Here is a 288358-nt window from a genome sequence, read left to right on the forward strand (position 1 = left end):
GGAAGCTGCCTACCAAATTTCGTGAAGATGGGGCCATGAATAAGAAAGTTCAATATGGCGTACGTTGTTGACCGTTATGCGTAGAATTTCGAAATAAAACCTTCTTAACTTTTGTAAGTAAGCTGTAAGGAATGGGCCTGCCAAATTTCAGCCTTTTACCTACACGGGAAGTTGGAGAATTAGTGACGCTTTGGAAAGTTCAATATGGCGGCCGACAGTGGCGTCATACCATCGAAATAAGTAAGTACATCGGTTTCAGTTAGCGCAGGGATGCCGCCTACCAAATTTCGTGAAGATGGGGCCATAAATAAGAAAGTTCAACATGGCGGATGTTGTCGACTGTTATCGACCATTATGACCGTTACGTGTAGAATTTCAGAATTAAACCTGCTTAACTTTTGAAAGTAAGCTGTAAGAAATAAGCCTGCCAAATTTCAGCTTTCTACCTACATGGGAAGTTGGAGAATTACTGATGAGTCCGTGAGTGAGTCAATCAGTCAGTCAGTCAGTGAGGGCTTTGCCTTTTATTAGTATATATATATATATATATATATATATATATATATATATATATATTTCTAAATTACTCCGTGTTGTCTTTATGTCTTGCAAAAACTCATTAACCCTTGATCTTGGTCTCAATCGACAATTTATGCTAAGATAAGCAACATAACCTATGATTTGGACATCTGGCCCATGTTGTCCCTGAAATTCAGCTTCAACTCCTTCTCATGGCCAGTGAAAATACAGCAACATGCATCACCTGACTTTAAATGCATGACCAACTGCTCGCAAGAAAACATAGCAAAAGCAGCTGATAAAAAACTATGGCTGAATGAAGATGCTGGAAAGACATGGGTAATGAGGCTCAAGTTCTACATATGAGCCTCATTTTAAAACACAATAATACATATTGTCAGGACAAGACTAGGAACTAAACTTGCAACAGCTGCTGACACTGAAACACATTTCACTTGCAAATGACAATCATGTTAACAGGACACAGAATGTACTGTAGGTGCAACAAACACTGAGAGCTACCTGCATAAACGTACACTTCACTCACAAAACAAACTCATTCATACCGTTTGACCATGAAAAACAACACAATCAACATATACCACATCGAAAGATCAGCCTGAACTTAAACAGGAAGTGAAAGGAAAAACGATTTAGAACACATATGTAGTATCCACATCTCCCAATATTTTGCATCCATGAGAGCGTCTCTTGATGATCTACACTCAATAACCTATACTGACAATGTGAAAACATGTTTTCAGAAGGCTTACAAATTTATTAAAAGTCAAAAACTGATTTTTTTTCATTTATAGAAGTCAGTTGTTCTTAAACTTTTTTTTTCATGACCCAATTTTGTATATCGTGTGTCTTTGTGACCTATAATCACTGTGGAACCGTGGCTGATTATCATCTGATTCCCCCTTGGAAAAATGCTGGAGATTGTCATCCAGGTAGGTGTGTTTAAACCATGTAAGCAACAACCCATCACAGGACTTTCTCATTCAATACAATTGTAATTCACGACTCGGCCAGACCCAATTTTAGACATCACAGTGGCGAACCACAGTTTAAAAAACACTGATGTAAGTATTCAGATATTTTTGCTGTGCTGTGAAGCTCCAATTTATTATCAAATGCATCCATTTGCTTTATTTCTCCTTGAAATGTATCGAGAATTTGATTGGAGTCTACATGTGATGAAATGATTGGACATCAGGCTTAGAAAGGCACACATGGAAGTATGTAAGGTCTAACATTTCATACTGCATTTCAGGACAGGAACAAAGCCATAAAGGCCAAGGAACTCTCTGTAAACCTCTAAATCAAATTGTGCTTAGGCATAGATCAGAGCAAAGGTATTAAACCATTTCTAAAGCTTTGTGTGTTCGCCATAGCAAGGTGGCCTCAATAATTGTGAAAAGGAAGAAGGCTTTGGTTACATAGGTCAGGAGGAGAGAACTGCCAGCAACGGAGACTCACTCACTGAAGGGCTACAGCAAAAAGGCTGCCCCCTTCACTGAGGACACTTTTCAGAACATTAGGCGGGCGGGGCTTTGCAGCGGCGCAGAGAGAGGAGACCGAGGTTCGAGAGTATTACAACAAAGTATTTTTATGTTTCTGACAGTTTCCCCATATGACATGAGTCTATAGAAATCTCGTTACTACGAAGTACCATTTAGCAGCAGATACTTTCATTACAATAAAGTGACCTTGAAATGCTTGAATGAATCATCCACAGCACAGTTAGTTCTGTGGTCACAGCTCAGTTGTGCACATTTGCACAACGATCCCCAAACAGAAACATTGTAAAAAATGTTCTTTCTTCAAACTTTCCTTGTACTGTTTTTTTTTTTTGCTGTTTTTGTTTTCTGTAGTTTTCAGTGATACCTTTTGCTTATTGCTTGTCAACATTTGAAAAACATCCATTGGAATTTAACTTATTGTCACCCTCCTATAGAAATGGCAGATACAAAAAAACAATAACAGTGTTAATATTTGTGATGTGCAATCTGTTGGAATGACTAATGCAATGCATATGTCTTTGTTATATGCAATAATGAAGAAAAATCTCAGGTTGCTAACATACGCGAACTGCTGCATTTGAAGATGCCGAAAAAGCCGTTTTTATGTGGTTCAGTGATGCTCATTCAAGAAACATTTCTATTAATGCGGCACTCATTCAAGAAAATATGAGGTTTTTAAACTCTCTTGGGACCCGTACAAACAATCTCACACAAACGCGGTAATCGCACTTCAGGACGCACTTCAGCGTGTCGTTCTCATTGGGTGGGGGGATCCCAAATGAGTTCAGAAACCTCACAATATGAAGAAGAAGAAAAAGATGATTTGGCTTCTGATTGATAACTGTGCTGCCCACAACATGCTTCCGCATTTAGATAATGTTTGCGTTGAATTCCTCCCTCCCAATTGCACGGCAGTGCTTCAGCCATTGGGTTTGGGCATCAGTCGCACCCTGAAAGTGCATTATCACAAGGAAATGCTGAGAAAAATTCTCGTCAGTATAACTTGTAGGCAGGGGGAGATAAAGATAACACAAAAGAAGCTATTGAATCTGCTTCCATTTCCAACATCCTATCTTTGTGAGGCAGTGTTTTCTGCAGTGACAGCAACCAAAACGAGATTACGGAGTAGACTGAACATAAGCAACACACTTTGCGTGTCACTGTCTTCCATTGTCCCCAGATGGGATCATCTGGTTGCAGGAAAACAAGCTCAGGGCTCTCACAGATTCTGCATTATGGTAAGCTGTATAATTTCTATTACTAATAACTTAATAATAATAGAAATATAATGTAAATTATGTATAAAACTGCCCTATGAACCCACCCATAATTACCCCACAAACTCCAACCTCCAACACTAAGGGTCCCTGGAAAAATTTTCTTCTAGTAAGGCGGTCCTTGGTGTCAAAAAGGTTGAGGACCACCGACGTAGGTGACAGAGAACCCAATGGCCACTCTAAAAGAGATTCAGAAGTCCTCTACTGAAATCAGTAGAACCCACTGGAAGGATGACCACTTTACCAGAACTTCATTAAGCAGAGCTTTAGAAGTCCCTTGCTCTGATGGGCGAACCTGTCAGGAAGGACAACCATTTCAGCAGAATTCTCATCAATCAGATGTTTATGGTAGAGTGGCTAACTCTCGCTTGGATTTTGCTAAATGGAATTTTAATGGAGAAATATTCTCTGGCCTGATGAGAAAAAAATTGAGCTTCTGGGGCAGAACTCCAGGCACTGCTCATCACCTGCTTAATACCATCCCTACAGCGAAGTATTGGGTTGGCAGCAACATGGGGGTGCTTCTCAGTTTCAGGGACAGAGAGACTGGTCAGAGTTAAGGGAAAAATGAATACAGCCAAATACAGAAAGGTTTTTGAAGAAAACCTGCTCCAGATTGCACTCAATGTCGGGCTAGGGCGATGGTTCACCTTTCAGCATGATAAAGACGCAACACATACAATTTTGGAGAAGTTTGGGGAAATCTGACTTTAGTTGAGTGGCCAGACAAACGCCATAGAAGGTCTCTGGAGGATGGCAGTTTAGAGACACTTCTCTTCCAATCTAATAGTGCTTGAGAGAATCTGCCTGTAAGATTGGAATAAACTGCCCAAATCTACTGTGAAGGACAGCCGGGTCCCATGCCCGGCAGGGACACCCCTGCTACTTATGTTCCGGGGGAGCTGCCATGGGCAGTCCAATACCTCCCCCGGGACGCTTGGTGGTAGCCTCCCTGGCCGACGGTGACTCCCCAACCCCGCAGGGCTCGATGGGAGATGGAGTCCTCCACAGCTTGGTTGGGGCCCGGCGTGGCCGCTAGGGGGAGCTGCCTGCTTCCCACAGCCCGGCTGGACGAGCTTTCAGCCCCACCTGGAAGTGCAATCAGGACCAGGTGGTTAATCACCTGGAACGCTTCCAGGTGGGCTATAAAAGGGCCCAGCCACCACCACTCGGTGAGCCAGAGTTGGGAGGAAGAAGGAGACGAAGCTTGCCTGGGAGGAGTGGTGGAGAATTGTGAGTTTGTGCTTTGGGACTGTGTTTGGTCTTTGCGGCACGGGGAAGACGTGTCACACAGCTGAAGAAATAATAAAACCTGTGTGTTTTTGTACACGTCGCCTCTGCGTGGTCTGTGCCGGGTCAGGCGCTATATAGCGCCTTTTACACTACGTAGGTATGCAAAGCATGTAGAATTACTCATGAAAACTCAAAGGTGTTGCTGCCAAAGGGACTTCTACAAAGTACTGAATAAAGAGTCTGAATACTTATGATATATATATGAATAAGAGATTCCATTTTCTGATATTAAATTAACTTGCAAGCCTTTCTCAAAACATTTTCACTTTGTCTTTACGGGGTATAGAGTGTAGATTTATGGGCAAAAATGGCAAATGTATCCAATTAAAATTCAATCAGCAGCATAATAAAGAGTGCAGAAAGTGAAGGGGTCTGAATTCCTTGTGAATCCACTGTAACATTTATATGGATGAGATTTTAATTGCCTGTGTCCACCACCTATGGTCTGCTCTGATAGGATAATTAGTATCCAGTTACAAAAATACTTGCACAGGATTAGGCAACATAATGTTCAGATCCACCTTAGGGGGAACAAGGGTAGCAAAGGAAGAAAATAATACATCCTGATATAGATGTTGTACTGATTAAAAGCGTTCAAGGGCTAGATGTAGGGCTACAGAAATAGCATCACCCACTGACCAGTCAATTTAACACAGTGGATTTAGGGAGTCCAGATGAGAGAAACTGACAGAAGTCATTACTAGGCTTTTCAAACACTACTGGAGTGGGGGAGTGTTAAGAAGTCTGTAAATCTTTATAATTCTGAAATACCATAATATTCATATTTGAGACTTTGTGTTTGATGTGAGCCATCTGTTTAATGTTATCTGGATTTGTATCCAGTTATTGTTACATTCCCACACTGTTTGTCATATTTCATAACTTATCCTCCTCAACCAAAGTGAACTAAGTTCATAATCTTAATTCTAACCATAATTTAGAAAGAAAATTTTGCCAAAGCCCTAACCACTGTGGTACATCACTAGAATCATTTCTCCATCTGGATACCACACACTTTGCTGTAACCCCTGTTTCCTCCCTATTAGCTAATTTTTAATCCATAAGAGATTGTTATCCAAGACTCCTACTGATGTAATAGGCTTTCTTGTTGTAATCTTTTGAAAATGTGACTTGAAGCAGAAAACAGTTTATTTTGAGAATGGTTACTGAAAAGGATTTGGAACCTACACATTATTAAAACTTTTTTAATGAAATTCAGCAGCATTTTAGTTAAGTGAATTTTAATGTTACATATGAATCTCTTCTTAGGCAAAATTGTTTATAGTAATAATAATTATTTCCAGCCTAAAAAGACAGAATGAGATTCAAGCAGCCCTGGATGACATGCCAGTTAATGTAATTATAATTTAATTGAACATGCATATTTTTGAAATATGTGAGTAAAATCCAAAGTACCTGGAGAAAAAAACTAATTCAGACACACCCAAACTCCACACAAACATTGCAAGAGCTGGGACTTAAACCCAGGAATCTGCAGGTACTAGTTCTTTAAACAAGTAACATTTCAACATAAGATTATAGAAAAATAAGTAAATTGTGTTTTGTATTATCTGCAAACTGCTGTTAAGGTGAAGAAGTTCCATTTGACTTCAAGTAACTGGCACCTGTGAACACCTTGTATGCTATAACAGCAATTCCGGGCATTTTGATTTTTTGAAAGTATGCATCTGGTCCTACTTAATTGACAACAGACTCCTGAAAGAATGTCTGAGAACATGGTGCAGATTGAAAATAACCACAGAGGAGGAATCAGAGACCCCATAAATTTACATTACCTTATATAGTACATCTGTACAGCTTTATTTATAATAAAGACAAAATAGGTGGGCAGCAACTGTGCAGTTCACTGAAAGCTTTACTGATAATCTTAAAATGGTTGTGGATTTTTTCTACAAATGTAAGCAAAAAAGAATTTCAAGGCTAATGCTGGAGTTTCATATTTCAGATTAATTTGTAACCAAGATGAATGGTAAAATCTGACATCCGAAATCTCTTGAATTCAAAGCTCCTCCTTTTTGTTACAGAAAGCAAAGGAACAGGGTGGGTGGGACTGGAGTCAGTTCCCTGTCTGTCTCTCGCTTTCTCTCTCTTTTTTTAAGTACGTTGCTGAGAGCTGGGTGAGATCTGAACTGCATACTTTTGCACACTTTCATAACAGCTGTAAATTATGAAAACTGGGAAAATTTGCTTTCAAATAATGGACATATTTGGAGCTACAGTAGAAGCTGTGGAAAGGATATAAATTAAATGCTTCTTCATTTACAGGGTCTTTTGTGTTTTGTGAATCCACAAATTGCTACTGAGTGATCTGCACAGTTCTACTTTATGCTTTGGTGTCCAAAATGAGTTTGATAATTCTTCAGAACTTGTGATGTATATTTAGTCTGTTCCTCTCAGTGCTGATGTTTCTTAAAGCCTTTATATAGAAGAAAGAATTCTGAAAGTAAGACTGCTCTGACTTCTTTTAAATATATATATATGTATATTTAATTATTATCTTTTTGACTGAAGACATGTAACAGCTAGTCTGATTGGACCTGCTACAGAATTCCGCTGTGTAGGCTTAAATAACACAATGAAGACACATTTCTGCATCATTATGCATTTAATGTCAATGTCAGTTGTTCGTCTGCTGCATGGAGCCGAGTATGATCAGGACATTCAACAGGTAGGACTTCTTTTATCACAACAAAAATGAAATAATGTTGTTATTTTTCTGTTGCTTCTTTATATAATGTTGTAGTTCAGTACTACGTTATATTTTAACTGATGCAGAATATAAAAAATTATTCTTAGTTATTATAATAATCAAATAATTTCTTAGGCTGGCATTATATACTGACACATTTATTTTAACAATGAACTGCTTTGATTTTGATCTCTTAGAGCACAATTAAAAATTAAGTCAGTTTGTCTCTTTTGGACTATAAAATGGTTCTAGTGAAGTAAAAATCAAACTGCAGTTTGTCACACACACATAAAAGTTACTGTTAATTGTTTCATTTTAAGCATGGTGGATACACTAAGGAATGGAAAGAATCTAAGCTGTTAAGAGTTGTATGTTATCTCACAGAGACAAGGATTTCTTTCCATTTCTTTTTGCTGATCTCCTGTTTTTTAAGTATGCAAATAGGCATTAATAATTTTGACAATGTTTACGCTACATTCAAAAACCGGGTTGGTAAACTTAATTCTGGAACAGTTTTAGATCTCAGCTGCCTAGAGGTTTCCTGTTTAAAAATAAGATACTATACTCAAATGTGGATTAGTATTATTCCAGATAGGTTGTAGTGAATTATAGTTCACATTCTTTCATAAACATTAAAAAAAAAAAAGATCATCAGCTAAGGTTTTGACATTTCTTTAATTTATTGTGTCACTGTGGTTTGATGATACCTTTCCCTGTGTCCTTTAATAAACAAACAATCATGTTTTAATTAAATATTCTTATTCTATCAGGATCTAGAATAAATTTAAGCAAAATTGATGGAACTAATGTAATTGTGACACTATTTGACAGTATTATAAAAAAAAGATAAGAAAAAAATTTAACATGTTTACCTTTCACATGAAACATTTCTGTGTTCAACTAAACTGAATTCTTTACTGATATCCAATTTCAGTTTAATCAAAGGCCAGCGTATGGTGCTGAGAACAGTACTGCTTCCTCACAGTTCCAGAAACATAGCTCTGTGCTGCGTTTAAAAGTTCACCCTGAGTTTTGATGGGTTTTTACCCAAGCAGTTTACTTTGCTTTGACATCCTACAGATGTACACATGAGGTTAATTCATGACTCTGTGTTTGTGCAAGTATGGCCTGAGAAGGAATCATTTTCACTTGGTACTGACAGAAATGGCACCCAGCAATCCATAACAAAAATGCCAAGTATAGGAAATTGAAGGATGGATTGTTTAATTATAAAACTTTTCCCAAATAACCCAATTTTGGATTAAGTGGATGGATTTTGCAAGTTAGGTTACAAATTGAACTTTGCTTATCTATCTCTCATTGATTTCTATGACTCTACAAGCAACATAGGGTACTCAGTAACTCTGGTCACCACCCAACACAGTCAGACAGACTTGTCTTTATCCATCGTAGGCATTCCAAAAAATGAGTTCATTTTCACAAAGCCAAACATATAATGAGGATTCTGCTATATTAAATGTAGTAATAATAAACAAATGTGAAAATATGTGATACATTATAGAAATTTTTACTTTTATGAAATAAAAGAAAAAATAATACGGATCTATCCGCTTAATATGGATTTATTAAGTATCAAGAGACTGATGTCTAACTTTCTAAAAGCTGTTATTAAAATCCAAGCAATATGGATACTTAAAACTAGTTGTAAATTTGCACTGACTGCTGTTTAGTGTTGCCTGATTTAGTCAATAAAGCCCTTGGAAAGAAAAGAAAGATTGTTTCAATCACATTTCTTTATCCATTGATTAATGCAGTTTTCTGTTCCAGTGACAATAAAACAAAAGAACTAAGTTTACTTTTCCAGGAAATGTTCAAAGCATTAAATCAATATACCATATATACATAATATATAGATATAGATATATTTAATGCTACAATAAACATTTCGTATGTTATCTTGCACATGAATAGTATAAGTCAAAGGTTTCTTTAAAATAAATGAATAAGAAATGGCAGTGTAAAACCAAATCAGATCTTTTCCAAACACAAAACTCCTTGTATGCTTTATGTCAAACATGTTTTTTAACCACAGAAGATTATACATATGCATATTTTAGACTGACATATCTGATTAAAGGCAAACTCATTACATTTCTGATGCTTACATATTTGAAATGCAACAACTGTTCGCTGAAACTACAACACGCTCAGAAGTTGTTGGCACATTCCACGACTGACAGATTCTCGGTCATAAATCAAGAGATAATGTATGAAGTCACATCCCTAAGGCAGGATTACCTTAAAAATGGTTTGTATTATTTGACAAGGATAGTGATAAAAAAGAAGATATTTCCTGAAATAAAACTTTCTAACGATATTTTGCATATTGTTTTGTTTGAATGGTACATAAGAAGATTTTGTAAACTCTAACTGTAAAGGAGATCAGCAAAGAGATATTCATTTAAGATAAATGATATCCTTTTTATGGTGGGCTAAACAGAGAAAATAATCTGTAATAATAGCAACTCATTACTGTTTTGCTTGATATTTAATATTGCATTTTAGTTACTGAAACAAAGTCATTAATGCTAATCTATTTGAGACATCTTCATACTGAACTGAATTTTTACAATTATTTCATGCTCCAGAAACACATATAAACTACTTTACATCAGTAAAAGTGCTCTTCTAGTATCCTTGAGGGCTGGCATGAAGCCACTTTGTTGTGGGTGGAGGAGTTATCATCCGCTACATAGCTGCGCCCTCAAGGACAGGCATTAACAGGCTTTAGCTGGAGGAAATTCCCAGCTAGTTTGGTCTCAAAGAGAACTGCACATACTGATGACGCACAGATTGAAGCATTTCTGGCTCCATTTATCCGTGAAAATTTTTAATGGTGTCACGCATGTTTTCATTTTAACACACACATTTTATAAATTGTGAATTTAGACAGGATTTTTGCTTAGTTTCTTTTTATGTAAATGTAGTATAATCTTAAAAAGGACAGAGCTATGATTTTAAAATTACTGCCATTATTATATTTTAAATCTGTTTAGGGAGCAATGTCATGTTTACTGTTCCCCCCTTCCATTTTTTGCTGACTTCTTTAAAAATTTCTACTCCTGATAATGAGATACAAAGATGAGAGCAAAAAAGAATTTGCTGTGTACAGCCCATAGTAACTTGTGGGCACTACCACCAGTCTATAACAAATACGAGGTAGGAAAAATCAGTAGTACCACATGTGGGGCAAGCCATGATGGTCCTAGACTTCATGCACTGTTGGTAGGTTGATTTAGTGGTTAGGGAGATGAAGAAAATGCAGTGTGTATGAGATATGAAAGGGATGGTATGACTGGAGCTTGAAGTATTGGGAATGACTGGAAAAATCTGGTGAAGTCATGAAAGTGCTGAACAGAAGGAGTCTAGATTTACTGCTGAAGTAGACAAGATGGAAAGGTAAAAGACCAAGAATAGTAAGCAGAACTAGCAGTAACAGTTTTTGTCTATTAAGAAAGCAGTGAAGGTATGCTGGAGTTGGTGTACTTGTGTCGGAAAAATGGAAGTAAAGTAAAGCTGTAGTGGTGAAGAGGGTGAGAGAACATGTTATAGTTAAGATGATTGTTGGTAAATGACTGATAAATGTAGTTTTAACATATGCCTCACAGGTCAGCAGGAGAAATGAAGAGAAAGATGCATTCTTGGTACTGTTGATGAACATGACAGCGTGGGTGCCTCAGCAGAATTTGATTGTAATGAGTATGGACTTGAATTGGCATGTTGAAGCAACGGCTGATGGTTATGAGGGAGTCCATGTGGTTTTAGCTTTGGAACCAGGAATTTTGAGGGTGAATGATTCTGGAGTTTGGTGAGGCAATAAAAATGTTTGTGTGTAACATCATCTTTAAAACAGGAAAATGAGTTGGTGACATATAACTGTGGAGTGTAAGAAGAAGAATAGACTTGCTGGTGAAGAATGTTAAACAGGGCGTGACAAAAAAGTGTAAAGATGATACATTTGAGGGTTGCGCATAGCAATAATGTTTCACAAACAGACCCACAAAAACCAGACGTATGAAGAAAAAGAAAAAGAGATGAAGTATGTACCATGGATGAAGGTCTGTAAGTTGAAGGAGAAAAATGTGAGAAGTAAATACGCTGAAACATCATTAGCAGAAGCACCACGTGTGAATGGCAAGTGGGAAATGAGAAAGTCTGATTGAAAACAACAGAAAAAGTCTGCAGTTGGACAAAGGACTGCTGAGATACAAAAAACATGATGGAGGAATTCTGAGGTTTAGATGACAATTGAGGAGAACAAAATGTGCTATATTGCGTGGCAAAATACACAAGTATAATGTGACAGAATAATCTATAAGAAAGCCATTCAAAATTCTGGAATACCAGCTGGAAAAGCACAAGAACCCAAGATCCAGGAGTTTGTAAGTGAGCTGCAGAAATAAAGGAAAAAGGAAAAAGAAATGTGTTCAGCATTGCCAAGCAGATGCTAGAGAAAGACAGGTGTGAATTGCTTGGAAAAGGCTGAAGGGAAATTGAAGAAGTACAAGTAGAAGTAGCTAAATGACAAGACTGGATAGGATAATAATGTTTGTTAGGAGAACACAGACTAAGCTGTGAATTTTCAAAAGAGGATGTTTCAAAAATGCTGACAATAATAAAGCTAAGTAAAGCAGCAGACCCAGTTTGAATGGTGTTGCAAATGTTGAAAGCAGGAGAAAGTCCTGGAGTTGAATAGTTAACAGACCAGTACAGCACAATTGTGTGTTGTCAGGGATGCCAGGGGCTATGACCCGGCCGGGACGCCAGGAGGGACCGGAAGAGGGTCAGAGCCCGGCCTGGATCACGTGGGGTGCGCCTTCCGGGTTGTTTTGGGAGCCACGGGTCAAGGGCTTGGAAGCTCTTCCCTGTAGGGGCCCGTGGCCACCGCCAGGAGGCGCCCCAATGCCTTGGGATTTGTTTCCCCAGCACTCCTGCCACACCAGGAAGTGCTGGGGAAGACTTGAGGCGGTGCCCGGGAGCAGCGGGAGGACAGCCGACACTTCCGCCACGCTGGGGCGTGGCCAGAAGATTGCCGGGAGCACCTGGGGCTCATCCGGGTCCTTCATAAAAGGGGGCCGTCTCCCGTCATTCAGGGCTGGAGTCGGGTGGAGGTAGGACGAAGCTGTGAAGAGTGGAGGCGGCCCGAAGAAAGGCATTGTGGCCAGGACATTGGGAGTTTGGGGTTTGTGCACGTGATTAGGTCTTTGTGACCAATGAACTGGGGTCTTGGTGACCAAATATTATTGTAAATAATTTGTAAATAAACGTGTGGTGGTGTCAAAACAACATGTCCGCCTGTCTGTGCCCGGGTACCGTTCACATCTGGCGTAGCCGGCAGGATGCTCCGCCTGTTTCAAGGCGGAGACCTGTTCATAAAAATATTGTTGTGGGCGGCCCGGTGCAGCAGGGGACCCCACCCACGCACGCTGGTGCTGCGTGCACACAGCCCCGCGGTAAAGAACCCCACGGACCGCCAGGGGTCCGCAGGAGGGCCGTTATTCCCTGAAGCGGGCGGGCGTGCATTGGAAGAGTGCAGCGGTCTCCGGCAGCGCCCGTTGCTGGAGGCGCCGGGGCGGCATGGCGTCGGAGAGGCCACGCCGAGGGACGTTTCCTCGGTATGGCGGGACCTGGGAGGTTAGTTCCCTGCCTATCGGCAGCCGGCCCTTGGGGGCCGGGCGTGTGTTTTGTTTTCCAGGCAGGGACCTCCAGGATCCGCGTCAGTGGCGGGCGCATGCTGGTTTGCGGGCTCCGGCAGCACAGCGGCAGCCGCGAGGGCTGCGAGGAGGAGACGCTGCAGCTCGAGAGCGCTGGCAACAGCAAGGCTGCCGGCAAGCACGCGCCGCCGCAGAAAGGGAGCCAAGATGGCGCGGACGGAAGTCCCTCCCCTGACAGGCACGCCATTGGGCGGTGTGTCTTGTGTGCCCGCCGATGACTGTAGAGAGGCGGGACCAGGGAATGTCCATCACGGGCAGGGGAGACCCGATTGGGCGGAGGAGAAGGCCCACAGGAAGTGGCGGCGTCGGGAGGCCGACAGTCAGGTAGGCTCAGCGTCGGTTAACTTCCTGTCTTTGCGGCTGCTTTGGCGGAGCTGGAGCGGTCCCTTCAGCCCGCCGGGCAGCGTGTGTTACAGGTGCTATGTGCCCTCCGGGCTGAGGTGCTGGTACTGGAGAAGAAGGCGCTCGCGGCGCTGAGAACGTTACTATCGACAGCCGGACGGCGCGACGCTGGAATCTCCAGCGGAGAGGTACAGCGGAGACGGTGAGTACAGCCGACTCCGTAAAGCATATGGGAGGGCTGCTGAAAAGGCTGTGAAGACAATGATCAGTTCGAGTAAGCAGCCCTCCGACAGGAGGTGCGGCGCCGTGGACTGCATGCGCGGCGAGGGGAGTCCGTGAGGGCGCTGAAGGACACGGGCTGCTAAGTGCCCGGGTCCTAGCGCCCTCCGCCCGAGTTGGCTGCGGTCTTGCGCCGCACTATAGGGACGCAGACAGGACAGAGGCGCCTTTTATTCCATAAGGAGTCTCAAACCGTCAGGGCGTCCCAGAGTGAAGGGAGGAATAAAGGGCTGGGTGCCGATTCCTCCGATAAGGTGAGACGCGTTGCTGGGTGCACGCGTGTGGCTGGCTGCCCTCTGAGAGAGCAGAGGGAATCCCTGAGGCCGGCGGAGAGAGAGCGGGCGGTGCCGGCGACTCCATCGTCGAGAGGGACACGGAAGCGCGGAGAGGGTGCCGATCAGGCAAGTGCGGGGTGCGGTTGGAGGGGGAACGCTGCCCGTGCGTGGCACGAGCTGGGTGCTTTGGCAGCGGTTCTGCCCTGTGTTCTCTTTGTAGGGGCGGACCCGGGCGAGTTGAAGGAACCCTTCGTGGCGGAACAGCCCTCTGATGTCGGGCCGTCTGCAGAAGGATCTCTCTGTCGGTGCGCAGGTGCGCTCGCAGCTGGAGGAGCCAGCGGGGAACGAGTGGCTCAGAACAAAGGCGTGGAGGTCCCGGAGGGGGCCCACCAAGGAGGCCCGGGGTGCGGTAAAGGGGAGCACAACCTGTGCGAGGCACAGGGATGCACCATGGGTTGGTGTCTGGATTGTGTCTCCGCCCCTGTCCCTGCTAGGAGTGCGGGGCCGGACCCCGGCTGTCCTCGAGTGGGGCCCGTTTCGGAGCTCTGCTGCCCTCGGGGGCCGGGTCGCTCTTACCCACGAGTGGTCTTCGCTGGCTGTGGGGCACTGTCAGGGATGCCAGGGGCTATGACCCGGCGGGGCGCCAGGAGGGACCGGAAGAGGGTCAGAGCCCGGCCTGGATCACGTGGGGTGCGCCTTCCGGGTTGTTTTGGGAGCCACGGGTCAAGGGCTTGGAAGCTCTTCCCTGTAGGGGCCCGTGGCCACCGCCAGGAGGCGCCCAATGCCTTGGGATTTGTTTCCCCAGCACTCCTGCCACACCAGGAAGTGCTGGGGAAGACTGAGGCGGTGCCCGGGAGCAGCCGGGAGGACAGCCGACACTTCCGCCACGCTGGGGCGTGGCCAGAAGATTGCCGGGAGCACCTGGGGCTCATCCGGGTCCTTCATAAAAGGGGGCCGTCTCCGTCATTCAGGGCTGGAGTGGGTGGAGGTAGGACGAAGCTGTGAAGAGTGGAGGCGGCCCGAAGAAAGGCATTGTGGCCAGGACATTGGGAGTTTGGGGTTTGTGCACGTGATTAGGTCTTTGTGACCAATGAACTGGGGTCTTGGTGACCAAATATTATTGTAAATAATTTGTAAATAAACGTGTGGTGGTGTCAAAACAACATGTCCGCCTGTCTGTGCCCGGGTACCGTTCACAGTGTTCAGGGAGGATTCATGAAGACTAGAAAAGAAATGCATTCATTCCAGTTTACAAAGGAAAGGGAGATCCATTTGACTGTGGGACATGATAAGCAATTTGGAACCAGTAATTAAGGCAATTAAGAGAATGCTAAAGAAATGGATCAAGAAATCTGGTGTAAGTTTAGTGAGATTCTGCTTTGTTTCATGTGTGGGAAGGGAAAAACAAATGTGATCTTTGTCAAATGCAGGTAGAGCAGCCTTTTACAGGTTCCTATGAGAAGTTATGAGGTGGTCATTGAGATACTTAGGTAAACTGTGGTTAGAAATGATGTCAGGTGGTATGAAAAGAACTGGTCTCACCACAAAAGATGCCTAGGACACTAAAAGTGGAGGAAACCAATTAGGGGTAACCTGCTAACATGGGTAAACCCTGGAAATGAACATTAAACTGGTGATGGTAATTTGTTAACTACTTCTAGGTGTTTTCAGCTGTGACATTTAAAGTTTATTGATCTTTGTTTGTAGAGTTTACTAAAAATATAAAAAGAATCTTCTTACCAAACTTTCTATGGAACTATTGAAATCAATGTGTAAGTACCTGCCAGGTGGTCATAAAGTCATCCATCCAATATTTATGCTTGCCTTGTTTGGTTATCCCAAAAAGCTTTAGTATGCAGTAACAAGTGACAAAGTGACTGTGTGTCTTTATATAATTATTCCTAATTCCTGCATACAACAATTACAGAGAACCCAATTTTAGTGTCGTAATTGTTACTCAGTAAAATTAGAGATATGGTCAAGGCACTATAAGTTTCTTAGGCACACCTGGGCCTTTTGAGTGTTGACCTTCAAACTTCTCAGTTAATTTTGGTTTGAAGATCAAAGTTATCCAATATAACCTTATACAATGAATTCTACACATTCTGAATACTAGTCAACCATTCATTTTCACAAGTGTAGATGTGTTTTTTTATGGATGAAAAAAAAAACCTTGGCCTTACTTGCCAGCAGTCATACCACCTGCATTTTAGAACAAGAAAATCGCCTGAAGTTAAGCATGTTTAGGCCTGGCCAGTACTTGGATCAAAGACCAACCAGGAAGGCTTGGGTTACTGCTGGAAGAGATGTTGGAGAACATCAGAGAGAGCTTACGTTGTGATCTGTGTGTGGATCCCAATGCCCCAGTGCAGTGATGGGGACAATATGCTGAAAAATGGTGCTGTCCTTTAGATGAGATGTAAACCCAAGGTCCTGACGCTCTGTGGTCATAAAATATTCCTGGCCATCTTTCAAAAGAGTAGGCTATTACTGATGTCCTGACTAAATTACTCATCACAAACTTGTCCATTCTAGCCCAACCCTGACCCATAATTTGCTAACTTACTCTCTCACACCTGCATCACCTAATAGTTAATGTGTGGTGAGAGTACTGGCACAAAATGGCTGCCATCACATCATCCAGGTGGATACTATACATTGGAAGTGGTTGACGTGGCTCCCCACAGTCTACGATAAAGTTTTACTGTTTCTTGGTCCACAACCAAGAAAAGACAAGAACAAGCTTTGATGCATCACAGCTTCTATGACTATTTCCTCAGGTTTTCCATGTTTTTCCAGGTTTTCCCAGCTCCTTTGTGATAAGAAGAAGGAGCAAACTATAACCATGGTGATAATTACTATTACCAGCAGGTGTTCAGTACTCAATGATTTTAATTTTATGAGTAAAATGTCCTGCCACAAATAAAGACTTACAAATAGATAGATAGATAGATAGATAGATACTTTATTAATCCCAAGGGGAAATTCACATAATCCAGCAGCAGTATACTGATACAAAGAAACAATATTAAATTAAATAGTAATAAAAATGAAAAAAAATTAAAATAAAATTAATGTTAGCATTTACTCCCGGGTGGAATTGAAGAGTCGATAGTGTGGGGAGGAACGATCTCCTCAGTCTGTCAGTGGAGCAGGACAGTGACAAAAGTCTGTCACTGAAGCTACTCCTCTGCCTGGAGATGACACTGTTAAGTGGATGCAGTGGATTATTCATGATTGACAGGAGTTTGCTTAGTGCCCGTCGCTCTGCCACAGATGTTAAACTGTCCAACTTTAATCCTACAATGGAGCCTGCCTTCTTAACAAGTTTGTCCAGGCGTGAGGCGTCTTTCATCTTTATGCTGCCACCCCAGCACACCACCGCATAGAAGAGGGCACTCGCCACAACCGTCTGGTAGAACATCTGCAGCATCTTACTGCAGATGTTGAAGGATGCCAACCTTCTCAGAAAGTATAGTCTGCTTTGACCTTTCTTACATAGAGCATCAGTATTGGCAGTCCAGTCCAATTTGTCATCCAGCTGCACTCCCAGATATTTAAAGGTCTGCACCCTCTGCACACAGTCACCTCTGATGATCACAGGGTCCATGAGGGCCTGGGCCTCCTAAAATCCACCACCAGCTCCTTGGTCTTGCTGGTGTTAAGGTGTAAGTGGTTTGAGTCGCACCATTTAACAAAGTCTTTGATTAACTTTCTGTACTCATCCTCCTGCCCACTCCTGATGCAGCCCACAATAGCAGTGTCATCAGCGAACTTTTGCACGTGGCAGGACTCCGAGTCATATTGGAAGTCTGATGTATATAGATTGAACAGGACCGGAGAAAGTACAGTCCCCTGCGGCGCCCCTGTATTGCTGAACACAATGTCAGACCTGCAGTTCCCAAGACGCACATATTGAGGTCTGTCTGTAAGATAGTCCACAATCCATGCCACCAGGTGTGAGTCTACTCCCATCTCAGTCAGCTTGTCTCTAAGGAGCAGAGGTTGGATGGTGTTTAAGGCGCTAGAGAAGTCCAAAAACATAATTCTTACAGCACCACTGCCTCTGTCCAGGTGGGAGAGGGATCGATGAATCATATAGATGATGGCATCCTCCGCTCCCACCTTCTCCTGGTATGCGAACTGCAGAGGGTCGAGGGCGTGGCGGACCTTGTGGCCTCAGGTGGTGAAGCAGCAGCTGCTCCATGGTCTTCATCAGATGTGACGTCAGAGCAACAGGCCGGAAGTCATTCAGCTCACTAGGACGTGATACCTTTGGGATAGGAGTGATACAAGATGTTTTCCAAAGCCTTGGGACTCTCCCTGTTCCAGGCTCAGGTTGAAGATGCGCTGTAGAGGACTCCCCAGTTCCAACGCACAGGCCTTCAGCAATCGTGGCGATACACCATCTGGACCCGCTGCTTTGCTGGCACAAAGTCTTTTCAGCTCTCTGCTCACCTGGGCTGCTGTAATTGTGGGTGGGGATGTCTCACCTATGCTGGTATCAGCAGAAGGATGGTTGGAGGATGCAGGAGGTGAGAGTGGGTTACTGTGATCAAACCTATTAAAGAAGTTGTTCATTTGGTTTGCTCTCTCCACATCTGTTTCGATGGTGGCACCCCGCTTCGAGCTGCAGCCAGTAATAATCTTCATCCCATCCCACACTTCCTTTGTGCTGTTGTTCTGCAACTTCTGCTCCAGCTTTCTCCTGTACTGCTCTTTCGCCCTGAGCTGCACTCGGAGTTCCTTCTGCACGCACTTGGGCTCATGCTTATCACCACCTTTAAAAGCCCTTTTCTTCTGGTTCAAAAGGCCCTTGATGTCACTTGTAACCCATGGCTTGTTGTTAGCATAGCAGCTAAAATTTATAAATTCTGAATAGTCTTTACTTGTTTCTCAGCCTTATTACCTTCTAACTGATTGTTTCACACAGTTTTCATACCAAACTGAATATAATTGCATGGGATTATAAAAAATTGATCATTGTTTCCAGATTTTACGGGAGCAACATTTTAATGTCTGCCCTATTGAAATTTTAATTCTGAATGTTACGGTCGTTAACTGTCCTAATTCTTAAGTAGAATCTTTTTTTTCACTTTTCTCCTTAACATAAGTCAGTAAAGAATTAAAACAAATAAAATGTTAGTGAACTTCAGTCTCTCACTAGTCCTCATGTATGCTTAAACATAATTGTTCATTCACAATGTATCCTTTTCACTTTATAAATCATGTAGAATAGCATGTAACAGGACAAAGGAGTGGAATTCCTTTTAAAATGAGATCAAATTTGAAGTTATCCAGGATCTGTAAGAACCTGACTTTTTGAAATTTAATTAATTAATCTATCTTACCTATTTGTGTATTCCTTTGTTGTAACAATGGGAATAATACATTGCTTCGTCATTTGTCATGGACCTAAATCAAAGATGTTGCATTATTATGTTTCAGTCAGTGATTGTCCAACTTGCTATAACCTAACACAGGGTCACGGGTGTCTACTGGAGCCAATCCCGGCCAGCACAGGGTGCAAGGCAGGAGCATATCCCAGGCAGGGCACGAGCCCACTACAGGACACACACACACACACCAAGGACAATTTAGGATCGCCAATGCACCTAATCTGCATGTCTTTGGACTGTGGGAGGAAACCAGAGTACCCGGAGGAAACCCATGAAGACATGGGGAGAACATGCAAACTCCACCGAGGGAGGGCCCAGGAAGCAAACCCAGGTCTCCTTACTGCGAAGCAGCAGCGCTACCACTGCGCCACTGTTTCATTACTATGTTTCTAAGTTACTACTTTTCCAAAAAACACATTACATTTTACTTAGCAGAAAATTATGACCACTCGCTAAGAGTAAACACTTAGAAAATGATGGAAATATTCATAATGAGTCATAAAGGACTTCTGTAAATGTTAGTACAGTGCTTTATGAGCAGTAATTAGATTGGAGAGGAATTAATATGAAGGGTATGCTACTGTTTGTTAATTGTTTGTTGCAAGTTAATAACTGATGTTAACAAGCCTTTGTCAATGAAGCTGTTATGAAGTGAGTGGTTTTTTGAAAATCTTGTGACTCAGTTATGTTTTTCTGATGCTTTTTATACCAATTCTGGGTTTTAAAGTGTGCACATCACTATACTAATAGCATAAATGTCCAGGCACTTCCTGGTCATCTGAAATTGCTAAAATGCCATGAAACTCAGCTTACACATTTTTTTGGTTAGTATTTCCCAGCAAAAGAACTTTAGACTATGTATTTCTGCTACAATTAGGTTGTATTGTTTTGGGCTTGTCATGTCATTTTGACTGCTTATGAAGTTTGATTTGATTCTTGGCTAACATCAGAGGTGTGACCAGAACATCATGTGTGGGTGGGCATTTGGCTTGTCTTGGGGAGGCAACAAATATCCATCCGTCCATCCCCATTTTTGTAGGGGGGTCAAATAATAATAACAACATAGTTTTATATAACATATAAAAGCAAAAATTGTGGCATAAATCATAACTATTGTTCAATAAAATTAACAGAGGCAATAGAACTTGTATTATTATTTTTTGTGAACAAATATAGAACTACATATACAAGGTAAATATCAATAAAGTCAAATGTATACAACATATGAGACCAAGAACAGAAACGTGGCTCATTGTGGTCATTAGGGAGGCTATAGGATATCAGTTTCCAGTGTTTAACCTGGAAATTATCTACAGGACCGGTCTGCAGTTACTCTTGGCAAATTCTGAAATAAATTAATTCATATCTAGTTGTTCTGTGATGTTTTTCTCATGTGCCAGAATGACTAAATTTCTCAAACTTGAATGCAACATTGTTCGGCGGAGTGGAGTGAGAATGCGGTTCAAAGTAGAGAAAGAGCTTTCGCATGCAGTTGAAGACACACCAATGATGAGTGCTGTGACACATAGCGAATGCAACATAGGGAAGGCCTCTTTGTACTGCTGAATGCGTTTGCCTGCCTCAGAGAGATTAGCATCAGCTGGCAGTTTATTGATCAACATTGCTTTTGCCACAGCTATTTCATTTTGCAAGCTCATGCTGTTTTGCTCTGTCCCTGCAAGTGCCTGAAGAGGTTTCAGGAGGGAATGATCAAGAAATAATTCTGATTTTGGCAGGAGAAGCGATGTAGCCCACAATAATTCAACATTTCTCTGAGAGAATCTTGTCTTCATTTCCACAATAGCTCTATCAAGAATGCTGAACATAGCCCTTTTAAAAGTCTGATTAGGAGCAATTTGTTCATCAGAGTCACCATGCCCAAGCGTTAACACGACAATACTATCATCAAGCTGTAAATTAACTTTACGTTTCCTTTTGAGCGAATTGGTAGGCCTACTTTCACACTGAGAGAAATGCTCCTCACAGAATGAGTCGCATCTCATCTCCGTCAGTGTGGCCAGTGAAGCTGTCACCACCTTGCCCCAGACATGACATCAAAACACTGACACACGAAATTGTCTGGGCTGTAACCTAGCTCAGAGAGATGTGACTGAATTTGGTTACAAATATATTCAGCATCAAGCTGATTCAATTCAATTAAGCCAATCAGGTGTTCTTCAGGGATGGAGATCTGAAAAAATCTAATCACTACAGACACATTCTCAATGTTACAGTGATCCCTGGTACTATCACTTTTAATACAAAGTCCAGGAGAGTCAACCAATTCATATTTGGTCCTGATATCTTTTACCACCATTTTGGCAAGAGCCTCAATTATTTCATTTTGAATTACATTGGATGTGTATTTTGTGTTGTCTGGGATGTATTTTACAATTTATGCAAGTTTGGCATCTTTTTTGATTGTGTAATTGGAAAAGTCCCTCCTCCCCACCTTCGTGATTGTGACCACGCAGAGCCAGTTCATTGACTGCCAGGAACTGAACGGCCTCCCCAATGCTTTTCAAATAATATCTGTTCTTTTCTATCTGGGTTGGACCCAGTAGTTGAACTATGCTTTCACCCGTCTCTGCCCGGCGCCGATACTCTTGCCATGCAGACATGGCTCTGACGTGCGGGATACTAGACGCGTGTTTGTGGAAGCCGCCACCGTCTCTTTCTAGACCTTTTTTCCAATTAGTGTAGCCGTGTTTGGTGAATATGTCCTCGCGGTCCGAATTGGAAATACTAAATTTGCGGCATGCAAAGCAAAAGCTGGCATCACGGACAACAGGATATTAAAGCCATGGTCGAGACTGAAACCAGCTTGCACTAAAACATCTGAGTGTCTTTCCGAATGCGCACTTGGGATAATTAATTAAAATGGGCTGGGATGGGCTATCCATATTTAAGTCAGGCAGACCGGACTGTATGTTTTGTTGAAGGCAGAGGTTTGGAGTACCTGACACGGGCGCAGAGCTGGAGGATTATGTAGGCTTATCTACATCTTTTGGAGTTTCAGTTCCCGACGTGGGTGCGTTGTGCTCCGTGTTGTCAGCAGCGGTGCTGGGCTCAACCGTGGAGCCAGCAGCTCGCGGAAGAACAGAGGTTGAAGATGTCTGCTTTTAAATAAGCCACCTATGCATAGACTTTGGTGTTACCAACCAGAAAATAAAAGAAGAATGGAACGTATATGCTGTTTTAATTAAAGAATGTGGTCAACAGGTTCAAAACGAGCTGCAAAGAGAACTTTGAAAATAAAATGTTATTCTTCTCCAGAGTTTTCATTGGACAGACAGAGCATTTCGCAGGGTGGGCACGGCTTGTCTCTAGGGGGGCAGTGACCATGGTGGTCACGCCAATGGCTAACATCTTCTGTTTTGGTCCCTTTATTTCACTTCTGCTAGTAATATCTCTTTGGCAAATCAGAAGTAACTGGAGCAGCTAACAATAAAACATACAAACACTTAATGACTGTAATTAAGAAATGTTTACTTGCTTTAAATTAAATTTGTCAAGAATTGTTATCACATTTTTGTGAACTTAACCATTTAAAAACATATTTAAGTTATCATAAATAATCGTGTAACTTCAAGACAGTTTCCTGAAAAGTCAATTAATTTTCGGGGATTAACAAAGTATATAAAAAAAAATCAATAATGGATGTGTAGATGATTTACTGTAACATTTATGACTTACTTATCTTCCTATTTATGCATTTATTTATTTAAAGAGTTTCAGTAAAAGCTAAATTTCCCCCAGTACAAATAAAGATCTATCTATCTATCTATCTATCTATCTATCTATCTATCTATCTATCTATCTATCTATCTATCTATCTATCTATCTATCCAAAAAGAGGCTCAAAATGTAGGTTTGCAACTGCACACACAGACATCTGGATTTATAAATGAAAACTTGATGTGAAAGCTTCTGCATATTTAAAGACAACAGTCTATCTCTCAATGTCAACAAGACCTCATCACTAATCAAGAAAGCCCAGCAAAGACTACACTTCCTGAGGCGGCTGAAGCGAGCAAGTCTTTCCCCTTGCATACTCACCATGTTCTACAGAGACACCATTGAGAGTGTACTGACCAGCTGCATCACTGTCTGGTATGGCAACTGCAACATATCCGACCGCATGCTCCTGCAAAGGATAGTGAAGACAGCAGAGAACATTATTGGGGTGCCTCTCCCTTCACTACAGGACATGTTTCACAAACGCAGTGTCCGCAAGGCCTGCAGCATTGTGCAGGACCCCTTACACCCCTCACATGGACTTTTCACACTTCTGCTATCCAAGAGAAGCATCAAAGCCAGATCTGCCAGGCTGCAGGAGAGCTTTTACCCCCAAGCTGTCAGACTCCTTAATACCATGCTGCCCCCTGGGATCTTCCACACTGCTTCAGCCACCCCTAATAAGCAGAACTTTTACACATGCAAGCCACTTTCCTGCAAAGATGAGTGTGCATGTAGAAAATAACTGAAAATCTCATACTGACCTTTAAGTATTTTGCACATTGCACTTTGACATTCTTTGATATCCTTCTGCTATGAAACATTCTGACCTGTCATTGTTTACACATGTCTTAAACAACTATTATCATACACTGATAATTTCTGTATTATCTATATCTATTATTTATTTATTTAATATATTACATATTTATTGACTAAATTTATGTATCTAGATTGCATAACGCATTGCATTAATGTTCATATTACTTACTACACATCAATATTGCTACTACTTCTTTGTCGTGTCTTTGCACAATGTCTTGTCTTGTTTGTGTTTTAATTTTAATTTAAAATCCTAATTTTAATTTACAATTTTTGGTTTTAATTCTAAATTTAATTTAATTTTTTATTTGCACCCTGAGCTTCGAAATTTCATCTATCTGTATACTTGTATATGGTTGAGATGACAATAAAGTTTGCTTTGACTTTGACTTGATGTGTAAGCAACATTTAGGAGAAACTGAAAAATGAGAACACACTTGATCAAGTAAGGAGATGCAGGCAAACCAGTTAAATTACAATATGCATGAACAGTATCATTAAGCCTTTATTATTATATCTGACAAACATGTCACACCTCAAAAAACGATGAAAATGATGCACTAACTATATTTGAGTTCCTTTTAAAAAGGGTCAGTGCTATATACTGAAAGAAGGTAGTTAGCACTATTATGAATGAGAAGTTTTGGATTTACTGAGGGACAACCTGAAAGTGCAATCGGCTGTAAACTAATACGTAACGTCCCATAAAATCACAGTCCCGACAGCAGGGTCATGTGGTCAACACCAGGAATGTTGCTTAAATAATGAAAAAGAAGATGGTAGAAAAAGAATAGAACTTGTTGATTTCAAAATGCAAAACAGATGTCAGAATAAGATTCTTTACACAAAAAATGTAAATAAAAAAATAGATGTTTAAAAGTACATATATATTACAACAGTACATCCTGAGGATGCTGCAACTTAATATTTACACAAAAATAAATGATCATTCTCATTTTTTATCTTTCTTCATCTTTATAATGAAAAATGGAGTTACAAATGACTGTTAATTAGGATTTCTGGTCAGTGGAATTTTGTAGGCCGAGATGCTTTGGCTGATAGTTCATACAAATATGAATATTCACTGCTGACGATTTTAACAGTTAAGTTTGTAGAATACTTTTGCTCCATTAAAAGATTTATAACAAATCTGATACAGTGTTTTAAAAATACACCATTTCATCTAATAATTATGGCTATTAAGCTACTCTAACTGTTAAAGCAAGTGACCATGGCACTGTACCTTAGAAAAGTACTAAGTGGCCTAATGTATCATGTTTCAGTTCTTCATGATGCCAATTTTTCAATGTTAAAACATCACTACTAAAATATAAAAGAAATAAAAAATGTTGCAGGTCAGTGTTTCATGGAATTTGAAATACATGCATCTCCTCTGACATTAGAACAATCTAGACGAGAACAGGCCAACCCGACAAAGCTCGCTGGTCTTATGCACTTAATTCTTCGAAAATAACATCAAGTCGAGTTTTGAAAGTCCCTAAAATCTTACTGTCTACCATACTGCTTGGTAGCTTATTCCAGGTGTGTATGGTTCTCTGTGTAAAGAAAAAGTTCCTGTTTGTGTGAAATTTACCCTTAACAAGTTTCCAACTGTGTCCCCATGTTCTTGATGAACTAATTTTAAAATAACCATCTCGACCCACTGTACTAATTCTCTTCATAATTTTAAACATTTCAATCATGTCTCCTTTTAGCCTCCTTTTGCTCAAAGTGAAAAGGTTCAGCTCTTTTAATCTTTCTTCATAATTCATCCCCTGTAGCCCTGGAATCAGCCTAGTCGCTCTTGAAACTGATAAGAGCTAATACATCTACACATACTCAGAGTATGCAATCTAATGGGTACAAAATAACCTGGCATGCACGTGTGTAGAATGTGGGAAAAATACCAGAAGAACACATAAACATGGATAATGACTGGACTAGGAACTTAATCGAAGCCCTCACACCTATACGGTAGCAACACTTTTAAAAACATTACCTTATCTCCTTAAAGGTGGAAAATGGCAAAAATATTAACTCAGTGATACAGCTTAGAATGTTAATGATCAGCCCTTACACAATCTTTACTTTTTAGAGAACATGCTGCTGAATCCCCACTTGTACATTATTAGAAACAAATATTAGCTCGTGTGAGATTTTCTACACTATAAAAAAGACAACTGTGCCAAGAATTATGTGGCAAATATACAAAGATTTACTGTAGCTACAATTTAGAAAAATTTAACCAAGGAACAGTGACACTTCCATAAGAACCATATTCAGTTTAAAATAAAATAAAACAGTAAACAGGACAAAATGGTTGGAAGTATGACTGCATTTCTCCAGCTCATAAATTTCTGAATGAGGACACCACCATCCATTCCCAAATCAAGAAAAGAAAATGAAAATGAAATTTAAACAAGGTGATGCTCATTGTTTTTACATGTTAACGTAGCATCAGTTGACTTTCAATTGGTCTGCCTGAGAATATTTGTTTGTGTATGTAGGAGGAACAATGTTAATGACCCTCATCTATTCAAGTATGTCATTTCATTAAACGCATAATACAATCAAAGTACAAAAAAGTTGGAGCTAACATTCAGCTCCAGAAGATTGGATCCTCTTCCAGGGGTAGTCCCCAGCACTTTCTGCATACGTTTACAGAAGTTCACTTTCACATTCCAAATGTACCATGTTAAGTGGATTTGTAACTTTAAGTTGGCAGTGAGTGTATGCGTGTGCCTGCCCTGTGATGGACTAGCATCCTGCTTAGTACCGGGTCGTGCCTTCCACTTGATAGTGCATGGTGTGGTTGAGTTAGGAACAGATGTCCACCTGGTCGCCCCTGTTTAATCAAACTGAAATATAATCAAAACAAGTGCTCTGTAGCACGAAAGAAATGAAAACAGGCAAAATAGACGACTTGTTAAGGCTTAGTGAGTTTGTTCCTTAATTGAAGGCCATGAAATAGGAGCTCTCTTGAAATCCCTTACTTGTTATCAAAATAATAACAACACAAAATTGATAACAGTTAGATAGATTACAAATGTGAGGATAAGGACATAGATAGGCTTTAAAATAAGAAGAGAGCAGAACTAAAAACAATTAGTAGGATGGGTATTTCCTTCAAAATAAAAAATTTATAGGTAGAGTAAATGTACCCATGCTTTTTTTGATATGGCCTTCGGGCTAATATCCCCTACCCTCACCCTAACCTAGTTATCTAGTCCAGGGTTACAGGGGGCCTAAAACTATTCTGCCAGCATCTGGTTTAAGATGAAAAACAGTCCATCAAAGAACACATTTACACACCCACACACTCCCATAAAAGGCCAATTTAGAGTATTTAATGTAATTACAAACTCAGTATATCTCCACAGTTTCTTTATATCAGTTGCTAGTAAACAGCATTGTATTCAATGTAACATGCATTTTAGATCTAGAAAGACTGTACTAAATGTTCAGAACTTCTCTTTCTTCAATGCCATTTACTTATCAAGCATTAACAAACTATTTACACATACCGTACTTTCTAATCTGAGTTCAGAAAAGACCACTGTCTGATTTAAAAAAAAAAATGAACATCCTCACCTTTGCAAGACTTTGCATATCTTCGCACCTATTTCATTTCACAATTCTCACCCTAAAGTAATGTTAATGTTAAGACCTAAATTGTTAAAACATAAACTAAATCGAGTGGGTTATTCTGATACAGGTTTTTATATAATGTAGATAAGCATTTGCAAGAGGACAGGGTACTATTGTTTTAATAGGTCAAACGTTATTTTTATATAGAGAATGCACTTCTTGGGGCAGTTCATTAAAACGTTTGTAGTAAATAATGGTCCATGGGGTTACTTCCTAAAATCCCATGTCCAGTTTCCTCTAGTCTATGCAGTTTAAATGGTTGGTGTTGCAGGGTCCCATTTCTCTCCATGTATCAGATAACTATGTAGGAAAGACTGGGAGAGAGGGCAAATAAAAGGAGAAAAAATGAACAGAAAACTGAGAGAAATTAAAAATGCTAAATTACTGTTATCCATTCAAGAACTCAGTAGCACAAGGTAACTGAAGACTGATTAATTTATATATCTTGCTGTGATTTTGACTGTTGCATCAATACATGTCTTAAGAGCAGCAAACAGTGTTTAGAGAAAATATGTATTGTAAATGATGGCACATATGGGTGGGCGCCTTGGCCTCGAAGGGGCAAGGTTCCTTACCTGGACAGGAGGCTGGGTGTTCTTTGCCTTAGCCAGGAAAATGGCAGAAGATTCCAATTTAGAACTTTGTGCACTGCCGTTCCGGCAGGGCTGGATCAATGGAACCATACCCAGCCAGGAGGCCAGTGTGATAGAAGGACCTGGGGAGACAACTGTTCAGGACTACGTGCTCCCTCAATAAGTTAGGTGACAGCATTCCTGAGCAGTGCTACCAGCATGGATACCCACAAGACATGCTGACAGCTGTAGTCACTTGAGGCTGCCTTGTTGGTTTCCAGGGCTGTAACCTGAGGGTGCTGTAAAGATTTGTGATCCCTAATCTCAGGAAATCCTGCTCCACCCAGATCTGTACTCCTGGGTCTAAGATAAAGGAAGCCACTCCACCTCATCCAGGTGAGATGGAGCTGGGAGATGAGGTGGATGGTGGACTACACTTGCCTGGGAGTAGTGGAGAAATTAAAGAGAGAGAAATAAAAATATTGTGATTATATTTATTAAGAAACATTTGTAAGATTAATCATAATTAATTAACATTGAGGGTGGCACGGTGGCGCAGTGGTAGCACTGCTGCCTTGCAATAAGGAGACCTAGGGCCGCTTCCCAGGTCCTCCCTGTGTGGAGTTTGCATGTTCTCCCTGTGTCTGCATGGGTTTCCTCCGGGTGCTCTGGTTTCCTCCCACATTCCAAAGATATGCAGGTTAGCTGCACTGACGATCCTAAATTGTCCCAAGTGTGTGCTTGGTGTGTGTTTGTGTGTGTGTGTGTGCCCTGTGATGGGCTGGTGCCCTTCCGGGGTATTTGTTCCTGGCTTGTGTCCTGTGCTGGCTGGGACTGGCTCCAGCAGACACCCGTGACCCTATGTTAGGATATAGCAGGTTGGAAAATAACTACCTGACTAATTGACTAATTACTCTAGGGAATTGTGTCTGGGGTTTGGGGTGCTGCAACATTCACAATTGCTACTAGCCCAGTGATGTATTTGTATGGCAAAATATAATCTGTTTTTTAGAATAGTTTGTTAATAGTAATGTTAATTGTTTACACATGTAATACATTCTCCATGCACACAACACACATTTATATATTTAAATGGTGTCTTTTTAGGAGACTTTTCAATCATAGGAGATGTATTCACTGTAAGTACAGGTTTGCTGTACGTCAGAGCACTATTGCTGTTTAAAAATCAAAGGCCCTACTTTAAATTCCACCTTCACAAGGCATTGGATTGGTTTATAAATGTGACACTCTGTGAATCATATAATTGTTCCCTCCTACATTTAATGACAACTCACTCATGATTCAGACAAATACATCCTCGGTGCTCTGTGCAGAAGTACTATGGAAAACTCTGAAGGTGTTTTTAAGATGACAGATTATTTTATTTCTTTCCCATAAAAATAAATTGGAGACCAAGAAGGTGTCAGAGTTAATCAGTGGAATTACCATAATAAATCAGGAATACATCTGGTCTCCAAATGAGGCACTTTATAGGAAAAGACAGGTTCTGCAATTAGAATTTAACCTCTTGAAAACATAAAAGAACAGCTCATCTTTAAATTGCAACATCATTACCATGAACAAAGAGAGAAGGCTAATTAGATCTTATCCCAACAAATCCACAAGCAGGAAATTTGCAACACATTAACAGAAGTTACCAACACAGATGGAGATAAAATTATTGACCATTAAAATATAACACACATTTAGGGAGTACTAGAAGTCATCATATTCAACTCAATTTAAAGAATATAAGACACTCTAAGGATCTTTTGACACAATACAAATACCACAGCTAGATTCTCTTATTGCAGAGGAAATGGATTAACCTCTGACACTCTCAGAACTACTGGATGCTATAAACTTACTCCAGAATGGGAAAGCAGCAGGTCCTGATGGCTAACAAGAGGAATTTAATAAAATTTTTTAAACTAAATTATTTCCACTATTAATAGCAACATTTATAAAAGCCAGAGACAACAAAATTCCACAATTTTTTTTACCAAGCATGAATTACCATCTTTCCAAAGAGAAATAAGGACATTACAATATGCATCATACAGACCAATTTCACTTCTGAATAATGACATTAAGATACTCTCCAAAGTTCTAGCTAGAAGGATTGAGAAAGAGCTTCATTCTGTAATATCACAAGACCAAACTGGATTTATTAAAGGCAGACACTTAGCTTCAAATCTTCGGCATCTGTTTAATGTAATATATTCACCCATATGATCTATAACACTAGATATCATATTATCTTTGGATGCAGAAAAAAGCCTTTGACAGAGTTGAATGTGACTACCTATTCCCCATAGAAAGGTGAAGAGAGAGAGAGCGAGAGAGAGAGGGGTTACAAGCATGTACTGATACAGTGTGTTGCTACACCCACCACATAACAAACCCCCTCAGGATCCCAAATTAGGACCTGAGTGCAGCCATGCAACAGGTGACACCTCAGCACCACACTAGTTCAGATGGAATGGAACAGTGTGAGTTTATTTTTCTGGTGGCTGGAGCGCCAATTCTGCCACCAACCCCCAGGTTCTTCCCTGCAGGGCTGGATGCAGATTAACGTTATACCCAAGATGGAGCAATTGCAGATTAAGGGCCCTTGCTCAAGGGCACAATGAAGTAGAGTCACTTTTGGCGTTTATGGGATTTGAATTGGCAACCTTCCGATTGCCAATACAGATCCCCAGACACAGAGCCACCACAATGCACAAATTTGGGTTTGGTCCAAACATATCTGCATGAATGAAACTATTTTATACCATTCCAGAAGCCTCTTGTCTGTATTAACAAACATTATCTCACACTACTTCAAACTAGAATGTGGTACTTGACAAGGACACCCTCTATCACCATTGCTTTTTGCAATGATTATTTGAGACATTAGCCATTCACTTTCAAAATGTATTACAGATAAAGGGGATTATTAGATAAGGACTTGAACAGAAAGTATCACTATTTGCAGGTGATATGGTACACTATATTTCAGACTCACAAACAACCTTATCAGTAGTCCTTAATGCACTAGCAGAATTTCAAAAGATATTTGGACTTAAAATCAATTTGAATAAAAGTGTGTTTTTTCCAGTGATCTCTCTAGCACACAATATTAGAATCAACACCTTCCCATTTATGTCACAAATACATATAAAGCTTTTTCAACAAAATTTTGGTATCAGCATGGGAAAAATCAAACAAGATGTTAACAGATGGTCTCCCCTCATCTTACATTACTACATTATCGTCATTACACCAATAATTCAATTGTCCTTCGGTAACTCAGATTATATAACCAATTCAAGATGCACTTCAATGCAGAGAAGCTGTTGCACCTCTTCATGACAATCACCTTTTTCAGCCTTCTCAAACTTACATAGTATTTAATCTTTGGAAAATGTCCGGGATTAAAACACTTAGAGAACTGTACATAGATAATGTTTTTGCATCTTATGAACAATTAGGCTTCAAATTTAACTTCCCAGCAACACAATTTTTCCACTACTTTCAAGTTAGAAATTTTGCTAAATTGAACCTACTTGATTATCCACAACTCCCACCTATTTCAGAAGAAATACGGATCACTCTTGAAGACTCAGAGAGCATCTCATCGATATATAAAAACTTTTTAATGTCTCTTCCTTTTTAAAGATCCCAGGGTACAGCAGCAAAAGAAACTTTCACTTAATATCTCAGAAAAAGAGTGGAAGGCAGTAATACATAGAATACTTTATGCACAAAGCATTCAGTCATTCAACTGAAAATCTTTCATAAATCAAATGTACCTCATTTAAAATTGTCCGATAATGTTTCCAGGGTAAGATCCAACCTGTGAAGTTTACAATCTAACTCCAGCCTCACTGGGCCATGTTCTCGGCGTGCACCAAATTAACATAATTTTGGTGAAAAATCTTTGAATACCTATCAGACAGTATTGGTGTTACAATCACTCCAAACCCATTAACATCTGTGCTTGGTGTACTCCCAGATGGGCTTAAATTGGAGAAGGACAAAGAAATTGTAATTGCCTTTCTTTACTTCACTAATAGCATGTAGACTTTTGTTACTCACTTGGAAGAACCCCGCCTCATCACTTTCAAGTCAGTCGGCAACGGATGAAATAGGAAAAATCATATTATCACTTAGTGGATCTGTTCAAAAACTTTTAAAATATGGCAAGATCCAATTTATGAAATTTTAGAATAAGCATAAATATCGGGGAAAATTACATTGTACCTTCTTTTTTTTTCTTTTGTTTTTAATTTTTGCTCATGCTGCCTACCCTCCGCTCTTTTTCTTGGGTGAGTGCAGTTCAACTTGATTGTATTGAATGGTATTTTTTCATTGTATAACTATTTTGTTCTAAAATTTTTTTTTTAAATGGCAGTGTCTTTTTAGACACTGCTTTTGACCTGCAATTATAACTTTTTTGAAAGTGCCAAGCATATCAATGATCAAGTCTTTTTATTTTTATTTTTTTTAAATAGTATTGCAAATTTTCACAGCCTCTTATTTCATTTACTGCAACCCTCTCCTTAAATTTCCATCTCAAAAAAGTATGATTATATGCGCCTTGAATCCTTCTACTCATCTGAAAAGACAACCCCATTGTCAGTTACACTGTATTGTTTCCTTACACATTTTGGAATACTTTTGTAAATTAAAAGTATGAACAAAAAATTAAGCTAGATAAAAATTGAAGAGACTATTAAGAATGTAAAAAAATTCATTCAGCTCCAATTCTTTCACTTTTGGTATCTCAGTTTATGACTGTCACTCAGTTTTATCATTAACATTCAGGATTAAGTCATTTTAAAGCCTAATTGTTTGAAAGTTCTTGCTTAATTTTCTCACAGACCTGGGGCCTCATACATAACGCTGTGCGTAGAGCTCACACTATAACATGACGTAAGCACAAAAGCCGAAATGTGGTTACGCACATAAAAATCCAGATGCAGGAATCTGTGCTTTCACCAACTTCCGCGTTCTTCCGCTACATAAATCCCGGCCAGCATGAAAAGTAATGCTTGTGCACGCGCGTGCTGTCCCACCCCAGCTCCTCCCAGAATTACACCTCTTTGAATATGCAAATCAATATAAATAGCCCTTAAGCTCAGCGTTCCGTGAAAAGACAATGACAAAAGCAAGAGGGAAAATGGAAGAATTTCAGCGAATACCAAGTGGAGGCAAGGAAAAACATACTATTTGTTGGTTTAAATAGTGGTATAAACAACAAAAGGAAATTGATCGACTGCCATAGTGTGTCGGAGAAACTCGAAAGCTGAAGTTCACAAAGTCGCACAGTGCCAAAATAAAAAAGCAGTTGTCAGATATCAAAGTCTCCGTGAAAAGGCGAGTCGTAGCCCACCGTCTGAGTGTCATATGAAAGCTTATTAGGGCGCAGAGAAAAAAAAGGCACACAGTGGGGAAAAAGCACGAAATGTCAACTTCAATCTCGAAATGTCCACTTTAATCATGTAGTTTATTTTGTCATTAAAGTAGAACATCATAAACTTCATCTTAAAATTGTTTAATTTACTAGTTTCTCAAATCACATCGTAGGTAAAGTAGCATGTTAAAAGCTTTGTTTTATATGTGTTCTTCAATGTGCTCTATGTGTGTGAATCACTACGTGCTTCTTAAACCGGCTCTCTTCCACCGACAGGACACAGAATCCATTACATTCGTGATATTACAGCTCTCTGAATAACTAAAAGACTGAGATGTATACCTGATATCATTTTCATGATGATAGGAGTTAAAGCACATTATTAAACATGGGTTTCACGGTGGCGCAGTGATTGTGTGCGACCTTCAATGAAATAATTTATTGCAGCAGTACTCATGGACGGCTCTAGGCTCATGGCGGCCCAGAGCAGAGAAAGAATCGGTGGCCCCTTCGCCCGCCAATGTCAATATGGTATCTTATGCACGACGGATGGCCACGTCCGTTGCGGACACTGTATAGCCACCTCGTGCTCATGACACAAGCGTTTAACTTTTGTTGAAATTTGCCACTGCATTTTTAGCTGTGTCATTATTTTCTCTTTCTGTTTTATATTCAATATATATTGACATGGCCGCCCCTGCAGTACTGCCTCTTTCAAATGTACTAACCTTCAATTCCTGTCCTTGCTTTTCTTTCTCCAAGTAACCGATCGCCACACATTCAGCTCTGTAATAGGCGTTAAGCCATCTGTAACCTTAGAGCGCCGATTCTTCAAAACGTTTAAGGAACATTGAAATATCTTTGTAGTACATGTTTAATTATTCTATCCTTCACGCCAGTCCCAGTGAAGCATACAGTGTGAGGCAGGAACAACCTTTAATTATTAACAATGTAGATCATTTAGATGAAGTTAAAGTTTTATCTGTATAATATAATAAACATATTTTGCTGCATTTCATCTTAAAAATGTTATCATTATCATATGTAAATACGTATTTTATAAAGTGGCTCAGGTTGTATTATAACTGTAGTGCAAGTTTACAGCTAGGTAATTCTACTTTTAAGTACAGATAGTTCTACAAGGAGCACTTAATTGAGTTTGTTTAGTGCTCTTGGGATGAAACTATTTCTGAACCGCAAGGTCCATACAGGAAAGGTTTGAAGCATTTGCCGTGTGAGAAGCAGTTCAAATAGGAAGCATGGCTGAAGCAGCATGTGCTTGATGCTGTATACCGATAATTCTCTTTCCAATCAGCTGCTGCTGTGATTCCCCACTCAGATACAGTGATATAAATACTCCGAGTGGTGCAGTGAGAGTAATATGGAAAAAGATGATCCGCTGTGGCAACTCCTAATGGGAGGAGCTGAAAGAAGTAAAATAAATTGCAGTGAGAGTAACAACGCTAAAGCAGCTACGGTATTTAGAATAGTTTGACCATTCTTTGGACCATTATATTGTTACTGGTTAATTACAATCAGATGCATTAAACTAATAAACAATATGCGGTTAATTACAGTGTATTTATAAAGCCGCGTAAGGAAAAGAAAGGATAACCACACATGAACAGTAGCACTGCATTGACGCTGGGTGCCACCAGTCTGCAAAACCAAGCGGAGAACTTGCGGACGACAGGGTATGAGGTACCGTGGAAATGTGTGTGGCTTTATGTCAAGTTTAGGTTTTATACATCGCGATTTGAACGTGGAAACATTCTTACACAACATTTCTATGCGTACGCACCGTTTATACATGAGGCCCCTGGAGTGCACTGAGTTTGCAGATTGTGGTTCAGTCTGCTTAATATGTAGTGCCAATAATACAGGCTACGTTTTGTTCCTTCTTTTTTACTTTAAACACTTGTTAAAGATTCATAAACTTAATTGCCTCTCTAACCTTACAATGGCTGCACTCAAAGCTTTTAATTGTTTCTTGTTTTCTTAGCCAAATCTTAATTACCTATGAGATGCAATAAACAAAAGAAGCACCAGCTCAGCAGCAGACTTGAACTCATTTACACCTATAAGTATCTAAGGTATGGAGTATGTGTTTTAATTCAAAAATAGAAACAAAATAGGAGAAAAAAGTGAAGAGCTCCAACTTGCTAATGTTTTTCAGTCCATCAAACATTCAGGGAAAGAAAAAAACATTCAAGCTTATAGTGACCAGGCAATAGAGAGCAAAATTTTAAAGCCTAGCAAATGCTTTGAACTCCAGTTTTTCTTCTTTGTTCCCAAAAACCAGATCATGAACTAAATACACAGTAGATAGCATAGATTTTTTTTATGAGTAATAGGGCCGCAAGAAGCTGTAGACTTCTATTAAGAAAACATCTGCAAGCGGTACCAGAACAAGAAGAGACTGAAAGTAATTTTGGTGGTAAGCTGCAGTGTACAGGTTACTCTTCCTAATTACTACCACATACAACATGTTCACTGCACTTCTTCACTTATCTGGTACTGTAGTGTTGCTTCAAAAATATTTGACAGGTTTTTTGTCATTATACATTAAGTTAATGTTTACAAAATCAGTAACTTTAAAATTTCTCCCATGTGTAAAAAGTCAATGTAATAATTAGCTAAGAAAAGCTGTTCCTATATCCCCAACCTTGGTCCTGGGGATCCCCTGTGGCTGCAGGTTTTTGTTCCAACCAGCTTTTGTTTTTAGGCTAATTAAGTGATGTGTTATTTCCCAAATTCTGTATTTTGGGAACAATATAGAAATTAGAAAACTAAGTTTGGTAAAAAAGAAAAAAATATTAAAATGTACCAAGCATTTATATGGGAATAATGTATTTTGTTTTCTTTTTAACAATATTTTCATCTTGATTTTCATTCTACTTTTCCAGGTGTTCTGTTTCATTAATCCATTGTTTTCCAATTAGTGGGTCTGACTCTAAAGTAGTTGCAGCCTTTCATGATTCAGTGTTGTTTGCCAGTGTGTCTGCTCTGCTCGATTTTAATTGCCATTAATAAGATACAACAAAGAGGAAAAACTGCACAGAGAAAGGACAAAATATAATTAAATCAACAAAAGAGAGTTAAGCATTTAAATCTATAGCAAAAGCAGAAATATTTATAAATGTAAAAATCACACTGATGTGCTTTTCTGAATGTAGAATAAAAGAAGAGGCAATAATACCAGCTAATTAAATGAGCTCAGTCTTATCAGGTGTTGTCACTGATTAGGCATCTGGTTGGCACAAAAACCTGCAGCCACAGTGTGCCCCCAGGACCAAGGTTGAGAAACACTGCTACATTTCATCCATTCCCACCCATTTTTAAACCTCATCTGCTTCAGGGGTCTGTCTTGACAACAGTGGACACAAGGTAGAAATTAGTTGCAGTTGGGGAACCAGTCCTTCACAAAGCACACTCACACACACACACGGTCATACTTACTTATGTTGACCAATTTAGACTCAACAGCTAACCTAATGCATAAGTGTTTAGGACGTGGAAAAAATAAAAGAGTACCTGGGGAAAATCTCTACGCAGGCTGTGACCAGGATTTGAATCCACACAGATTATTTTAGAATTTTGATTGTTATTAACATTAGCTGTAGTTTACTTTTTCATTCAATTACTAAACTATTTTTCTGTATCTTATTAGGATTAGCCAGTACTGCATTAAATACACATTAAATGTGAATAAGTGTTCTACATGAAATAATATCAATGGCAGTGCTATACTTAGTGTGTTTGTTCCATTAACTACTTATATAATTCCATACATAAAATTGAAATAAATGGTCTTGTTTTAGACAATCTGAAGTGAATTTGTTGAAAGCCCAGTAACAAATGAGATTTGATATAAGCATCAAGTAGCTGGACTCACCAATGAATGAAGTCCACTTTTGTCTGTGTATTGCACCTCCAGTTGGTTACCAGTATATGCTAGTCACTTTTACAGTTACTAAAGTGACATTTTTTACAAAGTCTAAGTTTACTCAAATAAGAATATTAACATCATTAGCACAGTTCACTAATGAAAAAATGATTACCAGTATTTCTAATTCTGGAGCAATAACTTTATATGCATTTCCTCCTGTACATCTTTCCTCTTAAACATGGAAAAAAGGTGAATTAAGTGTGAATTCTGTTGACTGTCATGGACAGTAATTATTTTATAAGCATGAATGTCACTGAGCCATATAGAGGAGGAGTGGCTGGCACTATTTTTTCACAGCTTCAGGATTTCTGTGTGTTAACTGTTGTGATGAACGGCCAGCAGCTCAACCCAGCTGGGACGCTAGATGGAGACTTCCCTGCAGCATAACGGTGCTCTGGATTCCCACAGGACACACTGGGATCTGGAGTATGGCTTCACAGCCCTGCTGGGTACCGTGGGTGCTGCCAGGAGACGCTGCAGGGAGACTGCAGAGTTTTCACTGTCCACATAGCCCAGAAGTTTTCCAAAGTCACGGGGATGGAAGCCCCAATGTACTTCAGGGCTGAAAAAAAACAAGTTCCCCATCTGACCCAGAAGTGCTGGCAAGTTACATGGACAGAAGGACTTCCCGGTCAAGGACTATATAAAGGACCGTTGGGAACCCAGTAAGCGAGCCAGAGTCGGGAGGTGTAGGACAGAGCTTGCTGGGAGGAGTGGAGGAGAGAATATTGTGATTAATTGTAGTATTATTGATTATTGCCTGTTTATTGTTGTGGAGGTGCTTTGGGCACTATAACATAAAGGAAGAAGAAAACTAAACAACTTCTTAGTCTTTTAACCTCTGTTCAGAGCGTCTGTAGGTTGGGTAAAAAAGGGGTAACAGTGCCACCTACCGTCTACTCTCTTACACTGTTAAGTTTGAACCTTTTCCTCACATATGTATAGTTTTCTTTGGGCTCAATTTCAGCCCACATCCCAGACATACTGTATGGGTCACAAACGGTCTTGTTTGTGAAAGATCAAAGATGACGCCCCAGAAACCAACTGAACACGCCCCATCATCTCTGCAAGTCCCATCGCTTCCAGCCCATAGCTTATAAAACTGACTGTCCCCATAGATATTGTTTCACTTGTGACCCACATTCTATTCAGAACAAAGCTCCAAATCACATCTATCATATTTGTGACAGTCGATACTTTATGTTTTGGCGCCCCTGTGTTGCTGTATATTTTGCTGATCCTCAATACTGGCACCCCAACTATTTTTGGTACTCTACAAGTCAGTCTGTTCCACAATATCTATGAATGTATATAGAAAGAGAGAAGGAGGATACTACCATTATATACACAGTAATACACCAGTTAGATCTGTTTCTAGAATCATGAATTTGAATTCTGTTCCAGTCACTGAATATAGCATCAGAAGTTTCTATATTCTCATTATTTGTCATTTTTCTCGAGGTACTCTGATTATACCTCCAGATTCCAAAGATGTATGTGTTAAGTTGACTGGCTGCTCTGCATTGGCCCATTATGGCAGTGTATGTGTGTGTATAAAAGAACAGGCACATCATCCACAGTTGAATTCTGCCTTGTACTTGATGCTAACCCCAAGTGAATGGACCTGCCTTTAGACAGAAATACTCCTTATAACGCATGTATAATGTTCACATGAACACAGCGATTATACACACATCTTTATGTTTTACATGGCAATTAGCTTTGTGTTACTTTCCTAGTGCTGGACTGAATTGGGAAGTTTTTGAAGCCAGGAGTATACTTTTTCACTTCAGAGTATTCATATATCATGCTGGTGCAACTTGTTGGCTCTTTAAGATTTTGGACAGCTTTTAAAGTGGCATATGGCCAAAGCAGTGCTCTGCTGATGCTGTAAACAGGGATTTCAGACGCATTCCTAGACGATCGTTGTATCAGACATGCAAAGACCAGTACTGGCAGGATATAGTTTATATCACTTGGTGATATACTGTATGAATTGCACAATAAAAAATATGTAGATTGTACTGCTTACAACAGTTTATTATGCTCAAAATTTCTGTTTTAATATTTGCAAAAAATCAGCAACACAAAATGCTAGTATTTTAATCCAATAATAAAGCCTGTCATATGTTTTTATTAACTGTGTATTATTACTATTTTAAACATGAAAAATAAATAATATTTACCTGTATTTGAATAAGCTTCTTTCCATGACCATAGATAGTAAAGAGTAACATACATACTATCTTCCCTCTAATAGGCCACTTGTACAGTATCATCAAAATGAATGTATCCTGCTTGTCTGCACCCACTCAAGGCTTAACACAAACTGCTCCAGAGTTGGTCAAGACTGAGTTCGTTTTTAATCTGTGAATTAAAATAATAACAGCGTGGGCTTGTCTAGACATATCTGTACACATTTTCACGATATGAACAAATTCAGAAATATAAAAGGGGTTCATGTTTAAGAATGCTCAATTGTGCAAATGTAGTGCGAGTTATGAAATTAAGTAATTTGCTACTTCAGGTGACAGCTTTGCTACTTTTTAACCAACAGTGTAGATGGTACTCTGAACTGGTAATGCTGCCCGGTATATCAGAATGTTTTCATAAATGCTACCACAATGCCACTCTGTTGACACCAATATTGCCCATGCATAATATGCATCCTCATTTGTTAAATGCCTGTTCTGAGTAATCATCATAATGGAGAGTTCAGGGCAGTGGAAAAAAAAAACATTTTCACAATTAAACCAGCGTTTCTCAACCTTTAAGTATTTGCGACCTGAGTTTTCATAACAGTTTTAATCACGCCCCCCCTAACATTTTTTTGAAATGTAGATGGATATTTTATTATACTTACTTAACTTTTATCAACATTTATCTAACTCTATATTTATTTTTCTCTTATCAGAATGTAGTTTAAGTTAATTTGTTTTGGTTTCAACAGATGTTTTTTCATATTTTTGATTCTTGTTTTCTTTTTTTCGCATCTTTGCGCCCCCCTTTTTGTTATTTCACTGCCCCCTAGGGGGGCCCGCCCCACAGGTTGAGAAGCACTGAATTAAACACATATCAACTTAGAAGCCAGTCATCATCATCTATAAATACCTGCACTCTTCTAATTCTTCCATTTGGGATGACTTCTAACAACACTAAAGCAGCTATGGTGGTTGGAATAGTTTGTCCATTCTGTGCACCACTATATTGTTACAGAATTATTACAATCAAGTGAATTAAATTTGTAAACAATATGCAATTAATTTCAGTGTATTTGATAAATCCTGCATCATGGATGTGAATATGAAAAACAAAGGTAATCCACACAGAAACAGTAGCACAGCTTTGATGTCAGGTGCCACTTGTTTGCAAAACCAAGCAGAAAGGTGTGTATGCAAGGTGTGAGGCTGCTGTGAAAATGTGTGTGGCTTTACGCCAAGTTTAATTTTTATACATCTCAATGTGAGCGTGGAAACAGGCGTATGCAACATTTTTTGTGTATGCACCAATTATACACGAGGCTCCTGGTGTGACAGACTATTTTCCTAAAGAATGGTTGCTCTTCAATTGTTCTTTGTGGATTGAAAGTGGACAGGTGGCCACCAATGTCTGACGTTCCACCATATGTCACTAAAAAATATTTTTGCAATGAGCACACAAAGCTTTAATTGCATCATTAAATATTAGTTTGAGAAAAGGGAATGCGTAGTGCTGCCCCTGATTAAAAACACATTTTCTCTATGGCATTGTTGGTTTGTTTGATTCACTACATTGGTTAGAATAATTGTCTACATTTTTTTTTCCTGGCAGATGGAAATGCCTTAAAGCTACATCTAAACCGTCTAGGTGTGTAAATGACAGGTTGTGGCTGACAGCTGCATGAAGCATAGAGGGTATTGCTTTTCTTTCGCGTGATTGATGGTTTGACGTCTGTGCCAGCTGAGCTATGGTTTCTGCACAATAAAAGTATTTTTTGATGGATAGCATTTTAATCCTGGGATATATTATTATGTTTCAGTTACTTATTGGGATGCCTCAAAAACATCATCTTAAACTAAGATGTCTGGTCACTCTACTTCTTCTTCTTCTTTCAGCTGCTCCCGTTAGGGGTTGCCACAGCCAAACATCTTGTTCCATATCTTTCTGTCTTCTGCATCTTGTTCTGTTACACCCATCACCTGCATGTCCTCACTCACCACATCCATAAACCTTTGCTTAGGCCTTCTTCTTTTCCTTTTTCCTCTTCCTCTATCTTTAACATCCTTTTCCCAATATACCCAGCATCTCTCCTCTGCACATGTCCAAACCAATGCAATTCCACCTCTCTGACTTTGTCTCCTAACCGACCAACTTGAGCTTACCCTCTAATGTACTCATTTCTAATCCTGTCCATCCTTGTCACACCCAATGCAAATCTTAGCATCTTTAACTCTGCTAACTCCAGTTCTGTCTCCTGCTGGTCAGTGCCACCGTATCCAACACATATAACATAGCTGGTCTCACTACCGTCCTGTAGATCTTCCCTTTCACTCTTGCTGATAACCGTCTGTCACAAATTACTCCTGACACTCTTCTCCACCCATTCCACCCTGCCTGCACGCTCTTTTTCACCTCTCTTCCACAATTTCTGTTACTCTGTACTGTTGACCCCAAGTATTTAAAGTCATCCACCTTCGCCAACTCTACTCCCTGCATCCTCACCATTCCACTAACCTCCCTCTCATTTACACACATGTATTCTGTTTTGATCCTATGACTTTCATTCCTTTCTTCTGTAGAGCATATCTTCACCTCTCCAGTGTCTCCTCAACCTGCTCCCTGCTCTTGCTACAGATCACAATGTCATCAGGAAACATCATAGTCTATGGGGACTCCTGTCCAGGTCCACAAAGACGCAATACAACTCCTTCTGGCCTTCTCTAAACTTCTCCATCAACATCCTCAGAGCAAACATCTCTTTCTTGGCATAAAACCATACTGATGCTTACTAATCATCACCTCACTTCTTAACCTTCCACTACTCTTTCCCATAACTTCATGCTACGGCTCATGACTATAATATCATTAGTGGTGCTTCCCATTAGGTCATGTGGCACTGGAAGCGCTAAGCCTGTGCTTCTGTGTTTCTGACAATTTTACTTGTATTCCACTGAGTTGTGGTCAAGTCTACCCACTATGCCACTGTGTGCCAACAAAGATACTGATTATTCCATGGGTTCTTGAAAACACTACCCACTATGCAACTGTATTGTAGTACTCCCTATCTACTGTATCACTTGGTTGTCATACCCACCATGCCTCAGCTTTCCCTGCAGGCTTACCAGCATGTCACTGTACTGTTGGCAATGTCCCCTATTATTGTGGAGTGTTAGTATATAACAAATTCCTTATGTGTCACATTTTTAATCGAGTCAGCACACTATTTGTGAAAGCTGTATTTTCCTATATTTTTAGATGTGATCAGTGAAGGCTTTAGAGCACAGTTGAATCAGTTCCAATAGGAAAATGTTAAAAACAAAACATATTATTTAAAAGAAAGATATTATTAGGATATTAAGAATTACCCACTTAATATTTGCATGCAGATAGGGTAAAATGTTGAAGCTGTGCAGAATTCAGCCTCCAAATGTTTACCTTTAAAATAGTAACATTTTTTGATTTTTGGGGCTATGCTGCATTTTATGAGAAGTAAATCCATAATTCTTGACCATACCAAACAGGAGCTCAGTTGCCTGACCTGCTCTACCCTGTTGTTAATTATATTTTTTTTCAGTGGGCAGATTGCCCTTTCTGAAATTCATTAGAATGAGCTGCACTTTACAAAAGGACTGTATTCTGTAAAGTGAGTTAGTGACTGAAAGCCAAATAAATTGCAACATGAGGCCAAATCATGCTAAATGGTTCCTTGTTTATTGGCCTTTAACATGAGCGCGACTAGTGTTACAAACAAAAGTTGGAAAAGGACACACAAAAACTTTAATAAACCCATTAGGCGTATATCTGTATTGAATCAGCATATTATCTTGGGTCACTATGACTTTTCCCTCTACTTGCCCTTAACTTGCTTTTAAATTTTTTTCTCCTAAGTAGTGGTATTTAATTACTGCTGCTCACAGCAATGCTTCACTGCAGAGCATACTTGTAAGTAATTACTTACACTGGACAGCTTAAATGCAACTTCTGAGTGTGAGAATACTTTATCACTTTAAAAAGTATGAGTGACTATTAAGTGATGGTTAAGGAAGTTTTTAAAAAGTATGTTAACTGTCTCTAATGAACCATAGTGTAGGATGAATCTTAAGGACATGTAATGAATACTTGTGCTAAACTTGATCATATTGCTTCAAAATTATTATTTTTTTGTACTTTTTAAAGTGCCTCATGATGACGCGCTCTATGAAAAGATTATTTAACCCATCTCTAGGAAAAACTATTACCTACTTATGTTCAAAAGTTGAAACAAAGGAGGGAATAAGCATAGAATTCAATCACAGAACCTACTGTATTTTGTCAATATACTGTATATATGTTTTACGAGGTCAAGTGAGGAATTAGATTGAGCAGTTGGGGTGTCTAACAATTTGAAACAAAAGCAAAATGAACTTAACAGGCTCACAAAGGTGTTAACAAACAAGGCAAGCAGTAGAATTTTATTGCCCTCTAACGTTTCTGGGTTATGTCTAGTCTGGAGTTGCTACTGACAGTCAGGCTCTCAGCCCCAAATGAGACACCACCTTCTGGTGAAGTCTCCTTTTTCTATTGGCCAGAGCAGAAGGTACAGGGCTTCTCTGGCTTTACTGGTCCCATGGGGAGGTTTCTCTGTGCTTTGAGGAAATGTTAGCAATAGTGCCCCCTCTTGTCCCATTTTGGTACCACATACCTTAGGTGAGCCGGGAAGCTGATCCTGTGGTGCACATACTGTACATGGCAATATATTTTGTGAATGTTTTTTGTGTTAATTTTTGTAAGTTCTCGTTTGGTAAATTATTTTTCCTATTATTTATTTATTTATAAAAAAGTAGTGGGCAAGCATGTGTGGTAAGGTGATAAGATGATTGCATCATGCAGTACTTTGGTCATAGTGACTTTTTCATACAAGACTTTTTTATTCCATTATGAAATAATAACACAAAAAAGAAAGATAAGTATGAACCATAATAGTTAAATACTGTACATATCAAGTGCCTACTTAATATACTGCCTTAAAAAATGTAAGAAATACAGTATTTTAATTCTAAAAGTTTAAAATGTCTCAAAACTACAGTTTTCACTGTTTTGCCACAGTGTTAGCATCCAAGCATCAAAACAACACTTGTGCCATACATGTCAGTAACTGATATCATAGACCACAGAATTGAAGAGCATTTTGCAATTTTTTTCAAATTTATATAAGCTTATTAAGATGTCAGTCACAGGCACAATGTCTATTAAATGGCTGTTAAGTTTGCACCACACATATTTAGTTAGAAAGGGCTGGTGCCTTTTCACTTGCAGGAGTTTTTAAAGCTGCCATGATATTTATGTGTGAAAAATAGGCAGGACAGTCAAGTTTAATTTTGAATTTGATTTAACCATTGCAAAACTCAATAAAAGTATATATTTTGATCAAATATATACTGTATATTCATATATGTATATACAGTGCATCCAGAAAGTATTCACAGCGCATCGCTTTTTTCACATTTTGTTATGTTACAGCCTTATTCCAAAATGGATTCAATTCATTTTTTCCTCAGAATTCTACACACAACACCCCATAATGACAACGTGAAAAAAGTTTACTTGAGGTTTTTGCAAATTTATTAAAAATAAAAAAATTGAGAAAGCACATGTACATAAGTATTCACAGCCTTTGCCATGAAGCTCAAAATTGAGCTCAGGTGCATCCTGTTTTCTTTGATCATCCTTGAGATGTTTCTGTAGCTTAATTGGAATCCACCTGTGGTAAATTCAGTTGATTGGACATGATTTGGAAAGGCACACACCTGTCTATATAAGGTCCCACAGTTGACAGTTCATGTTGGAGCACAAACCAAGCATTAAGCCAAAGGAATTGTCTGTAGACCTCCGAGACAGGATGGTCTCGAGGCACAAATCTGGGGAAGGTTACAGAAAAATTTTTGCTGCTTTGAAAGTCCCAATGAGCACAGTGGCCTCCATCATCTGTAAGTGGAAGAAGTTCGAAACCACCAGGGGCCTCATGTATAACGCCGTGCGTAGAACTTGCACTATAACATGGCGTAAGCACAAAAGCTGAAATGTGCTTACGCACAGAAAAATCCAGATGCAGGAATCTGTGCGTACTCCAACTTCCACGTTCTTCCGCTACATAAATCCCGACCAGCGTGAAAACTAACGCTCGTGCACGCGCTTTATGTAACGCCCCAAATCCTCACAGAATTACGCCTATTTGAATATGCAAATCAATATAAATCGCCCTTAAGCGCAGCCTTCTGTGAAAAGACAATGGGAAAAGCACGGGGAAAATATAAGAATTTCAGCGAATACCAAGTGGAGGCAAAGGAAAAACATACTATTTGTTCAAATAAACCGTGGTATAATCAACAAAAGGAAGTTGATCGAGTGACATAGCGTGTTGGAGAAACTTGAAAGCTCACATTCACAAATCGCACAGTGCCGGAAATAAAAAGAAGTCACATATCAAAGTCGCGTGAAAAGCCGAGTTGTAAGCCCACTGTCTGAGTGTCATATGAAAGCTTATTAGGGTACAGAGAAAAAGGCACACAGTGAGGAAAAAGCACGAAATGTCAACTTCAATCTCGACATTTCCACTTTAATCACGTAGTTTATTTTGTCATTAAAGTAGAACATCATAAACTTCATCTTAAAATCGTTTAATTAACCAGTTTCTCAAATCACATCGTAATTAAAGTAGCACGTTAAATGCTTTGTTTTGTATTTGATCTTCTATGTGCTCTATGTGTGTGAATCACTACTTGCTTTTTAAACCGGCTCTCTTCCTCCAACTGGACACAGAATCAATTACATTCGTAATATTACAGTTCTCTGAATAACTAAAATACTGAGATGTATACGTGATATCATTTTCATGATGATAGGAGTTAAAGCACGTTATTAAACATGTGTTTCACTTGATGAAATAATTTATTGCAGCAGTACAATCAGGGGCGGCTCTAGGCTTGTGGTGGCACTGGGCAGAGGAAGAATCGGTGGCTCCTTCGCCCGCCCGTCAGTAAGGTAGCTTATGCACAGTGGATGGCTGCATAGCTGCCTCGTGCTCATGACACAAGCATTTAACTTTTGCGAAATTTGTCGCTGTGTTTTTAGCTGTGTTGTTATTTTGTCTTTCTGTTTTATATTCAATATATATTGGCGTAGCCATCACTGCAGTCAGTGCTTTTCTTTCCCCAAGTAACCGATCGCCATACAATCAGCTCTGTAATAGACGTTAAGCCATCTGTAAGCTTAGCGCCGATTCTTCAAAACGTTTAAAGAACATTGAAATGTCTTCGTAGTACATGTTTAATTATTCTATCCTTAACAACACTCCCAGTGAAGAATATAGATTATTTAAATGAAGTTAAAGTTTTATCTGTATAATTTAATAAACATATTTTGCTGAATTTCACCTTATAAATGATATCGTTTCTGTTTCTGAACCGCGAGGTCCGTACAGGAAAGGCTTTAAAACATTTTGCAGTGGCTGAGACAGCGTGTCCTTGAAGCTGTATACCGATAATTCCCTTTCCGATCAGCTGCTGCTGTGATTCACACTCAGATACAGTGATATAAATACTCTGAGTGGTGCAGTGAGAGAAATATTGAAAAAGATGATCCGTTGTGCCAACTCCTAACAAGAGGAGCTGAAAGAAGAAGAAGAAGAAGTTAGAGTAACAACGCTAAAGCAGTTATGGTATTTGGAATACTATGGCTGTTCCCTCTACCATTATATTGTTACAAGTTAATTACAATCAGATGCATTACACTAATAAACAATATGCGGTTAGTTTCGGTGTATTTATAAAGCCGTGTCAGGAAAATAAGGTGTAACCACACAGGAACAGTAGCACTGCTTTGACGCTGGGTGCCGCCAGTCTGCAAAACCGAGCGGAGAACTTGCGTACGACAAGGTATGAGGTACCGTGGAAAAGTGCGTGGATTTACGCCAAGTTTAGGTTTTATACATCGCGATTTGAACATGAAAAAGTTCTTACGCAACATTTCTGTGCGTACGCACCGTTTATACATGAGGCCCCAGAACTCTTCCTAAAGCTGGCTAGCCATCTAAACTGAGCGATCGGGGGAGAAGGGCCTTAGTCAGGGAGGTGACCAAAAACCCAATGGTCACTCTGTCAGAGCTCCAGAGGTCCTCTGTGGAGAGAGGAGAACCTTCCAGAAGGACAACCATCTCTGCAGCAATCCACCAATCAGGCCTGTATGGTAGAGTTGCCAGAGGGAAGCCACTCCTTAGTAAAAGGCACATGGCAGCCCACTTGGAGTTTGCCAAAAGGCACCTGAAGGACTCTCAGACCATGAGAAACAAAGTTCTCTGGTCTGATGAGACAAAGATTGAACTCTTTGGTGTGAATGTCAGGCGTCACATTTGGAGGAAACCAGGTACCGCTCATCACCAGGCTAATACCATCCCTACAGTGAAGCATGATGGTGACAGCATCATGCTGTGGGGATGTTTTTCAGTGAAAATAACTGGGAGACTTTTTAGGATAAAGGGAAAGATGACTGCAGCAATGTACTGAGACATCCTGGATGAAAACCTGCTCCAGAGCGCTCTTGACCTCAGACTGGGGCGACGGTTCATCTTTCAGCAGGACAATGACCCTAAGCACACAGCCAAGATATCAAAGGAGTGGCTTCAGGACAACTCTGTGAATGTCCTTGAGTGGCCCAGCCAGAGCCCAGACTTGAATCCAACTGAACATCTCTGGAGAGATCTTAAAATGGCTGTGCACCGACGCTTCCCACCCAACCTGATGGAGCTTGAGAGGTGCTGCAAAGAGGAATGGGAGAAACTGGCCAAGGATAGGTGTGCCAAGCTTGTGGCATCATATTCAAAAAGACTTGAGGCTGTAATTGCTGCCAAAGGTGCATCAACAAAGTATTGAGCAAAGGCTGTGAATACTTATGTACATGTGATTTCTCAGTTTTTTTATTTTTAATAAATTTGCAAAAACCTCAAGTAAACTTTTTCATGTTGTCATTATGGGGTGTATGTAGAATTCTGAGGAAAAAAATGAATTGAATCCATTTTGGAATAAGGCTGTAACATAACAAAATGTGGAAAAAGTGATGCGCTGTGAATACTTTCCGGATGCACTGTATATTGTGGAAAGAGAATGCAGATATAGACTCAGTGTTTGGTTACCCCCGACGGCTTACCCATTTATTTTAGAACTTAAATGAAAAGAAAAAGTGCAAAACATAAATGTTCAGCTATCGCCGTTCTAAAGTCAAAATGCTCACACAGTATTAAGGAGTTTCATCTCCTGGCATGGTCCTCAAGTGATAGCCACTTCTTCTTTAATGTTGCTGGAATATATGGGAGCTCCCCCAGAAGGGGCAAGGTGAGGTTAGGCATCTACTGTGTTGGGTGCCCCTAGACTGTGGGAACAAATAAGAGCAGTTAGTGTCCCTTCTGTCCAAGGGGTGGAATTACTCAATGTAACAGAACCCCGAAGGTGTCTCTTAAGCACACGTGCTTGACAATATATATCTGTTTTTAATGTCTATTTTGTGTGTTTTACTGATTTTAAGCTAACCTTTAATTTTTTTTAAGTTTTTCCAATAATTATTTTTCCCATTGTTCTCAAGGTGTGCAGTATCATGGAAGCTTGTTATTATGAACCATGTATCGCAATACGTGTTGTATGTAAGTTAAGTGTATTGACTCATACCTAGTACATACATGAATTTGGAGTGGGAAGAGTGGCAGAAAGCTGCCCAGGCATCATTATGTTATGTGCCGACCCTGCTATTGCTTCACATCTTCAAAGTCTTTATGGCGTTAACACACTTTTCCACTTGTTTATAGATCACTCTGGATTTTCTATCTATGAGTGAGTGTGGGTAGAAGTGTGTTTTTGCTTGAGACTGACAAATGCCACATCCAAGGTTTGTTGTTGACTTTGTACCTGGTATTGCCAGAACCCTAAATTGGATTAAGTAAGTGACATTACAGAATGATTTCATTCAACATTTTTTCCAGTTAATTTGAATATTTAAGATATTAATCATTCAGGTACAAACTCATTGAAACCCTTGTATATAACATTTCTTTTGTGCTTTATTTGTTGGATCTTATGCAGTAGTTATAACTAAATTTAACAAAATCAAGTATCTGTGTGTGTTTGTTTGTCCTTGCAGGCTGTTGGCTTGTGACAGATACACTTCTCTCCACTAGGTGCAGGTGAGCCACCCTCTGGAAGAGGTATTAGTGAGGACATGAGGGGGTATTTAGTGTGGTCAGCGTGTGGATCCCATTGCCAGTGCAGTGACAGGGACACTGTGCTGTAAAAATTGGCATGTTCCTTTGCATAAAACATAAAACTGAAGTCCTGACTCTCTGTGGTCATGAAAGATCCCTGGGCATCTTTTTTAAAGAGTAGGGTGTTTCCAGATGTCCTGTCTAAATTGCCCATCACAGCCTGGTTATTCCAACCACATAATCATCCCCTGACCCTTATTGGTTACTAATCTCTCTCACCCCTTCACCACCTAATGATTAATATGTGGTAAGAGTACTGGCGCAAAATGGCTGCTGTCGTATCAACTAGGTGATGCTGCACATTGGAAGCAGTTGTAATGCACACCCCCCATCCCAATCTGTGTAAAGCCCCTTGAGTGTCTTAAAAAGTGCTATATAAATGCAATGTCTTCATCTAATGAGGGAGGTGAGCCTTGTGGACTGTCATCACTTCACTAACCATTCAGTCCACTAATGGTGGAGATCAATGCTTCATCTGTTAACAAAAGGGTCCTACTCCAAACAGACATAAGAAATTGAACTAAAACAAAACCATGTTTTTCTCCCAAAGTCTAAAGACGTTATGGTATTTAATTTCACAAACCTAAAATTGCCTCATCTAAGTGTGATTGTGTATGAGTCAGACCTGCAATGTCTTTTTACCCTAAAGATTGCCAGGAGAGGCTTTGGGCCTCTGCAACCCTGATTTGGATCGAAAGCGTTTGAGTGTGTTATTATCCCTAAATATATGTGTACTGTATATATTTATTGTTTTTTAGACAGAAAACCTAATAGACGTCCTTTTATTTCACAAAGTTGAAACTACTATTAGCTGCAATAATTATGTCAAATTCCTTACTATAACCACACACTCCTTAACCTTAAAACCTGAATTTTTACCAACAGTTATTCTGGGATTTAAATTCATCCCCGAGTTAGTAACTGCAATTTATGTTTGTTCTGCTTGCAGAAAAAAGTCAGGGACACTTTAGAACACAAGATAAGATCAGCTGCAAATCTAGAGGAGCTACTACAAACCATTCATTATGAAGACTGGAAATTGTGGAAGTGCAGATTGAAACTCAAAGCTCTGGTAGACAGCCAAGACACACCACCTTCCACTTCCTCGTCCTCTTCTTCTCACAGATCTACACGATATGCAGCTGCTGCCTACGATCTGGAAATCCTGAAAGGTATGAATACAGAAATGTTGACCCCAAGTTACTAGGTAATTTTAAAATGAGTTTCTGAAAAATATTCTATTAACATTACAACCACATATGGAAATGTATTTTTTGTGGATATTTACTTAAAGTTGTTGCTTATCTCTTTGAAATTGGGAATATTTATTAAGAAATGATTAATCTCAAAAGTCCTGCTTTACATTGTGGTTGTTATAGACAATAGGTGTCATTTCACAAAACAACAAACAGGGATGACATACAGTATTAGCAATCATCATCACACTCTTCAGTGTCAACAAGATAGTGAAAATTGGCTAACTCCTATGTGGAGATGCTATTTATCCCTATTCTCTCAAAGTCACTGCCCCGTTTACAAACCCTCTCAAGGCTTGTCAAAACTTATACCGTGCCAAATGGGCTGCTTCCATTCAAGTCTCTTGGTTCACCTAGCCTTGCTCTCTACCCTGCCTAGTTTAACTGACAGCTTCCTCTCCAGTGCATTTGAAGAGCTGCCTGCAGGCTGCTATACAGTACAATTTTTTGGCTGCAGTTTTCTTTTTATCAATCAATCAATCAATCAAGCAATCAATCAACCAATCAATCAATCAATCAATCATCTTTATATAAAGTGCATAATCACCATGTAGCATGGTCCAAATACTCAATACAAATAAGAAGAAAACATGGGACAAAATATACAACAGATAAAAGGAACACAATTTTAAATGATACAAAAACAACAATATTGATTTAGCTAAAACAATATTAAACATATCATGTTAATGAATAAAAAACAAGCAATAAAAATAAAATGTGTATTTAGGAAAATATTTCAAACATGATAAACCTAACTCAGTTTTAAGGCAGATTATAATGAAAGGAGTAAAAGTTATTTTTTAATTTAAAAATACCAACTAAATGTTCTTCTCTAACACATAATGGAAGACCACACCAAATGTAATGCATGTGATAGACAAATGTTTTGTGATCAATTGATTATTTTCTTAAATCTGGGAAGGACCAATAGACCAGCATTAAGAGAGCAAAGAAGACGTACTTGAGTATATGGTGTAATTAGTTCAGCTAAATAAGGTGGAGCAAGTCAAAGCAAGGCCTTATACATTAAAAGAAGAACTTTATAATCATCTCTAACTTGTACTGGTAACCAATGAAGAGAAGCTAAAATGGATATCATATACTCATTTTCTTTTGTTTTGTCAAGATTCTAGCTGCAGCATTCTGAACAAGCTGAAGACTTTTAGTAGCACAACTAGGAAGGCCAATGAATAAGGCATTATAATAATCAAGTCAACAAATGCATGTTTTAATTAATATTCCTATGCCACAGAAAGATATATCAGATTTTTTCAGTATAACATTTCTATATGTAATCTTCATTTGGATCTTGATCTTTGTTTGTCCGCGAATGAATTAGAAGAAGAAGCACTAGATGGCAGTAGAGAGACAGCTAAAACATAGGTATTGCATTAAGAATCTCCTCCAGGCTTATACTACTGAAGACTGTAGTACTCCAGTCATACCTCAAAACACAGACATTCAAACTAACCAATTATTTTGCTTTAAATTAACTAAAGAGATCTTAATTTAGATCTTGATCTTTGTTTGTCCACGAATTCCATGCACGCGTAGACCACCTTCCAGTTTAGTACGTTGTTGTTACTCACGGATGTCAACAATGTGCCGGAATAACGAAAGGAGTGGTGGACAGTGTTATGCTGGTTAGCTCCTGAGGCCTGGTTAGAGAATGAGATTGCCGAAGATAAAAGGTACGTGCCTACGTAACATATGATTGAAAGAAAGACAGTGGGTAAAATGAATGACAACATAACAGCATGTTTCGGAAATTATTATTGTTACGTTGTAGCCGTCGAGTGCTGCGCGTCTCACAGTTGTACCGTGGCTTGCTCACATATCAGTGAAGTGATCCCTATTTATGCTTTAAAGAGCCTGGATACCTATGTGTCCCCCTTTTATAACCATTGCTCCGTGTATATTGCCTTACTCTTTGGATTGCCACAAAGCAACCTGCGAGATTGGAGAAAGGTTGAGAAGACATCGTGAGAGGAAATGATAGCGTCGTGAAAACAAGATGGACTGTGAACGGACAGAAGCAGAAATGCTCCCACACCACCACATAATTACTATTCGGACAGTGATTCCAAGTAGGCCATTCCTATCAAATCAATATCCAAGGGTTTTCTTTTGTAATTTTGTTTCCCTTATAAAAAATCATAATGCTGTGTGACAAAGGGCCCAGTTCACGACTGGCAGCTGCATTTAAACAGAGAGCCCTTCACAGACAACTTTAACACGTGCAACGTAGTTGGGCGCACATGGCTAGTAACATATAATAACATATATTGTAATATATAATGTGAAAAAATGCTGTCTTGATAATAACCTTAATATGAGACAGAAATGTTAGACAAATATTAAAAAAACACTCCAAGATTTCTGTTTGTTGAGCTTCCAGAAATACTACGGCCATCAATATTAACACTCACGTTTTCACAAAAGTGTCCATATCTGGCTGGTCTAAAAACCAATAGTTCTGTTTTAGTAGTTTGAAGTCCAGGACATGCACAGCCACTCTAACCAGACACACACAGGCAGGGCACAAGTTTCACCACACAGCACATGTTTATTTTACAGCTGGGGAAGCCCTTTCTCCGCTCCCCTCAAGAGCACAATGTCCACAACATCAAGTGGAGCGCAGTCCCTTCACCTCCAGTCCTCATTACAGGCTTTGTCCTTCTTCCTCCTGACTCTGGCCATTGAGAAGTGGTGACTGGCCCCTTTTATAGGATACATGGAAGGACTCCAGGTGTCTTGTGACCTTTTTCCAGCAACAATTCCTGGTGTAGCAGAAATGCTGCCAAATAGGGCCTAGTAAACATCCAGGCACCCCCTGCAGTGGCCATGGGCATCAGCAGGGTTGAACTTCCATGCTCCAAAACCGTGTCCCCTCTCTAAGCCAAGGAAGTCCCGGGGAGACAGTATCCAAAATAAGCCCTCTCCTGTGGTCTTTCTGTGCCGGAACATCCTGGTCGGGTAAGGGCCTCAGCATTCCATCACAGTAGCGTTTAACAGCAGAAAGTTCAAACCCTTTGCATTGTCTGAAAGGAAGGACAGGCATCCTGGCCAGCATAATGGAGTGATTCATACTCGGCAAGGAGGCCATAATGGAAGGACTGGGTGAATAGGCTCACTGGGATCAGTTCGTCCAAACAACAGGTGGCAGTGTTTCTCAAGGCTGGACCAATTTAAGACACCTGCAGGGTGGCATGAGAATTGGAGTTTGGAGACACAGCCCTGTTGGGATCTTTGGGGACTGCCAGAGGGTGCTGCCCTGGTTTCCATAACGACCCAGAAGTGTGGGAGAACTTGAACAGGAAACCAGAAGCAGTTCCCAGGTTGGCTACAAAAGAGAGCTCATTGCCTCACTGGAGTTGAGTTAGAGTCGGGAGGCAGCGGGCAACACTCTTGGAGGAAGAAGGAGAGATTTGTGAATTGATTTATTTGGTGGGTATTCTTGTAAAGAAGGGATTTGGGGCAAATAAAAAAGTATTGCTGTGTCTGTGGTTTGGACCTCAGTGGTGGCCCCTTGTGGTTATACTATCCATTTTTTTAATATCTGACAGACATGCCTCTAAATTTAGAAGTTAGTAGAGGTTATTTGCATTTGCAGGTATATATAGATGTGTATCATCAGTGTAACAATGAAAATTAACACCATATTTACAGCGTTCCAAATGATATCACCAAGAGAAAGCAAACAAATAGAAAAAAGCATACGGCCAAGAACTGATCCCTGGGGTACACCAAAGTTTACCTCAGAAAATTCAAAGATAGTTTTATTGTAACCTTTACGTTGAGTTCTACTTGATAAATAAGAATGAAACCAAGAGAGTACCGTCCTCCGAATGCCAATATGTTTCTCCAACCGGTTAAGAAGTATGCTGTGGTCTGTATTCAAATCAAGAAACAGTAAGACTGACATCAAATCAGAATCAGCAGTGATCGATAGACCATTGATTACTCTGGTCAAAGCAATTTCTGTGGAATGACATAACCAAAAGCTGGATTGAAATTTGCCAAAAAGATTATTTTCAGACAAGTAGGCAATAAGTTGATTAGCAACAGCCCTCTCAAGTAATTTCAAACAAAAAAGAAACACTGGAAACTGGTTTATAATTGTTCAAAATCTGTGGATCCAAGTTAAGTTTTTTAAGCACTGGTTTAACAATGGCAGTTTTAAAAGCTGAGGGAACCAAGCCGATGAAAAGCGACTTATTGATAATATTAAGAGTAGGACTAATAAAAACAGGAGACAATTCCTTAAAATGATTCGATGGTTTAAGAAATAATATACAAGCTGTAGATTTAGAAACAGTTATCAAGCAGGACAAATCCTTAAGGGAACCTATTTCAAATCCTGAATAATTACAAGTAGGCCTTACCCCAGTACTTATAATCATGAAAGTATTAGAGAGTTCATAGCCATCATTCTGAGAAAAATATAGACCACTGATTTTATTTGTCACTGAAATCCATCACCAGTGAATCAAGAGCTATAAGAAGACATATTCTGTGTATATCAAATAAAAACCATGGACCATTTCTATTAATATTAATCAAATTAGAAAAGTAGACTTTCCTAGCAGTTGAACATGCATGTTGATCATTTTTTAAACTCTATACCCAGGAACAATGAAAAATCTCTTGGTTTGTCATATGCCACCTGCACTCAGGACATTTACTTGGAATACAGAAAGTTATGTAAAAAAAGACACAAAAATAATCTGGAACTGGAGCCCTTAAAATCAATGAGATATCTATGTCATTCCCCTTTGAGAAAGTCAACTCCAGTGTGTTTCCTCGGTTATGAGTAGCACCCATTACATGTTAGATAAAGTTTAGGCAAGTAATAAGACCTATAAATTTCATTGTATTAGAATCAGACCTGTCATTTACATGAAGATTAAAATCACCCAGTAAAGTTACTTTATTATATTTTACAAGAGAGGAATAATCGAAAATATCTATAGAAAATTAAAGTTTTATTTTGGGGGTCTATAAATAGTTAATACAAGAACACGTTGTTGAGTTTTAATAACTATTTAGAATATCTGAATATGGACATTGCCATTTTCATTTGGAACTTCAGAAATTATTAAATCAGTGCTGAGCCCCAAAACAGTTTTAATGAGTGCTAAGATGTCCTTGTGGCTTCTCCTTCATGAACTTATTTTTCCTCTAGATCTTGTCCATCTGTTAACATTCTAACTGAGCCTAATATCCTACCTTTCCCTTTTTTGAATTTCAGATCAATTGCACCGTTTTTCTATTTTTTGCTACCTGTATGATTCTTGATTTTACTGCCACCTTTACCAGCTATTACAGTCAATCTGCTCCTACAGTATATGTGCGTTGATAATTTGACTTTTATAGGCTTTTCTGGTGTTAATATTTTGCAGTATTGTATAAAGTACCCCACAACCATACTTCAGTAAAAACAGATATCTTTCTGGAAAAGGACTTAAGTAAAAGTTTCCCATGAGGAAACTATTTAAGTCAAAGTTTTAAAATATCTAATACTATGTATGTGTACTTTATATATCAATAAAATATTGGGAGGGGTCTTGCCATTGTATGGGTTGTAGGGAGTGGAAGCGGTGTTGGGGTGGAGTCTTGGGGGAACACTGTTTGTAAGGGCTTGGGGCATCTCCCTAGAAAGAGAGAGAGAGTTGAGTGACAGGGATCGGGTTAATTAACGGTGCTTGAAGAAAAGGGGAGGTGGTGGCCAGAAGTGGTAGTTGGGGGGCTGGAGCGAAAGGTGGACAGCATCAGGTGGTAAAAAGGGAGTGAACGGTTTAAGAGAGGTAGATAGGACGAAGATGAATTGTCTTTGTTATTTTGGAGGTGTCCCCGTGACCCATACAACGGGCGGCGGTAGGGCACCATTTATATCGCAGCATATTCAAAAAAAGTCAGTCGGCTTTTGGAAGAATCCCCCAGACAAGTGGCTCCTGAGTGTGTTTATTCAACGGGATGTCACAATATTTTAAATTACACGGATGATAAATCCTTTCTGACTTTCAATAATAATAATAATACATTTTATTTATATAGCACCTTTCCCATGCTCAAGGCACTTCACAGAGTTTAAGAGAGAACAGCAGAGTATACAGTATATAGCATTGTACTAAACCAAATAAATAAATAAAGAGGAGTAAGATAGTAAATTCATAGAAAGCCTAACAGACAACACAATTGGTGGTCTAGCACACACATACAGGTTACATGAGCATCTTGACATAGAGGTAAACTGAGAGAAGGGTAATAAAGTCAGGTAGAGCTAAAAGCCTTCCTGAATAGATGAATTATGAGTTGTTTTTTAAAAGAATTCATGAAGTCAGCTGATCTGATTAATTTCGGTAGGTCATTCCAGAGTCTGGGCGCTATACAGCTGAAGGCCCTGTCACCCATGGAGTGTAGATTAGTGTGGGGCACAGCAAGATTGCCAGAATCAGAGGACCTTAGTGGGCGGGCAGGCACACAGTGATGGAGAAGGTCACTGATGTAGTTTGGCGCGAGGTTTTTTAAGGCTTTGTAGGTTATTAGTAGGATTTTATATTCGATTCTGTAAGACACAGGGAGCCAGTGAAGGCGAAGCAGGATGGGTGTTATGTGCTCGCTGCTGCTGGTTCGAGTAAGGACTCTTGCAGTTTTGAATCAACTGGAGCTGTGATAGAAGATTAGAAGGGGCACCTGCCAGCAGCGAGTTACAATAATCATGGGATGTGATAAAAGCATGGACATGTTTCTCAGCATTAGAAAAGGAGACGAAGCAGCAAACATGGAATATGTTACGGAGGTGAAAGTAAGAAATATCAATGTGATTTATGTAGGTGGAATAAGAAAGGGAGGAATCAAAAATGACACAAAGATTTTTTGCAGTAGAGGCAGGTCTGATGAGATCACCGCCAAGACTGACTGGGAAGGAGCTCATTTTATTAAGTTGCATTTTAGTCCCAATTTGCAGGGGTTCAGTTTTGCTGCAATTTAAATTTAAAGAGTTCTGCTCCATCCAGGTTTTAATTTCACTAAGGCAAGTTGTGAGCTGAGAAAGCTCTGATGAAGTTCCACTTTTAACATTGAAATAGAGTTGAGTATCGTCTCTATAAAAATGATAACCCAGTCTAAAGCTATGAATAATATGACCAAGGGGAAGCATATAAATACAGAAGAGCAGAGGGCCGAGGACAGAGCCCTGAGGAACTCCTTGTGTGACTGGCGCCGAGCTGGACCTGCTGTTGCCAAGTCTAACAAACTCTTTCCTATCAGTCAGATAGGACTTGAACCACTGGAACGCAGTGCCAGAGGTACCCAGCATGTTCTCCATTCTGGACAGTAGAATGTCATGTCTTGTAGCGGTGCCACATAGTGTTTAAATGTCAGTGCTGTGTGTGTCTCGTTTTCATTGTCCCATTGACTGCGTTGTGTGTATCAGTTAATGTTGTCCCGTAAGGAGGACGGATGATGGGAGGAGTTCACAATCACTTACCTGGAAAACACCTGTATATCAATTAATCAATTACTGCCGTCACGGATTATTTAAGGAGAAGAGGAGGAGACGAAAGGGGAGACCAGCACGAGGAGAGAGAAGGAGAACAACCAATAACGCATTCACGATTACAACCTGCCTGCCGTTTCATTCCATTGCGCTATCATCCAGTTTGTATTTCATTCATCCGGACTGCCTTTCAACCTGCTTACCGCTGAAGACCCGGGTCGAATCATCATTCGCCGCCGCCGAGGAATCACGGTGAGGTTATTCCAACGCCGGAAATACGAACATTACTATCGTCATTAATCAGGTCCCGTATTCAGGACATTTATTTCACGTACCGGACTCAAGTTCATGATCATTCCGTTTGCCAGCCATTTGTCGTTTGTGTGGTGTGTGTCATATGTAACGTGGACAAGGGAGGGGATTTATATATATATATATATTGTCGGGTTTGCTGTGGGATTGTTGGGGTGGAGGAATATTTGAGTGTACATTTGTCTTGTGGCGTGTCTTGTCCCATTTAATACATTTATTCTTGTTTCCTTTTACATTCTGCTTATTGTCTTTGCTTTTCAAACCGTCGATTGTGGGGAAAGTTAATCTGTGTAGGAGTACGGCTTGACAGGAAAAGGTTTCTCAGTCAATTATCCAGGCCACAGGTCTTGGAGGTGTAGCTGCCGGCTGGGAATAAGGGGTCGGCCGTTACAGTCTGATAGTGTCAAATGCTGCACTGAGGTCTAACAGAATTAATATGCTGGTTTGTCCAGAGTCTGCTGCCATAAGCACATCATTGGTTACCTGTAGCCGAGCAGTTTCACAGCTGTGCTGCACCCTGAAACCAGGCTGTAAGGGTTCCATCAAATTATTACTGTAGAAGTTACAGTAAGTAGTTGTGCATTCCTCCATGTATTCATTAATAAAATTATACTATTTCTGCATATAAATGATCTCAAAGGAAACACCACTCTAAACAGGTAAAGGCAGTGTTCTGTGATCTGTATGAAGTTTCATTTGAAAATAGAAAACCTTGACATAGTGTTTATTCCAAAATATAATATGTGATCACCATTTTATCACAAGCCAAAATTCTTTACGAAAGCAAAGCTAATCATTTAAACAACAAAGTCACTCCCTATAAACTCTGGTTCTGCACTCCTGTTGAATCTTTGCCTGTAGTTTGATTCTTTTGGAGTTGTCATTTCAAATGGTAATTGCTATTCTGAAATGTATTCAAAAGATTCAATTTTGCATCTGAAGCTAAGCAGACATCTTCACAGAACTCTGCAAGCTAATACCAGCCCTAGATTTGCTTTTGTGGTAGGCTGGAGTTCTGAATCTTACTAATAAAGTTAGAAAAGCTAACAGGATGAGTAACAGGCTAGGGCCACATAAGCATGTCACTGTAATTTTGCTTGTCTATTCCAAACCACTGAGACCTATAACTAATTATGCATGAATTTTGAAATGAGTGGTGGAACAGTGACAGGAGGCTGTTGCAAGCAGTTGAGGGTGATGAAAATGTGGAAGTTATGGAAGTTTGTTTCTATAAGAAGGTAATTCACATAAAAAACCCTTATTTTTAAGAAATCCCCTTCCTTATATATTTTTGTCTTCCTGTATTTCCTCCCTATAAAACTCCACCCAGTGTTCCACAACCTGGCAACACAGTAAACTGAGACTCTAACTGGAAATCTCTAATATCAAGCCTCACCCCAAACATCCAGCCATGTCCCTTTTGGAGGCGGCAGTGAGGACAGCGTCTGAACTCAGCATTTGATCTGAGAATGACTGCGACTGGGACTGTGCATCAACCGTGCCCAGACCTGTCTAGGGATCTCATGTATAATCATCCCGCAGGTACCGTCAGCGGGTGCTGTATTTGGGACTCCTGAGCCCGTGTGGGCAACAGATTCATCACACCTGGAAGTACCGCCGGAACTCAATGATCAAACACCTGGAGCACATCCAGGTGACCTATAAAAGGAGCCAGCGACCACCACTCATTGGTCAGAGACGGGTGGAGGAGGACAAGGTTGCTAGGGAGGAGTGGTGGTGCAAAGGAAGAGAAAAGTGCTTGTGCTGTACTGGTGGTTACTGGTGCTTGGGACTGTGTTGTGGCTGGGGGATTATGGGGAAGACGTGCCCTCCAGCTGAAGCAAAATAAAAGTCCTTTTATTTTACACGTGCCTCCCGTGCCCAATCTGTGTCGAGTCAGGCGCTATATAGTGCTTATCTTACACCTATTAGTTGTGCCATGAAGAAGGCCATTTGTAATATTCTGATATTTCCTTTTTTCAGTTTTTACTAACATAAACCTTTGGCAGTTTACCTCTTACCCTTTTCACCATTTTAGAACATTCATTGCATTTCAACTGATTACATTTGAAGAAAAACTGGAAAAACTGAGGTGTTAAAGTGTATTATCTATCATTTATCCATAATCATTATGAAGGGGCATCTCAAAACAAACTGCAAAAATAATTGTTATGAAAATGTAGGGAGCTTAATTAGGCCTAGAGAATTCAGATTTTTTCCTAACTTCATGTGTTGCATTTTAACTTCATTGATGTTTTTTAAAAGATAGTTAAAGGGGCTTAGAGCTTGTTAAACGTTAATTGAATTGAAAAAAAAATCCTAAATAAGGTTTTAGCCTAATGTTTGTGTTATAATATATAAATAAACATTTGCCTTCAGACCACACACAATTGCATTCAATGGAATCCAGCTGCTTTCAATAAAAGGATTTGGCAGGGTTTCAGCCTAAATACACCTGCCTATGGAGCCCAGTTAGGTCAGTCATCATTTAGTAAAAAGCATGCAGTTCTACTCATAGATTGCTGAGAGTAGGCCATCCCTGCAAACTGAACAAGACATGGGTTAAAAAAGCTCAAAAGCAGGACAATGTCATCACTAACGGACTTGAAACATTACCTGACTAGAATGTAAATAACAGATGTTTATTAAATTAAGAAAGTATTTTAAACCCTGCATGTAATTATATAACTATTTGAAAAAGTTTTTTGTACTCAGTACTAATGCGGGAAATATCTGACTCTTTGCAAAGCCTGGCATCTGTGTTCTGCCAGTGCTTTTGAAAAATTAGCAGATATATACTGTATATATATATATATATATATATATATATATATATATATATATATATATATATATATATATATATATAGTGACAGAACCACTAGGGGGCATGCCAGCCACCCAACCCGACACAGACATGGGAAGCACACTTATAAAACACAAGTACTTTAATTTTTAGTTTCTTTACTTGTGAAGAACGTCTTCCCTGTTCCCATAAGCACACAATGCAGTCCAATCACAAACAGCATACCTTAACACAATTATCCTTTCTTTTCTCTTTAATTTTTCTCCTCCACTCCTTCTCGGCAACTTTCATCTCTCTCCTCCCGACTCTGGCTCACTGAGTACTGTCCACTGGCCCCTTAAAAAAGGCACCGACAATGCTTCAGGTGCTCGTTGCCCCACCTCCAGCAGCACTTCGGGGTGTGACAGAAGAACCGCCCACATGGGCTCTGGAATATCTGCAGCGCACCCTGGCAGCATCCCCGGATTCCAACAGGGCTGTGTCCAACTCCATTTTCCATGAAGCTCTGCGAAAGTCCGAGGTAATGCTCTGTCCGTACTTGTTTGCCCAGTCCTTTCAAGGAAAAGGCGTCCTGGTCAGGCAAGGGCCCCAGCCATCCACAACAATATATACTGTATATATTCATATTTTAAAATATCATTTACATTTGATTCTTGGAGAGCTGAAATCTATTACATAAATCCCCAATTTAGTTAATGTCATCATCAGTGTTGTATTAAAATTTTTTACAGTCATTCTTTGATCTTTAAAAATAACCAAAGCATTGTTTTGGTGTTAGGAAGGCCAAGGAACACAGTGAGTTTATTTATATTTTTATTTAGCCACATTCTTAAATAAATAAATGTATTTTACCGCTGTGGCATTTTTTTGTGTGATATCAGTTTCCGACACTTTGTGCATTCTGCCTTATCTGGTTGCCAATCAGTTACTAGGCAATATCAACAGGACATGTGTGGCACATGACTTCACCAGGTCAAAGTTATAAAGGTCAGAATTGTGCATTTACTGGTTGTCCAAGTTTGTGGATACAACAAATAAAAAGCCAGACTTTTGGCAGCAATTTAATTTTTTAACACTAGAATCCCTGAAGCCTACAAAAAAACTTGTAATCCTGGCCCACTTACATCCCTTCACACCTCTCCTTCAGCTTCTTTTGTTTTGTAAATGTGTTGATCAGCACAAGCATCCCCCACCAAGGCTCCTTATCTGCATGTGAGGTTCCTGGAGTTGTTTAGGGTAAATAATACAGTACTGTATATTGTTATTTGGAACAAATGCATTTCATGTGTGTTTCGTGTCTACAAAGATCTGGGTATGTGTAAGATGAAAGGAAATGCGAGGCAGGAAATGCTGAACACATACCTAAAGCAGAACCTTTTCCACGGTATACTAATAATAAAGTGAAGTCTATAAAGTGTAAAGATTTCATTCCAAATATTAAATAAAAATGTGCGCTTTTTCAAGAATATAACCAAAGAAAAAAAAAGCAATCGATTGACTACAATTTTCATCTTGTGTTTGTGCTCTGGTTATGTGTAATTACTTTGGTTTTAACTCCTTTGCAACTTTGTTTGAATTACGATTTTGGTTTAACTTTCTGGGCTTTGCTTATTGTTGGATTTTCTTCCTGGTATCAATCTTTACCTTTATATTAAACCACAATCCAACTCCTGATTCTATTCTTATTTAAATACATCACCCAACAGAGTTAGTTAGTTGCATTAATACAGTGAAAGGAACACAATATATGGCAGAAGTTGGAGACTGAGGCAGAATAGCTGTAGGAGGTAAGATGATGAGACACCTGGGACAATATTGCCTAGAAATAAGAAATTAAACTTAAAGAAATCTGTAAAATTCAATACGTCTGTAGTATGATGCTGCAGGGATATGATAATGAATGAACTGAGATATCACTTAAAGTACATTTTAGGGACTGAATTGATATAGCAACTGTGGTAATAGCATACAGAAAACTGGAATTTTTGAAAAATCTGTGGGTGACAGCTTAATTGCTTGAAGGCATGGAAGAATGAAAGAGATGGAAACATCAAAGAATGGCTAAGTGGAACAGGCAGGTCTAAATGGAATTTACAGGTAGAATGTTAACTAAGTGAAGGAATGGAGGTGGAATGAATAATGTTAAGAAATACAACAAAAATGTGCAATCAGTCATATAAGATGTAAAGAAAGAATGGACAGACGAGAGAATACTGTATGTCAGTCCAAGACATACAAGACATGAGTTTAAAAGAGAGTTTAAGAACTTAACAGAAGAATGGACAAACCAGAAGGCACAGAAGAAGATAATTCTACAGTAGTTTGAGTAGTAACATAAAACACAACAGAACTAAAAAAAAAAGACAAAACAATATCACAGTACACCATCAAATGTCCAGAAGACAGGCTGTAATGGCCACACTTATTAAAAATACAGATGCTGTGTCTTGTAGAGGTTACAGAACTGTTTTCCTACACATCATTCAAGCTGATCAGAAAACTTCAAAAACTAATCACAGAAGATTTTAGATGCCTTCAAGAAAAAAAAACTAGTATATATGTGGTAAAATTAAATTAGAACAGAGGAATTACTTAGAGATACTCTAAAATATGAAAAAAGATAATCACCACAGTGGTCCGTGGAATAGCGATTTTTAAGTTACAAAAACTGATCATGAAGAAAGCAAACAAAAATCAGACAATGGGGTATAATGATGACAGTAGACATTTGAATGGAATATCATACAAACAAGGAAACACAATTTCTAAACAAGAGAGACTACTCATGATATACAGTAATCAGAATTATGCAGAAAAACAGTTTTGGACACATCTTGTTCTATTTTCTTTTTTTTTTCTAGGCATCACAGAACTTAAAGTCAATGTGAAAAAGTTGAAAGGGAAGCTGAGAGTGATGGTGCTAATCTTAATGATGTTAAAAAAGAAATAAATGAGGGAATAAAAGCAAAACACATCAAGCTGTTGTAAAATTATAAACATACCAACTCAAATCATAAAACTTACATTTTTATTTATATTTTTGTTGAAAACTGTACCTCCTAAAGGTTGATTTCCTAAGTCAATATACTTGGTTTGTAATATGTGTCTAAAATTATTTCCCTTCCAGTTTATGGAGATTAAACATCACACTGCTGTTTTAGGAGCAATCCATGAGCATAGGCTTTGAGAGTAGTAGGTAAGACAAACCATAACATCAGCTTATAATCATCTTTAAATCCTGAGGTTTATGTGTATCTTATCTTTTGTATAAACACATACTGGCCAATAGCTTAAACCGGGCATAACTTGTCACTGCCCTGTCGTGCCTTAAGGAGCTTTTAATGAAACACTACATCTTCACATGAACAAAGGGAGCAGCTTTTTGGTGCTATGGTTATTGGCTCATGGCTCAAAAGTCTTTGGTAGAACTTACAGTATAGTATAGTACAGTACTATATACACTGCGTGGAGTTTGTAGCATTTCTTTCTGTCTATATGGATTTTTCTACAGATATGCATGTTTCCTCTCAAATCTCAAAGATGTATAGTATCTGTTACATTGACTACCTTAAGTGTGAGAGAGTGTACTCTGTAAAGGGTTACCATCTTACCTGAAATTTTTTTATGCCTTCTTCACTGTGTTGCTGGAAAAATTTCTAACCCTGTAACCTTAAACTGCATTAATCAAAATAAAAAATGGATGAGTAAATATGTTAGATCATCCTGCAGATAATCTATTATATTTCATGTATTTAGCCCAGGATGCCTCCATCACTATATAACATTTTTACGTTCTAATATGTCTAGTTACACCACCACTTCAAAAAATGGCTATTATTGTAAATAAATACATTTCCTAATACAAAAGTAATTGTGATTTGTTAACAGTCTTCATTACTGTGAATTAGCTATAAACAAGTTGAATACTATATGAGTTACTTAATGAAGTGTAGAGTTTTAAAAACAGAATACATGAAATGGCAGACCCCCGTGACCCTGTGTTAGTATATAGCGGGTTGGATAATGAATGGATGGATTGATGGTATAGCAACCCATTTGACATACGTATGCAGAAAACCTATCAATGTAACTTTAACTCTTTCCTTTCAGCAATAGATGAAGAATGGCAGAGAACACTATGTATGCCCAGAGAGGTTGTTATAGATGTTGCTAAGGAGCTTGGCACCAACACAAATATATTCTTCAAACCTTCATGTGTATCAGTTTTCAGATGTGGAGGATGCTGTAATGAAGAAAGCTTATCTTGTAGAAACACCAGTGTCTCCTATGTTACTAAAACAGTAAGTAAAAAAAAAAATTACTTTTTATTTAGACAAATAAATCAGTATGCTTGAAACAATGGGGCTAAACTACTACCAAGCAAACCTATTTTGAACAGCTGTATTAAAAATATGAAACTTATTGGCCGAAGCTGTACACTTGTATTAGCTGTTTAGACATGGTTCTGTGAGCTGACTTGTGGTGTCTCGTAATTTGGTAATACCATGATTATATTTTAGAAGAAAGAAAGGGTATTTTCTATATATTTGACTGTCTTTCAAATGACTTTATAATTACATCTAGAGTAGTACAGCTCCTTTATGTTGTATTACTGCCTCTCAGTTTAAAGAGTTCAAAAGCACCCCGGCAGAGGATTAGCCTTTTGAAAAAACAATAGGCCCTGTAGTGGAATCCGTCAATGGGAGCTGGTTGTTAGAAACCCTATAAAAATCAGCAGGTTGGTTAACCTAAACTTTCTGTCATGTTTCAAACTTGAAAGTTTTACAATCAAGATTTTTTTTTTTTGAACCAGAGAAAACAAATGTTACAACAAGATGCTTTATTTCTGCTACTATTCTACACCATATATTCAGTATCTGACCAACTGACTTTCAATTAAAATTTCTCTAAAGTAATATCACAAATTGTTGAGATGCTTATTACATTCAAATATACTTTTTTTGTACACAAAAATAATTGTTAGTAGTTGATATTTGATACTGACTAGACTATAGCCAGTGTCCATTGAATTATTATGCACTGGTTCATTGTCATTGATGGCATAAATAGTGAAGAAATACTGGTATAATATGTGTGGGGAGATGTGAATGAGTGATGTACTGATACCGCGTCCAGGGCTGATTTTTTTTTTGAGCCCAATACTAACACAGTGTTCCAGCCCCTGTAACCCTGAATAAAGGGGTCTGAGAATGTTATGTAAATGTTACTCAACAAACAAACTGATCTATTTAGTCACCATTTGTTCAATACTGATTCATTTTTATTAACTAGTTGCCTTTTAATTGTTACTGTTCAATGTAACCAAAACATTAAAGAATAAGTTTGCTTATGTTCAAGTCCAAATTATGTTTTGGCAATCATGGTGCACATTAATTTGCCACAGGATATTATGATCTAAAATGAAGTATTTTTTTTATAATTTTTAAAAATACCGTGCCTGTGTTTAGAGGACACACATCCAAAACAAAATCAAAAGCTTTGAAGCTTACAGAATATGTCCATTGTTCAAGCCAAAATTGTTCTTGAGTATTACAGAGCATTTTGAAACATAAATACCATAAATAGCATATTTGTGTAATTTTCAGAACAAAATGTACTTTTGTAAGAGTCTGCAATTATACGTCCAGCAGTGTTCTTCATATCATTGCCTGTTCTCCACTGCATCAGCCTTTGGTCCATAGGGTTCTAATTTTCTGGAATTTGCAAATACGGAAATTGTTATCTTGAGTGTTTACTTTCCATCAGTTAGGGAAAGATTTTACTTCACGTTTATTGTCATATGGACATACCACAATAACTGTTATGGAATAGTGACAGTGATGCAGTATTAACAAAAGATACAAAAGAAAAATAATCATTGAATGCTACATATATATACAATTACATGCAATATGCACATACAATAACACATATGTAAAATGTTATTATGACTGGCTGTTTGGTAATCTTGTGATCTGTGAATTGACACTGTCTCTAAAACTGCTAATGTAAGTCTGACTAGTCATCTTCTATTTCTCTGAAAGGAGGAGTGAGAATCTCCATTGTGCAGAATGGCTGTGGTCTTCAGTAATCATGTTAACCTTCCTAAAGGCAATGTGTATTACAGAGGTTTAGAGCAGAAGGTCATTTGGTGCCATTAATGATCTGTTTTGCCTGTAGTCTTCAGTGTTATATGATTTTGAGTAGAGCACATGTCATATATTATGATGTTATGCAACCACTAAGGATGGAATCCACTGTACACTCATAAAATGTAGTGAGAACAGACAAGGAAATCCAAAGTTTGTGTGTTGTACTGTCATTCTGTATCAGTGATTTGCTTGATTATGAAGATGAAGATACAGTTCACCTTCCCCATTAAACTGTACTTTTCTAAACTGATTTTGGGGATCTCCATTTACTACTTTAGCATTTTCACTAGATGTATTAAATGTTTATTCACCCCTCAATATATTATACCTTTATAACAATCAAGTCATTACAGTGCTGTCTTGTTTGTTTTTCTTGTATTGTCTGAAATCAATACTTTTGTTGTCTGAAATAACACATATTTGGTAAGTTTTAAGTCTTTTCTTTTACATTTAGACACATGCCGTCTGGACCCCATTTTAAACTGCAAACACATCCACTGTATTTTTAATATTTATAAAAAAAAACTGTTTACTTTAGAACAAAATTTGCAATGGCAAATTAATGTTCACCATGATTTTGATAAAATAACTTTGACTTGAAAAATACAAACTTAGCCTTTAAAAAGGTTTAAAGATATTTGTGATTATGCTGTTCAAAAGCATGTTTTGTGCATATTTAATAAACACTCTTCAACATGTTGAAGAAGAAAACAAATTTCTTGTTAATAATGATTTCAATATATAAAATCCAAATCAGTCTTTGTGAGCCTTGCTCTGTTTCCATAGTCATAGTATTTGTATTTCTTAAAAGAAATAATAAATATTTTCTACATATACTTTAAATTATAGTTGCAGTTGTTGCAGTTAGTTTCTTGTTTGGTTTGGACATCATTAATTCAGAAAACTGAAGTATATTTAAATTGTAAAATGGCAGACATAATTTACAGTTTTAAAGCACTTTCCTGATGTTGGTTTTTAACCAAAAAAATTCATTATCTGTTAGTATTTCCCCATATGAGCATAATTTTCACAAATGATATAATAATTTTTCAATTACAGGTATTTGAAATTGCGTTGTCAGTGACGTATATTCCACAGCCTGTCTATGTAAGGATCGCTAATCACACATCCTGCAAATGTATGTCACCCTCCGTTATCCGGCGGCATGCTCCACACCAAGCAGTGGACAGGTAAGAAGTTTTATACATAACAGTTTTCTTTTCCATATTTTATGTACCTGCCATACTTTCCTTCTTCTTTTCATGATTGTATTATACAGAGTGGAGAGCCTGGTGCTATCTAACCTAAACTATATTACAAGGTAGTAAATGTATATGCTATGAAACTACGAATCCTAATGAACTGCTAGTGTAGTTAGCCATGACGAGGGAATCCTGTCATAACTCTTCCTTGAATTCTTGGTTGGCACTTGGTATTGGGACCATTAGAGATTTTTATATTCACAGTATGTTTGCATTCTCTGATTGACTGGAAATCAAATATAACTTTACATCCACACAGTTCATTTACTATATAAGAGTTAGAGACTTTCTGAAAGAAATGGTCAACTTTCCTAAACTTCTCTCAATAGCAGAGTTGGACACTATACTACTGTATCTACCACTGATGACGACCTAGGCAGGATCTCCAAACTTTGCTAGTTTTTTTTTTTCAAATAAAGGTAGCATTGTCATTTATTAATGAAACCAGTAAAAATGTTTTTAAGCAATAATTACATTTCACAGTGTAGCACTGGTTTCTGCTGTGTTTTTTGGTCTTGAAACCTCTCTCAGTGTGTTACCCATTATCCAACTACAGGGTCACGGGTGTCTGCTGGAGCCAATCCCAGCCAACACATGTCACAAGACAGGAAACAAACCCCAGGCAGGGTGCCAGCCCACCGCAGGGTGCGCACAAACACAGGACAATTTTAGAATCCCTAAGGCACCTAACCTGCATGTCATTGAACTGTGGGTAGAAACCGGAATACCTGGAGGAAACCACGCAGACACGGGGAGAACATGCAAACTCCACGCAGGGAGGACCCGGGAAGCAAGCCCGGGTCTCCTAACTGCGAGGCAGTAGCGCTACCCACTGCGCCACTGTGCCGCCCCAGTGTGTTACAATTTAATCAATATTTTTTCTACTTCTTCATTCGGCTGCTCCCGTTAAGGGTTGCCACAGCACATCATGTTCATTTTTTGAAAATTCTTTTTTCCTTTGTGGTTAGCAACAATCCAGGGTGCTAATGCATCAGCTAACAGCAGTGATTTCAGGATGTCATTACTATTTAATATGTTATTGCACTGCGTTGTCGAATTTTGTGAATGAATAACAAAATATTTTTTCTGTGTTTTAATCAAACCTTTTTTGATTTTTTTTGGTATCACATTAGTGAGTTTTTTTCACAATGAATGTGGTGTTGGGCTTTGGGATTAAGATTTTGTTGCTTTTCTGGTTTTGACTTCAGCCTGTTTCGGTATTTGCTTCTCTCATTCTCTACAGTAATTTTCTTACAATTCGCTGCCTCTTTAAATCGGGTATAATAATAGTCTGGATGAAAAATGTGGGACCTCTAAATGAAAAGAGTTTTGGGGAGATTAAACAAATTCAAAAAGAGGTTATGATAATAAAACAGTAGGTCAGTAATGCAATGTAATGTAATTTGCCTCTCTTCAGCAAATACTGTTGGAATTCGCTCAAACCCAAAAACATTTTGATACATTGAGCAACCCCACTACTGCCCTTGGTGGTGGTAGGGCTAGAGAGCCTCAGGTTCCTCACTCAGGTAGATTTTCTGGGGATCATGTGATTTTTACATCGGTGCTGTCCTATCACACTGACCAATTATGGTGCCTTTATAACCATGTTAATGGATGAAAAACCTCTTGAGTGGGTGTCGGCAAGATATGACATAAATTGTCTAATTCTCTATCTGCATTATTAAAGTTTCTGGATGAATAACAAATTTATTTAACTGTGTTTTAATGGTTTTTGTGTTTTTGATATCATATCTTACTGAGTTTTGTGACACTGAATAGTGCTTTAAGCATGTTGCATTTCTGGTTTCGACCTCGGCCTGTTTCAGAATTCACTTCTCTCTTGTCTCCTGTCCTTTTCTTACAATTCTCTTCCTCCTTATCTATCATTATCTCATTATTTTAGACTCCATTTAATTGTAAGCCTGAACGCTTTAGTATCTTTAGATGTAGATGCCAAAATGCCCAGGGACAAATGCTAATTTGGGTGTGTTTGTGACAGGTCATAGTATGGGGTTTCATTGTGTTAGGTCTCTTTTATTATTATTATGTTCCAGTGTTTGTTTCAACAAGTCTGCAGTTTGGGTTTCAACAAAGAAAAAATATAAGTGAACTGGAGCACAACCAAATGAACAAATTAACCAAGTAGAAAAAAATAAAAAAAAATAAACTCCTAAAATGCAAATATATATATATATATATATGAAAAAAAACACTACAACCTGGAACAGGCTAAAGTTTAGTATCAGAAATCTGCTGGGTTGCTCTTTATGTTCTTCATTAATATTGCGCACTTCATAGTTACTGTGCAACATCTGAACTCTGGCTTTCATTTTAAGAAGTATGTAGTACTCTGCATAATCAGTTGACTTTTTTTTTAAACTCTGAGTTTACATAGATTATATATTTGGTAAGTTTATTTAATAGTTTTAGCTAAGGTTGTGATGGTTTTAAAGGAAAACTCAGTATTTTCCAAGTCAAACCAGTTTTTCACAATTACGGAATACATTAACCTGAAAAGGGAAATTGTGTTTTTAAGTTCAATATTGTTAGAAATTTATATTTATTTATAAATGCAGGGCATCAGTTCAGACATGAGGAAAACCTTATAACTTCCCAAATACATTCACTTTGAAGCAACAAAGGTTTTAATTTCAGAAAATATGCGTTCCACATTTCTGAGTAATATTTATGATAACTAAAGGAAATTTGGAAGTAAAACAGTTTGTCACTAATATTGGACATTTTGGTTATTTACAAACAGCTAGCATTTCAAGTGAATTTTTCATGTAAACATGTAAAATAGCATGAAACCACTCACATGTCTGAAGATTTACCTCTGTTTGTAGTATTAGCAATGGAAATATTGTCTAGCAAACTGAATATGGCAGTATTGATGGGTTGCTCTTACTTCTATCTAGGGAGTTATGGTTATAGTTAAAATACTTTGCATATTTAGATATTTGATATTTAATTTTATGCTTTCAAAATTAAATTAACGTTGGATAATAATTTCTCTCTACCATTTATTACTGAAGTTTCAATTATTTATTTTGGATTACTTATAGCAGTAGCAGTGCAGAATTTCTGGTCAATAATTTTCTGAAGTGAAAGATACCTTGCTATGTCACTCCTCCCACCCTGGGGCTATTGGGAATAGTATTGTTGTTCTGGTACCCTGACATACTGCATACCTGAATTACAATTCACATTTAAACCTGTCAGAGGCTGTTTCACATTATTTATTTATTTATTTTTAAAGAGTTTTTTAATACTGTTTTGGCTATCATTCTGCCTGATCCTACAGAACCTTGAATTATATGGAAAATATGCAAACCATAGGACTGAAGGACATTTCTGCTGATACAGTAGGAGTACTTGCTAAATATTTTCATCCTTTGAAGGACTCCATATCTGTCAAGTGGATTCCTACAAACTCTCTATCAAATTGCATTAGTTATGCTTATAATACAGCCTGTCACATTAAAGATTTTAGACTGAGGTTGTTCACAGTTACATCTTACCTATGGACTTTGTATTTACTGCATTGACAAATCATCAATCACAGTTGAAAATGACAATCTGTCTGAAATAATATTTTATTTTGTATTTCAGTTGCAGTCAATCCCCAAAGCCCTGTCCACATGGTCAGATCTGGCATAGTGAAGCCTGTCAATGTCTGCCACATCCACAGAGGAGAATCCGTGAAGGTAAGCATTCATATAATAATTTTATTTTAAAGTCCAAAGTGGGGGAATGATCATTTGGCCTCTGCAGACTCACACTGCATTTTTTCATATTATTTAGTAGTGAAATCTTCCATAACAGGACAAAAGTTGCAGGGAAATTGCTTCTTGACCCCAAAAATTTAAAATTAACTTGCTTATGACAATGTTCTGTCATTTCACCTTATCCAATGGTAAATATCCCTTCAATTTGCTTAACAGGAACAAAATATCATAATAGGAAATATTAACACTTTTACTATTTTGAAATGCATATGGATCCTTCATCCAGAGACACAGAGCAAGTCAAGAATGATATTTAAATCTAAAGATTTAATTAAAAATAGACTTCTAAGCCTACTGTACAAGCCCACAATAAAGACTGGACATTCTATACATGAGAATGCTATTCAATGTTTAAATATGACAGATAAATATAAAACATTAATAAAAAAATCATTTTAAGTTGTACAGCATAAATTAATTTTACATGTATAGTTTTTGATATGGAATAAGTCAGAAGTTTCCATTATTTTACAGCTTGTGGCCTACATAAATGAAGGACCACAAATCCTCAAAAATCTACGTGACCTTTTGGAACATGAAATTAAGTGAAATAATGTAATTTTCTGACCTAAGTAATTAAAATATACAAAGTTTGCTGCATGGATACACAGAAAAATTGCATTAACTATGACAATATTGTCTTTTTATTTTTAAATTTCTATTTACAAAACAATTTCCCTCATAGTTCCATTGTCCATAGGTTGAAAACTGTCATAAATAAAGCAACTACATCTAAAAATTTTGCAAGAGTATAAGAAGTTAACTTCATCATTATTCATTCATCAATTAATTTTCTTCATCTGCCTAGTCCAATACAGAGCCAGAGTCTATTAATGATTTATTTTATATAGTAAACCTTTAGGACCACACTATAACAAGGTGCTTTACAGACCAAGCCACAAAACTGCTTAAAGCAACAAAGTAAAGTACAGCTCAAGATGAAAAAAAATGGAAATAAACACTGGGTCAAGCCTACAAAAGTAAAAATGGCCCAATAGCACATAAGGTTATTATATAAAATAAACTTAAGTAAACTGAAAAAAGTGCTAAATAAATAGTAAGTAGGAGGTAAAATCAAAATGGGACACTGTATTTGTTGTATTGTATTCTTTATATATTGATTATGCCATTTTTGTAAATTATTTTTAAAAATTTCTGGATTGCGTAAAGTGTCAGTCACATGTACAATGTCTACTAAACATCTCCCAAGTTTGCACCTCATGTATTTTGTTAAAAAATTAAAGTTTTTAAAATTAAAGAGTTTGAAATTACCAAGGTACTTAGAGAAATAGGAGTAAAACAGCCAGGTTTTTTTTCGCATTCAAATTTACATTATATATTTTTATTGTTTGTATATTTGTGTTCTTTTAAGAATTACTTCTGAAGCTTTGAAATCACTTTTTTTTTTCTTTTTTTTTTTTGTATGGCACCTTCTGATTCACCAGAACAAGAAAATCCCCACATATGGGATGTCATTTGCTATGTCTTGATGTTTAGTTATGCAAGACATTTTTGGGTTCTTTGCTAATTTCTGGGTCTCTATTTCCCAAAATCGTTCTTAGGACACTTGTTTATTTTGCACTTCTATCTCATACAGTAAATCATTACATTTCTTTTGAACATCCCGAATTGGGGAGGCTTACACTAATTCAAAATTTTTGTGAAATATATTGTTTAAATCTAATCTTTTTTCATTTGGATGGAGAAAATGGATTGCTGCCAATTGTTATCAGTAATTATCGTAGTTATTATCAGTCCACTTTAATGGCTAATTCTAATTTAGTACACAGGCTAAGCAATAACAAGATCTAATCACTTAAATGCAGCACTTTCAAAAAACAGAACAGCAAAGGCACCTTTTTACAGGAATTCTGAAATGAGGGATTAATCTTTAACTAATAAGTTTGATTTCACAGAAGTAGCGTTAAAGCTAGAACAAATATAAAATGTAAACAAATATGAAACATATAAAGGAGGGAGAGAGTTGGAACATTAAAGCCTCAGTAGTTTGTGACATTTGAATTATTCTGTGTGAGGGACGGCACATGGGGACTGGCAACTCAGCTGGAGCTGTACTGGGAAACTTGCCCAGCCGGGACGCCCAAAGCATGGAAGGACAGGAGGTGATAGCTTGCACAGGAAATTGTCTCCCCTGGAATGCTAGTTGGCAGCCCCCCAGGTTGTGGTATCATTCCCAGATTCCAACAGAGCACGTTGGAAATTGGAGTTCATTGGCTCAGCAATGTTGGGTTCCGTGGGTGCCGCTAAGGGGCACTGAGGACCCTAATGATCCCTACTTTGATGGGCTCCAACCTTACTCGGAAGTGCTTCTGAGCCACAGCTTCGAGACACCAGAAGTGCTTCTGGGTATTACGTAAAAGGCGCATCCCTGCTTCAATCTGGAAGCCAGAGTTGGGACAAAGAGAGGGGCGGAGGAAGACAGAGATGGCAGAGAGTGCTGATTGTGAGAATTGTGGTTGTGGTGTGGGAAACTTTTATTGTAAGAGTTTCACACTAATAAACCTTTATTCATTGCTGAACTTGTGTCCAGTCCTGTTGTGTTGAAAGTTTGGGGCACTGCAGCCTCCAATGGGGACCACATCTGACTTGTTCATTAAATATTACCCTTCAGTAAATGTTATTATACAGCTAATGTTTCCCTCTTATACTAAACGGAGGCATACATCTCACAACAACTATCACAAACCTGGCATAGTTACTTGCTGACAAATTTTATTTTTTTACAGGAGAGCTTGTGTAAATGAAAATATTCTGAGTAATTTATGTAGTACTAGTATTATAATGTTTGATGTTTTGTTTTTAGCATGATTTTACACAGTGCTATATTTACTTTTTTGGCACTGAACAGATAATATCAGATAATAAATTGAGTGTATCTACATGGTAAAATAAATAAGATCCATAGTGATCATATCATTCTTTATAAAAATTATGCTGAAATACACTCATCCCTTATTATATATACACTTCACATGTGTGTGATTTGAATGAGTGCAGGAATGGATGTGAATATGCAGGAATGAATAAAGGAGTGTGCCTGTTAAAGGATGTGAGGCAGGTTGGGGATTAGGCTGTGACCCAAAGGGTATTTGCTCTGCAAGAATTTGGCCCCATTTCAATTTAGTTGATGACTCCTGTCGTACCTGATATTTAAAGAAACTATTTTTCCATCACCAGTATTGTAAAGCAAACATACTTTTAAGCAGCAATTCTTTTAATCTTTATATTACTTTGAGAGGTTGATGAATGAAGAGAATGAGAGAGAGAGAAGGTTGGATGATGTGAAGATAGTGAATCAGGAAGTGCAATGGATTAGCAAGGAAGGACAGCTATGAAGAGGATGAAAAATGGAAAGGCAGTTGGTCCAGGTGACATACCTATGGAAGCACGGAGGCGTTTAACCAGATTGTTTAATTGAATCTTGGAAAGTGAGAGGATGCATGAGGAGTGGAGAAGAAGTGTACTGGTGCTGATATTTAAAAATAAGGGGGATGTGCAGGACTGTAGTAACTACAGGGGAATAAAATTGATGAGCCACAGCATGAAGTTATGAGAAAGAGTAGTGGAACCTATGTTAAGAAGTGAGGTGATGATTAGTGAGCAGCAGTATGGTTTCATGCCAAGCAAGAGCACCATAGATGCAATGTTTGCTCTGAGTATGTTGATGGAGAAGTATAGAGAAGGCCAGAAGGAGTTGCATTGCGTCTTTGTGGACCAGGAGAAAGCATATGACAGGGTACCTCGAGAGGAGCTGTGGTATTATATGAGGAAGTTGGGAGTGACAGAAAAGTATGTAAGAGTTGTACAGGATATGTATGAGGGAAGTGTGACAGTGGTGAGGTCTGCGGTAGAAGTGACGGATGCATTCAAGGTAGAGGTGGGATTACATCAGGGATTGGCTCTGAATCCTTTCTTATTTGCAATGGTGATGGACAGGTTGACAGGCAAGATTAGACAGGAGTCCCCGTGAACTATGATGTTTGCTGATGACATTGTAATATGTAGCGATAGTAGGGAGCAGGTTGAGAAGACACTGGAGAGGTGAAGATATGTTCTGGAGAGGAGAGGAATGAAGGTCAGTAGGAACAAAACAGAATAGATGTGTGTAAATGAGAGGGATTTCATTGTAATGGTGAGGATGCAGGGAGTACAGTTGGCAAAGGTGGATGAGTTTAAATACTTGGGATCAACAGTACAGAGTAATGGGGAGTGTGGAAGAGAGGTGAAGAAGAGAGTGCAGGCAGGGTAGAACGGGTGGAGAAGAGTGTCAGGAGTAATTTGTGACAGACGGATATCAGCAAGAGTGAAAGGGAAGGTCTACGGGATGGTTATGAGACCAGCTATGTTATATGGGTTGGAGACGGTGGCACTGACCAGAAAGCAGGAGAAAGAGCTGGAGTTAGCAGAGTTAAAGATGCTAAGATTTGCACTGGGTGTGACAAGGCTGGACAGGATTAGAAATGAGTACATTAGAAGGTCAGCTCAAGTTGGACGGTTGGGAGACAAAGTCGGAGAGGCAAGATTGTGTTGGTTTGGTCATGTGCAGAGGAGAGATACTGAGTATATTGGGAGAAGGATGTTAAGGATAGAGCTGCCAGGCAAGAGAAAAAGAGGAAGGCCTAAGAGAAGGTTTATTGATGTGGTGAGAGAGGACATGAAGGTGGTGGGTGTAACAGAACAAGATGCAGAGGACAGAAAGATATGGAAGAACATGATCCACTGTGGCAACCCCTAACAGGTGCAGCCGAAAGAAGAAGAAGAAGATTACAATTGCAAAATGAGACCTTAATCAAATTACCTAAAAACTGAATCTCTAAAAGAATGTCTATTTCCTTCTGTTGTAGACCTGTCTCCAATTGCTGAGTTGGCAGTCTGTGGGCCCTATATGGTCTTTGATGAAGATCAGTGCGAATGTGTTTGCAGAAGGGATTGCCCGGCAAATCAGTCCGTAAATCCAGGGAACTGTACCTGTCAGTGTTCTGAAAACTTTGAGACCTGTGCCAAGAATCAAAAAACATTTGATCCAGATTCCTGCAGGTGATTTACATTTGTCTGCCATCTATAAAAAGCATAGCTTAATATGGATCAGACTGACTAAACACTGTACAACTCTGTCCTTAGCATGTAATGTTATACTTTATATAGGTAAAAATGTTTTAGTCGTACTGTAAGATTTGCTGTCTGAAAATGTGCTCAGTGACAAAATTCTCTAATGTTATAGTTCAGTGGTTCTCAACCTGTGGGGTGGGCCCCCCTAGGGGGGCGTGAAGTAACAAAAAAGGGGGCGCGAAGATGTGAAAAAAAGAAAACAAGAATCAAAAATATGAAAAAAAACCATTTGTTGAAACCAAAACAAATTAACTTAAACTACATTCTGATACTATAACAATAAATATAGAGTTAGATAAAGGTCGATAAAAGTTAAGTAGGTATAATAAAATATGCATCTACATTTCAAAAAAATGTTGGGGGGGAGCGATTAAAACTGTTATGAAAACTCGGGTCACAAATACTTAAAGGTTGAGAAACGCTGGACTAGTTGATTAAAAAGTAATTTACAGTATGTTACCAGGCAGCATAAAGAATATGATTAGTTGATGTCAAGTTCAAAAAACAAAAAAATCGACAGAAAGATGTCAGTTTAGTAGGAGCTAATTAAAGAATAATACAGCCCTAATAACAGTTCATTGAATAAGCAAATTCACTTTTTTTTATTTTTGAGAATGCTTTATTTCTTGCTTAATCAAAAGAACTGAATAAGTGAAATAGAGAAGTACAAAGAAGTTATGACATTGAAAGTTGACTGTTGTACATTCTGTAACTCATCAGAACTAATTATCCATAATTCAAATGATAAAGTCTGCATCATAAAATACAGAGCATAGTTGTGTTGTTATTTTTCATTTGACAAAAGAGCATTGCATAAAATGTGGCACTGTTCTAAATCCTAGTCATCTGAATGAAATATCGGCCATACACTTTTACTAAAACATATAAATTTGAAGAACCCCCACAGTATTGTTTAACTGTGATATGGGGTACCTTTAGTTTTTAGGCATAGAAAAAACTGATTTTTTTTTCAGTAATATGTTCTCAAAATGATTTTAAGAAACTTTTTTTAAACACTTTTTCATATTAATGTATTATTTCTATGAATATTATAAAAATGTGAAAATTAAAGAAAAGGCCTATAAAAATCCCAGTTTTGCTGAATACAAAATTGAAATACTAATGTATACAAGGGAAGGTGATTACAGAGATCCACAAAACTTAAATAATATTTATAAAATATATCTGTTGTTTGAAACAGCTTTGCCAATGGAAATATATGGAAGGCATTGTAGGTCATAAAGTATAAAGCACACAAGATCAAAGTATTAGGGCCTGGTAACTGTAGAGTGGAAAAATCAAAGCTGTGGTTGTGCCCACTTAAGAAGTTAGGTCACCAGTGATGGTCATTCTGGTCTGCCTTGACATGTGGAATACTTTATATTTTATCTATGTAAGTATATGTGTGCTTTGCATGTCAGCATTTGTACAGTAAAATGCAATTATTTTATTAATTAGTCTTCAAAATATTTACGGTATGTCTTTTATTTTTGTTTTTTCTTTCTTTGTAGCTGTAAGCCAGAGCGAGAATGTTCAGCAAAAACATGCCTGTCCGGACGCCTCAACAAAATGAAAAACTGCCACTGTGTCAAAGAAAGAAAGTTACACTCCTCTCCTTAAACCTACAGTAGTAAAGAATAATCTCTTTCACATACTTTCTCCCTCACTCTCTTTTCTGTCTCTCTCTGTCACTATGAAAAATATAATTTCTTTAATTTATTGACATTTTTTACTGTTACCATAATAATGTATTTTTTTAAAGATATATTCTTATATGCTGTGTAATGCATAATCCACTCACTCATTTATCAGTATGAGAGAGCTTTTTAGCACTGAAAATGTAATCCACTATTGTGCTATTTTTGATATTTTTATATATTTTAATTCAATTCTATGTATATAATATTTAAATTGTATATATGAAAAATAAAATATTTGTACGTCATGTTTTATTTTCATTAATAATATCTGGCCTTTATATAAAATAACATCATCTTTATCAAAGTGGATTATGCAGAAGCAGGGAAAATGAGTTACTTAGCCTTGAATCTTGTATACTGTTTATACAGTGTTCTGTGCTTTTATTGTTGCAGAAATTTAGTTAATTTAATGGAAAACTATGGCAAAGTATAAACTGTACAAGATGAAAGGAGCTGAAACATGGCTAGCACACTGGCCAACGTACAATTAATATTTACAGTTTTATAGTTAAATTTAATTTATTTTATTTAGAAAAGGTTTGTTTTGTGCCTTGCGCCCTGTTTTGGCTGGGATTGGCTCCAGCAGACCCCCGTGACCCTGTAGTTAGGATATAGTGGGTTGGATAATGGATGGATGGATGGAAACAAAACATTATAACAGAACATAACAATTGACCAAATGACAATAATATAGCTTCAGGACTGGTCAGTCTCATCTAAAAAGATTCTTTGCATAGGATAAAACAGCAAATACAATAGAAAGCTGAGCACAGGCTGGTCATATCTACTTTAGGATTACATTAATAAGTTCTTGCCTACAGATTCTCGTAAACAGTATATTGTTTTTTTCTAACTAGAGATAATATAGGGTGGTCCAGATCTAATAATGTAATTTTCATTACGCTATAACTTATTAAGTTTATTACATAGAAAATCACCCGAAAAATCCCGGACCATTGAGAAGTGTGCGAACTGATGACATGAAGAATTGTCTGTGCGGCAAACTGGAATCGTCCCCGTATAAATCAAACTCATCCAAACGATCTGGATCTGCATAATTAGATCTGGACCACCCTGTACAGTACATCACTGTTCCACTGAATTAAAGGTGGTAAATTGGGATTTTTCAAGTTAAGCAAAATAAGTTTTTTTTCGGTTGAATTAGGGTGAGCTTGACTCCTATGGGACTGGATAGTATTTTATAAATGGCTGAATTCTCTCCCTTTTCTGAAATTGTAATTGAGGTATTCCTTTCCCATCATTCCCTATTACCATTAAAGTAGTAAGTTCCCTAAATTTATTTTGATATGCTCTGGAGATGCTCTCTGAATCTTCATCCACACTACAGTCTTTTGCTGTTGAATCACACCTCAATCCATCCTAGCTCACATATTTTACACTATGGTAACATCTAGTGGTCAGCCGTGATCCTTTGATGCCAAGATTACAAAGCTTAGCTCTTACTTTTCTACATACTCATAGCACTGACCATTCATTATTCAATATCATCTTGGTGATAGATATAGGTGAAACATTAAGGAATGCCAGCCATGGTAAGTTTAACAGAGTTTTTAATTTAAAACCTAATAGTTCGAAAGATGCAAACACATTATCGATATAGCAAGCTATAAATGCCACAATTCCTACACCTTCCATAGATTTGATATTGTATACATTAGGTTGAAGAAGTTTGAAACACATAATTATCATGTACAATATGAGTTAACCATAGGAGTTACTCTGTTTAAAATGTACCCTACATTGGATCAATGTAAATTGTGAACCACTGGGTGTTACGAGTTGGAGTCTGAACAATAACGACAATGGGGTGAGACCTCCAAAAGGCTTCACTGACCAGGTCAGGCCTCTTTTGCTTGCCTGGAAAAGGCCTCACCCCAATGGGTTTAATTCAACTCCACTGGCCTGCTACAGGGTTTACAGACCCGAAAGAGATTTAGGCCTCAGAAATAAACTTATGTGTTGCAAATATCAAAAGCACCTTTTAAAGGAAAAAAAACATTGTGAAAGGATGCAAAAGACACCACAAAAATGTTTGGGTCAGCCACCCCGTATACTTGAAAGTTGATTTGAAAAAAAGGCAAAATATGAGAAACAGGTCTTTATAGACTTGAGTCCAAAACAGAACTGAGGTAGCAGAAAAGCATGGTGGTTTTAAAGCCAGACAGGGGAAATTACATCATCGGGCCCAGAAACAGACATAATGCCATCGGGCCCAGGCAGAATTTCCCGTGTTTGGTCTGCAGTGAAAAAAGAGAAAGGTTTAATGCATTCTGCCACCCCCTGGTCCGGCATGGAATTACCCTCTTTTGAGCCCTTTAGCTGCCTCCCATGCGCACGTTTGAGCCCTAATGCCCCCCCTTCGCCTCAGCCCAGACCCTTCGGGTCAGGCATTCCTGACAGAGAGGTCATGAACCTGAGAAAAAGCAGTGAAAACTTAAAAGTCTCTATGTCTAAAAATCACCTTGTGACACACGGGTTTGACTCCTTGTGTAAAGCCATCCACTGTAAAGGTGCATGATCTGTAACAAAGGTGAACTCATGGCCTAAGAGGTAATACTTCAGCTGTGTAATTTCCTATTTGATCACCAAGTCCTCCCATTCCACCGGCGCATACCTGATTTCCTGTTCTAGCAGTTTCTGGTTCAGAAACATGGCAGGGTGCTCGACACCATCGACACCTTGGCTCAGCACAGTACCAAGACCTGTGTCCAAAGTGTCCGGCTGGAGGATGAAAGGCAAAAAGAAGTTAGGTGTTTCAAGACCAGTGCCAATGTAAGGGTCTGTTTTAAGTAACTAAATGCAGTTTCTGCATTGACATCCCACACCACATTGTTCGGGGGAACTCTTCTTTGTTAGGTTAGTCAAGGGTCTCTCAGAAAATCAGGGTACAAACTGACGATAGTAGCCTGCTAAGCTGAGAAATGCTTGGACTTGCCTCTTGGTCTTTAGATGGGGACATTTTAATGTGGCATCAACTTTGGAGCACTGTGGCTTCGCAGTGCCTCCACCCACCACGTAGCCAAAATATCTGGCTTTGTTTAACCCAAAGAAATATTTCTTTGGATTAATTCAAATGCTGGCTTCACCTAATGCCTGCAATACCACTCGGACCGACATTAGATGTTCCTTCCATGTCCTGGAATAGATGACGTCATCCAGGTAGGCAGCACTATAGGAGTTATGAGGACAGAGTACTTTATCCACCAGACATTGGAATGTCACAGGTGCCCCATGTAACCCAAATGGAAGGACACAATACTGCCAGTGACCTCTAGGGGTGCTAAACACAGTCTTAGCCTTTGCGGAGTTCATTAAAGGAACCTGTCAGTACCCTTTTGTCATGTCAAGTGTGGTCAAGAATTCAGCCTGTTCTACCTCCTCGAGGAGGTCGTCCATTTGTGGCATTGGATATTAATGGAATTTAAGACAAAGTGAGGGTCCTGTGGGATAGGATGCTTAGTGTGATGGCTAATAACCAGAATGACTGCATTTTTTACAAATTTAAGGGAATTGTTGTTCCATTGTTCCCTTATAAAAATGAGATGGAGTCTGCTTAAACTGGAAGTGGAGCTACAAGAGAGGGTCTGCAAATACTTTAATGGACGTGGTTTCATCCTGGGCTGCCGCAGAGCCTGATAATGACATTTTATCGCATGACATCCCAGGAATTGCCATGTCACTCTGAGGAGCCACATCTCCCCTCTCATCCGGTTCTGCACACGGCGTGGAGGGAGCTTGTGGTGCATTTCCTCTGTCCATCACTAGGCCCAATTTTTGTTTAACAGTGGTTAGTGTTAAACTGCTTTTATTATTATACCAATCTCACTTTAGTATCACAGGAAATGAAAGGTTTCGGAGTACCAGTACAAATAATTTTTTCAGCAATTCCTCATAACTGATGAAGCATGAGGGGGACAAGTACTGACGGGTATCTCCGTGACTGCAGGTCAGACTAGTCTTAACTTTTAGCCATTGTTGCGTCAATACAAAGTGGCAAGTTAAAAATTGAAATGTTGCTGCTGGAATCCATTAGGGCCAATACCTTATGCCCATATTAGATTACCACTCTTGTACAAGGGAATTATAGGGAATTAACCAATAGCACAACACCCTTCCTCTCTTGTTTCCCTGCAGCCTCCCTTGTCCAATGAAGGAAAACAGAAAACAGACCATTACATCTGCATCTCCACACCAGGAGGTTTGCCTGTTTGTTTACAACTGACCAGCACTGAACGCCTCTGCTGTACCACATGACAGCACTCAACATGCCAGCTGTGCCTTTTGATAATGCAACGCTCATGATCCCTGCTGATGTGCACTCATCACCAGCTACTTGACTGAAACAAGAAAGAGGACCACACTGCGATTTCAATGACTTTGTACGCTGTTCCAGGGAGTTGGAACTGGTCACTGGGGACAGCACCTTCAATGGGAGGGCTATGTAAGGGCACTGAAAATTTACATCAGCCAGGGATGAATCACCCAAGTATGAGCTGGCATTACATCACCAGTGGGAGGGGTGCCAATATAAATTGCAAGCCTGAAAAGTCTCATGCTTTCTAACTAGTGCAGCAAAGGGCAAGAAGTCATTTTACGGATAGCAAGCCACCTGAAAGAACCATGTAAAAAGCAGAGAAAGCATTCATTGCGGCACATGGTGCTGACACTACTGTATGGCCATTTCAAGTTCCTGATAATTGATGGTAAAACTGAGTGCAACTTCTTAAAAAAGAATTTGTTGCTGTACAGCAACAATAGCATTTATTTCTATAGCTCATTTTCATATGCAGGGTGCTTTACAATATTTGTCAAAGAAATTATTACAAGGAAAGAAAGGCAACTTAAATTAAGCAAGAACAATAATGAATAACAAAAAAAATCAATACATGCTTACATAACATAAAAAATATAATTGGTAAAAAAGTAGAGTCTACTCTATAATATTAGACTCATATCCTAAGTTTCTAAAAATGAGTACAATGATAAGGACCTATAATAAGAGATGACAACTAAGATGGACAGAACAATCCACCTGTTAGAAGATACTGATTTTGTAGCTGGAAGTGACTTTAATCCATTTAGGAAACAGTTCAACTTTTCTTTAAAACCACATGCACCCAATATTGTGAGGTAGAAGACGAATATTTCTCTGGAATAGTTGCTGGACACTCCCTGAACTCCCTGGGATTCTCTCAGGGCACCCGGACAGAGATTCTCTCAGGAAAGGAGAACTCTCCAAAATGACTTTCTAAACTCTTCTCTCAAATTAAAAATGATGAACCTCTTGCTTGGAGTTCCAAAGCTGAGAAACTTTTCTCTTTGTGAGTCTGTGAGCTGGGATCCAGTCTGCCAAGCTAAGCACTGTCTGTTTAAGAGCAATTTTTACTTGAAGAAGTGTCTAAACTCTTGGGCCAGAATGAGTGGTGCATTTTCCCTATGTAGTTGCAAAAGACAGCAGAAGGCAAGCTGAGGAAGCAGCAGCACAGCACTGACAAGGATCATGAAGCAAAGAGAAAGAGTGCACTCCAATGGCACTCCAATGGCTCCTATATGTTATATGTTTGTCTAGTGTGTCTGCATCTATATATGTATTGTGGATGCTGGAGATCACTGTTGCTTCTTAAACCCAACAGACAGACACGCAGAACACAGGTTAAAAGCACCAAGAACATTTTGAATGCCTTTCTTCTTCTATAAACAGTGCCCCTAAGCACCACAGCCACAAATAACAGGCAAATAATCAAAATAACACACAATAACAATTCTCTTCTCCTCCACACCTCCCAGCAAGCACTGTCCACCTCTGGCTCTGGCTCGACTCTGGCTCGCCTGCTGGGTGTTTTGGAGTCCTTTATATAGCTGTTGACCCAGAAGTCCCAGCACTTTCGGGTCACATGGAGACTTCAAGTTTTTAATCAGCCCAGAAGTACTTTGGGGTTTCCTTCCTCTCCCACGACCTTCTTGTAGCGTCCCCTGGTAGCATCCATGGTACTCAGCAGGGCGGTGTTACCGAACTCCATGTCCCATAGTGCCCTGCAGGAATCCGGGGCACCGCTGCAGTCCAGTGAAGCTGCCATCTAGCTTCTTGGGTTAGGCAGTGTCCTAGAAAAGCTGCCTTCCCCCATCCTTCCATCTCAGGGGTGTCCCGGCCAGGTTGATCTGCCAGCTGTCTCTTACAATATAAACTGCTCAAAAAAATTAAAGGAACACTTTGAAAACACATCAGATCTCAATGGGAAAAAGAAATCCTTCTGGATATCTATACTGATATAGACTGGGTAATGTGTTAGGAACGAAAGGATGCCACATCGTTTGACGGAAATGAAAATGATCAAGCTACAGAGCCCTGAATTCAAAGACGCCCCAAAAATCAGAGTGAAAATATTATGTGGCAGGCTAGTCCATTTTGCCAAAATTTAATTGCAGCAACTCAAAATTGTACGCAGCACTTTGTATGGCCCCTGTGTTCTTGTATACATGCCTGACAACATCGGTGCATGCTTCTAATGAAATGACAGATGGTGTTGTGGGGAATCTCCTCCAAGATCTGGACCAGGGCATCACTGAGCTCCTGGACAATCTGAGGTGCAACCTGGTGGCATTGGATGGACCAAAACATAATGTCCCAGAGGTGTTCTATTGGATTTAGGTCAGGAAAGTGTGGTGGCCAGTCAATGGTATCAATTCCTTCATACTCCAGGTACTGCCTGTATACTCTCACCACGAGGCCAGGAATTGTCGTGCACCAGGAGCCTGGAAGATGAAGGAGTTGATACCATTTATTGGCCCCCACAATCACCTGACCTAAATCCAATAGAACACCTCTGGGACATTATGTTTCAGTCCATCTGACGCCACCAGGTTGTACCTCAGACTGTCCAGGAGCTCAGTGATGCCCTGTTCCAGATCTGGGAGGAGATTCCCCACAACACCATCCGTCGTCTCATTTGGAGCATACCCAGTCGTTGTCAGGCATGCATACAAGCACGTGGGGGCCATACAAACTACTGAGTACAATTTGGAGCTGGTGCAATGAAATTTCAGCAAAATGGACTAGCCTGCCGCATCATTTTTTCACTCTGATTTTTGGGGTGTCTTTGAATTCAGCCCTCTGTAGGTTGATAGTTTCCATTTCCATCAAACAATGTGGCATCCTTTCATTCCTAACACATTACCCACTCCATATCAGTATAGATATCCAACATGATGATGATGTGTTTTCAAAGTGTTCCTTTAATTTTTTGAGCAGTTTACATTGTATCATATGTGAAAAGAATGTTTTGTCAATTTTTTTTATAACTACATTCGGTGGCTTTATTTTTGGTTCCAATTATTTAACTAAAATAAGTACAGTAGTTTGTTTCTTAAAGCCAGAAACAACTCTTTTTATAGCTTCACTTTTCTCATCAGAGTTTTTAAACGTGGACTAATGTTTAGTTTGATAATGTATTTGTACACTTGAGGTACGACACACGACACTTTCACAGCATAACGCACACACAGTACGATCTTTTTGTTGTACAAATCCATATTAGTTCGTCTAAGAGTCTCCTGAAAAGGGCGGATATCAAATTTTTGTCTTTTATGAGACATTTTTGGGCAATATATTACTTAATAATAACGAGGTTTGTTTTAATATACCACATCCTACACTTAACACATGATTTTCCTTTACATATGAGTCGCATGCGCAAAACGCAGGTGGGGCATGGAGGATGGGGATGGGGGTGGGGGTAGGGGGTACGTTGCGCGATTGCATGCGCTGTAATTAAAATATAATAGGAGGTTAGTTTTAATGATCCACATCCTGCATTGCACACATGCTTTCTATTTGCACGTGTGCCGCATACGTTAAACGTAGGTGAGGGCGCGAATGAGTGCGCTGTAATTAAAATATGTATTTTTTTACTATATTTCAAATCCATCAGAGTGCCATTAAAAATCGTTCCGCTTGCCGTAGGTTGCCAACTCTAAACCTAAGCCTTAACTTCTGTGCTACACTGCCCACTATTCATTAGGCCAGGCGACTTTTTTGTGGTCTTTAACTGCCCAAGTTTGGTGAGCCTGTGCCCACTGCAGCCTCAGCTTTCTGGTCTTGTCTGGCATCATGGCCTTCTGCTGTTGTAGCCCATCAGTCTCAAGGTTCATGTGATGTGTATTCCAAGATGTTTTTTGTGCCCACCACAGTTTTACAGAGTTGTTTTCTGAGTGACTGTTGCCCAGCTGTCAGCGCAAAGCAGTCTGGTCATTCTCGTCTGACCAACTATCAACAAGGCGTTTCTGTCCTGGGAACTGCGGCTCAATGGATGTTTTTTTATTTGTTACACCATTCCGAGTAAACTTTAGAGACTGTTGTGTGTGAAAATCCCAGGAGATCAGCAGTTCCACAAAAACTCCAGCCAGCTCGTCTGGCAGCAACAATCACGCCATGGTCGAAGTCATAGAGATTACATTTTACCCCCATTCTGGTGTTTGATGCGAACATTAACTGATGCCTCTGACCTGTATCGGCATGATTTTATGTGTAGCATTGCTGCAAGTTTTGCTAATTAGGTTATTTAATATATTAGAAGACGAAGAGGTGTGCCTGATAATTTCTTTCGTGAGTGTATATTTGTAAATGGTATTCTACACTGAATATTAACTACACGCAATATTTACCAAGTGAAAAATTACCATTCCCTGACCGGGAATCGAACCCGGGCCGCGGCGGTGAGAGCGCCGAATCCTAACCACTAGACCACCAGGGAAGTTAATATAATATTTCTTATCAATGTAAAAGTATCTTCACAACAGTAAAAAAACGTTATTTTAATGATACGGAATAAAAATTCTTTTAAGAAATGTTAAAAAAGCAAAAAAGAAAAGGTAAAAAGAAGCAAACGTAATCACTTCATGCCCGTTCATTACTGTAAACATGCTTTCTGTTTCTATAGTAACAACTTCGTTAGCGGAAGCGGAAGCGCAGGACAAGCAACCCGGAAGGAGGAGAGCTTTATCGAATTGAATGAGCCGTGTCTTGGCGAATTGTTACCGTTGAGTATTACTGCTTTATTTTAACTTGTCTTCTTGAAAATCTGTGCGCTGACTTCGGAAACGCGATTGTCTTGAGAGATTATAAGGCGTAGGATATTCGAAATTTTGTTGTACTGTTGCCTTGTTAATTTCGACGTGCTGCCTTATGCGCTGTAAAATCGTAACTCTGCCAGGATTGTATTTTATGTAATGAAAATAAAGCGAAGAGTGCGACCGAAATTGATTTTAAAGTTGTTTTTTTTTTAATTATTTTACAATTATGGATATTATGATGTTTCTTCATAGAACGCTCGATTGACAACGTACGGCTGATGATGTGTAGGTTCAGTAAAATGCAGCTTAATTGACGGTCGTTTTTGTGCAGTTAGATAATGTTTTTTCAAATTAATAATACACCCAAAGCTGTCAGATAAATCACGGAAGTCTACTATTGTCTATGTGATCTTCATTGTGCATTTATTTACTGCAGATTATTAGAATATCAATTATTATTATCAGAATATTAATAGACTATGAGATTTTGTATATGTTTAGTTTATTTCAGAATTATTGCAATAATTAAATATATGGCACTGAACTGCATACAAAGCACTTTTGAGAACAGGACACTTTTGTTGGTATACAAAGATTAATTTTTGGAATGGCAGGAACTCTGACCAGTTGGATATAATCCACAGTATGGGTAAGAAGAAGGAAAAATGTCGGAAGAAAACCCTCTTCCAAAAAACGTTGGATGGGACCACACCCACTTTAAACAATTGCATCTCTCAGAAGCACAAAATATGCATGGTTTCCGATTTCTTCTACCCAAATATGGGAGGAGTAGAAAGCCATATTTACCAGTTGTCCCAGTGCTTGATTGAACGAGGACACAAAGTCATCATTGTTACCCATGCTTACGGAAACAGGAAAGGCATTCGCTACCTCACAAAAGGCCTCAAAGTTTACTATTTGCCTCTGAAGGTCATGTACAACCAGTCCACTGCAACAACAATCTTCCATAGCCTACCTCTCCTCAGGTGCATTTTTGTACGGGAGTGTATAACAATTGTTCATTCTCATAGCTCTTTTTCAGTCCTTGCCCATGATGCTTTGTTCCACGCCAAGACAATGGGACTGCACACTGTTTTCACAGACCATTCACTTTTTGGATTTGCTGATGTTAGCTCAGTGCTAACGAATAAACTCTTGACGGTTTCTCTCTGCGACACCAATCATATTATCTGTGTGTCCTTTACAAGCAAGGAGAACACAGTCCTGAGAGGTGCACTCAATCCTGAAATCGTCTCTGTTATTCCTAATGCTGTTGATCCAACTGACTTCACTCCTGATCCATCCAGGCGGGAAGATGGGAAAATAACTATTGTAGTGATTAGCCGACTTGTGTACAGAAAAGGTAAATGTTAACAACCCTTATATTATTCTGTCTTGACCTTAAGGTTTTGCAGTGTATATTGGAAAATTGCTGCCCTGTGCCTTTATTCAGTTACATAAAATGTAAAGATATTTAAAATGACCTTGTATGGGGTGGGGCTAGGTAAAAAAATAGTTGTGCCTAAAAATATATCATTTGAAAATTTGTGACTAGCAATTGTTTATTATGTTGTTTATGGCATAGCTTAATAAAGTTATGAATTCATTTTTTTGTCATTTATTTTCAAAGGCATAGATTTACTTGCTGGGATAATTCCAAAACTTTGCCTAAAACACCCAGATTTGAATTTTATAATTGGTGGAGAAGGACCTAAACGCCTTGTGATTGAAGAAGTCAGAGAAAAATACCAACTTCACGAACGGTAAAATTTTAATAAAAGGGTTTTGTTTTTTTTAATTATTATGACAGTTTCTATTGTGGCAGTATGTGCACTGTTGACAAAAACAAAACCTTGAAATACATTTGAAAAACAATCTTAAAATTGTTTATTGTTGTAGAGTTCGTCTTTTAGGAGCCTTAGAGCACAGAGAAGTGAGAAATGTTTTGGTGCAGGGCCACATATTCCTCAATACGTCCCTCACAGAGGCTTTTTGCATGGCAATTGTGGAAGGCGCAAGCTGTGGATTGCAGGTGAGTTTCCAGTAGACGTAAAAAAATTAAAAGCAATCACCTTGAAGTAAAATTAGGCAATATGTGATATTTAGCTGTTTGGTAGATACTGATCTTTAAATGGTAAAATACTTAAGTTATGTGTTTTTATTTAGTTAGTTACTTAGAATAAAACAAAAGATGACTGTATCGTTAATTGAAAGATTTTTTTTTTTTTTGTGAGGTTTTGTTTGTTTGACACCACAAACTAATAGTCCAAGTAAAATCGAAATGGAAATGTGAACAAAAGCATGGTCTCATTGCAAGCAGACATTCTGTTTAATAGTAATATTGGAAACTGTAATAATATTTGATATCTACAGACTTTGAAAGGCAGCAGTCTGATATGATGAAGTACTGAAATAAAAAAGCAATGAACTTTAAACAATTGCTTATTCTGTTCACTTTACTTTAGTAGAGGAGTAATTCACAATATAGCTGAAGGTGATTAGAGCATGTAAGCAGATGGGAATGATCTTTATGTGATATGAATATCTATTTCAATTTTTTGTTACTATACCTTACAGTACAATTAAAAAAGTATTTGTTGTAGCTCTTGGCACATCATTAATATCTAAAGTTCAGTGCTACAATTCATAGTATAGTAGCAGAGTGCAGTAGGCAAAGATTAGTAAACAAAGGAGTGACAATAGACAGTAGCAAGAAATACCAATAATCATAGTAAAAAGTAAAAACACGTTAGGTATAAAGATACAGCATGTGTTAGAGTAATTAACAATCTGTTAATACAAGCTAATTAATGAGCTTCAGAATGATCAGTAGCACAATGTGATTGATGGTGCTGGTGCTTACATAACTATAACTGGATCTTGATCAAGTTTAATGCCCTACTAGATTGTTAAGGAATGCCATCACTTTGTTACATTGCCCTAATGATGAACTTAGCCATTTGAATCACCCATTCAAGGACCCTGCAGTCTGCATAGTAACCTTTCCCATATCAGACTGTAATGATGTTAGTCATTATGCTCTCAACTTTGTATATGTAGATGTTACGATGGATCCTAGAAAAGAGCCTAACCTTAATCAGAAAGTGAAGATTCTGTGGATCCTTCTTAACTATATATGGTATTAAGTGACCATAAGAGGTCCTTGGTGATGTGGACCACAAAAACACAATGTTTTCACCCTATAAGTGTCGATTGGCACCTCTTCCTCCAAATGTTGATGAAGTTGTTGCACAGATTTGTTTTTGTTTTCCCACTCAGTCCTAGTATAAAGAAACGTAACACTTTATACAGCTTCATGTTGAAATTTGGATTGTATGATGGCTTAGTTCCTAGTGTTACTTACTAAAATTTCCAGAATCCCAGGTTTGATTAACTTGTCCACTGTTTTTCTGTGTGAACTTTGCATGTTCTCCCTGTATCTGTGTTGAGTTTTCACAACTACAATAGCTTCCTCCCACGGTATCTCTGAATTGAGCTAGTGTGAAATTATATGTAAATGTGAGAGTGCCCTGCAATGTAGAGATACCTATTTTGTTCTTGGTTGCAACTCTATACCTGATGCTCTGATTTTCCACATCTTTTTAATAAGAAAAACAACTACTATAACATGTAAAGCTTTAATTTTCTTGTCAAAGACTACAACAGCAAGATGTATTAAAATTGTATCAACATAGTCAAACTGATAACTAGGGAAAAATCTTTTGAAATTTAATTTTACCTATTTATAAATCTTAAATTACAGTACTTCAAGCTCAACCTCAAAAGTTGCTTGACAACATAATACAGGGGTACTCAATCACTTTTCTGGAGGGCCACAGTGGCTTCAGGTTTTTGCTCCAACCCAGTTGCTTAATAAGAAGCACTTATTGCACAAATAACACTTCTGCTTCACTTTAGTTGTCTTGCTCCTTAAGATTTTGAACCCTTATTGCATATTTTATTCTTAAACAGCTGTATTCTTGGTTTTTAAATGCTCCTTATTAGCAATAACATGCAAATGACAAAAGAGACCAGCATTTCTCCATTTAGCTAGTTACCATTTACTCTTGTGTGTATTTATGATGCACTATTGGGTTTAATGAAATACCTTGAAGGAAAGTGAAGGACTGAATTACTCATCCATTTTAGCCTTCAAATCACTTGGATGATATCCTTAGAAAGGGGAAGAAAATCTAGGATATGAGAATGACCTGACATAGAGTTAAAGCACTAACAAGCCATGAAATTAAATTGTTGGCAAGAATTGCTTTCTAATTAAGCAACCGAGTTAGAACAAAAACCTGCAGCCACTGCAACCCTCCAGGACTGTGATGGAGGACCCCTGCCATAATACAATAACAGTTTACCACTAAAATATGTATCATGTGGGCTGTTCCATCAGTTAACCATTTTCTAAGTAAGAAGTAAAGTCTGCCAAGTTGGCTTCTTAAGTCTGTAGGTGGTTCTCTTTTGAGTGCAGTATTGGTTCTTATTTTATGCCTACGTACAATAATAAGACAATGCAGTTTCTGCTCTGCAGCTCACTTTGCAGTGGCTGTCTTGTGCTACTGGCCAGACTCCAACTGCATAGCATAAATCCTGGGGCTTCCGTGTACATTCACACCAGCCCATGATACTTCTTATGAGGCAGCTGCAGCTGAGAAGTAGACATATTGTCTCCAATAAATTAGTCTGGTTCCAGTGCCAACACGGTGTGCAAAGGTGAGCCCATCTATTTCTAACAGGGACTTTTCACTCTTTCACACTCACTCCTTTCCACTGAAGGAACTGTCAGCATTCTACAAGACATTTTTAATTTGCAGGTTTAGTTTTAATAGGCTTGCCTTACACATATTCATTACCTATTGTGTTTGACACTTTCTGCTGACTGTTTCATTGGTCACTTGTAGTGAAGACCCTCATTATTAAGGGGTTTATTTTTAGCTTTGTTATTGCAAAATAATCATTATGCTTTAATAATAATGCACAATTAACCATATGTATTTTTCCCCAGGTTGTTAGTACAAAAGTGGGTGGCATCCCAGAGGTGCTTCCTGAAGACCTCATTATCCTTTGTGAACCCACGGTTAAATCCTTGTGTGAAGGTCTAGAGATGGTGATTGCCAAGCAAAGGGCAGGAAATCTTCTGTCACCTGCTGCCATTCACAACAGAGTGAAGACACTGTACACTTGGAGGAATGTAGCCAAGAGAACAGAAAAGGCATGTGTGTATAATTATTTTCAGCATAAAAGTATTACCTTTTTCTGTCATGAAAGTGGATATTATTTGGCTCTGTCGTAGCATTTCCAGAACTACTCAGATCCCATTGTTTTATATTTCATTTCTTCTGCTCTTTTGTTTTTCTTCAAAAAAGTTAATTGAGACCTATATAAATAGTCTAAACTAACACTAAGGCTTAGTTGCAACATTCTCCAGACACTCAATAACTAATATTTTAAGAGTATCTTTTGTGTTTATATCTGCCATTTCTTTACCTGTACTAGATTCTCATTGTTTTGTATGCTAACTCAATATTATTCTTTCTTTTGCTGACCTAAGCTCTGTCTTTCATCAACAACTTCAGTGCCAAAAATGTTATGACAGTATGGAAAATGAAAATTAAAAGAGAAGGGAGGGATTTGTAAATTCTTTTTCCCAGTACTCTATTGAAAACACTACAAAAACGCATTTTTTTTTGGTTACCCTTGTTAATTTAATTTGATTTTTTTTTAATGTACACTCCTGTCAAAACTGATGAGTGCAATACTCTCCAAAAAAGTTGGGACAGTGAAGTGTTTATCAATGTGTAACATCACAATTTTTGCTTTCTGCCCTCCCCCACCCTAACTTATTGTCTGTGGGAGAGGAGTGAAAGCTTTAGATTAGTCAAAAATTTCAGTCTCCCGTTTTCGATAGAACTCAATGTTTTAGGGTCCCTGATACCAAAAAATGGTATGATAGGTACAGTATGTGTCTGCCTGTGTGTCACAGTCTCTTGAGGATGGTCTATAGCTAAAATTACTGGACGGAAAAATACCAAACTTAAAACTGAAGCTTGTTCTGAGATGACAATATGCTGATTTGTTTTTGAGCCAAATTGTGAAAGAGAAAGAGGCACTCTAGAGAAACCCCTCAAATACCATAATTCTTCAATTAATTATGAATTCTTCTTGTCAGTTGATATTATGTTCAGAAAGATCAGCATCAGAGTGGTAAACAGTTACTGAAATGTTATAGAATAGTTTGGGTAACTTGGTTCCTAGGGCGCAAAGCCTACTGACTCTAATGTCTGAATTTTTTTTATAACTAAGGGGCTTCGCCCACTGCTTGTTTCGCTCGCCAACCACTGTGTTTGGTTTTCTGGATACACAGTTTTAAGATTTTTTTTTTCTTTGAATTGTTGCTATTTCATTAGCTTCACTTTTATTTCAGAACTTCTGTAAAAACAATATTTGGAATCTTGTGAGTCCCAATATGCTGAATCTTTTTAATAAGTTCAGTGAGATGTGTGTTTAATGACTTTGTACCATAATTCAGGATAGGTTTCTCTGTTTGAAATTTCAGCACAGACAAAACGATCTACATCATCAGCAGTTAATAATTTTTTTTTCAAAGAAACCAATAAATGCATGTGCGGTAAACTCTGTTTTTGAAATTCTCAAGATTCTTTATTTGTCACATGCATAGTTATACAGGACAACACGCAGTGAAATGCATCCTGATCCACTTATCAAAAACTGTGCAAAGTTAGAAGAATATCAGTTAGATTAACAAAAAGTCATAGATTGAAAGATAACAGTGTAGTAGAACATAATAAATAAGTAAAATTATGTGAATAAAGTAGAATTAAGTGTTAAGGTGCAATAGTGCAGTGATTATTGTGCAAAACCAAAGTTAAGACAGGTGCATACTTAAATGAGGCAGTTTGTTTGCGCTATTGCAATCTTTACTGTCTTTTCTTTTATACTTTCTAATTTTCCTACTTTCATAGCCTTTAACTTTCTCCATATGTGTATGTCTTTTTTTTTTTTTTTTGAGCCTTTCGAATTCCACTGCTTTCATAATCTCTAACCTGCTCTGCATGTGTATAGCGGCAATGTTTTTGAACGTCTCTATGAAGTTCTACTTTGTATTTTAAAAACACGTCCGGATTGGACGTGTTTTTTTTTTTCCAATTCCACTTGTTCCGGGCAGATAATTACTTTCCTTATTTTCTGAATTTGCTCCTAGATTATTCTTTTTTGCTCTTTTTTTCTCTCCAATCCTTTTGAGTCTCTTTTCTCGTGCTGCTTTCTTCTTCACTTTTTCGTTGACGTTTCATTTATAACGTACTGTCCTTATACGTTTTATATGCGCTGAGAGCCCTGGATCCATGTGTGCTCAAATCCTTTCAGTGTTCTTGCCTGAAGAAGGGGCCTGAGTTGCCTCGAAAGCTTGCATATTGTAATCTTTTTAGTTAGCCAATAAAAGGTGACATTTTGCTTGGCTTTTCTCTACATTCATAATGGCTGACATGGTACAACAACCGTGTTCTCCCCAGAAATTTTTTCCAGCCGGGTGGCATGAAAAGGTAGCTGGGTGGGGCCGGATGGGGAAATTTGCACTCTTTTTATTAGTTAATTATTATTAATTATTTTTCCAATCCTTAATATGACTTCCTTTTTTACAGGGCTGTGGAGTCGGTAGATAAATGCTCCGACTCCGACTCCTCAGTTTCTAAATCTTCCGACTCCTCTGTATGTATATACTATGCTAATGTATTTTCTACATCCATTGAAGGAAAGGAAGTCAACATACATGTCATTTCACCACAGAACTACTGGCTAGGAAGCCAACACTCTACTATAATGCCAGATTAAAGACAAACACAATTGATTGGTGGCCGCAGATTGCTGGTGTCCACATGGACAGGCAGATCCAGCTTGCCGAAAATCTCGACCACCGCCCCCATCCAAAGTAATGTGATGCCTCTGTCTGCTGCAGTAGCTGTCTCCTCTGTCAGCCAGCCGGAAGTTTAGTGCATTGTGTCACTCACCGGCCAGCTGATCAGCAGAACGAGCCTCTGCTGGAGACAGGTAGGGAGATCTGTGTTCTCGGCTCCTTCGGCCCCCTTCACTAGCGCATAGCGAAGGGGAGCCAACAGAGCTGAGAACACACCAGATGATTTTTCAGGCGTTTGATGCGTGATGACTCGTTAAACGGCCGAAAAATCGGCAGTGCATCTGTAAATGTATGGGGGCTTTAGGCTAGGTTCACAGTTCCCTGTAACAGTGGAACACGACACAATGGAAAGCGGTGCCGCACCTTACCTGTGCATTACATCCCATATAGTGACGCATACAGTCAATGAAAAGCATGCTTCATGGTTACTTGACATGTTCGTTTTGTGGTAACATTATGCACTCCATGCATTGGGCTTTATTCTTACAGCAGAGAAGTAGTTCATTATGACTGTTTGTGAATTGGGACATTTCAACTTACTTTTTTAATTCCCATTTAAATTTAGTAGGAGTCGGAGTCGGTTAACTTTTTGCCGACTCCGACTCCATGTACCCAAAATTGTCTCCGACTCCGACTCCACAGCCCTGCTTTTTTAAGGTTTGACACCTGTGCCAGAATATTTTTATTAAATTTAAGAAGTATCCAATTCAGGATCCTGCAACCCTAACAAAAATGTTAAATAACAATTGTTATGACAATACAAAAGGCACAAGTATTGTCGCTGTCAGGAAGAAAAGTGAAAACAATGAAAAAAAGTATGGGAAACCTAATGAAGAAAAATTTAAAAATATTCTTCAAAGCCAACTTGCATATGCAGAAGGTGTCTTCAGTTAAATATTTATTCTTCATTTCTTTCTAGAGGCCTAGTTGTCTACAGCTTTCCCATAATCAACGTCTCCAGGATCTGGGCCCTCCAAGGAGATCAGCATAAGATTATTTAGCGTGCTTTGTTTTGTGCGATTTCTCAAACATGTTTTGATCATTTTAAGGGCAGAAAACCCCCTTTCACATTCAGCTGTGCTTACTGGGATCACTAGCCCAATATGAGCTAATCTGGCTAAATTTGGAAACGACTCTTTAAGCTCTGATGTCATTGCCATTTTTAGTAAAATCTGTTTTAGACTGAAGTCTTTGTATGATTGACTTCTGATAATTTTTGACGCAACTGTCCATTCTTGCCTGCTACTTTCAGATTTTTAAATTTGAGGGTTACCATTTTTGGAGTAATGATCGAAAAGAATTTTAGCAGACTTGCTTGAATCGTGAGTTTCTGCATTGAAAACTTTTGAAAAGCTGGAAATAATTGGCATGTCAGGGAATCTTGCATTTAGGTGCCTGACAATTGTCTCTAGGTATTTATCATATATTGCAGTTTTGAATGACATTACATCACTCTGTGTATAAGCAATGTGGAGATCTGACCATTCTTCTGCCAGACAATGATGAAGGCTTTGAAAATATCTCCCAGGAGTGTCTTTCAACTCCATGATGGACAATTTTGTGGCGAGCAAAATTGGCTCAATTTCGGTAAGATTGACATCTTGCCTTTGCCAAGCCTTAGATAAGTTGGACAACAAAGGTAATACATCTGAAAGCATCATCAAAGAGGAAACAAAATTGTACTTTTTAATACATCTGCTTAAACCTTCAGCCATGATGTAATTTCGTTCAGTGGCCTCTCTTTCCAGCGCAGCTATGACACTCATCATACAATGTCATAGTGTCGCTGGCCATTTTCAGCTTAATCTGGGGAATGTTCAGAATATTTTGAATTTTCATTAAACCAGCCATCCTAACTGAAGAGTTTTGGAAGAAATAGAACAGCTGCCTTAAGATGTCATTCAGTTTTGTTAAATAAGGTACAGCAGCTGCTGCTTGGGCACTTGCAAGGGCCAATCGGTGGTTTACACAGTGGCAGTTGACCGAGTACAGATGTTTTACCTTTAAACAGTTGTGCCACACCTTTCTGTTTCCCAATCATAACAGCCACTCCATCTGACCCTAGTCCAACCAGATTAGCAGTTTTCAAGCCTAGAGTGTCCATTGTCTCACTCAGTGTGTTGGTTATAGTCTCCGCTTTGCCATCAATCATATTGCAGATTGATACAAAACTAATTCTGACTTCTTTAGTGACCTGGCAAACATACGGTGCATCCGGAAAGTATTCACAGCGCATCACTTTTTCCACATTTTGTTATTTTACAGCCTTATTCCAAAATGGATTAAATTCATTTTTTTCCTCAGAATTTTACACACAACAACCCATAATGAGAACATGAAAAAAGTTTACTTGAGGTTTTTGCAGATTTATTTAAAAAAAAAAAGAAAAGAAATCACATGTACATAAGTATTCACAGCCTTTTCTCAATACTTTGTCGATGCACCTTTGGGAGCAATTACAGCCTTGAGTCTTTTTGAATATGATGCCACAAGCTTGACACACCTATCTATGGCCAGTTTCGCCCATTCCTCTTTGCAGCACCTCTCAAGCTCCATCCGGTTGGATGGGAAGTGTCGATTCACAGCCATTTTAAGATCTCTCCAGAGATGTTCAATTGGATTCAAGTCTGGGCTCTGGCTGGGCCACTCAAGGACATTTACAGAGTTGTCCTGAAGCCACTCCTTTGATATCTTGGCTATGTGTTTAGGGTCGTTGTCCTGCTGAAAGATGAACCGTCGCCCCAGTCTGAGCTCAAGAGCGCTCTGTAGCAGGTTTTCATCCAGGATGTCTCTGTACATTGCTGCAGTCATCTTTCCCTTTATCCTGACTAGTCTCCCAGTTCCTGCTTCTGAAAAACATCCCCACAGCATCATGCTGCCACCACCATGCTTCACTGTAGGGATGGTATTGGCCTAGTGATGAGCGGTGCCTGGTTTCCTCCAAACGTGACACCTGGCATTCACATCAGAGAGTTCAATCTTTGTCTCATCAGACCAGAGACTTTTATTTCTCATGGTCTGAGAGTTCTTCAGGTGCCTTTTGGCAAACTCCAGGCAGGCTGCCATGTGCCTTTTACTAAGGAGTGGCTTCAGTCTGGCCACTCTACCATACAGGCCTGATTGGTGGATTGCTGCAGAGATGGTTGTCCTTCTGGAAGGTTCTCCTCTCTCCACAGAGGACATATGGAGCTCTGACAGAGTGACCATCGGGTTCTTGGTCACTAAGGCCCTTCTCCCCTGATCGCTCAGTTTAGGTGGCCAGCCAGCTCTAGGAAGAGTCTTGGTGGTTTCGAACTTCTTCCACTTACGGATGATGGAGGCCACTGTGCTCATTGGTACCTTCAAAGCAGCAGAAATTTCTCTGTAACATTCCCCAGATTTGTACCTCGAGACAATCCTGTCTCGGAAGTCTACAGTGCTTGGTTTGTGCTCTGACATGAACTGTCAACTGTGGGACCTTATATAGACAGGTGTGTGCCTTTCCAAATCATGTCCAATCAACTGAATTTACCACAGGTGGACTAAAATTAAGCTGCAGAAACATCTCAAGGATGATCAGGGGAAACAGGATGCACCTGAGCTCAATTTTGAGCTTCATGGCAAAGGCTGTGAATACTTATATACATGTGCTTTCTCAGTTTTTTTTTATTTTTATTAAATTTGCAAAAACCTCAAGTAAACTTTCTTCACGTTGTCATTATGGGGTGTTGTGTGTAGAATTCTGAGGAAAAAAATTAATTTAATCCATTTTGGAATAAGGCTGTAACATAAAATGTGGAAAAAGTGATGCCTCACAGTTGTGCAATTTACTCATGCCATGGACACTGACCCACCCCCATACCATGGCAAATGCTGGCTTTTGGACCTGATGCTGATAATAGCTTGTACGATCCTATTCATCTTTGGCCCAGAGAACATAATGACTGTTTTTTTCAAGAACTGTTTGAAATGATGAGTCGGAAACTCAAACTAAAATGGTGGCACTTCTAGACAGAGTTGAGGTATGGCTTCTGCTTTGCATGGTAAAGTCTTAACTTATTCATGTGGATGATTCGGTGACGGATGTTGATTGACAGAGGTTTACCAAAGTATTACTGGATATCATGATATCCATTGTGGATGTAAACGGTTTTTAAGAGAGGATCTGGAAGATCGAAGATCAAATGTTTTCAGAAGTGATTTTCGACCTTGTCCTTTACACAATGAGATTTGACTGGATTCCCTGAATCTTTTAATTAAATTGTAGAGGGTCAAATGTCCAACATCCTACTGATTTGGTTTTGGCGAATGTTGTCCTTCAAAGTACTGGATTATTTGCTGATTCATCTTTTGGTAAACTGGCAAGCCTCAATCAACATTTTTAATAGTCCAAGACCTAACCTGTCACAACTTTTTTGGAACAAGAACAAGTTGCCAGTATCAATTTCAGAATAAATGAATATTCAAAAAACAGTGCAGTTGATTAGGTAAAGCTTTATTAACCTTGTCTTTGTGCTGTTTTTGTTTAAATATAAGTCAAACTTAATTTACATTTTTCCATACTGTTCCAGCTTTCTCGATTTTGGCATTCTATATAGAAGTACTCCAGACCTATGCTTAAATTGATTTTTCCTTGTAAGTATTGACATTTGGCAAGTCCAAATACTGGTAACTTTTTCCAGACTTGGTCAATTTTACCACTTATCTCAGTGATAAACAGTTTGAGAGACTCTAGCCAAAATGAAGATAAGTAACCTGATTGAGCATTGAAGCAAAGTTAAAGCCTCCACATTTGCATATGAGTTGTTTCTTATTCCTGATAGAAAAATACATTTATATTTAAACTTTCCAAATTTGAAATATTTCAAGTTGAAAAGTTGCTCCTGTCTTCTATATATTTTTGAAGAAAAGGTGAGACATTACAATAAAGTTAAACCTTTAGTCCTTTATGTTTGTACAGTCCATTTAAGTTGTTATTGCAACAGTCATCCATCCATTATCCAACCCGCTCTATCCTAACTACAGGGTTACGGGGGTCTGCCGGAACCAATCCCACCCAACACAGGGCTGGGCGCCAGCCCACAGTCATAAACATCATAATTATAAACTGAAGAGTTTGCACCTGATAATTAGCAACTATTCCTACTGTGGCTTCCTCGCTGTATTTTTAAAGAAATTACTTGAAAAATATCAAAAGCCACTACTAATGAAGCAAAAGTGAGCATTTCAAAAGCAAAACACCCAGTTTCATTGTAGTACTTAAGAAACAACAATGAATGCGTATTGTGCATTTGTTTAATTTATAGCTTGCACATTTAGGAATGTTTTACTTATTCTCACCATACCTTACCATATTTTTCTGTTAAATCCATCCTACCAATGCATAGCAATACATTATATTCAAATTTGGGTTCATTAACAATCTGCTGACTATTTTATAAACAGAAAGGTGTATTGAATAATTAGTGGAATGTGTGAGCAGGGTTATGGTGAACTTTATTATTCTTGAATGGGAAATTCAGCTGATCATATGTGTTGTGATTTTGGGGTTTAAGTAGAATGTGTCACAGTTATTATTGAACTGCCCTTTAGTAGTAAGCAGCTTAATTGCTAAAAATACAGATCATCACCTACATTACATTTTTTGCAAGATTTTTAGCATTTGTTAACTAACGCACAGAAAGGTTTGGTGCCCAGGATTATTAATATTATTGAGGATCTGATGAGGATTCTGCAGACGTTTGTCTGATTTGCTGTTTAAAATATTCTTATGAACGTTTAATTTTGCGAAATATCATTGAAGTATCTTTGTTAAATATGGTCTTTTAATTTTTTTATGCAGACATGGACAAATTAATTGGTACCCTTATAGCTTGGTACCTTTATAGCTAACTGAAAATGTGCCGTATACCTCCTGTAAAGTGATAAAATGAAAAGCAGTTGTCCCATATATAACTGCATGCCTTTAATATGTCATCAAGTAAAGCAAAGCAAATGTGAAAACAGATCAAGTTTTGCTTATTCTTCAGTGATATTCTAAAATGGCCTGACCACATTTGTTTTGAACTCCTAGAAAAGATCATAAATAATTGGATATTTAAATGGAGTAAAGTTTGGCATCATTGTGTGTCTCACACTGAACACGAACCAGAGAAAGCTAAGGAGAGAGTTGTCTAAGGAGATCAGAAAGAAAGTTATAGACAAGCATGTTAAGGGCAAAGTTTGTTAGACCATCTCCAAGTAGCTTGATGTTCCTGTGACAACAGCTCCAAATATTATTAAGAAATTTAAGGTCCATGGGATTGTAGCCACCCACTTTGGATGGCTGCAAGAGAAAAATCGACAGAAGGATAGTGAGAATGGTAGGCAAACAGACAGGGACAACTTCCAAAAACATACAAGTTAAACTCCAAGGTCTATCAGAGTCTGATTGCACCATCCATCTCTTTTTGAGTGACAGTGTGCTCAATAGAAGAAGATCCAGGTTGACTCCACTGTTGAAATGGAAACAACAAAAAGCCAGACTGGAATTTCCATTTGGTTATTGACCAACCACAGTGTTTCTGTGAGAATGTCCTTTGGACAGATAAAGCAAAACTGGAACTTTTTGTCAAGTCATATCAGCTATATGCCCACAGACAAAAAAAATGAAGCTTTTCAAGAAAAGAACACAATACCCTTCTGTGAAACATGGAGGAGGCTCAACTGTAATTTGGGGGTTATTTTGCTATTTCTTACTCAGAGTGGTTTCAGTCTGTGCAGGGAACAATGAAATCTATCAAGATATTCTGGAGTGAAACATTTTACCCAGTGTTAGAAAGCTCTCTTCCTGTCTTGGATCCAAGGATAATGACTCAAAACACACAAAGCATCCATGAGTGGCTAAAAACAAAACATTGGACTATTCTAAAGTGGTCTTCAGTGAGGTCTGATTTGAATCTAATCAAGCATCTGAGGAAAGAACTGAAACATACAGTTTGGTGAAGGCACCCTTCAAACCTCATGTAGCTGGAGCAGTTTCCTCAGGGCCAAACTACCTGTCGACAGGTGAAGAAGTCTTGCTGAGAGCTACAGGAGGCACTTGTGTGCAGATTGTGCAACAAAATATTAGGTTAAGGGTCCCATAATTTTCGTCAATGTCATTTTTATTTGTGTTATTGTATGAAATATCCTCTTTAATCAAAACTCTAAACCAATGGCTGATTTTTGATAAATACCGAATAAAAAACGATGGGTGCCAATTACTTTTGTCTGTTTCAAGTTATTTCAGAGACAGTTGTTGGTTTTTTGAACGTGTAGTGGGGTACCAGCAGATTTTTCCACATCTGTATGAGAGTGTGTATTTTAATTGACAAAAGCTTTTTAATTTTTTTAGGTTTATGACAGAGTTGCTGAAGAAGTTGTCCTCACTATTGATGAAAGACTTCACAGACTAATGTTCAGCTGTGGTCCTGTTGCTGGATGCATTTTTGCATTTCTTGCAGTGCTGGATTTTCTGCTCTTGTTACTTTTGAAATGGCTTGTGCCAGAGTCCAATATGGACAGAGCTGTAGATGCCACAGGTCCTTACGGGTTATGGAGACAATGGAGCTTGCCAAGAGCAAGTCCAAATGGTGAACAAAAATCAAACTGCCACTTAAGTCACTCCTCAGTTGAATTGTTAAATGATGCCAATTGCTGATTATAGTATAAACACTGTGTTAAACAATTTCAGCTTAGCTTTTTTTAATACTGTAAAATGAGTTGTGTGTGTGTGTGATTTTCTTTTTCTCCTTTTTTTTTAATGTAGCCCTCTATATACTGTAAAGTATTTGGAATATGTATAAACAGATGCAAATCTAAATTATGTACAAAACATACTTTGTAAAAAGGGCTAAAAATGACATTTTTTAACTTTCTTTTTCAGAAATATATTAACATAAATATATTAACATCATATGATTATTAATATATTAATTAAAAACAGTCATATGCATACTTTCATAGATATCATTGTTTTTATTTTACATACTATTTAAAAAGCATTTATTGGGTTATTCTGAATTTCCAGAAAGATTATGTGAATATCAGTCATTTTAATAAAAGAGTAAAAAGCTTTTTTTAATTTTCCAAATTTATATAGCTATTAATCTTTCAGTCCCTTTTAATCTTCTTATATTACAATATATGCAAGCAACTTAGGGGGAAAAAACTTTGCCTTCACATGTTGCAACTAATTTGTATTACTCAGCTGTGCAAAGACATTTGTAATGTGACTATGTCCTTATGTTTCAATAGTGTATGTCCTTGCACTCTTGTCTTCCACCATAGTTGCAGAAATGGTAGTGTCAGGAATCCCAAGTTTAACTGAACTGTTCTTAAAACTATAAAAACACATTATGTATTTAAATTAACTGCAGAAATCAAAACTATATATGTGTAAAATTAATTGTGTTTGAATTTGAAACGCAAACTGACTGCATCTCTGAGGGAAAAGGTTTATGTAGTTGTTAGTGTGACATAGTGATTTAATAATTGCAAATTATGCTAAAGTGAAAATTGTTTACACTCCAAAGAAATATTTTTTGTGCTTTATAAATGTAAAATTCTATATTGTCTTTTATACGTTACTTTGCCAACTGTTAGTCTTATATTATTGCACTGAATTTGCTGGATTGAATGTGTTATGTTGCACTGATTTTTGTTCAGTGTTTAACTCAGATGTATGATTATTAGAATTTCATTTTTGCTGTTTATGTGGTACTGTGCAAAAATAGCTAACATTGTGAAAGCGTAGCAGATTAGTTTACGACACGTAAAAAAATAAATGATGAACTAACTTTTATAGGATAAATTGCAAATTGTTAATATTTGACAGAGGAGTATTGTCCTGGGAACTTGCAAATGTCTAATGTCAAAATTTCACCATAATTTGTAGTATTCAAAATGAGTATGGATAAATAATTGGTTTTAAAACCAATCATGCAACTTCAGTTCTGTTTATTTTCTGTAAGCCTGTAAAATAGTTTGCCAAATTTGTCTTACCAGTTTTTGCTGATATATCTCATTTGGTAAATGATATGGTTAAAAATATTGACCATTAAGTGTATTTTAAAAATGCTAATGATGAAACTGGTTTCTGCATAATAAACCTAATTCCGAGTTTGTAAACATTCTCAAAAATTAATTGAAAGCTAAAGTATAAATTTGAGAATTTGACACAAGCATTTTTTATTGAAATAAAGAACTCATTGCAACAAATGTCTTAATCTGAATATTCTTGTTGATTTTTTATATTATCCTTTTTAATCATAATTGGTTCTTTGGTTTCTCTGTTATTACTAATAATTGTAGTTTAATACTTAAATACTACTATTGTTATATCAATATATTTGATTTAAGACCTGTACTGCACTTTGTTTCATTTATTGAAAAATTAATCTGTACTGATTTTACTTCATGAAATTTCAAATCTGTATTTTGTATTATAAAGTATGCCGTGAAATTTTTATTACACAATGTGTTTTTAAAATTGCCGTTTTTTTTATTTTAATGCAAAACTAACATTAACAAATTTTATATATATTCATTGTTGGTCACCTTTTAATTGTGCATTTCATCTGTTTGTTTATAAACAACAGGGGTTTGGCTTTCTGCTTCTAGGTTTATTTGGTGTCTTGGGATTTGTTTGCAGGAAAAGAATCCTGTGAACTCCACTGAATTCTCCTGTAACAGGTGAGAGATTTCATAATGTGAATAAAGGCTATTTGTTAAAGCTTATTACTATGTGTCTAGCAGTGTGGTCCTCAGATTGGTCAACCTGCTACTTCAGACGTGCACAGATTTCAGAAAATTTGCTCAAAGTGTTCTTGCAGATAAAACAAATTAATGGTTATCTCTATGTCACAATATGTATTTACATAAATCCTCTGATTTTATAATAATAATAATAATAATAATACTAATAAATAATACCATTTATATATATATATATATATATATATGTATTGTGTATATATAGTGTCTTTTATAGGGTCAAAGTGCTTTATAACTTTGGATGCAAATAACAATCACCTTCAACACCAAATAAAGGTAAACACAGGAAATGCAGTGTTTTGAGTTAGAATAAGAGATAACAAACCAGAACAAAAAATACAAAATATTTAAAACATTACAAGAAAATCCTGAATAAATAACATTATCTGTGATTCAGAACATATCCTGAGCACCTGGGATCTGTTCCAGAAAGTGAGATTATATAATCTTGGAGTTTAGAATGAATCCCAGTTTGTTATAGCGCAGTTTCATACCAGTGATTTAGACGGTTCCAAAACACTGGATATCAGTCAGATCCTACAACTCCAGATTGGTTAATCTGGATTTAAGCATGTTCATAGCAAAATTTACCAGCACTGAACAGCCAATCAACCATAAACTACAGTGGGAACAACCTTCTTGCCAGCAGAGCAAGAGGTGTTGGTGACAGTGCATGACAATTATAAGCATACCCTCCAAAAGATGAGCCACATAGCAGTAGTAGGCAGTGAAAGGAAGATGATGTGGATGAATATCACTAACAAGACTTTGTAAAAATGGTTAATCAGTTAATTGTTTGGTAAATTGTTACATTGTGCAGAATGTACTCCTGACAGTATTATTCTATTTAAAATGTTATGTGCCGTTAAAATAAAGTATTGTATTCCATTTTTGTAATATTAATATCGTCAAAAAAATGTTAAGATCTATGACATAAAGTTTTAAGCGTAGATATAGTTGTTCTAATTGTCACCGTGAGAGACATTGAATGTTGTTCAGTCTACACTGAATCCTATATCATCCAGTAATTACATGACAAAAGAATACAAACATAAAGATTTTCATTGACAAATCTACAACTGGTGACTGGCAGTTACTAGTTACCCTGGTTATACCCGAGACCCTGGATATTTGGCCTCAACTTTTCTATTGTAATTATGTAAGTGGCATCTCATAGTTTTTAAGAATGAATAAGAGAACATATTGATATTTGTACTGGGTATTTAATATACATGCTTGTGCTTCATTCATAAAAGCCATCAGCCATAAACTACAATAAAATGCCAAAGAATATTGTTGACTTGTTCTATTACAGAACCCTGAATTGAAATTATTAGTAAACATTGGTATTCGCCAAGTAGGAGAGTCTTCAGAGGTGTATCTTTAAAAGGCCTGAGAGTCTAAAGAAGGGATGAAAGTGGTCAGCTTCTACCTCCAGAGAGTGTATTATATAAGTTCTTATCACTTACAAATGTTTCAGTTACAGTATTTAAATCTGATTGCCCAACCCGCGACTCTGAAATTTCTCTTTGATGGTGGTCATTTATCTTTGCCTCAGGTAGATGGCTTGTGCATTTGTGCATGTGTGTGTGTGCAGACACCACTTCAAACTTAGGCATATTTTTTGCAATTGCTGTGCCAACACGTTTGGCATCTCTGATGTTGTGAAGAAAACTGCCAGGTTAGGCTAGGTGAGGTTTTGGGAGCATGCACTGGTATAGCACATTGCAGCACTCAGCTCACAACCGAACAGCTTGGGATTCTGGCTGGCAAGCCCCCAAGTAGACGTGGTCAAGTACCCCCCTCCAGAAATGACCATCTATCTACTGCAACCAGGTGTTACATGGGCCTGATGCCCCGTCCAGGGATTGCTTCTGCCTCCCACAAGATGTTTGCTGGGACACCTGTGACCCTCGATGAAATAATTTCTTGTAGCAGTACTGTGTCTGTTAAATGTAAGAACCCCGTATTTCTGTCCTTCCATTTTCTTTCTCCATGTAACCAATCACTACAATATAAGTTCTGTAATAAATGTAAAACCAGCTGTAAAGTTTAGAATGCTGATTCACTAAAACATTTAAGGAACATTGAACAATCTTCAAAATCCATGTTTAATTATTCCATCCATCTATTCATCCAGTGTTGCATCAGTCCCAGCAAGCATATAGCACAAGGCAGGAACAATCCCTGGACAGAGCACCAGCTCATTGCTACCACTGTGGCACTGTGCCCCCACATGTTTAGGTATTTACAGTATACATTATTTAAATGAAGTTAACAATTTATCTGTAAAATGTAATATTTATACTTTAATGCAATCCATCATAACAAATGACATTAAGTACAGTATACATCCTAGTATTCTAACAGCACACAGTGCCAAGACGATAGCTCTTGGAAATCTAAATCAACTTAGAAGCCATTCATCATCATCTGTAAATAATCGCTCTCTTCTATTAAATTGAATCAAATTCCTTTATTGTCATTGTATGATACAACAAGATTCTATATCCAAATCCTTCATAAACCTATTTTCCTATAAAATGATATAACAATAATTATAATAATAATAAAAAAACAATAAAAATATATATTATGAAAGCATAAGTACAATATACATGTGCAGATAGTGAAATGGTTCATAAAGTGGCACAGGTTGTGCATTATTACAGTTGTTGTGCAAGTTTAGAGTGAAGTAATTGTAATTATAAGTACAAACGGTTCTACCGGGAGCACTTGATGGACTGATAGAGTGCGTTTATAGCTCTTGGGATGAAACTGTTTCTGAGCCTCGAGGTCCATGCAGAAAAAGCTCTGAAGTGTTTGCTGGATGGGAGAATTTCAGATGGATTGTGTGCATGGCTGAGTGGAATTCATGAAGATGCTGGTGGCTTTCCTGAGGCAGCGTGTGCTATAAATATCCTTTCGGGCTTTCTGATCAGCTGCTGTACACATGTGATTCCACACACAGATACAATGTGTTAAAGTACTGTGAGTGGTGCACTGAGAGTAACAGCTGTGGTATTTGGAATAGTTTAGCCATTACTTGCACCATTATATTGTTATAGAATAATTACAATCAAGTGCCTTAAATTTGTAAACAATATGCAATTAGTTTCAATATATTTAATAAATCCTGCATTATTGATGTGAAAATGAAAAAAGGGAGACCACCCAGAAACAGTAGCACTGCTTTGATGCTGGGTGTCGCCAATTTGCAAAACCAAGCAGAAATTTGCGTGCGCAAGGGGGAATGCTGCCCTGAAAATGTGCATGGCTTTACACCAAGTTTAGCTTTTATACATCTCAAAAGTGTGCGTGTAAATGGGACTATACAACAATTTTGTGCGTATGCACCGTTTATAAATGAGCCCCCTGGTCACTGGAACAACAATCTTGTCGGCCAAACTTGCCTTCTCATACTGTGAGATCCCAAGGAGTTCCCAGCCCAGACAATATAATCCTCCCAGTGAGCCCTAGGTCTTTACCAACATCTCCTCTCAGCTCATCTTTCCCATAAAAGCTCCACAAGGAGTTGTCCTGGAGGTATCAATTGGCTCCTCTCTCTATAGAGGGTCAGTAGTTCTACTCCTATCCTCTCCCAGATGTCTGCATCTCTCACCCTACGTCTAAGGGAGAACTCAGCCACCCTGTGGAGAAAGCTCATTTTGGATAATTTTACTTGTGATCTCATCTTTTCTGTCATTAACCAAAGCTGGGACATAGATCAACTGGTAAATTGAGAGCTTTGCCTTCTGGCTCAGCTCCTTTTTTATTACTACAGATTGGTGTAGTAACTGCAAAACTGCACTACCTGCCGCTATCTGTCTGCCAGTCTCACTATCCCTTTTCCCCTCATTTGTGAACAAGAACCTGAGATACATAAACTCCTTCAGAGGACTATGGCCTCATATTTGGAGGTGCTGATTCTCTTCCGTGCCACTTGCAATCCATCCCAATGTGTCCTGGAGTTTACAGCCCGATAAAGACAACAGGACCACATTGTCTCCTAAAAGCAGTGATGCATTTCTAAAGCCACCCTCCCCTCCCCAGCTGTGCCTTGACCTCCTGTCTATGAAAATCACAAACTGGATAGGGTACAAAGCACAACCCTGATGGAATCCCACACCCACTGAGAATGATACTAATATTTTTCCAAGTACAGTATGTGGACACAATTCTTACTGTGATTATGCTGGGACCAAATAGCCCTTATTAAGCACTCCCATACAGAATCATTTAAAGAACACAGTCATAGGCCTTCTCCAAGTACACAAAACACACGTAGACTAATTGGTCGTCCCCCACGCTTCCTCCAAGATCCTCATGAGGATAGAAGGCTGGTTCAACAACAACAACAACAACATTTATTTATATAGCACATTTTCATACAAACAGTAGCTCAAAGTGCTTTACATATTAAAGAATAGAAAAATGAAAGACACAATTATAAAACAAAATAAATCAACATTAATTAACATCGAATAAGAGTAAGGTTCAATGGCCAGGGGGGACAGAAAAAACAAAAACTCCAGACGGCTGGAGAAAAAATAAAATCTGTAGGGATTCCAGACCATGAGACCGCCCAGTCCCCTCTGGGCAGGTTCACTATCCTAGACCTGAGGTTCCACAACTAGGAAGAGTCTCTTTTCCAGGAATGCTGAAGAGTGTGATCTCCTGATAGTTGGAAACCGGTCGCCCACTCCAGAGGCACTGCCCCTGACTACCTAGCAACTCTGAAAAGGAGTGTCAGCCATGACAGCCTAACAATGTTTAGAGCCTTTAGCACTTCTAGGCAGATCTCATCCACCTCCAGTGCCTTGCTACTGCAGATTTGCTTAACTACCTCAGAGACCTTCCTCAGGACTTCTGGCTGTGCCTCCTCAAATTGTTCCATCCACTGCCAGACTACATCTTCTGTCCAGGTTAGCAGCACTCAACTCTTGCTGGGAGTAGCCTGGGCGAAGCCCTGCCCTTCTGAGTTGCCTGATGGTTTCCTAGAAATTCTTTGACCTGAAGCGATAGTCACTTTGTGTGATCTCTCCTAACTCCTCCCACACCTTGGTTTTTCCTTCCTTGACCACCATGGCCTCAGTGGTTTTCGAATGGTCCGTACCCCTCTGCTGTTTTGAAAGTCTTCTATGCAAACTATACACAGAAAGCATTCTTCTTCAGCCTGATGGCATCACTTATATCTTGTGTCTACTATTGAGTTCTCTGGTTGCCAACTCAAGAGGCACTTAAGGCCATCAAGCCACAGCTCTTGGCCCTTTGGATTTATGAAAATCTCTTTTGGAGGTGTGATTTGAAAGTCTCCTGGACAGGGTTCTTTCCCAGGCATTCCCAGTCCACACTCACTACTCGTTTGTGCTTTCCATGTCTGTTCAGGCGCCACCCTCACTATCTGACAAAACTCGCCAACAGGTGGTGATCATTGAACATACGTCCACAAATCTAATGATACAATTATAAATTCAATCATAGATCTTTGGGCTAAAGTGCTCTGGTATGAAAAACATTTAAGAGCTACCTTATGATTGAAAATGGTGCTTGTTATGAACAAACTATGCCTAGCACAGAAGTCCAGTAACAAAACACTGCTTGGTTTAGATTTGGAATGCCATACCTCCCAATCATGCTTCTCGAGGTTTCTCCATCGTTACCCATTTGGGCGTTGAAGCTACCCAGTAGAACTATGGAGTCCCCAGCTGGAACCCTTTCCAGGATCCACTCCAAGCACTCCAAGAAGTCCTGGTACTCCAAGCTGCCATTAGGTGCATAAGCACAAATGGTAGTCAGAGGTCTCCTCTCCGTGACCTTCATCCCCATAGAGGCAGCCCTGTCATTCTTGGGTAGTAGCTCAAAGAGAAGCCTGTTCCCACCTGACACCATTCCCCTTGGTAACTCCAGAGTAAAAGAGAGTCCAGCCTCCTTCGAGAAGCTTCCAGAACCAAGTGAGTGGGTGGATGTGAGCCCAGCTATATCTATTTGGTAATGCTCTGCTTCAACCACCATCTCTAGCTCCTTCCCTCAAATGAGGTTACATTCCATGTCCCAAGAGTCAGTTTATATGTCTTGGTTCCAGTCAACCAAGACATCTGCCTCCATCTGCTGCCCAGGACACATTTTACTCAACTCCTATTCCTCCTGCAGGTGGTGGGCCCACAGGAGGGCAGTCCCTTGTTTTAGGTTTGGGCTATGCTTGACACTGTGGCAGGCCCAGCAGCTGGATACTCCCCCCATTAACAGACAAGATACTCTTTTTATCTTGATAAAGTTAATAATTACTGTTTGTGCCCTCGAATACTCCTTCTTAATTACATTTTTGTACCACTAGCTCCACTGCCACTTTAAAATATGGCATCAGCCTGCTCCTCTTCCAATGTGCATTCCTATAGTGGGTCAGTCATGATACCCACTAAGATAACATAACTTAAGAAGAGAACACAAATTACTGCTAATGGAATCACTATAAATATATTGTTAATATAGTGTGTTTACTAACTGAACAGACTTCATTATATTTTTCTTTCATGTAACGGGTTATTTAATTACGTTTAGCACTGGATTTTAAAACATGCTTTTATACTGGGCCACTTCCATGAAGCATGTTATTAAGTACTGTAAAATGGAAACAAATGCATCACATAGTAAGACTCTGGGGCTAAAGTGGAAACACAAAAGGCTTTCTGGCAGGTCCCTTGGTGCATATATTTATATTTAAACATTGATCTCCCTTTGTATTAAAACTCTAAAAATACCCAACCATGAGCTTTAAATTCCACTGCCTCCCCTTTGTCACAATGCATCACCAAAAAGGAAACTTTGTGATGCCATTAAAAATGTATGAACCAATTATATTCTTAGCAACAGACAGCCACACTGACTCTAGCAAGATTTAAAATAGAAGTCATATGATACCAAGAATAGAATGACAAAAAGTTGCAGCCTCATTTTACTATCAGCTACTGACAGCATGGAGGACAGCTCTATACTAGCTGCTTTCTCAAATATTTATGTCACAATTTTTGCATTGTTCTGCTTCAAACTTTTAATAAAAATCAGTCTGGCTCTGCTGACCCACTTTTACATCGTCCAGGGCAATAAGAAGGAAGCAGCAAGAATTGCAGAGGAGATCTATGGAATAACTCCAGGTAACGACTCTAGATTCATTTCCTGCATTGATGTGAGGTCATGTCAGATCTCTGTACACTTTTTTATGCTCATGTTGGCCTTTATCACGTGGATTTCTAGTAATAAGTAGATTAGGAATTTAACAGCGCTAAATAGTTTAATTTTAAATGATTGCTCATGGAAAACCCAGTGATCTCAGGTTCAGTGAATGTGAGGTAACTTTCATTCAATTTGTTTGGGAGGCAGGCAGCTCTTTGTATATTCTGAAATCAGTCAAAGGAGGAGGGATGTCCCCTTTATTTCACACCTCCCATTTTGCCTTTTAATTTCAAATAATTATCTTAACTCTACAATGGCACTACTGAAAGAAAACTGTAATCTAGTGAGAGAGAGAAAGAAGGAAATAAAAATACAATTTATGTTGCAAAGCAGCTGCAGCGTTTAAAAAATGTTGGCAGCATTTTAATTGAAAACAATAAAACAAGAGATTATCCAAATTCTCATCTTCTATTAAAAGAGATTTTTGAGACATGTCCAGTTCTACAGGGTAAAGACAAATTAAACTTGATCATTGTATTACAAATAACTTGGACTTAATATATCAGAATAAATACCCGCAGGGTTCAAGGAGAAAGCTCAATCTGTGAGTAGTCCAGCAACAAAGTAGATATCATCATTTCCTGGTTTTGGTTTGCTGATACATAATATAGTCCAGTGGTTCCTAATAAGCCTGAAAACATTTTTTTTCATTCATTGAACAATTTCCTTGTTTATATACAGTATATGAATATCATATACAGACATGAACAAATTTGTTCTTACCCCTCTACAAAAAAAAAAAACAATTGTTTCTGAAATAACTTGAAACTGATTGGCATAATTGGCACTCATTTTTGTTCATTCCGTATTGAACAAAAATCAGATTTTGCTTTAGAGTTTTGATTCAAAGAAAGATTTCAAATAATAACACAAATGAAAAAAAAAACATAGACAAAAAATGGGACCCTTAACCCAATATTTTGTTGCACCATGTTTAGAGGCAATCACTGCAAACAAGCTATTCCTGTAGCTCTCAGTGAGACTTCTGCACCTGTCAACAGGTAGTTTGGCTCAATCTTCCTAAGCAAACTGCTCCAGTTCTGTCAGGTTGGAAGTGTGTGTTCTGCATGTTTCAGCTCTTTTCCATAGATGTTTTATAGGATTAAAATCAGGGCTCTTAGAAGGGCAACTTCAGAATAGACCGATACTTTGTTCTTTGCCATTCTTAGGTACCTTTAGCTGGGTCATTATCCTGTTGAAGCTTTCTGACACTGTATGTTTTGCTTTGGAATGTCTTAATAGTCTTGACATTTCGTTGTTTCGTGCACAGACTGAAGGTATCTTTTGCCAGATGCTGCACAGCAAGCCCCAAAACATAACAGAGCCTCCTACGTGTTTCAAAGTAGGAATAGTGTTCTTTACTTTTAAAGTTTCATATTTTTATCTGTGGACATAGAATTGACGTGACTTGCCAAAAAGCGCCAGTTTTGTCTCATCTGTCTCAATGAACATTCTCCTAGAAGTACTGTGGGTTGCCAATATGCATTTTGGCAAATTCCAGTCTGTCTTTGTTACATGAAGTTCTCCTGGGTCTTCTTTCATTGAGACCAATGTCACTCAAAATCTGCAGGATGGTGTGATCAGACTCTGATGGAAATTTAGCTTGGAGGATACTGATGTACTGATACTTATACTGATGGAAGTTTAGCTTGAATCTCTTTGGAAGTTGTCCTTGACTTTTTCTCTAGTATTCTCACTATCTTTCTGCCCATCCTGGGGTTTATTTTCCTCTTGTGGATGTGTACAGGGAGATTGGACGGAGTCCTACGGATCTTAAACTTCTTAATAATACGTATTTGCCACTGTTGTCACATCAAACTGCTTGGAGGTAGGCTTACTGCTATTGTCTTTAACATGTATGTCTATAACTTTCTTTCTGATCTCCTTAAACAACTCTCTCCTTTGCTGTCTCAGGTCCATTTTCAGTGTGAGACACACAAAGATGCCAAACCACAGAGTGACTACAGTTTACTCCATTTAAATAGACTAAATAACTGATTGCACGATTGGAGAGATGTGCGAAGCTAATTAAAGAAAACAGCTAGTTTAAAAAATCACTCAAATCCAATTACTTATGATCTTTTTTAGGGGTACAAAACAAATGTGTCTGGGCCATTCTGGAATATCTTTGTAGAATATGCAATACTTTATCTCTTTTAACATTTGGTTTGCTTTATTTGATGACATGTCAAAGGCATGCAGGTATGCAGAGAACAACTGCTTTTCATTTAATCACTTTTCATGAGGCATACAGCACATTTTCAATGAGCTGTAAGAGTGCCAACAAATTTGTCCATGTCTGTAAACATACTGTATTTATATATATTTATATACATTCATGCAATAATTTCCAAACGAGTTTTGTGCAGATTTACATTGCAGAAGGCCATCATCACTGGCACATGGTTAAAAAACAATCCTTGACAGAGTGAAAGTACACGACAGACCCATGTACGCACACATTTACATTAACATGAGGCCAATTTCAAATCCCCAAATAACCTAAAATAGACGTCTTTGGGGGTACAGTTGTGAAAGAAATTAATAGAACGAATGCAAAAGAGTTGGGACTTCATGATGAGATCTCAGTTAATTTGTTATTTGTTGTAAAAGGAAAAGGTAAGTCTGCGGTGGGCTGGCGCCCTGCCCAGGGTTTGTTTCCTGCCTTGCAACCTGTATTTGCTGGGATTGGCTCCAGCAGACCCCCGTGACCCTGTAGTTAGGATATAGCGGATTAGATAATGGATGGATGGATGGAAAGGGTAAGTATCCTGACTCAGTCACTTTACCTCTATTATTGGTTCTGATATATACTTTAAATGCAGGCTAGTATGCCTCAGTGGGCAAATAAAGTTTAGGGTCACAGGTATTCTTTCAGTTTGACAGTTTAAAGTGTAAAATTGTATATATATACTAATATATACTGTATTCACTGACTCACTCACTCACTCACTCACTGACTGACTGACTCACTCATTACTAATTCTGCAACTTCCCGTGTAGATAGAAGGCTGAAATTTGGCAGGCTTATTCCTTGCAGCTTACTTACAAAAGTTAAGCAGGTCTCATTTCGAAATTCTACAAGTAACGGTCATAATGGTCGATAACAGTAGACAACATCCGCCATGTTGAACTTTCTTATTTACGGCCCCATCTTCACGAAATTTGGTAGGCGGCTTCCCTGCGCTAACCAAAACTGATGTACATACTTATTTCGATGGTATGGCACCACTGTCGGCCGCCATATTGAACTTTCCAACATCACTAATTCTCCAACTTCCCGTGTAGGTAGAAGGCTGAAATTTGGCAGGCTCATTCCTTACAGCTTACTTACAAAAGTTAAGCAGGTTTCATTTCAAAATTCTTCGCATAACGGTCATAACGGTCGACAACGTCCGCCATGTTGAACTTTCTTATTTATGGCCCCATCTTCACGAAATTTGGTAGGTGGCTTCCCATTGCTAACCAAAACCGATGTACGTACTTATTTCATTGGTATGATGCCACTATCGGCCGCCATATTGAACTTTCCAATGTCACTAATTTTACAACTTCCTGTGTAGGTAGAAGGCTGAAATTTGGCAGGCTCATTCCTTACAGCTTACTTACACAAGTTAAGCAGGTTTCATTTCAAAATACTACGCGTAATGGTCATAATGGTCGACAACGTCCACCATGTTGAACTTTCTTATTTATGGCCCCATCATCATGAAATTTGGTAGGTGGCTTCCCTGCGCTAACCGAAACCAATGTACATACTTATTTTGGTGGTATGATGCCACTGTCGGCCGCCATATTGAACTTTTCAACGGTCTTTGTTACTTATGGGCCCATCTTCAAGAAATTTGGTACGCGGATTCCCAATTCCCAACTGAATCCTACTTACGTACATATATACGTCCATAGCCTGCAGCTCAGTCACCGTGTGAGGCGGCGTTGGGTCCCCCATCCCAACGCCTCCCACGTTGTTGGCTGCCTGCCTATATAAGGCCGTCAGTCGCTCCGGTCTCTACATTCCCTTCTTTGCTTCGCCACAGGATTCACATCTCCCTGCTGATAACTACAGCCTTTTTATTTAATCCACGGCTTCTCCGCTGTTTTATTGTTCGTTTATTACGATTATAGTTATTGTTTAGGTATTTTAGACTTACTTTACATTGTTCAGGTAGCCATTTCCTTTATCATTCCAACCGTACCCCCATTAACATGTCTATCGAGGTGATCACCATCGATCAAAGAACTGTCACTTACCAAGTGGTTTCCATGCTCGGAGATGGCACCTGCCTTTTCCATTCTCTGTGTTACATATTGCACGGCCATATCAGGCTCACTCTTGATATCCGGAGGAACATTGTGTCTTATGTATTGAATGACTGGGACAGGTTCAAGGTGTGGACTGATGACGGTACAGGAGATAATTATACTACACAGGAGCACTAGAAGAGTGAAATGCTTAAGCCCTTCACCTATGGTTCTGCATGTGAGTTGATTGCTGCCGCTGAATTGTTCGGTTGTCACTTTCAAGTGTACCGAAATGGCCAAATATTTTACACCTTTGGACAACCGTCAATGCCTCTTAAACATCTTAGACTCACAGGTGACGATTTCAGTGGTAAACACTTTGATGTTTATGAATGTTTAAACTCTCAAAAGCTGGATGTTAAGTTATTGATGAAACCGGTTGTATGCTTACAACGCTTGACAGATGCTGAATGTCACTTCAACACATCTCCTGCAAATACTGTCGTAATTGAAACAAACCATGAAACTCAAACCGATTATGACAGCAGCAATCCAAGCTGTGAGATTTGAAACACGATTACTGTTCACATGGCCAACTGTACGTTGCATGCTTAAGAGTAAGCTCATCGCACAGCTTGGTCATATTACAACCAGAGGGCCGAACTCACAATGTGGTATACAAAGAGATCCTTAACAAATAATTATTGGTATATTTTCCCTTAATTTTCTTCTTAATAAAAATTTTAAGCCAATACTTAATTTTTGCTAGTATATATATTGTGGAGGATTGCCGGCTTTCCATGCCGGTCCGCACCCCCAGGCCGCCAGGAGGAGCTCTCCCGACAGCAGGATCGTGCCCCGAGGTCCAGCAGGGCCTTAGGAACCTTGTAGTGTTTATACACAGCCCTGCTGGATACCTTGGGGGCCACCAGGAGTCGCTGTGGGGGCTTATGGGCTCTTTTGTGCCCTATGAACCGGGATTACGTCACGGTCACTTGATTGGAAGGAACGACGTGCTCCCGGGTTGAAGAAAAGGACTGTTTGCCCTGACCCGGAAGGAATAAGGAACTGTGGACTGTTGGGACAGGAACACCTCCGGGTCAGGGACTATAAAAGGACGGTGCCTCAGTCCAGACACTGAGTTGTGCTGGGTGGGAGAGGAGCAAAGTGTCTGGGCGAGGAGGAGAGAGTACTTGGTTTATTGGTTATTTATGAGTAGTGTGGAAGGTGCTTGGTGCACTTTGTTAAAAGAAAATAAAAAGGTTGTGGACCTTTACCTCTTGTCTGGAGTTGTACCTGAGGGTTCAAGGGTGCACTACTGCCCCCTACGGCCACTATATATATATATATATATATATATATACAATTTTACACTTTAAACTGTTAAATTGAAAGAATACCTGTGACCCTAAACTTTATTTGCCCACTGAGGCATACTAGCCTGCATTTAAAGTATACATCAGAACCAATAATAGAGGTAAAGTGACTGAGTCAGGGTACTTACCCTTTACAATTTTACACTTTTCAGAATCAGTTCATCCTAATATGGAAGACATTAAAAGGAAGGTTGGAGTCCATTTCTGCAGCCTCCAATGCAGGCAGAAACCATCATTTATTGGGTTACTTTAGAGTCATCAGTTATCATACATGTCTTTGGGACGTGGGACTAAAATTGGATTAGCAGGAGAATAACACATGGCTCAAAAGAAAATTTAAACAGTAACTAGGCCTGGGTCCAATCCCATGTAGTGCAGCTGCGCCGCAAGGAACTCTACAAATCACAACAGAAACATCAACATTTATTTTTATTGTATATTTTCAAGCACAACTTTTAGCTCATAGTGTTTTATAAGATGCCAAAGAATAAACTGCAGGAAAAGAAAAAGCAAATTACAAATAGATAAGAATATCTCTATATATAATCTTCATTTGGATCTTGATCTTTGTTTGTCCGCGAATTAATTAGAAGAAGAAGCACTAGATGGCAGTAGAGAGACAGCTAAAACATAGGCATTGCATTAAGAATCTCCTCCAGGCTTATACTACTGAAGACTGTAGTACTCCAGTCACACCTCAAAACACAGACATCCAAACTAAACAAATTGTTGTGCTTTAAATTAACTAAAGAGATCTTAATTTAGATCTTGATCTTTGTTTGTCCGCGAATTCCATGCACGCGTAGACCACCTTCCAGTTTAGTACGTTGTTGTTACTCACAGATGTCAACAATGTGCCGGAATAACGAAAGGGGTGGTGGACAGTGTTACGCTGGTTAGCTCCTGAGGCCTGGTTAGAGAATGAGATTGCCGAAGATAAAATGTACATGCCTACGTAACATATGAATGAAAGAAAGACAGTGGGTAAAATGAATGACAACGTAACAGCATGTTCCGGAAATTATTATTGTTACGTTGTAGCCGGCGAGTGCTGCGCATCTCACAGTTGTATCGTGGCTTGCTCACATGTCAGTGAAGTGATCCCTAGCCTGGATACCTATGTGTCCCCCTTTTATAACCATTGCTCTGTGTATATTGCCTTACTCTTTGATTGCCACAAAGCAAAATGCGAGATTGGAGAAAGGTTGAGAAGACATCGTGAGAGGAAACGACAGCGTCGTGAAAACGAGACGGACTGTGAACGGACAGAAGCAGAAATGCACCTACACCACCACATAATTACTATTCGGACAGTGATTCCGACTAGACCGTTCCTGTCGAATCAATGTCCAAGGGTTTTCTTTTGTAATTTTGTTTCCCTTATAAAAAATCATAATGCTGTGCGACGAAGGGCCCAGTTCACGACTGGCAGCGTTTAAACAGGGAGCCCCTCACAGACAACTTTAACACGCGCAACGTAGTTGGGCGCACATGGCTAGTTAATGTATAAATGTGATACCAAAAATAGTAAATAAAAATAAATCAATATGTATTTACAGTACATAACACAGGTTTACAATTAATAGATAGAGTCCTTATTTATAAATACGATTTTAAGTCTCTAAGTCCAATGCTATGGTGGAATCACAAGGGAGAACAGAAACAAGTTTAAAAAAATGTTCTGGTGCGAGATGTTTTATTAAAAAAAACAACATAATTTGCAGGGCTTCCGGGGAAAAGCTTACCAACACCCATTGGGCATACTACCTAACATAAATGTGCTGAAGTAGTTCTTATTACTTTAAAATTTTGTCCTAGAGGATTTGATACAGTGAGTCTCATCGACAGTTGCAGTAGTCCAGCATTATAGAAGGGTGCACAAAACTTTGATCACATGGTGGTGGCAACAGAAAAACAGAAACGAAAGCAGAGAAAAGTAGAGGTTAATAATGATTAATGATCACTGACCTAGGTTTGTTGCCTGGCCAAGTCATTGTCTCTTTCGAGAGCTAAAGTGGGCTTTCTGCAGTTTCTTCCTGATATATACAGTACATGGTATGGTATATGCTGTCTCTAAATTTACCAGCATTATGACTTAGGATAGATATGTGCAAAAGTACATCTGTGATGTACTAGTATGCTGTCCTGGGTGGCTCCCTACTTTGTTACAAGTTCTTTTAGATTAGATTACATAATGTTGATATATATATACAGTATATCATATAATATATATATATAATATATATATAATATATATATTGACTGTGCTTATGCAAACGAAGATGAGATAGTCAGGGATAGACTAGTGTTTGACGCAAACTCAGCGAAAGTGCGAGAGAAACTTTTAAGTGCCGAGTCTTAGCTAACATTAAATAAAGTCTTGGACATGGCAAGATCGCACGAGATAGCATAAGCACAGCTGAGAACCTTCAATGCATGTACTCCGAGCGGCTCACGTGAACTAACTGTGAACACAGTATGCAGAGAACAAGGAAGAGCTCCAAAGAGCGCTGAACAAAAAACGCATTACACAATTGAGAAGGCAGCAAAAGAATATGAAGCGAGTGAGGCATACAAGCATATTCATAAGTGCAGCTACTGCGGAAACAAAGCAGGTTGTAAACCTTAAGTTTAAATTAAGTTCATAGACAGGCTGCCGCTGGCGTTTGTCATGCCTACGACAAATATGATATTGGCGAGATACAAGTTTAATGAGAAGACACAGGGTATAAACGAGACTTTTGATCACTTTGTAACGAAGTTAAAATTGCTGGTGAAGGACTGTGCTTATGCAAACGAATAGGAAAGCAAGGTGTAAAGCTTAACTTTAAATTAGGTTCATAGACACACTGCTGCTGGCATATCACGCCTAAGACGAATACAATATTCGTGAGATACAGTTATCTTTATAACGGTTGAGAAACACGGAATATAACTTGAACCCAACACATCCTCCAAATACGAACCTGATTGAAAGAAATAATGATAATCAAATCCTTGATGACAGCAACACTCATAACAGTCACAAAACAATTACATTGACAATCATGTTACTTTATTTTTAAAATGTTTCCCTTTCTTTTTCCTAACTTCTTTAACACACTACTTCTACGCTGCCAAGCGCGGGTATTTTGCTAGTAGCAAATAATGCAGTTGTAGTAAAAGCATTTTTTATGTGTTTACATACAGTATGAACATCGTGAGTCACAACGCAGAAGCTTCGGAGGTTAACTGGATTCAAAGCCAAAGTGCATTATGTGCGTTGAACACCAGTTACAATGGGATAACTTATGTTATCACTTTCTTTCTTCCATCATAGTGCTTGACCACCTTCATTTTTGTGTCGAGATCAATTGCTTTTTCTCCTGTAATTGTAAGACAAATGTAACTGAACATAGTCGAAATCGCTGCAGGTAATAAAATGAGATTGAGATGAATGAGTCATGGCATATGAAGCTGGTGTGGCAAAAATGCTGTTTGCCTGTGAGTCGCGATAGAGATCGTAAGTTGAATGGTCATTACTCATGTGAAAGAACCAGCCTCAACAAACACAAAAAGGTTTGGGGCAGCTACCCATATATCGTCCCTTGCTGCAAAAAGGTATGAAAATTGACACTGATGTGCATAGGTTGGAGTTCCAGACTGAAATGAGGTACATGGAATTTGACTGGCTTTTTAAGGCAAGATCTGGAACCAGAACTGATGTTCTTGGGGAAGGAACCGGAAATTATGTAATCCCTGGGCCCGGAACTGGAAATGACATCCTTCTTGGGGACAGCACTAGAAGTTATATTCTTAGGGGCCGGATCCGGAAGTGACATCATCCTTGGAGCTGGAGTCGGAAGTGGTGTCTTTATGGCTGAATCATGCAGAATTTTCCGTATTTGGTCTGCAGAAATAACAGAGGAAGGTTTAGTGCACCTTGTCACCCCTGGCCTGGCACAGAATTACCATCATTTAGTCCATTCAGCTTCCTACTATGCGCACATGTATGACACATGCATAGTTTGTAAGTCGACAACTACCTGTATATACTAAGTATATACAATATATACAATGTAAAGTAGTCAGTGTACAGCTTGTATAACAGTGTAAATTTGCTGTCACCTCAAAATAACTCAACACACAGCCATTAATGTCTAAACCGCTGGCAACAGGGGTGAGTACACCCCTAAGTGAAAAATGTCCAAATTGTGCCCAATTAGCCATTTTCCCTCCCCGGTGTCATGTGACTCGTTAGTGTTACAAGGTCTCAGGTATGAATGGGGAGCAGGTGTGTTAAATTTGGTGTTATCGCTCTCACATTCTCTCATACTGGTTACTGGAAGTTCAACATGGCACCTCATGGCAAAGAACTCTCTGAGGATCTGAAAAAAGAATGGTTCCTCTACATAAAGATGGCCTAGGCTATAAGAAGATTGCCAACACCCTGAAACTGAGCTGCTGCACGGTGGCTAAGACCATACAGCACTTTAATAGGACAGGTTCCACTCAGAACAGGCCTCGCCATGGTCGACCAAAGAAACTGAGTGCACGTGCTCAGCATCATATCCAGAGGTTGCCTTTTGAAAATAGACATATGAGTGCTGCCAGCATTGCTGCAGAGGTTGAAGGGGTGGGGTGGGGGGAGGTCAACCTGTCAGTGCTGAGACCATACGCCGCACACTGCATCAAATTGGTATGCGTGCCTCTTCTAAAGATGATGCACAAGAAAGCCCACAAACAGTTTGCTGAAGACAAGCAGACTAAGGACATGGATTACTGGAACCATGTGCTGTGGTCTGATGAGACCAAGATAAACTTATTTGGTTCAGATGGTGTCAAGCATGTGTGGTGACAACCAGGTGAGGAGTACAAAGACAGGTGTGTCTTGCCTACAGTCAAGCATGGTGTTGGGATTGTCATGGTTTGGGGCACCATGAGTGCTGCCGGCACTGGGGAGCTACAGTTCATTAAGGGAACCATGAATGCCAACATGTACTGTGACATACTGAAGCAGACAATGATCCCCTCCTTTTGGAAACTGGGCTGCAGAGCAGTATTCCAACATGATAACAACCCCAAAAGAAAGCTAAAGAAACTGAGGTAAAGGTGCTGGACTGGCCAAGCATGTCTCCAGACCTAAACCCTATTGAGCAACTGTGGGGCATCCTCAAACGGAAGGTGGAGGAGTACAAGGTCTCTAACATCCACCAGCTCCGTGATGTCATCATGGAGGAGTGAAAGAGGATTCCAGTGGCAACCTGTGAAGCTCTAGTGAACTCCATGCCCAAGAGAGTTAAGGCAGTGCTGGAAAATAATGGTGGCCACACAAAATACTGACACTTTGGGCACAATTTAGACATTTTTCACTTAGGGGTGTACTCACTTTTGTTGCCAGCGGTTTACACATTAATGGCTGTGTGCTGAGTTATTTTGAGGGGACAGCAAATTTACACTGTTATACAAGCTGTACACTGACTACTTCAGTGTTGTCCCATGAAAAGATATAATAAAATATTTACAAAAATGTGAGGGGTGTACTCGCTTTTGTGAGATACTGTATATATATAATCAAACTCTAAGGTCTGTTTGTCATGTCTAGGTTTGTGACGCGACAAAAGAGAAAATGTGAGGAGGAGTAAAGGCTTACACTGAGAGTCACCATCAAAGACAGAAAGTATAAAACTGGACTGGAGGCAAGAAATGCCCCACAAAAATAATGACCGAGTCTGAGAAGCAGTTTTGCAGGATTTATTTAAAACACTCACATAGATACCTGCCTCCTTGCCCCACTACATCCTGCTCCAGCTCATTGTGCTTCCTCTCTTGCTCCCACTTTTCTCTCCCATGATAGATTCTTTTCAAAATCCAAGTTATCAGAAAGCTTTGATCACAGCCACATTTCTTCACTTCATGAAACTTTTGTTTATCATTGACCGAAAGCAGCACCTTGATGATCTACATTAGGAACAATAAGAGTCCTGTTTGCTGAAAGAAAGATCCTCTTGCATTGTTTCTTCTGAATGTTGATTGGTGATGAGGGATCAGAATGATCAGAATATTCCTGCTTCACAAATAACTGGTGTTTAACACTTTTTATAGTAAAACTGACAAAACCACACACACACACTCAAAATCACACAATGTTGGTCACACACACTACTGATTAAGCATATCTGTAAGCAACGACCCATAAAACTTTAGTTCATCGCTGATAGAAAGCAGCACAGTGATTTCTGTTATTCCCAGAGGCGGCCTTAGGGGTGTGCGGGACCTAGGGCTGACGAACCCCACGCAGGCCAGTTACGTCAAACTCTGGTGCTTGTATGTGTGGACTGTATAAAGTTGCACACGAATTTAATAAAAATAATGTTAACATACACCAGATTTTCTCACTACAGTATTCAGCAAAATTTTTGCAAGATAACACGCAGACTTTATCAAAATATAACAATATAATCTATTAAAAAAGTGCAATTCATAATTCATGACAATAGCACGACAGTGCAAAATGCGATGCGGTGTCATGCGGAAATTAGCAGGGCCTCTTCTAGAAAAGTACCCAAATTGCAAGTACACTATACTGTATATCTATACTGTATATCTATACTATACTATACTGTATATCCTGGATAATATAACTTGACAAATCTGCTCGAACAGGACACGCAGACCTAAAAAGACCTAAGGGCCCCCTTAGGCACATGGCCTGGGGCGGTCTCCTGACTTGCCACCCCACAAACACCACTCTTGGTTATTCCTTATTGGTAGTGTTTCATTTAAAGGTGGTCTACATCAGGAAGATTAATAGTCTCGTAATCTGAAAGGACAATCTTCTTTTTAGGTGTAAGCACTTGCACATTTACGCACTGATGTACAAGTACAGAATATCTAAAGTGGTGTATCTGAACTGATTTGTATATATTTAAACCGGTCTATCCTTAATGGCTAAATATCCAAATTGGTGTATACAGTATATATCTATGAACAGGTGTTAGGAAGATATCTGTGCTCCATGGAATTCAGTGTCTGTCCCTTTACATTTGGTGCAAGCACCCTAAGGTGTGATTGTTACTGATCTTCTTGTGTTTGTGCATCATTGAGCAGGAGTTTCTATTTTGAATTAATGCATGCAGAATGCCATCCTGTCTGTCTGTAAACATGCATGCGCAGCCGTCTGCCAGCTGTTTCCTCACACACAGCGACGTCATGATGTCTGCGTTCTAAAGTTGTAGGTGTGTTACAAGTTATGGTCGTTTTACCAGGGTGCTCTGTGATTGACGGCGGACAGAAAACTTTGTTAAAATGGTTTTGAAAAAGGCCACTTGTTAGTTTCATTTTCTGTCATTTTGGCATGATTACTATATGTTCTGTTCCCAATAAATTCTTCAAATCGAGCATCAAAGGGGATGAATCTCATTTTCATAGCAGGTGTCATTATCCTATAAATTACTTGCACAGTTGTTTATGGGAGATTAAAACATATTAAATGTATTTAAAAAAACTTGCAGGGAGCAGTCTATGGCATTCCTTATCTAATGGGCTCTCTTACAAAATGAACTCCAGGTAGTTAAAGTTGTGCACAGTTTCTGTAATAATCCTATCAGGAAGTCTTCTATACCACTTTCATATCTATTGTGCCCCATTATCTTTTCCACCAGAGTGAACACACATTTCTGTACCTTGGTCCTTGCTGTAGACATATGCGTCCCCTGTCTTTTGGTGAACACTAGACAGCAAAAATTGTTCAAAATTTGTTTTAAGAGATTGTTCAAAGCCTTTTTTTTTTTTTTTTTGTATAAATTTAATGTTTAATGTGCCCCTCCATTCCATCCATTGTGGGGAACACTCTTTTCCATGGCTAGAGCAAAACAGTAGTGTGCCCTCTGACTGCTGCTTAGAAAATAAACACTAGAGAGGTAAAATTATGCAAAATTGCTTTAAAAGATTGTAGGTAGTCTTCTGTATCATTCTTTTCTCTACCATGCCACTGCATCCCATCCACTGGAGGGGACACTCATTTCCATGGCTAAAGCAAAACCGTACAAATGTGTGCCCCCTCTCTTCTGTTTACAAAATTATCACCAGACAACTAAAATTCTTCCAAACATATTTTCAAATGTTGCAGAAAGTCTTTTAAATCACTTTCATGTCTAATGTGGCTTTCTATCCTTTCCACTGGAGGGGACACTCATTTCCATGGCTGGATCACAGCCAGGCCATAGAATTGTATGTCCCCAGTCTGCTGCTTGCAAAATAACACTGGACAGCTAAAATTGTGCCAGATCTAGTTAAAGTGATTGTATGAAGTCCTCTACATCACTTCCGTGTCTTCCGTGGCCCTCTATCCCATCCAGTGGAGTAGAATTACAGAATTGAATACCCCCTGACTGCTGCTTGCACGATAAATACAGAAATAATAATAATGTACAAAATTGATTTAAAAAGACTGCAGGAAGTCTTCTATATCATTTTCTGTCTATTGCGCCCTTTTATTCCTTCTGCTCGAGGGAACACCTATTTCCTTGGTTGGGCCTTTGGCATAGAAATGCATGCCCCCTGTCTTCTGCTTTCAAAATGAATACTGAAATTATGAAATTGATCAAAATGTATTTTAAAAGATTGCTGAAACCTTTCTATATCATTTTCATGTCTACTTTGCCCCTATGTCTCATCCACTGGTGGGGACACTCATTTCCATTGCTGGAGCAGAGCTGTAAAATTGCATACCCCTTGACTGCTGCTTACAAAATGAACATTACAGAGACAAGATTATGCAAAATTGATTTTAAAAGATTGTAGGAGTAGGTAGTCTTCTTTATCAATTTCGCTTCCACTAAGGCACTGCATCTCATCCAAAGGAGGGAACACTCATTTCCATGGCTGGAGCAAAGCCATTGACCTGTGTGCACCATGTCTGCTGCTTTTCCAAATGATCCCTGGATAAGTAGCATTATCTAAATCCATGTTAAAAGACTGATGAAAGTCTTCTACATCACTTTCAAGTACACTATGAGCCATTGTCCTCTTTACTTGAAGGGACACTCATTTCTAGAGCTGATTGCTGCTTACAAAATAAAGTAACACTAGACAGCTAAAATGGTTGTTGGATTGTTTGTTGTTGTTCTTTATTATATAATATTTATTTATTTATTGAGTTTCTGTAAAAAAAGAAAAATTTCCCTTTAAGGATTCTATCTACAAGTAGATAGCAGAAATAAACTGTATGAGGCTTTGAACGATTCATTTTATTTGTCAAATGATGTACCAATTATCCACTGATACACATGAGTATGCATTTCTATGACAAGTCAACATAAGAGCCCATAGACAAACAGCAATCCAGATGTTAAACATTTTATTGAACGTGTTTTGTTATTATAGTCTGTTAATTAAAAACAATGATTATAATTAACAGAAAACTTGGCCATTTTTAATGTCAACATATAAACCAGGCCACTAATATCAGTAGTTTTATACAGTAAATTCCAGAATGTGCACCAATAGCACTGGCATTAACTTCTTTCTAAGTATCCTTTGTCTCCTAAACTGAACAAATAACTTTCATATTCCTCTTGTTGCATTACTTGTCTATTTTGAACTAGTACAGGCTATCCCCTTGAAAAATTATATTCACACAGCAATCGATAATATGGTGCGATGTAAAACACTTTAAACAAACCACCAAATGAACGTTTTCTTTATTTAAGTTGACTTCCTCAATGGATCCAAAGCTTACAACATAAAACACTACAGAACACATACACAAATATTTTCAGTAGCTTGTTTGAAGTTGCCTTGAAAATTGGTAGTATCCATCCTCTATCCAAGCCCTTGTTTTGCAAAAGATTTTTACAGACAAGGTCCAGAAGACAAAAACGAAGACTGGAAGAAATGTCAGTCTAGTGCAGCGTTTCTCAACCTTTAAGTATTTGGGACCTGAGTTTTCATAACAGTTTTAATTGTGCCCCCCAAACGTTTGTTTGAAAGGAGCCCACTATTACCAATTTGTTCTTTTTTAATTAATGATATATCATAGATACATATTTTATTATACATACTTAACTTTTATCAAAATTTATCTATATATTAACTCTATATTTATTTTTCTACTATCGGAATGTAGTTTAAGTTAATTTGTTTTGGTTTCAATAGATATTTTCATATTTTCATATTTTCGATTCTTGTTTTCTTTTTTTCACATCTTCGCACCCCTCTTTTTGTTATTCCGCTCCCCCCTAGGGGGGCCTGCCCCACAGATTCAGAACCACTGGTCTAGTGCTTGCCACACTCACTCTTTCTCACACTACTACAGCTTAAAATTTCAATGTAAATTGAGACTAAATTTATAGTACTTAGTGCTCAGCTTGAAGATCTTAGGCAAATGCTTATGACTCGTATTGAAATAGTTGAACAGTTGACATTCGCCACTGATGGAAAAGCAATAGCTACGAAATCAGAATGCAAAGTGTTCAGTGGCAAACTGGCTGTGCTGGAGGACAGATATAGAAGGAAAAACTTCAAAATTAAAAAGTCTCCTTGAAAAATGTGAAAGTCCAAACTCTGAGCTATACTCTAAAATAACTGGAGAGGACTTCAAATTGGACACAGAGATCTCAGCAGCTTACCATATATGTGGATTGAATCCCTCAAAACTGAAAAAAAAAAATTGTCCATTTCAAGAAACTACAGGTTAAAGAAAACTTGATGTAATTTCTGAGAGCAAAAGAGGATATCTCTCTATTACAATAAAAAAAATCTTGGGAAGAGAGACGAGACATGACTTTGTCAGAGAGACACTTTCACATCCTGCAAGACAAGACTTTGTGCCAAGAGATTCAACCATGCCCAGGGCCGGAAATTAAAGACAAAGATTAGATGACAAAGTAAAACGTCGTAAAGAATTCAGAAATATTGGCGCAATACACATGCAGAGCAGATTAGAGATAATGGAAGTAAGAAAATTTGAAAGTTTCAAAAAAATAATAGCAAAGATCGCATTAGTGCAAACAAATGGAAATTATTACTCAGTAAAATAATGGAACAGCAAAAAGAGATTGAATATATTGTTCGGATTTAAACTTTAAGTCAGAGACTTGTAGATCATCTAATTAGTGTTGCCATTAGGGAAACGTAGCATTTCTTCCCAATGAAGAGGATTATCCACAAGAATTAAAACATTTGTTGTTTGGTGAAAGTGAAATCCTGCGAGAGAAGACATTATGCAAAGAGATTTGGAAAAGTCCTCCCGACATCTAAAACATTTACAACCACGCACACAGTTCAATCATCTCTCATTTGTGTGAATGCTATTGTCAGACACAGTTCATGTAGAGAGAAAGAAACAATATTCACTCACCGGCAGTTATATGTTGGGTTGTCATGATGTAATTCCAAATATGGAATCAAAATTCAATGCGATATTGACGAAAAGGTAAAAGCGAAAAGAGATCAAATATATGGACATAGGTGATATGACTGAAGTATGTAGATATTGTTTGGGATTAAACCTTTAGTCGGAGACTTGTAGATCGTCTAATTTGTTGTATCCATCAGCGAAAAGTAGTGTTTCTTCCAAATGAAGTGGCATATCCACGACAATTAAAAGTTTTGTTGTTTGGAGAAAGTGAAATCCACATACGCGAGCTGCAGAGATGCAAAGTTGTTGATGCGTAGTGCAGACAGGGGGGTTGGCAACGAAGCGAGCAGGGGGCAAAGCCCCCTAGTTATATTTGAAAATAACTGCATTCGCATTTTCCCATTTCTCCCCTTCAACAGCTACTAAATGCGTCACATTCAATAGCATTAAACAGGAATTACGCAAAGCAAAAATCAGATACAGTTTCTTATTTCCAGCCAAAATGAAAGTGTTCATTGAAGGTCACCTTTACAGTTTTAGTTCTCCAGATGAAACAGAAAAAGAGCTAAGAAGATTGATCCCGACATCCTTTTTAACATCATTATTAGCCATATCATGTCCTAGCAAGGCAAAGAAAATTCTTCTTGCAACTTGGTGTCGGATACTTTTTTTTTGTTAAACTAGTTATATTCATTGAATATATGTACATTTTTGTAACCTCAAAGTAACTAGTTATGTACAGAGTGTGTGTGTGTGTTTTTTTAAAATATAAAACCCTTGGTTTATTTTATCAGAAATGTTCTACCATATGTTATCTCAGTTTCCATGGGAATTGCTTAACCTCATTCTCTAGGTTTATTGTATTGGAAATGTTTAAGATCATATCCTGGGCTTAGTGTATTTGGACTGTACTATCATAACATATCTCAAATTTAATCTTTTCTGCACCGCTGCTGGGAGGGTTCATTTGTTTTGGACATCCTCTGTCTCTTGGCACGTCAGAGGACCGGGAGGCCTCATTTGGGGATGAAAAAGGTGGTGGTGTTGATGGGCGGTTTGGAGGAAAGAAGGAGACCCCAAATAACTGTGCCAATACAACAATATGCTCCATAGCCAACACCTGGCAATAATATGAAATCTAGGTCAAAGCTATCATGTAACAATATACTATCATAAGACTACAAAATGTCAACAAAGGTTCAGAAGCAATGTCTCTATGACCAGTGAACTTTGTGAAGGTCTCAATCACGAAGTAAAGAGAAAAAAAAAGTTGTCTCTCACCTAACAGGTATACAGTAAATGCCATAATAGTGCTTTTACAGGAGGCTCACTTAATAAGTAAGGACCAGTTTCGGTTACAAAGAGGTTGGATTGTCCAAAATTTTCATTCCAGCTATGCAAAGAAAACTAGGGGTGTGGGAATCATAATACACTGAACAATTCCATTTGTAGTATCAGATGTAGTATCTGATCCTGAAGGGCAATATGTCATTGTGATGGGTAATTTATTTAATGCTAAAGTAATTATGATAAATATATATGCACCAAATGAGGATGACCTAGATTTCGTCCAAAATATATTTGCATCAATTCCCAATATGAACACTCATAAAATTACAATGGCTGGAGACTTGTGTTTTAAATCCAGACCTGGGTAGACCTTCAGTTACATCTAATACTGCAAAAATAATTGCACAGTTTGTAATGGATCATGACTTATCAGACCCATGGAGATTTTTAAATCCAAATTTAAGAACATATTTCTTCTTCCTACCAGTACATCATTGTTTCTCAATAGTTGATTATTTCTTCACAGATGATAATTTTTGGCCACCATCAAACCAAAACTATTGTTATCTCCAACCATGCCCCTCTGATCATGGAGCTTAAATCACTATGCCTGACACACTCATGTCCTAGTTGGCATCTTAACCCCTTGTAGCTGATGAGAACTGTGTAGAATTTACATCTAAGCAAATTGATTATTTTCTAGAGACAAATGCATTCTCAGAAGTCTCTGCAGGAATACTGTGGGACACTATGAATGCATTATTAAGAAGATAGATTATTACAAATCTTTCTCTCACAAATAAATTAGAAAGCAAGAAGGCATAAGAATTAAGCAGTAAAATTACCAGAACATATAAAGAACACGCCAGGTCTACAAATGAGGCACTTTATAGGAAAAGACAGGTTTTGTAATCAGAATTTAGCTTCTTGACAAATAAGGAAACAGAATGACTCATCTTTAAATAGCAACATCATTATTATGAACATGGATAGAAGGCTAATAAGATTTTATCTTAACAAATCCATAAGCAGGAAGTCTACAATGCAATAACATTAATTACCAACACAGAACGCAGATAAAATCATTGACCACAAAAATATAACCCACATATTTAGAGAGTATTCTAAGTCTTTATATTCTACTCAGTTTAAACATGACAGCGCACGATCTAATGAGTTTTTTGATTCATTACAGATACCATAGCTAAATACTCCTAGTACTGTGGAAATAGATAAACCTCTGACATTCTCAGAATTACTAGACACTATAAGGTCACTTCAAAGTAGGGATGCAGCAAGCCCTAATAGCTATCTAGTGGAAGTTTATAAAAAAATTAAAAGTACAAACAGTTCTACCAGGAGCACTTGATGAACTGATTGAATGTGTTTAGAGCTTTTATGACGAAACTGTTTCTGAACCTCGAGGTCCCTACAGGAAAAGCTCTGAAGCGTTTGTCATATGGGTGAAATTCAGGTAGACTGTGCGCATGGCTGAGGCAGTGTGTGCTAGGTGCTGTATCCCAATAATCCTCTTTCCGATCAACTGCTGTACAGCTGTGATTCCACACTCAGATACAGTGGGTTCAAATACTCTGAGTGGTACATTGAGAGTAACAACATTAAAGCAGCTATGGTATGTTGAATAATTTGACAATTCTGTGGACCATTATATTGTTACAGCTTGATTACAATCATATGCCACAAACTAATAAACGATATCCGGTTAATTTCATTGTGTTTGATAAAGCCGCGTCAAGGATGTAAATCTAAAAAAGAAAGGGAAACCACACAAGAACAGTAGCACTGCTTTGACACTGAGCCAAAAATGTGCATACGCAATGGATTGGCTTTACACCAAGTTTAGTTTTTATACATTGCGATGTGAGTGTGGAAATGGGTGAACGCAACATTTTTGTGCATGCGCACTGTTTATACATGAGGCCCCTGGTGTTCATTTTGCAAGAGAGCCCAGTAGATAAGAAATGGCATATACTACTTCCTGCAAGTTTTTTTAAATACATTTGATCAGTTTTTTTAAAATCTATTATTGAATTTATTTAAAGCATGTAACATTCCATACAATCAAGTCAAACTTAACAAAACTAAATTCAATTCAAACTCATCCATGAGAAAGAGAGAAAGGCCAACAGCCAGAGTAAAATATCTGAGTGTAGTATAGAGAGAAAGGAGTCTTTCTCCCCAATATAAGTGCTTATTCTAAAATATTATTGATTAGATCCTGCCAGGTTTTAAAAAATGTTTTGAACAGATCCTCTAAGAGAGAATTAAATTTTTTCCAATTTCAGATAATATATAACATCAGTTACCCAATGACTTAACAGAAGTGGGTTAGGCTTCTTCCAGTTGAGCAAGATAAGTCTACTTGCCAATATTGTAGTAAAGGCAGTTACAGTTTGTTTGTCCTTCTCCACTTTAAGCCCATCTGGGAGTACTCCAAGCACAGCTATTAATGGATTAGGAGTGATTGTGACATCAAGGCTGTCTGGTAGGGATTTAAAAATTTTGGTCCAGAATGATGTTAATTTGGTACATGCCCAAAACATGTGGCCTAGTGAAGATGGAGCTCAATCACAGCTTGGATCTTGTCCTGGAAACATTTAGAACAATTTTAAATGAGACAGATGTGCTCAATAAAAAATTTTAAGTTGAATAATTGAATGCTTTGAGCATATGAAACAAGAGTGAATTCTGTGCACGGCTACCTGCCACTCCTTTTCAGAAATGTTAAGTAACAGATTCTTTTCCCACTGTACGCTGGGATCTTTAAAAGGAAGGGACTTATGGTTTTATATATTATAGAAATGCTGTCTGAGTCTTCGACACTAATCAATATCTCTTCTAATAGGTGGGGTTTGAAGAAAATTGGGCAGATTTTGTTTAGCAAAGTTTCTAATTTGGACATAGTGGAAAAACTGTATTAATGGGAAACTAAATTTAGAGTGTAATTGGTCATACGATGCAAAGACATTATTTATATACAAGTCCCTAAATGATATAATCCCATACATTTTCCAAAACTGTGTAAGTTTGAGAAGGTGGAAAAAGGTGTTTATCACGTACAGGTGCCACAGATAAAATATTCTCTAACTTGAAGTGCTTCCTAGATTGGTTCCATATTCTGAGTGAATGCAGGACAATTGGGTTGTTAGTATATTGACAATACCTTGTATTTAGTGGTGTACAAAGCAAGAAATATGAAGAGGTACTGCAGGATTTCATTTCTATTGCAGACCAAGCTAGTGTATGTTCATCTGTTTGTGTCCATGTCCAGGTTTTTATAGCTTGTATATTTGCCACCCAGTAATAAAACTGAAAATTAGGTAGAGCCATGCCATCTTCTGATTTGGTCATTGTGGGATCACTCTTTGGATGCCTGGATATTTCAAATTCCAAATAAATGAGGTCATGATTGAATCTAATGTCTTAAAAAATGATTTGTTAATATAAATGGGAATGTTCTGAAATAGAAACAGAAGCTTAGGGTGGGATATTCTTTTTAATAGTGTTAATTCTCTTTGCTAAAGTAAGATGGAGGGTAGACTATCTATGCACGTCTTGTTTAATTTAGTCCAGGAAAGCAGCAGTTTGTTCAGTTTTAATCTGTCATGAACAATTGTGCATGCAATATATGAGAAAATGAAATTTTATAGAATAATGACGCCTACTGTGAAAATGAGATCCCTCCACAATTTAAAAGTGTGAAGGGATTGGTTGTGACAGGTATATATATATATATATATAATTTTTTGATAGAATTTAAAATATTTCATTCATACATTTTTAATCAATCATATGGCAGAGGTGAAATATGAGTTCAACAACAAAGCTTTGGAATTTATTTTTCTCTGTTTATGCCCTGGAACAACTACCTGCCAAAATGTTAAAATGCAAGGGATCACGTATAGCGTGAAAGTGGTTTGCTACATTTATTTTAACGATTTGTCTTTTAAATGTCTTTGTACAGAGTTATTGGGTGTCAAGTAATGAATTATTATTATTATTCATATTTTACTATTTTACTAAATCTTATATTCCATTGTTCTTTGTTGATGAGCTCCTGTTGAAGAATTTATTGGTAACAGAACATATAGTAAGCACGCCAAATGACCAAGTGGCATTTTCCTATATAATTTTAACAAAGTTTACTGTCTGCCATCAATCACAGAGCACCCCGGTAAAATGGCAATAATGTGTAATACACCTGCAACCTTAGATCACAGACATCATGACATTGTTGTGTTGAGAAAACAGCAGGCAGGTGGCTAACATATATGTTTACTGACAAAGAGGATGGCATTTTGCAGGTTGCATGCATTAATTCAAAAGAGAAACAGAGCACAATGATTGGCAAACACAAAAGATCCATGGACAATTTAGAAATTTGTTCAGGGAGCAAAATGACCTAATTGACAAATCTTCTCATGTGAGTGAGAGAACCCGCATCCTTTCTCCCCAAAAAAGTCCAGCACCTCTTGTGACTGCCTACTAAATAACAGTTTGAGTGGACTTAAGCTGGTAGACGGAGGAGATTCATGCACAGTGAACATGAGAAAGGGCAACACCATGTCCTAAGAGGTCAGGTCATCATAAGCCTCATGCTGAATCATCTGCTTTAAAGTCTTGTTAAATCATTCAGTCAGGCCATTTGTCTGAGGATGAAAAACTTTGGTTGTCAATTGTTTAAGTGTACGTCTCTCACATAGCTGTTTTATGACACAGGAATTTAAGGGCATACCTTGGTCAGTTAAAAATCTCCCGTGGAATGCCAATATGAATAAAAGCTTCCAAAAGAGCCTTTGCAACAGACTTCAAAATGCAAAATGCATTCACTTCAGAGCTGTCACTTTGGGATATCTTGTTGCATATTCAAACAGCACGAGTACAAACTGATAACCATTCTTACTCTTGGGAAGTGGGCCAACAATGTCTAATCCAACTCCCTTGAATGGGACATCCAGAATAGGCAGGGGGGAGCGGGTCTATGAGTGGAAAAACAACCTGACAGTCGGGGAAAGTCTTACAAAACTGCCCCACATCTCTGCCCATATTCAGTCAATAAAAGGATTTCTAAATTTGATCCCTTGTCTTTTCTGTGCCAAGGTGACCCCCCAAGACATGAGCGTGAACAATTTTCATTATCATCTCTCTGTGACCACTCAGAACCATCAAATGCTCAATCAGTTTGATACAAATGAAATCAGAAATCACCAAATACAAGAAGCCATTCTTAATTAAAAAGTGCAACGTTTTGAAACTAGGACTCTCCCACTCCTCATAGTAACTTTAATCTGTAACATGTGCTTGTTCAAATGCAAAATGCAATGGTTCCCCACAGCCCAAAGCAGCAGCCCCGTCTGTGGTGGATGAAGGTACAAGCACCTGCTGCGAAGGCCCACCAACTGTCCCAGAATCTCAGGAGAGGGATCAATCCTGTCCAAACTGGCCAAATCAGTCTCCAAGTTGGCTTCCTGGTTGACCTTGTTACCAGAATGTCCCACTCTTTCTACTAAAAAAAGAGGTGCTTTGCAGGCAGCCAAGACTGATGGGAATGGGGCATTCCTCCTCCCAACTAAGAAAGACTAGGGTGATGAGTCTGATACAACATTCCAAACTTTAAAGCTTCTTCCCTTATATTTCAGTGAGAGTAGTACAGTCTCACACTTCTTAATATCAGCATGAATACAGCAAATGTTTACATGCTCCATGCTCATGTAGGGTATCTGCCAGAGCACGTCACATGGGATGGCATAGATATCACTACCAGAGCCCAACAGGGCCAGGACTTCATGCCCAGCTAAGCCAACCGAGACCTTAAAGGTACCCTTTTTCCAAGAACTTGGCCTAAGAGCAGCAGACCTCAGCCCAGCCTCTCTCCAGGGACTGAGCAGGTGGGAGGCAATACTTTCTAGCCAGATGTCCAGACTGGCCACAGCGAAAGCATCTGTCGTTAGTCCTGGCTGCAGAATTTCCCTGACAGCATCTTCTGCGTGTGTCGCTGGACAGTGGGTCCTCCCCAGCGGTGTGGGGATGTGCCAGTTTTACAGGAGTCAGAGCCAGACTAAGGTAGCCCCTCTGCCTCCACGTGGCATGTGCCCCTTCCAATCTGTGGGTCAAATCCAACAGAGTTTTGATATTGCTCCAAATCATCTCATAAAAGAGTTCATAGCTTATCCCAATCAACACAAAAAAGCTTTTCAAGCTTTTCCACAATGTGCTCAAAAGTGTCTCCATGTAACTAACTTTGGATTAGGTCTACTAAGTCCTGCACCTGTCCTGGTTAGGGCAATCAGAATCTATTTTCCATTGCTGGAACCTGTGCCCCCAGGCCAAGGAGATCATAGCGATACACAGAAGGATTTGCTGCTTCAGGAAATCATAATCATCAAGTCTCTCGGAAGGGAGATTTTGCATGATCTGTAGGGCCTCCCCAGTCAAAAAAGGGTCCAAGATAGTTGCCCAGCTTCCCTTGTCCAAACACATCAGTGTGTCTGTGCATTCAAAACAGAATGGGAAATACTCAGGGTCGTCCAAAGGAACCATCTTCAGGAGCACATCTCTGGGATGTCTAAAGGCAGGAGCCCCTGCAGGGGCCTCATCTCGGGAAAAAGGAACGTGTTGTGGCTGTTGGGGATTGATCTGTTCGTGACCCATTTTTGGTACCACTTGTGATGTGTGGGTCACAGACTTACAAAAGAGAGAAGGAGGTGAATTCAGGTTTCTGAAAAAAATCAGCTTTATTGTTGTGAAAACAGGAACATTCTCAAGGCATTTTATTCAAACAGGAGATGTCACGTAAGCACACAGCATGCAAGCAGTGATGATGACGTTGTCTTGCATTTGCTCCCTTCTCAGATTGAAAAAACAGATACCTTCCTGCATAAGAGAATCAAAAGAAAGTGAGTGCAAGCCAAGGTCAGGTCAGTGGCTGGTTTTAAATGTTCCTCATATCAACCTTTGGTTGACAGACGTATTATGTGTTAAGTCTGTGAACTTGGTAGTTGCACCAATCCCTGCCTGTGGTAACAGAGTTTCAACCTACAGCACAATTGGCGGGTTATCAGGTTCTCAAAAATCTCACAGTATACATACAAAAACATACTGAATGAACAAATTTGTATTTTAACATGGACACAGCTCACCAGCTCTTAATCCAGTGGCCCTTCATCAGGGAGATGTAAAGCCACAGTACCATTTACTTATATACTTTGAGCATTATAAAAGTTTGTTTTGAAAAGCCCATTTATTCATCATCCACTAGTTTCTTGGCTATGGATCAGTTTGTGTTAGTAAAGAAAACAAAGAAAATTTAAAAATGACTTTTACATATTTGAGGGTTTCAAACACTGGAAAATAATATATGTATATTTAGAGAATTGCAGGACATCATTTAAAAAAGCAGCAGGGGATCCTCAGTTATTGCAAACAGTTATGTGTTCTTTTAGAGTTAACCTCAGGTAACTCAAAAGAAGTTCATAGTTGCATATTTCTGCGAGGAATACAGGATGAAAAATTCAAAAAGAGGAGGGGTGTACAGTTGATTTATTGACATTGCATGGCATGCATTTATTAACACACACACACACACACACATATATATATATATATGCTTATTTATGTAAATGAGAAAATCATTTAGAGCATAAAAAGCTTGTTGATCTTAGACCTGTCTAAACTCTTATTTATCTTCATCAACACACTAGTAACACTTGATACTTTCTACCAATATTTCTTTAATTTTAATTGTCCTCTGCATCTCAGAATAATTATTTAGGCCACGACTACATTTTCTTCCTAAAAGGTCTGTAAAATATATACTTCACATACTTTCAAGTGCAGATGTGAGATGATTTGACCTAAAAATGAAACTGTCCTCCCCACATTTGTATCTACTAGACCTTTAAACACACACACACTCTGTTAGAACATACAGTACAGTGTTTAAATAAGAATCAACCCTGTGTCAGTGGAGCTGTAAAGTTGCAGATCTAACAACAGTACCACACAAAGACTCCATGTTAACACATGCAAAAAGGCAGAAGCAATTAAAATTATTGAGAAAAGATATTAGCTTGAGTTCATTAATTGGTTAAGTACTTATCATTTATTGAATTAAAATTTGTTTTATTTAATGTATTTAATATTTATTGAATGATATAACAATGTTCTTCAAATATATATTTAATAATAATCTGTTGGACTGACAAGGAGGTGCCAGGATTAAAAGAGGCATAGACAAGTGGCTGTATGGGTAACTGACCCGGGTAAAATTCCTGGAAAACGATCAAAACTTGTGTGCAGCAAAGAATCTTTAGGTGCTTGTGTGGGTAAGCAATCTACAGGAGGACACTCTCAGTACAGATTTAGAAGAAAAAGCCATTATCAGGATAGTGCAGGTTCAAAGCTGTTACTGGGCTGCAACTCTCTCACTGCCATCGTAATGGGAATCCACAGTGCAGATACTCTGTGCACTGCAGGTACAATTTTAATGTAAATGATAGACAGAAGGCTGAAAATGTAGTAATAGACCGTTGAGAGGCAGCAGTATGGAGCATGTGTGGCCTTGCTTCATGCTTAGAGGGGAAGGCTAAATTTATGCGATCAGGTTTTTCTAACATATGAACTATATATAAGAACTTAGAAGTGTAGAGTGCCCTTGGCCACCTGGGAGAGCTCTGGGACAATGATATTAGACTGCATACCATACCCTAGAGGTAAGTCCAGGGATTGCCCCATATGAGGTAGAAACCTTGCCCTTAGTCAGTAGCTGTTTGAATTTGAATTGAGTTTAGAGGTGAGTTGTCAAGGGCTCAGCTGGCAGAAGTTAATGTGGTCTGAGAGTTGGGAGAGAGAGCAGAAGTGTGCTTGAAGGTGAGTGGGAGGTTCTGTGCTGCTGACATATTGTTTTTTGGCTGGTGGGCTAGGTGATGTGTTAGCCTACCTTATAGGCAAGGTAATAAACTTGTACAGTTAGGTCCATTGATGAAGCAAGGGTTTAATTTATTTTAATCGCATTATGTATTTTGTGTTCTCTCATTGTTTATTCCTCTCTGACATCCATTTGTGTAATAATAAAGCTATTTTTTCATATACGTATATCTCATTTTGGCATTTTTATACCAGGTTTGGGCAGCACAGTGGGTTGTGTCCTGTCCATCCATCCATCCATTTTCTAACCCGCTGAATCCGAATAGGGTCACGGGGGTCTGCTGGAGCCAATCCCAGCCAACACAGGGCACAAGGCAGGAACCAATCCTGGGCAGGGTGCCAACCCACCGCAGGACACACACAAACACACCCACACACCAAGCACACACTAGGGCCAATTTAGAATCGCCAATCCACCTAACCTGCATGTCTTTGGATTGTGGGAGGAAACCGGAGCGCCCGGAGGAAACCCACGCAGACACGGGGAGAACATGCAAACTCCGTGTCCTGTCACAATATTATTATAAATGTTTACCTGTGGGCAGGAAGGTTCCACAGTGCATGTTATGTATATATATATATTAAGAAGAAGCTCACAATGCATGAGGTCATCAAAATGTTAGGTAAGCTATGAAGAGGCAGAGCAAATCTAGAAGAAGAAGAATATACCAGAAAGAATCCATGATACTTTGATGGAAATTTTTGCTAATTTGAGGTTGTTTTGTTAGGCAAAGCTTCAATTCTTCTTTACTATCTCAATAGCCTTTTTATGTGATACACTCTGATGGTCCTTAAACAGATTTTCTTCCCTTCAGTATCCTCTGTGCATGGCTGTAATTACTTCAGCATTACTCTTCTCCTTCTCAGTAAAATGAAGATTCTTTCTTCATTCTTTCTTCTTTCTTAGATGACATAAAACTCTTTCTGTCCTTTTTTTTTTCACTCCATTTATTTTTTCCACACTGGTGGCTGGTAATACTGTATGTGCTGGTAGATCGATGCAGACTGGAGCCACAGTTCTATCAGTATATATATCCGTGGAGCCTAGGTGGCTGGTAGACATACTTCTGACAAACAGGTTAAGCTGGAAGGTCAGAGGACACTAAGACACAGTCTGGAAAGTTTGCGGTAGCATCATTTGTTGGTTTACCATTAACACTTTACTCTGCTTAAGAGGTTTTAAAAATACAAAAATAGCAGTTATGCCTTTTGTATTTTATTTTGGCATTGATTTTGCTTGTAAGACATGTAGAAAATGGACAGTTATGAATGCCTTGGTTAAGTTTGCTTTTCTTCAACTTTTCTGTGGACCAAAAACACTTAACCAAGATTGACTTGGAAGAATGTGTGATAGTTTCATGAAAAAAATGTAAAGAAAGTTTGCACCATTTTCGATATTGACATCACTTCATGGGCTTGATAGCTAACATGAGCACAGAATAATGGAACATCTGGGACAAACATTTGTATTATACTTTTATTTATTTATAAACAAAATGTCAAAAACTTAAAAAAATGAACATTGACATTTAAATTATCACATAGTCCCTGTCTCCTTAAATGTTCATAAATTTTAGGGGAGTCTGTGTCTAGCTGAGGAGCTCCTCAGGATTTTCCACCATGCATGTAATATGAGTTTTAAATTTCTAATTTTCACACTTTATTTCAAATTGAAGAGAGGTTTGGGAATGGCAGGAAATAGAATAACACCACAGCTAAACTTTACTCATAAGTAGTGCTTGAAGACTTGCTAGGACTCAGTCAGATCATCTTTGGAATCAGTATCAGAGTACTTGGCGACCTAATATTCATAGTCTGGTTTATTTCTCATGAGAGGTTGATGGTCCACACAGTCTTCAAGAAGACTGCAGTTTTGTTTTCAATTATAACTTTTACCTTTTAGCAGAGTTAACATTTTCTATGGGCTTAAAGTTAACACTGAAGATGGGAACTGCCAAGATAAATTTGCAGAACCTGTAAACTACAGTACTGGGTCTTTCTGTCAAGTGTCAGTGTGCTACACTGAACTGAAGTGGGCACAGCACATTTTGGCTTCTGACAAAATGGCTTACCAGCACCTTTACTTCCTGAGTTATTTCAGGGAAGCATGAATCTGTTTTCATAAACCTCTATAGGTACACAGTGGAGGCCATCCTCACTGACTTCATCTCATCCTGGTACAGCACCAGCTTAACTGAAGATTGTAAAGAGTGTTGAAAGTGGCTCAGAATATTACCAAAACCAAGTCAACTTCTATTCATGATACTGTATATCCAATGCTCACTTCTTTAGAAAGGCAAACAGGGTAATTAACAACCTTGGCCATCCTGCCCAGCTGTTTCTCTCACTCCTTCCTTCTGGAAAATGATACGGAGCCATTGGCACTTGCACTAGTAGATATTTACTCCATACTGCATGCTATATTGTGTACTTTTTACTTACTTATTTATTCTGTATCATAAGAATTTCATTGTACTATGCACTGTATACATGGAAGTAAACTTGAATCAATGGTGATTTTGTATGTTACTAAGAAACACGCAGATCCTCCTAAGATCAAGTTTCCAGCCCCAGTAGTTCACAAGATTCAGCAGGTTGCCATACTGCAGTGGATGTTGAACCTCTCATTGCTTTTCTTACTATCACGTAATCAGCACCTGCAGTTTACTTCTTGCTCAGTAGATGTTGCTGCTCTTTTTTTTTTCTTCTGGCCATGCAACCTTCTCGCTCAATTTCCCAGTGCAGTTTGCCATAAGAAAGATGCAAACCCTTATAATTTCACTGAGATTGCCAGTAGCCACATTTGTTGCTTCACCAGGAACATATCACTTCTTAAACTTGTGATTAGGTAGAGTTGTGGCTCTTGAGCTAAGGATCTGGGATAGTACCTGGAAGGTTGCTGGTTCAAATCTCATTACTGCCAGAAGGGATCTTACTCTGCTGGGCACTTGAGCAAGGCCCTTAACCTGGAAATTGCTCCAGGGGGGTTGCACAATGGCTGACCCTGTTCTCTGACCCCTAAAGGTTATGCGAAAGGACAATTTCACATCAGAGATTACAAAGTATTTAAAAAAAAAAGTAAGATCAGTAGTGTGTGAGTAATCATCTGACAGCCAGACACAACCTTTAAAATCTTATGTGTACAGATAACTAAATTATGAGTATTACCTTATATCATTTGTTGGAGAGTAATAAACTTGAGTTAAATTACTTGAAGACTATAATTCATTAAAATAAGAATTAAAGATAATTAAAGAGGTATGTAAAATTAAAACCATAATATAAAACAGGGAAATATATTATATATACCGGTATTAGGCAAACAATAAATAGCAACATTTAAAGAAAGGTGAGCATACTATTATACATACTGTGCAAAAATGCAAAATCACTGTAAAAAAATGAAATTTATAAACATATTAATCATAAGTGTGTCTGAGACTTGGAACACAGGAAACAATACTGTTTAGACAAATATAATCCAAGTCAATTCATCCTTACTTACAGGTCTTGTGTGTCATCCATATACCAATATAGTAAATAGAAGAATGAACCCTCAACTTGGATTAAACAGGTTTAATAAAAAGATGTATGGAAAGTCTGCATTAGGGCTTTGTGGTGTTTTCTCACGTGTTAACATTTCCTCTAGTCTTGTATTGACTGTTTGGTCTGAATATCAAATTCAGTAACTCATCACTACATTTTAAGAACTGCTATGTTACTTGCAGCATTCCACTATAAAGAACAGCAAGATACCCAGAACCGTTTTTAATTTGTACTTTTACTTGTTAACTTGGATGATTGAAAAAAATGTTGAAAAAAATAATCAAATGATAAAATATTACAATGAAGATTTGTGAAGGTGAATCTAGCCATTATATCTAAATCCATTATGTGTATAATGTACTATACCTTAATGCATGTGATATCCTAACAGAGGGAAGATGCTACTTGTCTACTGCATGAGTGAAGCTAATTAATACCCAAGATTCTCTTTCACAACATGCAGTCACATGGTGTGGTGTTTATATGTGGATAAAATTACATCCTGCTGTTAAATATAACCGTGAGCTTTAAGGACATGTGCTTAAGCTTGAAAAGATGGCTTTATCTGTGAATAATCTCCTAAAGAAAACAAATGATATATCAGGAATTTCTGATTTTGCCCTGGATTTAAGATATAAAATATATGGGAACTTCATCTGTTACTCATTTCAGGGGGGTAAGTAATTCAGAAAATATACATGGCTTCGCATTAAGCTATTGTATTGAGCTCAGCAGTAAGTATATGAAAAATTAAACATGTATGCAATATGGCCAAAGACTGACAACTAAGAGTCAGGAGAAAAGTTACAAGGAATAAAATGAAAATTGTGAAGCAGAATTCAAAATCCGTACTGGGGAAAAAAATCAAGGTACAGTAGAAAATAATGTTTTTGAAAGGATTAGACAAGTTGTTTTTAGACTGCATATGAAACTGATGACATTTAGTAATTAATCAACATGTTTTATATACCATTATTTGTAGTCAGCTATATGATGTTTTTTACTTTATAAGACATTACACTGTAGTTAACTTTCTTCAACGTGTCATTTGAAGAACAATCAAATGCAAGGTTTACTTTTCTAAGATGTCTGAAAATATTTTCTGCCTAAGTTTAGGCGGTTTGCTGGCACTCTAGTCAACAATGAACTACTACTCAATTCCCAGTCCCAGATAATAATGGTAATGATGCATTTAATTAATATAGCGCTCAATCATTGTTTATGTGCAGCTTGCACAACTTTCCTTTTCATGTGCAGATTATTGCTGTATATTAGCTAGTGTAATTAAGTGACTGAAAATACTGCCAGTATGTGCTTCACTGTACTAATTTTTAGGGTTGAAATCTGCCTTAAGCCTCATCCTACCATGATAGGCTCTTCCCTCAAACCATTTAATTAAAAAATCAAGTTTAGATTACTTAAGATTCAGTCTTAGTTGTGCAGGGAGCCGAGACTTACCGCAGCAGTATCTTGCAAAATGTGGAAACTAACTCTAGACTCTGAGGTAATTTTTCCATATGTGTTTAACAATGAGCGAAATGATCCTTGAGAAACTGAATTGGCAGTGAAACTCATTGTGAAAAGTGCTAAATAAATTGCATTTCACATCCTACAAAGTTTCTACGATTCACACACAAAGTTCAAACCAAAATTTGACTTTCTGTCTAACGAGCAGTTCTTCAAAGAGTCCAGAAAGAAGCACATTACCTGCATTGTGAGGGAGCATCAGTTATGGCACTACGGTCATGTGGCGTGATTCCCAGGGGCTGATCCAGATTGTAGGATCCTCATTGCTGAGTACCCAATAGTAACCCTATACATTGGAAAATTACTCAGTTTTGCTAACCAGTCTAAACAAGCTAAATCTTATAACATTATCTAGATTTGTCATCCCAGTAACTTCCTGGATTCCATATGTAAAAGAGGTTTATGATTACCAGTGTTACAAAACAGTTCTTTCTGTTAATGAGGTCAATAGCGGGACTATTTGTCCAACCCACTATATCCTAACATAAGGTCATGGGGGTCTGCTGGAGTCAATCCCATTCAACACAGGATGCAAGGCAGGAACAGGTGCCAGCCCACCGCAGGGTAATAGAATCATTTAGAAATTTTTGATATCTCTCACCCTAAGTGTACCTTTGGTGCCTTTCCTCAGAATCTTCATGTGTCTGAATTCCTCTTGACCGGTGATCCCTCCCTCAAGTGTGCTCCTATATAGCCTGCTTTTCAGTCATTATTTTCATCATTGGAGGTGTTCCTCCCATGCCTTTACTCCTCCACTTGTGTCTCAGACTTGCACTTCCTCTTGCGTCACTAAAACCAATTGATCGTTCAGATTGCCTGGAGAGAATGGACACACACACCTTAGTGTTTTATCATATAGCTTCCTTGGCTTCTATAATATTTGAGATGCTTTGGGGATTTTGCAGAGCAATGAATATAGCTGTTAATTTATTTTTAGACTTGAAGTGACTTGACTTTCACCTGCTTGCAATTTTGTGCACTTTGTTGTTTCTGTTTCTAAACGGTTGCTAGGTATGGTCAACTGGAATTATGAAATGTTTGGCATCACTGGTCATAGGTATAAAGCTTGGACACTTCCAAGTTTAGGGATATATCCTAAAAACCCAGTGCTAGTTTCTTTAAATCTTAATTTGAATTTTGGTTCTGAACTTTTTCTGTCCTTTTGACCACAGTCTTCGACTTTTATGTTTTGGCTCAGTTTACATTTAAATTCTTAGATTTCACTCTTTTTTGAATATTGACTATGACTTTTGTCTCATGCTCTGGGCCCTACTACTTGAATCTCACACTCCTGGGTTTGACACTTTAGCTAGTTTACTGTATCACATTCATCATCAGATTCCATTTCTCTTTCTAGAATGCTGTTGGTTGTAAACTACTAAGAGAAAACCCACATAGACATGGTGAAAATGTGTAAAGAACTTACAGAGCCTGGGTGGGCAATCTAATGAAGGTTTCTGGGGCTGTGTTGCAGTAGAACTAGCCAGTGGGAATTGGGCAGTCCCTTTTGATTTATAGCCTAAGTGTTTTAAATATTTCTATTTTTACACACACGTTGGTTAGTACTGTTGCTTCACAGATTCAGCATCTTAATTGGACTCTTTTGCCCTGATGATGGCCATGAGGAGTTAACACATTGTCTGTGTGTCTGCAAATGTTTTCCTCTAGGTAGTTCATTTTTCCTTACACATCATCAAAGATGTGCAGGTTAGGTGAACTGGAAATTCCTACTTGACCCTGTAATGGACTGGTATACCGTGTGACATTGTTTCCTGCCTTCCTGCTGGAAGTAGGCATGTTTGAAAATGATGTAATATGATATGATATGATATGATGGATTCTTGTGGTGTCACCATATCCTTTTAAAATTTATTCTAAACCACTGTCTCAAGACAATTTACCATGAATGGCTAGAACAAAATCAAATTTTATTATATATAGCCTTTCATATATGACCTTTATTGTCAAGAAAGTGTGCTAAAAAGTAAACAGCTTTACAATTTAAGTTTCTGTTTAAAACTGTTCTCTTGTTATATTTTCTTGCCATTAGTCTGTTTTAGCACTATGAGGACAAGACTGGTAGGTACAGCTTATGTTAATAAACCAGTTTCTTTAAATAATCAGGCACTGAAATAAAGTATTTAATGGTTTATTGCCTGCAAAATTACATCATGCTTAATTTTTTTCACTTCAGGTAGTACTCTTTTTTTAATGAATTAATACAATGAGCATAAACTGAGAATCACATACATGAGAATGCAGTTTAGTATAACACCAAGTCCCACTTCTAAAATATACTACTGCATTTTAGTAGCCATTGTGCCCCTCACAAAATACTACACCCACTGTATCAAGTTATCCTTATCAAAAACGACTTCAACTGAGCAAGAAATACTTGAAATTCCAGTGATCCATTAAGATTAGGGCTTGACTGGCTGACCTGTGGGCTGGGACACATTTGGGAATAAAAGGACAAGGCTACGCCCAGCATTTACATGCATTTTCTAGGAAAGGGTATGTGCTTGTCTTGAAAGTTGGCAATTGTATTTTCTTCTGTTTATTTTGTCTGGGATAATAATTCATTAGTCTACTTATTTGCCAAAATAAGGCACACATGAATAAAGTAAAATCTAAAATAAAAAATGTTTAACATGGAGTATAGGACTTTGGAATTTTGAAATTGTCTGTTCATATTCCTCTGTTTCTCAAACAAGTAACATGGTATGAGGTAAGATGTGTTATTGTTATATATTATCAAACAATAGCATGTCATTTTTCAATTTCTAACAAGCCTTCTTATTTATTATTTTTAACTTTTATACATATGATACTGTAGGTACACAAGGAAATGTTTAAATTTACTGTTAATTTTTGACTAAATTACTGTATATTCTTACCATGTAATTATTATGTATTTAGCTAAAGTCTTAATCCAGGATAATCTATAACATCAGGATAAAGTGCAGTAGTTTACACATGAACTTACTCTTATTCGATGTTAATGTTGATTTATTTTGTTTTATAATTGTGTCTTTCATTTTTCTATTCTTTAATATGTAAAGCACTTTGAGCTACTGTTTGTATGAAAATATGCTATATAAATAAATGTTGTTGTTATTGTTGTTGAATTTAAAAAGTGGATCCCAAGTTTATTATGTGACTTTGTCACAGTCATAAAGAGAGACAGCGACAGTAGTTGAATTGTCAACAACAGCGGTTTAAGGTCTGGTTAGCCACTACACCACTGAGCCCTTTTGGGATAACCCTAAACCAACCCTTATCTTAACCTCTTATAAAAATAAAGCATTATAAAAGTAAAACATAATTCTAGAAAATTGATTTTACTTGTTTGGATGTGTAAAGTGTTTTTTTCAAAGTGACTGCAGTCAAAGTTTTTGATGTTAAAGGAGAGTAGGATTATTATCACTTAATAAACTGCTGATTATAAACCATATGGTAGGTTCAACCATTACAGTACCTGCTGGGTCCACTCTTATGTAAATGATAACTGTCAATGATTAATTCAAATGAGTTGTAAATAATAATAATAATAAAAATAGTATGGAAAAGAAGAAGAACACCCTGAACTAAACAAGGTGAGTTTTTCACCAAGGTGAGAATTAATAGATCAGTACAAAAAATGATATAAAAATACAATTATTTAAGCCAAATAATTCAGTACTGATGCTAATAAATAATAAATGTGGCTGTTGTAATTACAAAGATGACAATGCACAATGTTGTGTTACTGGTGTTGCCTATTCATTATGTATTCTATTAATATTAAATAAACATCAAAATAACTGAAGTGTATCATCTTCCAAAAAGCTGCTGTGTGTGTTCTCCTCCCCCTCTCAACACTTCTGTCTTTCAAAGACAAGATAGCCATGTAGGTGTGGTCAGAAATAAGATAAAGCAAATAGGAAGTCAAGACATGTCGGGTCAAACTGGCAGTGTCTGTGAGCAGTGTCTTTGTGGAAGATGCAAAGAATACTTACTAAATTCACACCTTCAGAAGAAAGCCGGGCACAACAGAATTATATTTATAATGGATACATTTGCAATACACTCATGAGTGGTAGGTCTCAGTCCTTTTCCTATCTATCTATCTATCTATCTATCTATCTATCTATCTATCTATCTATCTATCTATCTATCTATCTATCTATCTATCTATCTAAATTTGATATAAATTTCACAATATAGGGAAATATAGATTTTTAAGTTTCAGATAAATAAATATAAGCATTCTTTTTAAAGGCATTGAATTTTCTTTTCTTTTTTATATCTCCTTTAAAATTGGCTCATCTAAAACTGTAAAATAAAAAGTGAAACTGAAAAGAATGAATTAATAGGAAAAATACATCATTTTAAACCATTTACAGTTTTGCTTAAGGTAGCTGTCGAAATTGACATTTTTTCTATTTGGACCAAACTGATAAAGTTTAAACTTTAAAAATCGCTGATTTTTAATTGTGTCTTTATTATTGTATTTATTAAATATTAAGTTCAGTTTATTATCATCATATGGTCATTTTTACTGCATTAATATTTAAAGCTCCATTGTAGTGACCAAGGATTTGCTGGCAGCGTTCCTGCATAACAATTTGTCTCTTTACAATGTACTTTTTTCAGATTTTGGTACACCAAAATCTATGTGAACCCCTGTTAATATTTAGTAAATTATATCTCCTGGTGTATTCTGTCAAGAAAACTGACAAACAGCTCTGAAGAGAGAGGTTGTCAGAGGTTTCCATTAACCTAATACTAAAACTTTTGTTTTATGCCAGTTTAAGTGAAAAGCAACAAAACTGTGATAAAGTGAGTAATACTCATGGGAAACTTGAAACGTATCAGCTGGCACTGTGGAGCACTTTCTTTTCAAATAATGAATCTAGTCTTTATTTATGATCTCAACTTTAAATTACAGAAAAGAAACTTTTTCTTTATTGTCACGCCACTGAATAAAATTGCATAAAAGAGCTACATAAGAAAAAAATTTAAATTGACATACAAGTGAAATTCTGAGTGAAATGAGGTAGAAGGAAAAGCGGATAGCTGATTTTATGCTGGTAAGAAGACTTTAAAATTATAATAATATTGCACTGTAAAAGAATATCCTATTAAATATCTACCTTGTCAGATTGTTCATAGAAAACAGGGTCAAGATCCTTGAAGATAATGTGTGATATAGCTAGGCAATCATCCTGATTTTTAAAATGTTTAGATTCTTTAGAAAATTTACGGCATTTGATTATTAATTTACAAAATAGAATGAAGGGTCTCTTGAATATTTTCTGAATGACCAATTAGCGGAAGCTTGCTATAAAGAATAAACATACTGTATCTGTTGAAAGATAGAAAACCTTGTAAACAAGTGCAGTTTTAGAAGTGCCGTATTGCTACTTTGATCTCATTGGTCTGTGCCCAGAAAACAGTGAGTCAAGGAGTATTGCCACAAAAATGAATCACTGTTTGCCAGGTATTGCTATCTGCTTGTCAACAGTAATTCAACTGTTGTCACATTTAGTCACTGGAGAGTTTCCATTCAACATCACAGCAGGATGTACTATGCTGATGTTCAAAGGCAGAGCTAGGAGAGAGCACACACTTTTATGATGGACTCACGATAGCATTGTTAATGGAGTATTTTCACTTAAAATTCTCCACACTATAATATGTGGTATAAAATATTTCTGCATTTTACTATCCTGCAACTTAAAATGTTTGTTTTCATTTAAGTATTGAAATATTTAAGCATTCTAAGTTATATACATTGTCTTAGTTATGCTATTGACATTAATACATTGTTTTAAAAATAGCTATTTTAAATTATGTTTTTGCGATTTTGAACTGTTTAATAATGTTAACAAGGTTTAAAGTACATTTAATAACTTGAACACTATATTGAGATATTAAATGTTACCAATATATTTTAAGCCATTTGTCTTTAACCAATATATGAAAAATAGATTTTCAGATTTAAAATGGAATGTATCGCTTGCATGTTTTATAAATGCTCATATTTCTCTATAATACTGTTCTTTTTAATTATGGAACAGGCTTTTCTTGCTGAATTTGAAGTGTTATCAATAACTTCTGGCAAGTTTATTGAGCTGATGGTATAATTAATTATAAAACATTCAAGTATTAGATAGCATTATTTATTTATCATACCTTTACATTTAGAAATGGTGGTGCAGTGGTAGTGCTGCTGCCTCACAGTCAGGAGACCAGAGTTCACAACAGGAGTCCTCTCTTGCATGGAGTTTGTATGTTCTCCCCATGTCTGTCTGAGGTGTTTTGATTCCCTCCCACAGTACAAAGACATTCAGTTAGGTGGATTGTCGATGTTAAATTGGCCCTATTGTGTGGTTGAGTTGTGTGTGTGTGTGTTCTCCATGTAATGGACTGGTGCCCTGTCCTGGGTTTATTCCTGCCTTGTGCCCTAAGCTACCTGGGATAAACTCCAGCACCACCTGCAACACTGTTCAATACTACACAGGTTAGAAAATGATGATGATAATGATGTTGATAGTTGCTAATATTGGCTGCTTATAATCCATAAATAAAGTGTCACCACATTCTGCTCCATAGACTGTGTTTAGTAGAGCCAGGAGGCAGCAGGATCTGGTGGCGAAAGCATTGAACTTTAAACCACAGGGAAGCCAATTCAGTCCTCCCCTCTGACTCTCTGACAGACACTGACGATTTCTCTTCTCTTGCCTGTTCTCTAGTTGTGACAGATACATGCAAGCAATTGTACTATGCAATATCTCTGTGACTTTTATGTGCTTCAAAAAGAAAGTGCTATATAAAATACAATCTGGTGTAATGTGTTATGTTATTCTTCACTGTTGACTCTTAGTTCATACTATATATAAATTCACTTAAATTTGTTATTATTGTCTTACAGCATTATAAAAAGTATTTGTTGTTAGTCCCAAATGCAGAAACGTGAAGTGACAATACATTACAAAAGGCAATGACACAGTACGCACAATTTACTAAACACAACAATGGCAATTAGACTATGGTTGCCAGATGTCCCTTATATACGGGACATGTCCCATATTTGATCATTTTGTCCCCTGTCCCATACTGACCTTTCAGGGACACCCAAATGTCCCATATTTAGTTCATTTTCAAATTTCATAATAAAAATATATTTTTACTACCTACTTAGTTAGAACTTTATATGTAATTATATTTTCTTTTCTCAGATTCTCTTAATGAAAATAACCCAAATGTAATGAGGAAACTAGTGTTTGCTGCTTGTCTGCAACTTGCTCAGTTGCTGTGGTTGGCTGAGGACAATGACACTGTTACTGTGCTGCACTGCTGTGCAGTTCTGTATCTGCATTGCAACATACTGTGTCAGCAAAGTGTGTTGTCACTATTTTTTTTCTAACTTAAAAACTAATCCATCCATCCATCCCAAGATGCCGTAACCTAAGTGTAAATTTTGTGATGAATATTCCAGTGAATGGACGTTTATCAATCAAGGCAGAAGCTGTTTTGAAGCAAACTGTGGTGTATGTAATTGCACTTTCAGTAAATAATTTCCAAATGATTTTCCTTTTGTTGTTCTTGCTTTATGTTTTTACCTTATGTCTCTTCTTTTATCTATACTAATAAAAGGCAAAGCCCTCACTGACAAACTCACTGACTCACTGACTCACTGACTCATCACTAATTCTCCAACTTCCCGTGTAGGTAGAAGGCTGAAATTTGGCAGGTTCATTCCTTACAGCTTCCTTACAAAAGATGGGCAGGTTTCATTTCGAAATTCTACGCGTAATGGTCATAACTGGAAGCTATTTTTTCCATTTACTGTAATGGAGTTGAGCTCGAAAGCCGTGGGGTGCGGAGTTTTGTGTGACATCATCACGCCTCCTACGTAATCACGCAGTACAGTACATAGAAAACCATGAAGAGCTCCAAAAAGCGCTGAAGAAAACATGCATTATATAATTGAGAAGGCAGCGAAACAATAAGAAGCGAGCGAGTGACATATACTACCATATTCATGAGTGCTGCTACTTCGGAAACAAAGCACGGTGTAAACCTAAAGTTTAAATTAAGTTCATAGACAGGCTGCCGCTGGAGTTTGTAATTTAGTGCCTGCCCATATAAGGCCGTCCGTCAGCGGCAATCCAATAGAAACACTGCCGCTAAATATTCACGGGTGAAGGACTGTGCTTAGGCAGAGGAAGATGTGATGGTCAGGGTGGTGTTTGGCACAAACTCAGCGAAACTGCGAGAGAAAGTGTTAAGTGCCGGGTCTTAGCTAACATTAAATACAGCCGTGGACATCACAGGAGATGGCACCAGCACAGCTGGGAAACTTCGATGCATGTACACCGAGCGGCTCACGTGAACTGACGCAGTGCGCAGACAAAAGCAACAGTTCCAAAGAGTGCTGAACAAAAACCAAATTACACAATTGAGAAGGCAGCAAAAAAATATGAAGCGTCTGATACATACAAGCATATTCATAAGTGCAGCTACTGCGGAAACAAAGCACACGGTGGAAAAAGTCAATGTCCCGCTAAAGGAAGACAGTGTAAAAAAAAAACCTGTGCATGCAGTGTGTCAGGTCTCAGATAAATAAGAAGACGAGCTGTTTATTGATGCAGTAAGAAATGAATCGATGAATGAAACCTGTTATCTTTACAACGATTGACAAACACGGAATGTAACTTGAACACAACACATCCTACAAATACGAACCTGATTGAATGAAATAATGATAATCAAATCCTTGATGACAGCAACACTCATAACACTCACAAAACAATTACTGTATATTGACAATCATGTTACGTTATTTTTAAAATGTTCCTTTTTCTTTTTCATAACTTCTTTAACACACTACTTCTCCGCTGCGATACGCGGGTATTGTGGACGACGAATGTTTTCTTTGTTCCCTTTTAGTAATTCATTTTCTGAAAAGTCAGTTTCACAACACCTTGTAAAAGCCTACTTTATTTTAGCTAACAGAAAAATATTTGTGCTAAGGACTCAAGGTCCATGCCTTCCACACATGAGGCTGCCTTATCATTTTGTTCCTTAGCTTACATCTGAACGCCATAACAAAAGGAGCCAAGAAATCAGGTTTTGTAAAGGGCACAAGGATTGTGTATAATAAATTTGTTGACTGTTGTATTTTATAATGATAGTAACTCACGCACTCTAGGGGTATAAAACTGGACCCCACCTAACAGAGGGGGTTCAGAAGAGCCCTGACACTTTTATGTATTGATTGTCTGCTTTTCTGAAACTGTTCTCACTGTGCACCTAACTAATAAATAATAAAGTGCTTTATTGTTTCACCTGCTGTCAGGTCTGAGATTTCGTCCACAGTATATATATATATATGTATATATATACCCCGATCTACATACTCTCAGATAGACAAGCCACATGCTGTGGCGCAATTGTAGAGGCTTCGCTTCTAGCGCCGACATCTGAGGTTCAATTCCTGAGAGGGGATGCACTGAGTATGCACGCGCGCTTCCCGATTCATTTTACCCTCGCATCCCCTTGGTTTGAGATGTATGAAAAAATATGCAGTTAACGCAGAATCATGTTACGTTATTTTTAAAATGTTTCCTTTTCTTAGCACAAGCACAGCTGAGAAGCTTCGATGCATGTACTCCATAACGCGTTAAAAAAAATAACGCATTTAATCACACTTTCAATTCCATGCAAAGGGGAACTTTTGTCAATGCGTGATTTCCTGGTACATCGATTACACTGATGCACACATCAGAGCTACAAAAATGTTAGAGTTGGAATAAAGCGCGTTCCTACAACTGATCAGAGGAAAATTTCATTTCAAAAGACTACCCAACAGAAGCCTTGATAAAAGAATGGTTTTGTGCACACTGAAAAGCAAGCAAAATTAGATGCATTACAGAAAGCGGACTTTGTGGCTCTTACTGGGGATCATTGGACTTCCGTGATCGTTAGTAATTCTAATTACATCTAATTACAAAATGTTCACTGATCACACTATTTTAGCTTAATGTACAAAATAATTTTGGCTAAGGTTACTCAGAGTTTAAAGATTAAGCTGATCAAATTACCTTTTATGTTTCTGACTTATTTTTTTAAGAAGAGAAACTGCACTTTATGTTGAAATTTTGGTTATTATTATTTAAAGACAATACCATTCTGAAAATGTACTTAAAGTAATTAAAATACCACTTTATTTTTAAGTCTGCCCAATTTTAGCCAGGGATGATATTTTTGTTACTGTTTTGAATTGAAATGCAGTTTAAAAGCATTTTTTTTTTTCAGAAATTAAAAGAGCTTGAGTTTACAATATTCATGTCCATGTCTATTATTTGATTCTGTTGCCCACTAAAATCCTTTTAAATTAAAAAAAAAAAATTGTGATTTGGGGCAAATTTTCATGTGTGATTACATACAATTAATCAAGATTAATTATTACACAGCCTCTAATTAATTAGATTAATTTTTTTAATCGAGTCCCACCCCTTATATATATATGTAGATATATATATGTAGATTTGTATATATATGTATATATACAGTATATATGTAGATATGTATATGTATGTATATATGTGTGTGTGTGTGTATATATATATATATATATATGTGTACTGTATATATATATATATATATATGTGTATATATGTATATATATGTCTATATTTGTATATGTTGTGAACTGGGACCCGGACACAGGCAGACGGACAACATAGTTCCACCACACATTCGTTTATTTACAATATTTACAATTAGAATGTGCACAAACCCCAGTGCCTCTTGCACCGATTCCCCAAAGTCCAGGCCACACTCTCAGTCACTGTGCCTCTGTCTTGACCGCCTCCCGTCCTCTCGCCAGCTCTGTCCTCTTCCACCCGACATCCACTATCGACTGAAAGGAGGCGGCCCCTTATATGGGAACCCGGATGGGCTCCAGCTGCTTCCTGGCACTCCCTCTTGGACACACCCCTGTGTGGCGGAAGTGCCGGCTGTGCACCCGGAAGCCGTCCGGGTGTCTCCTGTCTTCTTCTCCCCAGCACTTCCTGGTGTGGAGGAAGTGCTGGGCTCCAGGGTTCCTCAGGCACTGGGGCGCCGCCTGGGTCCCTACAGGGCTGGGCTTCCAAGCCCTCTACCCGTGGCCCCCAATACAACCAGGGCGATCGCCCCCTTGCGGTCTGGAGGAGGCACAAGCCCTCCTCCGGTCCTCCTGGGCGTCCCGGCCGGGCTCCAGCCCCGACCGGGTCCCACACGGGATACTCCGGCATCGGGCGCCGCCTGGCGGTGGCCACAGGTCCCTACAGGGCTGGGCTTCCAAGCCTTTTACCCGAGGCCCCCTACATAACCAGGACAGACGCCCCCTCACGGTCTGGAGGAGGCAGGGGACCACAATGTGTATATATATATATATATATGTATATATGTATGTATATGTATATATATATACAGTATATATATATGATGTGTGTGTGTGTATATATATATATATATGCCAGCAACACTCATGACAATGAGAACACAATTACATTGACAATCATGTTACGTTATTTTCAAAATGTTTCCTTTTCTTTTTCATTACTTCTTTAACACACTACTTCTCCGCTGCGAAGCGTGGGTATTCTGCTAGTATAATATATTGGTCTGGGTGTGTAGGGGGCATGTATAAATTTATATATAGAGTAAAACAGAGAGAGATTTTAAGAGTGTCCCATATTTCTAATTTTCTAATCTGCCAACCCTAAATTAGACAAAAGTGCAGCAATATCAAATTTAAATAATTGAATATTTCATAAAGATATTCAGTATACTTCAGACAGAATAAGCAAAACCTACACAGTATAAGCAACATAGTTATGGATGGTCAGTAACATTGGATCTATAATGCAAATTGATTAGTAGTGCAGATAGTTTTGGAACTATTAGTTTAATTGTCTCAAATAAATTAGCACTGCAATATAACAGTTCTTTTTTCTGTTATATTCATTTGCATTTCTGTAGGGATTGTAACATATACCAACAATGCTGGGTGCAAAGCTGGTACCAACCCTTTGCAGGCTATTATACGGCCCACTCTCTTACACATCCACATTAGGAGTCAGTAGGAAACCAGGCTACCGGGAAAAAGCCAGGGAGACATTATGAGAACATACATTTGAATCCTGGACTCCTGAGTTCTGAATCTCAAATACTAAGGATGTACAAGTTAGGTTGACTGACAACTGTTAATGGACATCCATTAGTGGAGTGTGAGTGTGGCCGTGACTATTCCCTGTATTGTGTTCTAGCCCCATTCATGTTTAGTTCCTGTCTTGTGCCACATATTGTTAACCATGTTTATTTTTTTCCAAAAAATGTTTATTTATTTTACTTAAATATTGATGGTTATATAATCATCATGTCTTGGTGGTAAAGTGTTAGTGCTGCTGCCTTACAACAAGAAGGCCAGAGTTCATGTCCCATGCCCTTCCTGCATGAAGTTTTCACATTCTCCTTGTGTCTGTGTGGGTTTCATTTGTGTGATCCGGTTTCTTCCTTCCATCCAGGTTAGGTGGACTGGCCCTAAAGAGTGTGCTTGACTGTATCTTTACCATGTGACAGACTGGTAGCCTGTCCAGGGATTGTTTCTGCCTTGTGTGCTATGCTTGCTGGGATAGCCTCCAGCCTTCTCTGAGTCTGCTCAGGATAGAGCAGTAGATGAATTTGTTAAGCAATCATTAAATATATAAAAAAAAGTTCTGACACAATTGTCTTAATATCAGTCTGTAACATCTGACATTTTAGTACTTTAGATATTCACTGTACAAAGAAAGAATAAAATTGATTCCAAATTTAGAACAGAGAGTTATCTATTCTGAATTTATGTTATTGACTTTACAATATTTGTCCGTATTACAGGTTCATGGGCAGACAGATCTCCCTTACATGAAGCTGCATTTCATGGACGTCTATTGTCTTTAAAAACCCTCATTGCCCAGGTATGTAATACTGTAGTCAGTGTTTTTAAGTTGCTAATGTGTTGGTCATCACTAACAGATCCACCAGTTTTCAAATCAGAGACACGAAGAACCAGCTTTTATCTTCATAGCACAAAGCAAAATGTAGGAACCAGTCTTAAATGGGATACCAGCACATTGTAGGGCACACTCATGTACTCACCCACAGTCAGCCTAACACAATGGCTTTGGGTAGAAAAAGGAGTTGGAGTTCTGCACCAGGACATTAAGAGATTGTGGCTATGGAGGGTTTTCTGGTTCAAAATGTTGTAATATTTTCAACAAACCAGATGTTCAATTAAACCTAATATGGGATCTTGGGTTTGTGTAAGTGTGGAATTGGAGTGCTTTGTTTGATGGCTAAATGGTAACATTAAGTAACGCTCTCATCCAAATGTTTTCCAATTGAGAGTCTCAGGGGTTAGATTCTGTCCTCATAGCATCACGTCTAAGGTAGGAAACAACCTTGGAGAGAGGTCTGCAAATCCATTGCAGTACCCATTCACACATATTGTACTGTGTCTTAAGCATGTATTTTATAAAATACTAAATGATCTGTATATAGCATATGGAGTTTGTAGGTAATGCATATCATTGTTTTGAGTAAAGTTTTAAAAATGTTGTACTGTTCATAAACATCTGTTGTATAATATGCATCAGTTTGTTTGGTAAATTTAAAAATTAATAATGTTTTGATCTTGTGTATAAGACTATTTCAGTGTGTTGCACGAGTGGTGTTTTAGGTATTCAAATTCTCTTTGAGCCAAAACTTTCCAATATGTGTGCAGACGTCTCTTTACTAAACATTAATTTGCATAATTAATAATGTCTGTCCCTCTTTTCCCAATAATAGTCCAACATGCAACTGTATGCAATGTTCACATCACAAAAGAAAAATAAATCAGACAATGGCATGATGTTGCCCGGCTTGTCTTGATTGGCTTCTGAGGTCAACATGGTATCCTCTGACATTGTCATCATCTGATAGAATACAGCCACATAGATTTAAATGCAATTTAAAAAAAAAAGCTTTGCAACAACCCACTGCTCAGGAATAATTGGCTATGAACTGCACTAAATTGAAATGGCAACATCTCAACATTAGAAGTTGAGTGGCTTTGAGGTGAAAAAGTGCAAGCCAACTATACACACTGTATGATTCAAACTGCACACTGTATGTCCGGTAGCAGCACTAACTGCCATGCAGCCATGTGTTTGCTGGTCAGTGTGAAGCCATTAAACAATTAAAAAAATATCTCAAACCAAATTCACACCTGTTACTTCTACACCAAGAGTTCTGTGCTTCTTTGAAGGAAGACCATCACACTGCTGGTACAGTCCTCCCCAGCAATGGATGCGAATCATGATGTCTTGTGAATGTTATACTGCATACTTGATATTGATCTCCTTTCTTTTTTGTCAGATTACTGTGGCTGCCTTAAAGGAAGCAAATGGTATAGTAACATCAGTAGATCCTCATTGTTATACTGAGCAATGACTTTTCAAGCCTCATGATATAAATTTGAAAGTTCAGGTTGCACATGCGCACACACACACACACACACACAAACCCAAGGGCACAGAGAACATTGCAGGGCCAACTGGTCCAGGCCTTCTGTCTAAACAGGCATGCAGCACATGGCATAAAGACCATTTCACATATTACATGAAACAATAGTTTTCTAGTTATGTAATTGCATTGAGCATATGATAGAAAATTGGCAAGAAATAATTAAGAAGACAAGCCTGAGTGTTATTATAAATAAAATTAAATTACTGAGAAAAGCTTACTACTTATTTTGCACAATGTTGAATGGTGTACAGAGATACCACTGCATTGTTTGTGTCAGTCATTCAGTCAGTCAGTCATTTTCCAACCCGCTATTTCCTAACACAGGGTCTGCTGGAGCAAATCCCAGCCAGCACAGGGCTCAAGGCAGGGTGCCAGCCCACCGCAGGACACACACACACCAAGCTCAAACTAGGGACAATTTAGGATCGCCAATGCACCTAACCTGCATGTCTTTGGACTGTGGGAGGAAACAGGAGCACCCGGAGGAAACCCACGCAGACACGGGGAGAACATGCAAACTCCACACAAGGAGGACCCGGGAAGCAAACCCAGGTTGTGTCAATCAATTAACCTTTATTTGGCCAATAAACATTTCTCTAGATATGTATGCATTTCCAGTCTGATTTTTATAGATATTGTGAAAGTGTAAGTAGACCATTTATAGTATAATGCATACAGCCCTTTAAGGTGTAAGGGACAATGAACAGAATGAGGGACCAGAATATGAGACATATTTGGCAGCCTAGTCATGTACAAAGTCCTAATCAAAAACAATCCATCTTCAAAAGCTGCTTCATCCTCAGCAGTGCCACAGGAATGCTGGAGCCGTATCCCAGCAAGCATAGAGCATAAGGTAGGAACAATCCATGGACAGTGTGCTAGTACATCGCAGGGCAAACACCCAGACACACAAACACTAAACCAATTTAGCAGAGTTTGATGGCTGAGTGTGAACCATCAAGCCATCAGCAACTTTGACTCCTGTTCTGGAAACAATAGCTAATTATTAAGATCAGTGGCATTTCTGCATTAACAACCCTACAAGGTATTGTGCAAGTAAGTAAAAAGCTTGGAGTCAGGCAGTGTGTGTAGTCTACCATGTTAGTGAAGTATTAAACTACTTTTATGCATATTGCTTTATCTTATTGGGAGTCTTTATACATTGGGATTTCATTTTTGATTTCGGTTTTTGCTATTGTTTTCATTTTGAGGTGATTTTTTAATCATCACCTTGTTTGCTTGATGCTGTCATGTCTGTGAATTTTCACATTCCTGTTCATTTTCTTGTGAGGATCATGACTGATGGCATCCCCAGGATTTCCAGTGTAGGTTTGTCAGCATGCAGCAAGTTCAGGATCCCTTAGTGGATATACTGTGGAACACTGGCACAGCAGTTGGCTTTCACAATACCATTAGGTTGCTTTCCATTCTAGTAGTGTAAGGTTCTCCTGCTCCTTTTGACCATGACTTTGATTCCTGCCTTCTAAGTTTGACTGTGCCCTTTCATTTTAATTACTTTGTTTAAGTTTTGTTTTTTCTGATGTTGATTATAGCATGTGCCTAAATACAATTTCAGCCTTTGCCTTATCTTCTAGTCCTGCAACAATTACAGGTGACAATATAGTACCCTTAACAACTGGGCCTTGTTCCTTTTCAACCCATAGGCATTTGATTCTAAACATGAGATTTTCCTGGGCAACAGGTGGTTGTGATGCTCTCACATTACTGTTTAAATGTATATGGCTGTAGTTTGTCAAATAATAATGATGTCAGAGAATATCTCCATGATTTAATGCCAAAGGAGACAGTGCAGGCACCAGCATTTCTTTGTTTCATTGTTTTGTTTTTTTTAATGAAATGCACATTACCTTGCACCTCTTGCTAATCATTAGCATAACAGACACAAACATTGTTAGTTAAGTATGTTAATGTTTATGTTAGGGTCTGCAAACAGAAAAGAAATTCTGATATGGCCCCACCAGAATTTTCATGCCAAAAACAGTCACTGATTAAGCTCATTGGTAAATTATCATGAACAATAAAAATGATTTCTGATTCTTGTCCTACTAGTAACTTATACTATTATATAGTACCATTTTTTGTAACGTGATTAAATTAATTGATTAATAGTAATCACTACATATAACTGCAGAAAATGAACAAATACCAAATGTCAAAAACTGAATACACAAAGTAGAGCTGGATGACACTGAAGTCAGAATGCAGTGCAGTTAAAAATGGTTTCATTACAGTAACTGGCTTCATGACATAAGAGCTGAAGATATCCAAAACAATTATATTTTCATAAACTGCATGACCATAAGCAAAGTTGCTTCTATTTTCCAAATGTTGGTTTTATAATTGCATCATTTAGTTGCTTTTGAATATATGCATTTTTATAAAATGTATCCACTCCTGTTTTTTAAATGGCAAATTCGTCATTTAAATTTAGAATTTTAGAATATTACCATGTAGAATAGAGGACACCGGTTTCCTTTCACTAATCAGTAATTTTTGTTTTTTAAATTTAATTGCCTTCTTGAACCAGTAACTCCTTTATTAAAAAAATTGAGAGAGACAAGACAATGGCAAAACTGACTCATGTGTACTTACTGTCATTGTTAAGCTTACATCTGTTATCATTAATGTATTTGCAAAGCCAAGCCTCAAAACTCATGAAGGCAATGGAGAATATTATTTTGTGTAATTATGTAATACATAAAATTATTTACATTTAAAATATGCAATATATGCTTATGAAATTCTCACACTGTTTAGAGATGCCTTTTTGCAACTCTAAGTAAGTCACTTAATCTTGTCTGTGTTTTAGTTTTTAAGAAAAAGTACAGGGCCTTCAGAAAATATTCAGACCCCTTCACTTTTTTTCCTATTTTGCTGTGTTGCAGCTTATGCTAAAATCATTTAAATTCATTTTTCTCCTTATCAAATAACACCCGATACCCCCGAATACCAAAGTGAAAACAGGATGTTAGAGGTTTTGTAAATGTATTCAAAATAAAAACTGTAATATCACATTGACACAAGTTTTTAGTCACTTTACTTCATTGAAGCTCCTTTCACAGTGATTACAACCCAGAGCCAATTTGTTTATGACACAGAAAGCTCCACACACTTGGATTTAAGGTTTTTCTGCTATTCTTTTCAGGTTGGATGGAGATCTCCAGTAGACAGATATTTTCAGGTCTCTCCAGAGATGTTTGATTTGGTTCCAGTTCAGGCCAGGCCAATCAAGAACATTCAAGGAGTTGACCCTAAGCCATTTCTGTGTTGTCTGTGCTTTGTGATTAGGGTCATTGTCCTACTTGAAGGTGAACCTTTGGCCCAGTTTGAGGTTCAGAGTTCTCTGGAACAGGTTTCCCCTAAGGAAATTTCTGTGCATTGCTCTGATCATCTTTCTCTGTCTAGTCTCCCAGTCTCTCTCTCACTGAAAAACAGCACCCAGCAAAAAGTACCCACCTCCATGCTTCCCCATTGGACTGCTATTACATAGTTGGTGAGCAGTGCCAAGTTTCCTCTAGATGTGACACTTAGAATTAAGGCCAAACAGTTTAATCTTGATTTTATCCGACTAAAGAATCTAGTTTCTCAGAGTATGAGAGTCTTTTAGATGCCTTTTAGCAGACTTGCATGTGTTGTCTAGTTACTCTGTCATAAAGCAGTGATGATTGTCCTTTTGGAAGTTTCTCCCATCTCCACGCAGGTCCTCCTGAACTCAGCCAGATAGACCACTGGGTTCTTTGTCACCTCTGTTATTAAAGGTTTTCTTCTTTGATTTCTCAGTTTGGCTGAGCAGCTACCTCTAGGAAGAGCTGTGGGTGTTCCATACTTTTTTTCCGTTTAAGAAGCCACTGTACTTTTGGGAACCTCCAGTGCTGCAGAAGTTTTTTGTAGCCTTCACTAGATTAATTCCTTGACACAATTGTCTCTAAACTCTGCGGGCAATTCCATCAACCTCATGGCTTGGTTTTGTTCTGATACACAGTGTCAACTGTGGGACCAATGGCATCATTACCAGGCGAGTCGCTAGCTTTAGCACCCTATCATTAGTCTAACAAGTATGGCTGGAAAAGTAGGAGGGTTCCCCATGGAGTTTCTTCCACCAGAAGAGCATAAGGGGAGTCCCCCATTGGTGTTTCCCTTGCACTAAAAAATGTGCGATGTGGTTTCCCAGTTCCCCTTGGGTTGTGCAGTTAAAAGAGGACATTGCCAGTGAAATCTGCACACTTGAAGAGTGGGGAGGGGATCCCCATGAGTTTTCACACAGAACGCAGAACAGAAGGAAAGGGGCTGGGTTCTTGAAGATCAGGGGCTGAGATCAGGAACTAATGCCCTAGAAGCCCCAACTAATGATGCCACTGGTCTTTTCAGGCATCCATCCCCCATTCTTCTATTCTGACATGTGAAAAAGTCCCCACATTTTCATCGTACATACTTGTAAGACAAACAGCATTACTGGCGCTAAGCCCTTAATAAGTGTTAAAGCTATCAATGCCCCTGAGTGGTAACTTGTCCAAACACATGAACTGAGCACAGGTGGGATGTGCCTGAGTCAGAAACCAAGTGCCATAGCAGACTCTGAATACTTGATCTCAATGAGATATTTCATTTTTTTTATTTTTAAATCCTGTTTTTCAATTTGTCATTCTATGCTATCGAGTGTTGTTTGATGAGGGAAAACATGAATTTAAATAAATATCACAAAATGTGTAAAAAGGTGGAGCTGTCTGAATACTTTCTGAAGGCACTGTATGTAAGAGTAATTGTACTATATTTCATATGTCAATTTTCTGTCTCCTTGGATAAAGATGTTGACAAAATGTATAATATTAAGAAGCAGATTTGAGTAATATCAATGACACTTTACTGATTTGATTGGTAAATGAGCAAATGAGAACTGAATACTAAAACAGTGAAGCCAGAAACAATTTTTCTTCATCATAACTTAAATAGATGCATAAAGCCCTAATGCTACACTAGTATTATTTCACATCTAATTATCTTGTATGTTAATTTTCTTTCCTTAAAGGGTTTTAATGTGAATATTGTCACTATCGATAGAGTTTCTCCTCTTCATGAAGCTTGCCTTGGAGGCCATGTAGCCTGTGCTAAAGTGTTGTTGGAGAATGGAGCCAATGTAAGTGCAGAAAAATTTTAAGATGCTTCCCACATGAACAAGTGCTTTCAAAGCATTATTATTATTATTATTATTATTATTTCTGGGCAATCCACTCAGGCTGACCTATTCCTTTCATCTGAAATAATATCCTTATAATAAGTGGCTGCAGGTTTTCATTCTAACCCTTTTCCTAATCAGTGACCAGTTTCCACTGCTAATTAAATTCATTTTCCCTTCATTTTAATAGCCCTGTTTTTAAGGATTCAGTCCTTTGACTTCTTTTTTTCATTAAATGACAGCCAAACAGAAATGAGACATGAAATGAGCCAACAGATGACCAGCTAAATTGGGGCTTCAAACTCCAACCAATTTCACTCCAAGCAGTTTCTTAATGAGAAGTTGATTCTTGCTCGTTCTTTAATTCCATGGCCTGTTGCTGCTTTCATTCTGCCACAGCAGACATTTCCAGAACTGTTGATTTTTCTGTTTTTTCTATGAACACCATCAAAATGTTTTGGTGAGCTGAGCAGATTAACCTTACCGAGACCTTCACCTTTCTTTATTTTCAGATATTGTGTGATGGGCACAGGTGAGCTGGTCATGTGACGACTTGTTTGTGTCTCATTATTGTTTGGCTGCTAATTAAGGACAAAGAAAATACTAAAGGGTCTGAGTCAAGTTAATTAAAATGAAGACAAAAGAAGTTAATTATCAGCAAAAACTGGTTACTAATTAAGAAGATAGTTAAAATGAAAACCTGCAGCCACTGCGGCCCTCCAGACCTGGAGTTTGACACCTGTGCTCTAGGCTGCTAAGAAACTGCATGTTACACACAGGTGTAGATATTGTATTTTATTTAAGTCAAGCAGCTTGGCAGATTTTTGACCAACCAGTATATACCTGGGCAGAAAGGAGAAGTAATCACACCGGTAAAGTGATGTGAGATGTGAGCCTTTTTTAATATAACTGAACTACATAAACTTAATACATAAATCTTGTAAAATAACTGTAAAATAGAACACAATATTTGATAATAGTAAATATTAATACTACTAGTTATCAATAGATTGTTATTCAGTTTCAATAATGTACTTTTATTTTGACTTTTGCAGGTTTTTTTTTTTTAATTATGTTATTTTTAAAGATGACTTTTCTGAACAGAACATTTCAAAATAGCTTGTTTATTTCAAAAGGTTTCTATCAGCCTGGTTTTGTCATCTACCAATTATTCTGTTATATATATATATATTGCTGCGGGCGGATATTGCTGCACAATAATGGACTCATGTTAACTCTCAAAATATTACAAGATGTTATCTCGTGTCTTTGTCGACTCATTGCAATCCAATGGAGCTGCCTGATTAGATGACAATTTAACTACAGTGATAGTGAATCACAGAACACAAAAAGTCAAGATAAAAGCCCTATGTTATGGATTTTCAGAGCAGCTGTTCTATATTCTGGGTCAATCATATCCTTTTTTACTGCTTCTTTTGCCCCATTATGTAAAACTGCTGGTTGCTCCAAAGATACTACCATGAGTAGTACTGACTACACATTTTTGGCATGTATGTGCAGCATAAAACTTAAAAGGTATCTTATGAACACATGTGCCCATAGTATGTTTTGTTTTTTTGTTTAGAGTAGGTCAAAGGACCTGACTGAACCCACCCAAGGGCTACACCCATGCATGGAGATGCAACCTTAGGGCTTGTTTATACTTCATGCTCAGAGCGCGTATGCGCACACATCATGGCTGCCCCGCATTTTCAGCGTTTATTTGACACGTCCTCTGAGCAGGTCCTCAGAAATTAACACAACACGTGCACGAGTTGCAGTACTGTACCAGCAAAAAGTTGGGGGGCGCAGTGTGATAAAAGTTGGAATGTGACGTCAGAGTCTCTGTTTACTATCTACATGTGACAGAAACTTCACAACAGCACCATAATGTACAGCCACAGAGAAAAAAAATTAAGGACATGGTGAAAAGGTGTATTTTGTGATTAAAGTGGAAATTTTGGTTTTAATCTCGAAATGTCCACTTTAACCTCGTAGTTTACTTTCTCATTATGATTCTCAAATGTCATCCCAGTATTTAATCGCTATGAGCTTCTGGGACTTCCTCCTGACCTGACAGCAGCAGCAAGCAGCAATAGATCACCACGCAGAACACATTAAATGTATGATATTCCAACTCTTTGCAAATTTAGAATCTTTAGATTTATACTTGATATCTTTTTCATGATAAATCGTTAATTTCGTTTAAATAATGAATACTGTTAATAATTATACACATGGGGGTGACATGGTGGCGGAGCGGTAGCACTGCTGTCTCACAGAGAGTCACGTCTTTGGTATTCCCTGCCTGGAGTTTGCATGTTTTCTTCTTGGGTTTCCTCAGTGGGCTCCGGTTTCCTTCCAAAGATATGCAGATTTGGTGACACTAAAATGACACTAGTGTATGTAAGTGCTTATATTCACCTTGCGGTGAGCTGATGCTCTGTCTAGGGATTGTTTGTGCCTCATGTCCAATGCTAGCTGAAATGGGCACATCCCTGGATTGATGGAATTAATCATTAAACATTCTTTTCAGAGATATTGAGGTAAGGTTTCATCGGAATTTAATGGGTGTTCCAGGCAATTCACAACACAGCAAAGCTGAACTTGTTCTCACCCTGATAATATCTCGCACTGACACCTGGTGGATTCTTCCAGATTTACGTAAAGACAATACGCAAGTATAAACAGTAAAATGCTTGCGTAGCAGGAGTGTCCGCTGCAGCATGCGTCGTGTTGCATGAAGTATAAACCCGGCCTAACATTCACATATTACCATTTTAGAAAGACACTAGCAGGGGTACCCAGTGCTGCTTGGGGTGGAATAGAGTAATGGTGAAGTCATTAAATAAATTCCCCAGAGTAGGTTTGCAAAACTGTGGCAAGTTCCAAAGGGGAACTTCCCCAGGAAAGCACAAGTGTGGTCACTAAATACATTTTTAGATTGAAGCATAGCTTATGCTCTTACCTTTTTCTATTATTAATATATTAGATCTGATTGTTGTGCAGATGATGATTCAAATCTTTTCTTCCTTTATGCCAGGTGAATTCAGTCACCATTGATGGTGTAACACCCTTATACAATGCTTGTTGTTCCGGAAGTGCTGCCTGTGTCAATGTGTTGCTTGAGTACAAAGCAAAGCCGCAGCTTGAATGCCAGTTGCCTTCTCCAATTCACGAGGCAGCAAAAAGAGGTAAGATTATTCCACAAGTGGAAAGGGGGCTGCTTTTAACCATCCCTGAGGCCACAGTGAAAGGCAATGGGGATCAAAGATATTGAAAGGGGCATCTTAACTGAGATAACAAAAATGGAACAAAATGAACAAAAGAAGTAACATTATTGCAAATAGGAAAAAAACATACGTACTGCCTCACTAGTCATCATTATTTAGATTAATCTCCCTATATATTAGTTTGGGTGGCTGATTCTCATCCCACACCTTTACCAAGCTAAACACGGCCTCATGTTGCATATCTTATTCTATAATTTTTTTTTGCCCTAATTCCTTTTACTAGCCAAGCTCTTGTTTAGATGTGTCACTCCAACGTCATGCTCATTAAAGTAATGGCCTGAGAGGGATCTTAAGTGCCAGTCAAGGTAAGTATACTTTCCAATCACTTTCTAGGTTAGGAATGCCTTCTCAGACTCATAGGATCTTCATTCCAGAAACACATCCATCCCATCCCCAGGTACTCCTGCAGTACTGTTTCCCAGTACACACCTAAAAGGTCATGCAACCTTCAGGTAGCCTGGCCATCATACTACAGAACAGTAGGCCACATACCCTGCAACAGGTTTCACTGCCGCCACCTGTAAGACTTGAGAACTTCTGTTAAATTAGTAAATATACCCCATGAGTTTATACTGATTAGTATGTGCTCTACCACCTCCAGTGACGCTAAATTTGTCATTCTCGCCCTCAGTTGCTTTCAAGGCTGGTCCTGACGCAGAATCCATCCATTTTTAAAACTTGAGTCATTATATTAATCACTTGTTGTTTTGTTTATTAAGTAGTTTCCAGTTTTTGTGTGTTATCTTGAGAGAATGATTACTCAAATAATCGCAGTAACTACATGCACAGCAGTGGGTGTCAACATGTCTTTCTGCAACATATGGTATAAACTCTTTGTATTGTAGCTCTGGGTAGAACATTGACACAAATTCAAGTCACATCTGGTAACTATACATGTATATACTGTACTGATGGGTAAATGGTCAATTGTAATGGTGGAACAGTCTTCAGTGTGGCTGACTCACACCTCCAGGAACCTGGGATAAAATCTCAGTAGTTTCATTGCATGCAATACATTTGTGCCTTTTCCCCATGGTCTTGTACATTTTTTGGTTAATTCCGTATTACAAAGATGCATGTGTTTGATTTACTGGCAACTCTTTATTTTTGTTTAATGTTATACTTTTCTTCCATTAACTTTTCTTCATTGTCCACTTACGTCAGAAATTTGTCATTTGATTCTAAAGAGCCCAAGAGCCAATTGTCCATCTTTTGAACCTGAATTTTGTATTACATATTAGTGTTGCTGCTACACTTCAAGTAAATATGAATGCTTTAAGGTATTTATTATGCTGCTTTACACACTACGTATTAAACTGCTGGAAATGTTCAAAAGGAAATATCTCAGGAAAATAGCCTGTGTTTCTTCAAACCAAAGTGAATAATCTCCATTTATATGAGTCAGGTAAATAGTATAAACAATTGGTATGTCTAAAATCTACAACTGGGTAGCCAAAGACATGTGGAAAGTCAAAGGATGCTTGTCTAAACTGAAGCCTTTTCTTTATGGACTCCCTGAATGGGAGTTAGTCCCACTCAACCATTTCATACAGGCTGTGCTTTTATAGCTGTTAGAAAATATCAGTCTCTTCTTCTTGTGCGAGGATTTGCTTCTTTCAGTTTTCATCATTGGAACAAAGTAACAGGGCTGTGCCACCATTCCACTGAAATGTGAATGGCAACTCTTGGCACTTTGTGCGTCACAAAGGAGAAAGAAGAGGCGTAATTGAAAATAATTTTCCTTTTTTTCAGGACACAGGGAATGCATGGAAATACTACTTGCACATGGAGTAAATATAGACCAAGAAACATCCCAGCTTGGGACTCCTCTTTATGTGGCATGCAGCTTTCAGAGACCGGATTGTGTGAAAAAACTCCTTGAGCTGGGTGAGTTTATTATTAGGTTTTACAGTTTAATTGGTATTAAAGAGTTGCATTTTTAACAATCCATCATGCATATAGTTAAGTCCCGGAATGCTGTGTGCAACTTTACATTATCACCACTTGATGGGGTTTAGAGGAAAATGATTGTTCCTAAACTACAAAAGCAAAGCAGGAGAAGATCAGACAATGGTTTGTAAAATGTATGGACCCAATCAAAGAAGTAACCACTGAGCATGTTAAAAAGAAATTAATTTCAATGATCATAAATATCTCTCCTAACTGTTTCATCTAATAATGAACAAACTGAATAATGATCTATATTGTAAGATCACTAGCTTAAAACCGTGTGATCTGATGAGCATGTGATCTTGCTGTATAATTATATATTCTGCATAAATAAACAGGCCATCCCCTTTTCCTTGAATTTGCTTAATCCTGTTCTGAGACAGCAGGCAGTTGTCTGTCACTGAGCTGTCATACACAAGTCAGAAAGAAGGCTGACTTGATTCTGTCAGATTGCATTCATTCTTTATATCCTAAGTTTCATTTGATGTGATTCGACTGGAGATTTAGTTTCCCAAACCTCATGAGCAATAGATTTAAGAACTTGTGATGTATATGTACGCCACAGCTGGCATCATTCCCCTGATGGTATAAATGGTAAAGCAAGATGGACTGGGTAATGAGGACACATAACAGCAAGATTAATTTAAATGTGCAAAAGTTTTTGTTCCATGCAAAGTTTAACAAATCAAATAAAGTGCAGTGCAGTATTTAGCATTAAATACATAATTAATTAAAAAACAAGTGGAAGTTAAAAGTGATAATAAATAATTAATCAAAACAAGATAAAACCTCAAGGTTAAAACATCCAAGATTAGTCTCTTTAAAATCATTTCTGAGTCCCTGTGTTTCACTCACTAAAATCAGGACCACTTCTTCATACTACTGTGTGCATCTATGCCCACCTGGACCCTGAGTGCACACTTTTTCATTAAACTACCACGAACCCCTAACATGCATCACCACAGATCTTTTCAAAAGCATTTTCAATTTTAATCGCTCTAGAGATCCTTCAGAATTCTGAACTAGTATTTTGTATTGCTGGAGTGAAAGTATTGACTGTAGCAATGATTATCATATACTATCCCTTGGCTTCTTTATTCGTTTATGAGCTTATAGGGTACATTTCTTTAACCTGTGTATAAAATTTTCCTGCTGCAAACAAACTTCTCTCCTGATGGCAAAACTCCATCTACCTCCTAAACTAATAGCAATAGCAATGAGTGTCATGTTGCAGTGTGTGAAAGACAGCCTCACCCCAGCTGGCTTAATCCTAGCTAGATCCATTGGCTTGCCTTGACCTTGCAGGCCTAAGGTTTCTAAGCCTCAAAAAAAAAAAAAAAAAAAAGTTAAATAACAGCTCGCAAGTGACAGAAAACAGTAAAATAACATTGGTGTGCAAAGACCAATCCACCAAAAAATCTTTACAAATGAAGAAAATCTATTAATTAAAGAAAATATAACAAAAATTTTCTAAGTAGAAAAAGGAGTTGTCTAAAAGGCAGTCCACAGCAAACAAGTCCCAATACACAAACCAAAAGTATAATCCAAGAGCAGAAAGAAAAAAAAACTAATAAAATAAAACAGTATATCCAATAAGGAAAAACTACTCACATAGAACAGTTTCACAACCTGAATGTGCCACTGTTGAGCTTCCTTGACTCTGGGTTTAGGAGTGGTGACATCAGGGTAGCCCTGCCTCTTGGTGAACCACCAACAAAACATAAAAGAACACTCTATTACACACAGGAACACAAAAGTCATAAATTAAATAATGAATGGAAAATAATGAAATAAAAACATAATTTTACATAAATCTAAACATGAAGAAACTTGACCGAAACCATGGCAATAATAAATAATAAATAAACATAGCAATATTAGCAATAAATAATTAATAATTAAAAAGTGACAAAAACAACAATGAAATAAAAAATAAAACCAGGAAATAAGCCCTGGCTATAATATAAAGCTACACCTTTGCAAAGATGAAGAAAACAATTTCTTGGAAGCAATTACTTTTAAATATATATATATATATATATATATATATATATACTGTGAAGGACAGCCGGGTCGCATGCCCGGCAGGGACGCCCCTGCAGCTTACGTTCCGGGGGAGCCACCATGGGCACTCCAGTACCTCCCCCGGGACACTTGGTGGCAGCCTCCATGGCTGACGGTGATTCCCCAACCACCCGCAGGGCTCCATGGGAGATGGAGTCCTCCACAGCCTGGTTGGGTGCTCGGATGGCCACTAGGGGGAGCTGCATGGACTCAGCAGCCTGGCTGGACGAATCTTCAGCCCCACCCGGAGATGCAATTAGGACCAGGTGGTCAAGCACCTGGAACACTTCCGGGTGGGTTATAAAAAGGGCCAGCCACCGCCACTCGAGGAGCCAGGGTCGGGAGGAGGAGGACTACGCTTGTGGAGGAGTGTGTGTTGTGATTTAGTGTTAGTGCTTTGGGACTGTGTTTGGGCTGTGTGGCACTGGGAAGACGTGTCCCACAGCTGAAGAAAAATAAAAGCATTTGTATTTTTTATACGTGCCTCCATGTCTTTCTGTGTCGGGTCAGGCACCTATATAGCTCCTTTGTTACACTATATATATATATATATACAAACACCACACCAAAACAGTCCCAGGTGCAAAATAAGTGATTTTATTTCACAAAAATACCCTTTTACAGATCAATGTACAACCTTCCAGTTCAAATTTCTCCTTTACCTCTTCCAGGTTAGCTTTGCCTTCTGCCTCCGGACTCCAACTCAACTGAAGGAGACTGGACAACTTGTTTTCATGTTATTTCCAGGAGTACTTCTGGTACCTGGATATAGTCTAACTGAAGCACTTCTGGATCAGAAGGAAATCTCCTGAAAGGAGCACCCAAATAGGGCAGCCCTTCAGGACTACAATTCCCATGTATCCCTTCAAGATTCCATACTGGGTCCACACCAGTAGAGCACTGCCATTTATTGTACTCAGGGACGAACTGTTCTTGATATGCAATCTCCCCTATTTCATCCACTAATCTTTCTCTTTGAGTAGGATAGCAGTCCAGCCCCATCGCAGCTAGGTTATGGCTCCTTCCATGCTATCCTTCAGTTATGGATTTCTGGCCAGGCAAGGGTCCAGTGTTCCACTTACATGTGACGTTTAAGAGTAATTTAATTGTATTTAATATCTCTTAACCTCATGTCAATCCTTCCACTGTTGCATAAAAAGGAAACATATTACTTGTATTCTATTCTATTGTTCTTTTTCTTCCAGCTGCTTCCGTTAGGAGTTGCCACAGTGGAACTTCTTTTTCCATATCTTCATGTCCTCTACATCTTGCTCTGTTACACGCATCACCTTCATGTCCTTTCTCACCACATCCATAAACCTTCTTTTAGTCCTTCCTCTTTTCCTTTTGCCTGGCAGCTGTATCCTTAACATTCTTCTCCCAATATACCCAGCATCTCTCCTCTGCACATATCCAAACCAACACAATCTCGCCTCTCTGACTTTGTCTCCCAACTATCCAACCTGAACTGACCATCTAATGTACTCATTTCTAATCTTATCCATCCTTGTCAAACCCAATGCAAATCTTACCACCTTTAACTCTGCCACCTGCAGTTCTTTCTTCTGTTTTCAGGTCAGTGCCACCGTCTCCAACCCATATAACATACTGTAGCTAATCTCCCTACTATCCACCTTACCTTTCACTCTTGCTAATAACCGTCTGTCACAAATTACTCCTGACACTCTTCTCCACCTATTCCACCCTGCCTGAACTCTCTTCTTCACCTCTCTTCCACAATTCCCATTACTCTGTATTGTTGATCCCAAGTATTTAAATTCATCCACCTTCGCCAACTCTACTCCTTGCATCCTCACTATTCCACTGACCTTCCTTTCATTTACACACATGTATTCTGTCTTGTTCCTACTGACTTTATTCCTGTCTTCTCTACAGCATATCTCCACCTCTCCAGGGTTTCCTCAAGCTGCTCCCTACTCTCGCTACAGATCACAGTGTCATAAGCAAACATCATAGTCCAAGGGGACTTCTGTCTAATCTCATCTGTCAACCTGTCCATCACCACTGCAAATAAGAAAGGGCTCAGAGCTGATCCGTGATGTAATCCCACCTCCACCTTGAATGCATCCGTCACTCCTACCACAGACCTCACCACTGTCACATTTCTCTCATACATATCATGTACAGCTCTTACATACTTCTCTGACACTCCTGACTTCCTCATATAATACCACAACTCCACTCGGTACCCTCTCATATGCTTTCTCCAGGTCCACAAAGACACAATGCAATGCCTTCTGGCCTTCTCTAAACTTCTCCATCTATACCCTCAAAGCAAACATTGCATCTGTGGTGCTCTTTCTTGGCATGAAACCATGCTGCTGCTCACTAATCATCACCTCGCTTCTTAACCTAGCTTCCACTACTCTTTCCCATAACTTCATTCTGTGTCTCATCAATTTTATCCCCCTGTAGTTACTACAGCTCTGCACATCCCCTCTTAAAAATCGGTACTAGTACATTTTTTCTCCACTCCTCAGGCATCCTCTCAATTTCCAAGATTCAATTAAACAATCTGGTTAAAAACTCCACTGCCATCTCTCCTAAACACCTCCATGCTTCCATATGTCCTCTGCAGCAATGGCCTTTCCATTCTTCATCCTCTTCATAGCTGTCCCTACTTCCTCCTTGGTAAACTGTTGCACTTCCTGACTAACTATCTCCACATCATAAAGCCTTCTTTATCTCTCATTCTCTTCATTCATCAGGCTCTCAAAGTACTCTTACACCTTCCTCACTTGTGAGTATGTTTCTATCTTTAACCTTTATCACCCTAACCTGCTGCAAATCCTTCCCAGCGCGGTCCCTCTGTACTTGTATTACTTGTGTTCTATTCTAGACTCCTGAATTAACAAGCAGAAAACAAATGTTCGATTACAGAAAAAAAATGGCTTATCAGGCTAAGTAAATTAATCAGAAAAAAGGGTCTAGATTCACAACAGGACAATATTTTGTACTTGTCTTTCTTTATATGTTATTTATATGTATTGCAGTATTACAATGTTTAGACTATTACAATAATATTTTAATATTCCCCATCACAACAAATATTTTCATTTTGTAGTTTTCTTTTTTTGCTTGAAGCCAGCCATAGTCTGATTAATATTAATTATCCAGCCAAATGTTTCAAATTACAGTTGCTGTTTTGGCAGGCTGTCAGAGTGGAAAACATTTTAAAACTGTTACTGATTACTTCTGTGGATTTCAGACAACCAGCCTTTTCCTGTTAACACCAAGGGTGGAATTAACTGAATAAATTGGCAACATGGCCTTGTAATTTATTGATTCTAAGGTTATGACACATGTGGTTTGAAAATTTTCGGGTAGTTAACACAGAAGTTTTAGGTAAGGTAGTTATACTCGCTGAACATGATGCTGCGGAGAGTCAATGAGTTGCATGACGATTACCACATGAAAATAAAAATTTCACTGTACTGTGCAGACATGACAATAATGGCCCAATCCTCTTTATTAAAACCCCTGTGTGCATCCAGGTGTCCGTGTGTGTGTGTCTTCTGGTGAAGTGCACATGCGTGGGCCGCACCGTGAATTGCACCGTGCCCCATCCATGCGCAAGGCCCCGTGGACATACACACACTGGAAGCTGGGCACACAGTGAATGGCCTAGTCGCTGCCACGCATGATCCTCTTTAATAAAACCCCTGTGTGTGTCCAGGTGTCCGTGTGTGTCTCTTCTGGTGAAGTGTGCATGCGCGGGCCGCACTGTGAATCGCACCGTGCCCCGCCCTTGCACACGGCACCGTGGACACACACACACACACACTGGAAGCTGGACACACATTGAATGGCCTAGCTGCTGCCGCGCATGATAAGTAAATTAAGCACACACACTGGAAGCTGGGCAAACAGTGAATGGCCTTGCCACGGCCGCGCATGATAAGAAATAAAGGACAACATTGCTGGGGAGAGTGCTGATTGGGTAGTCGTGGCCACGCACATAAAATCCGTTGCTGCGGAGACCCACACATACAATAATCAGCTGCATGCCAGCACAGATTAAAATACTTGCAGAGGAACTAAACAGTACTTGCTGGGAAGACGCCACGGGCACGATTATCAGCTACACGCCACACATTACATCATTTGCTGGGGACACTCTGCTGATTGCCCAATGTTGTGATAGAAAATTAAAGTCATATTACGGACAACAAAGCCAGTATTACTGTCAGAGAAAATTACAGGCATTTTACGGAAATACAACCAGTATTACTGTGAGAGAAAATTAAAGACACATAATACATTGATGCATATTACAGCCACATACAAGCCAGTATTACTGTAAAAGAATATATTACAGACGTATCTACTAACAACATGCCACCCAAAAAAAAGGACACGTCAAGTAGGACAAAAGACACGGACAATCAAATCCTATATAAGCAACATCTCCTGGAAGAACGGTCAGCTCAACAAGTAAACATCAACAAAAGAAAGGCTGAAATACAAAGAAAAATATGAGCAAGTAGATCGATTGAAGAAAAAGAAAATGACCGTCAGAAAAATGCTAAAAGAGAAAGACTCAGAAGAGCAAACCTTAGAAATAGCTGGCATTTACTTGCCAGAACCAGTATTCAGCCACAGTCAGATATATGTTGCATTATCAAAAGTTAGAAGTTTTCCAGATGTTGTTGCCAAGGTTGTAGATGGTCCTGATGAATGCAAACTGTTGCCAAACTCAGACAGAATATTTACAAGAAATGTTGTCTATAATGAAATTGTATAGAAAAATTTCATGAGGTAAAAAAAAGAACATTTTACCTACATATCTTCTTCAGATATTGTGTCTTACATATTGTTACAGTTTTACACTAAGACAACATTAATTATACTTACTGTATTGTCATATACGTTTCTCTTTTATTTTAATTATTATTTTACTTTAGGCTTCTTGCAAAAATATTTTTGACAAAAAAAAATTAAGACAAGAAACAGAATGAGGTCAAGGTCCCTTGCCATTTAATATAGACTGTTCCTACTAATGTTTATGCAATACTGTTCTAGCGCCCGTTATTGTAACGGGCTTAATGTCTAGTAAACCTATAAACTGCCTGCAGAGCTTTATGAGGGGAGGGCCCTGGTAAACTAATCTATTAGGCATTTCAAAATGGACACGTCGGGCATAATTTGACTTTCTTGAAGACTTAGTACAGTATTGGCATGAGACGTAAATTATAAAAGTTGACCTCAAGTTAATATCCTGAAGAAAAAGACTATATAAGTGCAGAATGCACTACATGAAGTTAGATCTTCAGTGGTGTACTTCAGGGATATCTACTTGGGCCTTTACATTTTCTAATTTATATTAATGACATTGAATAAGATATAAACTAAACAAACTAAACAGAACAACAAGGGGGACAAGAAATTGCCTTGAAATATTCCTTATTTGTCTTGATTTGGCCTCTGGTGTAATAAAGACTCATTTCAATCTTCCATTCTTTCATGGATGCCTCAACAAATCAAGTATTAGTTGGACAAACTCGATAGATCTCCATGACTGCTACTATCCAGGTATACAGCAAACTGTCAAATGCCTACCTGTAGTCTATCCATGCCATAACTAGATTTTTTAGATGTTTTTTCACCATAAATACTACTATTGTACTCACTAACAACTGATCTTTATGTCCTCTGGAAGCCGTTCTACATCCTTTCCGCAAAATCTGGGAGGATACCATTTTTGAGTAAGTAATTATATATCCTGTTTTTTAGAGTAGCTGACAGGATCTTGTAGGTTGTTGGTAGACAAGTAATCAGATGATAGCTGTTTGGATCCTCTGAGTTCTTACCTTTTGAGAGTAGGAAGGTGGGTCCAGTTGTTAACCATACAGGAATACCTCTTGGGTCATTCATAATGTCATTAAGAGCTCTTGTCAATGCTTCATGAAGAGCTGTGAATTTTTTAGACCAGAAGTTTTGAAGTTTATCTGGCCCAGGATATTTCCAGTTGTGAGTTTGCTTCATGACTTTAGCTATCTCATCAACAGTGTAGTTTTTCCATGCCTCTGGTCTTACATGTTCATAGTTCTTCCTCTAATGTTTGATCCAAGGCACTTTGCCATTGTGGATGATATTATCTTTGAGGATTCCACATCAGAAGATTGTAACTTGTTCTTGACAGAGAGATTTAGCAATATCTGTTTTTTGGTTGTTCAACTAATGATAAAACTTTTAGCATCTACGTTGAAGATCTTATTCTGATTACAGTGATTACTTCTCTTCATGTACCGTCTCTACCGTTGAGCTTTGCCTGGAGATTCATTTTTATGTTTTAGTGCAGTATGTCAATAATTTCTTTGTCTGCTTTGTGCCTATTCTTAATCTTGTCTAACTTCATGCAGACCTGGCATGTTGGGACTCCTTTTTTGAACTCATTTATCACATAGAGATCTTTCCTGTAGGATTTTCTTGCCTTCCGAATCCTTTCCTTCTATGACGGTTTCTTATGAGCAGTCTTTGGCATCTATTTATCCTCACCAGCAATAACTGCAGCAGCTGCATAAATAAGCTGATTGACGTCACTGAGATTCAAGAAGTTACCTCATGCTATTCCCCCTAAAGTGATGTAGCCTAAAGTGATTTGATACCTTACAGCTCTAATGGGTTTGACCTTATTCAGTTTCTTGTGAAACTCTTTATATTGAGCAGTTTTTGATTGATACGCTGCTCCACCTCTAATGCTTCCTCATTGATGCTGCTAACTGATGTTTTTGTCTGTTCTACAGTAGTTAGACTGTTATCAGTTGTTGTTGTATAACAGCAGAGTAGTATTGGAGGTATCTGAGGTCTCAGTTTGGAGTGTTCGTTTGACATCAGCCTCAATTTGTTCAAGTTTGATGTCCGTGATCTTCTTTTTGTTGACTATGAACCACCTTTGAATCACTAAGGTATCAGGGTTCAAGTTCGTGAAGATGTCTGGATTTCTATTCCTCCAAACAGTATATGTACCTTTTACAATGCCACCTTTGATCTTTGCCATATCAGCATTGTAAAAGCACCACATTAATTCTTTATATTGCTCTATGGTCCATTGTTGTCCTGATTTCTTTTCTTTAAGTCCAGACAATGACGACGTTTGATCAGATATGCCATTTTGAACCATAGTCTGAGTTAGGGTACTATCTGATTTGTTGTGAGCAATTGATTGTTTAGCTGGTTGATGAGGATTTCTTGGGATCATGACCTGAGATACCAAACTTACTCCCATGCCAAATGCAGCATCATTCTCTCTATTTAGAACAATCTTGTTGACACTATGTATCTGATTTCTTTAACTTTGTGTATTCATGGTTTGCTAATCTAGCTCAAAAGCCAGTCCCATTATTCTGTTAACCATTCTCAATTTGATAATATATCTCTTCTGAGTATGATGGTCATCCAAGGTATTAGCGAGACATTGACAAGAACATTGCCAGGTCAACAACAAGAGTAGGCAGAGTTGGGATTTTGAAGACATTATTATTGTTATTATTATCATTGGTTTTATAAAGTTACATTATCAATAATAAAAATAATTAATGAAGAATAAAATCAACTCTATATTTCATACAGTTGTACTTTATATCAGTCTCAATACCCATCATATACTTGCACTGGAGAGCTGTGAACATCTAATATGCAGAAATCCCCCAGGGGTACTAAGACATCAAAATGGTTAGCAGATGCTCAGTTTGATTATTTTAGAATAGTGATAATAATTCTTGCCAGATTGTAACAAAAAGTTTGAATTTTTCATCAAAGAGATGAGATTTTTTAAAAATGTAATCAAAATAAGATTTTATTTTCCTGTTGAGTTATGAAGATTGGATTTGTGTCTTGTCAAATATATTTTGAGTAATCCTAGTCCAAGTGTGTTTTTCCTAATGTGCATCTCACTTTGCATAGATTGCTGAAAAGTGTTTTCGTAAATGGCTGAGTTCCATTTATTACCTGAAGTTCTAATTAAAAGATCCTATCTCAATGTTCTCTAGATCAGCTCAGGTATAGGTAATACCGTATAGTTTCAAACCTGGATGTTGAAGAATGATTAGGAAAGCTGTTTAGGTTTCTTTTAGAAAAAATTACAATTTGTATATAGTAGAAGAACTGTGGTACTGGAAATTGTGTTTAAAACATAACTGTTCAAAGGATGCAAGCACATTTGTCAACAGATCTTTTAATATCCATATGCCATGTGATTTCCCTTAGTTAAATATCATATAGGTCAAAGACAGAACAAGTGACAGTAACTGTAAAGTGTTCTTATTTAGTACCATATTTTAAGTTGGAGATGACCTAATAGATTACTGGTTAGGTGGCAATAATTGCTACTGGCAGGTGCCCATATCAAAATATAGAACTTGAGAAGGATTTCCTTTCCATTGCCTAATCAAGCAGGTACAGTTACACTGCCTTATAATTCCTTCCTTAGTTTCAGAGTACATATCTTTATTTGTGTCCCATTTATAAATTTGAAAACTTGGTAGTACCATAGCTTAAGTCTTTGAAGTGAATGATGTCACAGTTGTAGAGAAGAATATGTTATAGGCATATAGCACTTCAGTTGTCCTCAACTGTGTGTCAAGTGTCTTTTTCAAGCAACAACAACAACATTTATTTATATAGCACATTTTCATACAAACAGTAGCTCAAAGTGCTTTGCATAATGAAGAATAGAAAAATAAAAGACAGTAAGAAAAATAAGTCAACATTAATTAATATAGAATAAGAGTAAGGACCAATGGCCAGGGAGGGCAGAAAAAACAAAACAAAAAAAAACTCCAGACGGCTGGAGAAAAAATAAAATCTGTAGGGATTCCAAACCATGAGACCGCCCAGTCCCCTCTGGGCAATCTACCTAATATAAATGAAACAGTCCTCTTTGTATTTAGGGTTCTCACGGAAGGACTTGGTGATGATGGTCATGTAGACTTCTGGCTTTTAGTCCATCAATGTTGGAGCATCATGATGCTTTGAATAGGTGGTGGTGGTGCTGGTCGCCACCACAAAGAAACCGGAAAAAGAAACAGAAGAGAGAGTAGAGGTTAGTACGGATTTTAGAGCCACCATGAATAGTTATTATAATGAATTGAACATTCAGAGTTTCAGGATTAAATTAAAGTTAAATTATGAGAGGGCCATGTTAAAGTAATGTGTTTTCAGCAGTGTTTTAAAGTGCTCTACTGTATTAGCCTGGCGAATTCCTATTGGCAGGCTATTCCAGATTTTAGGTGCATAGCAGCAGAAGGCCGCCTCACCACTTCTTTTAAGTTTTGCTTTTGGAATTCTAAGGAGACACTCATTTGAGCATCTAAGGTTATGATTTGGAATATAGGGTGTCAGACATTCTGATATATAAGATGGAGCGAGATTATTTAAGGCTTTATAAACCATAAGCAGAATTTTAAAGTCAATTCTGAAAGTCACAGGTAACCAGTGTAGTGACATCAAGACTGGAGAAATGTGTTTGGATTTTCTTTTCCTAGTTAGGATTCTAGCAGCTGCATTCTGCACTTGTTGCAAACGATTTATGTCTTTTTTGGGTAGTCCTGAGAGGAGTGCGTTACAGTAATCTAGTCGACTGAAAACAAATGCGTGAATTAATTTCTCAATATCTTTAAATGATATAAGAGGTCTAAGTTTTGCTTTGTTTCTTAAGTGAAAAAATGCTGTCCTAGTGGTCTGATGAATATGCAATTTAAAATTAGGGTCACAGTCAACAGTTACCCCAAAGTTTTTTACTTCCGTCTTGACTTTTAATCCTAATGCATCAAGTTTATTTCTGATAACCTCATTGAATCCATTATTGCCAATCACTAAAATTTCAGTTTTCTCTTTATTTAGCTTGAGAAAATTACTATTCATCCATTCAGAAATACAAGTAAGACATTGTGTTAGTGAATCGAGAGAGTCGGTGTCATCAGGTGCTATTGATAAGTACAGCTGTGTGTCATCAGCATAGCTGTGGTAGCTCACGTTGTGCCTCGAGATAATCTGACCTAACGGAAGCATGTAGATTGAGAAGAGCAGAGGACCCAGGATAGGGCCTTGTGGAACACCATATCGGATATCATGTTTCTTGTAATGTGTGAGTTGTAATTACCACAACTAACAAAGAATTTTCTCCCTGTCAGGTAGGATTCAAACCAATTTAAGACATTGCCAGTGTGATGATGGTAGGCCCACCCATTGACTAAGGCGATTTCTAAGAATGTTGTGATCAATGGTGTCAAATGCAGCACTCAGATCTAAGAGGATGAGAACAGATAAATGGCCTCTGTTTGCATTTACCCGCAAGTCATTTACTACTTTAACGAGTGCAGTTTCTGTGCTGTGATTTGTTCTATAACCTGACTAAAATTTATCAAGAATAGCATGTTTATTGAGATGGTCATTTAACTGCATAATGACTGCCTTCACTAGAATTTTACTTAAGAAGGGCAGGTTAGAGATGGGTCTAAAATTTTCAAAAACAGAGGGGTCAAGATTTTTTTTCTTGAGTAGGGGTTTAACTACAGCAGTCATAAGATAGTCTGGAAAGACCCCGTATCTAATGATGAGTTTACAATGTCAAGAATATTGTCAATTAGCACGCCTGATACTTCTTTGAAAAAACTTGTTGGTATTGGGTCAAGGACGCAGGTGGAGGGTTTCAGTTGAGAGATTATGCTATGTAAATCAGGTAAATCTATCCCGGTAAAAGAATTTAATTTGTTTATAACGGAGTACTGGGGCTTAGGATGATCCGCAGTGTTGGGGAGATGTACTATGTTATTTCTAATATCAAGTAAGGAAATTTTAGATTATAAAGTGTTTTTCCAAAGTGAGTAAGAACTTTATAGTGACATTATTATTACTTCTGTGTTTCTACATTTATAGCAGTACTTGAAGTGGGACAGTACTTATTGGTATGCAGTAGTAGCACCTCTTTGAATTTCTACTTAGTGTACTGTCAACATTTCTTAGTGTACCAGTGAGAATCCCCTACCCTGCTAAGCCTACATAAGCCAATACACCCCTGGCTCTTCAGTTAAACGTAAAAATATCATTACCAATTTGATTTCATTTCAAGCACTGATTTGGTATCATAGTCATTATAGCTTACTGTCTCATGAATCCAGTGTCGCTGTTTGACTGTGCATGTTTTCTCTGTAACAGTGTAGGGTTTTGTTCAGTTTTTCTCCCAGAACCCAAAGAAGTACAGCTGAGCATAATTGTTAAAAGTGAATAACTACATGTGAGTTAACTGTTCTGCAACTGTCCTAGATGTAAATAATAAAGTAAACAATAATGTAAATAATAAAATAAAGTGTGATGGTAAGGAGTCATTTGCTATAATATTGCTCCAGTTTTGTTCCAGTTTTTTTGGGTCTGAGATAGTTTAAACACACATCTCGGTGGTGCTTAGTGTTTAAAGTGAGATTTTACATGTGAATTCACCAAATCTGATAATGTGTGGTCTACTTAGGAGGGAGTCCAAGGTACATGAGGCTCACTGATAGCTTCAGGGGATGATGGTTTCAAATTCCAAATTAATGTTAAGCCGTATTCTCCAATGAGTATTGTTTTGCTTGAGGTATGTGTCTGCTATGCTTATCTTGATATGTGCTATGAGCAAATGGTTAAAAAAGCATTTTGTAATGTTAGGGGTGAGTGCTAAAGTTTTTTAGCTTGAGTGGTTTTTTAATAGACAGCAATGCAGTATGATGTATAAAGATGCTGCTTTATTGCTTTTAGAGACCTGTATTTGAACCCTAGCCTAATAGTGTGAGTACTGTAAGGTTTCCATGTGTCCATCTGTGTTTTTTTGGTTATATGCTTTCCTTCCAAATCAAAATCTAAATAATGTTTATTTGATGTAGTTGGTGTCTTTAAACTCCATCCATCCATCCATCCTCTTCCGCTTATCCGAGGTCGGGTCGCGGGGGCAGCAGCTTAAGCAGAGAGGCCCAGACTTCCCTCTCCCGGCCACTTCTTCCAGCTCTTCGGGAGAATCCCAAAGGCGTTCCCAGGCCAGCCGGGAGACATAGTCCCTCCAGCGTGTCCTGGGTCTTCCCCGGGGCCTCCTCCCGGTTGGGCGTGCCCGGAACCCCTCACCAGGGAGGCGTCAAGGAGGCATCCTGATCAGATGCCGAGCCACTTCATCTGACTCCTCTCGATGCGGAGGAGCAGCGGCTCTACTCTGAGCCCCTCCCGGATGACTGAGCTTCTCACCCTATCTTTAAGGGAAAGCCCAGACACCCTGCGGAGGAAACTCATTTCAGCCGCTTGTATTCGCGATCTCGTTCTTTCGGTCACTACCCATAGCTCATGACCATAGGTGAGGGTAGGAGCGTAGATCGACTGGTAAATTGAGAGCTTTGCCTTACGGCTCAGCTCCTTTTTCACCACGACAGACCGATGCAGAGCCCGCATTACTGCAGATGCCGCACCGATCCGCCTGTCGATCTCACGCTCCATTCTTCCCTCACTCGTGAACAAGACCCGAGATACTTGAACTCCTCCACTTGGGGCAGGATCTCTCCCCCAACCCTGAGAGGGCACTCCACCCTTTTCCGGCTGAGGACCATGCTCGGATTTGGAGGTGCTGATTCTCATCCCAGCCGCTTCACACTCAGCTGCGAACCGATCCAGAGAGAGCTGAAGATCACGGCCTGATGAAGCAAACAGGACAACATCATCTGCAAAAGCAGTGACCCAATCCTGAGTCCACCAAACGGACCCCTTCAACACCCTGGCTGCGCTTAGAAATTCTGTCCATAAAAGTTATGAACAGAATGGTGACAAAGGGCAGCCCTGGCGGAGTCCAACTCTCACTGGAAGCGGGCTCGACTTACTGCGGCAATGCGGACCAAGCTCTGACACGGTTGTACAGAGACCGAACAGCTCTTATCAGGGGTCCGGTACCCCATACTCCCGGAGCACCCCCACAGGATTCCCGAGGGACACGGTCAATGCCTTTTCCAAGTCCACAAAACACATGTAGACCGGTCGGGCAAACTCCCATGCACCCTCAGGACTCTGCTAAGGGTGAAGAGCTGGTCCACTGTTCCGCGACCAGGGCTAAAACCACACTGTTCCTCCTGAATCCGAGGTTCACTATCCGGCGGACCCTCCTCTCCAGAACCCCGAATAGACTTTTCCAGGGAGGCTGAGGAGTGTGATCCCTCTATAGTTGGAACACACCCTCCGTCCCCTTTTAAAGAGGGGACCACCACCCCGGTCTGCCAATCCAGAGGCACTGTCCCGATGTCCATGCGATGTTGCAGAGGCGTGTCAACCAAGACAGTCCTACAACATCCAGAGCCTTAAGGAACTCGGCGATCTCATCCACCCCGGGGCCCTGCCACCAAGGAGTTTTTGACCACCTCGGTGACTTCAGTCCCAGAGATGGGAGAGCCCACCTCAGAGTCCCCAGGCTCTGCTTCCTCGTGGAAGGCATGTTAGTGGGATTGAGGAGGTCTTGAAGTACTCCTCCCACCGACCCTAGCGTCCGAGTGAGGTCAGCAGCGCACCATCCCCACCATATACGGTGTTGACACTGCACTGCTTCCCCTCCTGAGGCGCGGACGGTGGACCAGAATCTCCTCGAAGCCGTCCGAAAGTCGCTCTCCATGGCCTCTCCAAACTCCTCCCATGCCCGAGTTTTGCCTCAGCAACAACCGAAGCAGCGTTCGCTTGGCCTGCGGTACCTATCAGCTGCCTCCAGAGACCCACAGGACAAAAAGTCCTATAGGACTCCTTCTTCAGCTTGACGGCATCCCTCACGCGGTGTCCACCAGCGGGTTCGGGATTGCCGCCACGACAGGCACCGACCACCTTGCGGCCACAGCTCCGGTCAGCCGCCTCAACAATAGAGGCACGGAACATGGCCCATTCGGACTCAATGTCCCCACCTCCCTCGGGGCGTGGTTGAAGTTCTGCGGAGGTGGGAGTTGAAGCTACTTCTGACAGGGGACTCTGCCAGCCGTTCCCAGCAGACCCTCACAACACGTTTGGGCCTACCAGGTCTGACCGGCATCTTCCCCCACCATCGAAGCCAACTCACCACCAGGTGGTGATCAGTTGACAGCTCCGCCCCTCTCTTCACCCGAGTGTCCAAGACATATGGCGCAAGTCCGGCGACACGACCACAAAGTCGATCATCGACCTGAGGCCTAGGGTGTCCTGGTGCCAAGTGCACATATGAACACCCTTATGCTTGAACATGGTGTTCGTTATGGACAATCCATGACGAGCACAGAAGTCCAATAACAAAACACGCTCGGGTTCAGATCGGGGCCATTCCTCCCAATCACGCCCTTCCAGGTCTCACTGTCATTGCCCACGTGAGCATTGAAGTCTCCCAGCAAAGCGAGGGAATCCCAGAAGGTATGCCCTCTAGCAACCCCTCCAGAGACTCCAAAAGGGTGGATACTCCAAACTGCTGTTGGCGCATACGCACAAACAACAGTCAGGACCCTTCCCCACCCGAAGGGGAGGGAGGCCACCCTCGCCCACGGGGTAAACCCCAATGCACAGGCTCAGTGGGGGCAATAAGTATGCCCACACCTGCTCGGCGCCTCTCACCGGGGGCAACTCCAGAGTGGTAGAGAGTCCAGCCCCACTCAAGGATATTGGTTCCAGAGTCCAAGCTGTGCGTCGAGATGAGTCCGACTATATCTAGCCTGAACCTCTCGACCTCGCGCACTAGCTCAGGCTCCTTCCCCTTCAGAGAGGTGACATTCCACGTCCCAAGAGCCAGTTTCTGTAGCCGAGGATCAGACCGCCAAGGTCCCGCCTCGCCACCACCCAACTCACACTGCACCCAACCTCCTTGGCCCCTCCCATAGGTGGTGAGCCCATGGGGAGGAGGACCCACATAACCTCTTCGGGCTGTGCCCGGCCGAGCCCCATGGGTGCAGGCCCGGCCACCAGGCGCCATCGAGCCCCACCTCCAGGCCTGGCTCCAGAGGGGGCCCGGTGACCAGCGTCGGGCAAGGGAAAGCGTCGTCCAAGGTTTTTATTCTTCATTAGAGGTTTATTAAACCGCTCTTTGTCTCATCCCTCACCTAGGACCAGTTTGCCTTGGGTGGCCCTACCAGGGGCATAAAGCCCCGGACAACATAGCTCCTAGGATCATTGGGACACGCAAACCCCTCCACCACGATAAGGTGACGGTTCAAGGAGGTCTTTAAACTCAATTGTTGCAATGGATGTATGACTGACTCTGCCTTATGGTGCACCAGAGTTGGCAGTGCCAGATCTTAGTGACACTTGCAAGGCAAATGTATTTGGAAAAATAATGTGTCAGGAATACAAATAGTAAAAAAAATGAGTAGGAATATTTAACATCTCTGGATTTACCTAAGATTGATAAAGCCCAAAAGCTGTCTTTGTATTTTAGCTAAGGGCTAACATTTGCTCTTGTACTATGTTTCTATCATCCATCCATCCTTCCATCAACTATTGTATTCATTTATCCCCAGTTCATTGATGAATTTGCTGGAGCACCTTTCGATAATATTTGGCTAGGAACAAGTCCATTGCAGACGATCATAAAGAATGTAAAAAAGGCATTCAGTACTGTATATGTTTCCTTGCAATTAACAAAAAAATACAAACTTTCTCACTTATGTTGATATTAACAATAAGCCATCTGTATTTTTATTTACTTTAGTTTTCTTCTTCTCATCTTTTTTGCATTGCAGCATACATACAGAATACATATTTTCCCCTTTTCTTAAGGTTTTTCTAAGGCTTCTCACATTCTAAACCAACTTAACCTGACCAGAATATATTAATATTAAACAGTTGCATAGTTAATGTGAACCCAACACTATGAAAATAACTGATTTCTAACAAAACCAAACCTTAGCCAACAAGTCATCAGAGAGCTTTTTTTTAAAACCTCATATTATAAGTGAACCCAGTTGTGTTATTCTCAAATTACAAATGTATCTGCCTTTATTGTTGTAGAAATTTTTTATGTTTTGCTTCCTTCAGAATGGAATCTGCTTCTTTACCTTTGCATTAGAATTTCTGGTCGCTTTGTGATTTTTTATTGACCTTCCATATTCTGCAATATTCTGCTGTTTTGTTGCTCGCTTTCCTTGTTCTACAACCCACAAATAATACAGCAGATAATAGTTGTCATTGAGGGTAGAAGGATGTTACATTTCACAAATGTGATTCTATAAATAACTTCACTACTGGAATTGCTTTTAGCAGAATTTCAGGCACAGCTCAAGAACTTTCACACTTTTCCTTTTGATACGCAAATCCTGACATCTAATTCCATCATCCTCTGTAAGTAACACTGAAGTCACCCATGGCAGCAGCCTGAGCTATAAATCTTGCAACACTTCTTTAGTCAATCATTTCTGTCATTCATAAAACATCATCATTGCTGCAGTGCTGCTCCATTCTATCAAAAGTAGATTTTTATGCTTTTATCAAATTCTACCTACTAGGATTATCTGTACGATTTGGTTGCTCAGATACTTGCACTAATCTCAATTTCTATGGTTTTTGAACTCTCAGACTTATTAATAAAGTATTCAGATTTAGGCAGACCTGAATCCCAGTCTTTAGTGTTTAACTTGTTTAAGTCCATGAGACATCCAAGGACTATTGATGCTGGCAGTCTTGCCTTAATAAAATTGTACTTCCATACTCTTGGTAAAAGGTCACTCGGCTATGTGGAACTTACTTTTTGATAAGTGATGAATGAAAGAGATATGTTTCTGCTCCCTGAAACCTCGCTCACACTTTTGTGTTTATCTATGCATTTCTGCATCTGCATAATGCATGCAATCTGTCTCACACCAGTAAATTCAGTTCCGTTTATATCACTTAATCACCATCAAGTAGTGCAGAGCCATTTTTAAATGTGACACTCTGCATATCTTTCATATGAAGATGACACCTGAAATCTACCATTGTGAGCAATAATGTGTTTTCTCCACTGGCAAATCTCATTACATGATAATGAGGTTTGCTGAGATGAAATGACCACTTCTTCCACTCTTTTACAAAAACTCTGCCGTTACCTAGAAATTGCCCTTTCCTCTATCTTTATGCCTCAAGAGGAGGTTGTGGATATCCACTCTCTAAGCCCTGTGAAGCTTTAAGGTACTTTTCTGTCTCCAGTGCATCTTTAGGACTGTGATTGCCAAGACTGGCATCATAATTGGAAAATAGGAGATTTTACTACTGAAATATGTCTGATTGCTCAGTAAAAGAGTGAATGACAAGCAGACATATGTGGAATGAATGTAAGTAAATGCTTCCAGACAGGACTAAACAATTTTCTTATTGTTTAAATGGCATGAATTTTGCTAGAAGCATAAAAATTTGTTTCATGAATTTTGCTGTGAATTCTGTTCCACCTGAATCATTTCATTCATTAGTATTTCCGATATTTTCGATCAAAGTCCGTCCATGTTGTCTCAACAGATTCTGAAGAGTCATGTCTCCTTTTTATCCTTTTTTTTAACATGTGATATTTAATTCTTGCTTTTCTGTCATTTAAAAGCTATCTTTATGTTATGCATTGTTTTATTAATTTCTGATTGTTATGCAATACATTTTTATTTGAATTTTCAACCTGACTGTTTTTTCCTTATTTTTTATGCAAACCAACTCAGTATGCTATTAGGATGTTTAAGGTTCTCTGGAAAATAAATACAGATGTATTATCTTTGTTTAAATCATCTATTGTAGAAGTTTCTAAAAGGCTGGGTATAGTTACAAAGATAAACAGCATAATCACTGTACCTGGTATCTACCAAAAACAACAAATGAGTAACAATATGGATCTTTATCGCTCTATGGAGTTTAGGTTAGAGTCTAAAAACTAACAGGGGCAAAGGTAAAATAATATTAGAAGGTAGGCTTAACTTCCTCAGGAAACCTCCCAACAAGACATACAGCAGAGCCACACAGGCAGTAAGGGAGGTGCTACATATGTGAGTGTGGACGTTCAGGAGCACCAGGATACATATGACAAGGATGCATGTAATTATTCCCACAGAATACTAGGTCTGACCCCTTGCAAAACAAGAGAAGAAGAGAGAGAGAGGGAGACCAGTGTCAGAGCACCTGACATGGATACACTTCTTGGCACTAGAGGACACATAGTATCAAAATTATAAGTATGAGACAGTGCTGTCCATCTGATAATTCATTCAACTTGAAGCCACTTTTGCAAAAGTAGTCCTTTAAGAACAAATGGGATTGCTAATATTCAGAAGTTGATTTATATTCTCTTTTCAATGACAATATTCTTTCCTTCAGCAATCTCCAATAGCTTCCTAAGATGTAAACCCCAGTCAGTAAGGAACCAAAACAGAACTATCTCAGATAAAATCAGTTATCAGACTTTGTATAAATGGACAAATGAATGACAACTTCCAACTCCAGAAGTGATTTTAGGGCTTTGTTGTAATTACTTGGAATGGAGTTACAGCATCATCCATGACAGAGATTTATTGAGTGCAGATTCAGGAGTAAAGCAGGGCAAGTACTCATCTGGAAGGAGAAAGAGAAGTAAGGGGACTGGAGTGAGAGGGAAAAGGTCCAAAGAAAGATGGGAATTGAGAAGGGGAGTGAGGGTTAAATAAGGATTTAAGATACCTTTAAGCAAGCCTATAGAGGAAGCAGGTTTTTTAAAACATTTGTTGTACTTTGTGTAGAATATCCATCCATTGAGTCTTTCTGATTAATAAAGGTGCCATTCTTATTTAAAATTTACCTCCTATTTTTCTCAGTAGGGAGTGGTGCCATGTTCTCTCCCTAATATCACAAGAATTAAAGGCTGTAGTACCTCCTGTGTGGGTGGATGGATGGATGGATGGTGGAACTGGACCTAGACACAGACAGGCGGACATAGTTTAGTACCCAACACACACGTTTATTTACACAAAATATTTACAGCTTGTTCAGTGCACAACCTAGTGCCTCCTGCACCAATCCCCCAAAGTCCAGGCCTCACAGTCTCCAAATGCCTTCCTATCGGCCACCTCCACTCTTCTCTCCGAGCTCTGTCCTCTTCCACCCGACTCTTGCTACTGAATGAAGGGAGGCGGCCCCTTATATAGAAACCCGGATGGACTCCAGCTGCTTCCCGGCAATCTTCTGCGGACACACCCCCGTGTGGCGGAAGTGCCGGCTGCGCACCTGGAAGCCCTCCGGGTGTCCCTGCTCCTTTTCCCCCCAGCACTTCCTGGTGTGGCGGAAGTGCTGAGGTCCAGGGTTGTTCAGGCACCGGGGCGCCGCCTGGCGGTGGCCAAGGGCCCCTACAGGGTTGGGCTACCAAGCCCCAAACACAACCAGGGCGGTCGCCCCCTTGTGGTCTGGAGGAGGCACAAGCCCTCCTCTGGTCCACCTGGGTGTCCCGGCTGTGCTCCACCCCCAGCCGCATGCGACTGTATGTATGTGTATGTGTATGTGTATGTGTGTGTGTGTATGTGATGTTTTCTTCCCCCATCTGAAAGATATGAAGGATGGGTTTCTAGTTGTCTCTACATTTACCCTTTGTCATGGAGTGAGTGATGGTGTATGCATTAGTGTATTCTACAGTGGACTTGCATCTTATTTGGGATTGGGTCCCATTTTGCACCCAACATAATTGTAACCATTTGTGGCAGATAAATGATTACAAATTTTCTTTAAGCAAACTTCATGATTGGTGTGGCATTTGTAGCAGAATAAATTAGGGCAGCGTGTAATATATCGTTATCACTGTTATAATTACAGTATGTTTTGTCATTACTTCTACAACTGTTATTTTATCACTAATATCAACATGCCAATATCAACATTATATATTTCCTCTCTCTGTATTAATATTACACATAGTAAAACAAGTGGTATGAAAACAATAGTAAGAAATACGAAGTAATATGAAGTTGCTATATGTGTTTTTATCACATTCTTGTTTAACATGGTGCTACAAATGTGTTTTATTACATTATTCTTTTTTGGTGCTACAGAGTGACAAGATGTTGTATGCTGGTCAGACATGAAAGTGATCATTCAATTGTGCTCATGACAATACTACTACTGCCACTACAGCAAACGTCTTTGATGTTTATTCCCAATGAATTACAGTATGTAAGAAATTAACTCAAAGTATTTACTATTAAGTGAATACTGTGCTAAATTTCTCCTTGTTTATTTTCACAGGAGCAAATGTTGAACGAGGAAGATTACAAGATACTCCTTTACATGCTGCTGCACGAAAATCCAGCGTAAAAGTTGTGGATTTGCTAATTGACTATGGGGCGGATGTCAAATGGAGAAATACTGAAGGAAAAAGGCCAATAGACCTAGCAGTTCCAAACACTTCCGTGGAAAAGGCACTGCTATTAAGAGAAGGTACAGTATCTACTTACAAACAATGTACTTTTTATTTTAAAAAATCCAAGTTGATTTCAATAAAATTGATATAATTTAAAAATGAGAAATGAGTGCTACTCAGTGCTTGTTTTTAGGGAAAGTAATAATTGCAGGTTGATTCCTACCACCTGTAAGTTTGAAACTAATTCCTGAATGGGTATCAGGCACAACAAGAGTTCATTCTCTTCTTCCATCTTTTTGTTCATTCTTATTTTTAATATACTGCAATCTTTAAACCATAGCCCCATCAAAATAGAGTAACATAATCCCATTTGCATGTGTTAACTTGTGAGGCTAACTTGATGAAAGACCTGTATGAATGAGAGAGAGAGTGTGTGTGTGTGTGTGTGTGTATGTATGTGAATATACCCTGCAATGGATTTGTGCCAGAGAGTAGGTTACCTTTTCTCTTGCAGCTGTTGTTGCTGGCCTAAGTTTCACTCACCTACAACAATGGGCAGAAACTTTTGCAAGAAGACAGAAGGCTCAAACATCACAATCGAGGTTAAGAGATCAGAAATCCTCTTGCATTTGAACAGTATTCTTGCAACAGTCTGTTAGCCTTGGAAATGTTGACATCTCCCCGAACATCATTCACTCACGTGTTGCCGACCTTAAACTGCTGAAATACAGTAGCACAGCTAATCATTTCATAACCATATGCTTGCTGTAACATTTTGAGTGTTTCGTTACTGCTCTTCAAAAACTTAATGCTAAATTCAATCACCCACCATGGGTGTATTCTCACTAGAGCATCTTTTTCATCCACCATGATGACACGTCTACCACCATGAAAGAGAAACAGAGACAATCTCATTACTTTTCCATCAGCCCTCATACCTTAAAACTATAAATAATTATAATATATTAGAAGTCAAAACAGCTTGTGATTTAAAACTTTATGGACCCTTTTCAGATTCAATGTAAATTCTTTGTTTTATTTCAATTCCTTCCCTGCTGACCTACCAAATTTGCTTCATGGGTAATCTTATTTACAGGTTATAAATTAGAATATATTTAATTACAAATTGGTGGTGTATGTGTGTGAGAGTTCCCTGTGATAGACTGTTGCTCTCTCCAAGACTTGTTTCCTCCTTGCACAGAGTGCTAGGATAGTTGCTGGCTTCTCATAACTCTGAACTGAATAAGTGGGTTAGAAAACAAATGGATGGATAGAGATTTTCAGTTTTGCTTTCTAATCAGTGACACTGGGGTTAAATTCCAGCTCAGTCAGTCTGTATCAAGCTTATACTGTATGTTCTTCCATTATCTGTGCCAGTGTTTCTCTATGCACTCTGGTTTTTCTCCTCTGGAGATTAAGGGTGGTTTAATTGGTGGCACGCTACTCTGGGCTGGTATGAGCGGCTGTGGATTATTATAAACTGGCATTCCTTCCATAGTTGATTCTTAGCTTTTGCCTTGCATTGTCAGGATAGGCAGTTACCTTGAATTTGTAAATCGATGGATGGATGGCTAAGTGAAACCTTTGATAGAGCACCTCTGCTGTAACAACACAAAGGCTCATAGTTTTGACTAGCTTGTTTACGCTGAAAAAAAATTGTTTATATGCATGAGATCAATGACCTGAAGGCTAGACACCTGTGGGATTGCAACTTCTGGGCCATTCACTATGTAATAATTCACTTTATGTCTTTATGATTGAAAAGCTGTATACTTAAAATGTTCTTTGCTTTAATAAACATTATGGACAATCTAATTTTCATATCACAAACAGTTACACATTTCTTTTAATATACCTTTGACACAATTAAATAAAGAGCAAAAAAAAAGCAACATTTATGGCTATTTTTTGTGAATACCAGTATCAAGACCTGTATTGCAATATTGAGATGGAGTGGTATAATTTGATGCCTTAAATATAAAATCATTAAACATCATTATTGGAGAAATTGTAATTTATGAATAGACAAAAGGCAAACATCATAGTAAAGAAGTTAAGATACTATTAATGCATATGTAAAGGATAAAACAGAAGAATATCTGTATTAATTAAACATAAGTGTCTAGTATATTAATGAATGAATTTAAGAAAACTATTTGCACTGTAGAATATTTGCAGTGAAAATGGCTGTTGCTATTCTGAATACAACCTCCAGATGGCAGTAAAACCCAAAGTATTAAATCATTTTTGTTGGGTGGTCTTCATGAATAAACTGTAATTTTATTTTCATTTCCTCTTGAAATAGTTTGAAATTTTAACAAAAATCAGAGATAGATATAATGTTTATTTTAAAATTATGTATAATTTTTTGTCTTTTGGGTTTTAATAGCATTACAATTTTGCTATGTTAACATATTTCCAATGTTAGGAAGAGTGGCACAGTCTATTACATATACAAGCATAGCAAGAACATTACTTTTAAGCAATAATGTCTTTTTTTCCACGTTTTAAAGCTTGAATTTATACTTTGATTTCTGCAGAGGTTTCATCCACCCTGACACCTTACTTCCAAGCTTATTTACCTCGTATATCTTATTTTGGTTTAATGTTCTTTTAGAGGGTAATTATTATTATAATAAATAATATCAATGTTTCTAATTTTTATTCCTTATTAACTAATACATTTAGCCATGGCATCTTACAAAAATTACCATAACTATGATGCATTTGTGTGTTATACTATAACAAATTGGACATTGACTTTAAATACAAATTATATTAAATAATAGTTACACTACCTGTCAAAGACAGGTACTAGAATATTTAAAAACTACTGTACATGTACTTTCTGTGTCTTTTCTCAGTATCCTCATGTGCCTGAATCATTATTGCCCAGTGCTTCTCCTTTCAAGCTTGTTCCAGTAAAGCCTGCTTCTCTGACTGTATCATTATTTTTGAGGTGCCTTTCACCCCTCCTGTCAACTTTTATACTTCCTGTCTTAGCAGGCTACTCTCTTGGCATGGCTCCTATGTATTTTCTCCTCCTCATTTGTCTAACACTGGCACTTCATCTTTTGATCATGTCACCAAAGCCAAATTGACCAATCACACCAAAGCCAAACTGACTAGTCAGATTGCTCTGAGGCAACAGACACACAAACATACCTTAATTTTATTTATTTATTTTTATATAGTAAAAGATAATTATATCTGTCTTCTTTCAAATGTCAAAAAAGTAAGAAATAGCCCTGGTATAAATATTTTTCCTTCACCAGAAATTGTGGTCTTTTCTCTTTCAATTAACAAGCTAGGTTGTGGGTGAGTGCATTGGCAGTTCCATTTATTTAGTTTTGAATATAACATATTTGGCAACGGCATCCCATCAAGAGATGGTTCCTGGATTAGGTCTTCTAAACATTGCATGCTCAAACTCATTTATTCCAATTCAGACTCAAGTTGGCATATTGCACAAAATGAGAGCCAGCCCCGGACTCATCCCGGTTCATTCCTGGGCATAATTGCCTACATGGCTATACTCACAAAGACCCAGCTTTGAGAGTCAGTAACCTTTATCTAGCATGTCTTTGAGGATATAGAGGGGCACAGTGGTACAGCTGCTACCACACAGTAGGTAGATCATGGGTTCATGGCCCAGTGCCTGCCTGTGTGGGGAGCACTTTAAGTAGTGAGAAAAGCACTGTATAAAGAATTATTATTACTATTATAATCAGAGTAATAAGAGGAAAACCCATGCAAAGACAAGGTGATGGGTGCAGACTTAACGTGGATGAGCTTCCAGAGACCCTAAATTTAGGTTGGGGGTTCAGTAAGTGGATGGATGGATGAATGAATGGAAAATACCTTAAACAATTATATTCTTTGTTAACTTGTTTTTTTACCTTTAAAAACATGTCATTATGAAATGGAAAAAATAAAGCAAGTTGATATTGTTTTCCATAATACATGGTTACAAGATCATAAACCGTGAAACCGGGTGGGCCAGCCTAATCTTAGCCTACCTAATATTAGTGATAAGTCAGCAATTCAAGAGCAAATTAATTGGTTTTGCTTCATAAAAAGAATTGCGAAAATATGCCATTGGGCAACCAATTAAATTTGTGTCTTTGAGTCAGGAAGAATAGTCTTTAGTATATAAAACATTTTTTCACCTCAATATATAGTTGTCTTATCTGAAGCCTTGTCGCAGTGTGTGTAAGAGGACAAGACTTCCCATCAGGCAGCAGGAATGCACTGTGGCTGAATAGAAAGGCCATGGGTATTTTTTTTTCTTCCCTCAACTACATTGCATAACAATTTTATTGCCTGTGATTGAGTGTGCCCAGTGATGGACTGGCATGCCATCCGCAGTTTGTTTTTGCCATGTGTTCACTGCTGTTATAATAAAATTGATTGCCCTATGACCCTGTAATGGAAAATGTTTGTTCAGAAAATTGATTGATGCCTTGATCTATAAGGTGGAAAGGTTGAGACTTTAACTCTGATGTCTTCAATATTATGTTTCCGGAAGCAATTTTGAAACTTATTTTACTTCTACTACTACTTACTTTCCAATTATATTTACATTTATGAAATAAATAACATCATATATTTTATGACAGGCTACGATGGTGCATGAGCCTAAAACAGCAAATGTTAGAGGAACTAACCTTAGAGGCTGGACAAGTTAAAGCTCTGCTGTGACTTACTATACATCATGGCTTAACCACATATCATAATTAACAAGGATTTTGAAATTAGATAGAAAAGTACATTACATCAGCCTTTAATTTTCACCATACTCTGCTCTACACTCTTAACATTCACATGCTGCAAAAAATTATATTTTGTTTGTGTATAACATATGACATTTGTATGCACGTGAATCACAACTAACATATTCAGTGACTATATGAATACTGTAGTGTAGTCCTGAGTGTGACATACCATGACATTATTTCAGATAAAGCACTGCATCAAAGGAATGTATTTGTTTTAAATCACATTAAATTAGTTATAAATAGCTATAGCTGACAAATTTCTAATACATATTCAAGTCCACTTAACAATGTTAAAGAAGTGATCACAATAGAAACGAGAAAAGCTCATTCTGGTTTAAAATTCTCTGTGCATGTCTTCTCATTCCATTGATCTTTGTAATTAAGTGATTGACTTTTCTTTAAATTTCTTTGTAATTAAGTGATTGACTTTTGTTTTAATCTATTCTTGTCACTTCTCAGGTCCTGCGGCTCTCACACAGCTTTGTCGCCTCTGCATCCGGAAATGTTTGGGTCGATTAAGACTTCACAAAGTGACCAGCTTAGAACTACCCGAGCGATTAAAGGAATTTCTGCTCTATAGGTAACTACTTGTGGGTGCTACACTATAATAATTAAAAATAAAATCATGTACTTCAATAATTAATTTTTTTTTTAATCTTTGCTCCTTTATAAAGATTACTGATGATAAATATATGACTTATTTGTTTTTGTCAAAGATTTCCCATTAGGTTTGACACTTGCATCAAATTAAATTAATTAGTCTTTTCTTTAAACATCCACTGAAATAGCCTTCATTAAAAGAGCTGTATGTTTAGATTAAACAAGTCTGACTTTAATAATTAAATATTTTACCTTCTTGCCAGCCATCTGATTGACTCTAGACAAATCTGTGACTGTGAGGGATTTGTACCAGTGAAAATCGTGAGGTCAGGAGAGGTCCTTATGGGATGCTTATATAGTTTATATCAGTGTTTAAATTATGTATGCTGGACATCAGTTCATCTGTTCCTAAAATGAAAAGGCATATTCTGAATAACACAAATCACAAAGTGACACAGTGGCACTTTTACTTTGGCTTGATGTGTTTTGTTTACATGTTCTGCGGTGTTTGTATAAGTCTCCACTGAGGATTTTCACTTCCGTTTAAGCTATGCTTAGAGGCTGTTGGCAGCTCTGAATTTCTAACAACAAAAGTGTGCCATTAAACAAGATGTGCTTCCACTCTGCTATACACAGACGTGGACAAATTTGTTGGTACCTCGCACCACGATAAAAGAAGAATCCACAATTGTCTCTGAAATAACCTGAAACTGACAAAAGTAATTGACACCCATCTTTGTTTATCCCACATTTAACAAAATTCAGACATTGTTGTAGAATTTTGATTCAATAGAATATTTCAAATAATAACTCAAATGAAAATGGTATGGACATACATGATTGGACCCTTAACCTAATATTTTGTTGCACAGCCTTTAGAGGCAATCACTGCAAACAAGTGACTCCTGTAGCTCTCAAAGAAACTTCTGAACCCATTAACAGGTAGATTGGCCACTCTTCATATTTCAGTTTTTTCCAATGATATTTGATAGGTGTGAAATTAGGGCCCATAGAAGGCCACTTCAGAATAGCCGATGTTTTGTTCTTTGCCATTATTGGGTGCTTTTATCTGTGTATTTTTGGTCATCATCCTATTGGAGGATCCATGACCTGCGACTGAATACATTGTCACCTTCATGAAAGCAGTTAAGGACAACTAGCTCTGTGACATGGTGCATCATCATGTTGGAATTAACCATTAGAAGATGGGTAAATTGAGGTCATAAAGGGATGCACATAGTCAGCAACAATACTCAAATAGGGTATAGCATTCAAGTGATGATTGATTGGTATTAATGGGCCAAGCGTGTGCCAAGAAAACATTCCCTACACCATTACACCACCAGCCTGGACTATTGACACAGGACAGGATGGGTACATAAATTACTACAGCTGGCATTAGATTCTGCCCCTTCCATAAATGTGCTTTGAACGAAATTGGGATGCAACTGGCCAGTTCTTCAGCTGTCTAGTTTTAATGAACTTATGCCCACTGCAGCCTCAGCTTTCTGTTTGTGGCTGACAGGATTGGAACCTGACATAGCCTTCTGCTGTTGTAGCCCATCTGCCTCATAATTCAACATGTTGTGCACTCTAAGATGCTTTTGTGCTCAACACAGTTGTACAAACGGTTATCTGAGTCCCCATAGCCTTTCTGTTAGCCTCAACCAGTCTGGCATTTTCTTCTGACCTCTCTGATCAGCAAAACATTTCTCTTCACAGAACTGCTGCTCACTGGATGTTTTTTGTTTCTCACACTAATTCTAACAAACTCCAGAGACTGCTCTTTGTGAAAAGCCCAGGAGATCATCAATAACAAATACTCAGACAAGCCTGTCTGGCACCAACAATCATACTACAGTCATGACATTCTGGAAGTTTGATTTGAACATTTACTGTAGCTCCTGACTTGTAGTTGGATGATTATATGCATTTCACTGCTGCCACATGATTGGCAGATTAGCTAATTGCATGCATAAGGAGGTGCACAGGTGTTCCTAACAGTTTGCTCAGTGGGTTTATATGGACCATGATACTGGAGCACTGAAACAAAAACTACATACCTACAGAAGCATGTCTCTGCATTTCAGATTACATTCTTAATGACAGTTTTACAAAGCAGTGAATAAGATGGTGAAAGCGAAATGATGATGAGTTCTGTTAACAAATATTCTTCCAGCCATTTGATCTTTTTACTATTGCATTTAGTCGCACTTTGGTGTGAAGTTGTGTCACAGTCTATAATCTAATGCCTTAGTTCACAAAGGAAGGATGAAGGTGCTTACAATGAAGCCAAGTAACACAAGAACAGTGTTATCATTTATCAAACATGCATGTATATACTGTAAATCCTTGTGTATGTTTTGTATTGAATTATTTTTTAATTTGTGTGTGATATGTACAGTATTAATATTAAAAAATACACACACCAATGGCCACAAAAATGATAATTTGTCATCATTATATATGTCTTGTCAAGCAAGTTGAATATTGTACTTTTAAAAGTCAAAGAGCAAGCCCAGGAACTGTAGCTGGACTGCTCAAATTAAACACCATTTGACTGGCACAAGATGGCAGTGTGACCTCCTCTTGTTTAAAATACTTGTAAAGACATACAATATATACTTTTTTCTTTGGCATCATGTTATTAAACAGAACATTTCAACTTCAGCTCTCTGGTTGTATAAACAGTTTGCATTGTCTCCACACCTTACCCTCATAAAATTAAATCAATTAACATAATTTTAGCAGTGATGAAAAATAAGTATTGTGATGGTGCCCCAAAACACTCACTATAGTCTACTGGCAGAAAGTCAGGTTGATTGGCAATTCCAGACTGCTGCTATGAGCAAGTGTGGATGTGTGCATAAGTTTGCCCTGGTATAGATGGTGTTAATCTTGTTCTTGTTTTGTGGTCAGTGCCACCAGAATAGTCTCCAGCTATCTGTATTCTCTGTTAAACCTTCTTCTTCTTCTTTCGGCTGCTCCTGTTAGGGGTTGCCACAGCAGATCATCTTCTTTCATGTCTTTCTGTCCTCTGTATCTTGTTCCTTAACACCCATCACCTGCATGTCCTCTCTCACCACATCCATAAACCTTCTCTTAGGCCTTTCTCTTTTTCTCTTAGCCTGGCATCTCTATCCTTAGCATCCTTTTCCCAATATACTCATCATCTCTCCTCTGCACATGTCCAAACCAACACAATCTCACCTCTTTGACTTTGTCTCCCAACTGTCCAACCTGAACCGACCCTCCAATGTACTCATTTCTAATCCTGTCCATCTCCGTTACACCCAATGCAAATCTTAGCATCTTTAACTTTAATTCTGCCACCTCCTCTTAAATAAAGCAAATTAATAAAACATATATATTGAAGGCTGTCAGGGAAACAACATGAAAGAGCGACTAGCAAGATATTCTATAACTGAAACCACCATGTTTGCAAGGCGTTACAGTACAGTAGTCACAATGCAAACTCATATTCACTGAAATCCCTTAAAATTGCTCTCTTTAGAATATCTTCATCATCACCACCATAATTTTTATTGCTCTTTTCCTGCTGACAGTTGTAGTAGCACTATGCTGAGCTGGGCTGACCAGACCTCCCTATACCCAGCAGATTCATCCAGATACCCAGATGCTCCCAGGAAGAGGGACGAGAGACGAGAGATAACGCCCATAGTATGTCATCGATATTCTATTTCAGCTTGTCTTGTACACCTTCCACAGGAGGTACCCCATGTCCATCCTAACTACATGCCAAAACCACCTCAACTAGCTTATTTCTGCAACTGGGTCGAAACAGTTCTATGCCAATATTCTCCCATATTGTACAGTTCTTTACCTTATTATGGAAAGAGAGCCTAGCAATCCTGTGCAGGAACATCACTTTAGCAAATTGTACTCACAGTCTGATTTTTTCAGTCACTAAAGGAACTTATGAACATAGATCAGGGGTGTCGAACACCGGGCCCGGTGGGCCGCAGTGGCTACAGGTTTTCATTCTAACCCTTTTCCTAATCAGTGATTAGTTTTCACTGCTAATTAACTCCCTTTGCCTTTGTTTTCATAGCCCTGTTTTTAAGGATTCAGTCCTCTGAATTGATTTATTTCTTCATTTGACAGCCAAATAAAAATGAGATGTGAAACGAGCCACCAGAATACCAGCTAAACTGGGATTTCAAACTCCAACCAGTCTCTTAATGAGAAGCTAATTATTGCTGTTAATTAAGCCTGTTATTTAATTCTATGGCTTGTTGCTGCTCTCATTCTGCCACAGTAGTGGCTAAAGGTTTTCATTCTAACCCTTTTCCTAATCAGTGTGTAGTTTTCACTGCTAATTAACTCCTTTTCCCTTCATTTCAATAGTCCTGTTTTTAAGGATTTGGTGCTCTGAATTTATTCCTTTCTTTATTAAATGACAGCCAAACAGAAATAAGATGTGAAACCCGCCAACAGGTGACCAGCTAAACTGGGATTTCACTCCAATCAGTCTTATAATGAAAAGTTGATTTTTGCTGTTAATTAAACTCATTATTTAATTCCACAGCTTGTTGCTGCTCTCATTCTTCCACAGCAGACATTTCCAAATCTGTTGATTTTTCTGTTTTTTTGTAAGAACACCATCAAAATGTTTTGGTGACTGAGAGATCAACCTTACTGAGACCTTCACCTTTCTTTATTTTCAGATATTATGTGATGGGTACAGGTAAGCTGGTCATATGGTAGCTTGTTTGATGTTTCATTATTGTTTGGCTACTAATTAAGGAAAAAGAGACAACTAAGGGGACTGAGTCAAGTTAATTAAAATGAAGGCAAAAGAAGTTAATTAGCAGTAAAAATGGCTCACTAATGAAGAAGAGGGTTAGAATGAAAACATGCAGCCACTGTAGCCCTCAAGGACTGGAATTCGACACCCGTGACATAGATGAACATGAGGATGTAGACCAACCAATGAATCAGCAGCTGTATCACATTTCATTACGAAGGTCTGGTACGAAGTTCATAAAACTGATGCTACTGTATCCATTTGTTGGTCAGTTTCATGATCACCTCTAACCTCACTTGTGAACAAGACACAGATAAATTAGGAGTTCCCTACTGGGGCAGCTGTTCTCCTTTTACCTGCATGAAACAAGCCTATCTTTTTCAATTGAAGATCATTACTTAAGATTTGAAGTTGCAAATTTGCATGATTTCCACATACAATTTAGCAGGGGGGCATTCCACTGCACCAGAGATCACAGTTTGATGAGTCTAAGAGCGCAATATCATCCAAAACTCAATAACCTCCAAACCTTGGCTGCACTCTAACATCTGAAAATCCTGAATAGGAGACAAAATAACACACATTTCTTGGAAGAGTCTAGCACCCAAATTAAGCAATTTCAGCTTAATGCCAAGATGACTATGTAACTCACTTGGCACAAATACAGGGAAAATATGGCACGAAGAAGCAGCTGCTTAACCAAAGAATCTTTTATCTCTTTCCACAAGGTACTGTGAGGTACAAGGTAATAAGTATTTTTCAAGTGCACAAAGAACATTTAGACAGAACTGGCAAACACCATGATCCCTCGTGTTTCTTTTCAAAGACAAAGTGTTGCTCTAGTGCCACACAGCCAGGATGATGCTTCTTTTGAGTCTGAGTTTCACCTCTCAGATTGGACCTCTATTACATTATCCCAGGGAGCCCAAGGAGTGTAATCCGTCGGTAAAAAGAACACACCATGGACACTGAAGAATTACAAAAGTCATAGGTAAAGGGTGAAATCCAGGAAGTTATCCCCCAGACCATGAAGAAGGTTCCAGGATGGAGAAGATGGGGCCTTGACAAACGAAACAGCCTGCACTAAGATGCTATTAGGCCAGCTTTGCTCTTCTTCAGTTCTGAATGGGAGAAAGGATGCAGAGATATCTGGGGCCACCAGAGGGTGCTCTGAGGGAAGACAACATAACTTTCAAGAGGTGCACCTGAGTAGTACTTCCATGGATTGCCTTGCATGAGAGAAGAGTTGAGCAACAACTGAATTTGCCATGGAGGTAGTACGGTCAGAGAGCATAAGGGCAGTAAGAGAATTCAGAGGATTCAGAATCCAGCCCACCAGTGACATATGCACTGTTCCTGCCATGCAACTTTGAAGAAGCACGTTGGCCAAAAAAAAAACCCACAATAATATCTAGTTCTTTGAGCATCTACTCCTCCAGCTTTACAACTGTGTAGATTATTTTGTCACTGTAGTGACTTCTGTCACAGAAATGGACCCAATTCCAACAAATGCTCTGGCTCTCCATCTTTTTAGGAGGATTATCCACCATGTTTAGGGATTCGTCAAAGTACTGCTTCTAGGTTTTTAATGAATGTGTTGAAATATATTCTAGTAGCAAGTACAGGTACAATAAACAATGCTTTAAAAAGTGTATTCCTTTGTAAATTCATGGAAAAACACAAAGCCAGCTATGGTCCTTTCTACATAAGCTTTAAAACCCTGTGTACTATATGGAATAGCTTACTTATTTACCTACCTAACAAGTACCACTAAACACTCATTTTTTCACCTAACTCTGGGTCTCTTTCATTACGTTGATCTCTCCCACTTGTTAGTAAGACTATGAGATAACTAAAACATTAATTTTTGATTGATGGTGGCTCGCTTAGAGGCAAGCCACAAGATCACATACATCATCAATGGAGGTCCTATTTTTGTTACGGGATACAGCTGATAAATTCCATTACAGACCTGTGTCACTGCACTTTTGAGCTTTCACTTACACTTAACAAGTAGGGTCCATCTGGCTTTTTTGGATGTTTCACTTAACTGGAATAACACAGTCCAACTTCTTACAAAGTACATTCAGAGATTGAGTGTCACCATCTAACGTACAGGAGCATTATAAGTTTCAGAAGGTTTCAATTTTGGCATTAACCACTTTAAGTGTTTGGATCACGTTTGTCTTCAGCTACAAATGCAATTAACTGTGCAAGTCATTGCTTTGCTATTAACATTTGCAAGTTAATCTCTCTTTAATTATTTTACAACTTAAAAATCAAAGGGCCGAAATGGAAAAATATCCTTGTATTGCACTTCATCTTCTCAAAAGATCTCAATTATGAAACACAGCAATACTATGCACTTGCACTGAAATAGAAATAAGGCTTACTGCAGGTTTTTGTTAATGATACCACTCAATCATCCTTAGACATCAGTGCAAAGCATGTGCATTAGTTTAACAGCCTTAAATTTACATCTTATGAATTCCACAGCTTTCTACAGTGGTTTATGAGTAAGCTCAATGAAAAATCATTTTCTGAATCGAGGTTATTTCAAATGTTCCATCCATTTCAGTTACCAGTTGAAGTAAGCCAAGCAATTTAAATTTAAAATATCTGCCCGATGACAAAGCTAAAGGTGGCTGTTCAGACTGTCATTTCCCTTCAGTTTCTTAGGAAACAAAATTTCCAATATCTCCTGAGAGTTTTTTTGGGGGAATATTAGAAATTATCGGTCATCCCATAGGAATGAAAAATCAAAAAAGAATGATATTTCCTTTTGGTTTCTCTTAGACAGCAATGAGATCAGAAAGAAATAAAATGGAGATATCTTCTTTTGTCTCATGCTATTCAAATTTTTCTCTGGAGAAAAATGTTTCCTCTTAAATTCCTCTTAAATTTTAGCAGAGATCTCAGTAAAGTCACACATTGGGCTCAGAGATTCCAAGTAGCATCTTAACATTTTTTTGCAATTTGAAACTATTTGCATTGCGTGTTCAGTAATTTATGGTGAAATGTATGGCCAGTTGTTTGTCTTAATTAAACACATTACTATGATTACAAAGCTGTAGTCCTTGCTTCTGAATAATACTATTGGCTGCTCTACTTTATAATTCTGTGCTCCAATAAGATCATATTCATTGAGGGAAAAAAGGCAGGCAGTGTGGCATAATGGTTAAGACTTTGGACTTCTGACGTTGTGGGTTCAGATCCTACTAATGACACTGTGTGACTACAGGCAAATCACTTCATGTGCCTGAGATCCAAATGGAACACGAAATGTCACTGATCCTACCTCAACTGTTGTTAACTCATCTTGGATAATGTTTTCAGTATAAAAATAAGTAAAACTATGGACTAGAAAGAGATCTCACAAGATATAATGTGCTTTTCAAATCAAACTCTCAATTCTGACTCCATTAGCTCAATTGTATCTCAAGTCTGCTTTTTGTCTATTTCTTCTAAGGAATTTTAGGAGAAACATCTGCGGCAAATATGATTCTTAAATGAAACACCAATGAGAATCTTTTCTCTCATGAGATCAACCTTTGAGCACTAAAATTTTCCTAAAGGGATGGCAGCATCAAGTGCTAGCCAGGAATGAACCCTGCATTGAATGCTGGCGAATCTCAGGTTCCACACAGGAGACACACTCAAAAATAGTCAGTTAATCTATTAACATAACCTGTAACCAAACTCCATGTACACATTGGAAGAAAGTGAAAACTCCACACATGTAACAAAGCAAGGTGCATGGATGTTTATAGCAATAATGCCTAATACTGTGCTTCCATCTTGTCCTAATCTATGCTCTATGTTTTTCAAATGCTGTTGTGGAAAAGTGGCCAATGTCAATGTCAGTTTATTGAGTACATTTAAAATAACATCAGCAGTGCTGTAGCCAAAGTGCTTTACATAGAACATGCAATAAACATAATATAAAAATAAATAGAATAAAAGACAATAAAGCATAATACAACCAACAGTACATTAAAAGAAACCACTGACTAAGAAGGGATAATCACCAGTATCATTAAAGATCATGGAAAACTAGACACTAGAAATGAGTCTTCAGTCTAGTTTTAAAAAGTTCAATTGAAGGTGGCTCCTTAATGTAGTAAGGTAAAGAATTCCACAGGCGAGATGCAGTGGCTGCAAAAGTGCTGCCCCCCTTAGTTTTACAAGGGACCACAAGAGACAACTGACTGGTAGATCTAAGCTCTTTGGATGACTGGTGTATAGCACACAATTCAGATAAATAAGCAAGAGCATTGCTATGTACTGATTTAAAAACCAGCAGCAAAGTTTTTAAAGTTCTGAAACTAACTGGCAGCCAGTGTAAAGAGGCTAAAATTCGAAATACAGAGGCAAACTTTCTTGCCCCAACCGAAAAACGAGCATCAGCATTCTGAACCAACTGCTAACTGCGTATCAGGGATTTGCTGATCCCAGAATATAATAAGTTGTAGTAATTCAGCCAAGAAAAGAAAAAAGCTATAGTAACTTTCTCAATGTTTTCTGGAGACAAAAAAGGGCTTAACCTAGGCCAGGGGTCCTCAATCACGGTCCTGGAGAGCCGCAGTGGCTGCAGGTTTTTGCTCCAACCCAGTTGCTTAATAAAAAGCACTTATTGCTAAAGTAACACTTCTGCTTCACTTTAGTGATTTTGAGCCCTTATTGCTTAATTTTGTCTTAAACAGCTATTTTAATTGCTCCTTATTAACAATAACATGCAAATGACAAGAGAGAGCAGCATTTCTCCATTTAGCTTATTTACATTTACACCTGTGTGTGTTTATCTGCACTATTGGGTTTAATTAAATACTTGGAAGAAAAATGAAGAGAAAAAAGTGAAGGACTGAGAATTACTCGTCCATTTTAGCCTTCAAATCATTTGCATGATAGAAAGGGAAAGAAAATCTAGGATATGAGAATGACCTGACATAGCAGAGTTCATTTAATTTCATAGCTTGTTAGTGCTTTATTGGCAAGAATTGCTTTCTAATTAAGCAACCAGGTCAGAACAAAAACCTGCAGCCACTGCGGCTCTCCAGGACTGGGATTGAGGACCCCTGGCCTAGGCTAAAAGACAAACCTGGAAAAAACAATTCTTGACCTTAGCCTCCCTGGGATAATGTAATAGAGGTCTCATCTGAGAGGTCAAACTCAGACTCAGACTCAAGAGGTGCACCATCCTGGCTGTGTGGCACTAGAGCAACACTTTGTCTTTGAAAAGAAACATGAGGGATCATGGTGTTTGCCAATTCTGTCTAAATGTCCTTTGTGCACTTGAAAAATACTTATTACCTTGTACCTCACTGTACCTTGTGGAAAGAGCTAAAAGATTCTTGGGTTCAGCAGCTGCTTCTGTATGCCATATGTTTCTTGTATTTGTGCCAAGTGAGTTACATAGTCATTTTTGGCATTTAAAAAGAGGTTACTGGCAAAAATAACCCCAAGATTCTAATCTTGAGGTTTACAAAAGTGTAAGAAGTACCAAGAAGTTCAAAACCAATCTGAGCTTTGGCTGTACTCTTTGCCTTTTGAGAAGAAATGTAAGTGCTTAAATATAAAATGTTCACAAGCATTCTGTATATAAAAAAGCATCACACAACCTAAGGAGAATGTGTGCCGATTATCAAATGCAAGTGAGACCTGTACTGTGCTCTGTACCTGTGTCAATAATGACCCTATAAACAAATATTCTAATGCAGTGCCTCTGATATGATCAATTCATTATCCACTTTATCTGCTTGATTTATTTGAAAATAGAAACAGCAAATTAATTAGTAATTAGTCTTGCCTAAATTTTACCTAGATGCCATTAAATTATGTGTTATTGAGCTTTCTGAAGACAATTTTTTGTGAGATAGGGGCGGCTGAAACTTGTAGCTGGAATGGTATTAATAACTCTTTTGGCTATTTGATAGAGAGTTAAAAGACTGTAGCAGACATCAGACATCCCACAAAAAGTTTTGTCACTACTGAAACACAAAAGCAGAACGCACACGTGCAGCATACCTAAGTAGTACATTTTTAAAATTTTTTCCAATGCATGTGATACAGCATGTTTATTACTCACCAAGGGGAACAAAGCATCCTTGCTAACTAAAGTAAAATGACATTCATTTCCCTTTATCAGATAATCTGCTTTAAGAGTGAGATTAGGTATGCACAAGGGGGTGGTTATCAAAGGAATGCTACAGAGATGACAGGAAAAAAAACACAACACTGTGAAGTTCGCCCACTTCTGAGTGAGATTGGATTACAACTGTCAGTTTTGATTCCACAAGGATAATTATATACTGTAGTAAAGCCTGCATCAAATTTTTATTTAATTAAATATGACACACACATTGTATTTAACAATGGTGACAATTTATGTGGTATCATAAAAAGCATATTTCAGATTTAATGATATGACCCATTTTATATGTTTGCATATGCCAAGTCAATATTAATGAAGTTCTGAGAAATTCTGAAAATCTTGCAAGTGATTTCATAAAGCAATAATCAAAAAGCTAAGTAGTGCCTACAAAAAAAAAAAACCTTTACCCATTGTACAAGGGAGTTCTTTCAAATATCAATTTTTTACGAGGCATACTTATTTAAGCTGAAGTTTGGGGGTAGAGGGGGCAATTATCATTTAAACGTACAAAATCTCAGCAGGACAATTACTGTATTTATCCCAATGCTAATTACAAGTTTATTGCATTTCTTGGTAAATCATTAGCATACTTACCAAAACACTCAGTATTATCTAGGAATATATGCATGGGTAAGAAAGCAAATATTTAAGTGCTTTTTAAATGCTGACCTTTTTTGTCATTAGTGGCTGAAATGCAAGTGTCATATCCATCATTTACAGTACCTCTCTGATAACTGAAATCTCTTTCTCTGCTCTCTTGAGTTCAGAAGTTGGTCTTTTTGTGTATGATTGGATTCCATCATTGTGGTAATTCCTTGCTGAGGTGGAACCACGAACAGTACTTCTTTATATTTTCTGGTTTACTGTGGTTGCACAAGCAGTTGTTTAATTCTTCATCAACAAACTGAACAGCTTGTTGAATAATTTAATCACTAATACAGCACGTAAGCTGGACAAAGCTACCGGTTTTGTGTTGTTCCCTCTGTTGAACCACTATTCATAATGAAATTGTTTATGTCACATTAGATTAAATGAAATATAAATGCAAAATTTCATGAATATCCACTCAGCTATCTGGGAATAATTTGTGTGTGTGCTTTTTTGTTTGTTTTTTTGGATCACCCATTACAATTCCCCAATGAAATCCTTGAAACTCCATGAAGCCTGGATTTTAAATTGCATGAACAATAAATGCACAATTTAGTGAAAGTAGACAATATATTCATTTTTTGAGTAATAACGTTTTTTGTGTTGGTCCTCCATTGCACACAATCAACCACTTCACCACAGCCATTTCCATTCAATCAATGACATGCAATGTAGCCCTCACTATAAGGAGGGCAAAAATCCAAACAACATGCCAAATTTATTACCATCGTCTGAACCGTTTTGAAATGATAAGGCAGCTTTGACTTTGATGCCCCACCCCCCTGGCTTTACAACCACCCTTAAATATTTTAAACACCATATGGACTGGATTTTAAGTTGGTTGACCATTATTCTATGAGGGGAAGTCAAAAAGTAAAGGGATTTTTTTAATTTCTCTTTTCAGAGTTTGGTAACACTGCTCGTATCCAGCGCTGAATGAGTGTAGTCGCCAACACATCTACACAACGTGTAACTCATATTCCCGCGTTATTCGTTGGAGTGTAGCAGACTGTTAAACATGACAGCTCCATTGTCATTCTGCACCAAGGAGGAAATGAGGGCAGTGATTCGCTTTCTGTTTGCCTCGTAAACATTTGGCCCGTTATCGTGGCGAGGGAGATGGATTTTTACAGCAAATCGTTACCTTAGATGAAACTTGGGTTCATCATCACGAACCGGAAAGTAAGGCTGCGAGCATGGTTTGGAAACTAAAGGAAGTGCTAAGGGGAAGAAGATTGGCAAGTGATGAAGAAGTCATTGATGTGGTGCAAAATTGGTTGCAGATGCAACCGAAAAACCTTTTTTCCGACGGAATCAAAAACTTTGTGAAACGTTGGGAAAAGTGCATTGAAGTCCAGGGAGGTTATGTAGAAAAATAAGGTATGTTTCACATTTCTATCATTAGAATAAATGCCCCTTTTCTCAAATGTCCCTTTACTTTTTGACTTCCCCTTGTACATACAACATTCAAAATCCATTACAATCAACTCAGACATTTTTGAATAATGCAGTTTTTGGTTTGCCCCCAAATGTAAAAAATTTAAGTTGGATCAACACTGAGCTATGTGTAAAATTTTGTGAAAGTTTTTTCAACTGTTTTGGCATGATTTGTGAAGAATCAAACAGACTAGATGCAAACTGATGGTTCAAATGATGTCCTTGGATAAATAACATCAACTGAAGCTGTAAAATCCACACAGAGAGAGGGTATTACAATTTTATTTATTTATCCATCCATCCATCCATCCTCTTCCGCTTATCCGAGGTCGGGTCGCGGGGGTAGCAGCTTAAGCAGAGAGGCCCAGACTTCCCTCCCCGGCCACTTCTTCCAGCTCTTCCGGGAGAATCCCAAGGCGTTCCCAGGCCAGCCGGGAGACATAGTCCCTCCAGCATGTCCTGGGTCTTCCCCGGGGCCTCCTCCCGGTTGGACGTGCCCGGAACACCTCACCAGGGAGGTGTGCAGGAGGCATCCTGATCAGATGCCCGAGCCACCTCATCTGACTCCTCTCGATGTGGAGGAGCAGCGGCTGTACTCTGAGCCCCTCCCGGATGACTGAGCTTCTCACCCTATCTTTAAAGGAAAGCCCAGACACCCTGCGGAGGAAACTCATTTCAGCCGCTTGTATTCGCGATCTCGTTCTTTCAGTCACTACCCATAGCTCATGACCATAGGTGAGGGTAGGAGCGTAGATCGACTGATAAATTGAGAGCTTTGCCTTACGGCTCAGCTCCTTTTTTACCACGACAGACCGATGCAGAGGCCGCATCACTGCGGATGCCGCACCGATCCGCCTGTCGATCTCACGCTCCATTCTTCCCTCACTCGTGAACAAGACCCCGAGATACTTGAACTCCTCCACTTGGGGCAGGATCTCTCCTCCAACCCGGAGAGGGCACTCCACCCTTTTCGGCTGAGGACCATGCTCGGATTTGGAGGTGCTGATTCTCATCCCAGCCGCTTCACACTCAGCTGCGAACCGATCCAGAGAGAGCTGAAGATCACGGCCTGATGAAGCAAACAGGACAACATCATCTGCAAAAAGCAGTGACCCAATCCTGAGTCCACCAAACCGGACCCCTTCAACACCCTGGCTGCGCCTAGAAATTCTGTCCATAAAAGTTATGAACAGAATCGGTGACAAATTTTATTTATATAGATGAATTTATTATCACAGCTTTTCAGCTGTATAACTATTGTGACAGGGTGTAGGACTGGCAAGGTAGTCCTATGAACAGAGGGGCAAAGACTAAAGAGGCGGTCTAAGAACAACCCAAATGCTATAAAGAGTGACATAAAGAAAGATATAAAGAAGGATATACACAAGAAAAATGACAAGCTGATTCAAGATACAAAAGACCAGGAGGTACGTTTACATAATAACTTTGATGAAAGCTTTAAAGAAATTCTAGCAAGAGCTGATGAAAAACTACAGGGAAATGTGAGTCAGTTTTAGAATAAATTTAGTGTACTTGGTGCTCAGCTTGAAGAAATTAAGCAAATGTTTCAAACTTGTATTGAAGAAGTTGAACAACTGACATCTGACATTGACAAAAAAGCAACTGCTCTAGAATCTGAATGCAAAGTTCTCTGCGATAAACTAGCTGCACTAGATGATAGATATAGAAGGAACAACATCAGAATTGAAGGTCTCCTTAAAAACCGTGAAATTCCAAGCCCAGGGAAATTCACAGCTGAACTATTCTCTAAAATAATTGGAGAGAACTTTGAATCGGACACTAAGGTCTCGGCAACTTACCACATACATGGATTGAATGCCTCAAAACCAAGAAGCTAGATTGTCCGTTTCCACAAACTGCAGGTTAAAGAAAATTTGATGTTGATTCTCAGACTGAAAGAGGAGGTTATATTTGAAAATAACTGCATTTATGTTTTCCCAGATTTCTCCCCTTTCAACAGCTGCTAAACAAGCCACATTCTACAGCATTAATGCTGTACCAAATTGAGAGTGATTTTTGATGACCAATTCTGTAACTTCAATTCTCCTACAGAAGCAGAAAAGATCTAAAAAGACTGTTCCCGACATCATTTAAAATAGGACCATGAGTCATATCATGTCCTGGCAGGTGCAAAGAAGATTAAGATATCTTAATTTTAATCTTTACTACACCACTGCTGGGATTTTGTTTTGTTTTGGATGTGCTCTGTCTCTTGGAATATCAGAGAGAGGAAAAATTGGGTAGGGCCGTTAGGGGGTAGAAGGGATGGAGGGGCAGGAGAAAGAGAGCACGTTACTTCTTATTTACCTTTTTACCCCAGCAACTATAAATGCTAACATGATAAAAGGCTCCGTAGCCACAATACTTGGTAACAATATGAAATCAAGCTTAAAGCTATTGTATGAAACAATGTACTACTTTTACTTAAGTTTACAAAAGATCCTTCTATGGTTCAGAAGTAGTGTCTCTCTGATCAGACAGTGAACTATGTGATCTGAAATATCTCAGTCAAGATCTAAAGGGAAAAAAATAATTGTCTTACTTAACAGGTATAAATGAAAACACACACACACTATGGTCTGAGCACACACCAGAATGACTAAAAAGAAAGAAAACTTCTGACTTGGCAGCCACAGTCCCAGTGAGACATTGTACAGATCTATTGCTGTTGGTGTAAAGGAGCCCCAGCAGTGTTTGGTGACACTCTTCTGCTGAACAATTCATTGGCTGAAAGTCCTCAGTGTTAGTGTGTCAGAGAAAGGATGTGCAGCATTGTTCATAATGGCACTCAGTTTTGTTTTAATGTGCTTATAATAGGACCTGCCCTTTTAATCAATTTGTTGGTTTGATGAGCCTCTCTTGAAGTGATGTTACCATCTGCGCAGACCCCAGCCTAGAAAATCGCTCAGGCCATCACAGAGTTATAGAAGATGTGAAGGATGTCACTTCCCACATTAAAGGAGAGGAGTCTCCTAAGTGCCTGCTCTGCCTTTTCTTATATAGTTGCCCTGTGTTATGATACCAGCCTAGCCAGACATTGATGTGGACCCCAAGTACTTCCAGCAATGCACCAGCTCCACATCCACTCCCTGAGTAATTACCAATAGCAGTGGCTCTTTGGTGCAGTAAAAGTCAATAACCAGTTCTTTGTACCACTGCTATAGCATGGCAGGAACCTGGTTAACTCCAATACATCATATTTTTTCATTACTGTTATCATTACATTCATTTCTTATTCAGCCCACTGCATTAAACTCTCAGCTTTAACACAACACTTTATTCATAATCCATTAATGCTTTTAACTTGAACAATACAGGATAGCTGTTTCTTGTAAGTGCATTAACAGTTTGATGTGTCTGTTAATGCAATCAGAGTAAATACCCAAAACCTATGTACAGTATATAGTGTTATGCAAAGCTAGTGAAAATCATGCACAATTAGGTATAAGATCACTAATTAATAATGAAATTAAAATGATATGATGCTATAAGAGAGTTTCATGTTCAAGTGACACAATTAAACCTACTCTCAGTGTTTTGCCACAGAAAAGTGGTGCACCATAAGAGCTACCCCGGTGTGCCAAGGAAGTAATAGTGTAGTATAACTGGGAATGAACGTGAGAGGGAGAAGCTCCTCAGGTGGTCAAGACCTGTCTGAAGAGGACAGGATTACCCGGAGAAGCTGGCATAAAAGCAACTCCAAGATTTCAGTGTTGCAGACAACCACTTAGAGAACTTCAGACATGTCTCCAGGCTATTAGCGTCCATCTTCCTGGGTGTTTGGTTGCCAGTGAGTCTCACAAGGCCAATAGATGGATGCATACGAGTTGTCTTTGAGGCAGAGATAAGCAGACAAAGGGTCAAAGCAGCTGGGAGTTGCCACCAAAGTGCTCACCAGTAGTCCCACCACTTTGGACAGTTGAGCATGTGCATGAGATATATAGTGTTTTGTGGTTAGTAGAACAATGGTGTGCCTTAGGATATTTTTTGGTTACAAAAAGTGTGTCGTTTCCAGAAAAGAGGTTGGGAAACACGGCTCTGAGTGTTAACAACCTCCAGACAGATATCCCTAGACTGATGCCCAGTAGCAATACCATTCATTTCAGAAGATTTTTAAGTACTTACTTTCGAGTTTTTTTTTTTTATGTTGAAGTTATGGCCCATTGTAAACTAAAAGGGATTATGGGTATCAACAAGCATCATAATGCAACACTGATTTTTATTGCAAACTCATAACTCTGCCTCCTTACTTCTCTGTTTGAGGTGGTTAGTTAATAAAAGATTTGCTTTGTGCTTGCATAGAGATGTGTGCATGAAGCAAAAAAATCTGGTCAATTTTGGCTGCATGTTAGAGCTGCAGAAATGAAGGATGCACATTGGCTTGCTGCTGGAACAGCAATAAATAGCTTTAGTCTTATAAAAGAAGAGGTTGTCTGTTGAGTCTACTTCCTTTATGACTGATATAATATATCAGTAATGTAATGGCAGTACTTCTTATATTAGCATCTGTAGAGAGTTTACTTAAATTTACAAAGAACTTAACATTTGGCCTTTAAAACAAAACTAATGCATTTAGGTCATGAATAAATATATATGTTGGTGACACTTTCCTTTGGAAAAGTGACAAAAATAAGCACATTTAAGGCACTCTTCTCACTTACTGTATGACACTGAGGAATCTAATTATATCACCTCCAGAACTCAGTGTCCTGTCCTGTAATGACAAGATGACAACATAAATGTTCTGTTTAGAAAAATACTGTGAAAACCATTCTTTAATTTTAAACATTAAAAGTTGGCAACAGTGTCTTATTTTAGCAAATATTAACATAATTATCTAATCAAGATGGCAGGTAAATTGGCCAGAGTTATGAAGGAAAAAAGTTCTGCATCCTAACATTTTCGTTCTATTTACAAGTATTTTCACCACAGTTTTTTTTTTCCATAAACAGACGAACTGCATTTCTGATTGTGTGACTTTTTCAGTGAACAGATGAAATGACAAAGTAGGACAAAAAAATAAAAACAATAAACAAGTACAAAGCAATTAATATGTTATGTGGGTTCCTCACATGCAAAGTTATATATGCTGCAGGATATAATTATAAGCAGAACTGATAACTGACAAAAGACGTTACACATAATATTGTCTAATGAATAAAACAAAACAATTTATTATAAGTATGAATCATTAACCCTTTCCCTAGTGCTAGTATGTTTTTCACCACCTAGATGCTACAGCTTGCACTTAAATTGGACTGTTACTGATTTGGTTAAAAGCTAAACAGATTTCTATCGGTTTAATAAAGCTTTCTGACAGTTTATAATAAAATATCAGTGTGCATTTGTTTCAAAGCACATTCGCTAATCTGAGAAATTGTTTCTTATGACAATCAAAGATGAATGAAAATGTGTAGTCCAGCTAATATAGGATTTTAAAAAGATTAAGATAGATGCATAAAGGATTAAAGATCAGAACACAGTGAACTCATTTTGAACCATTGATTTAAAGTATATAATATTCAGAGGCAAATGATAAGACACATGCAAGCAGTAACAAAACACAGTGCAGAAATAATTTTTGCCAATGGTCTTCCTATAATTCCTTATCAGAAATAGCACAGCTCAGTTCAGTGCATGTAAATAATCCTTATGAGGTATCCACGTCCAGTACGATTTGTCATCTGGTTTGTCCGAATTCTGATAGTGATGTGTTGTCCTAACTGCACATATGGAAATAACTATGCTTTAACTCACACAGCTTCAGTGGATTACAGTCTCAGGTGACTCTACTACTCAGCATTTTAAGCTGCCTCACCAAATGACAAACCTTGTGACAGAGGCCTGAAAGTCTGCTCAGATAAAAATGTCTGCTTTTTCCCAGTATGACCAACTTCTAGCATACAGATGAGTCTAATACATTAAAACTGTCCCATGGGCTAGTAAACATGGCTGCAAGAGTCTGGTCTCTCTCACTCATTCAAGGTCAGGAACAGAAATGAAAGAACCTGAGAGGACAGACTTTGAACTACAGGCTAAATTATTAACCATTCAACAAAATTGGGAAGTTGAACAGAATCCTTTCAACCCAGAAAATGAGAAAGGCAAAGTTAAAAAGTAGGTAGCCAAATGAAAACGTCATAAAAGAACGATCAAAGGAAACTTAAGTAGACTGTGACATCATTAAAAGAGCAGTCCCAATGTGTTTAGTATTACAAATTTTATAATATGAGGATAAAATCCCATATTGAGGCCTGATAGGACCACATTGGTTTCTTGGTTGTATTGTAATCAATTTTATAAGCATGGGCCAGTTTCTAATTTTAATTGTGCTTCTATAATTTACTTATTTCTTTGTTTCTGTGTTTTATTTTTCAAGACAAATGCCTGATCAGACCTTTACTGTCTGAGGAATTTAATAAGGATTAGCTTTTTTCTCACAAGGTTTACTAAAATGCTTTCCCCAGTTTATCTTTAAAGTAGGCACACAAGGTCATAAAGCAATTTACACGTATTAAACACACAAATCAACAGTCTGTTCCATGACAAGAGTCTAGTTAAAGGAAAAACAAGAAATTACTATCACTCTTCAGGCACAGCGAATGTTGGTCAGTAGCAGCATCATCTCAGTCCTGATCCATCAGAAACGACCCCGTTGAAAGTGAATCATTAGTATCTTTAGCTAGAGTAGCTAGCTAATAAAAACAGACTATCACAGTGTATTTGGTGTAGTGTGTAACCTTCAACAATTCACAGTATTATAACATCTTTATGATACGTTTAAAATACAGCTGAATTTCAATGACACACTTAAAAAATAAGTAATCTCAGGACTTTAGACATAATGGGCATTGAGTTTTTACAGTTAAGATACTCTTAGCTTCCACTGTGTTGTTTTTATCAAATCCATCCATCCACCCATCCATTATCCAACCCGCTATATCCTAACTACAGGGTCACAGGGGTCTGCTGGAGCCAATCCCAGTCAACACAGGGCACAAGGCAGGAAACAAACCCCGGGCCCACTGCAATTTTATCAAATCATACCATGATAAATGTCACCCATACGGCATTTATTGAAATCAAAAAAATGTAAGCAGGTCTATACTGTTACTTGTCAAATGTACGAGTGAGACATATAGCAGCTGATAGTGTCTCATCAACTTTTAAAAGAAAATATGGGAGAACAATAAGTTATCCTATCAACAATAAGAAATGGCTGTTTCTGGAAGTAAAATGCAAATGTAAAATGAAAGTATGAAAAAATCTACAAGTGTTACATATAACAATAGTTGGGGGATGTTCACGCTGATTGGAGACATTTTAAAGCAAACTGTAACTCACAATCTGAATTTTACTTGTAAATGAAAACACACCTAATCTTATTTATAACTGTATATTCATTTAAGTTAAACTTAATAAACTATGAAAATGGAAATTCAATTTTTTTTTTACTAACTTGGCTAAATTGGTACAATCTGCATATTTAATGGGACTGGTTTCTTTTTTTATCTGTATATTACATATACAGTCTACTAAATATATAATCAACCCAAACATGGATTTCTTTTGACTTTGCCTCAAAAACTGATCCTTGCACTGTAATCCACTATTTCTGTATTTCATACTATGTAAGCATAGTGATCTCTGTGGTCGTTAAAACACTTCAGACTGAACTTTGTTTAATGCAGCCTTCCTTTAGTGACTTCGGGAGTTGGCTTGGCAAATACAAAGTAGTGACAAGGCCAAGTCAAGAGTCAGGTTATTCTACAGCGTTTTCTTCTCATTTATCGATTCTGCACTGTCTTCACGGGCAAAAAAATCTCTAACCTGTTCTGCAGACATCTTGTGCATAGAGAAGGCCCAGTTTAAGAAAGTGTTTTTTAAAGGTTTTATTTTTCACATGAATCTAGAAAGTCAAATACTTTAAACATCTACTTTCTGTTGACACTTGGCTTAGTGGAGGAGTTACTAATGACTCTTAATTCATGTGCAGATTTGATCAAATGACTGTGTTAGCTAGAGCTGCATTATTTAGACCACTGTTACTGACCATGGCTTCTGTGCTACACTGTTTATCACTCCAGATGAATCAGGCAAAGTGATTTCTGCTGTCTACAACAATTATTTGTATTTTTTATTATTTATTTATATTTTTATAAGTTTTATTTGCAGGAGGAATGTAAAGACAATATTTCACATTTGAGATCTGGGCAGGTTCTAGACAGGCATATATGAGGTGGCAGACAGAAATGTGAAGGGGGCACATGGTGGCGACGGAGGTGGGAAAGGGGTGCGGTGGGGGTGGGGGTGCTCTGGATAACTGTTTTTGTCATGTAATTGGATTGCACTTTGTCAGGCCTCTACCCTAAGACCTGTCCAACTTGGGTGTCCCACCTGAAGGCTAAGCTTCTGCTGGTGTAGCTCTTAGGGTCACTGAGGGACGCAAACCCCCTGACCACGATAAGGTGGCAACTCCTCAGGAGGAAAACTGAAAAATAAAACAACAAAAAAAAAAATATTCCTCATCAGATTATAACAACTAAACACATGACATTTACCTTAATTGGATGGCCTATATCAAATATATTCAAACCCAACAATAACACCTCTCACTATTGCCAATATTAACAAAACAAAAAGAGTAGGCCAAGTTATAAAAAAAAAAAAAATCAATTCACTAAGTCTTGAAAAATAAAACTGAAAAATAGAATAAATAAAATAAAGAATAAAATAAAATATCCATTCAGATATTTACAATCAACAACATAAAATTTATCTTGGATTGGATTGGACAGCCTAATTCTCAAACAAATTTGCAAAATAAAGTAAGAATAAAATAAGACCTCTAAATATAGCCAACTAGCCAACCCGCGGCATACCATACGCCGCATGATCAGGCCGGTTTTTTAATGATTTTTAAGCACAGGGAGAAAATTAACATTTGAAAAATCGGTAATGTAATAAATCAGCAAGAAAAGCAACATTATAACAATGCATGGAACGAACCAACACAGTAAAACAGTTTGCTATGGTGCACACGGTCGTGCGTCATAACCGAAAACTCGGTTTTTAAAGACTGCTTACTTCATTGTGTTTTAACCTCAGTTGTAAAGGATTGTTTTGAGGATCCCATGGGATACCCCTCGCAAACCGTTTTATATGCTGCATATGGCGATTCACCTCCGCAAGAAACATGCCTCTATGAACAGTCAATGTGGCTCGGAGGTGCCAGGAGTTGGTAGGCGTGGCTCCTTCTACGTGCGCCATAGGTGTCTTACTTGTCGGCGGCTCGGTGAGTCCACGCCCCTTCCAGGGTGCTTTCCATGGTTGTCTTGCCTTAGTGAATTATATATTGTCACGCATGCGCGAGTCGGAGACCGCGCAAGGATCTTGACACACCTGGGAAGACATTCGCCGGCAGGGAATGGCGGGGTACTAACTTTCTCCCTATGCTTCTTTACAGGAAAAAAGATGCTCCGCCGCCATAAGCCAGTTTTGCCCTCACTACGTCTACTTCCGTCCTTCCTCTGCCATCTTCCCTGACGTCAGCGATCCCATCCTCCCTCACGGTTCCTTCCCAGCATTCCTCCACTTCCGGCTCCTCCTCTTTAAAATGGCCGCCGACGCCATGCTTGGGGTCGCGCTTATGAACTGTTTATTGGTTTATGACTCAGACCATATTTTTCATTTATTGTGGATTCTAGACAATATACGGGGCCGGAAAACCCCAAACCTTTGTGCTGTCTCCTCCTCAGTCTGTTACAATATATAGATATTTACAAAACTAAAAAGGGTTGGCATAGTAATTAAAACAAAAAAAAAATTCACCATGTATTTTCCTACAATTCTCAAACTAATTTGTAGAACACAACAGATTTAGAACAGAACATTTTTACTTTTTTCTTCTTTTTTTGTCTTTTTGTCTTGTTTTAAGCTTGTTTGTTTTGCAAGTGTAACAAAGTGTAAAATATTATTTATATATTTTTTTTAGTTATGAACTTCCTCAAAAAGTTGATCCCTGTAAATAGTTAATAATATACCAACAATATAATCAGTTGTAGTGCGGGCGTTAATTAGCGTCACACCTCACATCCTGCATGCACCATGTTTTTGGCTCTAACGCCAGAAGCGCGGTGGACGCTTTGGGGGTAGGTTGTGGTTTCAGTTCTCCTTAAGTTTTTTTCCCATTTTTTATTTCATTTATTTTGTGTTAATAATTTATAATCAATTTAATTTATTATTTAATAGGCAGAAGGGAGAAGACACCTCTGTGATGCCCTGTCTATTTTTTCCTTTTGTTTTTAAAATGCATACTATATTTTTTCTTTTATTTTTATTTTCATTTTCATTTGTTTAGAATACAGTATATAATTATAAAACTAGGATTTCTTTGTGTAAAGCTATGCGTATTGTAAATAGTTCTCGTTAGAAAATTGGAGTAATTTTTTTGTAACTAGTTTTATATGTAATGTGTTTGTATAAATAAAAAGGTGAGGAGCGCGGTGGATGCTTTGGGGGCAGAAGGGAGAAGGCGCTTATGTGACGCCCTGTCTATTTTTTTCCTTTTATTTTAAAAAGATTTTCTGGAAGAGGAAAATAAAAGCTTGTGTTTTGACCCTACGTGCCTACGTGACAAACTGACGATCATTTTACACAACGCAGGGAACTGCAGTCAGTTACACAAGCAACTCTCTGTTTGCAACTGAACAGCTCCACTCTCCTTTCTCCTCAGTTCACTCTACAACAACAGTCTCCTGTTTCCCTTTGCAAAAACTCTTACAAATTCATCCATATCCAAGGTATTTGTTATGGACTTCTCATGGGCCAAGATCACCAAATTCCTCTTTCTTTTATGTAACATTGTGCGACGATAGGGGGTTAGGACCCGTGACAAAGTGGAGAAGGAACTCTTACATGATGCTGAAGACACACCAATTATGCAACTCAGGAAAGGCTTCCTTGTACTCCTGCAGGAGTTTACACACAGTGGACAGGTTGATTTCCTTTGAACATTTTTTGAACAGCATCTGTTTTGCCACAAGAACTTCATTTTTCAGACTTACAACGTCTGCTACAGTGCCAGCCATCACAGCCAGAGGGTGCAACAGGGTGGGATCTAGAAATGAGCTAGATTTGGGTGCAAGACTAGATATGGCTCTCATCAGGTCAATATTCTTGTGTGAAAATCTAGTTTCCATTTCTGAAATGGCCCTGTCATGGATGTTGAGCAGGGATCTTTTCAGAGACTGATGGGGTTAAATGGTAGGGTCACCAGAGTCTGTATGGCCCAAAGTTGAGAGCACAACACTTTGCCCCAGGTGTTTGCTCATTGTTCTCCTTCTCTTAGTTGGATGTGACTCATCCTCAGCAAGAGATGACATTCCCCATCAGTCACCCTCACGGATGTTTTTTAAGGAGTCCAGTGCTGCACTAACAACCTCAGAAGCAATGCACAGATCAACTGACTGAGACTGTAGAATAGCATTTGCTGGTTTGAAGACACCAAGCACCCGCACTAGGAACCTTCCAATCTCAAAGAAGTGATGCCTCTTAATTTGGAATAGCAGGCCTGATGCCTCGGTACACAGGTCAACTGCAGCATCATCCTTTTTTCCTTTCCTCTCCAAGGACCATGTCAGCCAGTGTTTGGATAATTTCATTTTGGATATCCTTAGATGTGTATTTTTTATTTTTTGGGATAACCATAGCAATGCTTGCTAGCTTCTTATCCTTATCTAAGGTATTTTCCATAAGTTTTAGAAAAATACCTGAAGCAATGTCATCATCATTGCCCGCTGGATCATGTCTCAAGGTTTCTGCAGTCCCATGGAGCCCCAACTCATTTGCACAGAGAAACCTTATAGCACTACCAATACTCTTGACATAGTAATGTTTTTTTTCAAGTTGTGTTTTACCAACCAACATTGAATCCACAGTCCCCCCGTGGCCTCTCTGCTTTTATGCTCAGTCCAGATGATTGAAGCATGCACATGGTTGTGGCTGGACACATGCTTCTGTAGCCCCTTGTCTCAATCAAGTGCTGCTTTCCAGTTGTTAAAACCAGTTAAGGTATAAACTACATCCATCTCATTAACAGTGCTGCCATATTTCGAACACGGAAAACAGAAGCATGCATCTCGCACAACAGAATAGTCCAGCCATGGTCGTGTACGGTACCAGGCAGGATTGAATGATCTTAATGTTGTACCACCAAATACACGTTTGGGGTAACTACCCAGTATTGTCTGGGATGGTGTATTGCCATTTAAGTCACTGGGTAGCTGAGCGGGTTGCTTTGGGTCAGCAATTGTTGGCAGAGGTACAGGAGAAACAGTGCATGTTGATGCCACAGGAGCAGACATGCTAGCTGCCGTCTCTGATGTACCAGCAGCAGCATCATTGAAACTGCTATTGGTATAGGCAGGAGCAGCACCACACTTTTTTAAAGCTTGGAAAAAAGGGTGAATCTCACAGCATTAACTTTCCCTTTGTTAGGTGGTGGAAGCTGGGGTGGAAAGTGAATAAGCTTTACTAAAATCACTGTGATTACATACAGTATATGAAACGAGAAAACTGTTGAGTGCAGAGTTGAAAGCTGGGGTGTTGCTTTGTGTTGGGGTCTGACAGGCACAGGTCCTCTAGTCGGCTGTATGCAGCAGACAGGCTCGAGAAAGAAACACTTCTCTACCAGACTGAAATTGTGAGAAGAACAATGGACTAGTCCCCCATTGACTGTACAAATACAGATGTATTTTTTAGTTGTTGTTAATTATCTCATGAGTCGCTATGATTTTGGAGACAGAGATTTGCTGCTTCCTCAAAGCCTCCCGCTGTTGCGCGGTTCATTTTGCTCTGCCCTGCCTACTGAGAAACCTGACACCGGGTCATTTGCATATTAACAATGATTGGATGTTTAGCTGGGGGGAGGGTGAGTGGGGGATCACTGACGAGTGCTGTGAGAGCTGCTCACAAACAGAGCACAGAGGGAAAGAGCGAACAAGAGGTGAAACCTATCATCTCATTTGTCCTCTTCCAGTGGATTTTTCAGCTACTGTAGTAAATCTTGTCCATATTCAGTTTATGGGTAATCTATTATTTTCTTTCTCAATTCTAAAAGTTTGATTTAAGGGGACAGGACATTTGTTTAAGAGGGCATTGCCCCCTCTTGCCCCAGCCTAGAGCCGGCCCCGTTTGAGATATCTCTCTCTATATAAAAAAAATCCTGGAATGCAAAAGCAAAGCGACGATACGTGATCTTCTCGAATGTTCTCGAAAGACATTTTAAAGATCCGCAAGACAAAAAAGACTGGCCACAGACCGTCTCGCGGGGACCGTAAACATGAGACTTGGAGCCAAGAGATTGTCCCAGGGCAGTCTCGCGGGGACGTGGAAGATTCTTGCAAGACACGCCCTTCTTGCGAAATAAGAGCACGGATAGCCAGCAAAACATTCAGTCAAGAAAAGTCATGTGGCACACACAGATCCTGTGCTCTCAACAAAGAAGAAAGAGCAGCATGGAGAAAAGAGACCCAAGGCGCAATACATATGCATAGAAAGGTACAGAATATGAAAGCAGTAACAGTCGAAAGTATTGTAGCGTCCCAGCCAAGCTGAAGCCTTTTTTGTTTTAAGTGACTGTTAGCTCCAATTGAGGGAGGGCAGAGTACAGCACGGCATACTGATAGCTGGGTGCTGATTAATGAGGTAAAGGGGGAGGCGACACCCGTGGGAGGAGGGGTTGGAGAGGGTGCTAGAAAGCTGTGTTTGGGGTTACGCAGTCGACGATTCTTAAAGATGAACTTTTGTGACACTTTATTACATCTGTCGCTACAGTATCAAAAAAAAGATAGCACAGATCGCATTGACGCAAACAAAAGGAAATTAGTTTAAGTCGGAGAATTTCAAAAACAGGGTTTAACACACACGCATTTAGTGGTTGCTTTGCAAAAAAAATTATTAACTGCTGATGATATGGATTGTTTTGTCTGTGCTGAAATTCCAAACAGAGAAACCTATCTTAAATTATGGTACAAAGTCTCACAGACTTTATTTAAAAGATTCAGCATATTGGGACACGAAAGATTCCAAATATTGTTTTTACAGAAGTTCTGAAATAAAAGTGAAACTAATGAAATAGCAACAATTCAAAGAAAAAAAATCTTACAAGTGTGTATCCGGAAAACCAAACATGGGGGTTGGCGAGTGAAGCGAGCAGGTGTGAAGCCCCCTAGCTAAAGTAAAAAAAACAAAATCTGGTTTCCAAGCTGCTACTTCCATGACTAAAATTCCTACACCACCCTGTGGTATATCTACAGTACTGTACACTTTGCCTGAAATCTTTCAGTGCTAGTACAGTAATCCCTCCTCGATTGCAGGGGTTGCATTCCAGAACCCCCACGATAGGTGAAAATCCGCGAAGTAGAAACCATGTTTGTATGGTTATTTTTATATATTTTAAGCCCTTATAAACTCTCCCACACTGTTAACATTATTAGAGCCTTCTAGACATGAAATAACACCCTTTAGTCAAAAGTTTAAACTGTGCTCCATGACGAGACAGAGATGACAGTTCTTTCTCACAATTAAAAGAATGCAAACATATCTTCTCTATCAGAGAATGTTAGAGAGCGAGAGCGAGCATGACATAAAAGCACACAATCAAAAAATCAATACGTGCTGTTGGGCTTTTAAGTATGCGCACCACAATAAAGCAGCCGCAAAGAAGAGAGCAATGTGAAGGTAGTCTTTCAGCATTTTTTAGAGTAGCGTCCGTATCTTCTAGGCAAACAGCCTCTGTGCAAACAGCCCCTCTGCTCACACCCCCTCTGTCAGGCAGAGAGAGTGAGAGAGACCGAGAAAAGCAAACAATCAAGCACTAATCGGGAAGCACATTGAGGAGTTTTATTTAATACGTAATACATGCTCTGATTGGGTAGCTTCTAAGCCATCCACCAATAGCGTCCCTCGTATGAAATCAACTGGGCAAACAAACTGAGGAAGCATGTACTTTAAATTTAAAGACCCATTGTCTGCAAAAATCCGCAAACCAGCGAAAAATCTGTGATATATATTAAGATATGCTTACATTTAAAATCCGCGATGGAGCGAAGCTGCGAAAGTTGAAGCACGATATAGCGAGGGATCACTGTATAAGGCAGCTTCTAAAAATCTTGAGCAGGGGAAAAAGTACATTAGGTATTTAATAAAAGAGGTATACAGTTTTAGGACTGATGGTTTGTGTTTCTTACTGAAAAAATGATGAAATATAAGCTTAAATGTACTTAACATGACCACTTTCTCTATGATGGATTAGTGCCTTGTCCAGGTGTTGTTAATGCCTTGCACCTGATGTTTTCTAGGATAGGCGCCAGCTGCCCTGTAACCCTGCCCTGGATAAGTGGGTTTGCAAAATAGATGGACAGATGGACTACCACTTTTTTACACTATCAAGAACCTAATTACAAAATAAATATGATTTAAAATATTTTAATGTATAGACTGCATTGTATTTCTAAATTTAATAGTGTGGTAGCCATCTCGTTACTGAAACCGCTTAATCAAATTTTAAAGTAAAAGGCAGCAGTGGGAACTACCCTCGGACAAGAAGTTATTTTGTGCATTTCTAGTGTTCAATTTCAAGGAAAAAATACCTTTTGTGAAATGTGCATATCTTCCCTATATTCATGTGTGCCTTCTTTACAAATCCCATGTCCCAAAGAGAATAAATTGGTTTTGTATGAGTGAATGTGGATGTGTGTTGGCACTCCACTCCCTGTGATGCTGCCTGTTATATACAGTAGGTGACACATATACCTGTAGATTGTCATCTATTTGTGATGTCTGCTCCCACCAGCTGTTTTGATTAGATATGCCTATAGGTGGCGGTGCTTTGATTTCCTTTTTCTAGGCCCAGTTCTGCATTCTGGACAAAGCAGTGAAGATAGTGACTAATAGTTAATGATCAGTAACAAAGGTAAACTCTCTACCATTATAAATACTGTTTAAACCACTTGCCTCAATACTTCCTTGTCTATTTGAGAATAATTTCTCTTGCCTTGGACAGTGAACAAGATGCAAACGCAATTTGGCCTACAATAACTCATCACCTGCAATATTCCTACTCCCAACACCACATGGCAAAGTATCACAAGCTAACCTCAATGGGAGCACTGGATTGAAGTGCGTTAGTACTGTGTCACAGTCCTTTGACCATATCCATTTGCATCCAGTTTGATTAAGTGGGTGTAAAAATACTGCTACATTAGACATCTCTTATAATAATTCACAAATCCTAGGCACAATCTCAGTTGTGAAACATGTTTCAGTTGTGAAGCCCATAGCACCATCTGATTTTTTCTGGGCATTTAGAGCATCTGAGTTAGATCAGTCAGATCTGGTTCTGATATGTTCTTCTAATGATGAATCCTCTGTTATAAGTGAAAAAGAAGTACCAACACGTGTTCACAAGCCACCACAATGACATATTCAGAGTTAGTAAAGTTTAATAATAATAATAATATTAATAATAATAACTTGTTATCTTTGGGGGAAAGTAATTGAGATAAAGATTGTCATTTATTGGTGATGCCTGTCCCCACCAGTTGTTTTGATTAGACATGTCTGTAGACGGATGGTGCTTTGGTTTCCTTTTTTTTTTCACATAGCAAAGAAAGTATTTTACAACTGTTCCTGTGGCTTCTATTCCTTTGCCCATATAGAAAAGAGAAGACATTATAATGTTGGCATTCTTTATAGTTAATGGCATAGCTATTGGTATTGAAATAATTAAGTTAAGAGAAGATTTAGCTTGTCTGGGCAATCTTTGGAATGATTAAATTGACAATTCATTAATAAAATATTAATTTTAGAGCCAGTGGGGAATGGTAGTAGGTAAAAAGAAGAACATAAAACAAAACCAAAAAAAATCAGGAGACAAAGTAGTAAAAATTATGGTTAATGACTCGCCAAGGTCAAAGCCAAAAGGAAGAAAAGAATAAGAATACCAAAACCAACAACAAAAGTTTTAATGAATTCCACGCAAAACTTTTTATTCTTCTGGAATCCAGGCACTTCCAGGCAGGTGGTGCAAGTGCATTGAGAAGGGTGGAAACAACATTGAGAAATTACATTATCAGTTTTGTTAAGGTTTTTTCCTTTTTCTGATAAATCACATTTTCTAACTTTAGCTTTAGAGTCCTTATGTATAGAATTGTTTATTAAGTCTCTAGAGAGGAGTCCAATGATATAGTCAGATGGTTGTGCAGGACAAAAAAAAAAAAAAGAATAAGTTGCTGGAGAAAAAAACAAAATTTGCAGGGTTTCCAAGGCCAAAGGACTGTCCTGAACAGGCATTCTACCTAACACAAATATTTTTAAGTAGTTGCTCAATATAGTGAGACTTGTAGACAGCTGGGTATCTGCTTTCATTCGAGCATCATAGATGGCTGCACGTTGCCTTGATCAGGTGGTGGTGGTGTTGGTGGTGTCAAATGACACTACAGAAAAAACAGAAAATAAAGCAAAGTAGGATTTAATAATAAATTGCAAATCCATGAAAGATATTATAATTCGATGATAATTCTATTAGGAGTAAAATGTTCCACCATTTTACCCTGGCATATCTCTGTTGGTAAAGTATTCCATATTTTGTAGTACATAATAGCAAAAGGCTGCCTCACCACTTTCTTTATACTTTGCTCTTAGAATAAAAAGCAGGCTGCTATTAAAAGATGTAAGGTTTCAACTTGGAATATAAGAGGACATGGCACTCCAAAAAAAGGAAGGAGTAAGATTATTTAAAACTTTATATACTATTAGTAGTATTTTAAAATCAATGCTAAAACGCACACTTGCAATGTAACAATATTAAAATAGGTGACATATGCCCAAATTTTCTTTTTTCAAGTAAGATTTTTGCTGCTGCATTCTGAACTAACTACAAGTGGTTCGTGACTTTCTTATTTAACTAAAAACAAAAGTGATAATTAATTGCTCAGGATCTCACAATTTTATAAGAGGCCTAAATTTTGCACTGTTCCTTAGATGGGAAAATACAGTCCAAGCAATATGGATAATGTGCAACTGAAAACTTAGGTTGGATTAAATGATTACACCTAAATTCTTTACTTACATCTTGATGTGTAATGCTAAGGGATCAAGTTTATTTCTAAGATCTTTACTATTTCCATTTTGCCAACAAATAAGATTTCTGTTTTTACCTATTTAGCTTGAGGAAATTACTACTCATTCATTTGAAAATACAAGTATGACATCGGATAAAACAGTCTAAAGCATCAGGGTTATCAGGTGCTATAGATAAGTAAAGCTGGTTGTCATCTGCATACAGTAGTTGTTATAGTTCACCTTGTGTTTCAATATAAAATGGACTAATGGGAGCATGTAGGTTGAAAATAACAGCAGGCGCAGAATAGATCTTTGGAGTACTACTGTATACAATATCGTCGATCCCCAGTCTACAATTACCATGGCTAACAAAGAATCTTCTACTTGCTAAATAAAACTAAAACCAATTTAGGACACTGCCAGAGAGATCCACTCATTGATTAAGGTGATTAATGAGAATACTGTGCTCTATGGTGTCAAATGCTGCACTCAGGTCATGGAGAACAAGAGCAAATATGAGGTCGGTGTCAGAACTAACCTGTAAGTCATTTACTACTTTTACTAGTGCAGTTTCTGCACTATGATTTCTTTTAAAACCTGAGTGAAACCTACCAAGAATAGAATACTATTCAAATAGTCATTTAATTTCTGAAAAAACATTTTTCTTCTAGAATATTGCTCAAAAAACCATAATGTTAATATTCTTTAATAAATACAAGTTATAGCCAAGTTCATACAGTATATTTAAAACAATAAATAACAAAATAACTGTGGAAAAAGAATGGTACAAATTAAAATAATTCACATTATTTGAGGATCTTTTACATTTTTCTATACCGGTAGCACTATATATATGCAGGAACCAATACTAAGAAAAACTCCATAGTTTATTGAAGGTTACATTCAAGTACATGCTCATACACACTTATACCATGGAAATTTAGTGGTAAGTTAATCTATCTTTATATGTCTTTGGGTGTGGGGAAAACAGGAATATCATTAACATAAAACATCCCTAAGCACAGTGGACAGGCTATGATTAGATTGCAGTGTCCAGAAAAATCAATCAGAAACAATACTACTATACACAATAATGTACAATGAAAGTAACAAAATATTTTATTTTTTGGTTTGTGGATAAATGTATATGCCACAATTTCACCACCTGACATGAAAATAAAAATCCCAAACAATGAATCCATTCATTTTTGTATGTTAGTGTTTTCCATATTTTTTATTCTGTAATAACGTTGCATAAATTAATTCAGGTCTAGTTTTCCAAGACTACCTCAAATTTAATAAGAATTCTGTGACTGAACTATGGAACTAAATTACTGAGTCTATTAACTGTAGATTGTGTTTCACTCAGATTCAGTATGCAACACCTTAAAAAACATCTAATTATTAAGCATAATTTAAATGATTAATTATGAGACCCAGAAGATATTGCTATGGGAGCTCAAAGGACACCTCAGTCCCAATTGCTGCTTTCAATCAAATACTGGGTCCTGAAATACTTGCTGCAGTGATGTAACTGCATTGATAGTGAATCAAGTTGAATACAAAATAAAAGGGATATCAACTACAAAAATAGTAGCAGGGCACCAGGAGACTAAAAATACACCATGGCTAACTTTCATAATTGTTTTTTTTACATTGTACAGATGTTTGTTGTGATTCACTAGCACACAAATGGCCAAAGTTATGAGGCCTCAAAAACAGAACCACAAATCAGGCCGGAATCCTCACCACCCTACCCAGAGAACTGGGTAAGGAATTTGCATTTCCTACCAGCCTTTATAGGTTGGTGGAGGTTCCTTAATGGTGAGGTTAGGATGGTCCTTCTTAGGGATCCAGCCACAAAAAAAAGGAATGCAATTGAACATGCTATGGATTTCCCTGACTATTAGAGATAAACATATAATTTCTAAACATTCTGTTACTCTGGGCATCGATGCCAGTATTACGATAAACTCATCTCTTGACCATTTCCTATCTTCGACTTTGATTCATTCAACAAAAAAAAAAAATGTTTTCTCCCTCATCATTCATTTACCTTCGAGTCATTTTTAAATGCATATGCCCTGTACTCTGTTGGTAATGCCTATGCCCTGTAATGTCAAGATGGGCTCTTGTTTTGCATAACCCAAAAAATTAAATAAATGGTTGTCTGGATGAATATTCTTACTTTTCTGTATTTCTAAACCTGATCTATACTCAATGACAACTATATATCACTAATGCATTTCAATTATTTTCTGTTGTCAACATATACTCCAATGCAGAGATTCACTAAGAAAATACCAAGTAATAAAATATTCTGTTCCGTGTTTAAAAGAAGATTAAATTTATTTATATCTATTAGTGCACAATCTGTTCCGGTCCTGTTGTTCTGTTTGAAACAGTTCCTCAAAAAACAGTTAATTTCTAACAGACTGCATGGCTCCACTACTAAAATAACACTAATTTCTTTAGAGAAACTGAACTTAATGATTTGGAGGAATCACACTGTTGTCTGTGATACAAACTCTAAAACTAAAATTTTTATAATTAACTCTGCACTAAATTCATAGTTTATAGTTAAAGTGTCTACACTGAATATTTTTCTGCTAGAGGAAAATATATTTGATCTTTTCCAGTAAACATACATAACAAGGAAAACTCTGCTGTGAGAACTTAGTTTAATGTACCAGTGGAATTTTAAGTTACCGTAAGGTCAATAAATTATAATAATATTAATCTGACCTTGCAGAATTAGGTGGTGTGGTGTAGTGAAGCTTGTAATTATATCCAGGCATTAACATTGCAATGATAACAGCATATGTAACAAAATTCTATTTCTCAGTAATAGCAAATTGAGAAGACTAAACCAACATATATAATAAATTATGAAAATAAATGGAGACGAACCCAAAAGGAAAATCTTACTAGGCTGCAATATAATCATAATTGAAATCAGTGATAATTAAAATCAGTCATAGTGCACAGTAAAAAGATTTACTCAATATCTAATGCACTTATTCCTTTCAAGTTCAAATACAACAGAGGCGATGCATGTCTCAGCACTACTTGATGCAAGATGGGGTACAGCCCTGTACAGGATGCCAATTCATCAGAGTTAGCAATTTAAAATGTTTTAAAATTACTAGAAGGAAAAAGATTATTCTTCCTGGAGTAGCCAAAAAAACATCCACCACCCACAGACCACAGCCTATGTTTAGGAAGACCAGGGGAAGGAGCATGAAGAAATATAAAGCCATGGGAGATAAAGGTATAAGGTTTTGTAATGTTTTCAAAGTCAGTAAAAATACATTTTTACCAACCAAACAGGTACACACAGCTAGTTTGCACCACAGAATTCCTTTTTCTCCACTGCAGAAAATTCTGTGGACATTCAGCAACCATAACAGATGTGGGGGCAGTTGAATAAAACATGCTGTTGGGTGAATAGGAGGCATAAAGTACACTGAAGAAGAAAAGAGTTATGAATTAAAGTGAGATCAGAGTGTGACAGAAAGAAAGTGTGACAAGAGAAACAAGCGTTTTATTCATCTGCTGGCATCTTCTGTGCCTTTACAAGACAAGTGGCAGAGACTATAGCAGCGCCTTCATGCTTGCTTGTAAAATACAGTGGTCGTGTCTTTCATTCTGAGGGATGTCTTCCTATTATTTTTGGCCTATTTTGGGAGCCAAGTTAAAGTTTAATGGTCAGAGTAAAATGTTTTCAGCATCTAGTGGCATCTTTCGAATGTACGTATGTAATTGGGATCCAATAGGATACAACATTCAGTATAGCTGTTACACCTGCTTCTGTTCAGCATTTTACATCCCTCACTGTTCTCTGAGACCTCAAACTGGTTATAGTTTTAATAGTTTTATGGAGTGTCAGAATCCTGACTTTTGATCTTGATCATTGTCTTTATGAAGAGTGTTTCTTCTACACTTGCCTGAGTATGTCTTTCCAGTTACTCTGGTTTACTTGTCATGTTAGGTAATTGTTAGTCCTGGAACTGGCCAGTATGAATCGGTATACACTGCAGTGGACTAGCACCCTTTAACAATAAAAGAATAAGAACCAGCTTACTACAATCCCAAACTGGACCATTTATATGGTATAAAATTTATGGACAGACTAATTTTAGCAATGTCTTTGATGGTATTCTCAAACTACACCCAGTGGACAAATGTTTTCCAAAATTTTTAACAATCTGACATGTCTGCCTACTAAAACACTGTCACCAGGAATGCACTGCCACATTTTATGAACTTAATGTTGTTTGGCACAAAAAGAATCTTGTTTATGTCACCTTTGAATACCAAGAAGTTATATTGTCATCTAGTTCTTAATGTTCATATGGGAGAAGTAAGCAAACAACAGATGGAACTTAAAAATAGTGTAGTTTGTGCTTACGTTTACTTGTCAATGGGCATTTATTTTTCAAAATCGATTAACAATCTGACATGTCTGCTTACCAGAACACTGTCACCAGGAGTGCACTCTCAGGTTTCATCAACTGAATGTTCTTCAGCACAAAAAGAAGCTTGTTTTTGTCACCTTTGCACATGAGGAATTTTTGTAGTCAGCTAGTACTTAAATCCTGAGTGGAAGGAAGAAGCAAACAAGGCATGAAACATTTTTGAGTGTAATTTGTATTTACATTTAATTGTCTTCAGTATAACCATGAAACCCAAATCCATGTCTATAAATGACCTAACCAAGAGAGAGTGTCAAAACTATGAAAAACAAGTTAAAAAATGTATACATTTACAAAAATAAAATGTATTGTAAAAATTGTATACACAGCATAACTTTCAGGTGCATTTAAAAAGCTTTGAATGTTATAGCAAGTGATCAGCATCCCCATTCTTTTGATTGTGTTTAGTTTACCATTAATAATAAACACGTGTTTATACACTCAATGCAAAACAACTTAGAGAACCCTGCTTAGGGAGCATCCACTTCTGTTCATTAACGACAATTTAGGTAACTTTTTGTTTTCCACCTTTGCTTGCTCTACTTTTACAGTTACAAGGAGCTTTAAGTTATCTGTTATGACTTCAAGCAGCAGGAAACTTGAGTCTGAATCACAGAAATTCACACAAACCTCTGACGTGTTCCCACCTGTACCCAAAGAAGTCCGGGTGTTGTTCCCCCCATACCCAAATAAGTCTGGGTGTTTCAATAACTTGCACTGGGGACTTGTTTTGCCATCAGAAGTGGTCATCAGAGGTGTAAGAGAGAAAAATATATAAGTTACATATTACCTTTCTCAAGGTAAATTTGAAACAGTAAGACACATTCATGTGAACACACCAAAAAAAGAGTTTGAGGTGCTGAGTGTTATTTCACACCTGGGATAAAAGGGCTCTTAGTTTATTTGCGAGACTTAACACTAGAATTACCAGAGCCTACAAGAAAACTCATAAATCCAGCCCTCCTTAAATCCATTCGTGAGCTTATTCAGTGCAGCAGGATCAACGCACATGTACTGTGCAAGGCATGCACGGGGGCCACTGTGAAAAAAAGAGTGTTCATGGCAAATACATAGGACATAGGGTATAAATTTATGGTACTTGTAAAAGTTAGCTTTTTAAATTTTTTTTTCTTTTTTGACATCATAAACCATAAGGTGCATACTAATTCTGTGTGAGCAGGAAAAACATAATAAAACTGAATAAAAAAAAATAAAGTGACGGTGAGATGCGAATAAGGCAGATTCACCAGTGTTTGTGTCAGCTTTTATCTCTCCAGATCAGAGAATGTCCAGTTCCATTGCCTCAAAAGACCACTCACATCTACAGTTATCACCACTTTCAAATAAAAACTAACAGCGTCAGATCCATAGGGCGGTAGTATGTATCGTGATCGTAACTGAGAGAGTAAGTGAGAAAAAAAAACTTTTACAAGTACAGTACTATAAATGTACACGGTCTGTTACAGATGCAAACCAAATGTATGTGTGTACTGTATAATGTTAACAATTAGAGCAGCTCACTACTGAAAACGGCAAATATAGGAGGCAGGGGGAATTGAACCGGGGACTCTTGATTACAAGTCAGCAAATCTTACCACTACATCACAGAAGCTGTTGTATCATGCTTGAATCTTTTGTGAAAGTGTTTATTTGATCTTTGGACTTCAGGCTTCACACATTCTATAGTTTATGCCTACATTTTGTAACATTTATTACTAAAATATGAAAAAGTTTCTGTTTTAACAATGTGTTTACACAGATTACTGTAGAAACAGAACACACATGAAATGCATGTGTTCCAAATAACGTTCTATTATTTCCACTCTAAAACTCCAGCAGTTCACTCCCAGATAATCAAACAAGGCACGAGCTGGGAGACGTTTGTGAACGTTCTGCGACAATGCGGGGATGGAATAGCAGGCTGCTTGTCTTAATCGGCACATTTACAGGACAAAAGACGCCGATGGAGAGGTGCAAATGGATTTAAGGTGAGCCGGATCTACGAGTTTTCTCGTAGGCTCTGGTAATTCTAGTGTTAATGGCAAAAGTGCCGCCCGATGATAAGGAATTTATACAAAATTTATTTGCATCCATTCCCAATCTGAACACTCACAAAGTTATAATGGCTGGGGACTTTAATTGTGTTTTAAATCCACTTTTAGATAGGACTTCCTCCACGGGGGAACGGCATCTAACACTGCAAAGATAATTACAAAGTTTATAACTGATCACAACTTATCAGATCCCTGGAGGTTTTTAAACCCAAATTCAAGAACATATTCTTTCTACTCACCAGTACATCATTGCTACTCAAGGATTGATTACTTCTTTATAGACAATAACTTCTTGCCTAAGATTAAATCTTGCAAATACGATGCTATTGTTATTTTGGACCATGCACCTATGATCTTGGAGCTGAAAATACTAAGCCCCATACACTCACCCCGCAGATGGTGCCTCAACCCGCTTCTATTAGCTGACGAGAATTTATATCCAAACAAATCAAATTCTTTCTAGAGACAAATACATCCCCCGAGATCTCTGCAGGAATACTCTGGGAAACTCTTAAGGCCTTCTTAAGAGGACAGGCATCCCATAAACAAGATAATCAAATATATGCTAATATAGAATAAGTAACTTAGCGTACACCTGGGGCCTCATGTATAACGCCGTGCGTAGAAATCGCACTATAACATGGCGTAAGCACAAAAGCCGAAATGTGCTTACGCACAGAAAAATCCAGATGCAGGAATCTGTGTGTACTCCAACTTCCACGTTCTTCCGCTACATAAATCCTGATCAGCATGAAAAGTAACGCTCGTGCACGCGCTTTATGTAACGCCCCAACTCCTCCCAGATTTACGCCTCTTTGAATATGCAAATGAATATAAATCGCCCTTAAGCTCAGCCTTCTGTGAAAAGACAATGGGAAAAGCACGGGGGAAAATATAAAAATTTCAGCGAATACCAAGTGGAGGCAAAGGAAAGACATACTATTTGTTCAAATAAACCGTGGTATAATCAACAAAAGGAAGCTGATCGAGTGACATAGCGTGTTGGAGAAACTTGAAAGCTCACGTTCATAAAATCGCACAGTGCCAGAAATAAAGAAGTCACATATTAAAGTCACCATGAAAAGGCAAATTGTAGCCCACTGTCTGAGTGTCATAAGAAAGCTTATTAGGGTACAGGGAAAAAAAGGCACACAGTAGGGAAAAAGCACGAAATGTCAACTTCAATCTCGACATTTCCACTATAATCACGTAGTTTATTTTGTCATTAAAGTAGAACATCATAAACTTCATCTTAAAATCATTTAATTAACCAGTTTCTCAAGTCACATTGTAATTAAAGTAGCACGTTAAATTCTTTGTTTTTTTATTTGATCTTCTATGGACTCTATGTGTGTGAATCACTACTTGCTTCTTAAACCAGCTCTCTTCCTCCAACTGGACACAGAATCCATTACATTCGTGATATTACAGTTCTCTGAATAAATAAAATACTGAGATGTATATGTGATATCATTTTCATGATGATAGGAGTTAAAGCACGTTATTAAACATGAGTTTCACGGCGCAGTGATTGTGTGCGACCTTCGATGAAATAATTTATTGCAGCAGTACTCAAGGGCGGCTCTAGGCTTGTGGTGGCACTGGGCAGTGGAAGAATCGGTGGCTCCTTCACCCGCCAATGTCAGTAAGGTAGCTTATGCACTGTGGATAGCCACGTCCATTGCAGACACTGCATAGCCGCCTCGTGCTCATGACACAAGCATTTAACTTTTGCCGAAATTTGTCGTTGCGTTTTTAGCTGTGTTGTTATTTTCTCTTTCTGTTTTATATTCAATATATATTGATTGAGTGCGTTTATAGTTCTTGGGATGAAACTGCTGGTAGGTGTTTGGGGTGTTGCTAGGGTCTGTGAGCTTGGGCAGATTTTATGACCTCTAATGCACTAGTTCCTTGCTGACATCAGTTAGAAATATATATATATGACAGTAGATGTATTGCTTTTATTGTCAGGGTTAGAATAGTGGAATTTTGAAATATACTGCAGTTTAGAAATGTGAGCATAATAAGCGTGCATGTTCTAGGCCAGTGTTTGATGTGTTACAGTTACAATGTGAAGTTGTGTAACTAAGCAAAAAACAACATCTACTTTTACCCGACTGGTTAAGTATGTTGAAGTACGCTAAAAAAATTGTACCTCTGAGGAAGTAGAGGTCCACCAACATGTGAATGAAAATGGAGCTACCTTTAAATAAAGAAGATGGATTTATCTTTCTTCACTGCATTTTTCTTTAAATGGGTTTCTTTCAACTGATTAAAAGTGATCAGCATTAAAATAATTAAAGCTAAGTACCATTCTTCATTTTAGTTTTATAAGTCCTTGTTTCACCATGGGGGTGAGTAAGGGACATTTAACTTCTTATTAACTGAATACTATTTTTTAAAAGATCTTAAATCTGAAGCTAGTACCCTTTGCTGGATTATTTGGAAGTGCACCATATCAGCCTATATAATGCATAAAAATGTGTAGTTCATAATTAGTGAAAATATCTATGGGACAAAATAGTAATACTGTATATTAAAATGCAAAATATTATTTTGGATGACAACTGTTGAAGTGAAAATCTTTGAACAGCGATTTATTATTAGTAATTAACTTGATGTTGCAAGTAGGTATTTTAAGTGTAGAAGGTGACAGTCGCTTAAATTAATAAACTTCACTTCGTTCTCAAGTTTGTTAAGCATACTCACAGATTTTTCTTTTGAAATTGTATAAGTTTGCTCATCTATTTCACTATTTAATTTGCCTTATTTTTGTTTCTAAAATCATAAACTAGTAGACCAAAACACATTTTTGTCGTCCTTAAATATCCTTAAGTTTTACATATGACTTAAATTATTAATTAATATACAAACTTTAAAATGTACTTTTTGAGCACTCAAAGTCAAAGATTTGCCCTGAGATTGTTGCAAGGTAGCAAGTGATCTCCTATAAAATGCTGCAGCCCATTTGATACTTTTTTATATTACAGATTGTACTTCAAAATTATTGCTGACAAAGTGAACAGTGCTTGGCTGGAAAAAGTCAGAGAAATATTTATGAGTTTACCAGGGGAACTGAAGTGCCCATATTAGGATTCATTCTTAAACATTCTACATCAGTCATTTCTCATCACCTAATCAACCAAATGTTTCCAAGCCTTCATTAATCAGTAAAGTGACCTTCCAAGAGGCAGTTTTCACAGGAATAATGCGAAAAAAAGTAATTGTTTGGCACAAGCAAAAAAAAATCCAACATTATTTTAATAATTTTTACAACATCTATTTGGAAAATCAATGTGTAAACAGTGAAAGAGCACCTTCCTTATAGTTATATACTTGATTAGGACATCATTTCAGTAAGACAGTTACTAAAACAAATTTTATATATTGGAATCCTTTCTGTCACAGCCAGCTGACACATAGAAATATTTAGTATGTACCAATAAAACGGCTAAGAAGCACATATTACAATCCTGTAAAAACTAAAAACCAAGGAAACTGTTATGTGTAGCTGCATCTCCTGACTCTAATTCAGTTTGGGTTGGCACTCGCTGGCTTAAATAGATGCTAAATGAACTTCAAACACTATAGTCCTGAAACGTTTTTTAAAGGTAACAGGCTTAAATAACAAAGAAAGCAGAAGAATTAAACAACAAATATAGTCAATTAATACAAAAAATACTCTGCAAAAGCATAGAAACTGAAGAAGTAGGTGCCTTTGAATTATTTAGGAAATGAGGGTATGTGTCCAGGTCAACTAATATACATACATTCTCAAACATGGACCAAAGTTATAAGAAATCCTGGACCAGACAAAGCACCAGTTCATCACAGGGGGCACAGGCTTCTGAGCAAAGTGCACATTTGAATAAGAAATCTCAAAAAGTAATGAAGTGTCATTGGTGGTGGTGAAAAATAGTGTGGGGATCGGGTTAGTACTTTAATTTTTATTGTTTGTTTCTTTAGTCCTGATTCTACATAAAACAGGAACATGAATCTTTCATGTTACAGCTGTCAGAAACTACCAATAAAATGATGGAACGTTCTAGTGTCATAATTCTGGTGTCTGCCAGACAATGATCACTGTTACACCAATAATAAATACAAATGAATATTGGAAAAGTAACTTTGTTTTTCTTTTCTTTTTTTTAGAGTTTGTTGAAGACGACACACTTGAACTTTTTTGTATCATGGGGCCTACATTATTGTCCTCAATGTGTATAAAGTTGTTTTATTATTTTATTTTTCATATTACAAAATGTTAAATTTACAATTATACTGTATAAAATACCATAGGAATGCATGATGTAACATTGTACACTATTATTTAAAGTGCTGTATATTCCTGTATATTGCTTAATGGTGATCAATAAAGAAAATAAACCCTATGGAACAAAAGCAAAGAAGAAGTAGAATTTAAAATTTTCATTGATTTAAAGCTCAAGTTCAACTATATAGTCATGTGTAATGTCTCCTTAGAAAATTGACAATAATTCCATCCATCCAGCCATCTTCTAACCCGCTGAATCCGAAGACAGGGTCACGGGGGTCTGCTGGAGCCAATCCCAGCCAACACAAGGCACAAGGCAGGAAACAAACCACAGGCAGGGTGTCAGCCCACCGCAGCTAAAGTTAATAGCTTAGAAAATAAATTAATATTAAAGTAAAGTAATGACTTTGGTGAATCCTAGTGGTTAGTTATGTTGCCTCACACCTCCTGTAGACTAGTTAGACTGTCTTTGTGAAGTGAGTACATTCCCCCATGTCTGTGTGTGATTTTCCCCAAGTACTTTGGTTTTCCTCTCACATGGTAAAGGCATAGCAGATACTCTGAATCATGGCTCTAAAACTATAACCACAGACTGACATTGTGCTGGGTTGTTCCTGTCTAATGTCCGATGTTGCCGGGATTTGATTTGGCCTTTTTGTGACTCTGAAACTGAAGCCAGTTCATAGATGAACAATGAGTTTTGATCATTTTTTTTAATTTGAGGCTTGTAAATAAAATTATCTGTAACATATGCCTAATCCCTTGTATTAACATTTGGACCCAAACAAGCCCTAACCAACTTGTGTTTACAGAATGACAACTTGCCGTATAAGTACTTTCTATATTATTAACTATAAAAAGTGACTTTGCAAAGTATGTTTTTGAGAAGATTTTTAATACAAAACAATTTAATTTGATCTAAAAAACTCATTTCATCACATTAGTAGATTGGAACTTCCTCATGTCACCTCCACTAAATTCTTTGATATGTTTGGCAACACTTGAGAAATGTGTTTATGTAAATTACATCAGCAATTCATATTATCACTGTGAAATTATAATTCCTCCATTTTGATTAAGCCATGTGATACTGATTAGTGATGCCATCTGGAATCTCAAAACAACTTTTGATGTGAAATTTTGCAGTATATTAGAAAGAATGCACAAGGTAGCCTTCTGTGGTATCAGCAGTGAATAACAAATGTCTCTCATCAGGGTCAAATGCAAGCCCATTTCTTTAAATCCTCCAAGGAGACCTTATTTTGGCAAAATGAGAGCTATGAAAAATGGAATCTCTTACAACTCATATATAACAGTATCTGACACAGTTAAATTCAAACATAAGCTGAGAAAACAGATGTATGCATGCCCTGTACATCAAAATATTCTCCTTTGCTTAACTGAAACCACAGAGAATCTGTAGAAACACGAAGTCTGTCTTTTTACAGTATACTATTGTTGTTGCTTACTTTTAATATTGTCTAAAAGAAATAGTTCAGCACGTAAATATACATTGTCTATAAATAAAAAGTCACATTTCCCAAAGCCTTTACTTTTCTATGTGATGTTAGTTTCTCTCACTTTTCCTCTTGTACTTTTAAAAGGTGTCTGTCCCTTTTCCCATCTGGTTTATCATAGTGAGTGACTGATCATTAAATTTATCTTTTTAATGATTATTTGTTAGGCAAGGCTATGGCTGCTGCAAAAACGTTTTCATAGTACAACTGAAGCTAAACATTACTGATATTTCACACAATATTCACAATTTTCAAACAAAACTTTTATTTATAACTAATATAAACCCTTCTGGAGATGAAAAACAAAAATATCACTTAAAATGGTCCTAGCAAGTACCGTAATATTTTAAATTGAGGTATGGGATTCAACTTAACACAAATTCCTGAATGGAATTCAAGTAACACTTGTTAATGATCATTTAGCTGGACTGCTCTGTCCTTATCTACCTCCAAGATTAACTTTAATGGGGGAAAATACAGTTAAGGTTTTCGAGCACTTTGTGGTCTTTGAATACCTCTGACTAAAACACACTGCAGTATTGAATGGTGTATGTTTCCTGCTGTATGCTAATACCTTTGGAAAATACTTGTCTTTGGACATGCATATACAATATTCTAGGGTACCCTACTTTTCTCATTTATTTAACTTATACAAATACATTAGAATTATGTTGCAGAACAGTTGAGCATACCATAAGATGGTACATCTTATGTATTTCATATCATATTCAAATTCAGCTTCAAAACCATACCTAGCCCATCTGGGGAGAGTCTATTATGTTATTGTTCATCAAAGATAATGAAGCATATAGAGCAGACCTGGGCATTGTATGGGCTGCGGTCCAAATGCGGCCTGTGATCTGGTTTTTCCTGGCCTGTGGAAGGTGCGGACAGCAAGTATTTTCTTGGGTGTGTCATTCTGCATCATAGCTAGATGTGACCGTGCAGACACAGCTCAAAATTGATATGCATGGGAAATTGCAGGAGATCGCATCAGAGATAGGGGTGGTACAGAGACTGTTCATGTTTTATTGAATAAAGGAAGATGACACCTGTTCTTAATCTGCATCCCGTCAACATTTTCTGCAAAGACATAACAACAATTAGCGGTAAAAAATAAAAACTTGATGCAAAAAACAGATCATTCAACATATTCTGGACTCCTAAGTATTTTTTCACAGAGGTTATCTGTTTACTTTGAAAAGAGCACATCACTGCCTTTGAAGACTACTACTTGAGCCATCATTTTCAGACCGAGCACACCAAAAAATACAGACATTTATCTAGAGAGGAGAAAATGAGGACCGTAGAGGAATTGTTAGCTAAAATGCCAAAAGAGCAAAGTCTTTTTACAAAACTTCATACAGCAAAGGAAGGGATTGTAAAAAATAGCTATATATTAGCCCAGAAAAATTTCCAAAAGAGGCAAATCATTTTCTGATGAAGATTTTTTTACAGAGTGCAATCCTCTCCCCAGAGAAGTTAGGACTGCAGTGGGAAAATATATATATAATATGTTTGTCCTAATTTGAAAGTCAAAAATGTTGGACTATTAAGAATGATGCAGGAAAAAGTGGCTGAGATTAACACAGCTGAAAAACTCAAATTTACATTGTTTTATTCACCATTAAGTGCTGTGTAAATCAGTGCTGAAAACTTATCATGTGGCTGATGTTGTAATAAATACTGCAAATGCCATTAGGGTTAGGGTATTGTCATACTGTTGGAATAGCATGAGACTGATCACGTTGAGAAGAAGGTTGCATTTGAACATCTGCCCCTCACACGGCGAATGGTTACAAGACAGACTGAGGAAATTGCAGAGAATCTGGTACTACAGTTGAAACACACTGAGGAAAATGTCGACTTCTATTGCTTTGGATGAGAGCTGTGATGTTCATGATACATCACAGCTGCTGATTTTTGTGAAAGAATAACGAAAGGCTTTGAAATGACAGAGGAACTTGCATCTATGCAGTCAGTGAAAGAGACAACAACTGGTAAGGATTTGTTTACTAAAGTCAGTAAGTGTATACAAAAGTTAGGACTGTAATGGAAAAAGTTGATGTGACAATTTATGGTTCTCCTAACCTGACAGGTAAAATTTGTGAGTTTTTAAGAAGGATGCAGGAAAAAGTGTCTGAGATTAACCCAGTCTAAAAATTCATATTTGCATTGTATGATTCACCATAAAGTGCTGTGTAAATCAGTGCTGAAAATGTATCATGTGGTTGATGTTGTAATACATACTGTAAATGTCATTAGGGCTAGGGTATTGTCACACTGGTGGAGTAGCACGAGACGGATCAAACTGATCTGGGCTACCACACAGCTCTCAGGTGGCTAAGCTTGGCCAAAGTGCTCAAACAGGTCTGGGATCTGAAATCATAGATTTAGGAGTTTTGTCAAATGAAAGGAAAACCCATCCCTGAACTAAGCAGCACTGACTGGCTTTCAGATGTAGTGTTTGCTGTTGTCTTTTTGCACATTTTTGTTCAGCCTAGTCAAGACTTTCATGAGAAAGCTGCTGGTTCTCTCTTAACAAGTAGAGAGGAACACATTGACATACCTTCCCACACTGAGAAGGAGGAATCTATCTGCTGATCAGCCTAATAGATATACTGTACATCCATGTTTCAGGCACTGCATGGTGAGTTTTTAGGTAATTTGAAGACTTCAAAGCAGAGGAAACTGAAATGTTCATCATTTCCTCTCCCTTTACATGGGATGTGCCCCAAGTGAGGTACAACTTGAACTGATAGACTTGAAGTCTAATGCATAGCTGGCAGAACACTTTGAGTCGGTGCCATTACTTACATTCTACAATTCTCTTAAAAAGGAGAATTTCCCACACTTGAGAAGACTGAATCAACATACATATGTATGTGAACAGACATTTTCAGTAATGGAATTTAACAAATCCCAGTACAGATCTTCTCTCAGTGATGACTATCTGTCTGCTGTACTGTGAATAGCAACATCGGGAAACTGAATTCAGTGCACTAGTTGAAGCTCAACAAAGATTTAATTCTTCCTACTATATTGTCAAAGGTACAGAGACAGTAAAATACGTTATCAGTGATTACTGCTGTGAAATGTGTTTGTTTTTTTGTTGTTATTTTACAACAGGAATTGTAAATTGTGTTAGAAAGCATGATATAGTGTGCATATGTTCCATGGTTCAATAAGTAAGACAAAATCTATTAATATGTGGTCTATATTCATTTTATTGTGGTGAAAAAAAGACATTTAACATGTATACTATAATAAAACAGTTGGTAGAATGTGTTCCGCCTTCCTCTACAAGCTGGTTTTCTCTTGTGGCCCCCCCATAAAAAATAGTTGCCCACCCTGATCTAGAGGGTTAACAGATACCCAGCATGTTTACTTAAGGACAACATCGATAAAGTCTTGCCACATTGCAAAGAAGCTTTGGACAGTTTCTTCAGTGGAAAATTAGATTTTTTTATAGAGAATATGAAATGTTTCCCAGTGTGCTATAATGGTTGGATAGGGATTCTTTCCAAATGAGTAACATAATGCAACAAGTGAGCAATGTAGTGTATGATTTCACAATATACTCTTTGTTATGCAACATTATCCCAACTGTTTACATTAAGACCATTACTAAAAGAGTAATAGTCAGGAGTAATAGTCATTCGACTACTACCTTAAGTAGTGTTTTTGTTTCTTTTTAAGTATTGTCTGAAAGTTTAATTGTCCTAAAACATGTGAACAGAAGAGTGGGATGCCTGAGAAAAGGGCCCAATGGAGTAGAGTCACATCTGGGGTTTACAGGATTCGAATCAGCTACCTTCCCATTGCCGCCGCAGATCCCTAGCCACAGAGTCACCACTCCGCCATAGCAGGAGTGCCTATAAAAGCAACAGCTCTGCATATTTGCACATGCTTTTTCTAACTAGTATTGTAAAAGGTAAGTAATTCTTGTAAGGATAGTGAGCCATGAGCACAGAATCCATCCATTGCGGCACTCAGTGCCATTGCTACAATATTTAAGTTTGTATGTTTCAGGTAAAAGGCTGTTGGCATTTACTTTTTTAAGCAAAGCTAGTACTAACATATTTAATTTATTAGATTTGTGATTTTTTTATGTAAAATGTTGCTGTGCCAGAGGTTTTCCTGTTCTGTAAAACTGATAGCATCTTGAGTCTCAAAAAGGCTCTGAGGTGCATCCAGATCTTCTATGTAGGGTGCATCAAACTGTGGTATTCCAAGTCCCAACAAAAGTGTACTTTATAAATGTCTTACTTTTAGCCAGATGCATGTAGCAATTGAAGTATTTGCTGCTCTGCTTTTCTTATGTTCAATAAGTTCAGTTTTGTTAGGTATGTTAATCTTTTTGTGTAAAGTTCCGTAGCATGAAATTTTAGTTATAGAGATATCAGCAATTAGTTCAGATGCCTTCCTGGCTTCGGATTCATTTTTGCAGGAAGTGTAAGGTGTTAATTGTCTCTTTGAGCACTTCTTAAAGGCTTCCCATAGTGCTCTTGCTGATATCTCTAAAGAAGAATTAGGCTAAAAAATTAATCAAGAAGGATTTATTATTAAGGACAAGAATCAAAGTCATAAATAAAAAAAAAAATGTTCCAAAAGACCAAAGCAAAACATGTAGCACAAACCACTTGGCCTAGGATTGTCAAAGGTTGCTTCTAGCAAAACAATATTTCAAAATCTTACACCATGAAGGTGTTTTAGCATATCCAGAAACTCTGATTACACAGGATGTGTGACACTGACCTTTATACTATTGTCCTTTTCACATGGAAGATAGGAAATGGCTTAGTAATGCACAGCAGAAAAGAACACAATGGAGACAATCATAAAAAATAAACATGGTGGCATAAAGAGATGTAAAAATATTAACCAGGTCCTTTAATGCCCATTGAGGCATTCTTTGTGTGATTTTGCATCTTTGTGTGATTTTGAACCATAGAAAAATAAATTGTTGTTCTTGTTAAAATAAAGCAACTAGCTGAAAAATTCCAGGGGCTTCATGTATAAACAGTCCGTATGCACAAAAATGTTGTGTTCGCTTGTTGCCACTCTCCTTTCGAGATATATAAAAACTAAACTTGGTGTAAAACCACGCACATTTTCACGACAGGGTCCCCCCTTGCGTATGTATGTTTCTCCTCGGTTTTGCAAATTGTCGGCACCCAGTGTCAATGCACTAATACTGTTTCTGTGGTTTGATTTTTTTTTTAGATTCACATCTATGATGCGGGGTGTTATCAAATACACCAAAATTAATTGCATATAGTTTACAAATTTAATTCACTTGATTGTAATAATTCTGTAAAAATATAATGGTGCATGGAATGGCCAAACTATTCCAACTACCATGGTTGCTTTAGTGTTGTTAGAAGACATCACAAATGGAAGAATTAGAAGAGAGTGCTTATTTATAGATGATGATGACTGACTTCTAAGCTGATTTTGATTTCCAAGAGCTATCCTCTGGGAGCTGTGTGCTGAACTGGTACCGGCTTTAAAAGGGAGACTTTAAGAAATTGTGCTCTACCTGCTCCTTTGCAAATTCTGCCCACTCCTGGGTTTTTAGCCACAGGAGCTTTTCAACGCAAACTTGCTGACTGATCGAGTATTTCTCAGTCATCACTGAGTTGCGCCATGCCAGCTGTATAGGATGGTATTATCTGCTTGTCATTCAGATATATAAGATTTCCTTACATTGTGGTTGAGCTGGGAAACATCAAAGAGCAATTTGCAGGAATGTCAGATTTTCCACATGTAATCGGAGCAATCAATTGCACGCACCTTGCTATTGTAATGGTGCTGGACAAGTTACATCAGCCAGGGAGGAATCACCAAAAGAATGAGCTGACATTACACAATATATAGCAGGGGAGCTTATAAAATTAGCAACTCCACACAGTTGCAGGTGGTTTTTCCAACTAGTGTGGCAAAATGCAAGTAGTTCTGTTAAGGATAAACAGCAGAAAATCAATCTGTTGTGGCACTCGGTGCTGACGCTACACTATAAAGGTGTCTTCACAGAATGAATTTGCTTATGTAAATAGAAAGCATTTCCACTCTATTAATGTGCTGTTCTAAGTACACAGAACATGTGCATAAAAAGATATAATGGGCACACAATCGTGGCTTGCCCATACCTGAAGAGACACTATATGTTGAACCTGACCCTGACCCACCTAATGATCAACCAAATTGGACAGCATTAAAACTTCACTTGAATGTAATTAGCAGAATGTAAAAACAGGTAATCAGATGCAGCATTTATTTTTTAACCATTTCATTTATAGTCAATATCACATAGTACAGCCCTTATATTCCTTAGTTTATTGGCCATAGCTCTTATAGCATCCACTATTGCATTTTGTGACTCAGAACAGCATTCATCTAAACTTAAAAGAAGTGTCAAGGAGGCCTTCTGCTGTTATGCACCTAAAATCTGGAATAGCCTGCCAATTGGAATTCACCAGGCTTATACAGTGGAGCACTTTAAAACACTGCTGAAAACACATTACTTTAACATGGCCTTTTTATAACTTCACTTTAACTTAATATTGATACTCTGTATGTTCAATTCTTCATAATAACTATTCACAGTGGCTCCAAAATCCATACTGACCCCTACTCTCTCTTCTGTTTCTTTTTCCGGTTTCTTTGTGGTGGCGGCCTGTGCCACCACCACCTACTCAAAGCATCATGATGCTCCAACAACAATGGATGGATTTAAAGGCAGAAGTCTACGTGACCATCATCATCAGGTCCTTCCATGAAAACCCTAAATACAAAGAGGCCTGTTTGACTTATGTTAGGTAGATTGCCCAGAGGGGACTGGGCGGTCTCTTGGTCTGGAACCCCTACAGATTTTATTTTTTTCTCCAGCCTTTGGAGTTTTTTTTTTTTTGTTTACTTATCGCTACTCTCTCTTCTGTTCTTTTTCCGGTTTTCTGTGGTGGTGACCTGCCAGAAGGAACATAGGACCCACTGGGTCTGACAATGGGTCCAAGAATTTCATCCCAATACCTAATGGCAGTCAAGGTGTCATTGTCTAGCCTGTAGAGATCTGTGTATCCCTCCATGGATATGCCTCCCCAGACCATCACTGACCCACCACCAAACCAGTCATGCTGAATGATGTTACAGGCAGCATAACGTTCTCCATGGCTTCTCCAGACCCTTTCACTTCTCACATGTGCTCAGGGTGAACCTGCTCTCATCTATGAAAAGCACAGGGCGCCAGTGGTGGACCTGCCAATTCTATGACAAATGCCAATCGAGCTCCACAGTGCCAGGCAATGAACACAGAGCCCACTAGAGGACGTCTGGCCCTCAGGCCACTCTTATGATGTCTGTTTCTGATTGTTTGGTCTGAGACATTCACACCAGTGGCCTGCTGGAAGTCATTTTGTAGGGCTCTGGCAGTGCTCATCCGGTTCCTTTTTGCCCAAAGGAGCAGATACTAGGCCTGCTGACGGGTTAAGGACCTTCTATGGTCCTGTCCAGCTCTCCTAGAGTAACTGCCTGTCTCCTGGAATCCCTTCCATGCCCTTAAGATTGTCCTAATCAAAGCACTGTGATGTCTCTATATTGATGGATTAAAGGCCAGAAGTCCATGTGACCGTCATCACCAAGTCCTTCCCTAAGAACCCTGAATACAATGAGGACTGATCATTTATGTTAGGTAGAATGCCTAGAGGGGGCTGGGCGGTCTCATGGCCTGGAACCCCTGCAGATTTTATTTTTTCTCCAGCCATCTGGAGTTTTTTTGTTTTTTCTGTCCTCCCTGGCCATCGGACCTTACTTTTATTCTATGTTAATTAGTGTTCTCTTATTTTAATTCTTACTTTGTCGTTTTTTCTCATGTAAAGCACTTTGAGCTACATTGTTTGTATGAAAATATGCTATATAAATAAATGTTGTTGTTGTTGTTTTTGCATACATCCAGATGGTCACCCAGTGGTTTCTGAGGCAGAGGTGTTTGTGCAGCGAGCACCCAAAGATGTGCTTGGCACAGCAACACCATCATGTCATCAACACAGGGTTCAGCTGTTTTAATAATGTCTCAAACAGAATAAACACATGGTGATCTGCAACTCTTTTCACGTCGACTAGATATCTGACCACTTTTTTATTTTGGGCACTGTGTGGCTTTCTGAATTGAAACTTTCAAGTGTCTCCACCACACTTTTGTTGCATATACCACTGCTTAAGCCATTGTTGGGCAACCTGTGCGCACCATGGAATTTTCTAGGGGCTCCGCAAAAACTTTTGTAAAATATTTAAAATTGCTAGTGTTTTTGAACTTTTGGTTGATTAAAAAGATAATGTTTAAAAAAAAAATTATGTTGGAAAAACAGACAACGGAACACTTACGGAAATGAAGTCTAAGAAACGTAAGAGACTTCAAATGATCGACAAGGAAATGCGCGTCTGTCTTTCGAAAATCGATCCTCGCATCAATCTCATATGTGCTGAAAAACAATCTCAACGTTCACATTAATTAAATTTAAGATTTATCCTTTGATTCTTTTATTAATAAAATGTCTTTCAAACTTGTAAAATTAACTGTTTTTATTGGTGATTGTCCATAGATTGTGTTGTCACGACTTTATTTATGGGCAGTCCCTCAGGTGCGCCGCAAAAGTAAATTTTTGGACTTAGTGCACCGCAACTCGAAAAAGGCTGCCTTTCACTGCCATAACAGATGCCCTAAATGACTGTCACTCATGTGCAGTTCAGTAGTTCCCCTGCACCATTTTTCCTCCCGAACAGCATTGCCAGCGGCATGCTCTTACGCTCTTAACTGCGAGCTGTCTCTCTGTTAAACAGCAAATGTATGGCAAAAAAAACAGCTGCCCTTCAGAAACTCTCTCTTAAACAGCATTTCAATGAGAAACAAGCACACTCTTACCTGTCCCCTTTGCAGGATCAGCTGCAGGCTTACCGCGCAAAATTCTTCCCGCAGACTGAGCCCCAGCCAACCTAACGGCTCACTCCTATCCTCTCTCCCTCAGACTGTGTCTGCTCCAGTCGGTGCTTTTCAGCCATCGCACCCACTTGATGAGGAGGACTTTGAGTTCTTATGACCCGTAGGCAGGAGCTGACCACCATGTTTGACATCTACATTCTGCATGCTGTTCTGCTGTCGTCAAACCCCTTCTGAGTAAGATATTGTGTTTGTACCTGGCAGTTCAGCAATAAAGATTTTGTTCACTGGAAACCTGTTACCTTTTCCAGTCATCTGTACAACTTTGTGACTCAAGCTTGGCAGTATTCATTCTTTTCTATGATATCTTTCCCAGACCTGTCAGCTTTCTTATATGGAAAGCATTTTCTATATATTTTGTTGTACATAGCTGTGGATGACCCTGTAATTATTTTACAGAATGCAAAGAATCACCACTGCCAGTCTCACTTTCCTTAAACTTGATATTACCAAACTAGGAGTTTGGACACTGCTGGGTATTTTGGGTGCATTGACCAGGTTGCCACTGCAGTACATCATGGATCCAGGTCTGTGTCCATCTCCTCTTCAACCACAGCAACCAATAGTAAGCCATGTGTCACCTGCTTTTTTTTTCCCTTTTGGCGTTTTCATACTAATAGTCTGTTTTCTTTGTTCTGAATAAGGAGATGAAAAGTTACTTATGTTTAACACGGCATATGTTTAAGGAAACCAGAGGATAACAGCAAACACCCTGTGGGCATGATGTGGACTTCTTAATTGAGAAGAAACCTTTTTTTTCCTGAGGAAAATCATCATGGTGCATCCACAATAATTTTAATAATTTGTGCATCGCTGCAATTGCAATAATTTTTTGGTTGCATCTGCTGTCCTTCAGGTTCATTTAGACAGAAAATGTATCAGGCGAGTTTCCCTTCACTGTATGATGTTGCATGCTTACTCTTGCTTACTCTCCAATATCCTATGGTAGGAATGTAAGCTTTATTTGGTTTCTCTCAAATCGCCTACTGTCTTTAGGCCTATAGATATTTGTTAATAATGTTCGTTTTGGAGTGTGATTAAATTTACTGCATAGTATCAAAGTTAATGTGCCTCCCGTGTCATCATTGTGTGATCACATGGAGAGGACAGCACACTATGTACATCACTCTTGCAGGGAGTCTCATTGTCAGTTGCAAACGGCATGGCAATGTGTTTCTCAGTAGCCCTGTATGTGGTTTGATCAAATTGACACCATGATGTGGAAACTTTCATGGGATTGGTTGTGCAAACTGTGTTATGCAAATTAAAGGTACCATTTGTATGTATGTGTGTATTTATATTTATGCCGAGACCACTAAATTATTGGCAACAATGGCATGGGTGATTAGCACACTACACAGTATTTCTTTTCATTAGATCTGTCCTGTGTTGGTTCACATCAGTACCCCCCAGAAATGGTTTGCTTGATACCATACCAAGAACCTCTAGAAAATTTGGATAACTTTTGTGTTCACATCTGTTTAAACAAATTAAATTTAATTAAATTGCTTTGAATTTAGTTTTGCTAAGTTTAACTTTATTGTATAGAATGTTACATGCTTTAATAAATTCAATTAAAAAAATTAGACTATGGGGGTAATGAAGTAGGTCGAAGACACCTTTCGCTTTTAGAAGCTTGGTTGTTTGGAGACATAGTTTGATCTGCACCTTAAGGAAACTTACCAAGAGTATTAAACACTGAAAGTACCTCAAGTATCTGAACAAAATTATATAAAACAAGCACTACTCTCAGAGTACGGGATGTCTCAAGCATCTGCTGTATGTCTGATGGTGTATGAGGCTATCAAGTCAGGGCAGGTCTTAACACTTAGTGTGAAATGTGTTAGTTTATTATGATTAGTTAAAATTATTTTGCTGCCATCTGATTTTCCAGAGTGTTAACATATATTCTCATTAAATTGTTGATGTCTCAACTCATTGTCATTCTGAATCTTTTTTCTTTTTAAAATGCAAGGAATTTTATGAATCATGTAAATTTGCTATGTGTAAAGATCAACTGCCCATAAATAGGTTATGTATGATTTAAGAGGCACCAGAACATTTTATAATAATTTGCATCTAATTAAGAGGCTGTATTTTAAATATTGTTTTGGGACACAGTAAAAGTCAGAACAAATAAATCTCATTTAAACCTGGTTATGAATTACTGCCAACCATTGCTATTCATAAAAAATGAATAAACCAGAGAAAATCAGTATTTTGCAATTAGATAAGTGTTCCCTAGCATACCAATCACAGGGCACACTTGTTTGCTTAAGACAAAGCAGTCTTAATGTGATGAATGACCATTGATGGTATAGTACACCTTATCAATTTATTAACCTAACTTTATTAGATTTTATAAGTTGTACCTGTAAAATTTACAGTTTGAGGTTGTTGAAGGATTCAGAATGCAACAGAACCACCCATGTTCACACTTCTTTTTATGAGCCTAGCTTTGTGCTATAATTTGTAATCAATAATTATTGCCAGTTTGCCAGTTCAGACTCAGTACAGTTAAGCATCAATGGCTGAAAATATGGAACGAGGAAACGCTTTAAAGCAGGTTTTCTATTCTCTGTGTCTCCAGTTCATGGCAATCATATAGTGTATTTTAGTTTTTTTAAACTTAGATAGTCTTTACGCAGAGTTTTTTGATATTCTGGCCTTTTGAGACCTCTAAATTGATAATATATATGCATCCCTTCATCACCTACAGTATGTGTCAAATATCGGCAGTGCACTACATTTTTGGTTAGTTAAAAGAAACTTGCCTAATGTCCCTAATTTTCATTCAGTACCAACACCTGAACATATCTTATTTATTAATCAGGGAGATATTGATAGTACTGTATTTCCAGACTTCATTAACTAAACTCACTGAAAGTCTCAACTAGATGATCAGAATCAATAATTGGAAAGAGGTCTTTCAATATCTACAGATAAGGAATTGAAGTCAGTAATTCATAGTATAAACTCTTCTTCCTCGATTGTGGAAGGTATAGTGCATTTCTGCATAAAACTGTGCATTGCTAACAGCTTTCAACATTAAACTACTGTATCTACCAGGGGCAGTATTCTGTGAATAATGTCATCATGTACCAGCCTTATTACTGTAGGTCATATTATCAACAAAGTATGTTTTATTAGATAGTGTAAAGCTCAAAATTACTCCAAAATCCATCCCCTAATACCACTAATGCACTGAAAAATCTGCTGTGCTCTCCTACACTATCTGATTTATATGTTTACATAAAACTCATAGAATTTGTGCTAAACATGCTTACATTTTATTGCTAAAATTTATTGTGGAAATTAGTTTTCCTCATCTGTTGTCTGTTGACTATTAACACTTTAATTGTATTGTGTTTAGTTTAGTTTGTGTAATTTGGAGGCCCAGTAGAGCACGCAGAGTAAGATTTTCATTGTACAGTGTGACTGACTGTTTACTGTGCATATGACAATACATTCTGAACTGAACTCAACAGTACTTTACTGCTTTTTTATGGATTTATCTTCCTTAACTAGAAGAATACTAACTCATTCTTTATAACTCAATGAGAAAGAGATATATTATTTTAAAATAGAAAAACTTTAATTTCCCTTAGAAATAATGGCACAAAGCTTCATCCAAACATGAAAGAATCCGTTCTATTTCAATACAGCTTGCTAGGTGCCTGCCTCAGTTTTGTTAGCTTTTGATCTTCTAATAATATGTGAGACACAATCTAGTAACAGCTTTTACGGCCCTTTGGTTTAAGTAGGGATGGTTGGTAAGTATTGATTACGTTTCTTTGTTAATATTCTGATATATGGTATGTTGAACTTTTGATTGCATTTTTGTTTGCTGTGGTGTGGTTTATAAATAAAAATGTCACTTCAAGCAGAAGCTAACCCTGACTGTGAACTGACAGTGATGATGAGAACAGTGTTGTGTTCAATAAAAACAGAACTGAAGCACACTGCACTACATCATATAACAATGAAAACTGAGTCAGACTTTGACATTTATAATTTCCCTAACTCTTTAGCAAATATACCACGTAGGATGAAATGTAAAAAATACTCCTCATGTCTAAAAGTACTGGTGGGACAGTCATTTCCCAACCATTAGGCCCTACCAATATAAACTGCTCAAAAAAATTTAAGAAACACTTTGAAAACACATGAGATCTCAATGGGAAAAAAAAAATCATGCTGGATATCTATACTGATATGGACTAATTAATGAATGGTAGGAATGAAAGGATTCCACATCGTTCGATGGAAATTAAAATTATCAACCTAGAGAGGGCTGAACTGAAAAACACCCTGAAAGTTGAAGTGAAAAAATGGCTAGTCCATTTTGCTGAAATTTCATTGCAGAAATTCAAAATCGTTCTCAGTATTTTGTATGTCCCCCATGTCTGGGCATGCTCCTAATGAGACGACAGATGGTGTCCTGGGGGATCTCTTCCCAGATCTGGACCAGGGCATAACTGAGCTCCTGGACAGTCTGAGGTGCAACCTAGTTGCGTCGCATGGACCAAAACATAATGGTGTTCTATTCGCTTTAGGTCAGGCGAATGTGGGGGCTAGTCAATGGTATCAGTTCCTTTATCCTCCAGGAACTGTCTGCATACTCTTGCCACATGAGGCCAGGCATTGTCATGCACCAGAAGGAACCCAGGACCCACTGGGTCTGACAATGGGTCCAAGAATTTCATCCCAATACCAAATGGCAGTCAAGGTGTCATTGTCTAGCCTGTAGAGATCTGTGTATCCCTCCATGGATATGCCTCCCCAGACCATCACTGACCCACCACCAAACCAGTCATGCTGAATGATGTTACAAGCAGCATAACGTTCTCCATGGCTTCTCCAGACCCTTTCACTTCTCACATGTGCTCAGGGTGAACCTGCTCTCATCTATGAAAAGCACAGGGCGCCAGTGGTGGACCTGCCAATTCTATGACAAATGCCAATCGAGCTCCACAGTGCCAGGCAATGAACACAGAGCCCACTAGAAGATGTCTGGCCCTCAGGCCACTCTTATGATGTCTGTTTCTGATTGTTTGGTCTGAGACATTCACACCAGTGGCCTGCTGGAAGTCATTTTGTAGGGCTCTGGCAGTGCTCATCCTGTTCCTTTTTGCCCAAAGGAGCAGATACTAGGCCTGCTGATGGGTTAAGGACCTTCTATGGTCCTGTCCAGCTCTCCTAGAGTAACTGCCTGTCTCCTGGAATCCCTTCCATGCCCTTAAGATTGTCCTGAGAGACACAGTAAGCCTTCCGGCAATGGTACGTAGTGACGTGTCATCCTGGAGAAATTGGAATACCTGTGCAACTTGTGTAAAGTCCAGGTATCGCCTTATGCTACCAGTAGTGACACTGACCGTAGCCAAATGCAAAACTAGTGAAAAACAGTCAGAACAGATGAGGAGGGGAAAATGTCAGTGGCCTCCACCTGTTAAACCATTCCTGTTTTGTGGGTCGTCTCATTGTTGCACCTCTAGTGCACCTGTTGTTAATTTCATTAATAGCAAAGCAGCTGAAAGTGATTAACAACCCCCTCTGCTACTTAACTGACCAGGGGCCTCATGCATAACGTCGTGCGTAGAATTCGCACTATAACATGACGTAAGCACAAAAGTCGAAATGTGTTTACGCACAGCAAAAATCTAGATGCAGAAATCTGTGCATACTCCAACTTCCACGTTCTTCTGCTCCATAAATCTCAGTCAGAGTGAAAAGTAATGCTCGTACACGTGTCTTCTGTCCTGCCCAAACTCCTCCCAGAATTATGCCTTTATGAATATGCAAATCAATATAAATAGCCCTTAAGCTCAGCCTTCTGTGAAAAAATAATGGGAAAAGCATGGGGGAAAATATAAGAATTTCAGAAAATACCAAGTGGAGACAAAGGAAAAACATACTATTTGTTGATTTAAACAGTGGTATAATCAACAAAAGGAAGTTGATTGAGTGACATAGCTTGTCAGAGAAACTCGAAAGTTCAAGTTCACAAAATAGCACAGTGCCCGAAATAAAAAAGAAGTCACATATCAAAGTTGCCGTGAAAAAGCAAGGTGTAGCCCACCGTCTGAGCTTATTAGGGTACAGACAAAAAAAATAGGCACACAGTGGGAAAAAAGCACGAAATGTCAACTTTAATCTCGAAATTTCCACTTTAATCACGTAGTTTATTTTGTCATTAAAGTAGAACATCATAAACTTCATCTTAAAATCGTTTAATTTACTAGTTTCTCAAATCCCATCTAAAGTAGCATGTTAAATGCTTTGTTTTGTATTTGATCTTCTATGTGCTCTATGTGTGTGAATCACTACGTGCTTCCGTTCTTTCTCTTTCTCTGACAGGACACAAAATCCATTACATTCATGATATTACAGCTCTCTGAATAACTAAAATACTGAGATGTATACGTGGTATAATTTTCATGATGATTGGAATGAAAGAATGTTATTAAACATGGGAACACGATGGCGCAGTGATTGTTCATGTCTCACACAAAATGCTGCCGTGCCATGCGCGACCTTCAATGAAATAATTTATTATAGCAGTACTGTCTCTTTCAAACATACTAACCTTCAATTCCTGTCCTTATTTTTCTTTCTCCAAATACCCAATCACCACACAATCAGCTCTGTAATAGACGTTAAGCCATCTGTAAGCTTACAATGACGATTCTTCAAAACTTTTAAGGAACACTGAAATATCTTCATAGTACGTGTTTAATTATTCTATTCGTCTATCCTTCCAGTGTCGCGCCAGCCTCAGTAAATATACAGCGCAAGGCAGGAACAATACGTGAACTTGCTAGCGCTGCAGCACTGTGTCCTCACATGTTTAATTATTAACAATAGAGATTATTTAAATGAAGTTAAAGTTTTATCTGTATAATATAATCAACATATTTTGCTGCATTTCATCTTACAAATGATACCGTCATCATATGTGCAGTAAATACAACAACAACAACAACAACATTTATTTATATAGCACATTTTCATACAAACAGTAGCTCAAAGTGCTTTACATATTAATGAATAGAAAAATGAAAGACACAATTATAAAAAAAATAAATCAACATTAATTAACATCGAATAAGAGTAAGGTTCAATGGCCAGGGGGGACAGAAAAAACAAAAAAACTCCAGACGGCTGGAGAAAAAATAAAATCTGTAGGGATTCCAGACCATGAGACCGCCCAGACGCGCTTTATAAAGTGACTCAGGTTGTGCAATATTATAATTGTAGTGCAAGTTCACAGTGGGGTAATTGTACTTATAAGTACAAACAGTTCTACAAGGAGCAATTGATTGAGTGCATTTATAGTTCTTGTGATGAATCTGTTTCTGAACCGCGAGGTCCGTACAGGAAAGGCTTTGAAACGTTTTGCCGTGGCTGAGGCAGCATGGGCTTGATGCTGTATACCGATAATTCTCTTTCCTATAAGCTGCTGCTGTGATTCCCCACTCAGATACAGTGATATAAATACTCCGAGTCGTGCAGTGAGAGTAATATGAAAAAAGATGATCTGCTGTGGCAACCCTTAAAGGGAGCAGCTGAAAGAAGAAAAAGAAGAAGAAGATGGTGCAGTGAGAGTAACAACGCTAAAGCAGTTATGGTATTTGGAATACTATGGCTATTCTCTGGACCATTATATTGTTACAAGTTAATTACAATCAGATGCATTACACTAATACACTAAGACGCCTCACGCTTGGACAAACTTGTTAAGAAGGCAGGCTCTATTGTAGGATTAAAGTTGGACAGTTTAACATCTGTGGCAGAGTGACGGGCACTAAGCAAACTCCTGCAATCATGAATAATCCACTGCATCCACTTAACAGTGTCATTTCCAGGCAGAGGAGTAGCTTCAGTGACAGACTTTTGTCACTGTCCTGCTCCACTGACAGACTGAGGAGATCGTTCCTCCCCCAAACTATGCGACTCTTCAATTCCACCCAAGGAGTAAATGCTAACATTAATTTTATTTTAATTTTTTTCATTTTTATTACTATTTAATTTAATATTGTTTCTTTGTATCAGTATACTGCTGCTGGATTATGTGAATTTCCCCTTGGGATTAATAAAGTATCTATCTATCTATCTATCTATCTATCTATCTATCTATCTATCTATCTATCTATCTATCTATCTGATCAACAATATGAGGTTAGTTTCAGTGTATTTATAAAGCCGCGTCAGGAAAATAGACTAACCACACAGGAACAGTAGCACTGCTTTGACGCTGGGTGTTGCCAGTCTGCAAAACTGAGCGGAGAACTTGCGTATGACAGGGTATGAGGTACCGTGGAAAAGGGAGTGGCTTTACGCCAAGTGTAGGTTTTATACATTGCAATTTGAACGTGGAAACGTTCTTACGCAACATTTCTGTGCGTACACACCATTTATGCATGAGGCCCCAGATCAATATCCCAGAAGACTCATTGACTTGATGCTATCTTCTTCTTTCGGCTGCTCCCATTAGGGGTTGCCACAGCGGATCATCCTCTTCCATATCTTTCTGTCCTCTGCATGTTATTCTTTACCATCCATCACCTGCATGTCCTTTCTCACCACAACCATAAACCTCCTCTTAGGCCTTCCTTTTTCCCTCTTACCTGGCAGCTCTATCCTTAACATCCCTTTCCCAATATACTCTGCATCTCTCCTCTGCACATGACCAAACCAACGCAATCTCGCCTCTCTGACTTTGTCTCCCAACCGTCCAACTTAAGATGACCATCTAATGTAATTTTTAATCCTATCCTCATCACACCCAGTGCAAACCTTAGCATCTTTAACTCTGCTACCTCCAGCTCTGTCTCCTGCTTTCTGGTCAGTGCCACCGTCTCCAACCCATGTAACATAGCTGGTCTCACTACCGTCCTGCAGACCTTCACTTTCACTCTTGATGATACCTGTCTCTCAAAAATTTCTCCTGACACTCTTCTCCACCCTGCCTGCACTCTCTTTTTCACCTCTCTTCCACACTCCCCGTTGCTCTGTATTGTAGATCCCAAGAATTTAAACATCCACCTTCGCCAACTCTACTCCCTGCATCCTCACCATTCCACTGACCTCCCTCTTATTTACACACATGTATTCTGTCTTGTTTCTACTGACCTTCATTCCTCTGCTCTGCAGAGCATATCTCCAACTCTCCAGGGTCTCCTCAACCTGCTCTCGCTACAGATCACAATGTCATCAGCAAACACCATAGTCCATAGGAACTCCTGTCTAATCTTGTCTTTCAACATGTCCATCACCATTGCAAATAAGAAAGGGCTCAGAGCCGATCCCTGATGTAATCCCACCTCCACCTTGAATGCATCCATCACTCCTACCGCAGACTTCACCACTGTCACACTTCTCTTGTACATATCCTGTACTACTCTTACATACTTCTCTGCCACTCCTGACTTCCTCATACAATACCACAGCTCCTTTCGAGGCACCCTGTCATATGCTTTCTCCAGGTCCACAATGATGCAATACAACTCCTTCGGGCCTTCCCTATACTTCTTCATAAACATCCTCAGAGCAAACATCACATCTGTGGTGCTTTTTCTTGGCATGAAACCATACTTGTGCTCACTGATCACCACTTCACTTCTTAACCTAGGCTTCCACTACTCTTTCCCATAACTTCATGCTGTGTCTCATCAACTTTATCTCCCTGTAGTCACTACAGTCTTGCACATCCCCCTTATTCTTAAAAATCAGCACCAGTACACTTCTTCTCCACTCCTCAAGCATCCTCTCACTTTCCAATATTCCATTAAACAATCTGGTTAAACACTCCACTGCCATCTCTCCTAAACACCTCCATGCTTTCACAAGTATGTCATCTGGACCAGAGGCCTTTCCATTTTTCATCCTCTTCATAGCTGTCCTTACTTCCTCCTTGCTCATTCGTTGCGCTTCCAGATTCACTATCTCCACATCATCCAACCTTCTCTCTCGTTCTCTTCATTCATAAGCCTCTCAAAGCACTCTTTCCTTCTGCTCACCACACTCTCCTCGCTTGTGAGTATATTTCTATCTTTATCCTTGCACATCTTTCCCAGCTCGGTCCCTTTGTCTAGCCAATCGGTACAACTCCTTTTCTCCCTCCTTAGTGTCCAACCTCTCATGTAACTCATCATATGCCTTTTCTTTAGCCTTCGCCACCTCTCTCTTCACCTTGCGCCTTATCTCCTTGCAATCTTGTCTACTTTCTGCATCTCTCTGACTATCCCACTACTTCTTCCCCCATCCTCTGTCCAGATGTCACGCCAAGCACCCTTCTTGCTGTCACCCTTACTACATCTGCTGTAGTTGCCCAACTGTCTGGTAACTCTTCACTGCCATCCAGTGCCTGTCCCACCTCCTTCCTAAATTCAACCTTGCAGTCTTCCTTTTTCAACTTCCACCATTTGGTCCTTGGCTCTGCCCTTACTCTCTTCCTCTTCTTGATCTCCAACATCATCCTACAGACCACCATCCTATGCTGCTTAACTACACTTTCCCCTCCCACCACTTTGCAGTTTTCAATCTCCATCAGATTGTCTCTTCTGCATAGGATGTAATCCACCTGTGTGCATCTTCCTCCACTCTTGTATGTCACCCTATGTTCCTCCCTCTTCTCAAAATACGCATTCACCACAGCCATATCCAACCTTTTAGCAAAATCCACTATCCTCTGACCTTCTTCATTCATCTCCTTGACACCATACCTACCCATCACCTCCTTGTCTCCTCTATTCCCTTCACCAACATGCCAAATTTGCTCCATTCACCACTTTCTGTCCCTTGGTAGACTGCTCATCACTTCATCCAACTCACTCCAAAAATCTTCTTTCTCATCTATCGCACACCCAACTTGCGGTGCATATGCACTAACAACATTCATCATCACACCTCCAATTTCCAGCTTCACAATCATTACTCTGTCTGACACTCTTTTCACCTCCAAAACACTCTTGACATACTGTTCCTTCAGAATAAAACCTACCCCATTTCTCCTTCCATCCACACCATGATAGAACAATTTGAATCGACCTCCGATCCACCTGGCCTTACTTCCCTTCTATTTAGTCTCTTGCACGCACAATATATCAACCTTCCTTCTCTCCATCATATCTGCTAACTCTCTCCCCTTACCAGTCATACTGCCAAAATTCAAAGCTCCTACCTTCAGTTCCACTCTTCTTTACCTTCCTCCTCTCCTCCTGCCTCCGGACAAGTCTCCCCCCTCTTCTTCTCCTTCTTCGGCCAACAGTAGCCCAATTTCCACCAGAAACCGTTGTTGTTAACCTGGGGCTCGACCATTCTGGTATGGAAATTTGCATTTGCATATTGATTTGGAAAAATTTTACACCGGAAGGCCCTTACTAACGTAACCCTCCCCATTTATCTGGAGTTGGGACCGGCATGAACAAACACATTGGCTTGTGCATCCCCTGTGGCTGGGTTATTGACTTGATGCTATACTCTGATTAAAAAGTGTTCCTTTAATTTTTTTGAGCAGTATATATCAGCATATATTTGTAATAAATGATCCTTTATGAATAGAAGAGGTATGACATGTAGCTTTTGATCTTCACTTCCATGACTGGTTCTTTTGTTCATCCCTTTCATAACATAACACAACATTATTTTAAGATAAAAAAAACTTGTAGATGGGTTTCCATATTGATGCCTTGCTACTGTGACTTGGGAATCACTGTCATGCTCCTGAGAGAAGACACTGGGTACACAGACTCCAGGAAAACCAACTTTATTCAAATCAAAATAGGCACAGTCAGGGTCTTTATTCAAATGGGAGTGACCACTTCAATACACAAAGACACAGCAAACAAGCAGTAATGGCCCAGGTTAGTGGCCAGGTTTGAATGTTCCTCGCATCAACCATCAGCTGACTAGCATGTTACGTGGCAAAGCTGCGAACCTGCAGTTGCCTCAGCAATGGACAAGCAATTCCTGCCTGCGTTGACAGTGTTTAATGCTGTGCGTAGTTGGGGGACTTCCAGGGTCTCAAAAAACTCACACTACCAATAATATGAACTTCTGCCCTGACCAAGGTTTTTACATTTTATTTAAAGGCAGAAACAAGCAAGGTTACCAGATGTCTTTTGGAATTGTATGAAATCTCTTTTAAAATATCAGAGAAAAGGCAATATTGTTAATATTTGGCAATATTGTTATGCCATTTGACTCTCTATGCAATTTTCAAAACAGACACCAGGTAAAAGTACTAGAAATAATTTTAATTTCTTATATAATGTGCACAAAGCACCTTAACCTTCACAATTCACCAATAATAATCAAAAATTAATACAATAAATCACAATAAATCCTCCTCTCCACCCAGCAGCTCCATCACACTTCCTTCTAACTTTGGCTCAGCTTGCTGGGTTTCCCACTGTCCTTTAAATAGTCCTTGACCCAAAAGCGCTCCTGTCCTTCAGTCCACATAATCCTCTAGCTCTTCTGGGTCAGATGAAGATTTATATTTTTCTTCAACCCGGAAGTACTTCTGTCCTTCCGTCCACATGACTTGAGAGTACTTCTGGGTTATAATAAAACAACAATCTTTGTGTCTCCCAGCAGCGTCCCCTGGTGGCTCCCACGGTATCCAGCAGGGCTGTGAAGCCGAAATCCATTTTCCATGATGCCCTGCGGGAATCCGGGGCACCTCCTTGTTGCAGGGAGGACTCTATCTAGCGGCCTGGATGTATTGCCCAGGATAAGCTGCCAGCCATCTCTCACACAGGGTACACTTTTTCATTTTGAGGAGTTGGGTTAGATTGCCCTCCTACACCAAGGCTGCTGGTTTACAATACATTTCCAGTGAAGAGTGACAATACATTGCATGTTGTTTAGCCTAAGCAAGTAAGTATTTCATTGTATTCATCACAGGAGACAATAATGACCCTATAAACCTTTAAACATAAAATATAACATTCTGGTTACTGCTTATCCTTACTGCAGTTCCAACTGCCAAACAGAAGTCAGTTACCTGCAAAAAATTACTTTGTCTTAAAAGTCCTTAAGATTCTACATATTTTAATCTGTTGGCAGCTAAAACTGAACATTTTTCTGCAACTTTTTTCCCCAGTCTTTGCAGTGTCTTTCTGAATATATAGCCCACATGTTGACTGGGTTTTGCACCAACAAGTACTTTTTTCTTTAATTTTGTTTACTTTATTTTTTCCTTCATTTGTCATTTAATCGTGCCCTTGAGATGTTTGACAATTTTAAGAGCCTTTACATTTCTTTCATGAATGCTTCTTCTGACTATTGCATTTTTTCAATGAATAAAGTTTAAGTGTTCATGACCTACCTCATTAGGTTAAGGAACCAAACTACTATCACCAAATTCAGAGATTGGGTGATACTTTGTTGTAAATTTATATTGTTGTGATTCAAAGTGTAAGAAAACAGGTAGGCGAGACACTACAGGGGGAAGACAGAGCTTTGGCGTTGGTATGAATGGTCAGTATAGCTTTGGTAATGTGATGAAAGAGTAAGTGCTAAGTGTAAGACACACAAGGAGGAGAAACGGCACAGGAGGTGTGCGAAGAGTCACCTCCAAAGACAGCAAGTATAAAAGTGGATAGGATACAAGAAAGCTGAAAATAATGCCAGAAAAGGTTTTATGGGAATGCACTTGAGAGAGGGAATGCCGGTGAAGAAACATTCATACACGTGAATATGGAGAGGAAAGTAGCTAAAAGTGCATACAGGACAAGAGATAGCAAGTATTTTTAAATAATTTGGTTACCTGTCTTTGGCAGGTAGTGTGGCTAGTAAGTTAAAAACTGTTTAATTGCTTGATTGATCGAAGAAATGGTAGCAAAATGAGCTTACTGGACTCCAGAGCCCTAATAATGGATTCTCTTAAACTCTTTCATTTGCAACAGAAGTGCATTTACCTCAGCTTCAGTACTTGAAATTTTAACACATCTAAGGAAAGTTGTTTTTTTGCCAATTCAAAGAGCAGAAACTTAAATCTTTTTTAATTTTAAAGTGATTAAGATAAGATGTAAAAGAGGCAGAAAGGTTTAAAATGTTGCTTTTTGTACCTTCCAGTAGAATCTCTGTTTCAACCACAGAAATTCTGTACATTAGCAGAACTGCAATGAACTTCTATCAGCAGACATGAAAAGATCAATGAAAAACAAAACAATGAAAAAAACACCTGAACATCTGTCAGCCATTCCCACCCCTCATTCTCCTTGAGAGATTTGATGGAAATGAGTGAAAAACTTAAGAGAAGGATAAGTGCTTATTTTGTAAATTTTTGTATACCCTATCTTTATTTTTCTCAAACAGTTTGAAACAGCCTTATTATACAGCAGAATCCAATACAAAGTAAATTAGCACTTTGGCAAATCCCAGGAGAGTTGTTATATTGTAGATTTAGAGATAATTCTATTATACACTAATGAGATTACACCACTCTGAATACCTAATACTGTACAAGAAAAAAATAATAAAAAATAATTATCTTAGAAAATATTTCTGTGCATTTTGTTTCTCTATTTCAGTTTCACTTGAAAATACTTGTTTATAGGTTTATAGAGGATGGGATATACAGTAAAAGGTAATTCCATCTACAACTTATTGTGAGCAGGGGGGCTGAACGCACCCCTAGAAGACACGGACACTCCTAAAAAAACCTCTTAAAAACGCTGATAGACTACCTTCACATTGCTCCCTTACTTGCTGGGTTTACTTGCGGCTGCTCTGTCGCATGATATGTTTCTCGCGCAGATGTCAGAGGGGGGACATTTTTTGTATACTGTGTCATTCCATTTCTCTCTTAGTAAAAGAAACATTCAAATATTACATTTAAAGCCCAGCAGATTAACAGGCAATAGGCACCCATTGTTGGCAGTGGGGGTGAGAAGTTAAAAGGCGGTCTGCAGATTGTAGGTATTTGCTGGATTGCATAGGAGTCACCATTTTGAAGTTTATGGCTGGTTGAAATTTACAAACAATACCACCTGTGATAACAGAACTGCTGCTTCCTTGGAGGATCCTGGATAATCCAGTTACTGATTGTGTCAGGATAGTTTGTGTAAGTATTTGCTGTCTTGCAAAGGAGTCGCCGCTTTGAAGTCTTGCCTTGGAGGATTTCTGGATTTACCTGACTTGGCAATTAACATTTTTGACAATATTGATTTCTAAACAGCAGATCTGTACTCATTCATGGTTGGTAACAATACATTTTGTTAACTCGTGTTTTCATTATTTGTTAAACCCATGAAATTTAGCTGTGCCACTTGTTTAATCTGGTTGTCCAGGACTGATAATTGCAGGGACTGAAGGAGATTTAAGCCCTGGCCAGGAGAAGGCAGGAGAGGAGGGGGACGATCCACTGAGAGCACTGCCAAGACACTCGGACAGAGCACAGAGGCTCGCAGGCTGACAAGGGTACGTGGCTGGCACGACGTGAAGCACAAGGGTGGCAATACTTCCAGGGAGGAAGAGACAGCTCCACAAGGAGACGTTGGTTGTGGGTCCAGCGAGAGAGGGAAGCCGCATGAAAGGACCGAGCAAAGCTGGCAGACAAGAAATAAGGCGTGCCTAATTCACAGCAATACAAGGAGCCCAGAGTGGAAAAAAAGGAACAACGAAGAGACGCCGACAGGGATTCCACGATTCTCTTGGAAACAAGTGTCCGGTGAACAGAGTGCATCCGTGGACGGTTGAACAATTAAGTGTTGGGTTAACACTGAGAACAAACTGGACTTTGCCCCACTACAGGTTGTATCATCCAATTCTTGTTTTTAATGGACTTTTATAGTGTGGACTGTGTGCTTTCCTTTCTAAAATAAGCAATTTTCTTCATGATACTGTTAGATTTGGTTTATGTTCATTTATCTTTTTCATGTACTTATTATTGTCTAGTGTAATAGAAGTTACTGTTTACTTCCTGAAGCTGTTGTGTCTTTCATTGTGTGTTTACTCACCGCCCAATTTAAAGAAACCTGTGTGCTATAATTGGTAAATTTCAGGAGTTCCCAGTCTCTTAATAAAACTGGGTGGCGTAGTCGGATATTTTAATGGAGTCTAGGTTAGATTACCTGTAAGTACGACCAGACACCTGTAACATAATGCTATGCATACTTAAAAGCCTGAACAGCACCTGTCCTTTTTGGTTGATTGCTTTGTTTCTTTCTCCGCCCCCCAGACATTCTCTGCTCCTGTTGCAGGTCCTGCTCCCATTGTGCTCCCCTATGATGTTTGCCTATTCTACTAATCAGCACTATGATCAGTAAGCAGAACTACCTTACCTTGAAACATCTGTCTTCCTAATCTGAAAAGAACATATTCATTATAGTGAAGTTGAACTTATGGTTAAATTTAGTACAAGACTAGAGAGGGACTTTTGCACAGCTGCACTTGCCTTCATACACTTTTTTAAAATTACCTAATAATAGAATGCCAATGAACAGATTCCAAGACTAACTGATGTCTGTACATATTTTATTAAAAATGCTTAGGTTTTCAAAAGAAAGAAGACAATGTGGATAGTCAGAAAGATAACCATGACATCTGTACATCTCCATACCTCACGGTTACATTAGAGAATGCAAAGGCAAGTGGTTTCAAATTTAGTTTCTAGAGAGTTGAAATAGCTGCACATCTTGCTGAGACTAATTTTCTTATTACTAGCCAATTCCTAATTAATGGACTATATCATTTAATTACGTAACTCATTTTATGTTTTATTCTGTGGCATGAGGAATTACTTCAAGTGTACATTTTGTATTCTGAGAAAATCAATAAAATCTTAAATTTAAGGCAAACGTCCAAGTATGAGGAAGCTAGCGAGGCAAAATTGCTACAGATTTACATATCAGGAAACAGATACAAAGTACCTTCTTTTATACGCTTCCCAATCTGAATTTAAAGATGATGTGATCAATGGGTGATGACTACTATCCAAGCCTTCAAGGAAACCAGGGTGTAGTAATAACTGAACAAATTAAAGGTCTCCATCAAGAAGAAGTAAACTTCATCAGTAACTTGACCATTAAAAACAACATGTTCAGTGTTCTAATTGTCAAAATAATGTGTCCATTTTTCCATTTTATGTCTGTCAAGAAAGAGATGAAAAAATTTGCAAATAGAATACATGTTTGCTATTTGTAAAGGACAAAAATGTTTAAACTGAAACCTCTACCTACTGCCTCAATTCTTCTTGCTCATTCTTTATTGCAAGCAATTCTCACTTCCGCAAATTGTAAACTTTTTCTGCTAATGAAACTGTGTGTGAAATATAGATACAAATGTTGATTTTCTACACACTACTGTTGACAAAACCATCCAAATTTCTTTTTGTACTAACCAGGAGCAATGGAATAGGGTTTTTAAAAAGATGTTCAAATATAAATTATACGAAGTGTGGAATATTTCTTTGCCAGTCATTGTAAGAATGGTAATAATGTAGATATGATAAAGGTAATTTTTTAACAAATCTTCAGACTCTGCTCAATAAACCAAAAATTTTAAATTGTGCTTAATAGACATGCCTGCTTAATGCATTGTGTGAATCTATAACGCCAGTTCAAAAACAGTTGGTACAGTGTGAAAAATGCAAATTAAAAAAAAGGAGTGGTTTGTTAAATTTTATTCATCCTACACTATATTGAAAATACTACAACTCATTTTTTGATGTTTTAACCTTATGAATTGTTTTTTGAAAATATGCACTCATGTCAAATCTAATGACTGCAACACGCTATAAAAAAGTAGTGTTTACCTCTAGGGTTTAGCAGGAGGAATTGTCCTCATATTATCCATTACGTAGGTCTTCATCTGCACAATTATATGGCGCCATATTTGCTACATTTTGCATTGCATAATATGCCACACATTCTAAATTGGGGAAAGGTCAAGACAGCAGATAGGACAATCTGACTTGGCCAGGATGTGTCACCACAATGTGTTTGAAGGTGCTGCACGCATCCTGGCCAAGTCAGGTGTCAGAATAGCACACAAACCCATGAACAATCTGCGCACGGTCCTCTTTAATGCCAAAAACAAGAAATCGACAGCAGAAACACTAAACGCAGTATACAGCATTCCATGCAGTTCGTGCTCAGCGGTATACATAGGACAAACTTCAAAAAGAATCGCAACACGTATACAGGAACACCGCAACGCCGTCAGAAGAAAGGATGCATTGTCATTGATCTATAAGCATACTAAATCAACAGGACATACATTTAATTGAGATGATGTACAAGTAAAATTTAAAGCCAATAATAAAAGTGCTAGAGAGCTGGCTGAATCCTGGTTATCAAATGAGAACGCCATCAACAGACACTTGGACATAAATCCAGCATATACAAACTTAAGAAGAACTTGTTCTTAATAAATAAGACTTTACTCCCAACAACCTCAAAACAACCCCCACGGACCTAGCCTCCCTGTAAGGTATTGCTATATATTGCCTTTGATTCTTGTATGTCTAAGCATTATCCTCTGATGAAGAGGATTGAAATCTCAGGAATAAAAACTACTTTATTATACGTGCTTCGTTTTCTCCCTTCGTGGATCTCCAACTGCTAATATATATATATATATATATATATATATATATATATATATATATATATATATATATATATATATACAGTATACAGTATATACAGTATGTATATATAAAAATATTTTTATTGATTTTAATTAAAATCAGATAACATTCCATACAGTCAAGTCAAATTTAATAAATCAAAGTAAAGCCCGACCCCCACCCAAAAGAAAGAGAGAGGAGCCAACAACTGCAGCTACTCTATAATAGGAGCAAGAAAAGAAGAGTATCTTTTTCCATGAAATGGGAGCTTATTCTAAATGCTATTGATTAGACTTGCTTTATTTTAAAAAACGATTTGAACATATCCTCTAAGTGAGAATTTGATTATTTCCAATTTCAAGTAGTACAGAACATTGATTACATACTGACTTAAGAGTGGTGGGGTGGGATTCTTCCAGCTCAGCATAATAATACAGTAGTACAGTAAAGGAAGTTACAGTTTATACATCTTTGGTGGCTGGCTGCACACTCACCTCTGCCTCTGAACCACTGGGAGGCCATCTGGCTGTGTGCTGACAGATTGCTCTGAGTCACAAAATGCAATAATGGATGCTGTAAGAGATGTGGCCAATGAACTAAAGAATATCAGGGCTGTACTATTGACCTAACATTAACACCTAACATTGAGCACAAATGAAACGAATTGTTTAAAAAATAAATGCTGCTTCTGATTATCTGTTTTTACATTCAGCTAATAACATACAAACGAAGTTGTAACACTGTCCAATCTGCCTAATCATTTGGTGGGTCAGGGTCAGTTCATCATAGCGCTTCTGTTCAGGTACATTCTTGCACATTACAATACACTTTCTGTGCACTATAGAGCAGCAAATTAATAGAGTGGAAATGCTTTCTATTTATATAAGCAAATTAATTCTCTGAAGATGCCTTCATAGCGTAGCTCCTGGAAATTAAAATCGACTTAGAAGCCACTCGTCATCATCTGTAAATATGCGCTCTCTTCTAATTCTTCCATTTGTGATGTCTTCTAACAACACTAAAGCAGCCATGGTAGTTGGAACAGTTTGGCCATTCCGTGCACCATTATATTACTACAGAATCATTACAATCAAGTGAATTAAATTTGTAAACGATATGCAATTAATTTTGGTGTATTTGGTAAATCTACATCATAGATGTGAATCTATGCAAAACCAAGCAGAAAAGTGCGTTCGCAAAGGAGGATCCTGCCATGAAAATGTGTGTGGCTTTACACCAACTTAGTTTTTATACATCTCAAAGTCAGTGTGGAAATGGGTGTACACAACAGTTTTGTGCATACATAACATTTATACATGAGACTCTGGGTTTATTCTAGATCTGTTCTGGTAATTTCACTGATTACCTCAGATACCTTCTTGGTTTCTAGTTTATTTTTGTAAGAAAGATATTAAATAATCTGTCCTCTTAAAAAACATTTAGCGCTTCCTGGAGAATACCTGCTGAGACCTCTGAGGATGCATTTGTCTCAAGAAAATAATCAATTTGCTTGGATATGAATTCTGTATAGTTACCATCTGCTAATGACAGGGGCTTAAGACAAAGATGAGTGTGTAGAATGCAGTAATTTAAGCTCCATAATCAGAGGGGCATGGTCAGAGATAACGATAGCATCGTACTTACAGAATTTGATAGTAGGCAAAAATTATTATTTATAAGGAAATAATCAATTCTTGAGTAGCAATGATGTGTGGGTGAGAAGAAGTATGCTGTTAAGGTTAGGATTTAAGAACCACCATGGGCCAGATAAGTTATGATCTGTTACAAACCGTGTAATTATTTTTGCAGTATGACATGTTATTGCCATTGTATCTGAATATCTATCCAGGTCTGGATTTAAAACACAATTAAAGTCTCCAACCATTATAATTTTGTGAGTGTTCACATTAGAGATAGATGCAAATACACTTTGGAAGAAAGCTCTATCATCCATGTGTTAGGAGCATTGATATTAATCAAAAGCATTTTAGTAATAGATAAATTGCCCGTCACCATGACATATCACCCTTCCCACACCTCTGGTTTTCTTCGTATAGCTACAGTGAAAAATTTGGCCAGACCACTCTCTTCACAACCAAAACTGGTCCTTGCTTAATATGCGAGTCTCCTGAAAAAATACAGGAGAACACTTTCTTTCTCTTTACTTCAAGATTGAGATCCTTGAAATTCCAGCTCACAAAGTTTACTATTTGGTCATGGAAATATTTTATTCTTAACTTTTGTTGACATTTAGTACATGTAGTCTTAGTTTAAGGTAGTACATTGTACATATGATAGCTTTGACATAGATTTCATATTATTGCCAAGTGATGCAGCTATGAATCATATTGTTATTTTGTCATTAACAATTATTGGGGATAAGAGAAAAAACAGAAATAGCATTGCTCTGTTTCTCTCCATCCTATCCCCATTTTGCCTCTGTAAGGGAGACAAGCCACACTTCACGATGTCCTGGTCCTCCAACATGCCAAGAGAAGATGCATGTCTAGACCAAAATGAGCCCCCCAGCAGTGGTGTGAAGAAGGTTAAAACTGACATATCTTGTGAAGATACAGTCCAAATACAATAGACTAAAAATATAATCTTAAACAGTCCTTAAACAACTATAAAAAAACTGTAAAAGGCTTGTTACTTAAAACAGTTTAATAAAAAGATAATAGCTTGTTACTTTGTGGTAGCCAAAGTGTGCATATAATTAATGAAAGAAATTTCAATATAATAACTGTTTACTTTTTAGTTTCCAATTAGGGAAGATGTAGCCATAAGTGGCCCAAATGTAATTATTGAAAAAAATATCAATATGGTAATTGCAGCTTAATTAAAAAAAAAAAAGAGGAAAGAGCCAAAAAAGTAAAGTATAAATCCATCCATTATCCAACCAGCTATATCCTAACACAGGGTCACGGGGGTCTGCTGGAGCCAATCCCAGCCAGCACAGCGCGCAAGGCAGGAACAAACCCCGTGCAGGTGCCAGCCCACCACAGGACACACGCACACACACACACACACACACACACACACACACACACACATACACACCAAGCTCACACTAGGGACAATTTAGGATCGCCAATGCAACTAACCTGCATGTCTTTGGACTGTGGGAGGAAATTGGAGCACCCGGAGGAAACCCACACAGACATGAGGAGAACATGCAAACTTCACGCAGGGAGGACCCGGGAGGCGAAGCCAGGTCTCCTTACTGCGAGGCAACAGTGCTACTACTGCACCGCTGTGCTGCCCTAGAACCTTCATTTCATTCTTTATTTCTCTATTGTTCTTCTTTGCGTCTCGTCTTATATAATTTATGTTCCCTCTGCACGCAGCGATCAAACCTTCATCTTGGATTGTGCATTTCGATCTTCCCTGATCTCTGTAGGTGTAGTTGGGAGTTCAATAGGAGATGATATTGCAGACTCGCAGGGGCAATTAGCTGAAGTTGACAGTGGGGATGAAAAGGCCATGCTCGGTTCCAATCAGCCTCCTGAAGTTGATGAATGATCTTTGCCCGTCTCACTCACAGTTTCGCTCCCACTAATGCTCTCAGCTGGAGCCAGTGCTGTTGGTGCTGCCGTGTCAGGTCCTGGCAGGTCTGCTCCTTCTCCTGTCTGTGTCTGTTCCAGGTCATTCTCCGGGAGGCCACACTCTGAGCTTGAGGCCAGTTTAGACTTTGATGGGGCTTTTGCTGTCTTATCCTTTTCCTTTTCCTTCTGACCTCTTTGTTTGCAACTCACACTTGTTTGTACTTAAATGTAATATTATTAAATACCCTCTGGACGATTAATTGCAGGAAATCTTGAAATGATATATAAAAAACATGTTAAAATAACACCGCTGCTAGAATGAAAACTTGCAGCCACTGCGGCCCTCCAGGACCTAGACTGATACATCGATGCCTGGGTAGAAAGAATGACTTCAGAATTTGTTATGGGTTGGTGTGACACTCCAACTCCACACTACCAGAGCCTCTTGAACCCACTACTGCTGACAACATACCTGAGGGATAAACCAGCAGATAAGGACACAGCACACAAACATAGTAAGGAATAGGTGCATAAAGGTGTCAAAGTGCTTTTATCAAAGACAGCCAACAACAAATAGTGTTCAGTATGTGCAGTGTATTCAATAAATGAATAATCCTTACAAAATCAAGGTGCTGGTGGAGGTTAAAACCAGTCAGATAAACAGATTCATTAAAAGTGAGTTTAAAATCACTAGGACAGGAATTTTCTTTTTAAAAACCTGAGCTGCGGACCTGCTGTACCACACTTTGTTAGGTACATGGGATCTGGACAGGAGCAGGGCCTAACAAAACCCTAAGGCCGGAGATATGCTTAATGCTATGTGACACGTGCACTTGAAGATGCTGCTGCTATGCAAACAATGTACCTTTTATGCTTGCGTGTGTACTTTAAGTAAATCTGGAGGATTCCACCAGGTGGTATTGCGAGACATCATCACAGTGAAAAAATTGTCCAGTTTCTCTGTGGTGTGAGCTTAGGGACAAAGATGGTAAAATAAAAATTCTTTGTATTCTGTTGCTGTCATGATGGTGCAAAAAAATGGTATGTGAGACCTTTAAATATATTGCATGATTACAACGGGGAATATTCAATTTTTGTATTGCCTATGCGAGTAATGGATGAAGATAAACACATTCACATATCAGCATTCAGCATTTAAGTATGATGATTTGCTTCAGCACATTAAACTATTCATCAAACAACAAAGCACGCTGATTGATGCTGTTGGAGCTGCAGTACAGCTTGCTGTTTCATGTTGGTAGTAAACGATGATGCTGACATCACATATTAAAACGTGAAAACACATGACACCAAAATTTTTGTTGGTACTCCAACTAGCACATGTGTCGCCTTCATTTCTGATAACATTCTCAGAGGATGTGTCAAAACATTGCTGGGAATGCGTGACAGCCATGATATGTGCTCGTAAGCGTTATGAGTGTAAAGTATAAACTGGCCATAAAAGAGAAAGAAGTGCAACCTAGGAGTAATTAAATAACATCCCATGCGGGCACTGTAACAACAACAACAACAACATTTATTTATATAGCACATTTTCATACAAAAAATAGCTCAAAGTGCTTTACATAATGAAGAATAGAAAAATAAAAGACACTATAAGAAAATAAAATTAGTCAACATTAATTATTATAGAATAAGAGTAAGGTCGAATGGCCAGGGTGGACAGAAAAAACAAAAAAACTCCAGACGGCTGGAGAAAAAACTAAAATCTCTAGGGATTCTAGACCATTAGACTGCCCAGTCCCCTCTGGGCATTCTACCTAACATAAATGAAACAGTCCACTTTGGATTTAGGGTTCTCACAGAAGGACTTGATGATGATGGTCACGTAGACTTCTGGCTTTTAATCCATCCATCATTGTTGGAGCATCATGATGCTTTGAGTAGGTGGTGGTGGCACAGGCCACCACCACAAAGAAACCAGAAAAAGAAACAGAAGAGAGAGTAGGGGTCAGTGCGGATTTTAGAGCCACCATGAATAGTTATTATAATGAATTGAACATTCGGAGTTTCAGGATTAAATTAAAGTGAAGTTATGACAACAGATGCCCCTTCTAGTACTAAGAATACCTGAATTTGAAAAGAAATGAAATAAATATGATGAGCAAAAGGTTGAAACACAACTTGGTCAACAGAGAGAAGCAAATGGTTCTAGGTTGACAGAAGCAGAACTTTGTTGCCCCTTTAAAAGCTAGGACTGGTAGTGCAGTGCTGGCACATAATGTATTTTACTGTTCTCTCTGTTGTGTTATCGTAAATGTAAAATCTGTCTCCACCCAAGCATATATAAAATTGGATAGAGTGAAGTAGGCATTTTGGGCAGACTACAACAGTGAGTGAAGTGAGTGAGAGAGCAACAACACAAAACACAAAACTTTATTGTGGATGTAACAGACATCCACAATCATGGACCAGAGAGAAGAGTTCTCACTTGGATGTAGGATCACCTTTAGTTATGAAGGTGACCATCTTGAAGAATTATTTGGCATGTCTATTCATGGGCTGAAGATTTATCACAAGAAATTAATGGGACAGTTTGGTGGATCAAGTAATTGGGCAAGCTTTATTAAATATTTTTACTGAGGAATCTGGAGACTAAAAAGAGACTACCACTCCAGTTAAGAAGTGACAAACTTTATGGACATTTTATTTTTTAGGACTTTTTCCATGCACCTCATTTGTATACTGTTTGTGTTGGGTTATGGGGTACATATCTGATTGTAAATCGTTTCTCTATTACTTGTAAACAATTTTGATAGTTTTGTTCTCCGCTCTGTTTGTCTTATGAGCCTGTTTCTTTATATGGAATTATTCAATTTAATCTGTCCGAGGGCACTTTAAATTTGACTTTTGAGCCTAATAAAATACTTCACCTGAACGGTGGTGAATTACAGTGGTATTATTCAGTATTGACAACAGCATCATAGAAGGAGGTTTTTAGTTTTTCTCTCTCCTGCTAGGTAGCAATACATTGACTCAGAGCAGACAGATTATGACTATGTTGCCTGTGTCAATTATAATTTTTACAATTAACAAGCATTTTCATTCAAGCCTTTGATTTGTGACTAAGTTCTACCAGCTCTCAGCTGTGGTGGTATGTACAAGATTAAAACTGATAAACTCAGCTCCAGCCAGAGATAAGCATGGAATAAGCACCGAACAGAAAACATCCTTGCTTCAGGGTCCTGTTTATCAGTAACCTACAAGGACATGAGAAAGTGATTACTAATCATGTACTTTTGTAATTAGTTGTTTATTTAAGAAGTGTAATAAACAGCTGTAATTCAGTCATTGTCTTCTCTGTACTACATGACTCCATGCATGTTAAGAATAAAGGCTTCTCTTCCATCATGGACATGGCTCTCTGAATTAAGTTTGACACTTGTTAAGGTATGGCAGCTCAGAAGCTACTTAACACTAGAATTACCAGAGCCAACGAAAAAGCTTGTAAATCCGTCCCACCTTAAATCGCTTCTTAAAATCGTTCACAGCTCTCCACCAGCGTCTTTTGTTATCTAAATGTGCTGATAAAAATCAGGCTGCAAGCAGCCGGCTATTCCATCCCCTCACCGACTTAGAACGTGTGCAAACTTCTCCCAGCTCATGCCTTGATTGATTTTCTGGGAGTGAAGTGGAGTTTTAGAGTGGAAATAATAGATCGTTGTTTGGAACACACGCATTTCATGTCTGTTCCGTTTCTACAGTAATCTGTGTAAACACATTGTTAAAACAGAAACGTTTTTTATATTTTACTAGTAGATGACAAAATGTAGGCATACTCTATATAATGTATGAAGCCTGAAGTATCCAAGAAATACTTTCACAAAAGGTACAAATCTAACACAACAATTGCGCTTTTATTCAAAAATATAACTGCAGAAACAAAAAGCCACCTTAACATGCAACATTGACAGCCATTTATTATGATTGCCTCTGTGGTGTAATAGAATCAGCTGTCGACAGGGAATCAAAAGGTCGCGAGTTCGATTCAGCACCTCTCTGTTTTGAGAAGTTAACTGCTCTTAGTCTTACTATTTTAGAATAAAAACATACATTTGATTTCAGTCTGTAACAGCCGGTGTACTTTATGATACTTGTAAAGGTTAGCTTTGTTTTTTTTAGTCTGTTTTATTTTCTCGGCCGTGTTCACGAGCCCAAACACCCGTATCTGACACTGCAGTTTTCACATAGACGCGCTATAACAGAGGTGAACTCAGCTCCCTTCTACATCGGAGCAAGAATGCACATACCATTGCTTGCATACTTAAAGTGTCAGCAGGCACTTTTTGTGGCATTACACACATTTTGAGCATGCCCTCTGCACACTACTTATGACTTTAGGCTTTAGGAAGTAAGTAAATAAATAAAGGTAAATCGTGTCATAAAATGATTTCTTCAAAACATTGAATGTTATTTATTTGACACGGACATGCTCAAAAAATACATGTGTAATGCCAGGTATTACACGGAGGCAATCATAATAAATGGCTGTCAATGTCGCATGTTAAGGCGGCTTTTTGTTTCTGCAGTTATATTTTTGAATAAAAGCGCAATTGTTGTGTTAGATTTGTACGTTTTGTGAAAGTATTTCTTGGATACTTCAGGCTTCATACATTATATAGTTTATGCCTACATTTTGTCATCTACTAGTAGAATATAAAAAATGTTTCTGTTTTAACAATGTGTTTACACAGATTACTGTAGAAAAGGAACAGACATGAAATGCGCGTGTTCCAAACAACGATCTATTATTTCCACTGTAAAACTCCACTTCACTCCCAGAAAATCAATCAAGGCATGAGCTGGGAGAAGTTTGTGCACGTTCTAAGTCGGTGGGGGGATGGAATAGCCGGCTGCTTGCAGTCTGATTTTTATCAGCACATTTAGATGACAAAAGACGCTGGTGGAGAGCTGTGAACGATTTTAAGAAGCGATTTAGGTGGGACGGATTTACGAGTTTTTTCGTAGGCTCTGGTAATTCTAGTGTTAAGAGAATTCCCTGTTTTAGGGCTACAGTACAGCTAAGGTGATGTGGTCACAGGGGCTTCCTGAGGCCATTATTGGGTAGTTTAGACCTGCCATTGACCCCACACTGCAAAAAATGAAATCTAAGCAAGTGAAATGTACTTATATCATGACGTTAAATCATTTTTTCCTTATTGTAAGAATTATTGACTTGTCAAAAAACTTGTATTTACAATTATTTAGCATGTTTTGAGAAATCTTGTCAAGTAAATTTTGCTTACCCCATTGGCAGATTTTTTTGCTATTAACTTCAAGAACCTGTTTATAGCCACCTACAACCATAGGCTAATTGTGCTCCGATTGGGACTGTGTTAGGACAAGGCCTCCGTGGTGAAAGGAATAGAGGCTATAGTCATGAAAGAAAGATTAAAAGTGATAGAAAGGAGGGTTTTAGTGTAGTTGGTGGAAAGCAAGTGGGTTACTTTCCTAAGTAGGTAGTGTAGGAATAAACACCTATGATGGTAATCTCTGGGCAGTTGTTTCCCATTTGCCTTTTTTATTTGTATTGTATTGTTATAACCAATAGGGAACACTACCAGACAAACTCAGTTCTGTCACAAAGCACTGAACTGAAATTAGAAAGACAGGAAGGCATCCTTACCAAAATACTGGGAGTTTCCCAAATCACTAGAGGAAAATATGCAGTCCCAGTATCATGTGCATGGGCTTCTGTGAGCAACCTGAGACAACATCCTGTCTGGGATTCATCTGTTTATATTATTGGAAGTCACGTTGTGGAAGTGTGCACTGCCTGGGGCTGGTAGAGGGAGCACTAAGAAGGATTAAAGGAAATGATTAAAAAAATAAAACCCTGGAGCAGGAAGAAAAGCAATCATGTGTACGACTCAAGAGGGACAAAGAACACTTTTTTCATTTTCATTTGAAAAATAGCTTTGAGCATTAAACTTGTAACAGTTCTCTGAGCTTGTAGTCAGTGAAGAACATTGCATGAAAATGAAAGTAATCAAGTCTGAACCTGAAACTGAAGCAACACCATAAATTAACAGACAGTGCTGAAGATGACAATGTGTCAATATTTTTCTCATTACTGTAGTCGTAAGTCAAAAATGTGGACACTATTTACATCTTAGTCTTGTATTTCAAATTTTAGAACTGAAAGCTGCAAGACTTGCACTTTTTTGACAATGAAATAATATCACTTCTTAACGTACATCTTTTAGCACAGCTCAGCAATATTTACAAAACTATATACCTAATGCCATTTTTCAATTTAGTCTGGAAAATGCTAATATCTGAATAGATACTCCTTCAGCATGGTATAAACTTGAAGAAGTTAATTTATATGCAAAAGCAGGCAAAAGGGCAACCTGCTCATGTGGCAAGAAGTACTATAATAGGTTCACAGAAGTAATTTACCATAGGACAGTGGCAATAGACGGAGGCCTGGTTGCTTTCTAAGACAGCAGCCTATTTCCTGACTGATAGATGGTCCTTATCTGGGAAAAGTTGAAAATAGCTTCCCTTTTACGTGTCAGGATTGCAAGGTCTTGGTGGAGGATGGTTATTACCCTCAAGCCCTTTAAGTTACATCATACTAGTATATTAGGCAATTAGGAGGAATAGACTAACAAACCTATTAAACTAGGCAGTCTGGAAGCGGCCCATTCTTTAAAGAATATAAAAAGATAAGAAATGTGGAAACCACATAACCTTTGGTGGCTAATGAACATGTATTATGGCAGTTCTCAGGTCATGCCCACTTTTCCTAATTTTATAATTCTCATCACCTCGGAATTAAATAATTTTATATAACACTTCCTTATTCACCTTCTAGAATCAAACACAGCTTTAGAAGGTTTCAGTCTGACATCTCCAGCCCCATAAAGAAGTTTCAGGATACACAGATGGTTCAAATATGGGGGCACTCTTTGAGGCAGTTTGTGATCAACCAACTCTCAACCATGTGCAAATTCCTACAGAGATTCCGGGCTAAACTTTATGATAGAAATCACAGAAACAATGTTTGCATCCCAGAAATTAAAGAAAATGCTGAAAATGGAAATTAACTTGAATTTATAAATACGCTTTGGCCAAGTTTGTTTTCAGCCCTCTTCAATTATGCACCCGAGAGAGGTGTCACAGGATTTATGCCCCTAATTACAATTCCCCCACTTCCATTTATATTGAAGTTCTTCAGTTTTTTCCGACAACCAGGTTATTTTGATGGAGGCATAGATGACACATAATATGTCCCCCACAAATTAGAGAATTTTTATTTTTTCTGACTTCAGTCAGACAACCAGTGGTGAAACGTGCAGGAGTTCTGGGTGTGCAATGATATCTGTTGTTTTTCTTTCCATTTCAAGATTTCGGTAGCACCATATAATAACTTTCATTAATAAAGCATTAACAGTCATGTAACATTTAACAGATCATGAGTTCATGTTCATTCAAAGAGTTATAAATGTTATTTATAACTGCTATTAATTCATACATTAAGTAATGTACTTTTAAACATTTACAAATTATTATTAAATGGTTAGTACAGCATTTTTTTAGCATATTACTCATGTTGGCACTGTATTCACTAATGTCTAATATTTTAAAATATTAGTTACACGTTTTATTTATCATATGCAAGTGTGTTGTACATGAATTGTACAGTTGGTAAAGCTAGTTATTTCATGTTATAGCCTGCTTGTAACACTGCAATAATTTTTGCCAGCTTTCACACTTTGCATTATTTCAAATCAGTTGTTTTAAACAATTCATCCATTGTAATCATTTGTGCATTTTTGTAAATTATTTGTTCATTAGTTTTAAATGTTTTTGAAGTACCCAATCTAAAGTTGGAACTCTTCATGCATTATACAGATTTGCACATTTTTATAAACCATTTATTCATTAGTTGTAGAGGTTTTTTGCAGTACCTAATCTAAACTTGCAACTATTCATGCATCAACAAGGTATGTAAATGGATAATTAATACATTAATAGGCACTGACCTGCAACATGACCAGGGGCCTCATGCATAATGCCTTGTGTAGAATTCACACTAACACATGGCGTACGGACAAAAGCAAAAATGTTCATATGCACAAAAAAATCCAGATGCATAAATCTGTGCGTTCACCAACTTCCACGTTCCACGCACAGCTTTCTTTTCAATGGCAAAAGAATGGGGGGAAATAGAAGAATTTCAGCGAATATCAAGTGTAGGAAAAGAAAAGTGTACTATTTGTTGGTTTAAACAGTGGTATAAACAACATAAGGAAGTTGATCGAGTGACATAGAGTGTTGGAAAAACTCAAAAGCTCAAGTTCACAAAGTCGCATAGTGCCCGAAATTAAAAAGAAGTTGCTGTGAAAAGGCGAGTCGTAGCCCAACATCTGAGTATCATATGAAAGCTTATTAGGGTACAGAGAAAAGAAAAAAAAAATAGGGACACAGTGGGAAAAAAAAATCTCGAAATTTCAACTTTAATCTCAAAATTTCCACTTTAATCACATAGTTTATTTTGTCATTAAAGTAGAACATCATAAACTTCATCTTAAAATCTTTCATTTACTAGTTTCTCAAATCCCATTGCAACTAAAGTAGAATATTAAATGCTACTTTTTGTATGTGTTCTTTTATGTGCTCTAGGTGTGTGAATCACTATGTGCTTCATAAACGGGCTCTCTCTTCCTCCAACTGGACACAGAATCCATTACATTCATGACATTACAGCTCTCTGAATAATTTAAATACTGAGATGATGATGATGATAGGAATTAAAGCATGTATTAAACATGGAAACACAGTGGTGCAGTGATAGTGACGAGCTGGCACCTCATCCAGAGATTGTTCATTCCTCACGCAAGATGCTTGCTGCGCCATGCATGACCTTCGATGAAATAATTTATTGCAGCAGTACTGTCTCTTTCAAATGTACTAACCCACAATTCCTGTCCTTCCTTTTCTTTCTCTAAGTAACCAATCACCACACAATCAGCTCTGTAATAGATGTAAAGACATCTGTATGCTGAAAACACTGATTATTTATAACTTTTAAGGAACATTGAAATATCTTCATAGCATATGTTTAATTATTCTATCTATCTGTCCTTCCAGTGTTGTGCCAGACCCAGCAAGAATACAGTGCGAGGCAGGAACAATCCGTGAACGGGTCACCAGCTCCATGCTAGTGCTACAACACCGTGTCCTCACATGTTTAATTATTAACAATATAAATTATTTAAATGAAGTTAAAGTTTTATCTGTATAATATAATAAGCATATTTTGCTGCATTTCACCTTAGAAATGATATTGTCATCATATGTAAATACACTCTAAAGTGGCTCAGGTTGTGCAATATTATAACTGTATCGCAAGTTTACAGTGAGTTAATTGTACTTGTAAGTACAAACAGTTCTACAAAGAGCACTTGATGGACTGATTGATTGTGTTTATAGTTCTTGGGATGAAACTGTTTCTGAACCGCAAGGTCCGTACAGGAAAGGCTCTGAAGCGTTTGTTGCATGAGAGCAGTTCAAATAGGCAGCAAGTCTCTTTCCGATCAGCTGCTGTAGATCTGTGATTCCACACTCAGATACAGTGATATTAATATTCCGAGTGGTGCAGTGAGAGTAATATGGAAAAAGATGAACTGCTGTGGCAACCCCTAACGGGAGCAGCTGAAAGAAAAAGTAGAAGGTGCAGTGAGAGTAACAACACTAAAGCAGCTATGGTATTTGGAATAGTTTGGCTATTCAATGGACAATTACATTGTTACAGGTTAATTACAATCATATGCCTTAAACTAATAAACAATATGTGGTTAATCCCTACAGATTTTATTTTTTTTTTTTTTCTCCAGCCGTCTGGAGTTTTTTTGTTTTTTCTGTCCCCCCTGGCCATTGAACCTTACTCTTATTCGATGTTAATTAATGTTGATTTATTTTGTTTTATAATTGTGTCTTTTATTTTTCTATTCTTTATTATGTAAAGCACTTTGAGCTACTGTTTGTATGAAAATATGCTATATAAATAAATGTTGTTGTTGTTGTTGTTGTAATTTCAGTGTATATAATAAAGCCGCGTCAGGGATGTGGATCTAAAAAATAAAGGGAAACCACACTGGAACAAAAGCACTGCTTTGATGCTGGGTGCCACCAGTCTGCAAAACCGAGCAGAGAGCTTGTGTACACCAGGGTTTGAGCTAGCATGAAAATGTGTGTGGCTTTACGGCAAGTTTAGGTTTTATACATCGCGACTTGAGCATGGAAATGGGAGTACGCAACATTTTTGTGCGTATGCACCGTTTATACATGAGGCCCCAGGTCTGTGCCCTGCTGAAGTAAGCAATGTGATGTAAGAAGTAGTTTGTTGAACAATTTAGTTTTATCCATGTAACAGAAATTAATGACAGGAACAACTGAGTTTGAATCAATACATCATGTTTATTGCATCATTAACAGATTTATAACAGAGTACATTCTAAAACAGATTATATCCCTCTTTCGTCATAAAGAAATAGTAATGCTAAGACTGTGTTATCAAAAAAATATTAGGATTAAGTAAAAATAAATAACAAAAATTGTGTACATAAGAATAATAAAAATATCAGATGTAAGTGAAAATGTCTAGTTTTGAACTTCCTTTTGTTTCCAAATGACTGAGACACACTTATTGAATCATTTCACATCATGATTATCCAACACATAAATTGATAATTAATAACCTTAGAAAGCAACTTAAAATTTAATGGCACTTTCAGACCTTTTATGTGTTGTTTGTTATTTTTAGTTTTATCTAAAATGAACACTGCTCCAGTGAATGAGGACACAGACTCCTACTTTTTACAGATTCTTCATTTTCAACTTCAAGCACCTCAAGTTCTAGTTTATCTGAGTCATCCAGTTCATCCCAATTTAATTCAAACAATAACGTAAAGGAAAGAAAATGAGAAAGAAGTCTAAGAGGAGGAGTGTCCTAGGGTGGTGGGAACTGTTAACATTTGAATTTGATGATTGCATATAGCGTGGATCTGACCTCTCTGTATTATTCTGTCCTCTGCATCTCCTGGAGTACAGAAGAAACACCACCATGCACCAAAATGTGGAGACTAGGCAAGATCAGGAAAAAAAAAACAAACTCGGTCACTGGCTACAACCACATGAAGGTATGCAAATGAATATACTGTTGCATTAGTGCAACAATGTTTTCTGAAATGTACTATACAGGTCATAAAATGAATTATTCCAAATATCATATATATATCTATGTCTCTCTGTTTTATCAGTGAAGCTTTAGCATCACTGACCAGAAGCTGCATACTAATTCAGCGTGAGCAGGAACAGTCAAGAATAAAACTGAATAAAAAAAAAAATCATATCCACAATCATTCTCAGTCTAGCACACCACTAACACCCATGTCCACAGTTTTCCCAGTCCTAGTCTCGCTCACGCACAAGATCTGACACAGTTTTCAAATTAAGAGGTGATATAACAAAACAAGTTTGTTTGCTATACTACGTCTTTATCTGAAAACGGCATCATATCGGAGGTTGGGGTGAGGGGTGGGGGTGTTGAGGGAGCGTGAACATGAGTGAGAGAATAAAACTGAAAAAAAATGCAAACTTTGACAAGTACTATAAATTTGCACAATCAAATGTAAGTTTTTATTGTACAGTATATTAACAATAAGATCAGCCCACTACTCAAAACAGCAAATTTGGGGAAGCAGTTGGTATTGAGCCTGCAACCTCTTGATTGGTAATCAGCAGTTCTTACCATTGCACCATGCAAGCTGTCATATCAACAGCCTACCGTAATGTGCTTTCTTTTTCTTTGGTTATATTTTTGAATAAAAGTGCACTTGTTTTGTTATACTTGTACCTTTTGTGAAAATGTTTATTTGAGATTTGAAGTTCAGGCTTCACACATTATACACGTCATGTCTACATTTTGTCAATTATTACTTAAACATGAAAAACGTTTCTGTTTTAACAATGTGTGTACATAGATTGTTGTAGACACAGAACATACATTTCATGTTTTCTAAATGACGATGTATTATTTACCCTATACAGCTCCAGGTACTTCACTCAAAGATAAACACTGAGCTCTGAGAACCTTCTTTGTCAATTGAACTGCAGTGATGGGATGGGATACCAGGCTGCTTGCTGTTTGTGCTGATTGACACATTTACAAAACAAAAGAGCTGACGGAGAGGTGCAAACGGATTTAAGGTAGGCCAGGATTACGAGTTTTTTCGTAGGTTCTGGTAATTCTGGTGTGGATAGCCATAAAATGTTTTATTTGTGATTTCACAATTGTACAACTTCTATTCTATTCTATTCTATTCAAGCTCTATTAAAAATTAATTAGGAACCCTCACTAAAAATGTATTATGAGTATCCATCCATCCAATATCCAACCCGCTATATCCTAACTACAGGGTCCGAAGGATTGCTGGAGGCAATGCCAGCCAACACAGGGCGCAAGGCAGGAAACAAACCCCGGGCAGGGTGCCAGCCCACCGCAGATTATGAGTATTATGATTATTATTATTATAAACCCTCTATAAATGTTTTATTTCTGAATTATTTACTAAAAGCTTTAAGTCTTCCCCTTCAAATAACGTGTCCCTTACGAAGTTTTCAGAAGGTGAAGCTGCTGTGTCAGATTCCCCAGTTATATCATCAGAACTTAAGAAGGTTCTAGATTTCTTGAGTTCTGGAAAATCACTAAGGCCTGATGGTTTGCTTCCTGATGTCCTCTCTGCCTTTTAGAATAATCTAATATTTCCTCTCCAATCTGAATTTCTCAGAATTTGCAGCAATAATTACCCTCACATTAAAACAGGGCAAAGAGCCACCTGACTGCTTAAGTTATTATCCAGTCTCCATGATGAATTCAGGTGCAAAGTTAAAAGCAAAACTCCTTGCACTCTGCAGAGGTTTTTTTTTTGTTTTTTTTTATAAATGAATTCATCCAGATGAGACTGGTTTTACCTACTACCATCAGGTAGCAGATAAAATGCTGACTCTGCTGGCTTTTGATGCAGAGAAGATTTGAGACCATTTAAATTAGGATTTTTTATGGAAAGTTTTACATACAGTGGGTTTTGGTGAGAGCGATGTCAATTTGATCAAGACATCATACTCTCCCCCAAGGTATTAATTCTCATCAACCCAACTAATTCTCACCCTTTTCAGATTCAAAAAGTGCCAGAAAGAGCTGTCCACTGTCTCCTTTATTTTGGAATATCTCACTTGAGCTTCTTGCTATTACTCTTTGAAGCATTTTTTCATCTAATTATCTAATGGAAATTTCCCTAATGGTCTTTCCTTCCATTGTCTTTCCATTCCAGATTGGAAATGAAAATAGTCCCAAGTTTGAACTGTGCTATTGCCATGTTCCCTCTCTTCCACCATAAAATGTTGGTCAGACATTGGATCTGCACTGTCTGCCTTTATATTGAATGGTAAGAGATCTTTTATAAAATACTTAATTTTTGGGTGGGGTGTCTCTGCTAGACCTAAAGTTTCCTCTCTGGGCATTTACCCTTCAACCAGTATAGAGCTGATAAAAGCAAACAGGGACCAAATACCTTCTGCACTTTCTTAACCCCGAACCCACTCCCCATTTATAACTTTACCTGATTGTTGTCTTCAGACTTCCAGCAACTTTATGCTATGCATTTGGATGCTGGTCAAATCCTTCACTTGCGTCCCGTTAATGCCCCTAGCACTTTTTTTCATCTCTTTTGGTATCATCCTCCAGTCTCTACTCTTTGGATTGTTTCTAATTGACTGTCCTCTGCAATTTCTCTTAATATTTCCCATTTTATTCTCCTGGACCTCTACTATAACCCTTATGTTATCTAGTATACAGTAGATTATTCTATTTGGGTACAATCTCTTCAAAACTACATTTAGCCTCTCTTCTGAATCACACACTATAAAAGTCTGGACAACTTATTTCTTTAATGTTCTCTTACTTAAACCTTTGGTGGTGCAAATCTACAGATCATCTTTCTCCAATATGGTTAGCAGGTTGGCTCAGTGTTCACATCATGCTACTTATCTTAAAGCACAATTCTTCCCTTTTATAATTCTCTGCTTTTAAGCTTGATGTGTGTATTGGGCCTCTTATTGTTCTACACAGACATCAGGAACTTTCAATCCTTTAGGGAATCTTACAGGATGATTTTGGGTGGGAGGGTGTCTGTGGGAGTGGATTATTGTTTCACATTATTACTGCTACTGTTGATTGTTATTTCTTCTTAATAAAGTCAAATTTTAAAAAACTGATCATAAAAAGAAGATAAGTATTGCCTGGGAACCATCGGCCACTAGGTTCAAAAATATAACCTGGTATCCTTGGGGACAAGGGCCAGAAATGATCTAGTTGCTTAACTAGAAGAAATTCCCAAACTGTATTTAAAACTACCTCATTCCACAACCATAACTGGACCTAAAGATTTAAGCATGTGTATGGTGCAATATAAGGTAGAAGGAAAGAGTGACAGGGTGAGTGCTTTGATATGGTATTTGAGAGGTGAATAGATGGGTTAAGCATACCTGTGATGATCTCTTCAGTGAGTTAAAACAAAAGACAAACACACTCTCCCAGTCTATCTAGAATCTTTTGCTGTGTGGAGAGATAACAAGTGGGAACAGTTCTTTATTGCAGTGTTTCATATGCATGACTCCATTTGATACTTACTGTGCAGGGTGTTGTGTACTTGTCATGTTGTGTCTATTTTTTTTTTTACATTTCATAGTTTGTACATTCCCCTGTGAAAGTATATGATACAAATGAAATCTA

The 288358-nt window shown here is 38.3% G+C and overlaps 3 protein-coding genes and 1 non-coding gene across 9 annotated transcripts; 3 read left to right on the top strand and 1 right to left on the bottom strand.

The window, feature by feature from the left end:
- Positions 1-6715: 6715 nt before the first annotated feature.
- Positions 6716-80049, top strand: vegfd (vascular endothelial growth factor D). Its single transcript, XM_039745055.1, has 7 exons — positions 6716-7304; positions 50916-51138; positions 65955-66145; positions 69056-69186; positions 72871-72965; positions 77912-78104; positions 79688-80049. The coding sequence occupies exons 1-7, from the start codon at positions 7212-7214 to the stop codon at positions 79794-79796; spliced, it is 1035 nt and encodes a 344-aa protein (XP_039600989.1). The 5' UTR covers positions 6716-7211; the 3' UTR covers positions 79797-80049.
- An 8526-nt stretch (positions 80050-88575) lies between these two features.
- trnae-cuc lies at positions 88576-88647 on the bottom strand. The gene has a single exon. It is a non-coding gene; the product is annotated as a tRNA-Glu (tRNA).
- A 213-nt stretch (positions 88648-88860) lies between these two features.
- Positions 88861-104733, top strand: piga (phosphatidylinositol glycan anchor biosynthesis, class A). 2 transcript variants are annotated; one of them, XM_039745060.1, is made up of 5 exons: positions 88861-90329; positions 90597-90729; positions 90866-90998; positions 93981-94191; positions 104263-104349. In XM_039745060.1, exons 1-5 carry the CDS (start codon positions 89612-89614, stop codon positions 104268-104270), a joined length of 1203 nt encoding a protein of 400 aa, XP_039600994.1. In that variant the 5' UTR covers positions 88861-89611; the 3' UTR covers positions 104271-104349. The 2 variants fall into 2 exon arrangements, with proteins under 2 accessions (XP_039600994.1, XP_039600993.1); XM_039745059.1 differs by having other exon boundaries at positions 88862-90329; positions 93981-94187; positions 104263-104733.
- Positions 104734-113629: 8896 nt separating this feature from the next.
- On the top strand, positions 113630-241190 carry asb11 (ankyrin repeat and SOCS box containing 11). 5 transcript variants are annotated; one of them, XM_039745065.1, is made up of 8 exons: positions 113630-113836; positions 159096-159175; positions 165814-165921; positions 169004-169154; positions 171006-171140; positions 193455-193646; positions 198807-198927; positions 240780-241190. In XM_039745065.1, the coding sequence occupies exons 1-8, from the start codon at positions 113659-113661 to the stop codon at positions 240787-240789; spliced, it is 975 nt and encodes a 324-aa protein (XP_039600999.1). In that variant the 5' UTR covers positions 113630-113658; the 3' UTR covers positions 240790-241190. The 5 variants fall into 5 exon arrangements, with proteins under 5 accessions (XP_039600999.1, XP_039600997.1, XP_039600995.1 ...); XM_039745063.1 differs by lacking the exon at positions 240780-241190 and adding an exon at positions 221439-221712; XM_039745061.1 differs by lacking the exon at positions 240780-241190 and adding an exon at positions 200670-201205.
- The last annotated feature ends 47168 nt before the right edge of the window (positions 241191-288358 follow it).

This window comes from Polypterus senegalus, chromosome 2 (genome assembly GCF_016835505.1).
Source record: "Polypterus senegalus isolate Bchr_013 chromosome 2, ASM1683550v1, whole genome shotgun sequence".
NCBI lineage: Eukaryota > Metazoa > Chordata > Cladistia > Polypteriformes > Polypteridae > Polypterus > Polypterus senegalus.

Excerpts from the sequence above, each read along its gene's own strand:
- vegfd (XM_039745055.1), top strand. The coding sequence starts at position 7,212 with ATGAAGACACATTTCTGCATCATTATGCATTTAATGTCAATGTCAGTT. Across the intron at positions 69,187-72,870 it reads CCACACCAAGCAGTGGACAG|TTGCAGTCAATCCCCAAAGC; the intron begins GTAAGAAGTTTT and ends TTTGTATTTCAG. Across the intron at positions 72,966-77,911 it reads ACAGAGGAGAATCCGTGAAG|ACCTGTCTCCAATTGCTGAG; the intron begins GTAAGCATTCAT and ends CTTCTGTTGTAG.
- piga (XM_039745059.1), top strand. The coding sequence starts at position 89,612 with ATGGGTAAGAAGAAGGAAAAATGTCGGAAGAAAACCCTCTTCCAAAAA. Across the intron at positions 90,330-90,596 it reads CCGACTTGTGTACAGAAAAG|GCATAGATTTACTTGCTGGG; the intron begins GTAAATGTTAAC and ends TTATTTTCAAAG. Across the intron at positions 90,999-93,980 it reads GCGCAAGCTGTGGATTGCAG|GTTGTTAGTACAAAAGTGGG; the intron begins GTGAGTTTCCAG and ends ATTTTTCCCCAG.
- asb11 (XM_039745061.1), top strand. The coding sequence starts at position 113,659 with ATGGAGGACAGCTCTATACTAGCTGCTTTCTCAAATATTTATGTCACA. Across the intron at positions 159,176-165,813 it reads TAAAAACCCTCATTGCCCAG|GGTTTTAATGTGAATATTGT; the intron begins GTATGTAATACT and ends CTTTCCTTAAAG. Across the intron at positions 198,928-200,669 it reads AAGGAATTTCTGCTCTATAG|AACTGCTGCTCACTGGATGT; the intron begins GTAACTACTTGT and ends TTCTCTTCACAG.